The following is a 222,629-nucleotide window of genomic DNA, read 5'->3' as shown; positions in this document are numbered from 1 at the left end:
TCCCACAAATTTATAGTGGGCTCAAACCCAAAAACTTTTGGATTAGTTGAGAAGATAAAAAAACTTTAACTATTATTACATATATTTGAATTTATTTTTTTAAAACAAAATATATTTTATTAATGTTAAAATGTATGGCTCATTTTTAAAGGTGCAGCCATAAATCCAAGGCCAAGAAACCAATGGGAGCGAATGAGTCTGTTGAAGAAGAAGATTAAGGAAACATTAAAGGTTACAAATAGCATAATTCAAATTTATAATTATAATTTAGTGTCCAATTTAAATTGTTTGTTTGTTAACTTATAAACTTAATTATAATATTGAGTTTTATGTTTAAATTCAATCATTCTCTTTAGAGAATTTCAGTTTTATGATATCTCCCAACATAATAACTGCATTTTAATTTATTCTAAGATCTGAACCTTATAACATGATTACAATGAATTTGAATTAAAATTGAAGTTTCAGTTTTAAATTATTTGTTTGTTAATTTAAAATAAATAATTATAATTTGACTAAAATTAAATATCTATTTATCAATATATCCCTTGTTAAATACATATATTAATAATTCTTTCTAAGAAGTAAAATTGAAAAACAAATAGAAAAACATAATTATTTTTGAAATAGTTTTCTGAAGCAAACAAATCTACAACCCAACAACACACCTTACTGTAGTTGTTTATTTCTTAATAATTATTCCCAATTTGAAATTTTATGCTTGGAAACAACTCCTTATGACCCCCCTTTTTCCCTCCTTTCCTTTCCTTACCCCCCACAATCATATGCTAAAAATCCACATTATTTTTGGCTGCCAAATGAGATATTAAGATAAATCAATACATCCTCCTCACACTTTACCATTAATAATAATAATATTCATCTCTGAGTCGATTCAACTGTCCGAACATTAGCACCAGTCATTCCTTCAATTCGATCCTTGGTTATCTCCACAAAATGACCAACCATCTCATGGAACTGCTTTAGCCCCGACAGAGGAAGAATGATGGAGGATCTATCGGAACCTGCCACCTGCAGCATTTCCAAAAATACATTTTTCATCTACAGACTAAACTTGCCAGATGATAATAGTGGTAGTAGGAGGAGGAGGAGAAGCAGAACTTACCTCAGAAATTTTTAAGAAGTGACCCCTGTTGTTGTTTCCAAGATCAAAGAAGAATCTCTTTTGATCAGCCCTTATCACTTTTGAGACAGCTAAGTTACCAATTTCATCAGATGGAGGTAAATCAACTGATTGATCAGTTGCTGTTGTTGCTGTTGCTGTTGCTGCTGCTACTGATGGAGGTTGTGAGCTGTTCCCAGAAATAAAGCCAGCCCCTACATCATCTGAGAGTCCAACCAAATGTTCTGAGCCGCTGCCTTCAGAGTTTTGCTGTTGCCCATAAAAATGAAAATGTGATGTTATTAGTTAGCTTTGTTAGGGTGATGATTGGTATTATGGATACGCACCTGATTTGATGGCAAGACGAAGAGTCCTGATGCTTCATTTATCTCAGCTAAGATTTTCCTGAAAGCTACCCACCCTTCGTCACAAACACTACCAGCAGGAACAATGATGGTGCTGCGGCTTCTGCTAACTGAAGCTTCAGAAATCTGGACAGTATGAGCTTTAAAGTGAATTGTCACTTGCAACTTTTTCATTTAATTTCTTTAGTTGCATCTAACCAAACAATCAGAAACATCATATGCCTCATATGACGAATGCATAGAAGCCTATGAGCGAAAAGGACGAGTAATTTAAGACTATCAGATATGCATATCCTACTTTCTAGGACAAGATAGGATACAGATATTGCCACAGTTTGGTTCATAAGGCTCAACTAAATTAACCAACTGAGGTCACAAGCTCAGAGTCAATAACATAATCCAAATTGGCTTAAAAGAAGAGTTTCAGGCTAATATGAGCCTAACTTGTACAAAATAAATTTTCTTTTTCTAGTTGCTCTAGTCTCCAAGATGCCGTCATCAAAGATCCTTCGACTTAAGTATGATACAAATCCAAACCCACCATTCTAGCTCAAAAGTTCTTCAAGTTGGGTGTTAGGTCTAAGTGTTACATACCAGCCTAGAGACTAGAAATTTTAGAAGAAATATAGGTGAGACTAAGAATAGCCTAAGCGTGATAATTTAATAACTATCCATTCATTACTGAAAAGAATACATACTCTCTCTTTCAAAAAAAAGCTAACAACACATTAACCCACTAACTTACTCTGCTAAGTGCTAACTACCAACATATCATTATCCTCCTCCTACTACTACTACCGTTACATTAAGTATAATCAACTAACTGAGATATTTGTTAGAGATTAAAGTTTTGTTTGATGAAGGGTTATTTGTCTTATCCAATTATTAACCAAATCATTCAAGTCATCAACTTTTGTATAACATTTTAAAATATTAAATACAAAGGATATTTTAGTCATTTAACCCAAATAATCCACATTTTCATGGAACTTTTTTCCCAAAAATCAGATTATTTAAAAAAAACTACATCAAACAAGCTCTAAGTTTTAGTAGGCTAAGCTTTAGAACAAATACTATTCAAAGGTACAAAACTATTGGTGACACTAGATATCTTGGGAACTTACATGATATATCTAAGACAACCAACTAACAAAGAATAAGTAAATTTTCAATGACATCCTCTGTATTTGGATAGCCTAGGGATAGTCAAAGATGGTAAATTTGCTTACTGGCCTTTTTGTTAAAGTACAAGACAAACAGAGTAAAGATGGGTGTCATAAACAATAAAGAAATCGAGTTGGTATGCTTAGACTTGCTCGGAAAATGTCGGAACTCACACACATCAGAACACTTCAGTTGCATTTCGATCTAAGATAAGGATAAATGTGTGGTGGCCCAATAAAGAGAATAGGACCTCCTCTAATTTTCTTATCTTTTATTAGTACTTGATGTACACATTCCAGTGATAACCATCAACAGGTGCAGCAACCAACATCCAGTCATCCACTAGGGCAACCTACGAGTATGCAATAGAGCATACAGTGCAATGATTGTGACAGTATGCAAGTATAAACAGTGTTCCTTCTTTTCTGAAATGAACAACACAGAATACATTGAAGAAATCCCATCACCATATAAAGCTTCTTTGGTCTGTCTATATTTCAAGGCTATCCCAAAGATTACATGCACAAAAATCTCATACAGGCACATATATGTAACTTAGCTATGCTTCATTTGTTTTCTTCCCCACCTCCATTAGAAAAGGAAACATTTTCAGAGCGACAATCAGTTTCTCTTAACATGTGCTCTGTAGGAGTCAACTAATTTCAATTGAACATGCTTTCAGGTGTATCGATGGTTCGGCTTTTACTACTTACATAACATTTAAGTTTGGCCGATGAACAAAAGGAGAGAGCAATAAGATTTCAAGCACAAGCACGTAGAGTGAACTCAATACATTTGTCTCAATTAATAGTTTCTTCTAGTGGAACAACAAACCATATATTCTAGTGCATATAGGTAAAGAAACAACCATTTTAATTTCAGAACATAAAGCAGAAATTAGCATATTTCATGAGAAACCCTAATTAGTATACACTGTTGAACAATACACAAAATGTAAACAAATAATGAAATATAGAAAATCGATGTAGTTTCAAATTGCAGGCTAATTTATTCAGTGGGCAAGTTGTTAGATGATGACATTTGTATTTATTTTTTTAGGTTCAGAGAGAATGTCCCATCATGCATCTTCTATACAGTAGTTTTATAAATGGTGAAACCGTGTGCATTCAAGTGCCTCATTGACATTACTGTTTCAAGATATTAGTCTCCTAAAATCATAACTAAACTCTTGACCTCTTTAGGACAGACCCCTTTAGGAGTAAACAAAAAAAAAAAATGAAACTATCAGAGATTGATTAAAGGTACCTTGAGAAAGCGACCTCTTCTATTTTCCCCTATGTCAAAGTAAAAGACCTGCGGGAAAGACAAAATGTATTATGTAAAAGTAGACAGAGTTTGAAGAAGGAAATAGAAAGACACGCACGCACCTTAGTATCTAGCTGAAGTTCCTTGCTGAAGATCTCTTGGTCTTCAGAGCTGACGTAATAATTGAAGAGATCCAAAAACCATGAGATTCCATTGGAGGGGACTATAATGGTGGACCTGGTGGAAGAGGTCTTCTCGGATATCTTGAGATAACGGCCGCGAGGATTCTCCTTCAAATCGAAGTAGAAGAGCTTGTGTTCGACCTGTAACGTTTTGGAGAGAAGCTCCACATCATTGCCTCCTCCTCCTCCACCGCCGCCGCCGCCTGAAGTTCCCTCCATTGTTGAGGAGGAGAGGCTGAAAAGAGTGATTTTGGGTGGATTGAAGTGGTAAAGAAAGAAAGGGGAAGGGAGTAGAATTGGGTTGTGGAAATCTAGAGAATTAGGTTTGTGGAAGAAGAGAGATTTTGACCTAGGTTAAGCTCTCTCTCTCTCTCTCTCTCTATCGGCCGCCTCTTTTATATTGCCATACGTAGCGGTATTCGCGGCTTCAGGGTCTCTCTCTCTCTCCGGATCATGTGCTGTTTGTTTGTTGCTCAGGTAATTTTCTCAATGATGCAGTAAAACATATATATAGAGAGAGAGAGAGAGAGAGATTCATCTTCTCCAGTGTTATTCTACTGCTACTACAAACAATTTCTGGTAGTTATTTTTGACATAAACAATTAATAAATTAGATCTTAACAGGTTAACATATATAGTAATTTTGAGGAGGTTTTTTTATTATGTCATTAAGATGGAGTAATGTTTAATTAGGGTTTAATTTAAGGAATAAAAAATTAAAATGATTATTGATATTATTATTTTTTAAAATAATATAATTAAACATTATTTATTTAAATTATTAATTAAAAATTAAAATATATTTATTTTTTTATAAAAAAATATTTTATCATTATATAGTAATATTATTTTTAAAAAATATATAATAATTTATCATTATAAAAAAAAATATTTTATCATTATATAATATATTTATTATTTATTTGTCAATTAAATTGACTTAATCTCATTTTTTTTTTCCTTAATCATTTCTCATTTATATATATTTTTACTAATAAAATTAATTTATTAAACTAGTTGTATCCTTAAGGGCCACCAATGTGACCCGACCGACCCGGCCTTGACAAGACACTTCACGAATGAATGTATTTGACCAAAATCCATCACTTTCCCTATAGACCCATCCATCCAAACCCCACCCAACATGAATACTTAAACCCTAATATCATGCATATAAATGGCAAGGATGATACACTCGTGAGTAATTAACTGGTCGATCGTGGTCTGTTTCAAAGGAAGATGGATCAAATTGAGAGGAGTAACTATCAATGTTAATCACAATTTAGAATTTGAAAGATTTAACAGCAATTAAGACAAAGAAAAAGAAAACTAGTTAAAGATCATCAAAAAGGGATGATCAGCCAAGTAAAACAACATTTAGAATGAACACTGAAAAGACAAAAACAAAGCTACACGTTTTATGTTTTCCTTCTTCCTACGTAGGACTAGCATTTCCCCCTCCTCCATATCCCAAGCACGTTGAAAATTTCGGTTGGTAATTTGGGATTGCCATCTTTTTATCCTCCCCAATTTTCTTCTGATCTTGATTATTATGATGTCTGTTTTCCTTAAATCTAAAACTCATTCTCTTGAAAGAACTTGACCTCCACAATGCAGCAATCTGTTCTTTTATCTTCCCTTCATTTTTCTCAGTCTTAAAAGTTGCATATCTCCTCAAGAACTTCCCCATCCTCTGTTTTCTACTCGTTACTCTCCAATTCAATCCATTAGGAGGACCATTAACAAACTCCTTCTGGTTATTATTACTCAATACCAACTCTGGTGAAGAAGGTGATGGACATTGATTATGTACTCCCGTTTGATCACGCCTCGACAAATTCAGATTAAGATGATGATCCGACTCTGTTCTTTCATGTCTTCTTTCCTTTAACCCGGATTTGGATCCAATTTGTGGCGGGAGTGGAAGGATCAGACTGGGAGGTATACATAATGTATGTGCCCGTCTGTGAGCGCGTGCTGAATTTCCCTCAACGTCTGTGGTTTCTTTTTTCTTTACTTCTTCTTTCACGATTTTCTGTATCGCGGCTGCAAATGGGTCAAACCCGTCTTTCCATGTTTGTCTCCATGGAGATGTTTGTCTCCATGGAGATCCACCGACGGCGCCGAGACAGGAAGGGTTTCCCATTTCAGAAAACGATGAACAGGGTGATGAGTTTGCCGTTTTTGCAGGTATCCTACCTGGTGGGAGCTTCAATGGTGATGAAGCCGTTACAACACCGTTACTAAATAGCTCATCGGCAAATGCAATTTCGGGTAGGACTAGGTTAAGATTGTTCTTCTTATTGTTATTATTACTGTTACTATTACGATTTTGCTGTTGGATAAAAGACAGGGTTTTTTCCAATTCCGCGCTTTCAAGACGGAATTTTTTGCTGGTTTCGAATTCGAAGTCATCGTCTATGATAAAAGAAGATGGGTTTAGATGGATTGTTCTTCTCATGGGACTTGAAGGAAGGCTGTAGAATAAAGCCATTGATGTTTCTTCTTCTTCTTCTTCACCGGCGGCGAGGGTGGCGGCGGCGGCGGCGGTAATGATGGGGCTGGTGGGTGCAGTTACAAAGGTAGACTCATCATCATCAACAACCTGATCAGATTCTTGAAATGGCAAGTACTCCATTGAGGACGTGATTAAGAGAGAGAAATTATTGGTAGTGGATGATTTCACTGATTTTCATGCTGAATTTAAGGAATTGGTTTAAACCTTGAATATTCTAAGGTTGTAAGGAAGATGGGTATGACAAAAAAAGGGAATCTTTGTCTACCATTAGAAAAAACAATTAAATTCAAAATCAAGCATTAAGGTTTGTCTTTTTAGGGTATAATTAAGGAAGGTTTCTACTCTATCATTGTTCTAAAGAACATAATTTTGTCATTTAATTTGTTTACACATTATTTTAGCTATAATTTCTATAAATATATACTTTTATTTGTACTAACTAACTTTATTATTCCTATTGTGAACTTGTATAGTAACTTTGTTTATTGTTGTTTGAAAATGTCATTTTTTTAGGTAAACAAATAATTTAAATTTATGTCTAAATTTTATCATGTTACCAATGATAGTGCAAGAACAAAGATATGTTAATATATTTACAATTTCCAAATGAAGATTCAAATTAATAATCAAATATATTTATCATTTTTACACATTTAACATATATCTAAATATGAAAATTCATCTTTACAATAATATTATTGCGTTCATCGAATCAAGTATCTTAGTTAATTTCTTTAAGTATAGACTCTTGTTACATAAATTGTTCTATTAAGTTAAAAAAAAAAACTTATAGATTAATATCTAAATGAATTATGAATGAGAAAAAAATGAACATATTCATTATATTTCAATTTATTGTTAAATAAAAACAACACAAATTTCAAATAGTTAAATTAATATGAAAAGATAATAAGATATAATAATACATTATAGCTTAATTTGAAATAACAATTAAAACAAGTTACAATATAATCTTTTTTTTAACGTGACTATTCTCTCTCTATATATATTAAATAAATTAACATGTCAATTTTAACTTTATGAAAGTTATAATCAAATATAAGACAGTGAATATTTTAAACAATATTTGTTTGAATTGAACTATAAATAATTCATATAAAAAGTGTCCACCAATGTGGGCTTGTCCTCCCTTCAAACATTTTTATTGTAATCTAAAAAAAAAAAAAACACCTGCATATAATTATGTTATTCTATTCTCATATTTTACTCTCTTTATTTTTCAAAAAAAATAAAACATTTAAAAGCTCTTTTCTCTAACTAATTATTTATCTTTCTCTACTAACTTATTAATTTTCTCAGAGATAAATTATTTCGTTTTTATCTCTTTTGTATTACAATCATGTGTTGTTTATTTTTTACTTCAAATAAATTAATCTTTATTGTTTTCTTATTAATAATGTAGCCTATAAAAATATTATATTATTATTGTTATATCATCTCTGCCTACCTGGTTACCTCGGCCAAAAATACAATTTTTTCCTCTTCATATATTAATAAATTCATTTATATCCATACTTCTCCCAAATAAGAAGATAAATAATCTATTATCTTCAAAATAAACTCCTTTAGTACAAATTTGAAATATCACGTCCACATGCTTATAATACTAAATAAATAATATAATATATAATAATATATATTATTTATAATTATTATGATTACATACCATAACAAATAATAAAATTTAATCTGAATATTTAAAAATATATTTATTACCTACTAATACTTCTCCCAAATATATACAAAAGATATGTATTTTTTTAGAAAGATATGTATATCTTCAAAATAAACTCATTTATTGCTAATATCATGTCCATTGTCCACATACTTATTTTACAGATGATTTAATAATGCAATTAAAATTACTATGATGATAAAATAACAAATTAGAAAATTATAAGCCTAAAAATAAATCATAATTAAGATTTTGTTTACCTATCAACATGTTTAGACAAAAAAAAAAAAGTAATTGCAGAATGGGCAAGATTGAAATTTAGGTTCACCTAAGTGAAAAGAAAATTTTGTTATTATTTTCTTTATTTAAATAACTATATTTTTTAAAAAATAAATTAACTTCGTTTCATTAAGAATTCAAAATTGGAATAAATGGTCAATTATCCAAGCTTTTGACAAATCATAACTTTAATAATAATAAAAAATCAAACCACTATCAAATATTTGATTAAAACAAACCAATAAACAAAGATTACAGAATACAATAACAAAAAAAAATAGCTTTGATAAAATGAATAAAAACAGAGTATATGATTAAATAGCTCTATTTTATGTTATAAAGAAAAAATATAATAATTTTGTATTATAATAAAAAATTTTATTAAATCGAGTTTAATCAGCTTTTCTAGTCAGGCGATCCTACTTGTAGAGGACAAGTTGTATAAAACAGAGGTGGTTTAAAGGGGAAATTGGACGAAATGACCCTGAAAAAAGGGCTATTTGCCTCCGTGGTCATCAGATAATTGAAATTGATCTGATGACCACTTTATTTTTTTTGGACAAAAATACCCTTTTCGCGTAACGCGAAGGGACTTCGCGTTTCGCGAAGGGAATTTTTTTTATATAAATACTTAAAATTTTTTATTTCGGCATTTTCTTTCTCTCACTTCTCTCTCTTCTCTCTTCCCTCTCTTTCCTCTCTTCTCTTGACGGCGGCGGCACGGCGTCGGCACGGCGAAACCCTAAACCAAAACCTAAACGAACACATTATACAGATCGACGACGAAAACTCGTTCTAATATCAGGTGATTGGATCGATTTATGTTATTATTTCCATTGTGTTCATCTATAAACCCTAAATCATGAGATTTTTTTATTGTTTATCTTATTGTTCATCTTATTGTTCATCTTGGTTGTTCATCTTGTCGATGATATGTTTGTAGTTAATGATGCTCTGATTCGGTTTCGTTTCAGGATACATTAATTTAATTTTCACGACTTCACGTTTCGCGAAGGCCTTCACGTTTCGTGAAGGACTTCACGTTTCGCGAAGGGCTTCACGTTTCGCGAAGGGCTTCACGTTTCGCGAAGGGCTTCACGTTTCGCGATGGCTTCACATTTTAGTCTTTGTATAATGTTATCTTCACTTCAGTACCAGTTTTAGTTCTTGGACTTTTTGACAAGGTATATCTTTGCCTCTGGCTGATTCTATTTATTTTGGATAATCGTGAACCGGAAAAGTAAATTGTTTGTGTTTTATAATAGGATGTGAGTGCATCTCTTTCAAAGCAGCACCCTCAATTGTACAAGGAAGGAATACGAAATACTTCTTCAAATGGAGAGTTGTAGTGGCCTTGGCTGTGTTTTAAGTTTACCAATCATTGGTGATCTATAAATTTGTAGCCATTTCTAGTTCTACAAGTGTTGACTCAACTGTCAAGATGTTTGGCCTTCCCTTATGATCACCAGATGGTTCAGGAAATGCATGCAAATGAAATAGATATTAGTAGTAGTATAGGGTTGGTGGAGGTTGGTACTACCAGCTCAATCCAGAGGAATCGAGGAGATTTGCAATGGCATGGCTTCCTCGAGAGGGATCTAAACATACATGTTTTGCATTTGATTCACCCGGTTACGAATCCTTCTTTGCATCTCAAGTCGGTGAGCTTGCACCTCTCAAGGCATGGGATGTTGCTAGAAGAGTCAGCATGAGAGGAAGGAAACAACTTTTTTGTATATTAGTTTCATTCTTTTAGGAGTACAGTCTTCAGGAAAAAGATGTATACTCTTACAGATATACAGTCTTCAGGAAAAAGATGTATACTCTTACAGATATAGTATGTTCCAATAACTTACAAAATCATTATTGAAATTTTAGACAATTTTCTTATTGAATTGTGATTTCTGTTAAAGATGCATGTAACAAATATCAGCTTCAAATAAAGCGTTGTGGTGGGTTCCTATAGATTTTGATTTATATATATTATTTAGATGGTCGATGAAATGAATAGTCGTTTAAATGCGACAAATAAACCATTGTGAAAGAAAATAAAATAAACATATTAAAAAGTGTGAAGATCTTCCGAAATGGAAATGAGATCCTAATCGAATCTGTCGGATTTCAAGATTGAATTTCATATAATATCAAAATATAGCATTATCTACATTTTTCATATAATGTCAAATGACAGCCTAAAATTGTTGAAAAATAACGCCCATCACAAACTCGCAAATCTAAGTCTCAAAATATTTATTTTCCAACTAAGGCATGGATTGCCAGAAGACGAAGGCACCCACTGTCATTCCAAAGAAGGTAGATACTTTCACCATTTTCTTCCTCTTGCAAGCCCTAATTGACCTTGTTTCTTCTGTTTCTGCCAAAGAGAGACCAACAAAACACATTACAAAGGAGATTAAGTTATGATCTAGATTGAATACAGATAGAATTATTCAATAATCAACTAGATCCTAGTATAGAAATGCTAGCCCTAACTAGCAATGCACGGGATTGAAGCTGCAAGTAAGAAGACATTATGATAAGACAAATTAATCCGAAAATAACCTAGGCGAGATCAAAGATGAATCATTAGAAGAAGAAGATTCAATAAGCATTCACATGATTCTTAATTCGGATCGAGGGAGGGAGAGAGAGACCGACCTGAAGAAGTTCTTGACTTACAAATTAGGGCTCATCAACCGTCTGGGCCTTCGCGAAACGTGAAGCCCTTCGCGAAACGTGAAGCCCTTCGCGAAACGTGAAGCCCTTCGTCGATCTGTATAATGTATTCGTTTAGGTTTTGGTTTAGGGTTTCATCGTGCCGACTCCGTGCCGACGCCGTGCCACCGCCGTCAAGAGAAGAGAGGAAAGAGAAGGAAGAGAGAAGAGAGAGAAGTGAGAGAAAGAAAATGCCGAAATGAAAAATTTTAAGTATTTATATAAAAAAAATTCCCTTCGCGAAACGCGAAGTCCCTTCGCGTTACGCGAAAAGGGTATTTTTGTCCAAAAAAAATAAAGTGGTCATCAGATCAATTTCAATTATCTGATGACCACGGAGGCAAATAGCCCTTTCTTCAGGGTCATTTCGTCCAATTTCCCGTTTAAAGGGAAGAGATAATATATAACTTTATAATAAACTAATTAATAATTTAGATTGAGGATTTTTATTTTTATTTTAATTTATTATTAAAATTATATGAAATGAGACATTGTCTTTAACCGTTTTGAACGTTTGGTCGTTAATTTATTATTTACGTGTTATTTATAAAAAAAATAAAAAATATAGGAAACTAATTTAATTATCGAATTTAAACGAGTTTAGGGTTTTGACTATCGATTCTTTAAAATTTGATAGTTAAAACCTTAATTCTCTGAGATTCGGTAGTTAAATTATTTATATAAATCTTTTAGTTATTTATTTACAAATGTCACTTACATAATAAATTAACAGCGTTCAAAACTACTAAAATCATAGTTTTGAAATCCGGTTCGGTCATCAACCCGGTGAAGAAACTGGGTTACTGGTTCAACTTGTTTCATATAATAATAAAATAATAAAAAAATAGCAAAAATCTTAAAGAATTTGGCGTGCATTTGTTGGTGTTTCTCCAACAGAATCTATAATCCTAATAATCACTATATAAAGTATGAACCTCAAAATAATATCAAACTATTGTCTTCAACTATATGAAATATGAACTTCAAAATAAACTAAATTTTGACAAAAAAAAATAATGATAATAACTTTAAAAAATTTGAAATAAAATAGACTTAAATGGTATGTAAGGATAAGGCTTCAAATCAAACTACATCTTCTGATTTTTGGATAACTATGATTTTATTTGAAGAAGAAATTAGGTTTAAGTTATGACTTACAATGCCATTTTAAATCGTTTTTTTAATCTGGTAAAAGCAAAATCAGGTGGTTCAAGTAGGAGGTGGAACTTGAGGTGAATAAAAAAGTTTGTCATTCTCAGTGTTTAGAACTAAAAATCGGTAATTTACTCATATGGCTGTGCAATAAAATCGGAAAACCGATAACCCAACCGAACTGATAGCTTAAAGGTTTCATTTTACCGGTTTATTGGTTAACCGGTTCTAACGGTTCCAGTTAACTGATTTTTTACCGGTTAAACGGTTCGGTTTTCGATTGAACTATTTTTCTAGCGATTTAACCGGTAACCCGGTAATAATTTAATCATATATATTTATATTAGTTATTTTGTAAATATTAAATATATTATAAATAATATTTAATAATATATAAATATTTTTTTTCTTTTAATTTTAAATTAAAATTTGTATAAAATTGTTTAAAAAAAATCTAATTTATATGCCTATTCTTTTACTTTTAAATATATTATATGGTTAGAATAATATAATATATTATAAAATAATTTTAAATGTATCTATGAAATAATATTATAAAATATTAATAATATAATATAGTTAAAAAAAAATGGAGAATAAGTATAAAATTACGGTACAAATAAGGATTTAAAAAAATATATATATTTAATAAGTTTAATACTTAATTTAAAAATTGAATTATTGGTTAACCGATCGGTAATGACCGAAAACAATAGTTCCAAAACCGGTAAAACCGATACCAATACTGGTCGATTAACCGACCGGTTAAACACCCCTATTTACTCACATGTAACTAGAAATATATCAACTTAATGGAAATAAAAAAATAAGGAGGGAGGAACTGAGAGAGTGATCAGTAAGAAAGAAAATAAATGTTTTTTTTAAATAGGATAAACCCGCTGAGTTAATCCGAATTGCCGAATTTTCGGTCCAACCGGCGTGTTGACCGAGTTTAACTAGGTTGATTGTATTTCTGATTTTTTCATGAACCCAACCCGATTTGATGATTGATTCACTGGGTTTGTCGGTCCGACCAGTGAGCCGGACCGAATTTCAAAACTATGATTAAAATAAAACATTGTTTTATATTTAAAACAATAAAGAACCTTCTAAAGTTTAAACTAAGAGATCCAAAATTTCAATTAACTCGTAAGAAGTCTAATAACTCTTTCCTTAATCTTTACTTAATAATTGATATTTTATATAACTATCTTTTAGTTTATAACAAGTTTTTTTTATTTTATTTTATTTTAATGAATTTAAAATTTCAATTTGTTGTGATGTTCTATTTAATTTTGACAAAAAATTATATTAATATTTTTTTTAAATATTGATGTTTATAAAAAGAAAAAGAAGAGCTGGTTTCAAAATTATGAAGAGAAAGAGGGTGCTAATGATAACAGCAAGGGGTAGATAAACCCGCCAAATCTGGAGGTCTTTAATCCATTTCCCGGTTTCTCCCCATTCGAGCAATTATATGGAAGCCCTACACTTCTGCCGTCAACCGCCGCTACCAGAAGGCCTACAATCGATGACCTCATTTCCGGCTAAATTTCTGGCAACGGTTCGCTTAAGTGCCTCCAACTATAGGTTTTTCTGCGCCTCGTCATCTTCAACCATTACAACCGTTGAAGAACTAGTTCAGGAACAACCTTGTAGCAAGAAAGTAGTAGTATCGAAGAGGAGTGGAAGGAAACCTGTTCTTAAGCTTGTCAACTCTCAGCTGAAGGAAGATTGGTTGGACTCTCTTTCCCCCCCTTCCCTTTCGGAACACTTGCCTACAGTGAACGGAGGAATTGATGATTCTAATAGTAATCTCGCTTCCAAATGGGTTATTGGCATTGATCCGGACATTTCTGGAGCTTTGGCCCTCTTACAGTCGGATAGTCCCGACTGTTCCCCTCAGGTATAATAGTCTTTTCTCTTTTGCTCTTGGATTGGGTGGGTGATTACTGATTAATAGCATGATGCAAATTCTTACGAAACCTGAATTAAGTTAGGGTTTTAAAGGGACAATCTGAACATTTGTAGGCCCTGTGGAGTGTTTTCAATGAGGCTAATGAAAGTTAGGAGACAGGTTCATTGAATCCATGTCTGCTTTTGTTCTAAATGCTGGTCTTGTATTCAATTATGCATTATATAAAACCTCAATGTCACAATGATACTTGTTAAGGGCCTTTAGATGAAGATTTTGATTGAAAAGGGCCTTTAAATAAGCCACAACCACCATCAGTTACAAGAAACTAAGCCTTTTATCTCACATTTCAAAATAAGTGTGTCCACAATCAAGTAGCTTTTACAATATAATTTGTATCAGGCACAATCATTCACATCTAATGTTAGAAAAAGGAAGCTTAATAAACATAATTTCTTTTATGATCACTGCAGTTATCATTTTGTAATGATTTCATTTTTTAATTTAAAACTAGGGTAAAAGATTATATTTTGCGGCCAAGATGGAGTTTTATTTTTCTTCTGTTGCAGGTATTTGATTCTCCTCATGTAAAAGTGCTGATAGGCAAAAGAGTTAGAAGACGGTTAGATGCCAAGTCTATTGTTCAATTGCTTCGAAGTTTCAATGCTCCAATTGGTAAGATAAATAAGTTCTCTCTTTTCAGGTTTCTGATTTCCCCCATCAATGTGCTCTTCCTGAATCCAGAATTTATGATATTTTGTCATTGTTGTGAATTTCCTCTTTGCTAATTCTTCCAAAATAGTTTCGTTATTTAATTAAATGGAACGAACATCCTTACTGAAGAGGAGCTACATTCATATTCAGGAACTACAGCATACTTAGAGCAATCAATACCATTTCCTCAAGATGGCAAACAGGTCAGTGTTTTCAATAGGTTTATTACTGTCATTGTTACCCTTTTTCCTTTGTTTGAGTTTGAACCCGAATTTGGTGGAATCTGTTTTCCAATCTAATTTCAGTTATGAGATGATTTGAACTCATATTCTTGCTCTGTTTGATTTCCCTAGAGCAATGCTGAAAACTATTTTGTTTCTTGGATGAAGGGATGGTGGAGCGGGGGATTTGCCTATGGTCTATGGATTGGTATCTTGGTTGCCTCTGGATTTTCTGTAGTTCCTGTCCCATCTGTTACATGGAAGAATGAATTTAAACTGTCTGGAAGCCGCTCAAGCAAGGTTGGATATCATACTTCTTCCGCCCTCCCTTTTGTATTGAGCCGATTTGGTAACATAATGAGTAATGATAGAAAGCGAAAATTTGGTGTCATTAATGATGTCGAGAATAATGTACCAACATGTGATTGTACTTAAATTTAATAGGAAATTTTTTTTTCATTTTTCAAGTTTAATCACGTGCTGTCACATCATTTACTGACACTATTCATGACACCAAATTCTCGCTCTCTATCATTACTCTGGACCATAATTTTTATACGAAATAAAACTAGGTCCATAAAATCATCTTATACTACCAAATGAAAAAAATAAATCAATTTCATTTCCCTCTAGGGATTTTCCAATGGGATTGTGACTATTCAAATAGCTAAACAAACTCTCATTTTTGTCAGGATGACAGCAGGGAGCTTGCATCAACAATGTTTCCTTCTCTGAGTTCATCTTTACAGAGAAAAAAAGACCATGGTATTTATTATTATTCACTGCTTCTGTACAATGTCTTCTTATATTTTCAAACTAAACTAATTTCATATGGAATAGCTGCTGCTACTCTACTTTGGTGATGGTCTTTTCATTCATATATTATTCTCCTGATCATTAAACATCTTGTGTGCTTTCACATTTGCAGGTCGAGCTGAAGCTTTGCTTATTGCTGCATATGGGAAAAACCTCCAGATGAACTCGTCTACGATTTCAAATGAACTTAGTAGAGAATGACCAATTTTTCTGGACATAGATTGATTTGTAATAGCTAGGGGTGAGCAACCCAACCATCATTTATGACCTGAAAAGCATTCGATTTGTTCAATATAGGGTTTCAATTGAGTAACTTATCTATTATGACTCGATATAGGGTCTAACCAAATAGCAAGCAACCTTATTTGCAATCACCCCTAGTATGTACTCAATATTGGTTGCTCTTGAAATATATTATTGTTTATTTTCAAAAGTAATTAACATTTGTTCATTTATGTTTTGTAGCTAACATTATTAACTTGTTAAATATTAATTTTTATTAAAATAATTATTGTTTTCAAATATGAATATAAACACACTTATGAATAGGAAAATTTAGGCTTTATATTGATGCTAAGTTGTTATCATTTGTTGCATTATTAACCTTTCAACTGTCTTTGTTCATTTCTGCATTTAAGGTCTTATGGTCCTCATGGATATATATACTTTGATAATGCATTTGTTCATTAAAAGAGTATAAATGTATCCAATTTAGCCAGTTTGCCCTAACTAAAATTGGCACAACTCTTGCATTAACTATGTTTTGTCCCAATACAGATAAAGTTTAAAGTCTCTCTCAAATGAACACAAAAAAAAAAAAAACAGATAATTTTACTGTTGTGTGATCTCATATATCCTTCCTTGAAGGTTTCCTACAATGGTTTGGCTTCCAGCAATCTCATCTATCTGCAGACCATGCCCAATAGCTTCACTAATAACCAATGAATCCATGCTGCATCAAGGGAAAATAAAGTATTCATCAAACAAAGACATTCCAAGAAATACGAGGTAAGTCACTACTTACACTTTAGCTCGAGAAACATAGGCCAGTAGAAATTTGCAATGTCTCTTCTTCTTCCTACTAATGTCAAGTAGCTCTTTTACAGTGTCAAAAAGAAATGGGATGCTCACTTGTTGAAAGCTTGCATACTGTCAAGGTTCATCAAGATAGATAGATAGTATAGAACAAAAAAAGATTAAAAAGGAATGAAATGTAAGGATATAAATGTCAGCCCCAAGAATCATATCAAATCCTTCTGGATGCTTTTCACAAATTTGACTGAGGTGATCAGTATTTCCCCATTCTAGCTTCTCAGCCATGAGTTCTGTGTTTCAGTTTTCAAACAAGTAAGTATTTGAACTTGAAGTTGAAGACTTTATTTACATAGGTTTTACAATCAGCCAAGTGAATGATATCTCACCAACCAAACTGTCGTCTGAGGAATGATGCGCCACGTTTTTGTTCAGAATCTGATGAAAGAAGAATACACAAATGACGGGTTAACATTCATACAAAAAGGATGAAAAAAAAACTCATGTTTAGGGTTCATGCCTTGATAACTTCATCATTATGATCAGTCATGATGACTTTGCGGCAAAATCTGCTACAAAGAACTCCAGTAATTCCTTCATTTTTACAAATTTGTTATCAGCTGCTCATATCATATATAGTGGTTACTAGGGTTAGGGTTGAAAATAAGTAAGGTAAGGTAAGGTAAGGGTCTCACCAACACCAGATCCTAGTTCTAGAACTGAACATCCTCGGAGGATTTCTGCATTCTTTGAGAGATAATCATTCATAAGCATCGCGCCAGGCCAAACCAACTGTCCCGTTAAGTCAAAATCAGCTACGGCACAGAAATTGAAGTTGATTAAATGGGTTTTTGAATAAAATTAGAATCGAGAATAAAGAGTAGAAAGGGAATGACTGACTGACTTGAAGCTGACTGGAGACAGTAGAGTTGAAGGATTTGAGATCCAAAAGTGAAAGTCTTGAGCTGATAGCTGCATCCTGAAAATTGTTAACTCGGAGAAGACGAAGCAGATAGAAAGAAAGAATGGAAAGAAATCATATCATACTCATCATTCATAAAGAAGGATTGGTCTATACACACAATTGAATCATCTTCTTCAATCGTCCCTCCCATCGTTTTCCACTTCCAGAGGTTTTTCCAGGGTTTTTGTTTTTAAGGTAAAACACAACACCAAAAATGGGCTTATTTCCTTTTTTTTTTTTTTTTTTTTTTTGTAAGTCTTTACTTGCAACATTGGGGCTTGTTTGCTTTGGAGTTTAAGGACTAGGAGCTTCTTTTTGTTTTTCTTTTAAGTTTTGTTTCTATGATAGTAAAATAAAAGTGACAATTGATTCAAATGTATGACAACAATTTTTAACTAACAAGTAAATAAATCAATGTTCAATTTTTTTCTATAATTTATCATGATATTGATATCCTTCCAAATTTTGTCACACTCTAAAATAGTGAATTGTGTTGTTTTTATATTTAAATTTTATAAGAGTAAAGTACAAGTATTTTGATAATTGAATGCTTCAAAAAAGTTGAATTTTTAGTAAAAAAATCAAATAAATAATCTTTCTAAGTTTAAATAAAGATAAAAATAATTAGTGGTTATTTTCATTTTATCTCCTTATATAAAAATGTAAATTTAATATGATGAATAGTTTATCTTAGGTGTTTGAATTTGAAAATCCTACCTTCATCAAATAAAAACAAAATTGTACTAATCAAATGAATTTGAAAATCCAACTAAATATTCTTACAACAATTCAACTTCTACTATAGTTATAAGATGAATAAACTTTGAAATATAAATAATTATAAAGTAGTTTTCTCCAAGCTATTAAAAATCGTCAAACAAAAATTCCAACATCTGACACAATGGTGTGCAAATCTTGGTCACCAACTCCTTCCCAAACACCATCAATTACCATCCGTCCAATTTTATAGTCATGATGCACATGGGTTGGTGATTCGATCATCCTCATCTTCTTGGCATCGGGGCAGTTGAAATGGTCCGAGTCCCGGTCTGGAGATCTCTTAGTACTAGTCGGGGGTAATAATGTCATTTGCTCCACTTCTTCACTTTTTTCCGAATCCTTTGGATCTGATACTTCACTATTGACCCATTCCAGATCAGGAAGATGACCGGAGGAGCCTATCTCATCAGGCAACAAGCCAATTGGACACGAATTCCACGAATTATTCACCACCCATTTCTTTTTACTCGAAATGGCAACTGTCTTTGCGAACTTTCCACTCTTTATGAAATGTCGTTTGAGGGAGTCTAGCTTCTCATCTGCCTGCTGAATGGAAGCTTCTTCCTGTTCCAGATTGAAGGGGCGTTCTTGTTCTTCATCTGTACCGTGAAGTGAATTTCCTAATGAGAAGAGTTTATTCAGACTCTTCACCAAGGAGCTGTGACCTCGAACCATTTTCGCAAGAACTATAGAGGAATCCCTCAGACAGGTTTTTGTGGAGGATAAAAGAAGGCATTTTCGAAGAAGTTGTATCAAGGTTGCATCATGCAGGTTCGTTGAAGGAACATTTGTGTCTTTTTTGAGAGACGGCTTTAGTCCTTTGAGAATCCCGACAAGCCACTCGAATAGACTAGGTAGATGTTCAGATGATTGATCCTGTTGAGTTTTGATCATCTCCAGAACTGCATTGAGAAGTCTCAAGAGCAATTGTGGTTCTTTCTTTGATAACTTTGATAGCATAAGCGTCCAACGATCAAACACACAGTTTGACTCATCATTCTGGTTTGGTCCTCTTGGAAAAATCTTTAATAAGACAGATATTACTTCTGAAGAGCACATTTCATTCAACAAAACAAGCTTCTTCATAACCTTCTTCTTCGTATGCTTCTTGGAACCTGAAAAGGGCACAAATCATATAAACAAAATATGAATTGAGTTATCTGTTCTTCAGATCACGTGTTTAAGAAATGCTCACAATTGCCCTTGATTTTCTTGGTGGTGCTATTCAGACAAAGATCCAATTCCATAAATGTAGATTTGATTTCTTTTATTAGCTCTTTCCCATTGCTTTGAAGTGGAATTGCACTCCTTTGAGGTTCCCAATAATAAGATATCAACCAGTCAAGAGCCTGAAAATTTCATGACTTATTCTTAAACTCAAATTCAATTCAAAAAAAGAAAACAAGATCAAACATGTCTACGTATAGCACCTCAACTGAGGCAGGTCGAAGCCGATTCAATGAAGGAAGATCACGGTGAGAGCCCTCTATAGAACAGTATAATAAACAACTTTAGATTCGGCAAAAGAAACAAAATCAAAACAAGTCATAATAATAATTGTCTCTGAGTTCTTCTCACCGTGACGAATGTCAATTAAGGTACGAGGAAGACCAATTTCACCAGCTGCCTGAGCAATTGAAAACTGTGACCTAATGCGTGTCTTCTCTACAACACCATTGACAAGCCTTGAAGAGAAATAAAATAAAGAATCTTTCAAAATAACTATCATTCTTTACATGTGTTTAATGGTGTAGAAAGAAAACAAGATATCAAATACCTCAAAATTGCCATACAGTAAAGCATAGCCAGAATGTCATCTGAATCCACCACACTTTGATCACCCAAGTCAGATCTACAATATGAATTACAAACAATTTCATCTATAATAACAGTCGAGCACTCAAGCAAGTAAGAAACAAATCAGATAGATAAAGCTCATATATTTCTTGCCTGAAAAAAGGGTCTTTTTGCTGAATCTCAATAATAGAAGCAGTGACTTCGATGACAACAGGAAGACATCCCCTGCTCCGCCATACTGATATCTGCGGAAAGAAGATATGGGTAGGGATTGCTTTAGTTATTTTATCAATTATGAAATAAGGAAAAGGAATTTAATGGATGAATCTTACTCTTTGGAGAGCGAATATAATAGAGGGATGAGAAGAGGAGAAGAGGGATTCTCTGACTGAGTTCCATTCTTCCCAACTAATCCAGGGCACTAGTTTGTAGCTGCAACTTTTCTCCCAGGCGACGTCGTTCGAAGGGTTTTCAAAACCAACTATTGCCGTCTCCATTGGAGAAAGAAATAAAGAAAGAGTCTTTCAGATGACTGACCGTAGAAGAAGAGCTTCAAGTGCTGGTTGCCGCCGCCGCCGCCGCCGCCGATGATGATCTTATACCAAATATTCTGAATCACTTCGCCTTATAACCCTTCATTCTCATCCCCAAACAACTCTCTTTTTAAAATTACAAATTATTTAATTTTATAAATATAAAAAATATATAATTAAAATTAAACCTACTAAATTAAATAATTAAAACAAAATAAAATATATTATATAAATATTAAAATAAAATATAAATAATATTTGACATAATCCTATTATGTTAAAATAATTTTACAAAAATTTAATATATATTAAATAAATTTATGTAAAAAAATTATCATTAAGTTACCTTATATATATTTTTAAATTACCTATATGAAGTATTTAAAAAATAAAATAGTGTATTATTGAGAATAGTTATGAATTTTTTATAAGTGGATAACAAAGAGACAATAAAATATGCTAAAAACAAAATTAATTTTGTTACTAATTAGTTAATAATAACAAAATCAAAGTTTATTTTTTAAATAAAATATATTAATTTTAAATTTATTATCTTTTTTAAGTTTTATAAAATATAATATAGTTAAATCTGATTTTTTTATTAGATTTATTAAGGATTAAATATTTTTATAATTAAATTTTGTGTAACACAGTTTAGTTTAGTAAAAAGGGTATATTATATAATATTTTTTAAAAAAATAGGTGATCTCAATCTTAATGATGATAATCATGTTTAAAAAAATAATATATATAAATATATATATATATATATATAACTATATAAATATATATATATAACTATATAAAACTTTGTTGGATAAAAAGTATATTATTTGAGTTTTAATTAGTGTAATTATTAAAATATTTTTTATATTTAAATTAAGATATTATAGTCAATAAAATGAATTATTTAATAAATAAAATGATGTGACAGTCAAAAATAATAAAATATTTTATAAGTATTATTTTTTTTTGTTATTGGTATAATAAATAATCTTCTAAAAAGACATAAAAAAAAATACAATAATGTACATATATTTAACCTAAAAAATATTTATAAAGGTATTGTATCTCGTCCAACTAATTTTTTTTTTTTTAAATAATATATATTTTTTAAGCCAAATCCACATCACTCTAACTTCATATTCAAAAGTATTTTCAAATAAATTCTGTTTTTTAATCATTATAAAACCACATTTTTTTTTTAAATTTTATTATATAATATATCATTGCACGGAAAATTGTGCGATATAGCGATTAAACTAAGTATATCATAAATATCTAAATTTGTGTGGTAATTGTGTGGAGTAAATTTGAGTTGGGTTGACCGTGCAATATAGAGTCAAATCTAATTAAACATTGTCCATCATAAATATCCAAATTTTGTAGCAACTGTGTAAATTTGAGTTGGGTTAAAAAATAATATAGTTATACTTGAAATTACAAAGTTATAATTAATAAAAATTTAAATTGTTATTTTTTATTTTTTATATGAAATGTATTTTGTTTAATATATTTTATTTTAATATATAATATATAATATTTAAATTATTTTTTATTTAATTTACAATAAATATATATATATATATTATTTATAAAATTAAATAAATGAGAGGATGCGATTAGTTAAGGCCTATTTTGTTACAATAGCATGAGATACTGAGTTGGGATAAGCTAATTTTGTTTTATATTTCATTCTTTTTTTAATATAATTGATTTAATCATTAACAATTATATAAAATAATTAAATGATAATAATTACATTTTAATATAAATACATGTATGTTAATTTATAGTAAATATATATAGTTTTTTTAATAAAATATTTATATATTATATATTTTTATTAATAAATTATATTTTTTCTTTTATTTATTTATCTAATTATTTATTTTAATTAAAATTTAAAATTATATATTAATAAACTTTATAAAAGCTAATTTATTCATGCAATTTATTTTAAAATAAATTATTAGTTTAATTTAAGAAATTTATTAATATTTAAAATTAAGTTAATAACAAATTTAAATTATTTTGTAAGTAAAAAATTAAAACTATAAATATATAATCGAGTTATTTATTATTAATAATTTATAATAAATTGTAAAACAAAATGGTTAATATTTGAAAATAAATAATATATCTAAAATTTTATAATAATATGTATAATATTAATTGTTAAATGTTGTTAAAAATAAATAATTTTAATAAAATGAGCCTTTAAATGTAATCAAACATGTTCTGTTTTAATAATTAAAATAAATTTAATATAATTTAAATGGAATATACTAACTGTTTTTATTATGTACTTCTAAAATTGATACAAATATTGCATAAACCCTAAAGGGAAATAAGTTATCTTTCATTATTTTTAGAATAAAAATCTAACCCATTTTAAAATATTATTTATTTACATATATATTTAATCTTGATGGATAAAATATTTAAAAACATAACTTAATCATACACATATTTTAAATATTAATTATAATTTAATATTTAACTCAAAATAATTATGCACAAGTTAGGAAGTTCATAATCACCACATTTCAATTTTAAATCAGAGTTGTTTCAATCAAACTTAGAGTATTTTTCTTTTATTTAAGATTTCTCTTACCAAACATTATTTTAACAATGTAAATTATATTTTATTTATAATATTGTAATGTTCATTAAAATTAGATCTCTGATGGTTAAGGTTAGAGTTGAGCATTCATGTTAATTCTGTACACTAATGTCTGTTTTTTTTATTATTTAAAATGTATAATATCTTTTTTTTCGTTAATTTTTTTAAATATAACACATTTGGACAAGTTAATAAGTATATTTATGACATCTCGTCAAGTTTGTAAGCATCCACGACTAAGTTTAAGTTTATAAAACACAACATTTTTAGAATTTTTTTTTTTTTTTCATTTTGTATTTTTGATTGAAAAAAAGTTAATTAAAAAAGCAAAAAGATGTTTCAAATTATTACGAATAAATAAAACTTTTCATATTTAAGTGGAGAAGATTCAGAAAGTGATGAGGTTAAACAATAATATATTTTTTTTAATAAAATACTAATTAAAAACTGATTAAAAAAACATTCATAATATTTTTAAAAGAAATGGAAGTAAACATCAATAATAGCCCAAAAAGTCAAGCACACATCGCTAAATAAATATAAATATTTATATTTGTCTTTAACTCTTAATAGTGATGATCTTCTTCAACCGCTAAACAGTATATCATTTGATTATCGATAATCGATCACTCTTTCAGCCATGGACCTGTCGATTATCCGTCTTTCATCGTTCATCATTCTCCTGCTCTCATTCACGTTCCCAATATCGGACTGCAATCAGGTACTCAAACACTCTTCTTTCATACCACTTTTTCCCGATCTTAGCGGTTCCGACTATGAAATCTTACAAAAACTAATTTCTGCAGAAATTTCAAGTTGTCTTTGCAGTTTGCATACTCTGCGCAAAGAATTTAACTCTTATAATTTACTTTTTAACAGTTTTGCGAAGCTGAGATTGAGTATGGTGATTCAGACTGCAAAGCCTCGCCGTTGCATCATCGATCATCAAAGATCTTGATTAAGGGAGGAACCGTGGTCAATGCTCACCATCAAGAGATTGCTGATGTTTATGTGGAGGATGGTCTTATTGCAGCTGTCAGACCTAATATTAAGGTATTTTTATCTCCAGTTATATGATACTGAGTATGAATGTAATGCAAGCAAGATCTTCTATAGATTAGACTCTTCCTTGGCTTCATATGAATGTTTTTTGGTTCCATTGAAGAAACTTTTGAATCACTCTTAAGAAGGAAGAGAGTTATATAGGTATTATATCAATATGAATGATTATGACCATTTCAAATTTGTTGTTCAAGCACAGAGACCCTAAACCCTAAACCTGTATCAGAATTCTTGGTTATATGATTGACTGGATATTTGCAGGTCGGGGATGATGTCACTGTTCTTGATGCCACTGGAAAGTTTGTGATGCCAGGTAATAGATTCATTTATAAGATGATGATGATGACCAAAGTGATAAATGCTAAATGTTATGTTTAATCAGTTCTTGGTTATATTTGCAGGAGGAATTGATCCTCACACTCACCTTGCCATGGACTTCATGGGTACTCAGACCATAGATGACTTCTTTAGCGGTCAGGCTGCTGCACTAGCTGGTGGAACGACAATGCACATTGATTTCGTTCTACCATCAAACGGCAGTTTATTAGCTGGATTTCAGTCTTATGTGGAGAAATCCAGAAAAGCTTGCATGGATTATGGTTTCCATATGGCAATCACAAAATGGGATGAAACTGTATCAAGAGAGATGGAAATCCTAGTTAAGAAGAAAGGTTTGATAAAAAAATTGTTTGGAGCATTATTTTTGTTTATGAATAATATTTCAAACTTAATTATGAACACATATATATACAGGTATAAACTCTTTTAAGTTTTTCATGGCGTATAAGGGGTCTCTTATGATCAACGACGAGCTCCTGCTAGAAGCATTCAAAAGATGCAAGGCTCTTGGGGCATTGGCTATGGTGCATGCTGAAAACGGTGATGCTGTTTTTGAAGGACAGAAAAGAATGATTGAGCTCGGTATTACTGGTCCGGAAGGACACCCTCTTTCAAGGCCTTCACTGGTATTAGTTTTCAAAATTATTTTTGATGGACTTTTATTTTATTTTACTTACTTTTGAATGATTTGATGCAAGTTGGAGGGAGAGGCAACTGGTCGAGCAATTCGTTTAGCTGCTTTCATAAATACTCCTCTATATGTTGTTCATGTCATGAGTATCGATGCCATGGAAGAAATCACCAAAGCTCGAAAAAAAGGTGTTTGACATATTTTTTACTATAAAGTTTGGAAATGTGTTATTGATTTGTATTTTGCAAAGCAGGGCTGAGGGTTATTGGGGAGCCAGTAGTCTCAGGCTTAGTCCTTGATGATTCTGTTCTGTGGGATCCTGATTTTACTACTGCAGCAAAGCAAGTATCCTCTTTTATGTTAATTCTTTCTATTATTATTATTGTTAGCCAATTTCAACACTAACCAAAATAATATTTATGTATTTCATAGGTTTGTCATGAGTCCTCCTATTAGAGGGTTAGGACATGGAAAGTCTCTACAAAATGCACTTTCAAGAGGAATTTTACAGGTTCTTAGGTGAACTTTGATTTCAAAAGAGTCTTGAACGCAAACTGTACCTTTATTTGTTGCAAATTTTGTTGCAGCTTGTAGGAACAGATCACTGTACCTTCAATTCAACACAGAAAGCTTTTGGAATTGATGATTTTCGTAAAATTCCAAATGGCGTAAATGGTAATAACAAATTACCATGGGATGCATTTTCATTATTATTATTTGGAATGTCGTAAAATTCCAAATGGCGTAGAAAGCTATTATTATTATTAACAAATTTATTGCATTTTCTAATTATAGGTATTGAAGAGCGGATGCATATAGTTTGGGACACAATGGTGGTAAGCACCTATAGAATCTTAGTTCGTTTCAGATTTTGTTTATTTAAAGATTGTATTTTTGTTATGTACTAGGAAACAGGCCAGATGTCTGTTCCTGATTTTGTCCGTGTGACAAGTACTGAGTGGTAAAGCTTAAAGCTTTTGTGTGTATGACCGGTCCGGTTTGGCTTCTGTAAAGTAATGTTTGAATTTGGTCATATTTTCAGTGCTAGGATCTTCAATATATACCCAAGGAAAGGAGCCATTCTAGTTGGATCAGATGCCGATATAATCATACTCAACCCAAATTCAACCTTTGAAATAACTTCCAAGTCTCACCATTCTCGATCCGACACAAATGTATACGAGGGTAGAAGAGGAAAGGTAAAAATGTAAATCTTATAAGTGTGTGGTTACAGACTTTTATAAGCGTCTGTCGTTTTGTTGCAGGGAAAGGTTGAAGTTACGATTGCAAGAGGAAGGATCGTTTGGGCCAATGATCAACTAACAGTTGATCCTGGCACGGGGAATTACATAGAAATGCCACCTTATAGCAGTTATCTTTTCAATGGAATTGACAAAGCAGATGCCTTGTATTTGTCTTCCCTCCGAAGACAATTCAAGGCCTAGGTTTGTACATACTTGTTACTTTTTTCTGGTATTTTCTCTTGTAGAAATACATTTATGGGATAAGAACTTTATAGTGTGATTGTATTTATGAAAAATAATGTCAAGGACTTATACAACAAGTAAGGCAAGATCGCTTCTTCTTTTTCCTCTGCACAGAAATGTATATACAAAAATGTAATTAAGGATATGGGCATGTTAGTTGTTTATAGTAGGAAGAGGAAACTTACCATAACATAATTGTCTTCTTCGTGGTGCCATCTCTCGGGTTTAACAATCTCCTGTTGAAATTCAAAGGTGGGGCGAGGAATGTTAGTCATCTGTTGTTTCTTGTTTTCCCGTGCTCGCGAGAACACCACGGAGTAGTTGGTATAACCGCCATCTCCCCCATGATTCTGATCCCACCCTCCAAATTGAGGTACGGTCTTCCAAGTTGGCTTCTGCATTATATTGTTTATTAACAAACAAATGATTATGATGAGAATGAAACAATTTATGTTATTAGATAAAACTCACCCTATCCTCGCCCATGGAAGATGAATGAACACAAAGGAGAGCTTGTTTGCTCCGATCGAAAAGCCCCACGGCGGAGATACAGATGAATGTTATGTCTGAAAGCTTTATTTATTCCAAACTCGTCCGTTTCTTTAATTAGTGATGTACAGTGCAGCTGAAGAAACAAGGGTGGACAATGCATCAAATTATAACCATCCATTTAGTGATTGAGAGAGATTATAGGCACATCTTATATAACTTCGTTGCACGCGGTTTTCATCTGGTCCTTTAAGTTACACAATAATCTGCAAATCTTTTTCGTTTCTGGATGCGAAATCTCTCTCGAACCAAACCTATAAACAGCGTTGTTCACTTCGATTGAACTCTCACCAGCTACTTTCGAAACTCCATTATCCTTCATCACCTTCCTCGTCAGACCAGATTCACTCCACAATCCATGACCAGCATACACATTAGACAAGAGCAAGTAATTCCCGCTATTATCTGGCTCCAACTTTATTAACCTTCTCATAGCCTCCTCAGCTAGTTCAACATTTCCATGGATTTTCGATGCTGCAAGAAGAGACCCCCACATCGCTGCTGCTGATGCTGCTGCACGGTTCTTGTTATTATTATTAGCTTCAATTAGCTCACGGGCTTCTTTGAGGTAACCGCATCGTCCTAGTAGATCGACCATGCAACCGTAATGCTCATCCTCGGCTTTAACCCCGAATCTCGATTCCATGTTGTAGAATACCCAATTACCCATTTCAATTAGACCGGCGTGGCTGCAAGCTGAAAGAATAGCGGTGAAAGTGACTTTGTTTGGTTTAATCCGAGACATTTCCATTCGAGAGAGCATCCCACGAGCTTCTTCTTCAAGCCCGTGTATTGCCATTCCTGATATTATCGTTGTCCATGTCACAACACTTCTTTGCTTCATATTTTCAAAAAAATTTACAGCCGTTGTTATGTCTCCAGATTTGGCATACATTTCTATGAGCGAGTTGCAAAGTGGGATTGTTTGACGTAAACTATGCTCATCGATGTACCTGTGAATCCATCGACCTAATTCTCCATCTCCCAAATGGGCACAAGCGGAAAGAGCTGCCACCATTGTCACCTCATCTGGCTTTACACCTTCCTCCAGCAGCATTCTCCTGAAAATGGAGACAGCTTCATTCGCCTTATTACTCTGAACATAGCCTGCAACAAGTGTAGTCCAGGATATAACATTTCTCTGAATCGTAGCTTCAAACAGTTCTCTTGCCACTTCCATTGCACCGATTTTAGCATAGCAAGCAACAATCGCGTTCCACAAGGCAACATCTCTGTTGCACGTTTCATCAAACACCTTGCGTGCATCAAAGACGCACCCACAAGCAGAATACATTTGAACCAGGGAGGTAGACACTGAAACGCAGCTCTCCATTCCCATGCCAACAGCTTGACAATGGATCTGTCTCCCGATGCCAACTTCAGACATTCGAGAAACCGCTTTCAATGTATACGGTAAAGAATAATTATCAGGCCGTAAACCTGCAAGTAAACGAATATCGTTGTAAAGAGAGATGGCATATTTTGCAGTTTGAGGATCACGAGACATAGCCTTGATCACGGTGTTGTAGAGGAAAACGTTCGGCGGTGGGATCGTCGTTGATCTTAGCCGATGGATGAAGACTGAGTAAGCAATGTCCGATAAGCCTAGGTCGGAGCAAGACTCGATAAATTTGCCGAGTATGATGTTGTCCTGATCGAGACCAATTTTGAAGATGAAACAATGAGCTTGATTGATGCGGATTGGATGTAGACATTGCTTTGAATTGATCAAGGAGAGAGTTAGCTGGAGTTGAATATCATTTCTATCCTCCGATTCCAAAGCTGATGAAAAAAAACAACAACAGCGGTGTTGATGAACATTGTTGAGCAGTGAAAGTGCGCAAGTTATTGATCTAGAACTTTGTCTCGCGGAAAACGCGATTGAGGTAAGTGACAGAAGCAGCATGTAATAGTTTTCTAGGGTTTATAGATTTTGTTTTTTTTTTTTTTGTAAAAGAGAAGAAGATGAGAACCAGAAGCATAATTCTATTGGAAGGGAATACTAAAAATGGCCCTTAATGTATTATTATATATTCAAAATGGTACCTAAATTTTATGTTACACAATAAATTTTTAACATGATATTCAAATAAAGTACTAAACTTTGATTTTATACTCAAATTGAGTATCTTATAACTATTTGAGCTATCAACTGCCTTCTATATTTATTTGTTCTATGAGATATACCGAATTCGAGTTCACAATTTAAGTTAAATTTTATTATCGGTTTTTGAATCGAACTTTAAATGAATTCGAATTTACGATTTAAATTAAATTTTATTATCGGTTTTTGAATCGAATTTTAAACGAATTCGAATTCAATTATGGTTTTCGATTTGATTTTTGAGTTGGAGTTTAACTCGAAAACCAAATCGAAAATAGAGTTCATTTCTTATAATTTATTATATATATATTTTAAAAATTGAATTTTGGTTCAAATTCAATTTTATTAAAATTTATTCGAATTCGAATTGGTTTACGAATTAACTAGAAAAATTTGAGCAACTCAAACCAAGGAACTCAAAAATCAAACCAATGAACCCTCCTACTCTTAGTGTAAATTTTTTTTTATTAATTATTAGTCTAACATATTCTCAAATTATGTCTTGTCATTGTTAAATGGAAAAAATACAGTATCTCTAACCCTTAAGTGTTATTATAAAATAAATAAAATGCAAATAACAAAATAAATTACTAATTCTAATTGAAGAAACAATAAAAAAAAAATATACATTAGAAAAAAAAATTCTCACCAAAAAATGAAGCCCTATTGAAAGAAAAAATCTAAACGAATTGAACAAACACTAAATTCTAATAGGGTTTTATAAAAAAAAAAACCTAAAAAACCCTCTCTAAGGTAAAAATGAAACCAAATCCTTCTACACCATGTGCCTGACCCATGTTCTTACATACCCTTGTCTTAGAATTACATTGATCTCATTGAAGTTCTCTTAATGACATACACTTGTGTCTTATGTATCCTTCTATTTGATAGTTCATAGACAACAACATTAGGGTTTTTGTAAGTTAATATTGGAGATGTTTTCATTTTTGTCTCTAAACAATTACATCACGCCGTTTTTTAGGATTTTGTGTTACTTCCGGATTACCCTTTCTCATCATAGCTACGAACTCATCATAATTAATACGTCCATCCTGTACAAAGAAAAAAAAACGTTAGCTAATATTCTTAACTTTTTTTTTATGGATTTCAATATCACTTACATGATCAGCGTCAACTTCGGAAATGATCTCCTTTATATCCTTATTATCGTTCATGCCAAACTCTCTAAGGGCTTGCTCCAATTCCTCTATAGTAATGTACCTGATAAAAAAACAGCATTAGAAACTTTCAAACTTTCCACAAACGAGATGGTATACCAAATTACACGATGAGTACTCACCCGCTGTTGTCTTTGTCGAAGTATTGGAATGCTGTGTAAATATGTTCTTCTCGGTCCATTCTGTTCAAATGCATCGTCGCTGTAATGAATTCGTCATAATCGATCGTTCCATTTCCATCCGCATCGGCCTAATCATGCATGACAAAGAAATTAGTATAAAATAACAAACTTTTTTTAATTTTTTTTTTTTTAACTTACAGCTTCCATCAATTGTTTGACTTCATATTCTGATAACTTTGTTCCTTGTTTTGCAAGCCCTTGTTTTAGCTCCTCAAGTGTTATTGTGCCACTATTATCTGTGTCCATTCCTTTGAACATTTGTTTCAATCCCATAATTTCTTCTTCTGATAAGCATCCGGCAATAACCTACATTAATAATTAATTCAAATTACATGTACAATTGTCGAAAACATTTTTATTATAATCGAGATTAAATATAAATATAGTACCCGAAGAGCGACTTTTTTGAACTTGTTCATTGCACTAAACTGTTTGAGCCTATCCATAACAGCATTATCTAGAGGTGTATCAGGTGCATCTCCATCCTCTTTGATCCATGGATGATCTGAATAATTATATTAATTAGTCATAAACATTAATATAAATTAAACTACATCCATCTAAATTAATTACTAAGAAGAAAAGAAAAGAAAAAAAGGAACTTAACTGAGAACTTGAAACGCGGTTAACCTTTGTTTGGGATCCGAGTTCAACATCTTCCTAACAAGATCCTTGGCTCCCGGAGAAATCGAAACCCAAGGATCGCTCGTGAAATCCACGTGCCCTTTCAAGATTGCGTTGAAGATCCCATTCTCCGATTCTGTTTTGATTTTGGCAGATTTTATTATTTTGTTTTCGATGGAATTTGAAAGAGAAAAAGATTTGACCTGCCCAAAATGGAGGAACTCCACAAAGAAGAATATAGAGCATCACACCAACACTCCAAATGTCTACTTCTGGACCATATTTTCTTCTCAATACTTCTGGTGCTATATAATATGCACTCCCCACTATATCTTTAAATAATTCTCCTGTCCATTTGTATTAATATACTTAATTGTAAGTCAGTTTTGTTTTCGTATGCATGCAAGTTTTAAGAGATCGAGAAAGAGGGCATACGAGACCTTGCTTGTAGAAAACGGAGAGACCAAAATCTGTAGCTTGAAGAGGAGAATTCTCATCTTTATTCAACAACAAGAAATTTTCGGGCTTAAGATCTCTATGAATAACACCCATGGAATGACAAGTATGAACAATTTGTACAATGGTCCTCAATAAAGAAGCGGCAGCCCTTTCGGTGTAATGACCTTTAGCGATAATCCTATCGAAAAGCTCCCCGCCAGCACAAAGTTCCATTACCAAATGAACCGAATGCTTATCTTCGAAAGCTCCTTTCAATTCCACAACATTGGGTTGCCCCGTTAAATGATGCATTATTTGAACCTCTCTTCGAACATCCTCAACGTCCTCTTTATTTACAAGTTTCCTTTTGGCTATCGTCTTGCATGCAAACTGTTCTGCCGTCGTCTTATTTGTGCATAAATGTGTCACCCCAAATTGTCCTCGCCCTAGTTCTTTACCCACCGTGTAAATTGACCTGATGTCCTCCATTGGGCGTCCTAAAACCGGCCCTATTTGGGCCGGTTTTGCAGCCGCGGGTTTCGTTGGCTGTTGTTGTGGTTGTTGTTGTTGCTGAGGCTGGTTTTGGTTTTGAGTAGCGGCTGGTTGTGGTGGTGGTTTTACTTCAGCTGGCGGGGCTGGGATTGGCTCCCTTTGAGATGGACCCGGTCCTGTTGGCGGTGCTTCCACTTTCGCCTCGTTCTGTGTTGGTTCCGGGTTGCTCTCTTGGGAACAACAGCTCCCCATATTCTTATTATTTGAAAAAACCGATGAACAAAGTATCCCGATAAAGAGAAATTAGATGTTGGGTGAAGGAGATATCAAGGTAGAATGCCTTTGAGGAAGAATTAAGGAATTATTTTGTGGGGTTTTTGCATGCCTAAGAAAAAAAAATGAAAATTACAACAACAAGAAGAGAGAGAGAGAGAGAGATTTTTGGTGTTTGAGAGAATCTTTCTTCATATCTCAACTGCCAAGGCAGGGGCATAGAGAAATCCCCGGAAAAAACAACAAATTTGCAACTAATTATTAAAGTTTGGGAAGAAATTTCAATATCTCATACAAGTTCAAGGACCAATTTAGATTTTACAACCAAATAATATAGGAATGAATGGCAATCGGTATATACTTGGTTCGGATATCGGAGTGTGAATTAGACAGTTAAAAAGGTACCTGATCGGGTCGAAGAGAACCCGACTATATTTATATTAAAAGTAAAATGTATTTAAATATATTTTTTTTATTAAAGTTTAACATCACATTTCACAATAAATACATACAAATACACTCATTCAAATTTCAAACAATTAATATATCTATAAGAGAGTTATAAGAATCCTTAGTATGAACTGGTTCTAAGTTTGAGCCCATAAGGTCCTAAGTTTGAGGACTATTTACTTAAATCAACGGGATTATTTCTACTTCATTTGAGAATGAAAGTTCAATAAAAAAAAAAAATGGTTGAAATGAGTCAAAATATACTAATATTATATTTCTATTGACAGAAGTGATAGTAAAATAAAGTAACAAGAAAGAAAATAAAAATAAATTACAAAAATAAAGATGGATGGATAATAGTACTTTGTTTGTTTGGATGTTTCCTATTCCAAAGCGGGTGCTTCCTGGGTCGGGTTGGATTCGAAAACATCTAAACTGGATCCATCATCTTCTTCAAATAGCTCTCTGGATTGAATCGATTCCTTATACGACGGCGTATCCTTGAAATCACTAGCTCCTTCATTGTACGTGCTTACAGCAGTTCCGCAAGCAATCAACTGTGAAAATACAAATTCAATCATCTTCTCTAGAACAGAAACCCTAAATAATTATTCTAAACACAGAATCAATGATATATATAATACCGCAAAGAGTATGCCGAAAGCCCATAGATACTGAACGAAGAAGCCAAGGCCGTCCCATTGAGGTCCTTCCCATAAATCTGTTTGTTCACCTGGAAGATCCGGCACGACGAATCCATAATCAATCGATCCGTCGATCACTAGGTTTTCGGTGTCGATCTGACCGAACTTTTGAATTACTTTGTTCTCTTCTGTTTCATCTTCATTTGTGGTTGTAGTTGAGATTCTTTTGTTCTTGCTGTCGAACTTACCTGTTATTGAGGATAGTTTCTTTGCGGCGGCAAGCAATCGGATATGTCGAACTGAAATTGGAGGAGACCAGGGGTGGTTGGCGAGATTAGGAGAAGGAAGCGGACGATTGTGTGAGAAGTAGCAGAGGAGGAGGTTCGTGCGGACATGGCTGCGGCGGTGGAGAAGTCCACCGCCTGAGACTTGGAGTCCGGCAATGGGGAGAGCCATGGGAATGGATGAAGAGAGATGATGATGATGGAAGATATTCAGTAAAGATGAGGTCCATATCTGGTTGTTGATAAAGTTATCCCTCCTCTCTCACGATATTTTGACTCATTTTAGCAAGATAAATTAATCTCCACTAATTTACTATAACTAAATTAATTTACGAAAAATAAAATATCATCTTTAATTATGTTATATTTGATTGAATATGACAATTTTAGTAAATTGAGATTTTTTTTTTTAAATAACAAAACAGTCTGTCTTTTTTATTCTAATATTATTTTTATTTTTAAAATTAATTTATCATGTTGGTAAATAAAAATGTTACTTTCATATTTTCTATATGTCTTAATTTGTCCAACCATGACTAAAAAAAATGTAGGATATAAAAAAGATTTGAGAAAAAATTTAAAAAATAAAATTGGTATTTACTTTTTACATAATGTTGGAACAATATAAATTTATGTCCAGTTTACTAATTTAAACTTATTTGTGTTTAAAATGAAGTATTTTTTTTTTAATTTACATAAATTTAATTAAAAAATAACATATACTGTGTTATAGTAATACAAATGTTTGATCTTTTAGAGTCGACCTCATCTAATAAAAACTACAAAAGATTCTAGAGAATACAAAGTTTGACCTCATTTAAGTGAAAAACTACTTCAATTAGAGATTAAAAGTTGAAACAATAAGTCTAAACAGCAATATAAAAATTAGTATAATTTATTTTAATTAAATTAATTATAATAATTTTTGTTTTTGAAAAAATTAGATCTAGCTTATCATTAATGATTGAAATATATCATCTAAGTAAATAAAAATTATACATTTCTTTAACCTAATTATATTTTAAAGCTATTGAATAGAGGTTTAAAAGTATTAGGTTGATTTTAATCTAAAAAAAAATAGTTGTGTACTCTTTATTCTTATTAAATCATTTAATTTATTAAATAAAATATTAAAATATTTTTTATTTTAATTTTATTTTTACTCATACATTTTAAGTTTTTTTTATCAAAAATATTATATACTTTTTCAAAATCACAATCAATCATTATTTTTAAATAAACAATATTATAATTTTAACTCAAATCTAAATAAGCCTTTAATGTATTAACTCATAATTTTATTTATAAATATTTAAAATAAATTTAGTCATTGACTTACCATTTGAACTTGAACTAGCATAATGAATTAAAATTATTATAATAATTTATTATGATTATCTGCAATTATAAGCCAAATAAAACTCACCCTAAACCTTTCTATCTATTTCACTTTAGTTTATCTTCCAATTTAAATTATGTCAACGTTAGATTTTCTATCAATGATTGAGTATTTTTGTTTGTTTGAATATTTTCACCCTTCAACCTCATCAGACAAGTCATTCAATTCTTAATAAATCATTTGACACATTTTATTACTATAAAATTGACTAGTTATTTACTCTTTATTATTTAATTCGAACTAAAATTTTATAATGAGTTTTCAAATATCAAACTGGTACAATTTCAATTGATTTTTAGGCATTTAGGTATATAGGATTTGAGATAGAAACCAGATTATCAACTGCAACATTGATGTTTTCCGCATTAAGAACAATTCAATTCAACGAGTTCTTTCATTCCTTTCCATCTTTCTCAAATTGATCAAATTCAAGTATGGCTCCAGATTCTCCGAATCTTATGTATGGATCACACCAAACCTTCTTTGATGGAAAATATTAGGAATGATGTAAATCACAAAGGCCAACCCTAGTTCCCTCCCAAAAGGGAAGATTTTTCCAAAACTTTGAAAACATCTTCATTGGGTTGAAGCTCCTCCTAGTCCTAGGTACAACATGGTTCTGATAGAGTAGTATCGCCAGTGGTTGAAGAAGGTGTCCAAGTATATATAAGCATACCCAAGACAAGGACTAATGCACCTGCCAGAAATCCTGGCGGTAGGGAAGAACCAACCCCCAAGTATGGCAATGGCAGTGTAAAGAGGAACACCGAGATCGGCACTGTCAGATAAACAAACAAAATATTACATGATTAGTACACGATGTTATTCACCATTACACAGAGGCTAACTTTTTCTTAACCATAAGAATAATTTCATATCATGTTGCAAAATTCAGTATAAATAGGTACAAGTAGGACCACTTCAGTACTATGAAGAAAATCCATATGTAATTCTCATCTAACTCACTCGAATTTTGGTTATACGCCCTAAATCTAGCTTAACATCGAAGAAATGGAAAAACAAAAAATATTGTGGATCAAAACTGCACGCGATCTGATCAAACCATACTTTTACCAAATGAAAAATATCTTGTTTCTGAAAATAAATTGGCGAAAACTACATATGGACCGAGATACAACCATTTTCTTTTTTTGTGGGGGTGGGGTATAAACTCTAATCTCCAAATAAGCTCATAATCAGGTTTTTAGTTTTAAAAACTCTATCCTATACCTAAGAAACAAAAATGTCATAAATGCAAGTTGATGATATAATATATATATTTTCCCTATATTTTCACTCCTTAATGAGAAAATTGTCGGTTCTGACATGCAGGAACAAATGAGACGAATAACTAACCTGAAATGGTGGATGCAAGGCAAGAATACACTGCTGAAGAGATCTTGAGCAGATGCAACAAGGATATGTTGAAACCCATGTTTACAACGACAAATAGCAAAGGCAGAAGAGGAGCACCATTACATCCTGCCACAATAATAGTACATTTCATTTATTTTCATACACTGATATTTTCATTCATTTTGCCTACATATATTTGCTAGCATGCATTAGATCCAGATATAGAAACATAAATAAATTTCTAAATTTGTCACTAACTAAGTTTAGTTTTTCAAATGTTTCTGCATCTGTCCAGAAACAAAAATAAAAAGTATTTCCAAATGGGGCTGATTTTTTGTTTTCTCTATTTTTCTATTGAGAATATATAATTGGGAAGTCGACGCACTTACCATTTGCAACGCCATTATTGAGAAAGCAGCCTGCGCCAGCTTTAAGATAGCTTGGTAATTGACTAAATGGGATTCCCCACAGATTTGATAAAAGTGGTAGGAGGAGGCATATAAAAAGTGCCTGTACAAAGTTAGTTTGACTGCCTTAGGTTGAACATAATAGCAATACACTTTTCAGGATCTAACAAGGCTAGATACCTGAAAAGCAGATCCATGGGAATTCACAACAAATAGATCCACTGATCCTCCCTGTAGTTAATAAAAGAGAATTAAACTATCTTTATCATAAGACATGTACACAATGGATATAATTGCACTTTTACATTAAAGAATATGATGGTAGAAAGACATGATTGGTTTCTAGTCTTAAATTCATTAGGTGATTATGAATCCGGAAATATGGTAAACTTGGATATAAGAAACCAATTAGTTACTTACTTTAAGTTGCCGAGCAGCACTCAAGAAGATTACTTCCTACATTTAAGAGGGAATAAAAAGGAAAAACAGTTGTCGTTACCAATAAGTGATAAAGCCGAAAAGAAAGATAACAAATTGTACAGTAAGTAACAAACCTTCAACACCGTATCAGCAGCTTGAAGCAAAAAAGAAACTATCATCAAGAGACTCCAAAAGGTGCCACCTTGGATCAAAGAACCTGCACTAGATCCACTGCGAAACTAACATGAGAAAATTAGCCAAAATTCAAGACCTTAATCAAACGAAACTTGACAAAGTATGTAATTATTGGTGTGCCACTAAGGCCTTGTTTGATGATCCAAATAACCCTTTATCACACCAACAATCAAGTCATTCAAATAAATAACTAAAATACCCTTATTATTTTATCACTTTAAAATATTAAATACAGAGGATATTTTATTCATTTAACCCAAATAACTCATTTTTCCACCGAACAATATTTTTTTTTTTTGCGAAAAGATCAGTTTAGTTTTAAAAAAAAAAAAATCAAACAAGCTATATGTGTCTCTTGTGATCTAAAAACCAGGGGTACATCATTCACTAGAGCTATAACCACACAAATTCATGTAAACAAAAAATGCGATAGTTCATGAAATGATGACAGCTATATTTTTTAGTAAACAGAAAATGACACGTGTAAGCAATAGAATCTATTTTGAAGTTCTAGCATTAGTGATACTGAAAAATGCTTGTAAAATCAAAAATATGTTGACACAGATGTCTAAGGTGGTTGATCCGTGAGTCAAAGTGATTCCTATACAATATCCCAGCTATCTTCTTATTCACAGCAAGATATCTGTCAAAGAAACATATGCTGTGAAAATTTTGGCACTTTTTTATAAGAGCATGTATTACCATACCTTGCTACTGTTACAATAACGCCTGCAGCTACCAGAAAGCATCCTAACAACTGATTGAATCGATATCTTCTCCCAAGGAACAAATATGACAGGAGAAGTTGCCAAACTAGAAAGCTCTGCAAAGAATAACAAGGTGAACTATCAAATTCGGTTCACATAGGATGATATATGGACAGATTTGGCTCAAAGTTATGCATGAAAAACTCCTTCAAGAACTGATGTATGCTAGTTATACCATTATCTTCAAAAACTCATTCAAGAACACTGATCTTTGACCTCAGTGTCCGTTATGTTTTTATTATTAACATATATGGTATTGGGAATCCAAGACGTTGGTGATCCTAAAAGAGTCCCAGAATGGGTGAACAGATTTAAAGAACTTTCCTTGCTTAAGATACACTGCATCAAGGAGATCAAAACAACTTCATTCAATTAATGGACATCCAATAATAATTAAGCATTTGATACTTCTAGGTTCAAGTGAGGCGTATTTTAAAGTATTAGGTCATTGATTTGATTTGTATAAATTAAAAAATGCAATTGTGCAAATTCTAGACTATACTAGATCTGATCATTACATGTTACGTAAATTTGCACACTCAAAAGTTTTGGGTAGGTGACCAAACATCCAAATATAATAATACTCCTAGTTGAATGTGGTCAGGAACATGGCAACTGAGATTACTTGATAAAACAGTAGTAATTTTTTTTACAAAAAGATTTAAGCAAATGGAAAAGATGAAAGAGAATCATTAAAAAATCCATCATTTTCACCTGAGACAAGACAGTGATTGCTGCACCGGGAAGCATGGCTGTTAAGGAAAAGGAATTCTCGAGTTAGTCTTGCTAACAAAAGTTACACTCGCAACATTACTATAGTTATTAATTAATTGCATACTTTTTTGAAATGTATTACTAATGTATATGAACCTAAAAAAGGAACAGAATATTGTTAAGTAACACACACTCCATGGGTCTGAACTGTAGTACACCTGTCTAATGAATAATACAAATACGATTGAATAGATAACTTGGTACAAATTTCTGTGCTCTGAAGAGAATTTTGATCTCATTCTAAGTTTGTGGTTGGTAACGGCTCAATGATCAGATTCTGGATGAATAATGGTGCAGAAAGACCTGATCACCATGTTGGAGGAACATCTCACAAGATAAGTTTTTGTGTTTGGCCCTATGATTTGTTTAATTTTGGTCTCACATGTCTGTTTTTTACTAAGTGAGTATCTTTGTTTTCTCTCTCTTTCCACTCATATCATGTTTTGGTCGTTGTTGTTAAACGACTGTCATTTTCATTAAATGCATAAACCTTTTTTTATAAAAAAGAAAAAGATAACTGGTGCAACTATGAAACCTACGCCAGCATTGCCAACAGACAGCTTAAGATTATAGCAAGTTTCTGCAGATTATTTTAGGGGTAATAAAAATATTTTTGAATAAATAAATAACATATATTACTAGTACCTCCAGCTGCCATTCCAGAAGCAGCAGCAAGAGCTTCAAATAGACCAACAGCAACATATGGAGCTTTTGGCAAGGAAAGCATTTCATTAGTGACAATGCCAGCCTTATAGCGAAGATACAAGATAGAGAAGTATACAAGGACATATCTGAAAAAAGAAGCACGTGGAAACCAACAAACTAAGTTACATTCATCAAATCTGAAGCATTATGCATTTTTACTAATATTTCATGCATACAATGAAAGCCAATATCCAATAAGCTTGTTTATGCAAAAGAATAATTTTGCATTCATAAGAGGTACCAATAAATTGTGTTGATCTCAAGGTGAAGCAAGTCTAAGCCATTTAGAATCTCAGTGAATTTTCAAGCAAGAAATTCCTTGAGAGTACTCATAACATGATCCTTGTGGGTAATTCAGAGTACTCATAACATGTCAAGTGAACAAAGCTTAATCATTCTTGATGTATAACATCTAGGGTTTGAATCAATATCCATTAAGCCCCTTTGATATATTCAAAATGAGTTGGATATATTTTCAGCTCATTTATCGTTAGGAATGTAGGCCACTTGAATGAAATAGAACCCTGGTTGATCCCACTAAAAATCTAACTTGTGATCTCACCCAGTCACAATTTTTAACCATAAGAAAATGTATAGGTTTCTCATTGATTCAGCCACACCTACAATCAAAATTCATTTAACAAATGAAACTGGCGTCTCATCAAATCACACATTTTACAAAGCAGAAATGCATATGTTTCTAAGAAAAATTAACAAGTTCTCACTGGAATCTAGCCACAACTACAAATCTATTTTAAAAAACATTGTTTTCCAGTGGGCTCACTAGTTTCCTCAACAAGATTGGTGATGAAAGATTAACATTCAGCAATATTTGAACTACAAGGTTGAAGCTATGAAGAAAATAATAATAATAATGGTAACACTCTAGGTAGGAGATTAACAAAGTCCATTTAAAACAATATCCTCCATGAAAGACTTGAAGAAATTTAAAATAAATATCACTAGCTAAATAGTAATACTATAAATTCATGAAAGTGACATATAGAGTTTATTTATTTCAAATGTATTTTTTCCTTAAGATAACAAGTCTGGAGACTTACCCGAAGGTAGCAAGTTGAGCCAAGAAAAAGGGATACTGCTTCAAAGGAACCAATGCTAATTTATACAGGACCCGATTACCTACACCTAGCACTATTGTTACAACAGCTGCAATCATCACTTCAGTCGTCTGATCCCTCCCTACTTCTGCGGACTCACTTGAACTTCCCAACGCCTCGTCATCATTCTCATCCTCCGCCGTCGCATCGCCTCCTCGATTCTCCTCCTCCAGATCGCTCACCGATGTACAATCCCCAACAGCGGCGGCCATCCACATCGCTCCTCCTCTTCTCTCCCTACTGCCGCAGCAATCAGCCACCGGGATCACCTCCGCCCCTCGCCTCACTGATTGCAGGGAGAATCGCAACCGCCGATTTACTACATCCCGATGAAGTATACGGATTTGAACGGCGGAACGAGGTAGACGCCGGAGAGGAACTTGATAGGCCGCCGACGAAGAGCCGGCGGTGCATGAATTTAGCCGGCGGTTACTATTTGCCAGCATAATTTTAGATGTGAAATGGTGAGATAGAATAAGCGTCTTAGTAAGCAAGAAAATAAAATCGGTCAAGCTATAGTAAACCGGACGGGAAAAAACGGTCAAACCGTAAAAGCCAAAGTTCAAATCTCAATATAAAGCAGTTAAAGGAAAAGTGGTTGAATTCAATAATAAAAATAAATCAGGTAATAAACCAAATCCAATCTTTTAAAATTAAAATTGATTCAATGATTTTACAAAATATAATGAATATTACATTAAGGAGCGTATGTCTGATTAGATTGAATTAAATGTCGTTAATCCTTATTGTTTCTCGTATTAACGCATATTCAACATTGATGTATCAAAAATTATGAATTTTTTAAAACATTTTGTATTTATATTGACTTATTTGTATGAAAAAAGAATATGATTCATATTTTATTATGAAAAATATTGTAACTAATTTAATGTGAAAATTTCATTATAATAAATTAAATACATATTTAACTTTTACTCAAGTATGGAAAGTTTTATATAATTTATTGTTTGATTAAACTCGACCAATTATCTAAAGTGTCCAAAAGCATTTCAAAGGTAGGAAAGGAGGAAAAAATTAGAACAAATAAATCATTTTGTTTCGTCATCATCAATAAAATAAAGAAGTAAATCTCAATTTTAAGTAAAAAGTGGAAAATTCATGGAAAATTATAATTCCATTGCAGAAAGTGTGTTACGCCTTTGTCTTCGTCGACGTTGTTTTCTAACGGAAGGTCAAGAGTTAACTGTCGAGAATTTGGTTTCTAACGGATGGTCAAGAGTTAACTGTCGAGAATTGAACTCTCCGAATACATACTCCGTGAACTGACTCATGCATGTTTTTGCTAGGGGCAACAAGATTGATCTAGATTATCTAGTTGGTATGTATTTTTAAATCTCTTCATTCTTATTTAAGGAAAATATCACGTTCAATCTCATTAAAACATTATGGTAAAATTAAGAAAGATGACCATTGAATAGTAAAGTATTTTAAATTTAAAAAAAATAAATAATTAATAATTAATGAAAGTTGGATAGTTTTTAAACTATTTAATTTGGATTCTACACTCAATTTTTATTATTTAAATTCAAAACTAAGGAAAATAACTTAGAATTATTACTAAATAAAACATGCTTGTTAAATAGTATATATTAAGTAGGATTGAAATTCATTCGAAATGTTGTAAATCAGTAAATGCACCTGTGTAGTGTAATAAGATATTACATCTAGTTTGAAAATAAATTGCCTAATTTAGTTTAAGTTAATTCAAAATAAATAAAACCCTAAATAATGCATAATCATGAGGTGAATATAATTTTGTGGGATTTTTTTTAATGCTAAAAATTTTCCATGTTATTTTTAAAATTATATAATTTTTTTCTTTTAATAACTTACTTTGAATAGTCGAGAAGAAGATAAGTTCTATTTTTTATGGATTAAAATTAGAAAAGAAAATCGTGGAGAAGATAAAAGTTTGAAATATTTGATTAAATTTTAATTTAGTGATACAGAGATATTTATTTATTTATTTATTTATTAATGATGCTAGAATTCACTTATTTTGATGTATGTTTTGATTAGTTTAATTGGTTAGATTTTCACTTTATTTTTATCTTAAAAATTGTAAAATTAAGTTATTTATTCATATAATAATATAAAATATATAGTGATATTATTGTAAATTTATGCATTTGGGATGTGATAGGAGCGAGACAAAAAATAAAAATAAAAAATTACAATCTCTATTTTGAGCCTAACTAACTTTCAAGTTTTTTCCAATTCATCCTATTAAAGCAAGAAATGGTTCAGATCAATTAGCTTAGAGTAATTTTTAACTGTCATTAATAATAGCGACTAAAAATATCTTATTTTTTTTTATAACTAAACACAATTCCTATTTTAATGTTTATATATTTGTTAAGAGAATATATATATTTTGTTATTTACTTTTATGAAAAATACAATAAAAATATTCCAAGTTAAAATAATCAAATAAAGTGATATAAAAATACTAAAATAATTTAACAAAATTAGTCCAAACCTTTTAATATAAAAAGTAACAACTTTAGAGGAAATTACTAATTTTGGCTGTTGTATTAGTACATTTCCAAACAACTTTTTGAATTGTATGGTTGAAATAAAAAATGTTTAGATTATGTGAATACCATAAATAAATTAAACATCATTTATATTATTATATTTATTTCTTTACAATCTTTTATAGATTATATTACTCCATTTATTAACAAAAATATTATTTTTTATTTTATTTATATATAACACCTTTTAAAATTTTGTATCAAAAAATTATTACCTACTCAAAATCGTATCATCATTCTTTTTTTTTTCTTTTTCCAACAAATATTATATATATTATTTTTTTCAGATTTAATAAAAGAAAACAAATAAATATTTGAGAAGAAAAAGTCTAAGGAGAAATAAGAGAAATAATTTTTATTTTTATTATTTTAACTAATTAAATTTTGAGTTATTCCTTTCCAAATTCTCTCTTCTTTCTCTAAATATTTATATGTATATTTGGAAAAAAAGAATAGTTCCATTTTAAATCATTAAAAACACGGTATTCATATAAAAAAAACTGACTCATTATGAGATAACACATATAGCCTAGTATAATAATTAGAAAAAATAATAATGTTTATATTTATTAAATAAAAGATAAAATATTTAATTATTTCATTGCTTCTTTACATTTAATGAATAAACACGGACATAATAATAACTTGTTTGTGACATGGTTATATTACACATTTCATATCAAATATATATTTTTAATAAATATTTATTAAAAACTTATAATTTTGATTAATATATATATATATATATATAAAGTTTTGGTCATAATATAGATAGAGATATCCAGAAAGACTTGGTAAAGGGACTCCTCCTAACACCAAGAAGTCAAGAGAAGGAGGCGAAGGTAGGTATCGCAAAAATTGAACTCAAGAGAAAAAGCCCTAATTTTCATTCTCTAATTATATTTACGTGTGTATATATATATATATATATATTCTCCTATCAAATCAAATCAGAGTCGTAACCAATGAATCATTCTCAGGAACCAAGAGAATATCGAATCCATCGGGTTTCTCTGCGCCGAGTGACGCTGATATAGATACAAACGGAGAGAGAATATTTATTACAAGGCTTTAGATCTGATTCTGTGTAAGTTCCTGTCTTTCATTCTTATTAAATCAACCATCTTTATCTTACGTTCTCTTGTTCGTCTCTATTTTATCGTCTTTTTTTGTTTTAACAAGAATTTACTTATCTTCTTAGCTTGATCGTATTAGGGTAAATCGATCTTTTCCGCCTCCGATGGGTTTCTTGTGGTTTCGGTCATTCCGATTGTATTAGATTCGTCCGATTGATTCATGTATCTTGACCGATCATATCTTTAATTAGGTTAAGCGAGCTTACTTTTCTTTTTTATTGTAATTGGAGTTGGGGTGTTTATCAAGTTAGTAGTTAGTTAGTCTAGGGTTTTGTAGAAAACCTAAATCTTTAGTTTCAACATGCGTATGTATGCTCTGGGTTCAACTGGTTTCCATGACATTTTTCTTAAGTTGTTCGGAAAAATAGTCTTGTTTCTTCAGAATGGGAAGTTGTTTATATATTTGCTGAAGAAATCAAAGGAGTGCTCACTTATATTAACAATCGTAAAATATTAGATCATGGCTTTGTGATTAGGAAGATCAAGAGATGGGTATTGGGTGCAGCTGAAACTCATGTATTATTACTTCATGATTATCTATTTTGAGCTGTTCTATTCCAATTAAAGTACCCGGTTAACCTGATTACTAATGTTACTTTTGGCTGTTTTCTTTCATGTGAATATAACTTTAAATATATGAAGCTTATTTTACTTCTTTGACATAAGTTTTTTTTTTCATAATCGATGTAACTGAACTCATCCTCATCTTTATGTTTGAGGTGATAAAACGAGTATTCTTTATATTTAATTCCACTCTGTTTTCTTTCTAGGCTTGTCACTGACATGGTTGGCAATTCCACTCTGTTTTCTTTCTAGGCTTGTCACTGACATGGTTGGCGAGTGATGGCGGTACATATGGAAAAAATGTCTGATTCTTCTGCATCGGAGATTGCTCAACGTTTATATGATAAGGTAATTTCAATAGAGTATTTGTTGAGTGTTCTAATTGGGAAACAATTTTTTTGGGGTTGATAACTTTTAAATCCTTGGCATATCACTTGGAAAATGATCTCTGTCCACTAATTCTTGGGTTTGAAGTGGTGTTTATCCATATATCAACCAATTTGGATGGTCTTTTAGTTGTATGGTATACTAATTTCCCTTAATTTCTTGTCAGCTGTATGATTAATTAACTCTGCATTATTTTTGTGCTTGCTTGTATGTTGCTTTCATCCTTGGAATCTCTTTGTCCATGTGATATCTCCCTTCTTTTCCTTAAATATTTTTCATTTTCTTACACTTTTCTATTGTTTGTAAGAGTTGAGGTCACATTTTGCAACAATTCATATTAATACAAGCTTATATTTTTGAAAAAGTACGTACTTGAAGATTATATTAAAGTATTATTTTATTTTTTCTGTATGTTTGAGCATTGCCTTGTGTAAGCATTAACGTTGATCATTGTTACAGAATGTTGAGTTGGAGAATAAGCGCCGCAGGTCAGCACAAGCGAAAGTCCCCTCTGATCCAAATTCATGGCAACAAATGCGCGAGAATTATGAGGCTATAATTTTGGAGGATCATGCATTTTCTGAACAGAAGAACATTGAATATGCTCTATGGCACTTGCACTATCGCCGTATCGAGGAATTTAGAGCCCATATTAATGCTGCACAAGCTTCCAATGCTTCTACCACATCCCAGGGAGTAAAGGTCCCACCACGACCTGACCGCACAGCTAAAATCCGTGTGCAATTTAAAACATTCCTTTCAGAGGCTACTGGATTTTATCATGATTTGATTCTTAAAATTCGATCAAAATATGGTCTTCCTCTTGGTGTCTTTTCTGATGAATCTGAGAATTCAAGTTCCATTGAAAAAGATAGGAAGAGATCTGCTGAAATGAAAAAAGGCATAATTTCATGTCACCGTTGTTTGATATACTTGGGTGACCTTGCACGTTACAAAGGACTATATGGAGAGAGTGATTGTAAAGCTCGAGATTATGCCGCTGCTTCCAGCTATTACTTACAAGCATTATCTATCTTGCCATCAAGTGGAAATCCTCACCACCAGGTATTTATTTCGATTAGTTGTAGAAATGCTATATGTACCCTTTTATTGCATTTATCTGTTTGTGGCTTATTATACAATTTTGTGTTGTCCTTGTCATTCACAAATGTCTTTTTGCAGCTTGCTATATTGGCTACATATTCTGGAGATGAGTTGCTTGCTGTTTATCGTTATTTCCGGAGTCTAACAGTGGATTTTCCCTTTACAACTGCGAGGGAGAATCTAATTGTTGCCTTTGAGAAGGTATTGCTGTATAGTATGGTATATGTGTGTGTATACCGGGTAGTTCCAAATATTCATATTATTAATTTACGACGCCTCTTTTTACTTATTTTATTCAAGGAATAGGGATTTGATGTTGTAGTTTGAAATTAAAACTTCGTTAGTCATGTGAGTATATGTTATTATTCCATTTTCAAGTGAATACCTCATGGATTTTTCTGACAAGTTCATTACAAAGTCCTTGTATTTGCATAGCTAAAATGTAAAACCATCCGTGGTCAAAATAATTTGTTTGAATGTTCTGGGATAGTTTGCCTTGTGTCTTTCTTTACCTTTCGCCATTTCTTTTAAGTTACTAGCACCAAACAGCCATCTTGTCCTTTCCGAGGAAGCATGATGTATTTTAGAAAGGCTTATCTACCTTCTTGATTAAGAAGCTTGCTACACATTGTTTCTATCCAATGATTTGTGAAATGCATTGGTAGTTTTTTAGTTTTTCTTTTTTTCTTTTCTTTGTGGCTGTACTAGATGTATGGAATCATCTGTTGCAGTTTAATATCCTGTTTGTGCTTTATAGTTCTTCAATAAAAAATGTTGTTCTTGGTTTCTCTCGTCTTTTATTGAATTTCATATCTTCTTTCGACAGAATCGTCAGAATTATTCTCAGCTGCTTGCAAATGGCAAGACTGTCACCAATGGATCGCCTATTCGAAGGACTAATAAAGGAAAAGTGAAAATGGAAATGAAACCCAATGCCAATGTCAAAGCTGATGCTAGTATTTCTAAAGAGAAGGGGACATGTTCCCGTGAAATATGTAAAACCTTCACTACGCGTTTCGTGCGTCTAAACGGTATCCTGTTTACCCGAACAAGGTATTACATTGAAATGAATAACAAGTAAATCTCTGGACAATCTTCACTCAGTTTAATAATTATGAATTCTATCCTTTTCAGTTTGGAGACATTCCCTGAAGTTCTCTCAGAAGTCAGCAATGATCTGAACAAACTTCTTTCAACTGGTGCAGAAGAGGTGCTGGATTTTGGCGTAGATACTTCTGAGAACGAAGGCTTTATTATTCGTCTTGTTTCCATTCTTATATCAACTGTGCATAATGTTACTCGGGAGGGTGAAGGGCAGACCTACGCAGATATTTTGCAACGGACTGTTTTGCTTCAGAATGCACTTACTGCAGTTTTTGAGTTACTGGGGCATGTGTTAAATAGATGCACACAACTGCTTGATCCTTGTTCGAGTTGCCTTCTACCTGGCATCCTAGTTTATGTGGAATGGTTGGCTTCTTGTCCTGATGTTGCGGCAAGTAGTGACCTGGACAAAAAGCAAGCGTCTGCAAGATCAGTTTTCTGGAATCATTGTGTCTCCTTTTTAAATAAGTTGTCTGCCGGTATGGTGGATATGGATGATGAAGACGATAGTTGTTTTTCCAAGACAAATAAATACAAGGAAGGAGATAATGAAACCCGTCTTGCTTTGTGTGAAGATGTCGAGTTGAGAGGCTTTTTGCCCCTTCAACCAGCACAAGCCATACTTGATTTTTCCAGGAAACACTCTTTTGGAGGAGACAGCAGGAAAGAGAAAATTGCCCGAGTCAAAAGGATCTTAGCGGCAGGAAAGGCATTGTCGAATGTTGTTAAAGTTGACCATAAGACATTTGCTTTTGATTTACAACTTAAGAAATTCACCATTGGCACAAATCCTCAAACTTCAGAAGATCTCATGCCTAGCTCAAGATTGGGCAGTCCTCAACCAATTGCTAGGAATCAAGAAGTATATACTGAAGCTACTTTCAAAGAAGTTGTGCAACCTACTGCCCAAATACTTATGGATGAAGAGGATGAAGATGACGAGGTTATTGTTTTCAGGCCTGCTATAAATGAGAATAGAAGTGATATTGTTCCTTCTAAGACAACCATTCAAAATGGTGTGGACGGTGGGGGGAATGCTTTCCTTGGTGATTCCAAGTATTACAAGGGTTTGTTATTGGCTGAAGAAATTGGTTCTCGTCCACAGGCTGGGTTTGTTTCCAGTTTGCCTATCATGCAAAATTCGCATCCAACTAAATTAGAGTCCTCAATATGGTCAATGAACCAGCCAACGTCTCTTGTCAGTGACTTGGAGGTTACAAACTCTTTGGATAAGGTCATCATGAAGCCTGGGGTGCAAGAGACTATGGCCTTCTCCAACCCTTCTATGTTTCCGACTCAGTTCCAACAATCTACCAACGGTAACGTGAGTAACGTACATTATAGCAGCAGGGGTTCTGTCCCATTTCCTGATGTTAATCCGACCACTTCAGCTGTAATTACCTCGACTGCTGCATTGCCTTCTAGTATGAGAAAAAGTCCAGTGAAGCGACCTGTTCGACACCATGGTCCTCCACCCGGCTTTGGTTCTGTTCCTCCAAAATTAGCAAATGAGATTATATCTGGGACAAATGTGGCTGCTGCTGGAAATCATCATCCACTAATGGATGATTATAGTTGGTTGGATGGCTATCAGCCACCATTGTCAATGGGAGCCTTAGGTCTTAATCAATCTATTAATTATCCAATACATTCGAGTGCTCATTACAACAACTTAGGCTCTATGATGAACACACATTTCCCTTTTCCTGGAAAGCAAGCAGTTACAAAGCAGCAGCAGCAGCAGTTTCCTCCTGTAGAGAAGCAGAATGGATGGGAGGATCTACTTGCCTTTGATCGTCTGAAATTGCAGGAACAACTGCAGCAGCCACAGCAACTTATGAACGGAAGTCAGCAGTTTCATCCTCCCCTCCATTCCATGTGGACAGGAGGACATTATCCTGTGTGAACAATTCAATGGCGTTAAGAGGTTAGTTCTTGCTTTAATGAACTTACTTTGTTTATATAATAACACCCTTTTAGTTTGTATCCTATTACTTTACTATATTTGCTATGAATAATTGTCTGATACGATTTCTTATCAAGGTGGTTGAGAATGATTGCAGCTGGATGTTACAGCATCGTCATTCTGCTGCTAACCTACTCCAAATTTGCAGCTTGTCACAATCATTTAGTTTTCATGGAGCATGATGGTGTTGAACTATTTCAGGCTTTTCCTAGTCAATGAAGTGAGTCTTCTCTCCTCACTCCCTCTTTGACCCTGCATTTTTAATATACTGGTTTCATAATAATGAATATTTGTAATCTGAAATATGTGTTGTTTCTTTGTTTACTAGACGATGATCAGAGAGGGGAAAAGTCTTGAGACTTTCTTTTGTGGGGTGCTGTTCATAGTGAAAGAAGAAGCAACATATTGATTTGGAAGAATCCTCTAAAAAGCTTAGCTGTTACGGAATAAGATATTTTTCTCTGAATCCTAATCTCACAAGGCTCTTCAATTGGCTGAGGAGCCCTCTTTTCTTGCATGATGATATTTCTGTGAAAGTTTCCATGTTCCTTGATTGGCTTCTTCAGTTCCCTGGGTGTTGTTGCTTAGGTTGTGATTGTTGAGGAGGGTGTATAAACTTGACTAAGATGCTGAGCAAGATCTCTGAATAATATATGGCATGGAATAATGTTGATGTGTGTGTCGTTTATGGTCCAATTACGCTATGATTAGTTGTTGGTCCTTTGCTTTCTTGATTTGTTGTTCAACTCTTACTACTTCTCATTTGGGTTTGTTTAATAATGACATCTACCTACTTGTTGTGGATTCAATTTTAGAAATGTTTTAATTCTCCATCTTTGTTAGAACAAGAGCACAAATCTGCACTCACCCTGATAGCTCAGTCAAAATAAATTTGGACTAAGGGTTTACTTTACGTATGTCTAATGTTCTAGTGGTAACTGGACCTTCAACTGAAAATTTCATTGCCTTATTTCCCTTGTTTTAAATTATGGTTTTAGAGTATAAATTATTTTGATTTTCTAGTTTTGTAAAAAAAATAAAATTGATTTTGATTCTAGCAGTTAAAAATTAGTTAATTACTTGTACAAAAAGCAGCATTATTTTTACAGAGTTAAAACTTAGACAATGATGCCATGACTCGTTTATCTTTATTTCTTTTGTAATAACAGGTAATTGCATTTTAAAGGAGGTAAAAAAGAATATAACTTGAGATGAGACATTAGCTTGTACTTTGGAATGAAACTTCTATTTACTTCTCCACAGTCTTTTAAGATTAAAGACTTTTACCATTTAAATTATCACTAATAAAATTAAATAATATCTTTAATCTTTTATGTAATGAAAACAATATTTTCAACAATAAAATTTCTATTTAAGGAATGAGTATTGATGTTTAAATCTGAATTTTAAAACTCTTTTGGAGAAGATCTGATTCGATCTCATACATGTTTTATTATTGACACAATTGAATTTTTACTGGCACAATCGAATCGGACAAAATCTCGATTGCAGTTAAATTGTGGTAGAAGATTTGATTAATTTGTATCAATTTTTGTTTTGTGGAATTGCTTCAATTTCCTGTAGTAATTACTGAAGTTTGGTAGTGGCTTTTGGTGACCTAATAGAAAACAATGAAACAAAAAGAAAGAAAAATGTGAAAATGAAATTAAGGTGATATGAGGTTTGGAGCAGAGTTGAAAATTTAGGAAAAGTTCAAGGACTGTATTTGACAATTACGCCGTCCAAAAATAAAAAAAGAAGCTTAAAGAAACAAATTAAATGGCAGAGAAAAAGAGAAGAAGATGTGGTAGTGGGAAGAAGAGGAAATTGACCTACTTCCAACTGAAAACTACCCACCAACACCATTTTCTCTCTCTGTCTCTTTCTTTCTTTCTCTCTGTGTGTGTGAGAGAGAGTACTGTGTGTGTGTGAGAGAGAGTACTGTGTGTGTGGACAGGATTCTGGTTTGTTTGTATAAACTATAAATGATGTTTTTATGTGTAGAATGCGTGTGTCTGACTCCAACAATAACGAAGAAGCTATCCGTCGGTCACGTTTCTGTCACCTTCTCTTCCCACCCACCACATACTTCTCTTTCCATTTCATTCCTTCCTTTTCCCTCGCCCCCCACCCGCCCGCGTATCTATCTATATATTGATTCAAGAAGAATTTAGGTTTTCTTCTTTCCATTTCAGGAACCATTCACCTACTTCTTCTTCAGACTTCTCTGCTCAATTTTCCAGGTTTGTTTTTCCTCCTCCCTCAACCCCCTTCACGTTATCTAACCTCTTGTTTTGAAAGATCGTTTCCGTTTGTTTTTTCTTGTCTCTCTCTGGTAATTATTATTGAACTGGGATTTTGATATATCTTGTTTTTGTTGAGAGGATGATGCATGCAGTTCATGCTTCATAAGTGCTGATCGATTTTGTTTATTATAAAATTGATTTCTTGATCAATTTTCCTGGTAAAGATCGTGCATTTGATCTTTATTTCTTTTATAGTTGAGTTATTTGAATATAACAAGTGTGATGATGAATCAAACTATATGTTTTTGTACCCACTAAAAGTCTTTTGTCTATTATTTCAGCTTTTTCCTGCTTTAAACTCATCTACAATGTCAAGCTTAGAAGAGCCGTTGAGTTTGGACAAAGTGCCCACCATGAGTACCATTGCTCAATTCCGGAGGTTCTCATCCAGTGCTTGTGGGCCTAGAGGAGATGATATGGGAATGGGAAATTGCTGGATTGATGGGAGAAGTTGCAGCTCATCCAACAGCTGTGAGTAAGTGTCCTTTCTCATTCCTCCTCTAGCTAACCAGAAACAACTCGTGTAGCCTCTAATTTACCATTCATAGAGATTAAGGGCTTGTTCCACATAGGGTTTTTTAAATAACTCATGGGTTATTTAAAAATAACTTGTTCCTTGTTCCAACTCAAATAACCGGATATTTAAGCCCGTTTTACCAAATTATCCCTGCTTTCAAAGAGTATTTCGGTATTTTTTTGTTTTATGATTTGAAATAAAATTAATGTGTATTTTGGTTTATGGTATTTGTGATATGGTTGATGATATAATATCAATTTATTTGAGATTAAATTCAAATAATCCAAGTGGAATAAACCCTAACTTTTGTCTTGAACTTAAGAAGTTGATGTTTTAAGTTCGATTCCCATTGAAAGCATCTTTGATTGAAGTTGGGGTAATGACTGCAACACGTAGTGCTAGCCTCCTCCACGGAAATAAAAAATGGTCTAAAAACACTGTTATTACATTTAATTGAATTCTACCTTGTTGAGATTGTATATTTCAACCAGTATTATACTGAACACTTCGTGTAGAGAGGATTTTGAAGAATATGATGGAGAAAGATTTTCATGGAAAAAACAAACAAATAATGGTACGTCCAAGAGAAGGCCTTCGAGCAGCAGAAATAATGGTGTTTTTGGAAGTGTTTGTGATTCACGGTATTTGAATGATCAGTCATATACCTCTTACCAGAATGGCAAAGGTGCAAGGGACACGGATAATAGGGTAACTACAAACACTCACATATGTGCTTTTCTTGAGGTGCTACACGATTTTGAGTTTCTTTACATATTTGGACATTGCAGATCTTTAGAGGTATACCTAAATATGTAAAAATAGTTGAAGTTGGTCCCAGGGATGGATTGCAGAATGAGAAGAACATTGTACCTGCAGAAGTGAAGGTAGAATTGATTCATAGGCTGGTTGCTTCTGGGTTGTCTGTTGTTGAGGCCACTAGTTTTGTCTCACCAAAGTGGGTACCCCAGGTAAATCTAGGTTATTATTTTTTGTTTTTCATTCTAATGGGTTTATTTGTTACCACATTTTATGATAAGATCATGATCCGAGAAAGTCTGTATTTGTTATGTTTTCCAGAAATCATGTCGATCTAGAAATATTATGAATCATGATGTATAAAGTAATCCTTATTCCAAATTAAGAAAAATCACATTATATTCTAGATCAACATCAAGAAAATAATATTTCATTTGAATTTTTTGGCGATTTTTCAATGGGATCGTTATTGTACCAGATATTATGACAATATAGCATTTTTCCAAATAGGCTTGATATTGTCTCTAACTGTGAGCCACTTTTCAGCTTGCAGATGCAAAAGAGGTGATGGAAGCTGTGAAACATTTGGTGAATGTTAAACTACCTGTATTAACACCTAATCTAAAAGTAGGTAAATCGTCTTTGATGGCATTATGTTTAATCATTGTCAAAATTATATGAAGTAACTTCCTTTCTTGTTATGCATCTAGTAGGGTTTCGAAGCAGCAATTGCTGCTGGGGCAAAAGAAATAGCTGTTTTTGCATCTGCTTCTGAGTCCTTCTCAAAGTCAAATATTAACTGTACTATTGAAGAGAGTCTTGACCGTTATCGTGCTGTTACTCAGGCTGCCAAAAAACACTCTATACCAGTCCGCGGGTATTCTTGAAATTGGAATTAATATCTTTTTCCTCACCTGTTTCATTTTCGTTGCAACCAAAAAAATATGCATTCTTTTATATTTATTTTTAGACTTTATCTATCTAGTAGAGGTGTACCAATGTGTTGTACTTGAGAAATTCTTTATTTCCTCAATAATTTATCTAAATGTGTGACTGAGATAAAGATGGTTGTCAATTGATAGGTATGTGTCATGTGTGGTTGGCTGTCCAGTGGAGGGAGCAATTCCTCCTTCAAAAGTAGCTTATGTAGCAAAACAACTTTATGATATGGGATGCTTTGAAATCTCCCTTGGTGACACAATAGGAGTTGGAACACCTGGTAACAATTACTTTTACACTTGAACCAAAAAATATGCAACAATTTCTCAAAATTTTAAAATTATATGTTTGAATTTTCTTGAAGAATTTTGACATCTCAAAGAGTTCTCCTCACCTCTATATATACACACATATATCTCCTTGTTAATAGCTTGCTTTTGCTCTTTTGTTTTTATCTTTGGGTGCAGGCACAGTTGTTCCGATGCTAGAAGCTGTAATGGCTGTTGTTCCGGTTGAGAAACTTGCAGTCCACTTTCATGACACTTATGCGCAGTCTCTTCCAAATATCTTGGTTTCACTTCAAGTGAGTAGTAGTGACCTTTTTTCCTTTTTACTTGCATTAGTTTATTTGATTCTCACTAAAAACAAGATGACTGAACGATGTTGTTTTAGCTTCTTTCAAGAAAAAACTTTGTAAAAAAATTCACTTATAGTAGTTCAAGTCTTAAAAAGTCTTGAATTCAAGAAAAAACTTTGTAAAAAAAAACTCACTTATAGTAGTTCAAGTCTTAAAAAGTCTTGAAAGAGGACATGAAGTTTGAAGAAAACATGTTCTAAAAAGAAAGTTGTTCATGTCCAATGATTATCCCTGTTTCTCATTCAATCACTTGACAAGGATATGTTTTGAACTAAACTAACAAAATTATTGAATTGAGTAAAACTGTAAAACAAGTGAGATCGATAGAATCATAAGGCTGTTTGATTCATGAATTACTTCTTACTGTCATATTCCATTCTTATGCTTGATGTGTTATATGTTAAAATGCAGTCTTTATGTTTGAATTCATCTCAGAAAAAAAAAAACAGATCTTCAAATGGAATTCCATTTTCTCAACAAATTTGTCTCAAATTTCGTTTTAATTCAACAGATGGGGATTGGTGTGATCGACTCATCTATTGCTGGTCTGGGTGGCTGCCCGTATGCAAAGGGAGCCTCGGGTAATGTCGCCACAGAGGATGTAGTTTACATGCTTCATGGGCTTGGTCTGAAGACTAATGTTGACTTGGGAATACTCTTATCAGCTGGGGAGTTCATCAACAAATACTTGGGTCGCAGTTCTGGTTCCAAGACAGCCATTGCTTTAAGTCGGTTGACAAATGATACATCAAAAATATGATAGGAAGACCATTTAATGCCAATTTCTTGTACAATATAATTAATAAAGAAAACTGGAAACTCATGTTTGTTTCAGGATCACCAATCTGGAGTATAAGAATTCAAACTCATTTTTCTGGCAATAAATACCATAACTTTCTATATTATTTGATGCCAAGAGTATTAATAGCTAATAAAACACATTGTTTGAGAAAGGGCCGATAAATTTAAAATGAGGACAACCCTCTAAATCAATTTAGAACAATTTCTTCTTGTACATTGCAACATAAGACAAAAGAACAAAATTCCACTCATAACATCAGTGATTCAAGTCTTCATATAAAATTTGAAAACTGATAATTCTCAAACTATTCATCGGAGGTCGCAAAACTTCTAGCTGCATTTAAACTGAGTTCCTTGTACACCTGAGGCCAAAAGCAAGAAAAGCTATTTAGATGGTATTCTTTGTCAGAAGAGATGTAAGGAAAAAACTTTATTTTCTACACTATACTACTATGTTTTGCTTACTTACCAGTTGGTTGTGAATTCTCTTGAATGCCTTGCAAAATTTTTCTGCCTCTACTTTGCCCACCTTTAAGAAATTGCAACAAAAATATCAAGGGGATCCTGATAGAGAAAGGAAATTTCCTTACCGTGGAAATAAAAACATTATCAATTCAATACAAATAGTACAATGATGGCGCAAAAAACAAAATCAAAACATGTCAATCCCTAACACCTGCATGCTCTGCAAGAGCGCCGAGACTTTTCTTTTAACAAAGATTCACCTAGGAATCCAAATGGTCTATTCTTAAGGACAAAGAAACCAAGGGCAGAAGTTTAATCTAATTGGCCTTCACAGCATCCAAAATAAAATTACTATAAATACTATGCATATTTTCTTAATATTCTCACAGTAAGAAAATCTACAAACAGAGAAACTGTAAAACAGTACAATTTCAGTATAGCTTTTGCATATGAGAAAATAATAATAATAGTAATAGTAATTGAAATGAGTAACAAGTTACTAGTGAGCAATTCTCTGGAGCGATCAGATTGTTTCAACCATACACATACACAAACTAGAAAAATACCTTCTTTTCAGCAGCCAGCGTTAATTTTTCCCAAAAAATACCTGTACAGAAGTGTAGAGAAAGAAACACGTGTCTTAGTAACATGAAGCGTTAAAGGAAAATGTAAACAAAGTCTGAAACTTCTGAGTACTGCTGAATAAGATTGGTTGAAAATGTTCAGTTAAAAAAAATGATATAAACAAAAGAAGCACAAGTGACGAGAGAAATGAGGATGGAAAGAATGCCATCAGCTGCAGAAGGAAAATCCTAAAATCTAAATGGCTAAATAAGAGGGAGGAGGCATAAATAATGTGCAAATATTACTATAGGATAATTTTCCATAATTGTTGCAGATACTTTGGTAACACTTTTTTCGTCAAATATCTCGTATGAACGTAGATTCGACAAGATAATATTTAGAAACAACACTTAGCCAAGCACTCACTCATTTTATTGGCAGTTTCTCATATCTATCATAAATTATCACCCATTTTTCAGTTAATGAACAAGAAATCCATCAACAATAATTCTGTTTTTTTTTTTGCTCAATTGGCGAGACATCAATCAGAATTACAAATATTATTGGATGCTTAAATCAAGAAACTTCTGAATGGGAATTCTCTCATTTTTAAATGGTAAGAGTTGAACCCTTGATGGACCAAGTCTTGTGTTCACAATATAAGATGGTATCTATTTTCTTACCACTATCTTGGATCTCAGCTCCCCTTCCACCTGCCCCATAGTAGGAATCTTGCCATTCCCTTGACTTTCAAAATAAAATTGCACATATAAAGTATTTGGAAGCTGCTACTATAGACAAATAGAATGACGAAGCAAAAAATTGTAACAAAATAATAGAATCTGCAATACCTCGTTCCCCCCTGCGCCTCCAGTTGATTCAGCCTAAAATTGTCAAAGAGAAGTCATGTGCGGAATAGGTACAGAAAAAAAGTTAGTCTTTCCCTCAATAATATTATAATAATATTAACAGCTTTAGCTCCAAGCCTCAAGACAAACACTCAAAACCTTCTGCATTAGAATCACAAAAATCACATGTACAACAGCACACAAAGACATATTAAGAAGGTTTAGTGAATAATAGCACACTGACAATGGTGCAAGGACTGTGATCTAGTCATCAATTAAGGTTTTCATAATACTTCCAATTCAGATTGCAAAGGTAAGAACTATCTAATATCGAATACCTAAAAGATTCAGATTTAATCAAAGATAAGCTGTTCCCAACCCTTGGCTGAGCTCCTGTTTTCTGAACCACTCATCTATGATGTTGAACAAAGTCTGGCCCTATTTAGAAACCTATTTGAAACTCCAAAAACCTCCAGAGTATCTGAAAAATCTAAGGAACTTCTTCCAAAACTATTGAAGACAGTTCTGGACAAAGAGACAAGACATATCTGAGCACATAAAGTGGAAATTTCATCCATTTAGTTGAATTCGGTGCTGATTACAAGAGTCAATACTAGGTTCGACTATACCTGGAAGGCTAACAAAGCCAACAATTCACAATCTAAATGACTGAAAGGAGATGAGAAAAATCATAATAGCAATTGGGTATATTGATTTTTGTTAATTGCAGCAACTTTCAAGATCAATGAATGCAAAAAAGTCAATACCGGCATAATTCATTCACTCAAAGAATGGAAAATTGAGAAACGGAAGAAAAAATCAGTCTTTTGTTGGCGAAAGTCAGAGAAATCAAGGAAGCATGTTTGTAGACAAAAGGGCAAAGTTTGAATGAGAGAGATGATAGGATTTACATGGTAATCGCGGGAACGAACAACTGGGAAAAGGTTGAGAATGCGTTGAAATTCAGCCTCGTCCATTGGTTGGTTAAATTCAAGAAAGAACACTAACAACAACCAGCCTGATTCTTCTACGAGATACAATCGTCCCCTCCCGCTGATTCTCTCTCTCTCTCCTTTAGCAAATGAGTGTAAATAATTTATTATTAAATAATATTAATATATCTGTGAAATAATCTCAAAAATATTTCTTCATTTTTTCGAAATACAAAATTTTGTATAAAAGTAATTTTTTTCGTAATCCTTGTCACTTTAATCAAATAATAAAAAAAATATTAGAAAAAAAAATAATTTACAATTTTATAATTTTAAGTAAGGTTAATGAGTCTAATTTTAAATAAACTCTTAAATAAGTATATTTTTACGATTTTAAATTTACTATAATAAGATTTTATGATTTATAAATAATTTTGATTTTATAATTCTATAAAATTTTATTTAGAAAAAAAAATAAATTTATATTAATTAAATTAAAAATTAAAATTATTATTTATTAAAATTAATTAATTAATATTGTAAATATAATTTTTATAGTGTTATTTACTTATTATTATATTTTTAATTAGTTTTATATTAAAATATATAATTTCTTAAAATTAACTAAATACAAAATACTTATTTATATATATAAATAATAATAATATATAATTATAATTTTTTCAAATTAAACTCTTACAATTTCACATCAACCTTAATTTTTACAATTTCACATAAACCTTAATTTTTAAGGGTTTACAACTGACTAACAATTATATGTAAATTTTTCATTTTTAACGTTTTAATTCAAACATTCATTTTATTATACATAAATTTTTCATTTTTAACGTTTTAATTCAAACATTCATTTTATTATACATAATTTAATAATTAGACTTTATAAAGTAATTTTAAATACAAATATTAAGCACTGAACATATATATGTTATTGAAATTAAAAAACAAGTGCAACTTCAAAGTGTGAATTTACTGATTCAATTATTTTATTGAAAGTATAGAGTTTTAGGTAAAAAAAAACATGAAAATTTCATTTAGTAATTTAAAGAAATTAAAATAGAACTCAAAATTATTAAGCATTTAAATCATCTCTTAGTATTTCGAAACCACTATATTATAAGGTGAGATAATAATAAGCATACAAATAAAAATGACTTATTTTTCTAGGTTAACAATGTTTGAACACAAGTAGTAGATATCATCAAATGCCATATTAATTTGTTAACCAAATGAGCTAGTAACATTATTATTATTAATAATAATCAAGATGTATAAATTTGAAGTTGAGGATGAGACAAATGGAGTTGTTTCAAAAGCTCATTACATGAAATACTTGATGATACAACCTTAGAAGCTTCCTGTTGAAAACTAGGCAAGATCTCTTGAACATTATGATCTTCAGAGAAAAGACACAAACATTTCAAAATAGTACCAGTAATTTCCGCGTTAAGAAGAATCCCCTCAGCTGCCATCCGTCTAAGCAAACCAATTATTTCTTCCTTTACACCCATCGCGTAAAATCCCTTTAGCAAACAATCATATACAACAACCGAAGGACCATAACCACAAGCCACCATCCTCTCAAACATGGCTTTTGCCTCCTGCCAATGTCCTAACTTCATCAATCCATTTACAAGTGTTGAAAACGTCACAACATCAGGTTCCACACCCATTTTAAGCATTTCCTCGAAGAATTCTTTCGTCGATTGTAGATCCTTTGCTCTTAGAGTTCCACGAATTATGATATTAAAAGATGTAAGATCCGGTTTACTGTCTGTTTTGCTCATCGCTAAGAAAAATAACTTTGCCTCCACCAAACTACCTTCTTGGCAGAGAATATCCAGTAACTTGTTATAATGATGGGTTGTAAGCACAATTCCACGAGCCATCATGTGAATCAAAAGACCCTTCGCAATGTTCGTCATTTTCAGTTTGCAGAAACCACTTATCAAGGCAGAATACGTATATGAATCAAGAACTAATCCCAATTCAAGCCCGCCTTTCAACAACCTCATTCCTTCACCAACATCCCCCTTCCTCAAATGAGCACGTATTAACAAATTAAAAGGAACTATTTCTCTCATGTTCAAATTCCCTATCATTTCACGATGAATCTCCATTGCTTCTTGTAGACGACCTTCTTTACAAAGCCCATGAATTAACGCTGTTAGCATTGGATGAACTGCCTCTGCACGTTTCTGATCTTTCAGCATCAAACATACTAATTTAATCGCCTCATCAACCTTCCCACTCTTGCAAAGCCCCCAAGCCAATGAATCATATGTTATCCTGTCTGCCTCTTCACCTTTCTCCGCCATCAACTCTACTAATTGCATGGCTTCCATGGGCCTTCCATCTTTACATAGCCCGTCAATTAAAACACTATAGATTACAACATCTGGCTTTATTCCTCGGTCTAACATAACATTGAATAACTCGCTAGCTTCTTCCCATCGCTTCGTTTTGCAAAGACACTGTAATAAACTAGAATAAATGAATTTGCTTGGTTCAACTCTTTTTTCCAACATTGTGTCGTAAAGTTTATTTGCCTCGTCGAAATCCCCAGCTTTGCAAAATCCATTGATAAGTGTACCATAAGTAACAGCATTTGGATTGAGCTCCTTCAGTTTCATCTCATTCAACAAATCTATTGCTTCCATGGGCCTTCCATCTTTACATAGCCCATCAATTAAAACATTATAGATTATGATCAGATCCAGATTTATTCTTAGGTCTGATATAACATTGAATAACTGGCTAGCTTCTTCCCATCGCCTTGTTTTGCAAAGACACTGTAACAAACTAGAATAAACGAATGTGTCAGGTTCAATACCTTTTTCCAACATCTTGTCGTAAAGTTTCTTTGCCTCGTCGAAATTCCCAGCTTTGCAAAATCCATTGACAAGTGTACTATAAGTAACAACATTTGGATTGAGACCCTTTAGCTTCAAGTCCTCCAGCAACTCTATTGCTTCTCCCATTCGACCCTTTTTACAAAGCCCGTCTATAAGGGTGGTGTAAAAGAATAAGTCCGGGCTTATTTTCGCCTTATCCATCTCAACCTTCATGCTTAACGCTTCCTCCAGTTTTTGTGACTTACAGAGTCCATTAGTGAGAGTGTTGAAAGTAATCACATCAGGCAACACAGACCTTCTGCACCATTCATTGAAAATCTTGACAGCTCTTGAAGCATCACCATTTCGACAAAATCCATTTAAAACAACATTTATACAATATGTATCAACTTGAAAACCACACTTCACCATAGTGCCCAACACTCCAACAGCAAAATCCGGCTCATTAGAATGCACAAAAAAATCAATCAGCACTTTCAATGATATGAAACTGCGAAAAGCATGGATACCCATCATCTTATTGTAGACCATGATAACCATGTTATACTTCTTCGACTTTGAGAGTGTCTTTAAGAAAAAATTGCATGTTGATTCAGAAGGTAGGCCATGAAAGTCAACAGCTTGATTAAAGAGGAACAGAGCATCTTCAAGTTGGGGACTGGATTTTTCACATAATGATCTAATTTGGGTTTCTATACCATACAAATTACTACTAGCAGACTCATTGAAACTTGATTCTACGGTTGGATACGATGCGGAAGACAAGCATTTGGTGTGACCCAATAATAGGTTTAGAGAAGGACGAAACAAGAGAGAGCAATTACAGAAAAGTTGCTTTTTAATAATCATTTCACCCAAGAAAACAGCTATCATTTATTTCTCTCTTCCTTCTGAGAATGTTTTTACCAGACAACAATCCAGAGAGTGTAAGAAACAAGTCAGGCTCCGACACTCCCCTGTTCGTGAAGGCCATTCGTTCCCTGACAAGTCAGGCCCCGACACTCCCCTGTTCGTGAAGGCCATTCGTTCCCTGACAAGTCAGGCCCCGACACTCCCCTGTTCGTGAAGGCCATTGGTTCCCGTTGCTGCTCGGAGGTCCTAACTCGGGAGCGATACTGAGTTGTCCACCGAATTATTGATGATAACTCGCTGCTGGACCCAATTCGTCGCCTTGTTCACTTCCACGAAAACCTAGCGTTTTATTGGAAGAGAGACGTTTCTCGAAAATTTTGATTAAATAACCGGGAAATTTGACGAAATGACCTTAAAGACTGGGTTATTTGACCTGGTGGTAATTTGATAATTTAATTGCGCTCGTGGTTCTATATTTTTTTTTATACGATTTTGCCCTTTTCGCGAAACGCTAAGTGACTTAGCGTTTCGCGAAGTGGATTAGGGTTAGTATAAATACTCAAATATTTTCATTTTCTTAGTTTTCTTTCTCTCTCTTCTCCCGTTCTCTCCTTCACGGCGGCCAGCGGCGACGACGGACGGCGACGGACGGCGGCGGTTATCTATACAGATTTACAAGATCTTCTAACATAATCCATTTATGTTTTTATCTATACAGATTTACAAGATTTATAACCCTAAATCTATTTTGCATGCAGGTTTCCTATTCTAGGGTTTAGGGTATGCAGATCTCCGATTCTAAGGATTTGAAGGTCGTCGAAGTAGATGTTCATTTCAGATCTGATAAACAGTTATGTTCATGTTTACATTTTTCTTCATTTCAACACCTGTTCATATTTCGTTCATATTTGGTTCATATTTGGTTCATATTTGTTCATATTTGTGGGTTCATATTTGTTATTTGGTTCATATTTGACCATTTCGTTAAGTGTGGTTCATTAATGGGTTTTGCATATAATCTTGGATCATATGAGTTCCGTTTCAGGGAAGATTCGCTAAGGACTTACCGTTTCGCTAAGTGCTTAGCGTTTCGCTAAGTGCTTAGCATTTCGCTAAGCGCTAAGCACTTAGCGAAACGGATCTTGTCTGTCTTCATCACCGGTGAGACTGAGCTCAGGATTCCTAAAGGCTCCAGTTAGAGCCATGAATCCCAGTTAGAGCCATGAATCCTTTGATGGTTGCAAAAGCCTTAGGTGGAAAGCTTACATGGTATGTATCATGTATGTATGTATGTAATGTAAGAAAATAAGAGTATAATTGAAATTTGTTTGTTTGATTGATTGTAGTTTCGAGAGGGATTGGCTACGGAAAAATTTGAACGTGATTGGGATTGGGTTGATCGGATGGTTAGCACCTTCCAGTATTCCGGCGATCAACGGACTCTTTCCAGCATTGGGACTGAGCAATTAAAATATATTTCTGTTTCTTTCTAATATTAATATACATAAACAAGTAAACAAACATGTTAGGCTGGTTACTTGACACTTGAGATTGTTCTTGGCATTGACTTTTGGACAAATTGGATTCAAGGGCAGGACTGAAGATTACTTCAGTAAATAAATAAATTAATTCTAATTAAGAAAATAATAATATGTAAAAAGTGAACTACTTTCTTTGGTATTTGTTAATGAATGTTTAAGCTGCTTTTGGTATTTGTTAATGAATGTTTAAGCTGATTTTGTTTCATTTCTTTCTATACCATTTCATTTATGCATCAAACTAAAACATAACTATTTCTCTACAAATGAACATTTAATTTATGCAAAAGTAAAAAAAACAAACAAACATTTTCTATACCATTTCATTTATGCATCAAATTAAAACATAACCATAACAAACATTTTCTATACCATTTCATTTATGTATCAAATTAAAAATAATCATTTCTCTACAAATGAGCATTTGATTTATGCAAAAGTAAAAAAAAAAAAAACTATAAAAACACCAGCTGTGGGAATTGAACCCACAACCACATGATTAAAAGCCACGCACTCTACCAGCTGAGCTAAGACAACTCATGTTAAAATATTTAGCGAAACGATAAGTCCTTAGCGAAACGGGAAGTCCTTAGCGAAACGGTAAGTCCTTAGCGAAACGGGAAGTAAACCCTAAACAACAGTGATTCGAAGATGCATAAACCAAACATCAATAAACTTGAAATATCATAAGATAAACGTACCAAGTGGAACAGTGCTCGTGCTCGTCGTGAAACTCATTGTCGTTTCGCCGCCGTCGCCGCCGATCGCCGCCGCTCAGTTTAAAGAGAAGGAAGAGAAGAACGGGAAGAGAGAGAAGGAGAAGAAAAGAAATGAAAAAAAATGAGGGAAGTTATATTAAATAGTAAGGGTAATTTGGACATTTCACACATTTTCACTTCGCAAAACGCTAAGTGACTTAGCGTTTCGCGACAAGGGCAAAATCGTCCAAAAAAAATAAAATCACCACGAGCGCAATTAAATTATCAAATTACCACCAGGTCAAATAACCCAGTCTTTAAGGTCATTTCGTCAAATTTCCCAAATAACCTCAAAGATGAGGTTATTTGATCTGGTGGTGATTTACTAATTAAATTGCGTTCGTGGTATTTTTATTTATTTTTGACGAAATTACACTTGTAGCGAAACGCTAAGTGAATTAGGTTTAGTATAAATATTCTAATTTTTCATTTTTTTCATTTCTTTCTCTCTCTTCTTTTGTTCTCTCTTTCACGGCGGCGGCGACGGAGGCAGAGGCGGCGGTCTAACCTAAATCGATTTGCACGATCTTCATTTCTTTCAAACCCTAAACCTAAATCGATTTACACCATCTTCATTTCTTTCAAACTCTAACCCTAAACCTATTTTGCAGGCAGGTCAGGTGAAGGATGATTCTAATGTGTCGAAGAAGATGTTCATTTCAAACCTAATTCGATTTATGTTCATATTTCCATGGTATTTCAAACCCTTCTGTTCTTATTTGGTTCATATTGTTTCATATTTTTTATTTGGTTCGTTCATATCATATTGATTCATATTTCTGTTTCAGGAAAGTTTCGCTAAGTGCTTAGCGTTTCGCTAAGTGCTTAACGTTTCGCTAAGTGCTTAGCGTTTCGCTAAGTGCTTAGCGTTTCGCTAAGTACTTATTTATGAGAATGGGTCAAAATATAATGTTACAGTTGGGGAAATTTCCAACCCATTGAACGAGAATTCAAGGAAAACTCGTGCATCAAATACAACAACTTTTGACTCGAAACTAAGCAACTTTTGACTCGAAAAGAGGAAGACGACTTCTTTGATCAAATATAGGTATTCAAGATTCAATCCTAACTGCATATTGTTCCCAATAATCAAATAATTTCTCAAGCCATGCATGTTTATTCATAACCGCATTTATTTCTAATAAAAATATGTATTAATGCGGTATTGTTTGTTGAATTTTGGCAGAATCTAATGAAACTAGAAAAGTGAAAACTAGACTCCACACACAATTCGGCCGCGAACCAACACTTGTTGAATGGGAAGAGGCCACATCTAGGGAATTGAAGTCGCGGCTTAATTTCTATAACAGAAGTAGGGAGAGGCTAATATCTGTCAATCTACGGATGGTGATTCACATCGCTAAACAGTATCAGAATCATGGTCTCAAACTTCATGATTTGTTACAGGTACAAGCAAAACTTGAATAAATTATTTAGCCTATTTGAAAACTATTATTTTGTCAATTTAAACGAGTCTTTTGTTGCAGGAAGGGAGCATGGTTCTTCTGAAAAGTGTTGAGAAATTCAAGCCTCAAGCTGGTTGCAGGTTTGCTACTTATGCATACTGGTGGATAAGGCAATCCATTAGGAAGGCGATTTTCCAGCACTCTAGAACGATCCCCTTCCAGTAAAATATTATTCCTTTCAAGAAGCTAAAGCAAAATGGGAGCAGCCAAGGACCTTATGCCTATGCTAACTTGGTCATATAGGAAAGGATTTTAGACTAATTGGAGAGACTATTTTTTACTTATTCTCATTTCAATTATTGGGAAAAAATATAGTAATCTCTTCAAAAGTTTATTTTTTAATTGTTAATAAATTTTGTATATATGAAAACATATAATATGTAGTTCACAGTTGTAATTGTAATTTTTTAGTTCATGTGGTAAAAAAGAATAATATGTTTGATAAAACTATTTGTTCTTGGTACAATTTCATTTATGCAGAGCTCTTTTATTCATTTATAGAAGTGAAGTTCTAATTTTTTATACTGTTAAGATAAAAACAAGATCTAAAGAGGCATTTCAAGATTCAAATTTATGTAAGTGAACCCCATATTTGAAGTAATGTTCTTATAAAAATTATTCAAAAAATGTGTGATTTTTTTTCAGATTTCGATTATACTCCATCATGAATGTCTTAAATATGGAATCGAATCCAAGCCATCACGGACTTGAACCAAATGATCAAAAGTTCAATTCAGATTGGATAGTTAGATAGCTCGGATCAGTTTGTATTTTTACCCAACCAAGGTCCATTCATCATAATTCATAAGATGTGTTACCAATATTTTGTTATAAAAATTGATTGAAAGTTTAAAATTTGGCTCTCTACAATAGTTGAAAGATTAAACAACAAATAAGAAGAACCTCTCTATTCTATTCAACTAACAAACTAATAATGAACAACATCATTAGCATGAAGATTCAACCATTCAAATAAAAATCTAATCACCACATGAAGACTTCCCACAAGTGAAGAATACACAGTATCATCAGGAACAAAACCAGCTTCTTTCATCTCATCAAACAATTTAAATGCCTCATCCGATCTTCCCACCTTCGACAAACCCGAAATCATCGCAAAATAACTCACCAAACTCATATCAACACCTTTGCACAATCAGAGACGGTTTGCTTTGAAGATAATTGAAGAAGGTTAAGTAGGAACGAGTTGGGACATTAGGGTTTGAAAGAACAAGGTGAGTTATTTGGGGATTGAGACTTGAAACAAGAGATTGTCTAATCTGGAGAGGTGTTGAAGGAATGAAATTTACAAGGATCTTGAAGATGAGATTCGCAATCTCTTCTGGGTTTGTAAGTATGCTTTGTGGGAAAGAGATTCTTTACAATTGGGAAGAATTTTTGAGTCGCCATTTTTGACAAATGAAGAATTCGTTCCAGTTACAGGATTAAAGATACATTATTCAAAGGAACATGAATCCAGGTGGAGTAAATTGGATTGATTCACTTCTCTAATGGCGATTACTTTCACTGTCATAGAGTTTCAGATTCATAGAAAGTACCTTTTAGCCTCTCTACTTTCTTGACGAAACGCTAAACACTTAGCGAATTTCCCTGAAACAGAAATATGAAACAGAAATATGAACCAGAAATATGAACCAATATGATATGAACGAACCAAATAATAAATATGAAACAATATAAACCAAATAAAAATAGAAGGGTTTGAGAATATCATGGAAACATCCTTAGAATCGACACCTTAGAATCATCCTTCACCTGACCTGCATGCAAAATAGGTTTAGGGTTAGGGTTTGAAAGAAATGAAGATAGTGTAAATCGATTTAGGTTTAGGGTTTGAAAGAAATAAAGATCGTGCAAATCGATTTAGGTTAGACCGCCGCCCCGCCGCCTCTGCCTCCGTCGCCGCCGTGAAAAAGAGAACAAGAGAAGAGAGAGAAAGAAAATAAAAAAAATGAAAAAATTAAAGTATTTATACTAAACCTAATTCACTTAGCGAAACCTAAGTCCCTTAGCGTTTCGCTATAAGGGTAATTCCGTCAAAAAAATAAAAATAACACGAACGTAATTTAATTAGTAAATCATCACCAGATCAAATAACCTCATCTCTGAGGTTATTTAATCAAATTTCTCCATTTCTTCATGGAAATATTATCTAAATATATTCCTTAAAGTATGAACCTTTGTTAACTTTCTATCCTTTCAATTCTTTGGGCTAAAAATTGTTAACATTCTTTTCAAACTGCTTTCTTTTTTACCTTAAACTTATCGAAGTTACTAGTTCTTGTCCTTTTTTTTGGGGGGATAAATGATAAATTTAGGACTCTAGTTGGAGAGTTTTGTCAAATTTAGGACTCTTCTAATTTTTTATCATTTAAAGAACTCTCTTTGAATTATTTAGTTATATTTAGAACTCTCACTAACTTTGTTAACTTACTTAATATTTTTTTTTATTATAATATTTTAACATCAATCAAACTAAACCTAAATTTATTTATTTATTACTGTTAAACAAACAACTTAACTGAATCTCTTTTCACAGTGAAACCAAACCAAATGTTCAACAAAATTTAATCTCCACTCCCTCCACATCACCATACATAGCCGTTTTCCAGGGTTCATATTAGATCAATCAGACTCCAAGCCGGAGGAAGTCGGGGACCGAGATTAATGGTGCACTAAAGAAGGGCGGTCACGACCGACGACAAGATCACCTGGTCCGGCGAACGTTATTCGCCGGTGGAAAATGGGATCCATGGAGATGTTGATAAGGAGGTACAAGGACGCTAACTACGATGATCATGAATATAATTAGTTTAAAACTTTTCGTAGAGAAAACCACCTCTTCTCTGCCTTGGTTTCTCCGTTGGCCTCCTCTATCGGCTGCTTTTATCGTAACATTCAACAATAGAGGTCTCCACCATTCCTTATGATGAATTGATTTGTTTAGCAATGGTGTCATTATCTGTGATTAATGGCTTGATTTTAATTTTGACTGAAACAAACCAACCAACCAATCCTTGTTTAAGAAATGATTTAGCTTCATCATTTGTAAACACATTTCTCATCAAGCTCTGTGTGTTGATGTTGATTCAGATCATCATGGGATCACTATTGGATCATAGGGTATATTTCATGTAGTTTAATCATTTGAATATGAATGTCATGCAATTTTCTTCTTCTTTTAAAAGTAGGGTTTATTTCCAAGAGGATCCAACCAAATGTCTGTATATCTGCATTCAGATAGTTGAATCTTTCTTAGTTTGATCAGGATCCTAGGGTTAAAATTGTATTCCTTGTGAGTAGACAATTACTTGCATTATTTTTAGGTCGGTCAAGGTAGTATGGCATTAAAGAAGTGAAGTAACGTTACGGATCATCTAGTCGGTTTATTTGTTTTTGCAGCCTCTACACACTGTTGCTGACCCACATTATAGAAGCACACCACCGCTACAGGTACCGAAGCGAAGAAGGAGACGACAACAATGATGGTATGCATTCACAGTCCAATCAATTTCAATAACTAGGATAGGCTAGGTCCAATCTTAAAATAATTCACTTCAATTATTTTCTTATAGGTTGACGCTAGCTTTTCTTTATTTCGAGCTATGGCGATGATGTGGAGAGAGACTAACATTAAAAATGGCGATGATGTGGAGAGAGACTAACATTAAAATTTGATTAAAGAAATTCAATTCTAGTGAAAAGAGGGTGGAGAGCTAACGTGTGTTGTTTGATTAATAGTAATAAATAAATAAATTTAGGTTACGTTTTGTTTGATGTTAACAAAAATATAATAAATAAAGAAAGAAATATTAAATATAACAATAACGTTAAATAAGTTAACAGAGTTAGTTCAAATTTTAGATATAACTAAATAACATAAGAAAAATCTTAAATTTGAAAAAAAAATTAGAAAAATCTTAAATTTGATAAAATTATCAAATTACGGTCTTAAATTTATCATTTATCTTCTTTTTTTTTTTTTTTTTTTGTATGAGAGTACCCATTGAACAGTGATTAAATTGTTTGGAACTTAAACTTTAATATTTGTAAGAAATCTCTTTAAAATTTCATACAAATAAAATTAAACCAAATCAAAATAAGAAAAACAATTTTGAAACTGACTTATCATATTTATTTATTTCTTGCGAAAACCGAAAATGGTTTTGTTCGCTACCCGCACAGCGAAGGGATCTTGTTGTTATACAAAAGGGATTTCGCCGAGGTGCCTTCGCTGTGAGAGTCACAATTTTCAGAGTCGTGATATGTATCATTTCTCTTTGTTTATAACGGGAGCGAAACAATTTTTATGCGCTTCAATCTAGAATGAACTTAATAGAATAACTTTTAATATAAAAAGCTTTTTGAAGTAAAGATTATAACATTCTGATAAGTCTGAGGGATGTACACATCTAGAGAAGTCATTAGTTCTAGTTTATGCATTATTTAAAAGGATTGGATATAAAAGAAAAACTAAAACCTGTGTTCCCTTACCCATTTTGGACTTGTATTCTGTCTTATCTTTGACATTTTATAATAATAAAAAAAATCAATGGGAGGATAGTTGGAATGCATATTTTTTGCGGATTCAGCCTTCGAGGATGTTAATGGATTTCCTTAGAAATGTTTTAGCTTGCTCATTCTTCTCTGCTTCCATAACACGATAAAGTTCACCCTTCAAACCTACTAACTCTTCAGAAAGTTGTTGTACACCAGGATAGGCTTTGTACAATTCAGCCATTATCATAAGACACTCAGATGCAGCAATGTGAACCTGACACAAAAATTACTACTTAACCACCAAACATGCAAAAATCAAAATTAAACATCATTTCCATTCAATTTCAGCAAAGAATACTACACGAGCTACTCGAACCACCCAAGAAAGGAATTGAAGATCAAAGGAAATTTGCAACATAAATCTGATTACAGAAAGAACATATAAATACCTGAGCTATCTTCACTGTGCAAATGCACTCTATCACCTTAACTGAAGCTGAATGAAACAACTGAGGAGAGGAAAGGGATATTCAAGAATCAGATAATAACTAAATTGAAATCATCAGAGGAAAATATCATAATATTGTTACAAAAGTACACCTCGTTTACTAGAGAGGGCGCACTGGCAGGTTGGTGGATTCCTTCTTCAGGTTCACCAGCAACCTTATGAAGCTTCGAGCAAATTTCTCTTATCAGTGAAAATACCGACATCTTAACTGTTTGGAAAAGATAAACATATTAGACTTGGAATTTTGTAGTAAATAATTTGGAAAGTAGTACCTGTCCAAGGAAAACCGAGTGAAAGCGAATTCAATATCACATTCAAGAGATTCTGATTATGCACAAGAATATCATCCACGAGTCCCACATGGATGCAAGCTGAAATGCAGTCTACAAGCTTTCCTTGTGGAGCAGAATTATCTTCTGTCTCATCTGTGCTTATAAGATAAAGAAATAATCCTTGATTGTCTATAAAACATAAAACAAACAGGATATAAAAACAACACAACTTCTTGGTTGAGGATTTCAATGGTACAGTTTGTTTGTTTCTTTGTTATTCATCTTTTCTTTCGTTGGTTACCATTTTAAATTTGTATACTACAAATTTGTCAACAAATACAAAAACACCTCTAAGATTCTATTATGTAGCAAAGTAGTCCAACAAACATTACAATTAACTCAAATAATAGCAAACTGGCTTTTATCAAAGAAGAGAACTGATGAGTAGCACTAGCGCCTAATTAAAAGCTCAAGTGTTCAGTGCGTACCTTCTTTAGCTGTGTCACTTGCCAACGGTTTTCGGCCAGACTTCAGTGTAATGTTTGAAGTGCACATCCCATATAATACTGGAAATGCTGTGTTAAAGAAGTCTGGATTGTTGAAGGCTTTTATAATCTGTACAAACTCCAAAGTTGTTAAATTGAAGAAGCCCATTATTGAAACAAAAGATCACTCGTGAAGCTCATTGGCCAATTATGGTTTAATTCATCTACTGCAAATATACTATTTACAAGCATGACCAAACAACTATATGTGGAACTCTTCTTACCTAAGATTCGAAAGGGTATAAAGGTCTGACAAAGGTTTCACAAGTTAGCCAAGAATGGTTTACCTGCTCCATAGATGAAAATGCTGCTTCACGATATTTTTGGACTTTTTTTGTGCAGGCAGAAATAACCAGATTCAGAATTGTACTTGGCAAGGTTGAGTCATTGGTGGTTATTGCTTCATGACAGGAGGAACATAGAGAAGCTAATGCATCTAATAGGGCCTCCTTTCCCTGTGTCATTTGATACAAATAAGAACTTATACAGAAACAAAAGAATCTTTATGCAGTCGATGGTCAAAAAAATAAGAGCAATTACGGAAAACACTTGAGAGTCAACACATTTTTAAGCAACCAGTACATCCTAGAAACAAAGCATTATAACTTCACTATTTCTTTGGTGGATTCACGAATTTATACCTCCCATAAGCGACCCGGTATTTCCTTCATAAGACATTTTAGAAGAACATCGTGGTATGAAGACAACGATTCACCCAAGACCTCACTGAGTTTAGAGATTGCCAACGCCGACTGTTCCAGAAAATAAAATAAAAAAAAAACAGAAAGAATAAGCAATGTGGCGGTATTATGAAGGTTTTACTGTAACCATATTATGAAGAAAGAGAAAATTGTGGATATACCTTTTTCTTGCCTCCCCATGATGATGACATTAATCCCTCACAAATAAGAGAGACAATTTCCCCTAGATACAACTGAAGGGTAACACGCTCCGTGCCCGTAGTTTCATCCCATAATTCCTCAAATAACGTCTTCACATGCTTTTCATCATCAAACCTGCAGGAGAGGTCATTGTTAGCCTTCTTCGCAATGAATATGAAAACTAAAAATGAAATCATAGCAAGGGACAGACGGAGTAGAAATGACAGTGAAGAACAGACAACTATATATAATACATGTTCAGGAAAAAGAAAGGTTAACTAGAGGGGAGAAAAGGGTTTAATTTTGTTCAAGAAAGATTAACTAGAGGGAAGAAGCAAAGAGAGTTGTCAACATGACTCGCATTTAGAACTCAGATTCAGCCCTTCCAACACATCAACCTACAAAATGCATGCATAAAAAACAGAAAAAAATAATAATAATAAATTGTACATATTGAAGCAAAGTCATATCAGGATGTTCAGCAAGTATGCCTATCTTCAATTCACAAATAGAGTAAGCATGACAGTAGTATCTCTCTGTTCAGCATGTAACCTTTTCTTTTGTCAAGTGATCGACTTTCCATTCCCAAACTCATAAACGAGGAAAAGATTACTCAAATATATGAATAGGAGAAAAATCTTTCGAAGTCATACTCAGATAAGCAATGGTAAAAACCATAACTAGTCAGTCAGAGAAGCTAGCCAACCAACATTGTGCAGAAATGATTCTGTTCAGCACAGAACTTTGTAATCGGACAGCAATGCATATGCTCTCCTCTCCAATTCACTCAGTAGCAGACATAGTTTTTAAGAAATGAGACATTTCATTGGAGATCTGAAGCATGGGAAACAGTGCCAAACCTGGAAATATAAATTATCGATAACAGTGTGATATCCACTGATTATGTCTGAGACCATGGAGGCATAGCTCTTTATTCTTTAATAAAAATATTCTGAAGTCATACTCAGATAAGCAATGGTAAAAACCATAACTAGTCAGTCAGAGAAGCTAGCCAACCAACATTGTGCAGAATTCTGTTCATCACAGAACTTTATAATCGGCCAGCAATGCATATGCTCTCCAATTCACCCAGTAGCACACATATTTCAGAAATGAGACATTTCATTGGAGAACTGAAGCATGGGAAACAGTGCCAAACCTGGAAATATAAATTATCGGGACAATAATAGTGTGATATCCACTGATTATGTCTGCGGCCATGGAGGCATAACTCTTTAATAATATTGCACATGATGCCTGTGTATTTCCGTCGCCTGCATGTAAGGCTGCAGTGTCTTCAATTAGTTTTTGGGCCTGAGATGGAGATGCTTGCTTTAGGACTAGTCCACAAGCATTTGCGAAAGCACGCTTGGATGATGCACTTCTCTCCTCCTTGACAGCAGGAAACAAGAGCTTCAGTAGCATGCCTGTAAATGGTTTGATATCGACACCAACTTTCTGAACTAACAAGCCAATGAAATTTGCTGTACCAACCCTACAAGATGGAACCAAGGTTGAGAAAGACATTAGAAGAATATGGCTATTTCTTGAACCAATCCAATTTTTCTTACTTTTTCTTTTTTAAATATCAACTTTTATTCCAAGAAAAGACGTGAACACGAAGTGCTTTCACAGGTTACAAGAAAAAGGAAAGAAGAGAAAAGGACAAGTAATAAGAGAACCAATCATATTTTTACATGTCATAAACATCATTAGATGTGTTCTTAGTAACACAAGACTCTAGTTAACAGTTGAGTTTAAACCATTATTAAACTATTTTCTCTTTATTATATAATTATTTTTCTTTTCTGACTATGTATTGCATACCTGGTATTGAGACCAACCCCAGACTGAACCAACTTAGCCAGACGGGGAACCAAAAGCTCTAATGAGGTGGTATCCACAACATCTATGCAATTGTCAAGGGTTTCCCACATTGGAGAGCCTTTGGCGATGGATATTCGCAAATTCTCAAGTTTCTCTGTCTGTATTCCAACAGTTGCAGCATGTAGCTATGGGAGAATTCATGTAGGAAACATAAAAATTGTAAATCAGTTCACATGAAATCGACCCAAAGAACAAGTACTGGGCAAGAAGAAATAATCTTATATGGCAAGAAGAAATGGAATCATCAATTTTCATATGACACCTATATGGCACACAATACTGGCAGTACCTCAACATAATTGAGCCCCTGGTCTTCAAGACTTGATAGACTTTCCAGCATGCAACAAACTAGATCTGACAAATGTGGACGAAGTGCAACTCCTGCACCCTGAAAAATAAGGAAGGTAGTTTCTTAACAAATTTACCAAAAGCATAGCTGTCCAAAGATAATACTTGAAGAATCAAGGAAATATTATATAAACACAAAAAAATAAGCTAACAATGAAACTGGCAATATATCTTGTTCTTATGACAGCGTAAATCTATACAAGCTAGGAACCGCTTAATATGAAGACAAGAAAACAGTTTTAGAAAGTTTCGGACATTCAAGTTTCCAAGTGAGCAAGAAGAAGTTGCCCATATTGACTGCAAATAAAGCTAATTAGTTCACATCAAGAGATGTTTGGTTGCAGCAATAACCTTGGCAAGTTTTGTAACCAGTTTAATTGAAGCACTGCGTATACTGTCAACTTTGCTCATTATGCCTTCTGACAGCAACATTGGTAAAACAATTTCCATTGCATGCCTTGCATCTCCGATCTGGGTGAGTGAGACATCACATAATCTTGTTGTCAATGAAGCAACAGTACGACATAACCTGTCACCAGAATTTCTAACAGTCTCCTTTATGTCATCCATGGCACGGAAAGCAGCTACCCATATTCTTTTCAAATACTTTCCGACCTGCATACATGAATCCAAAATGTATTTAGCCATTCTTGCCACATAAGAACTTTAAACTATGATTCAGTCCTGTATGGTAGAGAAATAGAAATATGGATTTATAATAGACAGTATGTGAGTGCAATTTCATGATGAACTTGAACTAATCGCTATCTAGTTATAAGAAAATAAATAGCGCAGAACAGGACATTCAGAACTAGTTGAAAAATTAGTCCATGTTTGATCGCTTGACATATCACTAAAGTAGATTGGTACTTTTTCAATTAAGTTGATTGAAAACAGAATTGAGTTAATCAAGTTGGTTTGATAACAGAACTGAGTAAGCCACTTAATAATTAAATAAATCTGAACATAATGTTTTTTTTAAAAGATCAACTTTTATTGAAAAAAATAAATAAAACAATCTGAACATAGTGTTGAAGTTCAAGTTAAGTCAACTTTACCTGATGCTTACACTTAAGATAAAAAGTAATTTTTCATAAAATTTTACTAATTCACTTATTATATTTTGTACTTAATTTCCATATTGAGTTTTAAACACTGAACAGTTTTGTCAAACAACCCCATTAGCACGTCTAACAAGTGATCACACTAGGAGTACAGGGAGAGGATTTTTGCCACTAATAGATTTCAAAAAGAAGCCCACTGAAAACTGCTGAACCTTCGTCATATTAATTAATTGTACAAAGTGTTACTGGCACCTAGTAGACCATGAACTAAATTAACTTTTAGAGTTTTTCAAAACATGCTAATTAGCATTTATATCTCAGAAACACAGAATTTCTTTTCTACAAGAAGAACCTGGTCAAATCTTCTTCCTTGGATAATATCGGCAAGAGCAAGACAGGAAGCCTCACGTGAGCGCCAAAGCCTGGATCCACATTGCAGTAGTAAATCATCTATGATTAGGTCCAAATGTTCATCAATAGTTTTCTTAGAATCAGCGACCAGTGATTTCCAAATGTGGGACATGGCATCCTAGAATACCAAGGAACAGGAAGACATATATTATCAGAATATTTTTCTTAAGCACTAAAAGCCCACAGAAAAATGACTAGGTCAAAACTTATACATATAGCAAAATGAGTTTTTGGAAAGAATCTCTGAGTAAGAGTGTAATCAGTAAGTCACCATTCACAATAATATTCAAAGATGTGCACCTGGACGTTTTTATCAGGGTCATACTGGTAACGAACAAGTCTTGGTATCAATAAGCGTAAATGTGGCTGCAAAGCATCTCCGGCTTGCTTGGCTATCTTAGAAAACCCAAAAGCAGCAGCTCGCTTGGAATTCTGAGAGGACTGATAGTTAGCCAAATCCATAAACTTGTATATTAGATCTGGTTGGCCCATCTCATTTGCCAGATTGCATAGCTCTTTGTAAGTACCAAGTTTCCCCCCACTCTTACTTTCACCTAAAGTGCCTTCAGCAAACACCTCTGAATCTTCTACCAGCTGCAGGAAGAATTTTGGAAGTTGAGTACCTTGTAATTTCGTATTAAGTTTTTCATTTGCTGGGGCATTCCAAGGAAGTTGGTGACAATTTCTAGAAGTAAGTTGAGAAGAACAAGGAGAGAATTTAAAAGATCAGACTAACCTTGATTGCTCTTTTCCTTTTCCCTGACCCAGTTAGTGTACCAACTAGTGCATTTACCAGATTCTGCTTCGTTGATCCATCACCCAGATCATACACAATACTAAGACCTTGAGATGCCAGTTCCTGTGTAAGTTCATGTTGTTCACCTAATAAATGAGTAAAAGCCTCCTGCAGACATGCCAATGAAGACAATTCAAGACACTGCCAAAGGTTTATGTAATAAAACTGAAACGTATGGAAAGTGATAAAGATTTGAAAATCCCACAATAATTTTCTAACATGTAATAAGTGATAGATCAATCCAAATCCACACGTGAATAGGAGAACAGAGGATATTATTTCTTCAGTTTGAGTTTGGTACATGAAATGGAACTAAAAAGGGAATAATATTTCACTGCATATAATCTCCAGTAGAGAAAAATTGCTATATGTATGAGATATATTCGCAACTCTTTTGTTCTGCATTTATACAAATGTAAGCTGAAAACCTGAATCTGGGGAAGCAATTGTTGTATGCTTGGATGGTGACCACAGTACATTGTGAGAGATAGCAGCCAGACAGTTCCAGAGCAACGTTCCTCTTTCTTGGTGCTGTACAAAAGTTCATTAAAAAGCTTTTGAGTAACGGCAGTTCTAACCGCAGAATGAGAATTGTCTTCAGCTTCAGGATCAGCAGAGCTATTTGTTGAGATTGACATTGGCACATCATCCATCAGAAAGTTTGAACTCATGGAAAGTGAAACATAATTAGTTTTGAGAATCACATCAGCAGTCACAGAGACACCACCCCATAAAAATGAAAGTGCCTCCCCTCCAGCAAATAGAACATCCTCAACCTGTAAATACAATGAGAAGGTTCTACTTACAAAGGGCCACCATAAAGTTCAGAATCATTCAGCACCAAGCTGACTGGAAAATAGAAACTACCTTTGACCGGCAAAGACTGAAAACCAAATCAAGAACTATAGTAAGATGGGATGATGACGGATCTTTAACAAACATGTGACCCAAAGAGATAACGACTTTCTGGATTGCTTTCATGTCATCACCTGACAGTAACTTCTTCAACTTGTCATGCACAAGCACTAAGACAGCCTCTGAATTGCAGCAACAGGACAATCAAATCAAAACCGACCAAAAGTTACAGGTAAATTCTGGGGACAGCAATTGAATCTCACCTGAATTATAGTCATGTAAAGAAGGTAGTGCAGCACGTAGTCCAATGTGACCAAGTGCTTCCATAGCAATAGAAGCCAATGTAGCAGTCTCAGTGTTAACAATGTCCACTAAGAATTTAAGTGTCTTCTGAAGAACTGATTCCGGTATCTGCTATCATAATCAAGTGAGGTATGTAAGATGAAAATGCATTTGGTTCGTCTCTCAATTCACAAGGTAGACATATATAACCCAACTAAGACCCTATTTTTAGCTATAACAAACCATCTTGATAGTGCAACCGTATAGATATAGTATACCATTTCGTTAAATCTATGTTCCAGGAAGAATATTGTGTGGGGTCCATCGGACCAGGTAAATCGTTAAGATAGTAACTAAAATTATGAGATAAAAATGGCCAACCATCAGAACATCAACAAACTTCCATATCAACTGAATCCTTTATTTTCTTCTAATAAATGAAGCAAACTTTTTGTTTACTATCAATCATGTAGTCTATCAATTTGCACCACAGCTTTTCACAATGATTGGTCTATCCATGTCAAACCCAAAAATTTAACATGGAATGTACGTGACATTAAAAGAAGCTGTTGAAACATAGTGTAACTTTGTTTTTTAATATGTTTCTCCCCATTGTCAAATGGGATTTTTATTGAAAGTAACAAAAAAGCTCAACCATGGTAATGTCATAGTAATATGGAGCATACAATAATAAATTTGGCATGTTGAGACCTAACAAAGAGAAGAATTCATGGGAAGGAACACCAACAATCATGAAAAATAACTAAGAGTAGACTAGTGTTTGATGCTGCGTCTAAGACTTACAGTAGTTGTCCTCGTCATGCAAGCAGCAGTAACGTATCCCAGAGAACATATTACTCCATGACGTAACTCAAACCTGTTTCAAAATGCCACTTAGACCTAGAATAAATAGCTAAAAGAGATACACAGAACTTTGATGTATATGGACCTCAAATTGTGTGTGCTATCAACAGAAGAAATTAGTTCAGACATAAGATCGGACAAGGAGTCAACTGGAAGTGCATGGGATGCAATTCCAACTAAACGTGCTACTGCTTCACGAGTTTCAAGATCCAAGTGACCCAGTAATTGTTTTAACCATGAAAGTTTCAAGCTGTAGCGTTGTGCTATCTTCTGCAAAAGAAAAACAGTGTCTCAATAAAAACATGGCAAATGAAAACTTGTTTTGTTTCAAGTACGGCAATTCTTTCCAACCTCTGGAAAGTAGGATCCAACAGAAATCAGTGCCTTGGCAGCATTTGAATGCAACTCAACAGAACCTTCATATCCCATCGCATTCTCAACAATCAAACACAGTTTCTCAGTTGAAGGCCAGAGTTCTGCTAACTTATCCTCCAACAAATGCTTTTGAACATCTTCCTCGAAGCACTTTACCAAAAAGCTGACCATAGCTGTGTACATTTTTGAAGGGAAGAGAAGTCTCGGTGCACCTGTCTCAGAGGATTCTAACAATGCTGGTTGTTGTTTAGAAAGGAATTCTAGCATGTCGCCAACTTTTGGGTACTTAATGTCAACCTGATTTCCAACAGCTCGATCCTGATTTTGACCAGGAAATAAGCCTTCAAGTGCCATTTCCCTAAGAAAGAATAAAGCAGGAAAAAGGAACAAAAAATCTACATCATGCAAGCAATACATCAAACATTTAACAAATATTTTAAAACATCCATAACCAGACATTAAGAAGCAAATGAGTCCATTTTTATAATGAAAGGGTCAAATTATTAGACATTGTGCACATCACAATATCGAAGTTGGAAAAAGACATGTCTAATATGACTCATGTCTGTAAAAGAATTGTGAGGGTGACAGAGAAATCATTCCATTTATTGCAATAACAAAATTTGATCATAACATGGACATTTTATCCAAGGATACAAGGGGTAATTGATGTCATAGGAGAACAGTTTAAAAGAGAGTTAAGGATGCTAAATCCAAGAACTTCAGTTACCTAATATCCAACTTTGACTCTGCAGCACCAAGCATACAAATAAATCTGCTAGGGCAATGCTGGAAGTCAAATAAACCAGTGGCCCACCTAACAGCACAGAAGCGGATTTCACTTTCTTCCTTGAAAAAGAAAAAGAAAAACAATCTCTAAATTATATTGAACTTGATAGAGCAACTCAGCAACCAAATTCCATTATAACCAAAAGAAACTGCAACAATTAGTACAGTGATACAAAATGAAATAAAAGAGCCTGGTAACAAAATTAAGCAAGTTCGATGACCATCCTGGAGAAAAGAATCATACCGCTTGAGAGCTTCTCAGAAGAAGTGCCTCCAAATCTGTTAAGACAGTCGCAGGGGCACCCTGAAACCAAGTGCACACATGCAATTAGCTTAAGATGTAAGCCAGAATTTCTTAAAATAAGCCATACTTTCTCTAGATAACTTTAATGACAACATATTAATATCAATAAGCAGCAAATTCTGAAATATTTCAGTAAGAAGGCAATGGGAGGAATGATCAATGCTGGAGTAAGGGAAATGTGGCACAGAAACCACCTTAAAGTTCTTTAATTGTGGTATAATTTGGAGTATACAACGAGAAGAAAATCTAATCAATCACAATTAATGTTAACTTAGAACATGGAATTTGATCCATCCAAATCTTTATTATTGAGGAGGTTATCCAACATCTCGACAAGATTATAATGGAATATCTCATTCATAGAGGGAACCAATAATACCAAAAACCAGTAACTTGCACAATCATAAGTTAAAATAAACCCTCCCCAAAACATGGTCAAGGATATCATAATTTGGACACACGACGGGCTTCATTTGGAAACACCTTTTCTTCCATAGATGGGATCACATTTGGAAATTGAACTTAGTCCGACAAAATTCAGAAATTTGTTAGCGGGTTCTCATTTGGATCCAGATCTGGATACAAAAGCATTAAGTGTTTCCAAATAGTCCCAGTCTCATGAAAGCTAACATACCTTATATGCGGCTGCAAGAGAAACAGTTGCCTCTTGGATAACAGGACGAAGAAACTGAGGCTCGGAATGTAGTGCATCAAAAAGCTTTACAGCCATGTCAACCTTATCTCTGTCAGGAGCACACGACACCCACACATGGAGCTTGATCAAGAAAATATATAACAATGGAACACATAAAAAGCGCAAAAAGGAGAATCAAATTAGGAACCACCTGAAGAGTTGAGGCATTCGCTGTGAAAGTAACCCAATTGCTTGATAGGCAAAGCTTTTGATGTCCCTTGACATAGCATCTGGATGAGTGTGCTTGTACAATCAACAAATGAATTACGATCCCTCAGCAAAATAATCCAAGTAATGGTACAGAGATCATGGATTGTTCGAACCTGATTCAGAAGCCGAATTACCCTCTAGAGACTTCCAAATTCCGTTCAGTATGATTGGACCCATAACCTTCAATTGATCGGTACTTGCCTGCATGAATTTTAATGGGAAGATAGCAATCAAGAAAATGATGAAACCAGAAAAGACACATACAGAAGCAATGCAATAAGCATGAAGTATATCAAAGGATACATGAGGCCATCGCACTATAACAAAATAAGTAGCCATTTCCATTATAAACTTAAATTATCAGCCCAGTACTACTATAGACAATTTCCTAATTGGACTATAGTTTTCCTTATCCCAAACAAATTAAACAGTAAATGAGTTGATATTTCCGAAAGATAAGATGTAGAAAGAGGTCTAGAAGTTCCCCTCCCCCCTCTTAATCTTTTTTCCATAAGGGCTTTTTAGAGCCAATATGTGTGATGAATCATCTTATGCTGACTGAACTATGTATGTGGATGACTTCATTTCAAAAATTTCCATCATATCACTTCTATTAAAATTAGAATCATATTCCAAGACTTTCAACTACATAGGAAGACCCCATAACACAGATATTAAAAGCTATCTGATATTCACATGATACACCAAAATCATATCCAATGAAGCTCATTGTGCACAGTTCTTGTACTCGTTTATCCCTAGATTAAATAACTCATTTGTTAAAGCTGTTCCTAGTATATGATTAGAGCCTATATTTATTAGGTAGCTAGCTATTTATATAGCACCTTCATGTACTTGTAAAATTATCTACTAAAGTTGATTATGTTATTCCTTCTTTCAAATTCTGCATTTCTACTTATCATTGTAACAGAAAATATTAAATGTCTTCATTTTGTCTATTAACCTAAATGAACAAGCTTACATCAATGTTAACTTTCCATGTATAGATCAAAACATAAGCAGAGAAAACATTTCTTACATGCTTGAATACCCAAACAGTGAACTCCATTCCCAATTGCTTCAGTCTCATGGTGGTTCCATTTCCTATAATATGCCAAACAACCAGAAATAACATGAGATAACATACATATAAGCAAACTAGAAATCCCATACTATGCAATGAATTTTGTACTACATACTAGAGGAGGCTAAAACAGGGTAGAATGATCCTGAAAACTTTGTGGGAATGCAGAAACAATGAAAATGATGTATCAAACAAGCAGCAGATAACAACATCAAATGTCTCTTTATTGAAAAAGTGAGACTCTTTTACATTGATCCACCGTAGTGCGAAAGAAGCGATTACTGTGGGAAAACCAAACATTTGAAAACAACAGCAAACGTTTATATCCATCACAACATTCATTTGGCAGGTATTCAATTAGCTTCTAATCTGTGTTCGTTGCTGGTTCATATCGCATCATAATTCTGAAGCATACATTTCAAACATCAAAAGTTATCATGTGTTTAGATACCAACAGCCACTTCAAAAAGACAAATGCTGGAGCTAACCTTATTTCTAAACATAACAATTCTTGGCATAATTAATTATAATATGAACAAACAAAGCTTGTCAGAAAGTTCCACTTCTAGCCAAATTTTTCTCTACTCTCGAAAAAGGCAGGACTGAATTTGAATGATGTATAAGAAAAAAACACATAGCTTATGTGGACGATCCACTTCTACCCCATGTTTTTTTTCTGCTCGAGAAAAGCAGGGCAAAGTTTTGGCATGCTTTCAGTTACAGAGCATGGACCCTTTGGCTTCTTTTACTAAATATGTTGCAACTTCTTCAAGTACACCACAATTCAAAGTCTTCCATAGCACCATTAAATCATCTTAACTTTTTCCTCTGGGTAGGGGTGTTTACTCTAGGGAGCACAGAGACAAACCACTCACACCATATTAAAAAATCTAAGTTCAGTTTATTTTTCCATCATGGAAATAAGTACATGAATATCTCAATATGTTCATAATTGTAGTCAAAATCCATTACTCAGAGTAGAAAACAACATAAGAAGGCAAGAGCAAATATTTTGATTTAACATTGTCCGCCTATAGCTAGATATGACTAGTTCTACTCACCATATATGCAGCCAAATATGCATTGCAAGGTTGACGGGAAGCTATTTGCGGCTGTAATTGACCGACAGAAAACTGACATCAATCTCACTCTCAAAGTAGGATTACCAGGGGTCACCCTACATTCTGGAGCAATGCGCTGAGCTTCAACATTACCTGCATAAATTGTTAAAAAAAGAAGTCGATGTTAACTGCAGTTGAATACACTTGACATCAAGGAAATCAAGGAAGGGTCATTTCTAACAATGGATGAAACTATAAAATCTCAAAACACAAACGAATAAATCCCTACTTCGTCAAATATCTTTGCTTTGTTTCCTTCATAAATGATGCCCCATAAAAATTTGAAATTTTGTGGGAATAAACATTTCCACTGAATTCAAATAATTTAGTGATATATATATATATGGAAAGGAAATTAATGAAGAGGACACATAAAAGGCATCTTTCAATGTTACATATTGAAGCTTATACAACAGTATCATAACATACTAAGAGCTTGTTTAATGTGGATTATTTCCAAATAAACCACTGTCCCATCAACCATCACTTCTTCAATCTCAGCATTCAAATCATCAACCAAAATACCAAACTACCTTCTTTATAAGTTTTAAAAATCTTAAATACTATTCTGGTCATTTTATCGAGAAAAAAAAAATTAAAAAAAACATATTATTACCCAATAATCCTACAAAAAAAGCAAGCCCTAAGAAAATAATGGAAGACAGAATATTTTTCCCTAGAACCGAGAATGAGGAGTTGAGATGAAAAATGTGTAAAGCATGTGCTCAGAACATCATTCTCTAGCAAAACAAACTCTCTGTAAGGGATAACCTCACAGTATTTTGATATTTATTCCTACAGTATGCAACTTGAAGAAATGTTATAGCTCCTTAATTAGCTAAACAAAAGATTCCCAGAGCAAGAGTAATAATGAACCTGAATCAAACAAAGCCACAAACTGGGAACTAGCGTTTGAACAACTTCAAATGATAAAGTTAGTACTTACCATTAAAAAGCAAAAACAGCTTGCTTATGAGTTTGACATCATCTAAATCAACACCTGAAGTTTTTTTCTTTAGAAGCACCTCCCCTCTCTTGACAACAGGCTCTTGACTTGAAACATATAGTAGTTGAGTGTGACATGGAAATTAATTATCTGTGATTATAGATGAACGACAAAAAATGACAATGGAAACAGTTATTACAGGCCAAATAACTACCTGTCTACACAAGCTGCAAAAAAAAGTGGATAGACCGCTTCAGGAGCAAATGTCATAGCTTCAATTACATTCAGGATTCCCAGCTACAGACAAAAATTGCAGAGCAGAAATGACAGAAAATGAAAGTTGGCTCAACAAAAACTAATAAAGGTAATTATTTTTCTTTTAACAAGCTCCACCTTTCTAATTAACAGCACGTCACTTTTCAATGGCTGTTTACCCGTGATAAGATCGCTTTGAGTAATTGAAAGTCCAGCTGGGCAAGCTCTGCACCAATTGCAATGAATTTGTATTTTATAAAACAATATATATATATATATGTGAAGTTAAAAACGAGAAGAGCTGAATGAACAGAATGCATAGAGGCCAGATTCAGACCCTTGGGGTGGCGTCTGATACAGCATAGTATGCAGGCAAAACTCAAGAAATATCTCCGAGTCTGATGAACTACCAATGGCCTTATATTTTTCACCAACTTCATCACTTAGTTTGACTGAATGACAATCACCAATAACCTATAAGCCAGCAAGATATAAAAACAGAGATGATGATTAGGAATACTAGTTAAGCATTGAATGATTCTTTAGAACCTAAACTCATATTATAACCATCAGCAACAGCTTCTATCTGTAATTCCATAAATAAATTCTAGTAAGTTAACATATTATTTCTTAATCCTTAATTTTTGTTTAATGATAGTTGATAATAGGTCTGGCTTCTTTCCAGAGCAACTTCCAAATAAGAAGGGCTCTAAATAAAGCCTCTTATAGACATGTTTTTATATGAAACTTGACACTAACCTGACCCTACAACACATGGATTTACTAAAACTGCAGTCACAAGGACGATACAATTTAAGATGGCACAGAGGTAATGGTTGTTTGTTCCTTTTGTGTTGGATAGCCTACAAATAGCCACACTAGTATCCACTCTTAACCTAATAATCAAAAACGAAATACCTTAATAGCAAGTCTCAAGATGATCCCTTGATGTTGAGGAGGAAGCTTTGAAATGTTAGAAATAAGAGTAGGTGCCATATGTTCCTTTTTCTACAATAAAAGGGATAAAAATTAGCCAAATGCCAGAAAAGGTTCTCAAGGAGCAACTTCTTTCATAATGTGAAAACTCAACAACCACCCAAGAAAGAATTACAGACCTCTGGATGTTGACGGTCAAATGACATCTCAATATACACTATGCAAAAGTTTTTCACCATTGGAGTCGAATCAGGTAGCATATACAACTCCCACAGTTCTAACACAGGTAAACAAATTTCAGGTTGGTGCTTCACTCTCTTGTTCACATGACTTAGGATCTCCATCACCTATCAATATAAATGGGTAACCATGCAAATTAGATCATGTAAGAGAAGACAAAAAAAAAGGTTTGCCAACACCACTTCTAAGACAGAAATGAAACAATGGGGCAATCAGATTTTATGCAATAACACACTTGTAAGCAATGATAGTAAAGCAAATGATTGTAGCAGCTAAGCACCTATAGAAGATCACCCATTATCCAAAATTACATAGTGTTTCTATTACATTGAGAAAATTTAAAGCTTGGAAGTAGACAAGAAGAGATAAAATCACCGTACTTTCTTCCGGACGGCGTCAGAAGGAGAAGAAAGGGAAGATATAGAGAAAGGGATTAGCTTGGAGAGTAAGTTTTCCAGTTTGGAGTCGTCGCAGAGAGCCAATCGTGTCAGCATACGATCCATCATTTCTTCCATGTCAACCTCCGATTTTCCCGCAGCGGCTGGAGAAGAAGAAGAAGAAGGCGGCTCGGACATATTTGCAGCGTTTTCTCGATGAAATCGCAAAAGCAAGTCTTGAGAGAGAAGTAAAAGGCGAAACCAATGTAGCTCTTCTCGATTTCCAATTTCCTATTTGTACCTTTCTTAACAGGCTTTGCGTGCGGGAGAGTTCAGATGAATTTATAAGCGGAATTTCCCGCACTCTCCACCACGCCGATCTTCAATTTTTCAAGACGGACTGTTCTACTTGGACCACGGCGGCCTTGTTTGATTGCTATTTTTCTATTCATGGCTAGAGGCAAAATGTTTTTTTATCTCAAATTTAGTTCATTTTTTTTTAGGATAAAATTATTTCTTTAATCCATTATTTTTGCGAAAAATAAATTAAAAATACTTATACAAATTTTTATTTATCACAAAATTATTATTTTTTGTTTTAATATAAGAAATTAATATTAAACCCCAATAATAGCCTTTCATTTATATATTTTTTTTAAATGTTACTTAATAGGTTATCGAGTTCAAGTATTTGAAAAGATCGATTAACTCTCCAACGAACTTTACTGATTTTAAGAACGAAACCTAGAAAATGTCATAATAATACAATTATTAATGATACAGATCGAACGACTATGATCATTGAAAGTTCGACGATTTCTCTCTAACTAAATAGTCTACTAAATAATAATTGGGATGGTAACTCAAATATGTAATTCTGCCTATTAGCCGCATAAATCAAAACTTCTTAATAATTATTCAAAGACTCGAACATCATTTAATGAATCACAACAATACTTCACAAAAGATTTTAGATATTAGTCACTCATCGACAATAAAAAATTAAGTGATTTATCGATTCAACTTTCTCGTGAGATATACGATAACGGCTAACCATAATACAATATTTGTTCATGCACATATCATTCATAAAATTTCACCGTGAATAACACTCTATCCAAATAACGAGATTTTGGATAGAATCTTTGACTCCCAAAATTTCTCTTAAAAAAGTTATATAGATTCATCTTAGCGGAAAAACTGATAGAAATACCCCACATAGAAACTGTCCATTTCTGGTAAACGTATAACGTTTTGTACAAACGGAAACATTTGTTTGCGTTTTATCAAAAGTAAAAACTCTATTTTGGGACGAACTCTCCCTAATGTTTAATTTATTTCTATATCTAATTCGGTTAGCGAAACCACTACACCAATGATCAAATATGTCCTTAACTGTGACATTTCTACATATAGAAAAGGAAGCAAACTCAGTATACGTCGTATTTAGACTTTGACACTATATCAAATATCGTTCAAAAGCTGATCGAAAACCATTCCCACAATGAATATAGACTGTTCACAAAAACTTTTACACATTAAATAAATTATCCTCCAAATGTTACACCCCGCTAAATAATTAGACATTTTGATAAACCAATTAGACTATTCGACTCCTTTACAAATTTATTACACAAATTTGATAGAAGGGTTTTATTAAAAGAAATAAAATCTCGAATATATAGACATCTTTGATCTTTAAATATTTGACATTATTCCAACTAATTAGATGACAAAATGATGAGTTAGAATATTCTCATAAAATTTTACACATTATCTTTCAATTTTCACCGCCACACACTTAGAATTAACAAAGACATACATCATATATGTGGGTATAGATGACAACACGCTCTTAATGAAAATTTGCCGACACATCTTCGATATTATTTTATTTTTCCACCCGATAGTTTACATTAATTTTAGTGATAATCGGTTTCGAGAAACCTTAGATCGTAATTTAGCACTCAATATACAAAGATATGTTGACGGAAGACTACTGATTCTGAACTCAACACATTTGTCAATCTCATCATTCTTTTATTCGAAACATTATTTGAAAAAAAAAATATCTTACTTATTAAGATTAACTCAAATACCGAAACATGCACAAAATAATCTAAAATAATTAATGTGTTTAAAATTCTTGTAAGTAGCCTTAGTCATGCAGTGTCATCAGTAAAAAAAAAAAAAATTATGATATGAGAAAAGAATATTTTACGTATAAGGATTTGTCACAAATTATAATATTAAAACTGTAACTACATCAAAATATCTCTACATTTGTGATCACAACCAAAAAAAAAACTCAAAATAAAGACAATGGGTAATTTCATTTTTCCAATTGGTCATTTCATTTTGTTGACACGTCGCATCTCTCTTAACAAGTATAAATTTAGTAGTTTAAGATTTAATAATTAAAATACTCTAATTATTTATTTTTTCTATTTTGATTTTCTATAATAATTTATAAATATAGTTCAATTTAAAATTCCCTCTTTTCTCTTTTTTATTTTTATTTTGAAAATTAATATTATTTTAATTTAATTTAAGATATTTTTAATGAAAGTTCAATTAATTTAAAATTCAGTCTCAAATTACAAATGATTACTACTATAAACAATCAAAATAATTTATTTGTTTCATTTTTTCTTCTTTATTTTTGTCTAAAAAACCAAAGATTTCGGATTTGATTCAGTCTACTCAGAAAAAGGAAAATGCTGAAGTTCTCCATTTCTTATATTGCACATTGCAATTTTAATTTAATTACCAAGTGTCAAATTTAATTGGAGTATGATTATTAATGTACAATATTGCATAATGTGAAATGATTGTGTTTGGTAATAAATTATTTGAAATTGAAAGAGTGGTATATGATCGCTTTGGACTTGCGGAACCGAAGTAGTTGTCAAACTTAACATGAAACATTGTCATGTGCTTTGTTTTTATGCAAATAGTAACCTCTTCTAGAATAATCATGAGTCATGACGAGAAACCATTAATTAATTAAAGATCATGTGTTTGTCTTAAAGTTTGAAAATCTATCAGACTATCATATAAAATATATTACAATTTACAACAAAAGTGCACTATGAGTTCATGCATGCCTAGCGAGCTCATTTTAGTAAATAAAAATAACAATGATATTATTATTATTTGATAAATAATGTAAACTAAAATCACAATCATGTATCTGTAATAAGTACAGTAATATCATGTATATATTATATAGGTAACAAAATAACATATAAAATGAATACACATAAAAATAAAAATGCACTTTTCGTCGCTATATATTATAAAAACATTATCACAAAATTAATTAAGACCCAACAAATTAATCCCCAGCAACATCAATAATACTCCAATCAGTGCATTTTCAGTAACTACGGTAGCTATCGATTTGACATCGTCAGTTTGGTCGATATCTTTTGGATTGTTGAAATTCGAAGGAACTAAAGTATCAGGTGCCGACTCAGAATCACCAGATTCAGGACTAATCGGAGCTGGAGACGAATCAGGAGAATCAAGCAAACTCGGAGGTAGACCTTGACCGTAAGTAACATTTACTTTGAACCGTTGCCCATTCTTGCATTGCTCCCCGTCGTAGTCACTCGAGAAAAAGTAATTCATGCCGACTTTTACTAGAGGGACTGATACTGTCACCGGCTGGGGTGTGGTCGAGGATGGATCGGCCCCAGACCATTGTGTCGTGTCGTTATCTTGATCATTGTTATAGTCGCAACGTTTGTATGTGTTGAAATTGTACGTTTGAATCACCGAGTGATTACTATCCGAGTTGAATACTGTATGAATTATTAATCCATATAAATTTAGTCAAGTGTTATGATTTTTTTTCATATGAAAAAAATAGTGTTAGCTAGCTGGCATCAGATTCGTTCTTATATAACACAGTTGTCTAAAGACCCCCACATGCATAATGTTGGGTGTTAAATGTTATCTTGGAATATATTGGTTGGATAGTATTAGGTGTGACATGACCTCAAAATTGACAATTACTATTTTAACCTTACCCACTTTATTATACAATATTTATATATAAAATATCAAGTTAAAGTGCAAAATAATAATATTTAGCAATTGAATCTTGTTGAATGAATGAATGATTAAATTATTGAAATATATGTTAAATAATCATGATTGTCTAGACTACACTAATTGTTGTATAAACTTTTAGTCATTCTAATACATAATTGGATTAGCTTATAACAAAATTTTATTAAGATAGGTAAATGGCAGAGAAAACAATTAAAAACATATATTTGTTAATAACTAATTAGGTTATAGTAAAAATGAAAGAAATATTTAATTTGAAGTAAGGATTCTAACCTAGCTAGCCTAACTCCTTGTAGTCATGAATTCAAATTAAGGCTATCTAAACTGAAAATCGAACCCATAATGCGTTTTAAATGAAAATCGAATAGATAACCTGATACCAACAACTTTTGTCGCGTTAAATATTAAAATAATGGTAAAAGAAATATATACTTACTGAGAAAATCACCGAGACTGAAGTTCTTGCCGACTAACCATTTCTGGTAATCGACGGTGGGCTTGAGAAGTTTGTCATACCAACCCAAAGAGCCGCCGACGGTGTAATTGGTGTATGCTCCGACCGATGATCCAAAGCATGATATTACCGCCAGAAATAAAAGAAGACTAAAATGATGATGAAACTTGTTGTTGTAACTGGCCGCCGGTTCCATCTTAATTTCTTGATCTCTCTGCTGGTGCCTGGTTGGATGATGGATCTGAATTGCCGACAATGGAAGTTGAGATATAAGAAGAAGAGAATGAAGGTGAGACTCAGGCAGTGATTAGCATATGATGCTGCTCGTGAGTGAGTTGTGACTTTCTTCTTTAGGCATCTACACTTTAAGTCCTCTTCTTCCTTTTTTTTCTTTTTAAAATTACTACTTTGGCCACCATTCTTTAATTAAATTACGCACTACATTATATATTTATTTTTTGGAAAATGTTTATATTTTTTTTAACTTAATTAATTTATGATAAGAGAAATTTCATTTTGGGATTCTCAATATATATAGTTAAACGGTTAAAAATCATTTTGAGTTGAGACGAGGCATAACCACTATAATTACATGTTTGAGTTTAACTTAGAATCCTTAAATTGAAGTAGAAGTCACGATAACAATTGAAGTTTGACATAATTGTAGAGTCATTGTCGTATCTCCCTTGATTTGTATATGTTTTTATTATTTCGATTATATATATAAATTAGTTATCATTTTATAAATATTTCTTCGGCGTTGCTTACTAACCCACGAGCAAAGACAAATTTTAATGACACTCAAAATATTTGGTAGACTTTCAATACCGCTTAATTGGTTTGTTCGGTTTGCTCGGTTTGCTCTACTTATCACTCATTATTATGGAACTGAAACGAGTTCGTATTTAAAATTATCCTCAATAAATTTTAAGAATTTCTGATATTCTCTATAAAATTTGTCATATTATTTAACACGTAGAATCTTATATTTAGTTGTTTTTGTTTTGTGATACAATTTGTTGTGTATCACTTATTATCATTGTAATTCAAACAAATTTGTATTATAAGACTATTGAATCTTTTCCATTATAATTTTAATTTTTATAAATTTGATATACTATTTAACATGTAAATACTTATTTAGTTGTTTTTGTTTCAGGAAAGTGAGTCTCTAAGAGAATTAATCGTTTTTTTCGAAAATTTACGAGCTTGATAACTTATTAAGTATTGTTTTTTCTTATTTTTTCTTTTTATGTCATGTTTTATCGTTATGTTTAAACGATTTTTTTTTTCATTTTTAATATAAATAAATATTTTTCAAAAAATAAAAAATAATAATAATAATTTGGGCTTTATTTAAAATAGTACCGGCACTATATAAACTAAATTAATTAATATTTTTTTAGTGAATGCTACTTTTTCTGGTGGTGGCATATTATATAGTTTGGTAGGGATACATGCATGTGATCATTTAATTTTAAAATTATTCAAATGTCAATAAATCAAAATAAATAATAAGAAAGCTCTACCAGCTAGATATCTTATCAGATAAACTTGATTATACTTCTCAAAATAATTGAGGACCTAAATAATACACCTTGAACCGATTCATTTGTAATAATAAATTAAATTGTCACTAATAAAAGAAAGTAAGTTAACAATGACTTAATTTTATTTTTTTTTAAATATTAATAATGAATTATGAAGCATAATTAAAATTTAGACTAACATAATGTTTGGGAACGATATTTTTTAGAATTTTGTAGTTTAATGTATAAGTTATGTACAGGTCCATTTCAAAATAATATTTATTATTTATTAAATTATTATATATTACAATCTTTTAAAATTAATAATAATTTTATAAAATTTTTTATTAATTAGTAAAATAAACTCTAGATATATTTTTCTGGATTTTGTAAGTATTATAATAAAATTATATATATATATATATATATATATATATATATATATATATATATATATATATGGTTGTTGGGTGATTTAAAATTAAAATATGTTAATTTTTACCATCATTGCCTTTTATATATTAAAAAAATCAAAAAACTCATCTACTATTTAAATTGAATAAACAAATCTAACTCCAATGTCTATTAGTCTATTAGAAACCCCACATAAAGATATTTTCATTTGTGGGTATGAAGTATGAATGAGATAACCACCAAGACAAAGTACTACATTTATTGTCATGTTTTTTTTTTTGTTTTTTTTTTTTGTAAATAATAACTTTCACACATGGGGTATATTTTAAAAATGATTACTTCCAATATAAGTTGAATCACAAATTAACATTTAAAGAACCAAATGAGAAGAAGGACAAATAAAACATTAAAGCTTGCTAATTTGATGTGATAATCTCTTATGGAATTATTAAAGGGATGCTTGGTTGGATGGTTTTTGTAAAAATGAATAAATTGATGTGTTTTGGTACATGTTTTTTTTTTTATTACAACTTATTGATTTGATTATTAATCATTTATGTGGAGTCCTTATCTCTCATGTCTATTTTCTCTTTAATAATGTCTATTTTTTCTTTCATAAATATAAATATAAATATAATTATATTATATATATTCTTATGATTATATTTTCATTATTTTAATTAAAATAATAATTGTTATTTTAGTTTATTTACTAAAAAAAATATTTTAATTATTTAAATAGTATCAAATAATTATTTAACATAAAATATAATTATTAATAAAATATTTTTCTTAATAATAATTAATAATATAATAATTTTTATATAATTAATTTTAAATATTATATATTAACGATAAAATTATAATAAATTAATTAAAATGAAAAATATAAAAACTTAAAAATAAAATAAAAATAATTAAAGGTACATTTGGATGAGTGAAATTGACATTGAAATTATAATTATAATTTTAATTTCTAATTATCATTAAATTAAATGACAATTCAATTCATAATGTTCGGAAAAAAAAATATTATAAAAATAATTTTATAATATATATTATTTATTTTATTAAAATACTAGTTTGATAAAACCAAGTATGATGGTTAAGTTTCAAGAATTTTATTTAAGTTTCGATTCTCATTCAAAATATATATAGGTTCGACATATTAACTTCATTAATTAAAAAAAAATATCAATACATTTTAACTTCTTAAATTTAAAAACAAAATCTCAGTTTCACGTGATAATTTTTTAAATTATTATAAATATATATCAGTCCAAAATGCTAACTTATTAAATTAAAAAATTAAAAAGATACAAATTCAATATTTTAACATTATAAATTCAAAAAACAAATTATCGATTAAAAATGTTGATCATGTTTTAAATGATAAAAGAATAAATTATTTTGTTTGTAAAAACATATAAAAATAAAATTCTGTCCAGAAATCTTGATTCATTATTTTTTTTTTTTAGGAAAGGCTAAAAGGGGAGAAAGAAGCCGAACATTTTATCGACCTGGATACAAAATCAATTCCGTCGAGAGATCTTTTTAACTCCTTATTCAATGTGTTCTTTTTTTAAGTTTAAAGAAGAAGATAATGAAATACGAACAACCGCGTTGGTCGCAATAAATCTACTAGACTTTCATGCTAGTTCGCTAAGCCTGATGTTGAATTCCCGAATCTTTAGTCCGTCGAGCCATATCTTTCAATTGAAAACATAATATAATGTCTCACATATGTATTAATGTTCTTACTTAAATGGTTATATTACAAGTTTAAAACTTTTATAGATTATTTTTATTTTTTTTATTTAACCGTTTTAAATTTTATGGACAGATTAACTTACAAATTAACCAAATGAGATATGTATTGTGGTGCGAGGACGGAATGATTTAAGAATCTTTCGTTTATGTTTATGTTTACGTTTTAATATATATATATATATATATAAAAGGACGAATCTATGTAGGGACTCGGGTGGGTTCAAGCCCACCCCGAAATATATATATATATTTTTTACGGTAGAAATATGACATTACCCTTGATCTCTTAAAAAAATTAATATAATTCGTTGTTTTTTATCTAATTATTAAAAAAATTGTAAAATTTTACTTTTATATACTTGTTTTTTTCAAAAAATTTCCGTTATTATTTTATGCCTATTCTAAATTTTTTTCAAGCCCACCCCAGTTCAAAATCCTGGGTCTGTCCCTAGTTTCAGTTTAATATATATATATTAAAAGAAACTAATTTAAATTTTCAAATTTTATAGTTATAATATTGCACGTGTCTATTCAATTTTATTTTGATTTTAAGATGTAAAGTTCTATTAAGTTATTGGTTTGGTGAAAAATTTTCATTTATGTGGCTAGGTAATAAGTTCTCGGCTTATATATTTATTTTTAATATTATTTTTTTAATTTAATTATTTCAAGTTTTTTAATGGGTGAATCAATTTTACTTTAAGAAAAACGTGATATGCAATGTGTTGCGATAATTTAGTAATTTGATAAAACTGTTTAATGTAATATTACATGTTTATACACCTTTATTTTGATTTTAGAATAAAAATTTATTAGTTTAATTTGTTAAAATAGGTTGTAAGTTGAAAATTTTTATATATATATATCATTTTTAATCTTATTTTTTTAAATTTAACCGTTTCAAGTTTTTATGAACAGTTCAACTCGCAAATTAACAACCCGATACGTTTACTTTAACAAAACGAGTTGTGTGTTGTGATGCAATATAGTGATTTGAGAAAAAAATGTTATATTATGAAATTAATACACAATTTAAAATTATATAAATATATTATTCCGTATTTATCAAATTTTATGTTGATTTTAAAATATAAAGTCATTAATTAAAGTGTTATATTTATATTGTTATGTATGCAATTTCAAAATAGGTCATTTTTACTTTTATTTTTTAAATTTAATAACTTCAAATTTTATGGACGGGTCAACCCGTAAATAAACAAAGACAAGTCGTGAGGATTCAATGATTTAAATAAAATGTGTTAAATATACATATAACATTGTGTACATATACATATATAATTAATTATTAAATATAGTTATAAATATAAATAAAAAAGTTTAAACAAATGTAAGTTAGTTTTTAAACCAATAAATTGAAGTTCTAATAAACTTAGAAAATTGAATCAAATTATAACATGGCTTTAATAGTAGTAAACTTAAATGATATATGAAACTTAAAAAAATAATTATGCAATAGTTATTGAAACTAAAATATTAATTTACTTATATATATTTTACATTCAATTTAATACAAAATCATTTAATTCAAAACATACAATATTTTCAAAACACACAATATTTAATCATCGCTATTAGACAAAGAAGCATAAAAAAGCAAAAGAATAGCGTGAGTATGAGTTCATGCAAATGAACACGTGCCAGAGCTCTGTGTAAACAATTAACACGTATCGGTGACTATGTTCATTTGTAAACACTTGTGTGATAAAAAAATTAATTAATATAATTTATAAATTATGTTTTAATTTTTTTTTATTATATATATATATATATATATATATATATATATATTTAATTTAAAAAAGTTAACATGTCTAATAGTAAACTAAAAACTTTAATCTTTTAAATGACACACTTACCAAAGAGCTATTATATATATTATTTGTTTAAAATAAATTAATTTCTTCTTAAAATGGGCTCTAATAATAAAATGTTTAAATTAAAGTATTGAACATTTGTTCTCATGTTAATCTTTTATATTAAAATAATAATAATAAAATGTATTTGTTTTTCTTAAAAAAAATTAAAAAATTTAAGTTGTTTTGTTTTAAATTTGAATCAAACTAGCTTATCCCTTCCGACCGAGGGGAGTTGGGAGCGGCGCTTTTACACTTTGATTTTCAGTCCATCATTCTCTTTCTTCTTCTTCTTCTGTTGATGACCTAAAACTTCATCCTTCTAACTGAATTTACATTGTCAAATTCTTGCTTGCAGCCGATCCAACTGCAGGATTCCGCTAACAGTCTTACCAATTGCTTTGTCCTGTACATGAAATGTGAGTGATTCTATCTTTACATTTTTATTGTTGGTTTGTGTTCCTTCCTGTTTATGTCTTGTTCTCATGATGCTAGGGTTTTAGTTCACAGTATCTCTTCTTAGTCTCTAAATTGGCTAACACATAGGGGAAAGCCTTCGAACATTGCAAATCAAACTGCAGAAAATGAAGCAAGGACGTTTGTTTGGTCGTTTGATTTCTCTAAGCAATAGTTTGCAGGGATAGCTATTCTTCTGTTTTAATGAATTCACGGTTGATTCTAGAACTTTATTAGGGATTGTGATGATTCCGGTATATAACTTCTATTTTGATTCATTTTGGGGTGAGCAGAATAGTTAAGTCAGCATTATGACGAGGATAGACAGGGTTCTTGGCGATTCTATGAAGAAGAATGTATTTTCTCCAGTCTCTGTTGATGTGATATTTGCTTCTAGTCGCTTTCCAACCTACAAAGTTGGAGCTAACAACCAGATTATACAAGTGAACGACGAGCAGAAGGTACTGCCAATGAAGGAGGTTGTTGCACGCGAGACAGCCCAGTTGCTTGAACAACACAAGCGCCTCACGGTTCGCGACCTTGCCAGTAAATTCGAGAAAGGGCTAGCTGCTGCAGCTAAGTTGTCTGAGGAGGTTTGTGTTTATTTAACATACTTACATACATACTTATTTGTTCAGTCATCTGCAAGGTAAAAACAATTTTGTACAAAAACAGTGTTTCTGCAGATTCCTCCCAAGGTTATCCTTCAATGTCACACAATTAGTTGCTCATTTTTTTCTCCCCTGATGAAAATAATTGAAAATTGCATTTCTTGAGGAGAAAATCCAAATTTTGTTGTTTTTAAGAGTTGTTCATGTGGGAAACACAGGCTAGAGTGAGGGAGGCAGCTTCATTAGAGAAACACGTACTTCTGAAAAATCTCAGAGATGCATTTGAATCACTAAGAGGTCGAGTGGCTGGTAGAAACAAGGATGACATAGAGGAAGCTATTGCCATGGTTAGTTTTTATTTGTAGGACTTGTTGCCTTCTAATTACTTATGCTTTAAATGTGGTTTAACTAAGATTATCACGTCTAGGTTGAAGCATTAGCAGTTCAACTGACTCAACGAGAAGGTGAGCTAATTCTAGAAAAGGCAGAAGTGAAAAAGCTAGCAAATTTCCTTAAAAAGGTAGAATGAAGGCCATCTCCATTTCCTTTTAAGAATGAATGATGTAGGTATAGATAGCTGTAGCATCCAGTTCCACAAGCAGTACCTACTTTCTTACGAAGATATCTAACATCATTTACAACAGTTGCTATTTCATAGTCATGATTGTAAAGTGGATCAATGATATTTAAATGATTCTTGAGTTCTAATTTACTGCTTTATTAAATATTCCCTTTTTCATAGCTTTTTTTCTTGCTACAATTTCCAAAACAAAAGAATTTGGAACAATTAACTGTGCAGTTAAATCTTCATGGCTCCCTATATTGCAGTTCTTTCTCTTTCCTGAAAAGAACTAATTAAAGATAACATTTCATTATTTTATAGGCTTCAGAAGATGCTAAGAAACTTGTTGATGAAGAGAGATCTATTGCTCGGGCAGAAATTGAGAATGCCAGAGATGCTGTTCAGAGAGTGGAAGTAGCTCTTCAGGAGCATGAACGGATGTCACGTGCTTCCGGCAATCAGGTTGATCTCTCACTTTTTCAGAAACAATGTCTAGACATTATTCAATCAACAACACAAGTTACACAACTAAAGTGACACCATCTTAAAATACAAACAATGTATAACTTAGTAGAGGTGCATACAAGCTGGGCCAGACACCTGGCATATACATAATTTTTATTACGAGTGTAGTTTTTACATAGACAATGCAGATTCTTACTTGATCAGTTCACTCTACATTCAATATGTTTTCACAAAGGTGATGAATATATGTAGTCTAACTGCACTGCAGGGGCATATTCAAGGAATCGTTTCTTTATTTGTTTTCCCTCTTAGATTTATGTTATGTTGTTTAAATATCTTCATCACTGATTGTGTATTTTATTCTGTGTTAAGGATTTGGAAGAATTAATGAAGGAAGTTCAGGAGGCTAGGCGTATTAAAATGCTGCATCAACCTAGCAAGGTACCTACCTGCCTCTGTTCTCTGAAACTCTTTTGTGTATTATCATTAATACTGCTGAACTATGCAGTCTAAAGAATAATGTCACTATCTTGGACGAACTCATTGAGTTTCATGAATCTACTTCTAAGTTATATCTTGTTAAAATGTTTGGGTTTGCAATTAATTTTATGCATGTGATCTGTATTCTTTGTTATAGATAGCTATTACACGTGCAACTTCAAATATTGAAAATGTTGGTATTACTTATTACTTATATCTTATTTCTAGTTGCAATATTTATGCTGCCTACTTGTTACATTGTTCTAAAAAAAGATTGGTGCTGCTTGTTAGTAAAATTGAGCTCTCATTCTCAGGTTATGGATATGGAGCATGAGCTTCACGCATTGAGAATTCAGCTTGCTGAAAAATCTAAACAATCGATCCAGCTTCAGAAAGAGGTGCAATATTGTTTGTTCCCTGTATCTTTTTGTTGCTCTATCTTTCTCTCTCCCTGGTTGGTTAAATGTATCAGTTTCTAACATTAACTTACTGGAGTTTTTTTATCTACTACTACATGGTTGATGGTTAGATAATTCTGTAATTCATCATATTTACATGACTAATATATCCTTTCTTACCAAAGTTACACTCTCCTTGAAGAAAAAAAATCATTGAATATCACTGTTATTTTTTCCTTTTCTCCAGCTTTTACTGTTTTATAGTAATAGTGTTTTTGTTTAGAAAATCTTCCATTTTGATCATATTGTAGCATTCCTTCTATTAACGTGGGGTTTCTTTTATTCATGTCTTATGTTCTGCTTTGCCTTACAGCTTGCGCTGACTAAGAGGGTAGAGGAATACATGGTACAATTTTACGAATTAGATGGTCTTGAGGCTCTAGGTTCATGTTTGAGGGTCCAAGCTTGTTCTAATACCGCTCCAGAACTTTCCAGTTGTTCGATCCAGTGGTACCGTCTAACAACTGAGGGTGACAAAAAAGAACTTATCTCAGGTATGCTTTACGAAAGCATGATTCCTTTCTACTGCTCTTATTATACCAGTCTATTTGAAATTAATCGTAACAGGGACCATTTTTTTGATAAACACTTAAGAGCATGTTTGATGTAGTTTTTTTTTCCTAAATAAACTGTTTTTTTGAAAACAAAAACCTTGTTTGATGAAAAAAGTGGATTAATTGGGTTAGATGACTAAACTATTATTTGGGTTATAAAAATAAAGTAAGGGTATTTTAGTTGATAATTTGATTGATGAGACAAGGTATTATTTGGATTAAATCCAAATAACCCCTTCATCAAAGGCCTTGATTTTTTGGATGGTGTTCATGTTCTTCCTACACTATGTCAGGAGCCACTAAGCCAGTGTATGCTCCAGAGCCTTTTGATGTTGGTCGAATACTGCAAGTTGAAGTTATTTTGGATGATCAAATCATGACATTGAGCACCACTGGTCCCATTGATCCTGGTTTGTTGTTACTATATTTTCACAGGATATTAATTACTTTTCATCTTTTATTTATTATTTATCTAATCCAAAATTAACTCCTTGTACAGTTCCAGGATTGGGAAACTACGTGGAAGCATTGGTGCGAAGACATGACACTGAATTCAATGTATGTCGTTATTCACTTATCGGAGTAGCTCTCTTTTTCACTGCATAAATCCCATAACAAGCCTTTCATTTCATTATGTCGAAGCTTATTCCACCTTCATGCAACCTTAATACATCGTCTCTAATTGTAGGCTTGAAATAGATGTTTATTATGACTTATAAACAACATATTGACACGGAACAAGATTAAGGTTTTCAAATGGCTGGAAATTAATAGTGTTAGGTTTATTATATCTAGTTACCGTTACTTATTTTAGTTAGTTGTTTAGGATAATTTTTTAGAAAGGGGGAGAAAACTTTTCAATACACCACACAGCCAACGCAGAGGTCATATCGTTAGAAAAACTCAAACCATGTCATTTTACAATTCATGAAAAAAATTGCCATGGGCAATTAACAAAAATCACAAGATAGACAAGAAAATGAACAATCATTGAAATCTAAAAAATTAAGCTTCTCAATTTTTAGCTACTCTTGGAATCTCAATGCTTCAAATCAAGTTGAATTGGAAATTCTCGACAATTGGGGTTTTACCATATCATAGTTAAGGGCCAAAAGAAGCTAAATAAATATCCAGCTCGATATTGCGATCTTCAGTCCTTTGTGTCGATATTGTAAAGCTCAGTTGATCGCGTTATATTGTCAGACAAATTGGATGATATTAATAATTGTCTCCAGGTAGTGGTCATACAAATGAATGGTACCGATCACTCTTCCCAGTCTATCCACACTCTTCATGTGGGAAAGATGAGGTTGAAGTTGTGTAGAGGCGGCAAGACAACTGTTGCCAAGGAATTCTACTCCACTTCAATGCAGGTAGCATGACCTTATAGTTGAGTTCATTTATTTATGTTCTTTGATATCTTATTAATAAAAAGAGAAAGCTAACTGTTGGGTGTTGGAAATGAGATTAGCTTTGTGGAGTTAGAGGTGGTGGAAATGCCGCTGCTCAGGCACTGTTTTGGAAAGCAAATGCTGGGATTTCATTTGTTTTAGCATTTGAATCAGAGAGGGAAAGAAATGCTGCCCTTATGCTTGCAAGGAGGTTTGCTTTTGACTGTAATGTAAGTCCCTCCTTTTTCCCACCATTTATACGATGACGACAATGATGATGATGATTGAAAGCAGTAAGTGTTGTTTATATATACAGATTATGCTTGCGGGTCCTGAAGATAGATCTCCTCCCTCAGTTTAAAACCTGACTAGTTTATATATGTTCGTTTGTATCCCTTTTTCCTTACCGACGACTGGAACACTATTATATTCATTTGCTAATTATAATGTATCATATTATTATTACATGTGTGTTTGTAAGGAAGACAAAAGGGGGGGACATTTTGGGGTCTTTTTTTATTTATTTATTTATGATCCCTTTGTAGTTCTGGATTCTTCGTACTAAAGGCATATTTCCCCTTGTTATGAATTAGGTTGTTTGGGCCGACAGTTGTAATTTGTAAAACATCATGATTTAATTTTCCTAATTTCACTTCTACCTAATATAATAAAATTTTAGTATGATTGATTTTGGTTCAATTTGTTTAGAGCATCATCCTGTGTGAATATTCCTGTTTCACTATAACATGTATTTAACCACTTGAAAATAAGATTCTGCATTATAAAAGAAGGTGGAAAAGATCACATTGAAAGTTAAGTTCCAAAATTTGTTAGTTACATTGCAGGAGCTGCCGTATGCATAAGAACCCCTTTTCCAGAATACAGATACACAATTTTACTGCCAAAATCCAGGCAGAATAAATGTCCGGCTTGAACACACATTGCTTTTGCTGCCCCTCTGATTAACAACAATCAATCTCCTATTCTCTCTCGAATAAAGGAAAAAACTAAGAGCGCTTTGACGAAGGAAGCAAGCAGTCGTAAACACGTTCCAATCGCGACGTGATAATGAACTTGTGTTCAGTTTTCAAGCCTGGTTTCGCCAAATCGACTATATCTTGTCTTAAACTGTTGAAAGGAGACAATTAATTAATGGTTCCAACTCACCACGGCCATTCATAGCAAAAAACAACTCACTGAACAAAAAAATAATTAATTAATTAATGGTTCCAACTCACCACGGCCATTCTCCTGCTGCCTTGGCATGCCTCTCCACAGCATGGTATAACCGATCTAGACTATATAAAACCAATCCATACATGTATTCAGCATCTTTTTCCTGCAAAAGTAAAATAAAAAGATTAATGCTTTCCACTTAGCAAAAAGAAGATCTGGTTGTTCTAACATAAGAGACTACAAATTTAAGAAATTCTTTTTTTTTTGTGACACAAGGTTTTTATTCATAGCACAACATCCCACGCCGCCATAATGCCCCAATTTCAATGAAGGTACTTGAGTACTCAATCTCACTCTTACCAATTTAAGAAATATAAATCACATAATAAAAAGCATAGTTGAGTATCTCTAGGATATGTACACAGGTAAAGCCAAAAGAAAAGAAGATTGAGTTCAGGAAATCAGTTTTTGCCCTTACCATCCTTCTATCAACACAAATTTGAAAATGCATGATTCTTTTCTCAACTTCCACTATTAGTAGCCTCCTTTGAATTCTGGCAATTCTTCCCTGTCCTTCTGCTCTAGTATCCTAGACCAAAGAAGAGAACATCACCACATGACCTTATTAGGAATATGCCCTATTCAACTTAACTAGTATACAGTAGAGCTATCATGTCACGGAAAGGGATGACTAAACAAGATGTCAAAAAAAAATATCAAAAACATTTTAATAAAAGACACATAAATAAGGCTTGACATATACATGAATCCTAAATGACTGTATATAAATGGTTAAACGGCAGCCAAAATTTTGTTTTTCATATTCAGGTATTTGTATTACAAGTTCATTCCGGTATTTTGTTTTTCTTTGTTGAATTTGAACGTAGTTCAGCTGAAGTACTCATTAAGAGCTTGTTTGATGTAGGTCCTGTTTTTTGGGGAAAAATATGTTTGTGAAAAGGTGGATGATTTGGGGTTATTTGGGTTAAATGACTAAAATATCTTTTATGTTTAATATTTTAAATGTTTAAGAAATAATTAAAAAAGTATTTTAGTTGATGATTTGAACGATTTGATTAATGAAGTGATGGATGATGAGATAAAGGGTTATTTGGATTTAAATCCAATCCTTCATCAAGAAAGGCGTAAGAAACATAAAATGCAACTCAACTGAACTGTAAAGCTTTGAGTTGACTCAAGCTCTCAATTAAATTTACCTGCTTCAACCAAGCACGCACTAACATGAGCAGACCAACGGAGAGGAAGAAAGCTGGTAGAGCAGCGAGAATTGCAAAGTTAATTTCGTTAGCCCTGAGAATCTGATTCAGTTCAAGCATTGCCCTGTTATATTAGAAAGGAAGTAATCAGCAACATGCAGGAGATACAAGTGATATGCTAAATACAGCATTGATTTCACTCACGTTTCAGTATCAAGTTTCAGCTTCTGAATCTGTTAGAAAGGAGGATTAACCATTAGTCGGGCAACATGAAGTGAGGAACTACATAAGATTGTTGTTTCAATTAAGGATAACCACCTGGATAAGCAAAGCTCGGGCAAGCTCTCCACCAACAAGACTCTGGATGGGATGCATCAGTTCCTTCTCATATCTACATTTAAGAATTCAAGAACCAATTTTTTAAGAAACTGTGAGAAGAGTATAAATTTCAGATTGATATTCTGCACCTTACAGGGTCTACAATTAGTTTAACTACCACTTTTATTGAAAAGACAATCCAATGGAAAAAACAATAATAATATCTTTTCCGCAGAACATATCATAACTGTGTATAGTGTCCCTAAATCTTAGGTTTACTTCTTTTGTTACAACTTCACGAGATTTTAGAGAAAAAAAGATTAACTTAATATGCAATGTTATTATCATCTGTTGTAAAAGGGCAAACCAATTTGAGGTTGTTTCAGCTAATACATTTAGCAAGAAGTCATCTTGGATTGCAAAAACTAATTTGATTGATCTAAGCCCATGGTCAGGTGTTGATTCATGTAATAATCATAGATTGTTCATAGAGAAGTTAAATTAGTGATATTTGATGCAGTTCATCCTAATTCCTACTAAGTTAATTATGAGGTGTTTTCTGATCATATGTTGTACAAAAATTACCTAGAAACAATTTTTTTTTCTTGGGAGCTCATGAAAAAGGAAAAGAAATGAAAAAAAAAATTAAAGCTACACAACGAGTGAACAAATATTCACATTCAAACATCCAATTGTCTGAGACTTCCAATTCATGATGGCACATAACCTTGTATGTAGAATGTAAAGCCAATCCCAAGGGTGATGTATTACAAAAACTTCACATACTTCTTGTACATGTTCGTGTTTTCAAGATAATTTATTGTCCAAGTAGAAAAAGACCAACCTGGCCATGACAATTTCCATCATTTCCTGATCTGATGCATTTTCAGGTAATTTTTGACCTTTAGTCTGCTCACCAAAGGCTAGTAACATTCTGGAGACAAATCAATATAATTTAGTGTGAAAAATGAAAACATGGTAAGTATGTTCAAACATTCCAATGAATGGTTGAGAAAGAAATCTAAAGTACATGACTAAGGATAGATAGTCCACCAGGAAAATAAATATTACTTTTTATTTTTTCAGAAGGCACCATGTGCCCATGCTAAAATAAAAGAATAGCTTACTGGAACTTACACAAAAGCTTTGCACTGATAAAAAAGAGGTGCAGAAACCCATAAACAACAAAACGAGAAACTATACATTTTACTATTGCTATACCAAAAAAGTGCACCAAAATCAAAAGAACTGAGGAAGAGTAAATACTTTCCAACAATTCAGTTGCACAGAATAACAACCGCACCACCAAAGTTGGTTTTCATCCCAAACCCACATAAAGATAGGCCAACAACATAAGAGGTACCGTCTGCCCATCTGGGTGAACCCAGCAACTCCAAATCTTAGAGAAATGAAAATTATTTGACAAGAACTGAATATGTTCATCTAAATAATCCCTAGCAAATATTCTCAACAGGTCATGTTTGTCTTCCTTACCCTAGAAAGAGTAAAACCATTTACAATAGAAACTCCAATATTTAAATAATTCAAAGAGTAATTGTGTCTTAAGAGAAAATAAATCATTCAAGAGTTTAAGAAACTTCACATCTCTTATTAAATCTGCAAAGCTTTATTTGATGTCATCTAGGCATTCATCAAGAAGCATAAATTTTGTGTATCCCAATAAACAATACTTCTGATTTTACTCGATAATTATATCTTCGGACCATAAAAACAATTCCATCTGATTCTCAATCAATGTTGTTCATTTCACTAACTACCAACATGCACCAAGTTAATGAGCACACATGTTTCTATTAGCAGTCTGATAAAGTTCAGCTAACCTGTGTAGAGAGTTTGCAGTTAACTGTACTTCTTCCAGCTCCATCTCACCTTCATGTCTCTTTCTAAATGTCTCAAAAAGTTCATCTCTTATTGCTGAAAGCTGATATAACAAGAGAAAGGAAATGAAATCATCAATAAGGAAAACCTAAATCTGATAGTACAAAAATTATGCACCAAAGCAGCATGATGTGTAGATAAAAGGGTATATATACAATCCAAACCCATGTTAAGAATAGAACATATCATAATAAGCTGGAGAATGCTTGGACATGTTAATGTCCAAAACCCATCATAAGACGCTTTTAGAATAAGATAAATATGAAAATTGAAATAAGAAATTAATAACACTAATCTTCTATTATGAAAACCCAGCAATTAACATCCAGAGTTCCAACATTTGCTAGACACCATCAAGTTTTAGCATATTCATGAAGGTTATATCAATATGTTAGCTAAGACACTAATCCCGATGACAGCATAGTTTAAAAGAATCAAGACATTAAATCAGATGACTGTTCTAGAATCATACTGGTTGTTCAACGTGTTCAGTCCAGAAAACCATTGTTGAGTCTTTAGCCTCATGAATCCAATTGTCAATGTCAGGACTTCCCATTATACTGCTATGGCGTAGGAGCCATATTGAACAGAGTGAAACACCTATAGCTCCACACGTGTAATGCATCCAGTACAGAGTAACTTTCTTTGGTTTTCGGTGCTTGGCAACCTAGTATATTGATGGCAATACAAGAAGTTGATTAATGAAAACGTTTTTTAGAAATAAAAGAAATTAATGATATTTGAACACTGAACGCAACAAGATATTAATGCAAAATTATACAGTGATAGCCTTTCATAAGTCATAAAATACATATGTTGTGTAATACAAAGTACCGCCAAAGGGAGCTGTTATATATACCATGATTTGATCTGGCTTCCATGCCCTAAATAAGTTGACTTAAATATCAAAGCTTGTGAATTTCTTAGCAAATAAAATGTAAGTTTCTTAAGATGCGTGCTATGAATATATAACAAGAAACTTCCTTATAGTCTAGGATCTTATCTTTATTAATCAATCAAATCTATTTAAGGAAGATAGACTAATCTCTTTGAGGAAGGTAATACTATAGGGATATTCTACAGAAAATAATGTATGACTTCAAAATACGAAGAATTCCTTATCCAAAAAATTGAGTATCATGACATTGAAAGTAACATCATATAGGTGAAGATAGCACACTTTTCATGTTTAGGAGTGGGTAGGACCATGACCACAGGATGAACCTGTTAATATGAACTTTACATTGGTGAGTCTAAGGAATTATTTTTTCTTGGAGAAAGTGAATACCTCACTATCAGCTTCTTGAATTCCAAAATAACACTCCAATAATGATTAATCTTTCCTAATGTAATCTTCAGAAATCAGATTAATTCTTTACCACACTAAAACTAGAATCTGAGATTACACTTACAATTCCTGACAAATGTGAGTCCAACTTGTTTAGGTTTTCATAAATCCTCGTGACAATGTCTTTAATCTCACATTCCGTCCATTGGGAACCTTCATGATTCACCTCTGACAGCTTTCCAAATGTCAAAGGGATTGAAAAGCTCCCGTCACTAGATATACCCCCCTGCAAAGTAAATCAGTCATTCTCTTCTTTTTCTAGTTTTTAATAATTAGAAACCTCTTGGTGCACATCATAACCAAATAGGCTTATAAGGGAACAGAAATCTGTGAGAAAGGACCACAAGCTATAAAGGAAGCAAAAGTCTTATCATAGAGTTACTTACTTGACTAGTCACTGGGAGAAGACTTATTGATGCTTCCAATTGTGAAAATAATCCATCAAGGGCTACAAATAATGAGAGTAAAGATTTCTCATCATCCTCGACAAAAGCCTCCCCGAATCTATCAATCTCCATATAGAACTACATGAATCACCATGAAAACATATAATTAACTAAATAAGGTTACACAGTAAATTCAAGGTAGCAGAAACAAGATTCTGCAATACCAACATGGCATGGCTGCAACTCAATAAAAATGTTTTTTTTCCGATGATATGATGGTAACACGAAAGAAAGTAGTATGAATGTGAAAGTATAAAACTAAGTTTGGTATAGGTTCAACAAGATATTTGATAAATTAAGTAACAAAATATAGGACACCTGTGCCAGAAAAGTTGCCAGATGATATCTTAAGCTGGTTAAGATAGATATCCTCACGGATATATGAGTAGAGGCAGACTGAGAAAGACTTTGAGTGCTAGAATTTTCAACAATAACATCATGTAGAAGCTGATATGTTTCATGAACAAATGCCTTTGGCCCTCTCTCAAAGATCATAAAGTACTTTTTCTGAGCATTTGATCCCTGAAATTAGAAGAAGTACACAATCTATTTATATAAAAAAAATCTAACATATATTGGAAGAAAATTTTCACTAATTTACCTCTGCTTTAGATTGCCAGAACTGCAAGTTCTTTTGAATGTTGTGCAGATTCAAAAATACAATCTCCAAAATGTCTTCCAGGGCCTCAAAAACCTTAGAAAATTTGGATGCTTCACTGCACATAAAGTTGATTACCATATTCTAAAAAGCTTTGATTAAACATTAGAATAAAATAGACATCAACTGGTTTAACTTAACTGTGAAAACCATAAGTCTATATAGTTTTGAAAACAAATTTCATGGTAATTGTGAATAAGACAAGTTCCAACTAATACCATGTGTAGCAATACTAACAAAATAACTTCTGATATAAAAGGTAAAGAAACTAAATTAAGAAGAAAGAATGGATGATGATGTAACTCGTAACAGTATACACAAATCAATAAGCTGATCATTTTATATGGGAAATAAATGGAAAAATAGTTTTACCATGCAATTGAAACCGAAGCATTGGATCAAGCAAGAATTTAGCTGATATTAACAATTGACTTATATTTACCCAAAATCCCCTTTCTTATACACTTTTGCTATAGATAAAAGATGCAGTAACATGCAAACTTAGAATCTGAAACAGATTGCACTACTATGATTGTGCACATATTCGTACTACAAACAATAGTAATTAGCATCAATAGCACAGCTCAGATCAATTTAGTCCTTTCGCTATTTCTTGGCATTGGCTACATGGGTAGCCCATTGATGCAAAATAGACTTCATACATGATAAGTATTACTTGTTGCCATATTTTTCGTATATGCACAAAAATCTATGTTAATTTTTGGCCTCTTAAATTGGTCTCCATTTGCATAATACCACTTCCTCTAACAAAGCAAGCATAGCATCAACTCACTTAAATTGACTCGACATATATAACTATTGCTGTAAGAAGGTTACTGAGTTTTTGTCATCTCAAATCCATTGGACTCCCAAGTTTTTTTAATCCAGATTCATGATCCTAACTTACCACCTACTTTGATCACATGAATGTATGCAATAAAAATGCACTATCTTAAGCTGTCTATCCTATTATACGAGTAACAAATACAAAAAACTCAATCCCAGTGCCATCAAATGCGTGAAGAATAATTAAGAGAGAAATGAATATCTTACAAACTGCAACCAAGAGAGGGATATGGTAATGGAAGAGGGAGCGACGTTCTCCGACTGCGATATCGAGCCGGACTTGTTTGGCGGTTGGGATTATTAAATATCCCAAGAAATTTGGGGGTCGAGGACGGTAATAAAGTGGCAAGGCGGCTCCATAGTTGATTGGAATAGGTAGAGAAAAGGGCTCCGACGCCCGTCGATTGGTCAGCCGGCGGCGATGCCATGATTTCCGATCAATCCTTTCTCCCACCTTGAGTAGGCAGACTATGTCCGAAGGCTGCGTAGAAATATAAATAATGGAATTATTACAGCAAAATAATTAAAAAAATTAACATTATTTTATAAATATATATTTCTTATTTTCTTGTAAATTAGTAAATTACTTAAATATTTATTAGTTTATTAAATATATGTACTCTAAATTATTTGTACAATAATAAATTATTATTATTTTAAAAATTAAATAAATAGATAATAATAGAAAATGATTTTATAATTGTTTTATTATGTATTCATCATTTTTTTTCAGCAAAAGAAATGAACGAAATAAATTTATTATTTATTTGTCTAAATAAAATATATTTAATTATTGAGACATGAATTAGGACATTATAAAAACAATACTTATAATATGAATCACTATTCTTGTAATTTTAAAATTAAAAAAATTAGAGAACGTCTAGAGTAAGATTATTCATAATGTTGGGTAGAAAATTATTATTTATATCCGAAAATAAGTGGATTCTTTAAAATTTTATTCTTATTTTTTACAACTTTCGAACTAATTAATTGTGAATTTTTATATATTTTTTAAACTATTTTTAATGTATATTTTTATCGTTTTTCTTAACAATTTTATTTTATTAAATGTATTATTTTTTTAAAAATTAAAAAATATATTTTAATTTACCTTAAAATATTTTGAAAGTTTTTCTTTTGTACACCTTTACTTAGTTTGTCGGACTTATTTTACCTAATTACTTCTAGTTATAAACGTGTGAGAAAAATTGAATAACACTTTGAATTTTTATAATAAAATTTAATTTTTATAAATTTGTTATATCTTTTAAAATCTAGATTCTCTTTTAAATTTGATTTTGTTATGTTATTTATAAATGAATTTCAAATTTCTTGTAGAAAAATAAAAAGGAAACCGACAAAGTATAAAACAGCTACCGAGTTTTGACATTGACACCGTTAGCCTCTTTCTCTTTGTTCTTCCCTGCGATTGTTCTCTCTCTTGAAGAAAATTGAAATGGCAGATCAGCTCACCGACGAACAGATCTCCGAATTCAAGGAGGCCTTCAGTCTATTCGATAAAGATGGAGATGGTGAGGTTTCCTTTTCATTTCAATTTTGTTATAGTAATATAGACAGACCTATAAGACTATAATGACTTGTTTCCGCGTCACTTTATCAGATCCATACGTTGATTGTGCATCTCTTTCATCGTAGTCTAACAGTATTTTATAATTTCTACTAGTTCTAGTTTTGGATGTCATTTTTGACTTGAAGGGAGGTTATTTTTTGTATATTTAATAATATAAAACTGATATCATGATTCGTTACCATGTTGAAAGTCAAGACCTTGTGTTGTTTCAATTTTTACTTGGTGAAAGAACTAAGTCTCAGATATCATTTTTGGGTGTCTTGAATTTGATCAACTGTTCTTAATGCATCCTTTTTTAGTTGCCATGTACTCTTACAGCTGTTTATGCTGTGCAAAGCATTCATTGATGTGAGAGTAGATCTTATTGAGTCCTTTGCAAAATTGATAGACATATCCATACATGGGAGAGGGAGACAATTTCCAAGTAAAGCCTGGAAAACCATTCTTCTTTCCATTGAAGTAATTCCTGTAAGTCATTTTGGTTAGTGGTTAAGCTCCGTAAGTTAGTTTGACCCATGAAGAGTAAAGAAAAGAAACAGTGGTTGAATTATGATACTTTGTTTGTTAAGATGAAGTGTTCTGTCCAATCAAAAGCAAACCATGAATGCCCTTCATCTAATTTGGAAATTTATTGGAATTACTTCTTATTTAAGTTAAGTGTGCTGATGAAAACCAGTAACATGTGCATCAATTTTTCTTCTTTCAATCATTTGGGGGTAAAGGGTTCAATCACTAGTAGACTGCAGCTTGAGGAGGTTATTTGTTGAATTTGTGGTTTGTATCTTTTTGAAGGCTGCATTACCACCAAGGAGCTTGGAACTGTAATGAGATCACTGGGTCAGAATCCAACGGAAGCGGAACTACAGGATATGATAAATGAAGTGGATGCAGATGGAAACGGAACCATTGATTTTCCAGAGTTCCTCAATCTGATGGCTAGGAAGATGAAGGACACGGATTCTGAGGAGGAGTTGAAGGAAGCTTTTAGGGTTTTTGACAAAGATCAGAATGGCTTCATTTCAGCAGCCGAGCTTCGTCATGTTATGACAAACCTAGGCGAAAAGCTAACTGATGATGAAGTTGATGAGATGATACGTGAAGCTGATGTGGATGGGGATGGTCAAATTAACTATGAGGAATTCGTTAAGATCATGATGGCCAAGTGATGATGATGGGGGAGGTTATCTTAATTCCTTTTGGGTGTTTTTGTGTACTTAGGTTTTGGTGTTTAGCAATCTATTGAACGGTTAAACCTTCTTTCCAAGTATGGACAAACTTATTTTTCTTGATTTTTTATAATTTGAACATCTTAGGCCTTGTTCTAATTTAGGTTTTCAAAATAACCCAACCAAATCAATTGTCACTAAACTCCCCTCTCATCATTCAAATCAATCAAGTCATTAACTAAAATACTAAAATACCTTCTATTTTAAATTATAATTATTTATTTTATTTATATATATCAATACCCTTTAAGTTTTTTTACCAAAAAACATCATCAATTTTTCAAAATTATCACCAATAAATCATTTTTCTCTCTTTTCAGGTTATTTAAATAACCTGGACCACCCTTATTCTTGTTATACTTTTTCAATTTATTGAGCATATCCAAAAAAAACATCAAATGAGTTTGCCCCGTTTGTTGTACATAAATCAAGAAAATTATGTCATGAATTGTAACAAATTATTTATACTGAGACTGTTTTATCCTGTCCTGTCATAGATAAAATAATAATGAAATATGTTTTGCTATATAAGATGTCTTTTCAATGATAGAGACAAATAAAAAGAGAGAGGAACTTAAATGCCAAAGGATGCTGCAAATGGCATGTAAAAACCAACAATAGTTTGAATAAGAAACAGAGATGAGCCACAATTGCATTACTTCATATAAAATAACAAAAGACCAAACAAAGAGTCTGAGAAACATAATACATTGTTCTGATATTCCTTCCATTCTTAAAATAGAGAAGTTCCCTTGCCCTTCTTGTCTCCACCAATCTCAAAATGTTTGCACCTCTGTTCAATACATAATTCAGGTCAATTCGAGAATACAAGCATTAAAAAGGAAACAATAATGAGAAAAAAACTGACCTTGATTGGATGCTGGGACATATGCTTACAACTCTGGCATTGCAACCTCAAGACAATCTTCTTTGTGGTTTTAGCCTAAGAAATTGTTATATAAAGGCCATTGAATCAATCATTCTAAACATTTAAAAAAACAAAAACAGAACATTCAATTCTTACCTTCTTGTGGAAAACAGGCTTAGTTTGTCCACCATAACCGGATTGTTTCCTATCATAACGACGCTTACCCTGTGCAGCCAAACTATCCTTACCCTTTTTGTACTGTGTAACTTTGTGCAAGGTGTGCTTTTTGCACTCCTTAGACTTACAGTAAGTTTTCTTGGTCTTCGGTACGTTAACCTAAAACACAGATCAAACAAGGATGGTTTAACATGCAAACTTGTTTAATATCATTAACCATTTCTTTTAAGGTAACACCAATCTCAATCATATATCAACAATGCAACAGCCAGACTTAAAGAAGGCATTAACAACCAATCTCAGCAAATTGACTTAATAACAAAATTCTATCAAGTTCAATAGAACATATATGTGGTATATTGACTTCAATATAGACAAGTGCCAAGAATCCATCGGGGAAGTTAACATTATATTTGAACTTTGAATTGCACCTTGTAACTAGAATCTAGATACAAATAAAACAAATAAACTCCAACAGTATGCAATCTATCTTAGCACCAGCTAATACTTACACAACTGCATATAAGAAGCTCCAATTTTGAAACAGGTAATACGAATGGCATGGAAATCAGAAATTCATAGGAATACGAGCTGATGTGCATCAACAAAATTTTAGAAAAATGGAGGAGAAATGCAGAGTGTTTGCGTGAGATGTGTATTCAGATCTTCGGTGATTCACACATGCGATAAAAAAAAAAGAGATACATACCATTGCTGTGCGAGGTTAGAGAGCAAGAAGCCACGCAGAGATTTCACAGAGATTTGGTTACTCTCCGATGGAAAAATAATGAGCTTTATTCGTACAAAGATAATAGAAACAATGGCTAGGGTTAGGGTTTGTCATCATGTATATTGGTCCAAATCACCGTTTTGAAGCCCAAACTAACTACTAGTATAATGGGTATGGGCCCGCTCTATTTTACAAATTCAAGGGATCATGAATGAAATTAGTACAAATTTTTATATTTTTATCTTTTTTATTTAATTATTTTATATCTTTTTTATTTTATTTGTGAATGAATTAATTTACAAAAATAATATCAATAAAATCAAAATAAATAAATAAATAAGAATTTTTAGGTTATGTAACATGACAACTTTTTAATAACTAAAATTCTAAGGAGAAAAATCTAAACATTTTGTAATTTTGTAGGACTTGAAAAATTCGTAAAAATAAGGGGATAAAATGGAATAATCCGAATAAACCAATTAAACGGTGTCAAAAAAAATTATATTGAATATTTTGAGTGTCAATAAAAATTGTCTTTCATGGTAAACAACAGTTGAAAATGTTATGGCAATGATAATAGATTAAGAAAATGATAGAGAGTGAAAAAGATATAACAAAGTTTGTAGGGAAATAAATTATATATAGAGGGGGAGAAATGATTACATAATGAAATTTGGGAGAGAGAATTTTAAAGGAATGACATGGCGAAATCTGATTGGCCGAAAAAATAAAAAAAATTCTTTCACTTCTCTCCCTACTCACCTTCTATTTTTTTTTGTCATGTAGTGACAAGTAATTCCCTCTCACATTCTCCTCCCTATCACTCCTCATGTATTTATATCATACAAAAATGAGAAACTATATAAATAGAGGGTCTATATCTAAAAAATAGTATTCAATGAAAAATAACTTCAATTCAAATAACTTTATCTCTTTTCTTATTAAGAAAGAAACGGTCACATATTCAAAAAAAAATGACTACAAAGACAATTGAAGAGGTGAGCAGCAAATGACCCATCAAAAAATATTATTCGGAATATAAAATTCAGGATAAAAAAATTGACTCGGCGAAATAAGATGTTGCATCGAACAAAATAAAACACCAATTCAAAATTGAGTGATGAAAATAAAAGTTTTTGCGTTATATTACACCAATTCAAAATTCAAAATTGACTCGGCTAAACTTTTTTTGCTTGATATAGATCACGCAAAAAAGTTTTGAAGAATTTGTGAGAAACTTTATTTTTATCTTAAAAGTTGAAAAAAGGTATAATATAAATATATTTATTTATATAATAATATAAAATGACATTATTGAAAATTTACGTATTTGCGACAGAAATCAGAGCGTGCCAACAAAATTATTTGTCCCCATCCCGATAAAAGCGAAAAAATCGCAACAATCTATTGCATCGAGCTGATTTTAGTTGTCATCTATTTGCTGCAACATCTAGGTTCTTGGTTGATATCCTTGATTTCCAAGTTTGTTTGTTTTTTTGAAATGTGATATTACGAAACAATGATTAGGCATAAAAAACATTGGACAGGTAGTATTTAGTATTTGCAAAACAATACATATATTATTAAACACCATTAAGGCAAAATAATCCTCGATCTCCAAGGAACAAATTAAAGAAACCATATCCATTTTTTTTTACAAAAACAAACACAATTATTAAGTACCCATAACTTTTCAACGAATGAAAAGCTTGAAACCACTCTCAACTTTACCAAAACAATTCGACATAAATTTCTTCATCATCTCCCTGTTCGAGGTATTATTCACCACTATCCCATCGTTTCCAGCTAAAACACGATACTTATCTTTTCTAGTATAATTAGTACACTCAAATCCCAAAGATGCAGCTAAAATCCTCTGCACATAATTCGCCACTTCATGTGGACTCTTCCCTGATGAACATGTAGCCTCCTTTGGCAACAAATTAAGAAAAGTTACCTCATAAATCGGTCGAGGATTCATCAAGAAGAATATAGGATCCAATGCCTTCCATCCTCTAGCTGTAGTTCCATGAAACAAACCCGCTCTATAATTCATTGCTACCGGCACAATCCTATCAGTTAGCTCCGCAAACAAGGCACTGAATCTTAACAAGAACGGTTCTCTACAAGTGGTTCCTTCAGGGCAAACCACAAGATCTCCAAATGACAATTCTCTTTTGATCCGTTCTGCATCAACATTCCGATTACGCGTTAATCGGACAGTTGGAATTGGAGATAGAATTTCAGAGAGACGGCTGATGGAATAAGTAACGGCTGGTACGCGTCGTTGTAGGACCGAAGAGAGGACAACTGGGTCCATCAGGGTTCGGTGAGTGCATACAAAGAGTACCCCGTTGTTGGTAGTAGAGGCTGGCGGGGGTTTGTTGCCCTTAACTACGACTTTTCCGCCAAAGACGGCTGATAGATGAGGGACCATCCACATGGGTACTAGAATTCCGATCAAAATTCGAACTATGGCTAAAACTATGCCGAAAGGGATCCAGAGGAGGATCAGGGCGGCTGTGAAAGGAGTGGGCCGCTTCACTAGACGGCCGTCGTGGAATATCACCGGCGAAGGGCCGGCCAGTTCGTAGTCGTCGTCGGTGACGGTGTACGGCGGGTGGCATTGTTCCTGCGTTTTTTATAACCACTTAACTCATATAGCTTAGCAAAAGATATTATATATGCAAGGGATCTATGTACAAGTGGTTCAATAAAAACCGGGAAATATTGTCGTTATTAATAATTATTCTGTCGCTAAAAATGATCCGTGACAGTTTGTTTGTTTCATATTATTATCATTCTAGCCCGATTATCACTAAACTAAAAGTGTATTAATGAGATGTTTTACTAAAATGTCATGAGAATAAATCTTGTTGAAAACAAATAATATGGTCATAATAAGAACCATAATGCAAACCGAGATTGGGGAGCTTACCTTGCATAGAGATAAGAAAGTAGAAGAAAATTCAGGCCTCCCCAACCCCATATCGGGTTTCTCATCCCTAACCAACTCCTTGATTCGATCATAGATCGAACCACCATCCTCCTTTAAAAAACCGGTTGCTCGGTTGAACCGCACAACAAGTTCGCTCCCAACAACATGGTCCGCACCTAAATGGTCTTTTGCAAACCTCTCAATCATAACCCTAGGCATCTTTGTCACCACCACCTTTTTCCCATACGAACTAAACACTCTCCAAGCACCCATGTCCATATCATCCATAAAGAACTTCGGTAAAACCGCCCTCGCCACAGCCTCTATCTCCCGCACGTGAACTCCAAAGGTAGCCACAAAAACCATAAGCTTGAACGCAACATCCCTCATCCCAGCTAGACGCATGATAAAGATCAATGGCCATAGTATCAATAATATTGTGAACCGGATCAGACCCGAAGCCTCAAATGCAATCAACATGAAGTACGAAAAAGGGTCCGGGTCCCCTAGTAGGGTTCCTTCAAATTCCGAGATTATCGAATCCATGATATTTGTGAGTATTGATTAACAAGACTTAATTAGTTGAGGTGTAATATAAGGCCTAATGGTGGAATGAGTTCGGTTAGCGGTTTACAACTACCATGCACAAATGATGTTTGGGTTTGTGCATGTAATTGTAGGGGACTTTATTTATAACTTATAAGTGTATTATTTTTCTTTGTTTAATAAGAGTAGTAATTGATTTATTAAATATTTTACTTTAATCTTGATTACTTAACACCACCAACTTCACCAAAAATAAAATAAGTATATGCCGCCACTAGTCTTATCTCATATTTTCATCCATGGCGTGCCTGTGAGGTGCTTGATCTTTTCAAAGAGTTTGTTTGATCTTGAGATTTTAAAAAAAAAAATACTAATCATTTATTACAAGAAAAATGATGAATAATTTGTTTTTCTTTTTTTAAAGAATTATTTTATTTGAATGATAAAGTAAGATTTTGAATTCTAATGAAAATATTTTGATTGATGTTGGAAATTATAACTTATAAGTCACTTGAAATATTGTACTAAAATTAACATTGATTTTTTTTGGATGACTAGTACGACTCCTCATGACACTTCATTTTCATTTAAAAACTTTTTAAGTGGAAATAAAACTCGAGATTTTTAATGTTGTTGACAAAATCTTGAAAGTTAATATATTAAAAAAAAATTAATTTAAACAAAAAGGAGTGTGCATAGTCTAAATTAGGTTCAAATAAGAAGAAATTATAAAGGCTTAATGTCTTTAATTTATTAATTTATTGTGGGCAAATTAATTAGGTGGGAAAATATATAGAGGAGAGGATATTGTCTTTTTAAGCACGACAGATATATAGCTTATGTATCCTTATGTAATTATTAGGTGGTGTTTGGTGAAGAAAGTACAACCTTTGAGACATAATATATATTTATTTATAGTTTTTTTTCTTTTTTCATTTATTCGGTGGAAGGTGGAAAGAAAATTTTGACATGAATAAAGATTAACTAACTCAATTATAATATATATATATATATAAAAATAAAAGATACAATTTTTCTTTATCAATCTATATGGAATTACTTGCTAAATAATTAAGGTGCATCACCAATAGGCAATATCCTTAAATAATATAGATTATTGGAATTGGGTCTTTAATTAATATATACTTAAAAAAAAAAGAGTATTATCTTTGTCCAGGCTATATTAGAAAATTTAATAGTGGATAATAAGATAGAAGAATCCCTCTATAAACTCTCTACTATCTTCATGTTATCCTGATTTTGTTGATATATTTCCCTGAACTTTTATTATATTCAATTTTGATAATGTACTTTCTATTTATTCAAATTCATCCACGTAAACCCAAATAATTATACTTAAATCCTATTTTTTTTTTATATATGAAATGGCCATAAATATTCAAACTCATAATCACCTTGTTTTTACCGAGCTAAAACAAGTCTTAAATCATGTCCTATTTATAATGATTTTTTTAATCTTAACTTAGCTAATATCCCCATTGATAAATTTTCTTTCACTTTTTAATACATATAAATTAATGATTTATTTGTAATTTAGAGAAGTCATTTATATTTTTTTGGAATCGAAAGAGAATTAGCATGACACTTCACAACTATGGTTCCTGCTTAAACTCAAAATATTTTCGGATGAAATCGAACCTGTGATCTTTTGATCTCTTAAATCGATTTTTACCACTTGATTACCTTGGTGGGGTGTCTTTTAATAATAATAAATTTTGATTTTATAGATTATTGGGTATGTTTGAAGGTACAAATGAACCTTATTATTAATTTTTAGCTATAGGCTAACATATGGGCTTAACCGATTGATGACCAACTTTGAACACTACTTTTTTTTTTTTCAAAAATAAAAATTAGAAACACTTGGGACCATCTCATAGTTCATGGAACTTGTCGTCATCTTTGTTCAAAAGATGTACTTAAGCTGTTAAAAATAAATAAATCATCTTTAGATATATTTTGTTTTATTTTTATGCAGGTTTCTTTTATATAAGGTTACAATTTTAAATCTTTGTTATATATATATTTTTTTTTTCTAAATTAGCAGCTTATAGTTTTTGCGTTTAACGTTTGCGTAATAATTTTGCTTCAGTAATTTTGCGGAATAAACTAACGCAAAAATTATAATCAAACACATTTTACGTTTAAACACAATTTTCTCTCTATCTTCCTTATCTGACAATAAATTAGAACGAATAAGTTGAGTATAAGCCTATAAACGTAATTGAGAATAAGCTTGAACGAAAAAAATAAGTATAAGCTAAATCAAATTAGTGCTTATAGCATTATATTATTTGTTTGTAAGCATAAATTTGTTAAACAATCAAAAAATACTTTTAGGCCAAATAAATTTCAAATTATTGACATTTCTTTGGGCTAATAAGTGCATTTTTTTTTGTCTTTTCCTATGGTAACTTAAACTATTATAACCTATAAAATCTAAATTTCTCAAACCTAATGCATCAATCAAAACTATAGATATATATAAATATGTTATTGCCTATGAATCCCAATTATATATGGTTTGATGTTATTTGATAAAATAGATGACAGTTGGAAAGGTGTTGAATACACTTGACCATGCATAAAAGTGGGACCTGGATCGAAAGAAAAAGAAGGGGATTGAAAAGAAAAGATACTGCATGTGTCTGTACGTACTACTTGTTAACTGATTATTATTATTATTAAGTCTGACAAACAGAGAGATTGATAGAGGAAACAACAGATAGAGAAGCTAAATGACCAAGAGAGAAACTTCACTAAAAAAGCCAAATTAGTGCAAACTCCATCATACATTATCATATATAATTTCACATCGATCCATCATCATCATCATATCATGTATTCTTTATAATAATTAATTCCTATTATTAATGTTATGTACCTTTCACGTATTCAATTCTCCCTAGCTAATTAATTTAACATATATATAATCTTTACCAGCTCCCCGATCTATCCCCGATCATATATCATCATCATCATGGATCATTACTCCAAGTACTTGATGTGGATCAGGTCGACTAACAAGAACAAGGTTCACCAAGAAGCCTTTTCTGAATTAGATAGGGCGCCATTTGGAGGATCAGGAAGAGAACTTGTATGGCCACCCAGATCCTATTCATGTGGGTTTTGTACTAGACAGTTCAGGTCTGCCCAAGCCCTAGGAGGTCACATGAATGTTCACAGAAGGGATAGAGCTAGACTCAAGCACCAAGATCAAGATCAAGATCTTGATCAAGAACCACCAGCTGCGGCGCCTACCCAACTGTTGCTTACTACCTTTATAAGCCAAACCCCAGCTCATGATCATTCTTCTTCTTCTAATTCTTCCAATAATTCCTCTAGGACTTCGTCTGACAAATTAGAGGCTGGTAATAACTTGTGCATTGGATTGAGTTTGGATGGTAATTATGGGTGCAAGAGAGTGAAACTCATGAATAGTACTGTAATACCCACATTGCCTTTATTTCTACAGACATGTTCAAGATCAAGTCAGACCACCGACTGTGGTGGTACTGCTATTAGGGTGGCCGGTGGCTCCTTCATGGAAGATAATTTGGATCTTGAGCTCAGGCTTGGTAGTAGTAGTTCCTGCTAGAACATTTTCCATCTTCTACTTGTCCTTAATTTCAATGAGATCAAAATGATCATCAATTAATGCAATTTCTTTTCATGAAATATGGTTACAATAAATTCATTTCAAACCATTTCATAATAAATTAATCTTTTCTTAGAACCATGTTTAATATAGTTATGTAATTTATTTTATTATTTTATCATTAAAGAAAAAATAATAATATAGATTTATGAAAAAATGATGCATTTTGATTAATTGTTGCAGAATGTGCTGCGCGTCAATCATCACTTATTGGAATGTTTGGATAGAAACCGTAAGCATGATTGGATTGAGTCAATGAGTCTCTATCCCGATTATTTTCTGATAAACTATTTGGATCGAAATGAACAATATAATGTTTAGTGATCGCGGTCGACCAATGTGTTTACTCTACAACTCTATTATTATGACGATATAGGAAATCTCTTATGGAAACAGGTGGAGGCGATCGGTGAGCTTATAAATTTTCTTGAAAATCTTCGAACTCGTTAATGTTAGATTTGTTCGTTTGTAAATATTGTTTTTTTATGTTTACATTGTTACTCTCAAAGAGTTAATTTCGTTATATTTTTTAATGTGTATAATGACAAGGTGAACATTCATGTTTTTCTATTATTTTTTTATTTTTTTGTCATTAAACAATGTTAAAGATTATAAAATATATATAAATAAATAAATAAACTGTGGTTAAAGTCTTATTTTCCAGAGATAATGATCTACACTTCAACATCAACAACGGTAATCAGATACTTTCGTTATTGATAACGTACATCAATACCAAATATCATATTTTACGTGCTAAGTATATTTATGTACCAATTTATCACTAAAAAAATACGTCATTAAATAATATATTCATATTTCACTTAATTATTTTATTTTAAATAATAAGTCCTAAAATCTTTTGAAAATATCATTTTATTTTAAATTTTAATTAGATTAATAATTTTAATGTATATATATATATTTATAATTATTAAAAATAATATATTTTTTTTTAAATATTTATAATACAACATTTATCATTTTATCTTAAAAACAAAGTTTTCACAAGTTTTAATAATGTCATTTTATTTTAAAAAACAATTTATAGTAGACTATTATTATCTTTCAAATATTAAATATATACATATATATATATAATTTAGTAGGTAATAATATATATATTTTTTTGCAAGAACTTAAATATAACCAATAAATCCTCCCTTAATTTAATTATTATTATTTTTAAATATAGAAAATTAATATGACTCCGGTAGTGATGATCTTCATTTTAACTAATATTATAAGAATCGAACTCAACGAATTGATTTTTAAGAATCACTATTTACATTTAAGTTATCTTAATGAATTATTTATTTTTAAATAATAATTATTATTATGAGCTGGAGGGAGCAGTGTAATAGTAGTAAATTTTGAATTGAAAGGTGGAGAAACGATGAAAGATGTGGACTTTTCAGTAATGTGGACATCTGTGAGAATATGAAAGTAATTTAATTAAATAATTAAGCCAAGGGTTGGAATTAATTTCCATTTATTTGGCCACCCTTTAGAGGACATGCCATTACTTACTATTGATGAGTTGAAGATGGCCATGTTATTCTCTGACTGTAGCTAGCTAGTTATTAATTATTGGCGAATGTGGAGTTAGAGCATCCCCATCGGTAGGTACAAATCTGATGTGGACAAAATTTGTACCTGGGTACACTAATGGGGAGTTGGGTATAAATCAGGAGAGAGAAAATTGAGTAGCAAAGTTTTGCTACCGGGTACAAATGAAAAAAAGTCAAAAAAAGTGGTCCCCACCCCCACTTTTTTATAAAAAAAAAATAAACATTTAAAAATTTTAAAAAATAAACCGTTTTATTTAATTTTTTATTTAACAAAATATGATTTAGTAGTCTATTTTTTTCAAGTATTATTGTGATGATAATTTCCTAAATTATTTTTAAAAATTATTGATTTTTTTTAATTTTTTAATATAATTTATAAATATTAGTTTTATTAATTTAAACAAATTAATATAATAAAAAATAAAACAAGATTACTTGAATTATTGAATTAAAAAATATTGTATGAATTAGATGATGTGGATGGTGGGACCACAATTGTACTTGAGATGGTTGAGGAATAGAGGTATAAATTGAGAGGTATAATTTATTTGTGATGTGGCTGCTGATGTGGCACATATTTGTACCTATGTATGGGTACAAGGATGGGGATGCTCTTATAAGGAGAGAGAAAATTGAGTAGCAAAGTTTTGCTACCGGGTACAAATGAAAAAAAGTCAAAAAAAGTGGTCCCCACCCCCACTTTTTTATAAAAAAAAAATAAACATTTAAAAATTTTAAAAAATAAACCGTTTTATTTAATTTTTTATTTAACAAAATATGATTTAGTAGTCTATTTTTTTCAAGTATTATTGTGATGATAATTTCCTAAATTATTTTTAAAAATTATTGATTTTTTTTAATTTTTTAATATAATTTATAAATATTAGTTTTATTAATTTAAACAAATTAATATAATAAAAAATAAAACAAGATTACTTGAATTATTGAATTAAAAAATATTGTATGAATTAGATGATGTGGATGGTGGGACCACAATTGTACTTGAGATGGTTGAGGAATAGAGGTATAAATTGAGAGGTATAATTTATTTGTGATGTGGCTGCTGATGTGGCACATATTTGTACCTATGTATGGGTACAAGGATGGGGATGCTCTTAGCTTAGCTTTAGCTTAGCTTAGCTTAGCTAGCCTGATCAGAAGTTATAACCGGAGCCAGACGTGCACATGGAATTTTCCTTGTTGCTTTTCATCACTTTTAATCTATATTAATTACATATACTGTTTTTATTTATTTTTTTATGTTTAAATTAACCATTTTATCGTTGGAAAACTAGAAAAATACATATAAAAGAAGATTTGATGGGGTTAATTAGGGTAATATGGTGTCTTATGAAGCAAAGAGGAAATTAAGCAAACTCAAGAAAGGAGGAGTTGATTAATTAGGATATTATATCACTTATGAGTTATTTTAAACTTATCTTTTTAAAATAATTCAAGCAAAATGTTATAAATAAGAGTCGTTTAAACTCAACGACAAAAGCATTACAAAATTGAAAGAAAAACATTAAAAAATAACACAAAATAGTTCACCAATGATCAAACAAAAAGAACAAACTTTAATGAGCACGGAAACATTAAGAAGATTAATGAGTTCTCCAATTGCTTTAACTGATTTACCCCATGAAACATTCTCGATTGTCATAATAATAGAATTGTGAATTAAACGCATCGGTCGATAACGACACCGGACGTTCTACGGTTCCTTTCAAGCCTAATGGTCCACCAAAAGATAAGCGGGATAAAAGTCCAACGATTCAGACCAACTGAATTCAATGTCTCTATCCACACTTCCCAATAACTAACGATAAATTCCGACATAACCCACTAAATACCAATCATGTTCTATAATAATCTCTAAATCACAATCACTTCATCATACTGTAATAGAAAATGAGGCGTTGACTCCATCTCTTTATGACATATTCTACAACAATTTTCCATAATATATCATTTTTTCATGCATTTATCATCCGTCAAAATTTTTCCATGCATGACACTCCATCCAAAATTGAGATTTTTGATGGAACTTAGAGTCCCACAACTTCTCCCATATGAGACCATAAGGAGCATTCTCCGCAATTAAGAGTAACAATGACTAACCTTAGAATTATCAATATCTTGTCAACGCAAAATATCACACAAAGAAGGATTCACCTCTTTACGCCCCACCAAGTTCAACACTCTATCATGTGAAGCTAGCTCTTCAACATTTAGTCTTCTCTTATACCTGATTCTAATGGAAAAACCATTAGAACTCGCGTCAAACATTTCTTTAACTGTAGCATCTTTATACCCAAGCCCCCTTGGTTTTTAAGTTTCTTCATTTATCACAACTTACCAAATGATGAAAGGATGATTTAGAGAAACCCTAAAAAATTACAATTTTTTTTCTATCTTCACAGTCACACTTCTAAGTATAAGAAATATAAACATCATGTAAGTATGCATAGATTCTAGAGCACTTTTGATGAGAACCAAACTCCCACCTTTTGAAATCATCTTGCTTTTCTAGATTGGTAATTTTTTTTCCATTTTGGCGATGATCGGATCCCAAGAAACTTTAAAATGGGCGTTAGCACTTAAAGGCATCCCAAGATAAGTAGATGGAAATTATCCCACCTTGAAGCCCAAGTTGCTCGAAAGTGTCATCTTACTTTTATTGGATATGAATTTTGAGAAAAAATCTCAGACTTACCGAGGTTAACTCGCAATCTTGAACAGACTCCAAACAACTAGAGAATATAACGAAGATGCTTGAAATTTTCGTGAGTAGCTTGAATCATGCAAAAATAAAATGAGAAATCACAAATTGAGACTTACTCATCCCATAATTCACTCCTCTAATGAGACTAACAAACTCAGTGCAAGTCAACATTTTTTAAAAAACTTCCATGACATTGTTTAAATATGACGCATCAAAAAAATTATAACTAATTTCATATATCAATGTTAAGTATATGTAAGTATAGTAATGATTTGTTTGGTTGGTTTATAAGAATGTCTAATTATCTAGCGGGGTGTAGCATTTGAAGATTAATTTATTCTATGTTAAAAAAAAATCGTGAGCAGTCTAGATTCATTGTGGGGATGGTTCTTCGATTAGATTTTGGGACGACATTTGATATAGTGTCAAAAGTCTAATTACGACGTATCATGAGTTTGCTTCTACTGCTATATGTATAAATGTCATAGTTAAGGACATGTTTGATCATGAGTCTAGTGGTTTCGCTAATCGAATTAGATATAGAATGAGATTAAACATTATAGAGACTTCGTCCCATAATAGAGTTTACTTTTGGTTTGACGCAAACAAGTGTCACTGTTTGAACAAGATGTTATGCGTTGACAAAATATGAATAGTTTCCATATGGGACATTGTTACAAGTTGTTCGCTAAGATGATTTCATATATATTTTTTTTGAAAACTTTGGAAGTCAAATATTTAATCCAAGATCTTGTTATTTGATGGAGCGTTATTCATGGTGAAATTCTAACGGGTGATATGTACATGAAAAAAAATTGTATTAAGGCTAGTCGTTGTCGTATGTGTCACGAAAATATTGAATCGACAACTCACTTCTTTTTGCATTGTCGATGGGTGATTACTATTTTGAGTCTTTTGTGGAGTATTATTGATATTCATTAGATAATGCCTGAGTTTTTGGGTAGTTGCTGAGAAGTTTGGATTGATGCGGCTAATACAGTAGACCTACATATTTGGGTTGTCATCCCAATTATTTTTTGGTGGACTATCTGGTTAGAGAGAAAACGTCAAACTTTTAATGATCGTAGTTGTTCGATGTGTATCATTTATAATACTATTATTATTATATTTTCTTAGATTCGTTCAGGAAAGTCACTAGAGTCTGTCGGGGAGTTAATCGTTCTTCTCGAGGATGTACGATCTCTCGATAACTTATTGAGTATTGTATTTTTATTTTTGTATTTTCATGTTATGCTTTTTCGTTGTGTTTAAACCGTTTTATTTTTTATTTTTAATATACATTGATATTGTTTAAGAAAAATATAAATGTTAAATCTGTGATAACATTTATTAAACTTAAGATTATTAAACTTAAGGCCTTGAATAAGGGACCCCTGAATAATGCTTTATAGGGTAAGGATAAATTTTAAATTTTCCACCCACGTGTAATCCTCTATCCAAACAAAAGTGTCACTATGAATCTGATGGATTGATTGGTATTTTCAATATGTTTATTATTTTTTATAAATATTAATAAAAAATTACATATTTATAATCTCACTAATTAATATATTAAGAATTTTAAATTTATTTTATTTATATTTTCATTTGATTTTAAATATATAAAATAAAATTTTTACCATTGAAAATATTATATGAAATGATGCTTCATTCACATTTACCTTGTTAATTCCGCCAAAAGGCCCAAAACCAAAAAAAATACTCAATTCCTCATTTCGCTCTCTCTTCTTCTTCTCCTAACATCTACAAGAGATAGAAAGAGACTGCAATGGCCGCTAAGGCAGCAGAGAAGAGTTCCAAGTGGTCTCTCATCGGAATGACCGGTCTCGTCACCGGCGGCACTCGTGGAATCGGGTCCTCTCTCGTTCTATCACTCATTTGTCTGGTTCAACTTATGATGATGATAATACCTAAAATCCTTATAATCAAACTTTTATAGGTATGCAATTGTGGAAGAGCTAGCTCAATTAGGTGCAACCCTTTACACATGTTCCCGCAACGAAGACGAACTCAACCGTTGCCTGAAAACTTGGACTGATAAGGGTTTCAAAGTCACTGGTTCAGTCTGCGACGTATCTTCTCGCCCTCAAAGAGAGGACCTCATGGCTAGAGTTTCATCTTCTTTTGCTGGGAAAATCAACATCTTTGTAAGTAGTGCAAATCAATAACCCTTTCTTCTTTCTTAATTGTCCTTGAATGAATTGATATTTATTATATATATATAGATAAACAATGTTGGAACCAACATCAGAAAACCAACAACTGAATACACATCAGAGGAATTCTCAAAGCTCTTTTCTGTCAACTTCGAATCTGCTTATCATCTTTCCCAACTTGCTCACCCTCTTCTTAAAGCATCTGGGTCAGGAAGCATTGTATTTATTTCTTCAGTTGCTGGTCTTGTTCATCTATCTACTGGATCCATCTATGGAGCAACCAAAGGCATGTCAAATTTCAATTGCCTTTATATATGTTCTACAATCTGTAGCTAATTTTGCTTATTGCAGGTGCAATGAATCAGCTTACCAAGAACTTGGCTTGTGAATGGGCAAAAGATAACATCAGATGCAACTCTGTTGCCCCCTGGTATATCAGAACATCGTTCGTTGAACACGTAATCATTCTTGAAACCTCGCTTCTTAAGAGAATAATGAAAACACATTACAGAATCTGATCAAGAAGTAAACAAAGGAAAACATGGGAAATCAAGCTCCTCATGCTTTTCCTCATTTCAGAATGATTTATTAAAAGACATCATTTCTTGTTTAAATGGATTGTAAAACCAAATATCTGAAGATCAATATTGGTTCATCAATTGGCTACTATTAGCCATCCTTGTTTACATGTTAATATATGTATATAATGGAACGTATCATATTTTTGTTTGCAGTTGTTGGGGAATAAAGAGTTTTTGGATAATGTGATATCGAGAACTCCTCTGGGGAGGCCCGGGGAGCCAGAAGAAGTGTCGTCCCTGGTTGCATATCTCTGCATGCCGGCTGCTTCTTACATAACTGGACAGATTGTTTCTGTTGATGGTGGAATGACTGTTTGTGGATTCAGCACAAAAATGGTATAGAAAGAAGAAAGACAAACATGGAAACTCATAAAAGTCTTGCTTTGTTTTCATGTAGTTTCAATAACAGTTATGTTAGCTATAACTTATGCTACTTTCTTTCATGAAGGAAAAAACTAATTTATTTTTGTTTGAATTTAAAAAGATAATACAATTTCTGTACTTTTATTATTATTATTATTATTATTTTGATATTCTTATTAATTCAAATATGAGCTACCATTTTAGATATTAAATAGTATGATAAATTTGAAAAAATTAAAATTTCAATAAAGATCCAGTTATCTTGAGGGTGACTTAAAATACGAAATAAAGCAAGCAGAACAAACCAATTATTGTCCGAACTTTTTATTAAACAAAAAAAAAATCGAGAAATATAGTATAAGGTGTCAAATAAGGTATCAAATGGGTGGGTGTCAAATAAGGTATCAAATGGGTGGGTGTCAAATAAGGTATCAAATGGGTGTTAAAATAATATCAAATGGTGCAGCAGAGTATCAAAATTAAGTGTTAAAATATGAGTATCAAATTTTGATACGGGACCAAATTTGATGTGGCCCAATCACAGCGTTGGTGGTTACTTTTTTGTTTTTGTTTTCTTTTTTAAATACACTTTTGCATAATAATTGATAAATATATATATATATATATATCATTATTTTTTATTTTTCGAGATCTATAAATAGAGACTTGGTTTGTGTCATTTAGACACCAATTTTTTTTGAAATTTTCCACCGTATTATCATCCTTGTTTGTATCACCTTTCTTCGTTTTAAATAATATTTGTATGTTTGATTTACCAAGTGATTAATAATATTGTTTGTGGTTAAAAAAATGAAATTATGTATAAATGATGTGGAAGTGAGAGAAAGTGAAAAAGTAATTTTGATACCTTGAATAACACTCTGCTGTAAGATATGCTAAAAAGTGGGTGTTAAAATAAGTATTAAGCTGACGTGGCAGGGTATTAAACGGAAAAATTTGATACCATGCTGTGTGGATAGTCTTAGAACCCACCCTAGGGCCTAGGGTATTATTTTTTTAAACATAAAATGTTCTAGTATTGTGAATCAAGATAAAAACTGACCACTGAGAATTATTTATATTATAAAAATTTATAATAAAAAATTCAATCTCACTAAACAAGATGTTGGATTGAACAAAATACAACTCAAACTCACATGCTAAGAAAATTATTAAAAACCAAAATGACTTTGTAAAAAAAAATAAATACTTGGGTATTTAATCTTGATGAGTTAATATATTAAAAGAAATGAAAAATAAGATGGTGGAAAACATTTAGGTGTTTTTCCCGCCTCTAAATATTTATTTATGCGGAAGGGGTGAACATGTACGTTCGAAGATGGATTATACGTAGAATCGTTAATAATTATAAAAAAAAGAATAGTTAAGAAGAGAGAGAGAAAGTAGGAGAAAGCACCTCTTGATTGATTCATAACAAGAGAGGGAAATGAAAACCCTCCAGGCTAAGCAAAGCCGCCATCATCATCTTCCACCAATGGTTTTCGTACTTTTGATATAAAACAAAGAGGCGAAACTTTAATGACATGGAAAATCTTGCGATCGATTCAAGACAACACTTCTCGTAGCTCCGTCACTCTCGCTCATTTGCTTTAGGTGTGTCTCAATCTTCATTTCTCATTTATTCATTTTGATTTTGATTATTCAATCGCTAACTTGAGAGTATAATTCTTAAACCTAGTTTTCGATTGCTTAATCACAGCTTCCGCCGGAGTTGTTTCTTTTCCGGATAAAAATGAGTGCCTATGTTAATTTAGAGTTCATTCTCATGGATATTATTCAACGTATCAATCCTTCAAACAGTGATTGGACAATGCGACTCCAAGTCATGGAAGACCTTCGAGCTGTTGTTCGATCTGTTGAAAACCTCCGAGGTACTTGGAATGTCTTATATTATATATATATATATATCATAGAATCTTATGCAGAATCTTTCTTGAAATTTAAAGCAAATAAGTATATATAATATTATTATTATTTGAACTTTCTACTGATATTTTGGACATGAAAATATAAGATCCATCTGAGACTACATGTGTGTTCGATTTCTATGACATGCCTGAAGAAAGCTCTGATACCAAAATGCTGTTTTTGAATGACAAAAGAAACTTTGGAGAGTATTAAGCAAAGAATTAACATTAGGAACTTTACAATTTTAAGCTTAATTCATTACCAATTGTTGAACTCATTGTCCTTGGAATCTCCAATTGCTCCATGACCACAAACACGAATAAACACAACAGGAGGATCAATTTGAAATATTCAACCATCAACGTTTATCAACAGTCTTAACTACGTCTTGTAACAACTGTAAATCAACAGTCATCATTTAGGGGAATTCCTCTAGTGAACTAGAGAAATTAGTCTTACATTCCAATGATGACTTCTATTTCTAGGGTAATATAATCAGTATAACTAACACTAGCAAATTTGAAAGTCAACATCTGAGAAGGCTGTGGTTGGGCCTATTGAAAGAAACCACTGTTGAAAATGCTAAAAAAACTTCTTGAATGCAGATGTATTGAAACTGATAATTTGTCTTTGCCTATCAATTTCATATATGAACTTTTATGACAATGATTTAATCATTATCCAACATTATTAAAAATGATGTATTACCAAAGAAAATAAATTCAAATTCAAGATTGTAAAGAGCTATTTACTCCAGTGGTGGTCAATAGTGATATTTTGAAAAGTACAAACTAGTTTTTACTTGTATATTTTATTCTAGTAATAATATCTATGCAGAACTTTATCTACTATGCTTTGATAAGAATAAGAAATAACTGAGGTAAATCTTCCAAAAGACTCAGAAAGTGAGTCTTGAGATGTGAAAAGAGAAACATTAAAAGACTAGATGAAGCTAAGATGGTAATTGTATGGAAAAATTGGGAATAAACATATTACTAGATTCAGGTTCTTTTATCCATGATATTTTCAAGCCTCTGAAATATGTAATTAGAGGAAGGGATAAGTTCGTCTTCAATAAAAGTTCTCTACATGTTACATTATATATTTGTCTCCTTATTATTGTTGAGTGATGATGTAATTGTGGAAACAGGTTGTACCGTGGAGCCATATGGATCGTTTGTCTCTAATCTTTTCACTAAGTGGGGAGACTTGGATATTTCGATTGAGTTGCACGAGGGTTCATTTATTTCAAATCTTGGGAAGAATATGAAGTTGGCTTGTCTTAAAGATTTACAGAAAGCTCTAAGAAGAAAACAAGGTGGTTGTATTATTTATTTATTTCTGTTTGAGCATCACATATTGAACAAAACTACTATTCTAGTTCTCTAATTCTCAGATAGAAAATTATTTGTCAAGGTTGTGTTGTCCATGCTTTATATGCATATGAAGTAGGAGGATAATTTAATGGTGAGACAGTACTTACTGAATGATGCTTCCACTCTGAGGATTAACATATACTCTATACTATTATTAAATGAACATCAAATTTTTGGTCTAATATGGCACTTTTCGGTCCCAATACATGCTCGAGTTTAGTAGGCAATAAACCAACTTGCAGAGATTTTTTGTAAAATAAATTATATAACTATCACTCCCCATAACTATAGGCAGTTATCATTAGAAAAAGCTAACAGAAAATTTTCACATGCAAAACATTTCTGGATATAAGAACTCTATTCTATCATTTAGCACATCTCTCAATAGTTCAAAGATCAATAACATGGTTTGTTTTCTTACAAACTTACCCTTTTTCTTGAAACTTCAATTATGGAATTTTTCTTCTCACAAAAATATAATTTTTAGCATTATAGAATATCAGAGTTGTATATATTTCCCCTTTGTAGAAGTAGACTACAAGGTTCTAGAGGAAGATAATACTTATGTCTTTGAGTTTGACCATATATGATTAAAGTGCCCAACAGTTAGAGCATATGATTTATCTACAACAGTTCACATTACCTATTCAGTTTCCTCGTGGTTTCTATTTGCAGCTGGATGGCGTAGGTTGCAACTTATTTCCCATGCTAGAGTTCCTATTCTGAAGACCGAGGCACACCCCTCCCACATCTCTTGTGATATTTCAATCAACAACCTGAGTGGGCAAATGAAGTCCAAATTGTTGTATTGGATAAATGAGATTGATGGACGGTTTCGCAACATGGTTTTACTGGTATTTGTTTTTCTAGGACAAACTAATACTAATTTCAGGGTTACAACAAAATTTACTAATGTATTCATTCTTGCTTGCAGGTCAAAGAATGGGCCAAAAGACAGGGTATCAATGACTCCAAGACTGGAACTTTAAATTCGTATTCTCTTAGCTTACTTGTTATCTTTCATTTCCAGGTGATTTCTTTTATTCTAGATATTATACATGGACAAAAATATAACAGATTAGACATGTGTAACTCTCAAACAACCAGTGAGATTTTGATTGGACCAAATAACCCATTAAACTAGTAAGACTGGGCTAAAGGTCTCAGGTTCAATCCTTGAATGAAGTGGGACATCATGGAGGTGAATTGTGCTAACCTCCTCCATAAAAAAAACTCACATAGCCTTTCGTTACAATTATTGTAATGTCATCCAAAATTCCACCTTCCTTTAGAGGGTGTGTTTGTGTCACTCTAATGGAAAGGGAAATTTTTTACAGGTATTAACGATTGTTCTAATATGCATAATAGAGTGGGTAGTTGAGTCTCTTGTACAAGTTTTGAGGGCTATTTGAGCATCTTTTTTTTTAATATGCATAATCTATTTAAAAGTCATTTGAATTATTGTAAGGCGTGTAATACTGGAATCTTGATCTGCTCAACATCTATTTTTTTCATATATGTTGAGTGACCTTCAAGCACCAACCATGAACCTCTCTGATTCTGTATTCCTTTGTAGACATGTGTGCCTCCACTTTTACCACCTCTCAAAGAAATTTATCCTGGAAATTTGGCTGTTGACTTAGCAGGTGCTTATACTTTCTTTAATCTAATTGAATTCCATAAATTAATTTTTGTGTCTTGCATCTTATACATTTTATAACCACTCCTGTTATTGTGGAAAGAGGAAACACGGAAAAGGTTGTTCAAGCTGTGTTCCTTTTTAATAAAATGCTATTCTCACTCTTAACATACTCACAAGAATTTGACTACAACTATTAATAATACAATTACTAACAACTCTATATTGTACTATTTTAAGTCCATGGTGAAGTCATTTAGCACAATGGTTAGAAATATCTCCCCTGTCCCAATATGATAGTTTGTGATGGACCATTTGGTTAAAAGTGAGAAAGAGACTCTCACATGAAAGTATGTGATTATTGGCTTGTGGTTTAATAACGTGATATTAGTAGGGTCTTTTCATTTGAATAGCTAATCTTGGAGGAGGTGTAGTTTCTCCTAAAAGGTTCTTCATTTTGAATAGACGTTGTTAATAATTTAATATGGGATATATTATTGGATATGCATGCAGGTCACAGAGAGAATGCAGAAAAACAAATTGAAGAGATTTGTGCTAAAAATATTAACCGTTTCAGATCAGACAGGTCAAGAGCAATAAATCCTATTTATCTTTCTGACCTTTTAGTTTCTTTCTTTGCAAAGGTAAGTAATATTTCATTCTAAATTGCATCATACATCAACATAACTTTTCTTTAGTGCTTTACATTTTTTATTATTATTTATGGGTGACAGACAATTGCTGAGACAAATGCATTAATTACATAATGTGCAGTTCTGTGACATTGAGGTGAAGGCTTCTGTAGAAGGACTCTCCCCGTATACTGGGCAATGGGAATCAATCGCACATAATACAATATGGATGCCCAAAACATACGCTCTATTTGTAATTCTCTATCGTTGTCTCAACTATGATATAAATGTGTGACAGGACATCAAAACTAAGTCTGTAATAAAATGTTATGATAGGTTGAGGACCCTTTTGAGCAGCCAGGAAATAGTGCAAGAGCGGTTAGCACTAGACAGCTAAAAAGGATAGGACAAGCGTTTCGATCAACTTACGTCACTCTTAGTTCACCCAACGAAGACCGAAATAACATCCTTGCAACTCTAGTGAGTCCACAAGCGTATAATTCCTTTGAAGGTTCAGGAGCTGGGCCTAGCCATTCTAATAATGGTTATGGAAATAGGCAGCAAAGACATGGACCGAATGCAGCACAACAGGTTAATAATAATAATAATAATCAAGTTCAAAGAACAAGGCAGGCCAGACCGGGACGACCTTTCAGACCACAACCACCACCACCACCACCTATCATGCAGGTACCACCACCACCACCACCACCTTCAAGTGCTCCCCAAAATCAAGTGTGGAGACCTAGATCTTAAAACAGTTGATGGATGATGATATGGATCTTACAGAATTTGATCATGAAGCTACCAGCCAGTTTGGGAATATGTTTTTTTGGTTTTGATGGTACCAGCTATTATTGTGGCCTTGGTGATTTGTTTGTTTTTGGTCATCTGATTAAATTAAGAATTACAAATTTCTGTTGGATATGCATTAATGTAGAGACAGAATTCACATTGATTAGTAAACCTTAAAATTGACTAGCATAGATATTTTGACTAATGGCCTTGATGAATTATGATTACTCTGAGTTTAACGTTAATAATCATATTGATCTACTACATTACATCCGAATACTGATTTTATAATGTTAATAATTATAAGAATAAATTCTGTTAAAAAAAAGGTAAAAATAAAAATATTTTGCTGGAGATGCAGGTACATAATCTGACATTTCATCGAACACCCTATCTATGTGCTGTGCTCACTTGAAAAGCTGATAGTCTCAAATCAACAACCCTTCCCTACGCAGTTGAGACAACGTTGTACCCTGCAAACAACATTGACAAAATGAATGTTGGATAAAACCCTAATAATATGTATGACTGATTCATGAAAGAGGGATAGATAGATTTACTTGTTTCCTTCGCAGGTGGGGCAAAGACATGGATTTATAATGAGTGGATCAAACATGGGAGACCATTGGATAGTGGAATTCCCTTTGCACAATTTGCATACATAAAACCCTATTCCTTTACATTTGTGGCATGGCATTGCAGATTTCTTCTGCTTCCAAAAGTAATTATTAATCCATTAGAAGAAGAAGAAGAAAGAAAGAAGTGATTGATTGATTGATAGATACGGGATACCCTTTTGGATTCGGCCACTGCCTGGAAAGCCCCGACGGCGAGGGAAGAAGTAAGAGAGAGAGCGGCCACGCCGCCGATTAGCTTCAAGGCCATTCCTCTCAGAGCTCCACCACCACCATTGGATTCAGACATAGTTTTGCAATTGTAATCGTTGTTACCTGCTTAGGGTGTGAGCATTTTGATCAAATTTAAAATTGTTGTTGGTTTCGGTTTATCAATTTAAAAATTTGAAAACTTAATTATTAAAACTTGTTTAGGTATATATTATAAATGATCAGTTTTGGATTCGATTTAACCATTTGGTTTGGACTCGTGTGGATCAATTTTGGTTTAAATCATACACAAGCCCAAATATTATGATAAATTAAATCTATCTAGATATCTTTGAAATATTCATTAACTATATAGATTTGATATTTCTAAGTCAAATCATAACGGAGATAGATATTCATAATAACTACACAGTAAGATTAAAGGAGTGTCGGCTGATAGAGAAATTGCACCAACAAATAAATAAATTATATACTTTTAACTATAGGAACAAATGTAAACGTCAAATAGTCCATAGAAAAAAGAAAAATAGCACATGATATTGCATTAAAAATATAGCCACTACTGTTTTAAACAAAAACCTACTAAATTTATTAGAAAAAGGTCAATTACTAAGAGTGATTCACAAATTAAGACTTCTTCTAATAGATCAAAGATAACATTGTTAAAATAAATATGGATCGTGTTAGTTTTTAAAATTCAAGAAAAAAATAAAATAAACATTGTTAATAATATTTTTGATGAATTATTTGATAAAATAATAAAAAAAATGTTCCCGAATAAATCAAGATCATTCGGTTCCTTAAATTAGTGTAGGAGATTAGAGACAATTAATGATGTTCACTACAAGTTTAGCTTGGACTTCATTGTTTTATTTTTCTTCAATTTTGCTTTTATATATATATATATATATATATATATATAAACAAAATATTCACTTTATTAATCATTTGATATGGATTATAAGTTGTTCCATTACACAAAATTGTATAAAAATATTGGCAAGAGCCAAAAATTGTAATAAGGTATAACCCTATGTAGCTATATACCTACCAACCTACTTTCTCATTAATAAGACTCCATGAACTTTATTATTATCAATTGAGCTAGACACGTGAGATTTTGACAATAAAAATATATTATATATAGAATGTGGCGATAGATAGACATTAATTTTATTTATGAAATAGATAAATAAATAAATCAAAAGGACAATAATTATATATATATATTTATATATATTTTGACTATTACATATGTACGGCCATGTTGATTCTTCTGAATTTTATCTCTCAAGTCTCATGTGCTGTCGTTTGATCGATGTTGTGTTATTAAATTTTGTTCACTATATATTATTTAATTTATTCATTATAATAATAAAAATTTATAATAATTCAACTAATTAAATATATATATATATAATCTATTCTTTTAATAAAATAAACAAAAAAACAATAAAATTCCTTAATATAAACATGAAGGGTATAGGGAGGATAAAGGGACCAAATTGTTTACTTTGTCTTCTTATTTCTCAAAGATGCCTTTTAAAATATATATATATATATATATATATATATATATATATATATATATATATATATATATATATATATATATATATATATATATATATATAATTGTCCATACCATGTGCTCTCTTGGAAGAAGATCAGATAATTATTATTATTTTTGTTTAAAGAAGAAGAAGATTGAAATAAAATTGAACTATTAATCCTTGTTATCACACTATTATAAGTTTAAACTTGTATGACCATTTAAATAATAATAATAATAATTTCTTTAATATTTCAAAGAATGATCATTTTGTATTTTTCTACAACTCCCAATCACTTATTAGCTTGTTTTGATTCATTTATAATTAAACTCGATCAATTTAATTAAGATAGATAAGTGTTAACAATTTTACTTTAAGAGACTATTTTATTTTTATTAAAATCACTTTAATTTTAAAATGAAACTATAATTGTGAATGATATGTTAACTTAAAAAACTAAATTAAGTTCAACACTTGTAATCTCATTTTACATCTTGCCATTCTATCAATTGTTTTATTCAAATAATGAAGAAAAAATCATCTCAATTTTATTTTATAAGTTACTTTTTATTATATATTTATATCTCAACCATTTTTTCAAAATAATTTAAATTTATTCGAGAAATTATTTAAATAAACTTATTTGGTACTATAAAAAGTTAAGATATTGGTGAATTATTTAAAAATAATTAATTTTTAATAAGTTGATTGATCCTCATTAAAAAATATATATATGAGAAGATACTACTTATTTAAATAAACCAATCAATTATTCAAATAACTCCCTTAATTATTTTCAACCCATACCCATCTCTCTTTAGAAATGTGTAATTGAAATTAAAAGAAGCTCAGTAATGAAAAATAATAAATATATGAATGCTCAACCCATACCTTCTTTAGTTTTCTAAAACATAAACTCAAAATATAATTATATGCACAACAAACACTGTATTATATATAATAAGTGGTACATATAATTATATTTTTTTGTATCTGAGTTTATGTTTTAGAAAATTAATATATATATTTCAATAAGACTTATTCTCACTTAAATTATTATTTTGCTTTAATAATCATAACTTTGGATAGGGTTTGGGACAATACGTTTAATGTGGGACATTAATTATGGTCCCATTTTCTCTTCTTCTTTTTATATGATATTGACATTTTTTAAATTTATGTAGCCATGAATATTGAAAATTTTAATAGTTATTTACAAAAGATTCTGAATCACAAAATGATATAGATGGCCAATATAAAGTTTTGGCATGTGGAATATTCCTTAATTTTATTCTATTTAAAATAAACAAATTAAAAATTTTCTAGCACAGTTTCATTGAGAATTTTAAATCCTGCATCAAATCAATTGGATTCAACTTTATAGGTCTAACGGTTAGGCTAAAACAAAATTTGTTCATATTTTTCATTTAATTTTTTATATTTAATTTCATATTGAAAATATTAATAATTAATATTATATTTAATATATTTAGTTTAGTTTGTTAAAGGTTATAATAGTTTTATGAGGTCATATGTCAATAAATTTATTATGAAGTGATTTAGAATGTTTATTGAAATTTGTTACTCCTTTATATTCCATCCAAACCCAATTACAATTAACATAATTATTTTAATGTATAAAGTAGTAATAAAATGTATGAAACATATATATAAAATGTATTATTGTCACTTATAATACTTGATAAGTACCAGAGATAAAAAAAAATTTTGTCTTATTCAATTTAATTTGTCACGTTGTATATCTATCTTTTCATTTTTTTTACAAGTTCGACCCTCCTTACAAACACATAATAATAATAATAATAATAATAATAATGCAAAAAAAAAAAGCATTCCTTCAATGAAAAGGAAATAGATCACCCAATAATTCATTTTGAGGCCAGTCATTTTCCAAAAATTGAATAAAATTGGACACCACACGCAAAAGTGCAAAAAGGTATCTTTATGTTGAAGGGAAAAATATTGCATCTATATATTTAACATTGTTAGTTAAATAGAAATTAGTCATAACTGGTTACTCCATCTTTGTGACCATGCATTGATTCTAAATGGCTTTCTTTTGACTCTTTAGTCTTTATTGCCACATGATAATCCCACACACATCACAATTATACAATCTTCAATCTCCAAGTTGATCATGCCTTAACATTCACATCATGAAATCCTCCTATTTTGTTTTACACTCAAACTCGAGATCATTTTTAACGATGTACACAATACAAACACAAAAAATTATCATTTACAAAGAGAAAATGACCAATGAAAAGAACTTTCTCACCTGTCCACATTAATGCTCTTAAGCATTTGTTACATCGATGACGTAAGATCCTTATTTGAAACAAATAAAAAAAAATAGAATTACGATGAATTTAAGTTACTTCTGTTTATTTTTAAAAATTAGAGTATCAAGTAGTAAATTAAATTGAAATATATATATTATAGAGAAAATCAAAACTTACTTTATTATGAAATAAAATAGTACATATTAGTTAAAAACTGCATTAGTCCTTATGTTTGGCATGATAAAGTTGGGTAATATTGCATCATAACATTAATAGAATTTCCATTTAAAATAATGTTGGCATCATAACATTAGAAAGAAATGAGGTTTAAATGCAACAGACATGTTTGAATTCCTTTAACCAAAGTCAAGTCAATATCAGTCTATAGCTGTTGGAGTTTTACCCTCGCCCAAACGCGGCTTAGGCACCATTCCAACGAATAGACTCTATTTTCTATATTTAATTTTGACAACTTTATCAAGCTTGAACATTAATTATTTATATTATTTTATCAATAGTTTTGAATATACATTATACTTTTCTAATAAATAAAAAAATATCCCTTTAAGCCTATAATAAGCAAAAAGCTAGATACTTAACGTGTGCTTTTTACAAGGTCAACGAGATTTATAGGGTTTGACTTTATTTTTATTAATTTAAGTTTTAATAATTTTTAAACTTTAGGAGACAATTTGATCCATTGATAAATGTAAGGGATAATTTAATTAGTTGGTCATCTAGAAGGACCAAATCGAAATAAATATGGTCCCAGCAGCATATGCATTAATTTGATTTAAATTATTTTTTAATTATTATTTTTCTATAATTACTCAAAAATGGGCCCCGCTTTTTGAATAGTCCAGAAATAAATAGGAAATTTGAGAAAATGAGCCCACTGATAGGCATAAACGAGGATAGAATGAGCCCATAATTTAATAGCGCGGCTGTTGATTTTTTTTTTTAATCGATTTTTTAAAAAAAAAAATTTTTGACGCAATTAGGGAATTTTCGTCAAAAAAAAACTCATAATTAAATTTTTTGAAAAATAAAAAAATAAAAAATTGCGTCATATGACGCAACTGGGGCATTTTCGTCCGAAAACATTAAAAGGGGTCACCAACGCTTTTTTTTAAGCTCTGCACTTTCCACTATTAGGCCTATTAATGGGTCGTCTCCTCAAATTTCCCGAAATAGACCCCTATTTGCAAATTATTCATGAATATTAAATTTTTTTTTTAAATGAGTTTGAATTACCACGTCATGGGTGACAATGGGCCAATGAGGTTTTGCCAGCTGGAGTGGTGGTGGGGGTAATTAGTTAAATTCTGGTTCACATTAAAGTAGAAAAAAAAATGATAACTTTCCGGCATAAAACCATATTCTCAATTTCATCCGCCGGTAAAAAGGAAAAAAGCACCATGTATTGACGTAGCTCTCCATCTTCTCCAGAGATAGCTCTGTATGTATATATATATGGTTATGTATCTAGCCTAGATTCATCAGATTATTACAGACGCATTCTTCTGGTAAACCGTTGGCGAGAGAAAGAGGAAAAAAGCGAGGGAAATCATCCTGATTTCGACTTGTTCTTCCCAAACTAGTATTCAGGTGAATTCATCGTTTTAGACGGTAATTCTTAACAGATCTGCATTTCATTGATGTTCATAGCTGATTCGTTCTATTCCAAGCTACGGATCGTGTTTTCTCCTTCTTGTTTTGCAATTTCGTCATGGATCTCTGTGGAGATTTGTTAATATAGTTGTCGGTTATGACAATGTTTTTTGAGATTTATCTTTTAATTGAACTATGGAGGAGGCATTCACCGATTCATAGAAGTTTGCATATAGAGCTTTCGCTATCAGATCTGGCATTATATTAACACTTTACACATTTTTTTAATCAGTGGCGCTTTCTGCTTTTCTTCTTTTTGTTAGTTGAGTAATTTCATTTTTTTAAAGTTTCTTCTTGTTGTTCTTAATTTGCTTTATTACTTCAGATCTTGAAAGGATATTCATCATTGTTAGTAGCTAGTCAATACTTGCCTCAATAACTGGAAACATAGATAGAATTTGCAGAAATAGCTCTGAATTTAGCTACATACGAGATTTTTTTTGATGATTTGTTTAGTTTCATCATTGATCTGGCAAAGAGCTGAAAATATGTTTTCTTCATGTTGTCTTTTGCTTGGAATCTGTGAAAACTTTTTCTATATGTTAAATTACTGATCACAAAAAGAATGATTTGTTTTCAATTGACAGATTAAATATCTAAGGATGAAGGCTCTTATTCTTGTTGGTGGATTTGGAACAAGGTTGAGGCCTTTGACCCTCAGCGTCCCGAAACCCCTTGTTGAGTTTGCTAACAAACCTATGATCCTTCATCAGGTACTGCAAAATTTCGAGTATCTTGTTTCTCCATTTTCTTATAGTTTGCAAGCCCTCATCTCAATTGTGTTCATCATGTCAGATGGAGGCGCTTAAGGCAATTGGTGTGACAGAAGTAGTATTAGCAATCAATTACCAACCAGAGGTAAGACTCAGATACAACCCTTAACCTTTCCCTTTTGGGAACAAAACAAGAGTTATGGAGATGCTTGGTTGGTCAAATGCTTTAAGATACATATTCATTTTCTTTTCTGTAGGTTATGATGAGTTTCTTGAAGGACTTTGAGGCTAAGCTTGGGATCAAGATTACATGCTCACAGGAGACTGAGCCGCTTGGCACTGCCGGTCCTCTAGCATTGGCTAGGGACAAACTCTTGGATAAATCTGGTGATCCATTTTTTGTTCTTAATAGTGATGTAATAAGTGAATACCCTCTAAAACAGATGATCGAATTCCATAAGTCACATGGAGGCGAAGCATCTATTATGGTGACCAAGGTAAAATCAGTTTTCTTTTTTAGGCATTAATTTTGAGCTATGTTTAAGAGGCTGAGGTCTTATGTTCGATTCTCACTAAAAGCACACCCAAAAAACAAAACTGAGACGAACGAGGCTAGGACAACATTCCTCCACAATGACCCCCACTTTAGCTAATGTGCTTTAAGTGGCCATCGAACTTGAGACCTCAACCTCAAGTTCAATCTTTTTTCACTTGAGTTACTTTTAATGGGGTAAAAATGAGCCAATTCATAACAACCGCTGTTGGTTAATGCAGGTTGAGGAGCCATCAAAATATGGTGTGGTGGTGATGGAAGAATCAACAGGGGTAGTTGAGAGATTTGTGGAAAAACCAAAATTATTTGTGGGAAACAAAATAAACGCAGGGATTTACCTGCTGAATCCGTCTGTACTGGACCGCATTCAACTGAGGCCAACCTCGATAGAAAAAGAAGTATTCCCAAAAATCGCTGCCGAGAAAAAGCTATACGCAATGGTATTACCTGGTTTCTGGATGGACATTGGGCAGCCAAGGGATTACATAACTGGGTTGAGACTCTATCTGGACTCGTTGAGAAAGATGGCTTCACCTAAGCTGGCGAGTGGAGCCCACATAGTGGGAAACGTTCTTGTGGACGAGACTGCTAAAATTGGGGAGGGGTGTTTGATTGGACCTGACGTGGCAATTGGGCCGGGCTGCGTGGTTGAGTCGGGAGTGAGACTTTCTAGGTGCACTGTGATGAGGGGAGTGCGGGTGAAGAAACACGCGTGCATCTCTGGAAGTATCATCGGGTGGCATTCGACGGTTGGGCAATGGGCTAGAGTCGAGAATATGACTATTTTGGGAGAAGATGTTCATGTATGTGATGAAATTTATAGTAATGGGGGTGTGGTTCTTCCACATAAAGAGATCAAGTCTAGCATATTGAAGCCAGAGATAGTAATGTGATTCAATAACTATGTTATTTGTGGAGGTGATAGCTATAAGTGGTTTGTGTGTGCAATGTGTAATCTCAATATTTTATTGTATGGTCAATGGCTTGCAATGTGTAATATCTTAATAATTTCATTCAATATTGTACATAATAATATCTTCCTTTGCATTTTATCCCCATATGAATTTAAAAAATAAAAGTTGTATAAGCCCCTCAACAAAAGATCATAGAGCTTACAATTTCTCCCCTATTTCAAATTATAGAAAAGGGTTCAGACCCAAATAGATCACATCACAACAAGTGCAAAATAAAACAGTAAATTTGAATCATGTTTTAATTGCCTTGAACATACAACAAAGGTACAAGATCTTTGAATGACAATATCAAAACTCAAATCAAGTGGAAATGGTCACACTAGAGGAACCAAGAAAAGAACTCTCAATGTTCATAACATACATGTAGTAGTTAAGGAAATAATCAAAATATGTACACTGATCTTCCAAATAAGAAGAAGGGAAATGGGAGAGTCCCCTCCTCAAGTAGAAGATGCGACGAGCCAAAACAAGATACCAGAAGACAAAGCAAGAAGGAACCATGAGACGAAAGCCAAACCTACTGCAATTTGAAACATGGAACACGCCAAATGCAGGCCTGCATGACAGAGGTTCGTATCTTTTGAAAACACAATCACCACTCCTCCCGATGAGCAAGCAGCTGCAAGTGATAGTATAGCTGTCACCTGCATTTTTTTTTACTACAATAGCTACTTAAAGTGAAAAATAAGTGACTCATCAAAAGAATGAATAAGTGAAGAAATTACCCAATCTCCTACAGCAAAAAGGCTGACTAAGATATGATTTTGCAAATCTCTCTTCACCCTCAGAGCATGAATATCAATGCATAACAGTAGAAAACTCCACAGTGTTTGAAGCCCCATTGCTGCAACTAAAAAGCTGAAACCAACCATTACAGTATGAAGATTGATTGCATAAGCACTCTCATTCTCATTCTCATCCTAACCATATCAATCAAATTTACATATAACCCAAGTACCAAATGTAAAAAAAACCTGAACAAAACAAACAAAACTGAACTTCTTAGGGCTTAATCACACTTGTTTTGAAATGGGTAAAAGGAATACAGATCAAATACAGTCTCTGTGAAATCAATTGGACTTAACAGACATATAATTGCAAATTAGGTATCTTGTTTCATATTATAGAGAAATGAAGAAGGTTACCAAAAGGCTGTGGTTCTAGAGAACCCAGAAGCAGAAACCATAACTACAGCTGAAGCAGAAGCGAATAGACATTGAGCGATTCTGAGAATAAGACCACTCACTTTCCCCGGACTTCCTAACAAATCCTTCATATCTCTTTCTGGGTGCACCGATGGAGAGCCTTCAGCAAGACGGATTCAGATTCCCGAACATTCCCTTCCGTCGCCGGCCGTCGTGGTGTATTCAATCAGTCCGCTCCTCTCTTCTCAGATCTCTCTCCTCCTTCCTTTAACATTTGCTTTTCTTGTTGTCGGGTTCTGCAAATCAAACATTGAGCTTTGTTTGCCTTTTTCTATGTCCTTTTGCCTTTATTTGTTAACCACTTTATTAACTTTGCTTCTATCTACTAGTTATAAAATTAGAAAATTCTTACCTTTTCTTTTCTATTTTGGTCTTTTCCAACCAATTTAAGGAGTTTGGGCTTAATTGATTTAAATAATCATTGAGCATTAAATGCATTATAAATAATAATTTCAATAAAAAAAAATAACAAGTTAAATTTTAAAATTTAGTGTAACATTTGTTCTTTCATAGTTAGATAGTATACTTTATTTTTAATAATATATAATTAACTCATAAATTATTTAAAATTATGATTTTACAATTAATAATAAGTTATTGGTTTGAAAAAAGTGAACAAATAATAAATTATAATAACCAATAAATGTTAATAATATATGGTAAAAATATAAATAATTTTAAACTAATAAAGTTATCACAAAAATCATGTTAAACATCTTGATAGTGTTAAATTAACAATTATCTTTATAATAACTTATAATTAGGGTAAAACAATAAAATAAACTAATGATATATTTTTAAAAATTGTAAAGAAAATATATCACTAACATTTAATCACTTTTTTTATATAAATTTTTGTAGTTTCTTTAAATTCATAAGTGAGAATATTTAAAATTTTAGTATTTAATGTGAATTAAAAAGAGTTTAAACCAGTTGATACGGTTAGCTTTTTATAATTTTGTATATTAAATATGGACTTTCTAAAAAAATAAAAATTGTATATTAAATATGGACTTTTCTCAAAAAATTAAAATAGTTGTGTATATTAAATTGATATATTAATTAATATCACACACTCAAGTTGATTTATAATCAGCCATTATTATACTCATTCATACGAAATAGGCACAAAGGTGGCCTTATTTGACCTGGTGGCAAGAAGTAGTTTTTATTATGTTCGTGGTCTTTTTATTTTTTTTTACGAAATTGTCCTTGTAGTGAAACGCTAAATGGATTAGAATTTACTATAAATACTCTAATTTTTTCATTTCCTTCATTTTCTTTCTCTCTCTTCTCTTGCTCTCTCTTTGACGGCGACGACCGAGGCGGCGGAGCGGTATTTATACAAATTTATGTTCTTAACCTAAATCGATTTTTATGTACAGATCTTCATTTTTTTCAAACTCTAACCCTAAACCTCTTTTCCTTTCAGGCGAAGGATTCTAAGGTGTCAAAAAAGATGTTCATTTCAAACCTAATTCGTTCATGTTTCCATGATATTCAAGTCGAAGAAGATTTAACCTGTTCTTATATTTGGATATTTGTTATTTTGTTCATATCATATTCTGGTTCATATCATACTGGTTCATATTTCTTGTTCATATCATATTGGTTCATATTTCTCTGGTTCATATCATATTGGTTCATATTTCTGGTTCATATATGTCGATGATGATATTTGCAGATAATCTCGGATCATATGGGTTCCGTTTTAGGGAAGTTTCTCCAAGGACTTACCGTTTCGCTAAGTGTTTACCGTTTCACTAAGTGCTTACCGTTTTGCTAAGTACTTACCGTTTCGCTAAGTACTTACCGTTTCGCTAAGTACTTACCGTTTCGCTAAGTACTTACCGTTTCGCTAAGTACTTACCGTTTCGCTACTAGAGTATTTATAGTAAACCCTAATCCACTTAGCGAAACGCTAAATCCCTTAGCGTTTCGCTACAAGGGCAATTTCGTAAAAAAAATAAAAAGACCACGAACGCAATAAAAATTACTTCTTGCCACCAGGTCAAATAAGACAACCTTTGTGCCTATTTCGTCAAATTTCCCTCATTCATTACCTTTTGACTTCATTAAATAAATTATAAAAAAAATTGAATATAAGGAGCTAGAATAATCTTACTATCATATTATTATAATGTATTTCAATTTAAAATATTATGACATTTGATCATAGGCACAATTTCTTATATTCTTTTTGTTTTTAAAAAAACATTCTTCAAATAAAATTATTTAAGTAAAACAATAAAATTGACTATACAAATAAAGAACAATGGTAGAGAGAAAAACGGAGAGTAGCAACAGGAGAACGAGAAAGAATAAATTCGTAAAACATGAAAACAAAGATAAACAAATACATCAAAGGAATATGACATCAAATAAGTGTTGGTTTTGCATAACAAAACTACGGATTTTCTTAGAAATTAAATCTATAACAAATCAGTTTTCAGATCGTCTATGACGAACAACAGATTTACCAAGAACTGAAATAACACAAAATAAATGACAACACAATATACGTGGTTCGATCAAAATCGACATACGTCCACGGGAGGGATAAGTTTCACTAAATCAAAGAAATGTCAATAGTAGAAACTTATATGCCTTGCTCTCAAATAAAAGAAGTGATTACACTAAGAATGATTGGAATGCTCCACAATCAACAGCTCCCCAATCTTTCTCTCTAGATCATCCAAATAATAAGAAAAAAACCAGAAAATCCTAGATCTGTTCATTCTCTCTCAACCTTACTATGTTATGAAAAAAATACTCAAAAAATGTATTTATACTCTAACCTATTTTCATAACAAAAAACTCTAACCCGTTTACCCGTAATTTAAAACTCGCACGCAATGGCAAGGAACACCTCAACAATTCTCTCCTTCCGAGCCATGAGAGAATGTTGCTATAAACATTTATCATCGTGACGTTCATGCTAGAACACGTCACGGATCCAATGGTATCGTCTTTGGATGTGTTTTGAACGTGAATGGAAACTTGGATTAATGCTCACGTGTATAGCACTTTGTGAGTCACTAAACACCACAAACTTGTCTTGTGTTATACCCATTTCCTTCATCCATCTCATTTCTTATAACATTCAGTAATGACAATATATTCAGCTTATGTAGTAGACAAAATAACACATTTCTGTAGATGAGACTCTCATGATACAGTTCCTCCTCCAAAAGTAAACAGGTATCCTGGAATTTATCTCATTGTGTCAATATCACCACTCATACACAAAGCGTATTTGGAGGTCCCTCGAAAATATCTCATTAGTCACTTAACCGCTTTCCAGTGTGTCTTACCGGGATTTAAAAAGAAACGACTAACTACTTCAACCGCATGAACTATATCTGGTCTTGTACAGACCATTGCATATATCAGACTGCCTATTGCTGAAGCATAGGGAACACTGTACATTTCTTGTTTTTTCTCTCCATCATTGGGAGACATTGTCTTGTTTATTTTCAAGTGTGTAGCCAATGTACAAGCAACTGACTTTGCCTTGTCTATACAAAATCGTTTTTGAATCTTCTCAATATCTCTCTCTTGAAACATCCATAACCTTTTCTTCACCCGATAATTAATGACCTGCATTCCAAGAATTTGTCTTGCTTGACCCAAGTCTTTAATCTCATAAAACTTAGTCAAATCTTTTTTCAACTTGTCAATCTTGAGTTTGTCTTTCCCTGCAATCAGTTTGTCATCAACATATAGGAGAAGTATAATAAAATCATCAAAAAACAAACTTTGCACAAAGACACAATGATCTGTAAACGTCTTCATGTACCCATGGGTGGTCATGAACGACCCAAACTTAAGATACTACATTGTTGCTTGTTTCAAACCGTACAGACTTTTGACAAGTTTGCACACCTTGTTTTCCCCTAATTTGTAACCTTCATGTTTCTTCATATAAACATCTTCATCCAAATCACCATGAAGAAATGTAGTCTTGACATCAAGTTGTTCAACCTCGAGATTCATACAAGCAACTAGACCTAACACCACCCGGATAGAAGTCATCTTCACTACTGGTGAGAAAATCTCATCATAATCGATTTCATGTCTTTGGCCAAAACCTTTAACAACCATTTATCTTGTATCTTGGCTTTCTATCATCACTTTCTTGCTTGATCTTGTACACCCATTTATTTTGTAATAATTTTATGTTCTTTGGTCTTTCAATCAGTTCATATGTGTCATTTTTCAGCAATGAATTTATCTCTTCATTCATGGCAGCTAGTCATTCTTCCTTATGAACATCCTCAAAAGTCTCCTTATAACATATAGGCTTCCCACAATCAGTTAAAAAGACATACTTTGTAGTAGGGTACTTATAACTTGATATTTTCTCCCTAGTAGACCTCTTAAGTACATTTGTTTGTTGATTCTATTGATTTTCATCTTCTTGTTGAATTTCAAAATCAGTCTCAATATTATCACCAAGATCAGTTTCTGTATTATTTCCATAACCTACCGCTTGACCCTAAGGACATCATCATCACTATCTGAGTCTGAAGCTACATGTGGCCTTGTCTTCTCAACATAATGAGACAACTCAAGACCAAAAAGATCACGTATGTATGCATCAATCTTTTCACCATCTTCAAAATTCTCAATAGTCTGATCTTCAAAAAAATATCACATCTCGGTTTCTCAAAACCTTATTGTCAACTGGGTCATAACACCAGTATCTATACTTTTTATATGCATTGCCTAATTTTTGCATTTAGCTTAAACCTCTCGTCTTTTGGAACATGCACAAAAGCTCTCTGCAACTAAAAACACGTAAATAGTCATAATTAATATATTTACCTGACTAGACGTTTTCTGCACACTTTGATAAAAAAAAAAATTAAAAAAATGGAAAGAGGGCTATAAAAGTTTAGATATTTAAAAATGGTTTGGTTGAATACATTAACAATTAAAATGATAAGTGTTTAGAAGTAGGATCATAATATTTTGGATATTGATTTGAACTTGAGATATAAGTTGAGGAGGCATTTGATAAAGTAGCATCCATTATATCGGCGTCGTTCCTCCTACTATGTGGGGGTGGTGGTGGTTGTTTGTTCGATAGGATTTGGATTTGGATTTGGATTTTGGATATTTATTTGAACTTCAAAATCATCTTCCTCCAATCCTTTTCTCTGTATTATCCATCCATCAAATCGCCCTAATCCACGTTTTCCCGCCAGCTTGCTGTATTGAATTTGTTCGTCTCAATCTTTTTGCCCAATTCGTTCGCTCTGCAAGGCCGTATCAATTACCAACTATGCAGCAAGGTGTTCAATTACTTTTCGTTGATTTTCCACTATTACAACCATCCTCTTCTCTTCACGATTGACTGAAATAACTGTCTATATCGATCGATATTCAATTCATGTGCATTTCTCAAGGTGAAGATGGACGGCCGAAGCCTTCAGCAGCAGCAGCAGCGTCGTCTTCATATGACGAGGCAATGGAATCCCTTTCGTCTCTCATCACTAAACGCAGTCGTGCGGACAAGAGCAACCATGGCGACCGCTTTGAATTAATGTCTGATTATCTCAAGGTGCTTCTTTTCCATTCCATTCCTTTCCATTTTAAATGATATGAAGGGATTGGAACTTATCATAATCATTTTAATCCGGTCTCTAGATAATGGACTTGGAAGAGCCGATTTCAAAGTTGAAGGTTATTCATGTAGCTGGTACAAAGGGGAAGGTTAGTAACAGCTTAATGTCTGATGTATGTGTATATATGTGTATATGATGAGACTAACTATTTCATCTTCATATTTCCAAAGGGCTCAACCTGTGTTTTCTCCGAATCAATATTACGAAATTGTGGTTTTCACACTGGGCTATTCACATCTCCTCATCTCATTGATGTCAGAGAAAGATTTCGACTCGATGGGTGAGCTTTCTCAAATCATACTTAAACTTCTTTGATAGTGTATTACTACTACTAGTTGAACACTACTACTATGCACAATAGTTCTTTTAAAGAAAGTTTCATTAAAACTTGAGACAACCCAAAGATCTCATCATCCACAGGAATAAGTACAATCAAATGATTGAGTTTTACATTCTTCTCCTCCTATTTTAGTTTTGTAGAAAATGAATGAATGTGTGATATGGATTATTTATGTCTTCACAAGCTCGTCCTCCTAGTTTTCTCTGTAGTTGTTGTGATACAAGTCTCGTGTAAGAAAATTCAAACTGTTGCATTAATTCTCCCATTTGGTTGGTTGTTTCAGTGCGGACATATCTGAGGAGAAGTTTTTGACATACTTCTGGTGGTGTTGGCATAGATTGAAGGAATGCGTTGCTTAAGTTTATTTTCTTTTTATATTTTGCCATATATGCTTCAATCTTTGCCTTTCTTTGCATTGTTAGATGTTCAACACTAGTAAATTTAGTCTTCTTAGATTTAATGTTCTAACTGCAGGAAAGATGTAGTGATGATCTACCAATGCCATCTTATTTTCGCTTCCTTGCGTTGCTTGCCTTCAAGATTTTCTGTGAAGAGCAAGTAACTTACACACAACTTTATCTTTTGACTATGCTTATTCTCTTTTTCATCTGAAATAAATAAATAATAAGATATAGCATTGTTGGTCAGATTCAGACCAAGGTTGAACTGACACCAGAAGTACCACAGCTTTGAAGTTTATTTTTTCATTTTGATGCAGGTAGATGTTGCCATTTTGGAGGTTGGTTTAGGTGGAAAGTTTGATGCAACAAATGTGGTAAGATGCTAAAGATTCTCTCCTTAAGAGAAATTTCTTGTACATGCTGTATAATTTTTTATAACATTACATTTTATCCCCTAAGCTTATCAAAATATCACAAATAGCGGCTTTTTCCAAACAAGGTCTTATACATACAAAAATATTCAAGTTAACTACCATTAAGTATTTAACTTTATATTCAGGTGACATGGACAATATTTTTCTCGCCCATTAAATGTATAATAAAAAAAGTTGTCTAAACTCGTTCCAACCCAACCATTGACTTGTTTTGTTTTTATTTTTTTAAAATTGAATTTTATTCAAACTATAGTCAACACGAAAACGACTATTATAGAATACGATCCAATAAAGTACAAGTCATAACATGAGTAGTCATGAGTTCAATAAATCAAAGGGTAGCCGAATATATTGACAAGTTCAGGGTCCAAAATTGGTATTCTTCCTCTTACATCTGTGAGATTTTTTAAGCTAACCGTGCTTAGTCTGCAACAGTTAAGAAAGGTTTCTCATTCATGATCCAAAAAGATATGGAAGCTATTTTATTGGAAATACTTCCTAATTTCTACTAAGAATCATTATAGGTTTAAGTCAACATTTTGTTGGAGTAATGTTTTACTTAGTCCTTTTTTTTTTTTCTGATTTTCGTGATATCCAATTTCAGGTTCAAAGACCAGTGGTTTGTGGTATATCATCTCTTGGGTATGATCATATGGAAATTCTTGGTATGTGGATATTTTCATGCAGATTATTGTTTCTTTCATTTTTGCTTACCTGTGTTTTTTTTGCTAGCCCTCTCATCTTGTCTGCAAACTAGAAAGAAATTGGCATGCATATATATATATTTGCTGCATCACATTATACTTATTGACAATAATATTAGAGACATGAAATTCATAATTAACCTGTTTTGATACAGCTTCCAGATTTCGTTTATGCTTTTGCTTTTACTCTTACATATATGGATAATTGTACAGTAAACTGTTTCTCAATATAAATTACTTTCTTATTGAAACCTTTTGTGCATATGACATAAATTGTTTGTGTAACTTTCATATGGGATAATTGTTTTGTAAGCAGGTAACACTCTTGGAAAAATTTCTGGAGAGAAGGCTGGTATATTCAAGGTGGTCCAAAAATATATTGACTTACACTGTTAAGTAATGTTTTCTCGGAGAAAAAAAAAACTTTTGAATCTGTCTATGTTCTGTTAATATAATATTTGTTTATCTGATTCTTTGCCTACGCATACAGCAAGGTGTTCCAGCCTTTACTGTGCCCCAGCTGGATGAAGCGATGCATGTCCTTAAGGAGAAGGCTTCTGAATTGAATGTAAGCTTTGTTGCACCTATTTCCATAACTTGTCTCTTTTACAATTCAATCATAAAATAAAAATTGTACTGAAAATAATTTCATTTTACAAGGTTTGGCTTTAAGCTTTCATCTAGATGCTTCTGAAGTAAATATGAGATTTTATTTCATATAAGTTTGGTAATTGCAGGTCCCTCTTCAAGTTGTTTCCCCTTTGGACAAGTCCCTGCTTCTTGGCCTTCACGGTGACCACCAATATATAAATGCTGCCCTTTCTGTTGCTTTATGTTCTACATGGCTTCAGAGGACTGGCCACACTGATAATGGCTATCTTGAACAAACTGTAGGTCTGCGTGGAAGTTATAACTTCCTATTGTTTCTAACATAGAGTATCTATCTGCTTATATATTTCCTTTTTTTTTTTGCCTTCATATGGAATAGAGATATCTTCCAGAACCATTCCTTAAAGGGATTTTGACAGCTGGTTTGCAAGGGCGGGCTCAAATAGTTCCAGACCCAATCATTGAATCTGAAAGGCCTGGAGACCTGATGTTTTATCTGGATGGAGCTCATAGTCCAGAAAGTATGGAAGTATGTGCAAAGTGGTTTTCTATTGCCATGAAAGAAGAAAATAATAAGAACCTGAGAAGAAAATCTCAAAAGAAATCAGACCAGGTATAGTGTTCCTCATGGTTACTAGTTTGGACAACTGTATAAAGTAATAAAACTAAGGGTTGGTAAATCAGACACATGCAGAAAATTTACCGTTAGTTAACTATACATTAAATTAAATGATTTTTTGGATTGAAACCAACTCTCTTTACTTCAATTTGTACTTTCCTTTAAATTCAGGCTTCTTTACTTGTATATTTTACTTGGATGTCTTTGCTTCTAATGCTTGAGTTTCACTTGGTGCCGCTGATCTGATTTTTCTTTTTTCTTGTGAAAATGCAGATCTTGTTGTTCAATTGTATGTCGGTGAGGGATCCTGTTTTGCTCCTTCCACCCTTGATGAAAACTTGTGTGGGGCACGGTAATTATCTAAGTCAGATGGAACCTTCCTCTATCAGTAATACCTTTTGTGAAAAAATAAGTGGACAATTTTGGACAAGAAGTTCTCTCGAAGATAAAAGATCATCAAGTTGTCGGGCTTATGAAACTGTCTGGAAAATGATACAAGATTGTATTATATGCTTGTGAAAACAATTCTACTACCTTAAGCTTTTGTTATAATATGTTTGTTTATTTTCAGGTGTCCATTTTGAGAAAGCTCTGTTCGTTCCAAATACATCATTGTATAACAAGGTTGGGAATAGTGTCCTTCCCTCAAATGCTCATCAGGTCGACCTGTCATGGCAGTTGAATCTCCAAAGAACCTGGGAGAACCTTCGTCATGGCGAAAGAGGTACCTGTATTTGATTAATAAATATTGGTTTTTGACAGTATACGGTTGCATCTCCAGTTAGAGTTGTGTATGATCTTCTATTCATGAAATAGGAAGGGATTCCATAAAAGCAGACATCCTGAAAGCCAAAGATAATGGAGAAGCATGTTGTTATAAAAGCAGTACAGTTTTACCTTCCCTTCCCATAGCTATGAAATGGTTGAGAGAAAAGGTTCGCCAAAATGAATCTACTCGCTTGCAGGTATTCTATTTATGTTTGTTTCTCTTCTTTCTTTTTTTGTTACCTTGATTGAATAATGTTTATTTTTGTCTTCTTTTTTCATTGTGTGTTGTGTAGGTGCTTGTGACTGGATCTTTACATCTTGTGGGTGATGTACTGAGATTGATCAAGAAATGAATTTGCTCCAATTTGGTCTTGCAACTAGCAGTAGTAACTGCCAATTCATTGCAAGTAAATACCAATTACTTTCTCATATTATTTATTGTTACCTTAGAGGCTGCTGCTGGCTACCTCTATCCTCTCACTTTCTGGGTATTTTTGTTAGTTTTAAACTTTTAACTTTTCTTTTCAAAATCACAGTTTTGGTTGATCTGTACAAGCAAATCACTCATTCTTTACAAGGGAATATAGAAAAAACAATCATTACTCAAAAACTAAATACAAAAGGAACCCCAACAAGGGAAATTACATTATTTTTCTTCAGATTTTTCAACAAGTCCATGATATCACCAGATGAATTCATTGGGGTTCCCATCTGAACTTCTGCAAAGGTCACGAGGATGTTACCGGCAAGCATCGTAGAGGGGTGTGTTTTCCCCTCAAAAACTATGTTGTTCTGCTCCAGCAAAAGATAACTGGAGTTAGTGATCCAATACCAGATGTCACACTCTTGAACATCGCATTATATAGTTGTTGATGTTTGTGATAAAAAGAAAGATGCTTTTCAAAATGCCAGGGAGTTTCTCCCATGGTGATATTGCTTCTGACAAGACAAGTGTTGTTCAGACAATCTCTTCGATAACTACTAAGGATTGGACAAAGCAAGCAAATTTAGGGAATTTATTTTTTTATGGAAAGAATGAAACCACTTGGTTGATCCTCAAGTTTAGGGAACCTTTCAAGGATGTTTTTTTATTTGATGCTTTTTTAAAGATGACATTTATAGTCTTTAAATAAACCAAATTCAAGTGATAAATTTGTTTCTAAACCTAAGTGAAAGGACAATATATAATGAGTGAAAAATGACTCAATTTTTCTTTAGAAAAAAAAAACTGTTTCTACTCCGTGAATAACATTGCACATTAATGTTTCAAATTTATGTACCCAACCTATCAGATTTTAAGCTCAATTTTCATTAACTTTAATTTAAAGGAGTAATGAAAGCCCCTAAACACCCACCATATAGAAGTCACTTACAGAAAGATTTATGTAAAATTTTGGCAGAAAGCTTTAGTAAGTTTAGTAGTCAAAGCATGACCAACCCATGGAAACAAAAACTAGGAAGGTAAAAATAAGTAAGAATGATCCAATTATTCAGAATTCAGGACACATTTTCTTACTAACCATATATATACAAATGTCTGATTTTGACACCAAACAAACCGAAGGAAACAAAAAAAGGAAAGAAAAAAAAAGAAGGGAACTAAACAAGGAAACTAGGGTGTAGAATAATGGAAGAGATGCCTAAAATATAGTTATACTCCTTTTCCAGCAATATACTCGTCTCTTGCGAGTATAACTGTTAGAACAGCAAATTCCATTCATGGTTATCTGCCTGTCCTCCTGCAGTGCGAACAAAACAAATAACAGAAAATTAGGAGTTTATGTATTAGAGCTTGTTTGATGTGGATTATTTGGGATTATAAAACTTGCATCAAATGGTGTTATTTGAAAATAACCCCAGATCAATCAAACAAGGCCTCAGAATCCAGGAATCTTTGGATATCAAATCCTCCTCAGAACCCAATCAGCATTTCTCATTTGTATTATATAACTTCATATTGTCCAAGTTTTACCATAATTTTTATGATATAAACAAGGACCTGAGCTCATAACTCAGCGATAAAGGAATTGAACTAACCTGGATAGGAAGTTAAAGTTACTTCAATCATATTTTGGTGGGCATGATGAATTTAGCTTTTCTCTCAGCCGGTTTAAGGATTTGGAATGAACACATCAAGTTTTCATCTACACTCATCAAAGCGCCAGCATTGTCAAATTCACCACAATAATTGGGAGCTGAAAATATCGTTACAAGCTGCCTATCCGCAAAAAATTCATAGCCATCCTCAACCACCTAATTTAGAAGAAAATTAAAACCATATGAGCAAACATAAAAGAAAAGAAGACGAAAAATGACCACACGAGTGAGACCTGATGAGCACGACAAACAAGGTCTAAATCATGCTTTGCCAAGAATTCAGACACTTTATCGGGGCCAAACGTGAATGAAACACCTCTATCGTTCATTCCCCATCCCTTGACTTCTCTACTGGGATCAGACCAAAGTAAATCACATAGTAAACCAGTATCTGGAATAACAGTTGGGCGAGGTAAGTTTCGAATCTGATCCAGGTTAGTGAGATCAGGAGAAAGCCCACCATGCATGCACAATATCCGGTCATCAATAAGAGCAGCCACAGGAAGATAATTGAAACACTCAGTAAAGGATTTCCATATCTTCACATTAAACCGGCGCTTGCACTCGTCAAAAAAACCATAGATACGATTAATAGAAGCACATTCATGGTTGCCCCTAAGGAGGAAAAAGTTCTCAGGGTATTTGATTTTGAAGGCAAGCAAGAGGCATATAGTTTCCAGACTCTGCTTTCCACGATCAACATAGTCACCGAGAAATAGATAATTGGCTTGTGGAGGAAACCCACCATACTCAAACAGCCTCAATAAATCACTGTACTGTCCATGAATGTCACCTAACAATCCATACAAGTGAATCCAGAAGATCAGGAAATCATACATACATTATGCCCTTGTTTGATGTGGATTATTTGAGAATTACTATCCAATCAGCCATTTACTCACCAATCACACCATTCAAATCATCAACCAAAATACAATCTATTTTCAAAAAAAATAATTATTATTATATGTTTATACCCCCTTAATGTCTTTTTCTTTGGAAACAAGGTTATTCAAATAAACCAATATCAAACCATGGCTATAAGTTAAGTAAATTTGTTCATTATGTAATAACATCAGAAGCTTTACAACTGGTGGAATTCAATCCATCGTAAATTGCTATGGAGTTCTTTTCCCACTTCTTTTATTCAGCTAAAAGAGATAAGTATTTTTTTAGTTTCTGAATTTTAGAAAGTTAGCACGGCCCCTGCTTCAACTTAAGGTGTTCTTTATGGGATCGAACCTGAGATTTTGATCTCTAGACAAGATTCTTTCCACTTAAGCTACCCTAGTGGATTTCTAATTCTCACTTTAGAAAAAAGGTCATCCTGTTAAAAGTTAAACAAAGAAACACCCAGATAATAGTAGCAAACCTGTTGGAATAGAAATTTGGAAACTTAAAGTCCAACTACACAAGCCAAAAGGCTGTAGCATAGTTATAGTTAATGAAACTATTTTAACAGTGATTCCATCAAACTCTCAAAAACAATAACTAAGTGAAAAAATCAATGATGACCCTATGACCTATATAGAAAATTGAGAGCATTGAATATAAAAAACTACTGCTTACTAAAATAATCATTGGGATAATGGCAAAGTCAACCTTTTAAATACTAAGAAAGCCTTAAAACTGGATGGATTTAGGGCTTGTTTGGTTGGGAAAATACAGCAGCCTAAGAATTTTAGCAGCAATCAAAGGCCCTCTGGAAGTGGGGAGTTTATATCATAACAAACTGGACCGATTAAACTCTATAGTGCAACACAGTATCTATAGCGATTTGTGTCAAAAAGTCATGGAGATAAGATATTATCTATAAGATATAAGATGGAGTGAGTGATTAAGCCGCAATTAAACAATGTCTTAAGCTACAATTAACATCCAAGCGTCTAATTTTTTCACGTAACTTTTAACCCAACCAATTACATCAAAAGTTCTCTCAAGAATTCAATTTCAAATTCATGTAATCGCATTCTCAGCTGCTATGATTGAATGAAACAATTCATGTAAGATCCAAAATCAGCCCAAAAAAAATAGTCAACGACTTGAAAGTTAGAAGAAGGTTTAATTAATTCCATACCACATATTTTGATTGGTGCTTCAAGCTCAAGGAGATTAGGCTGCGAGGTGAAGATTTCTTTGGAAGCAAGGCAAAGTTGCTTGATCTCCGATTCCGTAACCTGCACAAGCTTTCCTGGCTTGGCTGATCGGACCTCTATAAGGCGCTCGATGATCTTGTCAATAACAGCAAGGTCCATATCAGTCCACTGCCTGCGCAAAATGCAATGGCCGGCGCCTGCAGAAGTGGAACCCTAAACCCTACCTATCTACGGGAGGATTTACTGTTTCTCTCTGATCTGATGTGATCCGATCCGATTGGAGAGGAGGAGAATCTCGTATGTTCTTCAGAAAAAGAGATTCAAAGAGAAGTAGATGGGCTGCGTCAAAAACGTTTTGACTTATCCCCTTATAAAACTGCTCTTAGCTTATTCAAACCTCATATATATATATAAACATATATTAGGTTTCATATTATTAATTTTAATTCCTTATATAAAAAATAAAATCTACTTTATTTATTTATATATTATTATGAATCTTTTTTTCTTTTGCTCAATCATATTATTATTATTGTTATTATTATGAATCTAAGTACTTTTTTTTTTTACTTATAAAATCATTTGGGAAAATGACAATTGAAAAAAGATTATAATAAGTTCAATTGAATAATAAAAATCATTTAAATATAAAACACTTTAAATTTATTTAAAATTAATATTACTTATTTCAAATCATTATTATGTTTATTTATAATTTTAATAATTAATATAACATCCGAGAAAAAATATTTTGACTTTTTAAATATAAAATTTTGATATAATAAAATTAAATTTATTATGTTTTTTTTTTTGTAAATAATATTTTATGATTAATTGAATATAAGGTTTTGATATAATAAATTTATATATTGTGGTTAAATATTAATTTATTATTATATTTTTTGTTTTGTTTTAAATATTAAGATATAAATAAAATAAAATATATTTATTGTTTTTTTAATTGTTATTCATAATTATATTTGTAAGCAATTTAGTTAAAAAAACCTTTTAAGTTCTTATTTATACATTGTCTCACTTATTTATTAACTATTTTTTTCAAATAATTATTTTTATTTATATATTTGTTCAATAAAAAAAATTATTTCTTTCTATATACACGGGTGTTAATTTAGGTCAAATTTGGGTTTACAAGTTAGAGTTGAACAATATTAATTTAATCTATCTGTTTATTAATTTGTGTCAAAATATATAACATAAACTTAATAGTTTAGTAATTCGTGTCAAAATATCTAACCTAAACCTAACATATTAGTAATTTGTGTCAAAAAAATCTAACCTAAACCTAACAGTTTAGTAATTCGTGTCAAAATTTTTAACCTGAAGTTGATCTGTTTATTTGTGATTGATCCGAACCCGATCTCAATTTATCTAACTCAATTCGAACCCAACTCAATCCCAATTTACCTAACTTAACTCGAACACAAACCGATATAATTAATCTGTATCTCTTTGTTTCAAATTAAAATGACATAAATGCAAAAAAAAAAAATGAAGCTAAATCACAAATCCATTTATAATTTTATTTTTACAAAAGAAAATAAGTCAGTGACTATGAAATAAAAACACAAAACTCAATAAATGAAACTTGTAAACAAGTTATCAAGTCTATTTTGGGTCATTTTAGGTCGACCCAATTTTGACATTTTTATTAATCGGGTTAAACAAATCGATCTAATTTTAACCCGAACAAAAAAATACATGACCCTAACCTAATTTTTTTGTGTTTGGTTCAAGTCGTGTTTTCGTGTCGAGTCCAAAATTACACCATAATTCTACGTATATCGTTACTGTAACTAAGTATGCATATATTTTATTTCTATCATTACTTTAATTAATTATTCCTATGAAAAATTTGTATAAATAATGATTGATAGGGTACAATGTGAGTGAAATGAAAATTAAAAAATAGTTTTCAATCCACACTTAAAAAATAATCAATTGCTTACAATAATTGAGACATATATCAATAATTTTTTAACATGGATTAATTTTATTTGATTAATTAATTTAAAATTATCCTAAAAAACCATCTAGATCAATAAAAAAACAAAATATATCTATATACATGTTTTATAGAGATTGTGTTGTTGGATTGGATCAGTTGGAACAACAAGTTGTCTTCTTTACATTGGTAGTAGAATAATCACCAACATTAATGGAAGTACCTTGACCAGGAAGACCATGAATTGCTTCCTGAGCAGCCAATGCTTTTTTGGTTATAATCTGATAAATATGAAGCATGATTGTCTGAAATGCCTTGTCGACATTAATACCTTCCAAAGCCGATGTCTCCATAAACGACAACTCTTGTTTCTCGGCCAACGACTGTCCTTCTTGATCTGAAACTGACCTAAGATGATTTAAATCTGCTTTGTTTCCGACCATCATTATCACAATGTTGGAATCCGAATGATCCCTTAACTCCCTCAACCATCTCTCAACATTCTCGAACGTTTGTCTCTTCGTTATGTCGTACACCAACAACGCCCCAACCGCACCTCTATAATATGCACTCGTGATTGCCCTGTACCTTTCTTGACCGGCCGTGTCCCATATTTGGGCCTTTACTGTCTTTCCTTCAACCTCTAGAGTTCTCGTCGCGAATTCAACGCCGATTGTGGATTTAGATTCCAAGAAGAATTCATTTCGAGTGAATCTGGAAAGTATATTTGATTTTCCGACGCCGGAATCTCCAATCACCACGATCTTGAACAGGTAATCGTATTCGTGGTGGTCTACCTTATTATACGCCATCTATCATCTATGCATGCCGCCGCCGCCGCCGGAAGATTGTAATTAATAATCGCCGGTGGTCAAACGCTTCAAGTTCAATCATCATCAAAGGAATTTCAGAGCAAGGTAAAAAGGTAAGAAAGAGAGATCTCACAACCAATCAGACAAAACAGAATTTGCGGTAATACAGGAATTTTATTCAATTATATATACCGATGATTCTGTTTTATTCAACTTTTAAATTTTTAATTAATCTTTTATTCATTCTTATATAAATGTGATTAAATATTTTTTAGTTATAAATAATATTTTTATCTGTATAACTTTTTACTTACAATTTATTCTTATTTAATAGGATTTAGTTTATTTATTATATATTTTTATATTATTAATAATATTTAATAATGAATATTATATATATATTTATTTATTTCATTTTAAATATCAATCAATTATTTAAATTAAAAAATAGTTTTTATTTTAAAATCAATTATATAAATATGCTACTTTTTATAAGTTTTTATTAATATATAATTTTAATAATTATTTAAATTAAATAAATATTTTTATATATTATTTAAATCTTTATTATTTTAAATTTGATCTTATTGAAAATTTTAGATATTTCATTAGTCATTATTTATTTTATTTAATTTAATATAACAAGAACGTGACTTTAACTTGAAATGATTTTAACTTATTTTAAGTGTGAATAACTTGTAATATTTGGTCTTTATAAATTATTCCCTATCTTTAAACTACTTTATTTAATTTCATTATTTATTTTCTTGTAAATATTATATATATATAAATATATATTCAAATTTTAAAAATCTCAAATAGCTTTTTGCCTAACTTAGGTATAGGTACCATACACTACTTTTTTTTTTTTTTTTTATTATTATTATTTTATATATTACCATTTTGCGATAATATATATTTGAATTAATTAAATAATCCAACTCTAATAAAAGTTATCATCCCGAGGGGAAATTTGATGGAATAACCCTCATAAGAGGGTTATTACCACTTTTAACATGTCATTTATAATTTTATCATTTTTGACCTTTTGCCAAGGCAAAAGGTCAGTTTTACCCTTTATTAAAAAAAAAAAAAATTTGATTTTCATTCTCCCCCGTCGTTTCCCTTTCCCCAGTTCTCCTTTCACTCCCTCTCTCTCATTTCCAACTTCCCGAAGACGACTGATCAACCCCGAAGACGACGACGACGACGAAAATCCCCCGAAACATCGACGACGTCCTCTCCCTCGAACCCCGACGAGCTCCGACGACAAACAAGAGCCCCCGACGAGAATCTCAACTCCAGAACGTCGAAGGTGAGTTTATCTTCCCCGTTTCTATCCGTTTCTATCTGTTTCTATCCTAGTTCTCCGTTTTATATCCATGCATGCTATAATGGAGGAATGGTTTAGGGTATTGTTTAGGTTTAGGTATGTGTTTAGGTTTAGGTAGTGTTTATTGTTTAGGTTTATTGTTTAGGTTTATTTTTGGGTTTAAAATGCTTCTGTCGAAGGCTGTTGCAGGGTTTTGGGTTTATTGTCGATGGCGACGATGCATTTTCGCAGGTGACAGTGCATCTGTCGCAGACGACGGTGCATCTGTCGCAGACGACGGTGCATCTGTCGCAGACGACGGAGCATCTGTCGCAGACGACGGTGCATCTGTCGCAGACGACGGTGCATCTGTCGCAGACGACGATGCATCTGTCGCAGGCAGAATATACTATTGCAGAATATCTGTTGTAGGGTTTTGGGTTTATTGTTGATGAAGAGGCTGTTGATGGTTTGGAGATCAACAAAGAAGCCGAGCAGAATGAAAACAAAGATGAAGAGGCTGCAGCAGTTGTTGATAAGAATGCTGAGTTGGGAAAGAAAGAATTGGCCACGAAGAAGAAGAGGAAGGTGGTTTTGGCCAAAAATAGGTTGCAGCAGTTGGGCAAGAAAAGGAAGATGAATGAAGAGGCTGACATGGGAAAGATGAATGATGAAGAGGCTGACATGGGAAAGAAGAATGATGAAGAGACTGACTTTGGAAAGAAGAATGATGAAGAGGCTGAGTTGGGAAAGATGAATGATGATGTATAGGTATTGACTCCAACAAGATTTCAGGGACAGAGTTTTCGGAGAAAGAAGAGGTCCACACAATTGGGGAACTATACAGATCCTAATGGAAAATCCTTTAAACTCATTGATCCAGTAACTGTAAATCCTCTTTTAGATTATGATAGTGAACTGTTTGATGATTTGAAACAATGGCTGAAGCTGGAGGATGAAGACAAGATAATAATATAAAATAATTAAAATAAATTAATTTAAATATCTTACAAATGTAAATATTAAGTGAAGTTTGCTTCACTTCTATCAGCGCTGTAAATATTGAGCGAAGCAATCTTCACCTGGTAGTGCTTGTTTCACTCATTTGAGTGCTGTAAATCCTCAGGTACATGAAGGTATAAATGCTCTTACATTAACATATAAATATTTTTACATAAATGTGTTAATGATTTTACATGAACATTTATATATATTTAATATATAATTATAGAAAATATAAAATAATTTAAATAATTTTTTTAAAATATCTTATAAATAAATTTAAAAATATTTTGTTTTACAAATTTATTTAAATATATTACAAAATTTTTTTAACATGTTGTTATATATATATTTAATATATAATAATATAAAATAATTAAAATAAATTAATTTAAATATCTTACAAATGTAAATATTAAGTGAAGTTTGTTTCACTTCTATCAGCGCTGTAAATATTAAGCGAAGCAATCTTCACCTGGTAGTGCTTGTTTCACTCATTTGAGTGCTGTAAATCCTCAGGTGAAGCTTGCTTCACCTGGTAGTGCTTGTTTTTTTTTTTTTTTTTGCTGACTTACATGAAGGTATAAATGCTCTTACATTAACATATAAATGTTTTTACATAAATGTGTTAATGATTTTACATGAACATTTATATATATTTAATATATAATTATAGAAAATATAAAATAATTTAAATAATTTTTTTAAAATATCTTACAAATAAATTTAAAAATATTTTGTTTTACAAATTTATTTAAATATATTACAAATTTTTTTTAACATGTTGTTATATATATATTTAATATATAATAATATAAAATAATTAAAATAAATTAATTTAAATATCTTACAAATGTAAATATTAAGTGAAGTTTGTTTCACTTCTATCAGCGCTGTAAATATTGAGCGAAGCAATCTTCACCTGGTAGTGTTTGTTTCACTCATTTGAGTGCTGTAAATCCTCAGGTGAAGCTTGCTTCACTTAGTAGTGCTTGTTTTTTTTTTTTTGCTGACTTACATGAAGGTATAAATGCTCTTACATTAACATATAAATGTTTTTACATAAATGTGTTAATGATTTTACATGAACATTTATATATATTTAATATATAATTATAGAAAATATAAAATAATTTAAATAATTTTTTTAAAATATCTTACAAATAAATTTAAAAATATTTTGTTTTACAAATTTATTTAAATATATTACAAAATTTTTTAACATGTTGTTATATATATATATTTAATATATAATAATATAAAATAATTAAAATAAATTAATTTAAATATCTTACAAATGTAAATATTAAGTGAAGTTTGTTTCACTTCTATCAGCGCTGTAAATATTGAGCGAAGCAATCTTCACCTGGTAGTGTTTGTTTCACTCATTTGAGTGCTGTAAATCCTCATGTGAAGCTTGCTTCACCTGGTAGTGCTTGTTTTTTTTTTTTTACTGACTTACATGAAGGTATAAATGCTCTTACATTAACATATAAATGTTTTTACATAAATGTGTTAATGATTTTACATGAACATTTATATATATTTAATATATAATTATAGAAAATATAAAATAATTTAAATAATTTTTTTAAAATATCTTACAAATAAATTTAAAAATATTTTGTTTTACAAATTTATTTAAATATATTACAAAAATTTTTTAACATGTTGTTATATATATATTTAATATATAATAATATAAAATAATTAAAATAAATTAATTTAAATATCTTACAAATGTAAATATTAAGTGAAGTTTGCTTCACTTCTATCAGCGCTGTAAATATTGAGCGAAGCAATCTTCACCTGGTAGTGCTTGTTTCACTCATTTGAGTGCTGTAAATCCTCAGGTGAAGCTTGCTTCACCTGGTAGTGCTTGTTTTTTTTTTTTGCTGACTTACATGAAGGTATAAATGCTCTTACATTAACATATAAATGTTTTTACATAAATGTGTTAATGATTTTACATGAACATTTATATATATTTAATATATAATTATAGAAAATATAAAATAATTTAAATAATTTTTTTAAAATATCTTACAAATAAATTTAAAAATATTTTGTTTTACAAATTTATTTAAATATATTACAAAATTTTTTTAACAGGTTGTTATATATATATATTTAATATATAATAATATAAAATAATTAAAATAAATTAATTTAAATATCTTACAAATGTAAATATTAAGTGAAGTTTGCTTCACTTCTATCAGCGCTGTAAATATTGAGCGAAGCAATCTTCACCTGGTAGTGCTTGTTTCACTCATTTGAGTGCTGTAAATCCTCAGGTGAAGCTTGCTTCACCTGGTAGTGCTTGTTTTTTTTTTTTGCTGACTTACATTAAGGTATAAATGCTCTTACATTAACATATAAATGTTTTTACATAAATGTGTTAATGATTTTACATGAACATTTATATATATTTAATATATAATTATAGAAAATATAAAATAATTTAAATAATTTTTTTAAAATATCTTACAAATAAATTTAAAAATATTTTGTTTTACAAATTTATTTAAATATATTATAAAATTTTTTTAACATGTTGTTATATATATATTTAATATATAATAATCCTGGGAATACATCTTGCTGCTCAAACACATCCTGCTGCTTAAATACATCTTGTTGCCTTGAGAATACATCTTGTTGACTTGGGAATACATCTTGCTGCTCAAACACATCTCGATGCCTTGGTAAGATATCTTTCACTTTGTTCAGTTGAAGGTATTGACTTCTCTACTAAGGAGACACATAGCGGGGCGCGATGATTGGGCAGTGAAGACGAGAGTTCTTGTAAATAGAACGCCACATCGCTATCTCCAATGATTGTTGCAGGAGGAGAATTGATCATTAGCATATTATACTTTACCTTGAACACTAAGTCATATCTTAGTTTGTCCACACCAATAGAATTATAGACAATTGAAGCTAACTCTTCATATGTAGCATTTCGGGGTACATTCACACCACGACACGAACTTGAGACAAAAGAACTAACCCCACAATCATCAGTTTTCCAGTCTCCATCAAAGAGTAGAAAAACACCAACATTCATGTGATCTGCAATTGAAAAAAATTCAAAGAAGTCAGTGACAGTGACCAGTCAGTGTTAATTGCAAGGAGGAAAATGCATCTGTCGCAGGCGACAGTGCATCTGTCGCAGACGACAGTGCATCTGTCGCAGGCGGGAAATGCATATGTCGTATGCGACAGATACACTGTCGCCTGCGACATATGCATTTCCCGCCTGCGACAGATGCACTGTCGTCTGCGACAGATGCACTATCGTCTGCGAGAGATGCACTGTCGCCTGCAACAGATGCACTGTCGCCTTCGTCACCTTCGTCGGATGTATATTTCACTGTAAAACAAATCAGCCAAGCTCTAAAACCATTATTCCATGACCTAACCTACATCCTAGACTCTAAACGACAAAACCCTAAAACGACGAAGGTCTAACCTGAATGTTGAAGACGTTCCAGTTTTGTTGATGATGAAGGAAGCTTGATGATGAAGGAAGCTTGATGATGAAGAACCTTGATGATGATGAAGGAAGGACGGGGAAAGGACGGTTGGTGGAGAGGAGGGAAAGGGGAGAAGAAAGTGACATTTCAGTAACTGAAAGGCGCACTACTGATTTTATTTTATTTTATTTATTTATTTATTTAAATAAAGGGTAAAACTGACCTTTTGCCTCGACAAAAGGTCAAAAATGATAAAATTATAAATGACATGCTAAAAGTGGTAATAACCCTCTTATGAGGGTTATTCCATCAAATTTCCCATCCCGAGACTAGGCGCTCTATCACCAGAGAAGACTGCAATTCTAGAGCTACGACTAGAGGTTGAGGTTGAGGTTGGTTGGGAACTGCTTTGATACATACACACGGAATTTAGCAAAAGCTAGAGCAAAGCAGCGGGAAAGAAGCGATGGCGATGCGTGATCTTGTAACTGGCGGGGCTGCCTGCGCTGTTCCTGGTTCTTCTTCATCTTCAAACCCTCTCGGTGCTCTTGCCAACAACCTCTTTGGTTCTTCTTCCAAAACCCAGGTTTTTTCTATTGAACCCCCCACATGCCCTATTATACTATACTATACCTGCACAATTCATATCAAAAGCGTTCCATTTATTCTTCCAATTTATATTCAACATTTCGCTGCCACTTTAGCTACTTACACATCCTTCACAGCCGCCGATCCTCTTTCACTTTTTAAAATGCGTTCTAGGTTGTTGAAATTCATTAGATAAAAAGTGGTTGTTTTTAGAGAATTACTTCAATATACTTCCTGCTGTATCCATTCAATATTTTAATTTGCTTGGTGTGCTATAGTATTATACCTACCCAAATGTTGTTTGGTCATAATTTTCGTTATGAAATTCTTTCAATGTTAAAATTCGTATATCTTTACACTGTTCTTAATATTTACAATTTTGAGAAACAATTAGTATCTTGAAGCATGGCCACTGTCTTTCAAAGCATGACTGAAATGATTAAACCCATCAACACTGACCATTCCTTTTTAGAACATCTAATACATTAGTTCCTTATGTTGTGGGGCAGGAACATATACACCTAGAGAGGCATATGTTGCTATTTTAAATTGTCCAGTGTGTTCAGTTCCTATAGAACTTTTAGTTTATATGGTTGATTTTCTCACTGGACAATTTGTCTAAGCAGGAAAGGCTGAGAGAGATTCCTACATTATCAACTTCTGATGGTAACTTCTACACAGCCACAAATGATCCTCTGAATGCCTTATCTGGACCGGAGCTTGGTCATCATCATCTACCTACTAGCCAGGTCTCGTCTCATCTTTCTGTGTATGGTCTTTTGTCAATAAACTTTCCGGAAGTTATTTATTGACATCTATGCTTTTGATTATCAGGGATCAGAATTCCTTCGGGGTTTTCGCTCTGCTGATCAGAATAGACTGGCTGATGCTTGGGATGAGATACACACATCTCCAGTACCAAACATTCCAGTTATTGGCCATATATCGAATGTTAATGGACCTTTGCAACCACAATTGGATGGTAAACTCTCCATATCAAGGCTTCTGCATTCGTTCAAGTTATTTTCTATTTGGTAAAAATAGACCTAATTATAATTTGAAATGTGTTTTCAAGTTTCTGATTTCGTTGGAATTTGATAAATTATATTGATACATTTCTCTCGACATTGTTTCACACTTATGGATGTTAGCGTGATGAAAAAAGTGAGTTGTTTGTTTCTCATTGTGTTTCAGGACCGCCTCAAAGAGTTTTAGGAAGCTTTCTGCATCAATTTGTTAATAGCAGTCAAGCTGGTGTTCCTTTTCATCCCGTGCCTCTTCCAGTTATGGGCTTGTCACAAGGTGACAAACAATGCATACGTGATCGTAGTAGCATCATGGCTAGACACTTCTTTGCCGATAAAAGTGAAGAATTCATTAATGCACAGGTTGCGCTCCTTATTCTCTCTGAAACCCATATTTTGAAACTATTGATACATTTCCTTTAAATTCTTGAACATAAGGAGTAGATATGAGTCATAAATTAGAGAGGTTATATAGGTTATGTGGCATAACTGCCAATTATCTTCCTCACATGTCATATTTGTCTAACTAACAAGCAATATCATTGATTAGAGCTCAAATTTTATTGTTTATATCATGTTTGATTTATTACCATCACGATGAGTCTTTTTTGATATAAAGGGGTATATATATATATACAATACATATATTATTTTTTATTTATTTAGGAAGCTAGCACGACTGCGCGACCAAAGAAAATTAAGGCGTATATATACAATGGTTGAAAGTGTGCATGTGAAGAATCTTTACATACAGTTCTTGATGATGAATGTTCCCTCAGTTGTGATTAAGGCCTTGTTTGGGAAGATAGGGTTTGGGATTAAGTCCACCCCTTTTATAATATTATGTTTTGCTTTATTATAAAATATACGGTTTTAAGCTCCATATTATTTACAAATTTTAAATTTCCTTTTTATTTAATATTTATAAACTTATTACACTAAAAATCGGAATGAGTGATTGCGTTTTTATGTCAAAGTTCTTTGTGTTGAAACTTATGAGTTCCATGTTTCATTATAGTTACATAGGTGTCATGGTCCTTCCAAAGTATAGTTCTGTCTAGGTTCCTGCATTTATATTAGTTGTTTTACAATTTCTATGCCTTTTCATTATTAGAAAGTTCATATGTTTTATGCTACTTGTCAGGTAAATGCATTGTTATCATCCTTGGATATTGATGGAGATGTCAGAGCTAGAGGCCCTCTCCCTGGGAGATTCCGTGAATTGGAGGGATATTGGAATGAGTCTCAAATTATGCAGTCAGCTGGCCCTCAGGCAGCTGATGGTTGGGCTGACGAATTTGTTCAGCACAGAATCGATCATGGTGATCCAAATTCTTGGGCTTTGTCTTTTGAGAGGCAACATGGGGCTAATGGCTGGGCTTCTGAATTTGAGCGGGTAAAGCATTTTACTGAAATTGCATGTAATCTTAACTTGGTTCTGTGCTGCTCTCCACATATTTACAAGGTTCTAATGATTTTCATTTTATCATCCTTTTGGAACCCGCCCCAAAAGCACGAGAAAATCTAAATGCGGAAAGCTTGGAAAAACATCTGGTGGAATGAACTAAAATGATCTCTCTGTTATTGCATTGAGATGATTTTTTTCTTCTCACAACTCTATTGAATGATTGTAACTTGATGTATTTGTTTAGTTCCTTTTCTTTCTATGATTGATTTTGCTCACTTTTTTTTCTGAATATACAATTATTGACACTTTTATGTATTGTATGTTAAACAGGATCAATCTCAGATCATGACGGTGAATCAAATGAGAGGCGTAAATATGCCGGATATTGCTGCCATGGAGCAGAGCCGCTTGTTGGCCCATACATTAGCTAAAAATAATGACCCAAAATTCCAGGTTTCTTTATATGCATTTCATTTTCTCTCTAAATGTAAAGATAGAATGCATATTCTATAACACATTTGTCCGTAGGTTAGGTACTGTACTATGAATCTAGAACCATGTTTGAAGTGGAATTAATGTTTTGAAAATTATAGTGATGAACTATAATTTTGAAGTGGAACCATGTTTGAAGTGGAATTAATGTTAGGTACTGTACTATGATGTACTATGAATCTAGAACCATGGAAATGCTTCAAGGGTTGTGATAGTGATGTCAGACATCTGTGAGAACTTTGATTAGAGCATGTCTTAATTATGTCTTCCCTTTTCAAATTAAAGGAAGCCTGATTTGATTGAGGCCTTGAGGGTGATGTACACGGAGATGAGTGTAGACTTTTGGAAATCATACCCTTTGTGTTTCTTAAAGGTGCATTATTTCCTTTCTATCTGTGACCTGCTTTAATTATTTATTCTCATTTTCCGGGGACAAGCAGAATTCCAAATTCCTTCAATTTGTTTCAAAGATGAGTCGCGGTGATCTTGTTATTGAGGACAATCAAGTCAAGCCAGCTGCAACATCTTCAGGCGGGGATTGGGCAACAGAATTTCATCAACAATATGATGGTGGAAATACATGGGCTGATCAGTTCGTAAATGGACAGGCAAGTATAAGTAATTGGTGGATAAGTACTTGGAATAAATATCAATAAACCCTCCAACTTTATATCAAAATTTCAGATAGTCCCATGAACTTTCTAGAGTATCAAATGTACCTTAAACGTGTCAAAATTGGATCAATTTTTATGATATCTTCTAAAATAACACGTTAACTGTTTACAGAAGCTTTCAGAGTCTTTTTATTTATGAGCTTTGGATTAAGTAAAAAAATTAACAATCACCATCATTCTTAATCCCAGACATCGTTATCCTCCCCCCCCCCCCTCTCTTGCCTTTCTTATCTATCATCCAAATCTTCAACGTCTTGTCCATCCTTTTACTATTTATTGCCTTTCTTATTTATTGGCAACAGTGACCTTATATTCCTCACTGTTGCCAATAAAAAAACATTGCAAATTTCTAATCCTAATCTTAGGAGGCCCAAGTTATCATCCTAATCTTCAACCTCTTGTCCATCTGTACTATTGGTGATCTTACATTCTTCACTATTGCCAATAAAAAACATTACAGATGTCTAATCCCAGTCTTAGGAGGAGACCAAGTCCAATGAGAACAAGCATAAAACAATCCCGATTATTAGCTAACAAGATTTGCATAAAATTGGAGTTGAACTTAGGGAGAGTAGATCACAACTTCATTATCTTTTCTCATTCCTTCTTTGTAATCAAAGCATACAATTGGCGTTGAACGCTCATTTGTTTACTTGGTAGCTATTATTGGTTGTCCATGTGAGGTCTTGCAGATAAGACTTCTTGAAGAACAAAGTGATTGGACTTGAATGATATTCCTCTTCATCCAAAGATATCATTAGTTGAGCTTAATTAGTGGATAAATTTCACACTCCTAGATTTGCAGCTGATGGAAAATTAATTGGGTGTTGTACATCATTTTCAGGTTTAGGGGTTTCTTTCTATTATTCTTTTGTATACATAAGTGTGTCTAATTAGGTGCAAAAAGTATTTGTTAGAGAAAAAGAAAAAGAAAAGATAGGATGAACGGATTTGGGTAAATACTTTTGTAATGGGCCTGTGAGTTAGGGGAATCTAGAAGATAGAGATAAGAAAATGAGGGAAGGGGAGTAGAAGAGGAAAAGAATGGGGGCTAATGGCTAGTATAATGTTTTTTAGGGGTTAGAGGATGGAAAGGGGCTGGGGGACTAATGGTTCAATGATTGCAAAGTTAAGGGAACTTTGTTGAAAAGTGTTTATTGTAAGGGGGGCAGATGAGGGGAGGTTGGGGTTTTGGTTTAGTTGAGTGATGGTTGACTTAATTTTTTCATCAACTATTTTAGCAAAAAACTGATATGCGACTAATGGATAATTTATAATTTGAGGTTTAGACTACCGTCGTTTGATTGCTTCTCAATTTGATCCGAATTCTATACTTTTTGGGTTTATTTTATACCTTAGAAAGTTCATGGGCCTTATTTATCTTTTTTTAGATAACGTTTAATGGGTTATTTGATCTTTCTTTCCTGGAGCATTTTTTAATTTGTAATTGCACACTTTGGGCACACAAAAATGTCCCCATGATACGTAATTTAATTTTTTATTCTCCGCATTGCACAGATTTTGATGTCAAATCCCAATGTTTCTACCCTTTTTAGGTTTCTCGTGGACCTGACGGTTGGGCAAATGAGTTTGCTTCTGAACGTGGACTTGGAAAAGCTGATGATCAGTGGGTCGATGAATTTTCAAAACTGCATGTCAATGATTGGGTGGAAGAATTTGGCAATCAAGTTGGGGATGGAGCATTGAGGGATGATTCTGCTGATAGCTGGGCCAACGCATATGATGAGTAAGTCCTTCTGGGTGTGAAGTATTTATTTTTTAAATACTCATTTTTATTGTGTCCCTTGTGTATGATGCTGCAAGATCAGCGCTTTTTTATTCACCAAAATTGTGCCAACCTCACTTTTTATATTGGCTTTCAAGTGAAACATTTTGCATTTTGTAGTTATGCAGAAATTCAAAGAATAAGAGAATGCTCTTATTTCTAAATTAGATAACTGATTATTACCTCCGATGGTTCTAGTTAAGGATGATAAAGTCAAGCTCCTATAAATTAGGAACTTTCTTATTCTCTATGAGCAATATATACATTACATTTATGATCAATTTAATCAGATAAATATCATTAACTTAGTCTTCACTCCCCTCAAGTTGGCTTGTACATATTGTACACACCCAACTTGCACCTTGGTTCTTCAAAATTGGACCTTGACAATGCTTTTGTAAGGATATGCATATTTGTCCATTAGTTGATTTGTAGGAGACTTAATCTTTCAATTTTCAATCATTTCCAAAATAATGTGTTGGTCGATCTCTTCCTGTTGTTCTGTAGTGGCAGATGGATTTTTTCAGCATGCTTATTGTACACTGATTGTCACAAAACAATGTGATTGGTAGCTCATTGAGTAGTTCTAAATCACTGAAGCCAAAGACCTTCACATATGCGAAGTGTCAAAAATCTTACTTCTGATTCAACTTTACCTGTGAAACATTATGTTGTTTCTTAATTATCCATGTAACTAAGTTTCCCATCATATGAACAATAGCCAGAATGTTTGTTCCCTTTGCTTCATTCTTTCTGAATAATCGGCCCTTCCCAGGGGTAGATTTAGATATCTTAATATTCTGTGTACTGCCTCCCTGTGTTCCTTAGAAGGATTATTCATGATATTTGGCTTTTGCTGGAGGCTATTCATGAATTGACTTACTCAACTTACTGAAAAACAAATATCTGGACTTGTATGTGAGATAAATCAGTTGAGCTATCCATCTGGAAGCGCTTTGAGTTTAAGCGGGGGTCATGACTGTGGGGTGTCATGCTAGCTCTCCTTTATTCCAAAAAAATAAAAAATAAATCAGTTGAGCTATCAGTCTTGAATATCTTTCCTTGTCCACCAGAGGACTGTCTAGGTCTACCCAGCTTTTTGGGGTTGTTCATGTAGTTTTAGAAGATCTCCAGTTCCATCACATTTTCTGTTTTTTGTCTCTTCCAATTGTTTCTCTTATGTTCTATATTTTCCCCATGATACTGCAATATATTGCTTAAGAGATAATGATACTCATGATACTCATGAAACTTATGATATTCCCTTTTAGGTTTCTTAATGAACAAATAATTTCCAAGCAGCATTCAGACACTTCCAGGGGGGTTTATGTATTCTCTGACATGAATCCTTATGTTGGTCACCCCAATCCTTTGAAAGAAGGTCAAGATCTTTTCCGAAAAGGTCTTCTTAGTGAAGCTGTGCTTGCCTTAGAGGCTGAAGTATTGAAAAACCCTGACAGTTCGGAAGGTTGGAGGTTGCTTGGAATAGCCCATGCTGAGAACGACGATGATCAACAGGTATGTGGTTTATTCTTGCAATTTCTGAATTCCTTTGATTTGGATCTTTTTATGTAGCATACTATTTTCAAATCCATCAATAAGAAAGACCTTCAAGCAAAGGTGGTCATTTAGACCCTTCTTTGAATTGTCATATATCAAATTCTGCTAGGTTCTACTATGCTTGAATATAATCAATTGACCTTTCTTTTTCACAATTATAAAAACTGACCTTTTTCTAAAAAATCTTTGCGTGAATACACTCAGTTGTCAGGTGATAACATGAGATTTTCAGAGATGGAGATTTCCCTGCTAATGTGGTAATTTAGAATAAGTATGTAATTTAGTTTGACCATTTCTAAACTCTATTGTCTCCATGTGTATACGTTTGATAAAAAGGATGGATTTTTTCGGGAGTATCAGTAATGATATTTATCCTCTACTTACTACTAAATTTCCAAGTAAGAAGGGTGCTATTCTGTGCTAATTTGAGTTCAATAGATAAAAAAAATATGCAAAATATTGCTTTTTAGCTGCAGTTATATATCTTATTTAAATTTAAGGAAGAAGATCAAATAGACCCTTCAACTTATAGGTGAAGATCAAGTCCCTAAATTTTCAAAGTGAGCACCTAGTCCATAAAGTTGTATATATTGGATCATTTAAGGTCTTCATTATTGAGCTATTATGCAATCTTTTAAAAGCTTCTCACCTGTAACCCTAGTATGCAACATGTGTGTTATACTCAATAACTTATAATGGGGTATATAATGGCAAGATGATGCAAGGCTTATTTGATCTAATATGATGTACAAATTAAGGGCTTAGATGATCCTTTTGAAACTTCAGAGGCCTATTTGATCTTAGGCTACACGGTAGGTGGCTATTTGATTTTCTGTCCTTCAGATTATGTTGAAAGCGGAGCTACCTTGAGAGTCATAGTTAGGCATTACTAAGGAGAATCACATTATTTGGTTGATTCCGTGTGTTTCACTTGTCACATAGATATGTTAGTCAATATAACCTGGCAACATCTGATCGCCTTTGTATGAGGATTGTAATGTTTTTTCCAATTTGAAATTGTTTACGAGTTTCTCGTTTTCACCTAATATTTAATACGATGGGAACACCTTAATATACAAGATATTTATGTTGCATGATGAGGGGAGGGAGGGTAGAAAATGTAGCAAATGAATCATGATATACGTTACCTGTATATTGTATTGAATTTGTCTTAGACTACAATCATTATTTTGATTGATGGACGAGGAAAGACTACAACTGCTGTAAATTCCTGGATGTGTTATAATAGGCTTTTTACTGCAGGCTATCGCAGCCACAATGCGTGCACAGGAGGTTGATCCAACAAATCTTGAAATACTCCTTGCTCTTGGCGTCAGTCATACTAATGGTCAGTAATCACATCAATTGTTGGCTAATTTTTGTTGAACTTGAGATGCGTTGCTTGATGCACTTAAATATCTGTATCCTGTTTTTCTGTTAATGCATTATTGAGAATTATAGAAATTTAATAATCTGGGGAGGATAACATCTAACCCACTAAGGTAGCCCAAGTGGCAAGAGTCGGTGCCTAAGAGACTTAAGGTCATGGGTTCGATTCTCACTTAGAACCCCTTAAGTTGAAGGGGAGGTCATGACTGTGGGAGTTGTGCTAGCTTCCTAAATTAAAAAAATAAAAGGATAACGCGTCTATTGTGCCACCTACATAGGGAGAATGCTTAAAGTATTACCATGTTCTTGTTTGTTAATTTGTAGAGTTGGAACAACCAGCAGCTTTAAAGCACCTGTATGGTTGGTTACGCCATCACCCAAAATACAGATCGCTTGCCCCTGCAGAGATGTCTGATTCCCTTTTCCACACTGATGTTAGTATGCTTCTTCCAGAGAATTTATATAAGGGGACTCTTGGTCGGTTAACTTAGGCTTCTCATTTTATGGCACAGGTCACAAGATTATTTAATGATGCTGCTCAAGTTTCTCCTGAAGATGCTGATGTGCACGTAGTGCTTGGTGTATTGTATAACCTATCTAGGGAGTTTGACAAAGCCATTGACTCATTTCAGACTGCATTAAAACTCAAACCACAAGATTACTCTCTTTGGAACAAGCTGGGTGCAACACAAGCCAATAGCATTCAAAGTGGTGATGCTATATTGGCTTATCAGCAGGTACCTAAATTAGCAATTACTATAAAGATACTTTCACTTTTAAATATTAATTTAGCTGGCTATTAGATGTTTGACATTGGATATGCCCATTTTACATCCAATTGGAAGCTTGAAGACTTCCTACTTCAGTTTTTTTGTACTTTTGGTGAAAATGATAGAATTCACTTCCCTATGTACTCAAAGCATATATTCTTTTGAGGATAATTCATAACAATGAGTGAGCAGTTGGAAAAACCTTTTTGGGCTTGATACTATTAGGAATACTGACGGCCACATTTTTTATCATCTCTTCTAGCCTAGCGACAATAAGATGTGTATATCCCCAGCCTTCTTGAGAGGTTCTGGGTTCGAGCCCGTCAGGTGGCAAGTTCTGCGCCTGGTTAAGTGTGTTTGCGGGCTATGAGCTTAATCTCCTTGTGGCCACATTTTTTATTATTATTACGAATATGATATACATGCTTATAAAATATGATATACAACTATTACTGCTTCTAATATTTCAAGGGTGGGAGAAATTGGATTATACATTTAGGAAATTGAGAGTTGTTCACATGTAAACAAGGAAATCTCTACATCGACTCCTTAGTTTAGGAGTCACTTTTACGTGGAAGTCTTTATATACATCAATTATTATTCTTTTTTTTTTTATTTTGTATCTTCTAAGGCTATGTAGTCTCTTCAAGCCATGACCAATTTCTGTAATAACCATTTATCCTGTCAGTTATACTTCCCATTTATTCCTCATTAGTTTCCTCATGTGTTGTTTACTTGTTTCTCAGGCACTAGATTTGAAGCCTAACTATGTCCGTGCTTGGGCTAACATGGGTATCAGTTATGCCAACCAGGTAAGTTTCCCTTTTGTTACATTATGTGTACTTATTTGTTATGCAAATACCAGTGAATAGCTTCTTTTGACTGGAAGCATATAAACATATTCCATTGGGTTGGGAAACATCTAACTTCTTGACCTAAAAAATACTTATTTAGATTCAGCTTAAATTAATCTAAACCCCCCATAAAATATGACTTAAACAGTAAGTTATAAATGATTTAACTTGGTAATCTAGAGCATACAAAAGACAACTTTAACCATGTAAACTAATCTAACATACCTTATTATAAGGGGAAAATAGTCTTTCCCGACATTAGTTTCACATTTTATGAAATGAACATAAATAAAATTTAGTATTCATCACCTAAGTTTTAGTTCCCTTAGGTTAATAGTAAATGCTCAAGTATTTGTACTGAATTTCAGGGCATGTACGAGGAGTCTATAAGATACTACGTCCGAGCACTTGCAATGAATCCGAAGGCTGACAACGCATGGCAATATCTGAGAATTTCTTTAAGGTGGTTGTTTTTACTTTTCCCTCACAAAGATTAGTATATGTAAACAACATCAACAACCCCTTGTAAGAAAAAAGTGGTGGCTAAATTAGTAGTATTTTTGTGATTTTTCAAACTGCAGTTGTGCATCTCGGAATGACATGTTGGAAGCTTGCGACTCTAGGAATGTCGACGCTCTTCAGAAAGAATTCCCTCTTTGATGTCCTAAAATATACCCATTCTTTTGTTAAAGGTAAAATAGAATAAGGAGGAAAGGCAGCAAGAAGAATACAGGGGAGTTACATCAGACAAAGCATGCAACTATGACCATATTGAATTTTTGTTCATTGCTGTAATTTAATTTAATAAATAACTGCATGTCTTTCCCATAAAGATGTTAATTACTGTCATTTTGCCAGGGTAAGTTGTATTATTATAAGAGGCACCATATAATTTTATTTTAATTTTTTATAATATTGTCGCATGTTCTATGACTTTTGAGTTAGATGTGACATTATGATATGCATATTGGTTAGAATAAAATTTTCATTACATTAATTATTAAAAGAACATTTATGTGACATTCAAAACTTGTATCATTAAGAGTTTATAGATCTTAAACATTTAAAGAACAAGGATCATTGCAATATTATATGGGTACTGTTCAGAATTTGACTTTATATAGGACATTTACTTTGTATTATTGAAACTTTATATTAAATTAGTTTATATACTTTAATTAAAATTTTATTAGTTATTAAATAATAATAAATAAAATATTAATTTCAAACAGATTTTTAGTTTAATAAAATTGTACTCCACCTTATTAATTTCAAACTGAATTTGCCACTGATCTGAAGCACCCTTGAGGCCAAACATATCGGCGTCTCCTTCCAGTCTAGGGGACCCCCAAAAAAGACGACGTTGCTCCTTGGGTTGTTGTGAATTAGTGCCATTAATGTCGATTGATTGTCGAGAAGGTGTTTGTAGAAATACTTAAGAGAATTCCAAGTTCGAGAATGATTATGAAAGTGGGTTATTACATAAGCTCAAAAGTTGAGGTTGGGAAGTGGAGAGGGTAAAACACTTCATAATTATTTCTTAAAATTGCAGAGCGGACCTCTAACTTTTTCTACTCAGTTAATTTTCACGAGGATTATCGAATTAGAAACGTATTTTGAGCAAATGGAAGGTGCATGACGAGTATTTTTCTAATTTTATAACTTTTGATACAACATATTTGACTAATTGTTATGACATCTCTTCTGCTTTATTTGTCGGGATCAATCATCGTAGTCAATTTATTTTACTTAGACATGCCTTATTGTCAAATAAAGATTCAAATTCTTTTATTTTGTTGTTCACAACTTGGTTGACATGTATGTTTGGTCGAGTTTCAAAAACCATAATCACATACCAATGTCGATCCATAACAATTGCAATTGAGAAGGTATTTTCTAAAGCTCATTATTGTTTTTGTTTATATCATATATTGAATGAATTTTCTACCAAATTAGGAAATCGTGCTAAATACAACGTAATAAAGTTATAACTCTATTACTATTTAACAATTCGAATACGATTGGATGGAACTGTTATAAGATTTTTAGTTGTGAGATAATGACTCTTTGAATTCTTTATTTTTTTTGAAAGATTTAAATGGATATTTGTTTATGTTAAATACCATTTTTGGGCAAGATTGTTTGTATCTCAACGGAGTGAATGTATTTACACCTTTTTTTTTTAATGATTTTGTACACTCCAAAACATTTTTCAAACAATTTTTGAAACAATATGATAAAGCTTTGTTGAAAAATATTGAGAAAGAACAAAAATTGAATTTTCAATCACGTAATTCTCTCATACAAATTATCAGTAATTATGCATCTCAGAGACAATTTCAAAAATTTTACACTCAAGTTATATTTAAGTTGTTCCAACAAGAACTTAGAGATATGATGTTCTGTAATGCCTCCGTATTGAAAAATGAAGGGACAACATTTATATTTGAAGTTGTGGAGAACATTTTGAGAGTTAATGGAGTATTTAAGATATATTTTTTACAATGTACACTTTACTGAATTGGAATGCAATGTTAAATGTCAATGTCGAATGTTTGAGTTCAGAGATATTTTGGGTAGACATATCATTGTTGTGTTGAGAAATATGAAGGTGGGTACCAATGAGTTATATTATTGACTAGTGGCGTAAAGATATTAAACGTGTGTATCAAATTATCCCCACCAATAGTTATTATTCAGATATGTCTGTGGAAGAAAAAAAAATAGTTATAATAATCTTAACTTCATTGATGAAAGAGATTTAATACCTTGGAACAAAATCTGAAGAAAAAATTGTTTGAATGGACAATTTATGTCTATGAAACATAATAATGGAATTATTGACAAAGGTACAGAAGTAAGTCCATCAACAAGAATTTTGATACACTCTCCTCTGAAAGTAAGAGCTCGAGGTCGACCAGCAACTAAACGGAAATAATTTGTCATTGAGAAAAATTGTGAAGAAGTCGTCTCCATATCTCAAAATAAGGTTTGACTGCATTATTTTGTATCTTAATTATTACCATGTGATTTATGATTAATAAAAGTTTTGTAATTTTTTTTTTCAACCTACAACTTCATTGTCAACTATTTAGTAGATTTGACCTCATTTTAATGTGAACATCAGCTCCACAATCCTAGAACGAAGGTTTGAGCATGTCTAACATTTTATTTGCGTTTTCTCCTATCATCGCAACTTTTACAGGTAGAGTCGACAACGAATGCACAAACTGTCGTGAATGTCTACTAAGCATTGACAACACATAATATTGTCAATTTTATACCTTGAATTAGATTTGTGTTTTGTTTGGAACATGTTTAGTGCAAACGAAAACTATGAGTAAGCAGTTGGAAAAACTTTGTTGAGCTTAATACTATTAGGAATACATGTTTATGGGAAATGATATACAAAACTAGCTATCACTGCTTCTAATATTCCAAGGGCGGGAGGAATTGGATTATACATTTAGGAAATTGAGAGTTGTTCACATGTAAACAAGGAAATCTCTACATTGACTCATTTGGATCAGCGGAATGAGTGCAAAAGGCTTTTTATGGGATAGTAAGTTATATATTTGAATGAGGATGTATGGGGTTGAGGAAGATATGTTATTCTATCATATTATATATATATATATATATATATATATATATATATATATATATTCATAAAATTGAAGATGGAAATATGTACATGCACCTACAGGATAAAGATGGGAGCAAAAGAAATTCTATTATTATTACCATACATCTTCTTTTCACAGTTCACACAAAAAAAATGACACTACTATAATAATTATATTATTCACCCTTTCTATTGGGTTTTAAAATTCTAATTGTTATCCGGGAAAAACTTAAACTGTGTGACCAAGCACCAAGCAAACATATTATATATATTTTTATAATTTTTTAATAAGTTTAATCATTTTAATTTTTATATATATTCTATGAAGTCAAATGTTATAATATAATAATGATGAAATTTTTAATAAGATTAATATTATATATATATATATATATATATATATATATATATATATATATATATATATATATATATTAGAATTAATGTTAATGTGTCACACTAATTTGATTCTTAATTATTATTATTTATTTATGTTGATATTTATTTAGTAAATATTTTAACAGTTATATAAAATAAATATATTTTATATAGAACTTTATATAATTTTATTTTTTTAATCTTACTAAAAGCTTTAAAATAAAATTATTAAATTTAAAATTATCATTAATTTGAACAATATTTATAGATAAATATATATTTAAATTAATAATCTTATTAAAAAAAATAAAACCATAATTTCCAAATATTTTTAAAAAAATTATTTTATAATAAAATATTATGTTACATTGTTTAATATATAATAGAAATAAATTTTTTAAAGAAAAGATACAGTTACCTCTTGGTGTTTAGCTTGACCTTTATACCTTTCAGCTCAGGTTCACTAAGAATAAATTGTATTTAAATATATTACGATAGATAGAGATGGCAATGGATCTGTGGGAATCTGTCCGATAGCGGGATTCGAATATTTTAAATTGGAGTACAGCATGGAGGGAAAAAAAAGGATTTAATTGGATTGAGAGTGTATGAAACACAAAGTCGATATCGGTTTATATTAATAATAAAATTAAAATATTTTTTATTAAAAATTAATGTAACCTTTAAATTACATCATTATGACAACATTATTTTAAATACTATCACTTATTTTATTTTATTTTACACTTTAATAAACTTTATTTTTTAATATTCTCAAAAAAAAAATTATTACTCTCTACCTTACTTTTTAATTCTTTATCCTCAATTTTATTTTAAAAAACAAAATGTTATTTCTTTAACATTTTCTTTTTATTCATTTTTTAATATTTAATTTTTTTTTTATTTTTTGAACCTTACAATAAAATTATTATCTTCGAATAAATATGTAGGTAAGGTAAGGTAAGTAAGGTTTTCATTTGTTTTTTCAATATTTCGATTTATTAATTTTAAAATAATTTATTATTTAATATAGTTATGTTTCTTATTTTAAAATTTTTATATAATTTTATAAAAATTTAATCGAATAATAGGGAACCCGTCAAAGATCGAGTACACAGCGAATCGGGATAGGATATGAAAAGAGATATCCGTCAAAGTCGAATAGTAAAATGATAATCAAGTTCGGGGATAGGTATTTCATGATTCACTTTCCGGCGGGTAAGGTACCACACTGTTGTCATCCCTAAATACAACTCTTGTCAAGTTTATAGACATAAATAAAATATTTTTAAGTATATATAAATAAATTTGAGACTGTACAAAGTTTGTAGATAAATAAGTAAATATGATATGATTCTCAATAACTAATTAAATATAACATTAGTCTGATAAAACAAATGAAAGAAGTTATATATCCTTGAGCTAGGTTTGGAGAGAGATATTATATAATGAGGTGTGAATAATTAATTTATTTATTCTGATCATGCTTAGATTAATTACTTTTTTTCTTGCATAGAATACATAATTAGGGTTACATTTATTTCATGGATCATAAATATTAAAATATGAGTAAAAATAAGGAATTGAAGGGGGAGAGAATGAGTGAAAAAATGATAAAGGTGGGGAGAACAATTACTAAAAATAGATTTGATCGGTTTATCCTAACTAGTTATCCGTTATATATTCTTCTCTCTCTACCTCACATACATATGAGGCGTCAATGTTTTTGGAGACAAGTGGATCTTGACTCTTGAATTATAATGAAATATTAATTAATTAATTAATTAAGGACGCTCTCTTCTTCTACAGTTCCCGACCTTTGATATATATATATATATATATATAGTCAAACCTAGCTAGCTAGTTATATATGAAAATCATGTTTGACCCTGACCGACATGATCAGTTCGATTTGTCTGATGATTGATGAATTACTGATATTTATGCAGATTATATTATCCACCACTACCACCACCAAGAAAAAGATAGAAGATAGAAGATAATTAAACAGATAAGATTCTCTTTCAATTCTCTCCTTCCTCCAACAACTTGACACAGAATATTTATTCGCATATCATATCTGATCTACTTTCCACACAAAACGAGAGATACCGTGTAAGAATTGAGATATTAAAAAGCTAGCTAGCTAGCTAGTCTTAATGTAAGAATATTATCTAATCCTTTTATCATAAACAAACAAGTAAACAACCCACGTGATCAATCATAAAAAAAAAGAAGACCATATATCTATATATACATATAATTAATCTATATCTTAATTTCATTTCGAGGATATTATTATATGTACATTGATTTAATTTGAATTAGATTGATCATTATTATTATTATTATATGGTTTTAGTGAAAAATATAAATAATATATATATATATATATATATATATATTCCTAGGGGCATGCATGGAGATGGAGGGAAGGGAAGCTTTCAAGAGGTACATATTCTTAGTAGTGTGAATTGAAACGAATATTACTTATTATTATCTAATTAATTAATTAATTAATATTCACACTACTTAGAAATTTCATATATACTAAAGTGAGTCAAAATGGTTGCCTAAAAATGCATATTATTATTTGGTATGACATATGCGCATAATACACACACACACACACGGGCGGCCAATTCTCTTCCGCAATCTAAAAAACAATAATACACTTTCATGTTTTAAATTAAGGTAACAATATACACTTTAATATAATATTTAACTCTTAATTAATAGAAGAATGGGGAGAAATATATATGCTGATTGAAAAGTAAAAACAAACACAAGGTTACTTTGTGTTTGTGGACTATTATTATTATACAGAGAGAGAGAGAGAGTACTATGGAGAGATGATGTCGTCTTTTCTTTTGGGCCTCCTGATCATCTCCTATAAATGAGTGTTTCATTTTCTCCACAAAACAAAACAAAACAAAACACTGTCTCTTGTCTGCCTACCACTTGATCTCTTCTTCTTCTTCATCTTCATCTTGCCCATCCATCCATCGAAAGAAGAAATCCCATTAAATTAATTAATTAATTAATTAATTAATGGATCATCAGATCAACAGCAAAAGGAAATTGCCTGCTTCTTCTTCTTCTTTGACTTTGGAGCTTTTCGGTCCAATTCCAATTCCAAAAGAAACTTCATCTTCTTCTCAACTCTTTGGCTCTGTTTTTGGCCCACCTCAACCTCATCATCATCATCACTACCCTCCAACTCATGTAATTATTAATAATAATAATATCTCTCTTTTCCAAATTAATTAATTAATGATTATTAATTCATTCATTCATTGTTAGGGGGTCGGAAACAACAACAACAACAACCACGGTTGTTATAAAGGGAATGGCAATAATAATAATAGTAGCAGCAGCGGGGGAAGAGAATTCATTAATAATAATAATAATAAAAAGTACAGCTACTACAACGAGAATGATCATCGGAGGACGGTGGTGGAACCAAGCTATCTCAGCTCCTCAATCTACTATGGTGGCCAGGAGGCACTTTATTTGCCCACCACCACCACTTCACCCCCTCATCATCATCATCAAAACATGAACAATAATAATAATAATAATGTGAGTAATATATATATATATATATATATATAGCCTGTAAAATTATATATATTCTTCATCTTGTTAATTGGCACTGATGATCTTTGTTTTAATTATTGTCTGGCGCATGCATGCATGTGTTCTTGATGATGCGTGATCAGTCGACGTTCATGAAGAGAAATGATGGAGGAGGAGGAGGAGGAGGAGATCATGAAGATCCCAATGGAGTCTCTAGGGGCAACTGGTGGCAGGGTACGTACATTCATTTATTCATTTAATTATTATATAATATATATATTAACAACATTCATCTGTGTGCATGCGGCTGCTGTTGCAGGATCACTATATTACTGAATGAATGAATGAATCATGATGATCAAGTCGTTGCTAGCTGTTCAAGACGTCAAGGACGATCGATGGAGATGCAAATGGAAATGGAATGTAAAATTAATCATAATAATAATAAATGTTTTCATGGTATATTAAGACAGACGTCGGACTGACAGAGTAATCCGTCATTTATGATGATGTTTGCTGCTTTTAGTTATTGTTGTTGGTTGTCTTGTATCGTCTAATTAGTTTCATGCTTTTTCAACTGTCTTAATATTAGAATTGTTGGTTGGGTTTTGAATAATAAAACAAATCTCTCTATATATCTAGACTAATCAAATAAACATCAATTATATAAAATGCCCATTTCTTAATAATCTAGCTAGTTTCCCAAGAGGAATAATTATATATAATAATAGGGAGTCAATTTTTCTATTAAATGATACTAGCTAGCTAGCTAGCTACCCAACAACCATATACAAGAAGTACAAGAAAGAATAAAAAATAAAAAAAACAAAAAAAAACTACACTTAATGTTTGAGGAACCGGATTGAGAATATGCTATCTTTAGAAGCAATTAATTTTAAGTGTTTTAACTTGTAATTCATATCCTTTTACTTTTTTTTCTATGTAATTATTATCCTTTAATTTTTGCAAATTTTAGACATGACTGGTTCTTATTTGATTGAAAGCTGGATCAAACATTAATTATTAGACTTAACATAACTTAGCCTCGCTAATTTACTAGGTAGGTCCTATAACAACAAAACTTATCCATCACTATTTTTCTCAGTCATATCATATGACAACAAAACTTATTGATAAACATTTCAATGATAGTTTTATTCAGTTAATTTTCTGAATCACAAAGGTGCAGATTTATTAGTAGAATCATAATATACATAATCATGCACCAGCTACTTACAAATAGCTATTGCAGTAGCAGCAAGTCTTTCCTCTCTTCAATCTTCAAGGCAGAGTGTAATCTGCAAAACAAAATACAGTTTAACCACCACAATTCTAACTAGGTTTCTTTGCTATCTGTTGTTCCATATCCAAGATCTAGGGAAACATTAATTCATACATAAGAATCTGGTTGAGGTCCTAGATTCGATTCTCACTGAGAAGTGAGAACAATTATTATAAACCCCCCCAAGAGTGTTACTAATAATATTATTACCTCCACACTTGTAACCAACGGGGCGGTTCAGAATGTTGCAGCGTTTGGGAATGGTGATGGCGATCTCAGCTTTGACCCCCGAGTTCTTAGCAGTGTTTGAGAGCATAACTGCACATAGACAGCTAGGGTTCTTGCCCAGATTCCTCACCTGCCTACAGCAGCTAGCCGAAGGGATTGAAGTTGTGTCTGAGGCAGCAGAGGCACATGGAATCAGCTTCAGGGCTTCAAAATCAGGTGATGTTGATTTTCCACATTCCCCTGCCCCATTCACTCCCTTGAAGCAACAACAACTAATGCCCACAAGCAAAAACAAGAGTAAATATCCCATAAGGAAAACCTTCTTTGTTTGGCCTGTCATTTCTTATTTCTAATTTGCAATGTGTCTGAACAAACACAAGTCCCAGCAAATTTATAGTGGAAAAAAATAAGACTTGGGTGAGAATTAATAGTGGAGGATGCACTTAAAGAGATTAAATGTATTGCACCACTATAACCTTTCCCCCATTAACAAAGGGTGTGAAGATTATCTTCTCTATTATAATTCATCCATCCACACTTCTTTTTATGATCAGGGGTGTCCAGGCCACCACCATTACCCCCATTTATGCTCAGATAGCATACAAAACTGTATCAAAACTCAAGTAGAATGAGAAAATCTATTCTTTATGTCAGCATTTTCATAGAAACTAAGAGATCTTTTCAATTTTGTGTTATCAGAACTAATCTTCAATCAATAAATAAAATAAACATAACCCACCCACTTGTCCATTAACTAAGTTTCATCAACGTCCTGGTCCACCTCCCATTATGGGTGATGCCGGATGGCAATAACCAGAGCACCACAGTATACCAAAACAAAAACTATGTAAACTATATCAGTCAGTGGGTTTTCGATGTGGAATCCAAATCCTTCACACTCCCAAGAGAAAGCCATAAAATATGCATACAATGGAGCATCATTTGCCCAACTTACAACAAATAAACTGAAGACAGACAGACAAACAAACACTCTAGCGAGTAAAAGCATAGAAAACAACACAAACGTAAAATAGAAGAGCAGAAGGAACCAAAATCAGTAGAGGGACGACAGCTCCATAGATGTGAATACTCCCACATCCAAAAGTCCCGAGTTTAATCTGAACCATATTAATCAACGCCAGCATCAGACAGATGCACCCCGAAGCCGAACCGATCGCCGAGACCAGATACCCAATCCGAAGAGCAGTTCTGTTAATATGTGCAACCTCGATCGTGAAGATCCTCCGGTGATTGTCGTTAACAGGTTTGACCATACGAATGACCTGCTTCAACCCCAACGCGATGATGCTGGAGAAGAGGAAAGAGCTGAAGGAATAGACATGGAAAACGACTAGATCCTCGGCGATTTTCACGGTGGCGGCGCAAGTTGGATCGTCGACGAAATCGGCATTTGGGTCTGTTGGTTGCCAAGCCAGGCCAATGAAGACTGCTATGGTGAAGAGAGAGTTCACGTGTATAATGCCGTCTAGAGCAGTAATGTGGATTCGGGTCCCGAATCTGGATACTGCCCCGTTGTCCTCCATTTCCCGGCGATCTTATCGGAGAATTAGATACGGACCGATGGATGTTCGGAAGCTAGTTTTCCTGTTTAACACTCAAAAAAAACTTTACCTTTCCTCCCTCTGAAAATAAATAAATAAATAAATAAAATTTAACCCTAAAACGCAGAAAGATGCATCGGTTTGGATTGAATTGTTTATCCCAAAGAATATGATCCAAATATACATCACTTGCTTTTATATTATAAAGGCCTTGTTTGATCTTTGGGTTATTGGGGTTTTATCTGGGTTTTATCCCAAATAACCTTGTTTGATGAAATTAAGAAAAAACCAGTTTTTTATTTTTTATTTCCAAAAATACCCCTACTTCTTTTCTCCTCTCTCTCTCAATACATTTTAAAAATATATTAATTTAATTTATATTTAAATAAAATTTAAAATATAATATAATAAAATAAATATTAAAAATTATAGATATAATAATATTAACTTTTATTAATACATCAATTAAAATTAAAATAAATACTAATTTTATAATTATAATTTAAATATTATATAAGATAATATAGTATATTATAATTTTATTTATATTGTGTATTTATTTTTATTTAATATAATAACATAAAATTTTAAATGAAATAAATTTTATAATATAATAATCAAAAATCAAACAAATCTATTATAGTATTTATTTAGAAAAATAATTTAAAGTTAGTTTATAAAAAAAAAATAATAATAATAAATTTCTTTATAAATATTTAATTTAAATGAGATATATTTATAAATTAAATAATATTTTTATTTAAATATATTTAACTTTATTTTCTAGTATAATTATTTATTAAAATAAATTAAAATTTTAAATGGTATATTAGATAATATAGTTGGTTAGAATTTTATTTATATTTTGAATTTATTTTTATTTAATATAATTAATATAATTTTTTCAAATGAAATAATTTATTAATTTAAATTATATAAAAATAAATTTTATAATGTAATAAAATAAATATAATATATATGTATATATTAATATTATTTTTTAATAATATAAAATAAAATATTTAATTAAAGGGTAATTTTGGTATTTTAATTTATAAAATGATTGATTTGATTTGGGATGTGATAGTTGGGTTTTGGGATAAAACCTGGGTTTTATCCCAATAACCCAAAGATCAAACGAGGCCAAAGAGTCATTGCGATTTTCCAAATGTATATTAAAACTAACTTGCTTTTATATTATAAAGAGTCATTGCGATCCGGACATACTTTGAAAACATAATTGAAATTGATCAAGTAATGTTTGAGTTAATCGTCGATTTCTGATATGTTAAGATAGAAATAGCGAGTTTGGTTGGTTTGAGTCAATGGTTCATATCCCGATTATTTTTTGATAGACTATCTGTCTCTAAAGAAACCGTAAAACTTTTAGTCATCGAGGTCGACCGATGTATTTACTCCACAACGTTATTATTATGACGATATGAGAAATCTTTTCTAAAAAATCGATAGAAGTCGGTGAATTCATTGATTTTCTTGAAGTTCTTCGAACTCGTTACGCTAAATTTTATGTTATGTTTATTCGTTTGTAAATATTTTTTTTATATTTTTATTTTACTATAAAATGATTAATCTCATTGAGTTTTGGGTGTATTTGATAACAATGTGAACACCCATATTTTTATTGTTTTCATTTTACTATTAAATAATTAATCTCATTGAGTTTTGGGTGTATTTGATAACAATGTGAACACCATGTTGCTAGGTTATTATAAAATTTACATTAGACTAAATTTCACCCAAAAAAAATTATATATATATTTAGTGAAATAACCACCTAAATTTCTAATTTTTTCAAATATAATTTATTATTTATTTTTATAATTCTCAAGATAAAAAATTATGTTAATTTACACATTTCATTCGTAGCATTTCCCAACAAAAAAAAAAAAAAAAATCAAACATGGACATTTTTTTAAATATATATTTTATTTTCTTAATAGGGGTAAAAAATTAACCCATATAAACAAAAACTGAATTATAAAAAGAGGAATTAAGACTTTTAGATTAAAGTAATTTGATACAAACATGAAAGATGAACTGAAAAAATAAAGTAACGGTAAAAAGTAAATTCACTCGTTTCATAAACAACACAAGATAGTCATAAAGGTTAAAATCAAGTAATTAAGTCAACTACTTTCACACACACACACTACTTAACTACTCTCATCTCAACGGTCCATCTCTTGCCAACTGATCGGAGCCGTCCATGCTTGCCCTGGAAACAGAGGAAGCCTCGCTGCTTCTATTTGGAACCATTGTTAAATTTCCACAGCTCTTGGCCGCTCTTGATTCGCCGCCAAGATAATTCGACAACGCCCTTTTCACCCCAATTCCACGACGGTGAGCCTTGTTCCCATTTCCATTCAAAACCGGAGTCATATCTCCTCCCTGTACCGGACTTTTCAAACACAACGGTGACAGACTCGGAGTGCCGTATGCCGTTCTTGTCGGAGTCCCCCCTGAAGCTGCCTGCTTTTTGCGAGTAGTTCCGCCGCCGCAGCCGAGTTTCGGGCTAGGAGCCGTCGTCGTCGCCGGGAGCTTATCGGAATGTTTAGTTAACTCGTCAACGTAAAGAAGATCGTCAATTCGTGCCACCACATTAAATGCCAATCCTTCAAGAACTCTAGAGTAACCCTCAAGAACAGATTTTCCCACATCCTAAAATTTAAGACAACCCACAAAAAATTCAAATAATTGATCAAGAAAGAATGGATTTTTATTATTATTGGAGTTAGTTAACTAACCTTGTTGCATAGGATTTTGGTAGCATCCAAGGTTGTCTGAGTTAGACAAGGAAACCTTTGTTTCAACGAAAGAAGAAGTATTTCAGCTCTGTCTGCAAGCATTCCCCTTTTATCTCCATCAACCATAAGTTCCTTGACCATTTCCCATGACGATTTCGCAGTCGATTTATTGACCTGTTTCGGTCTCCAGACATGAATCGTGGCCTCCACTCGGTTAGCAATCTCAAGTGCCACATGTTCATTCGACAGGTCAAGACAATCGAGCAAACAATCCGATGAGAATTGCTCAGAAGTTATGTAACGGTAAATGACATCTCCTAAACAAGACCTTCCATTCTTTGGAAGAGTTTCCAAATATGAATCGGGCACATCAATTTCAGACAAAGCAATAGTGTTAATAGACATGGCAGCTTTCAATATCTGACTCGCACTCTCACGCTTGTGAACCAATTCCTTCCTCGTCTCTTCTGTTAGTCCACCGGAGGGTACACGTGGCACCGGCAGCCACCATTTCTCTTTTCTCTTGTTCGCCGTAACATCAGCTTCCGGCGCCACCACTCCTTGATCAACATACCAAAATTCCGTCTCGCTAAAACTATCCAAGATCTCCTGTTAATTCATTAATTAATTCATTAATTAACAAGACAGAATCATTAACAAAAACTAAGATTAAGGTATGGTCTTACGAGAATCAAGTTGTCCAGCTTACGCAGTGCCGGGAGATTGATGTAAAGATCGGATCTTGGCTTACAAGTCATAACCTGGTGGAGCAAATTAAACTGATCAGATCTCATGAATTACTTAATAATTTTGATAATGGGTGTCTATACCTCAAGCTTGTTTCCATCAGGAAAGGTTTGCCATGAGGGAATCAATTCAACAATATGATCACTAACAGAGAGAAGCCATTCCATTTCTCTCCTCCACATCAATCTCTTCTCAGAAGGAAGTGGTTCCAATCTCCATAATTGACCAAACACAGTAGCGTAAAGATTAGTGATAGCATTTGAAATGGCCATAGCACTGCAAACTCCTTTACCACTTCCGGACATATCTTCACCAAGCAATAGTTTTGCAAACCTCTCCTTCATCATCTCTGTTTCTTTTTTCGATTAACAACAGAGATAAGGATTTCAACTAAATTACTTCCGCAGCAGACAAACTTAGAAATTAAATTGAAGATTTCTAACCTGAATAATTATTACTGCAAGTCATTTTCTTGATCTTCTTAGGGCCGTTCATTCCAGACTTGTCTTCAGGGTCGGATTCGTCAGAGATTAAGATTTTATGGACATTGGACTTTCGGATAGGCCAACCCAAAGGTGCCATCTTGGCTTCATCGGCCGACGCGGCGGAGCTTGATCTACTTGAGCTTGTGGGTTCAGCCGTTGAGTCTGAGAATGATTCAGACTCGAATCCATCTTTTCTTCTTCTTTCTAGGTGTAAGTTTTCCATAGTCTCTTTCAGAAGACCGTTGGTGAAAGATTTCGTCTTTATTTCAAATTTGCAGGAATTCTTTGTCGATCTTCTATTTGCTTATGTGAGACTCTGCTTCAAACTTCTGGACGAACATCATTATAGCTGAAAATGATACAGATTTGCAATCTCTCTCTCTCTCTCTCTTTGTCTGATAATAGGAACAACGTCTTCTTCCCCCCTCTATTGTATTCAAATTCTTGGTGCATTCAAAAAAAAGTAAAAATAATAAATTTAAAGTAGCCGTATGACAAAGGATAAAAGGACGGTCTCATTCAAATGATATTCTTTTTTATTTTAGCAAATAAACTATATTATTTTTACACAAAAGTCAAAAATAATCTATTAATCTTTGTTTCCTCATATATATTGAATTTCTTTCTTTTTTTTCTTTTTTTTTTAAATATTGAATTTCTTATTGACTCTAGTAACTCCTTAAAAGTATAAAATTTTAAATAATTTAGTTTGATATAATAATATGTGGCTTGAATTTCTTCTAGAATAAATTTTATTATTTACTCTGAAGTTTGAACCTAGAGTCAATATAATACAAAGAATAAACTTCTTTTTTAAACTTCTTTTTTGGCTTTGAGTTTAATAACTTCTTTTTTTTCAAATTTATTCAAAGAATAAACTCTTCCCCTTCTATTTACTAGTTACTATATTTTCTTTAGGTATTTGAAGAGGACCCTACTTTCTTTTTCGAAAGCTACTATCAAATATTCTTATTTTAACTCAAAGTGAGATTTCTATTGTTTGTGAGCTAATTTAATTATCTAGTAAATATGAAATCTAAAATATTTAATCTTTTAAGTAAAATCTTTTAAATTTGTATCAAACAAATCGAGTTTATATAATTTAAAAATATTTTCATACATATAGTTAGTTAGAACAAAGTGAAAATTCTAAAAAATAAAGAGTTTGGGTTTTCGTGACCTATTCATTTTTAATAAGGTTTTATTGTTAGAGTGGTATGGTGGTTTTATTTCGGGACAGAAAAATCTCTAAGTTAATATGGTTATAAATAAATATTGGTTGAATTAGTCTTGTTGGTTCACAAAAATATATAATCGCCGGTGTGATTTAGCATGTGGAGTGACATATTAACAATGTTGAAAAGTTACCGTGAAAATTCTTCGTTTGTTGTGCGATAGTTCATCGGTCCGTTTTTTTTAAAGAATACATAGTGTGAGGCAAGTGTTTTGTAGTTATTTTTCTCTTGCCTTTATTACTATTTGTAGAGATGTTGCGGCCAAACATATATATGACAATCGCTCTCAAAATTTTGTTCATCGTATCAGATATAGAATAAGGTTATCATTTGAGAAAATTTATTATCAAATAAATTGTGATCCTTAATGGTCATCAAAGGGTGTCTCCGATGAACTAGGATGCGATACGATGGAAGGATTTGGATAAGTTTCATGTATGATTCTTATTATCTTTTCGATAGAGCTGTTCCAACTCAATTGTGGTAGGAGAAATTATAGGAGTCTAACGCTTTCACTATTTTTTTTTTCGTGTGGAGTGTGATACACGGTGGGTTTCTAACTAAATATGTGCAAGAGTTTCATCTTAGTTTGTCGATGCCGTTAGTGTCTCAACAATGATGTGGAGATTGTCCATTGTCTTTTTTATATTGTAAGGGTATAACTAATATTTTGAGTCTTCTTTGGAGTATTATTGATATTTATTGGGTCATACCAAAAATATTGGTGCTTGTTGGGAAACCTGGATGGAGATAATTATATTTACAAGGTTTAAGACAATGACAATGACAGTTATATTCTTATTATTTTTTTAATGGAAAATTTGATTTGAGAGAAACTATAAAACTTTAAATATTTTTAAACGATTTTTGCAGATCATTCACAATGCTATCATTTTGACATTACGTGAGGTTCAATTTAGAAAGTCAAAACATTCGGTTGGATAATTCATTGTTATTTTGAAAGATCTTTCACATATATTAATCATATTAATTTTTAATGAGAAATGATAGGGGAAAAAAATGAACTACTGTATGGTGGTGAGATAGTAACAAATTTATTGTAAGTATAAGACAAAATAAACATTACCGTTACTGCTTCCAAGAAATTTCTAAACAAATGACTAGCATGTGACTTTCAAACCCTACTACAATATTAATTAATTTCAAATTACGAGGAACGGAATGTAATCATACCAACGGCTATTGGAAAATAATGATAATTAATCATCATCGATTGTAGTGAAATATATACCTTCAATGTTTATTATAAGGACCACAAAAGGTAACTTGCCGCATTATGAAGAGGAAGAAGTCGTCGTCTCATACTTCAAATAATGTATTTTTTTAAGAGTTTGATATATTATATAGATGATGGGTTATTTCACATTATATAATATTTTTTTATATTTTAATTTAATAAATTGAATAATTAAGAAAATATCAAATGTGATCATTATTCTTTTTTATTAAAAACCCTAACACTAGCTAATTATTATTTTAAACTTTAACACATGATTAGAAATCCCAACGGAATGATTGTGAATTTCCAGAAAACTATCTAAAAAAATCCAAGTAAAATGGCAAGAAAAAAAAAAAGACAATTTCTTTAATAATTATAAACAATTCAAATTTTTGTAATAATAAATAAAATATTTTGAATTGATCATAATAAATCCAACTTTTAGCAGTCACGGGGTCACCACAGGTCAAAGAAACGGCTTTCTAGTTCCTTTTGTGTCTACTTGTCTCTATAGAATTATTATTATTATTATTATTATTATTATTATTATTATTATTATTATTATTATTATTATGACTACGTACTTTTTATGTCTGTAAAAATATTTATTTTCCAAATTAATAATTATCATTTTTTAAAATAAAATTGAAATTAATGCAAGTAATTTAAGTTTAATGATAAAAATAATATAATATTAATATTAACATTTTATTTGTTATGATTCTAACTATATTTTATTTAAAGTTTTTTTTTAATTAAAGTTAAATTGTAATTAAAAATCGCACTAACAAAGTATGAACCGCTTATAAATATATTAATAACATGACATTTAATAGATTAATTTTGTTAATTATAATATATATATATTTTAATATATAAACCATTTTCAATATATATATATGTATATATAATTATATTTATTCAATATAAATTAAAAAATATATAATAAAAATATTTTTTTCACTTAAATATTATAAATATCAATATTGCTACTAATTACAAATACACTGAGTGTTTATAAATTTGTTAACAAATACAATCTCTAAAATATAATTGTATCACTATTAATTAAGCATTTTGAATTGGAGTAAAGATATAGAGAGTTAAATATTTTATATATATAACATTTTTATAAGGTTATATACAATTTTTTTTTAATTTAATTATATATATAATTAAAATATAAAGACATTTTAATAATAAAAACTGAAAACAAAAATCTTAGAATTAAAGTTTTTATTTTTTTAATTAAATATAGATTAATTTAATAATAAAAAATAGAGAAAGGAGTGTATTATTTTTAGGTTGAGCCTTATAATGTCAACACACTCATGTTTTAATTAGCTTCAAATATTTCGTTCTCAACCATTAAAATTAAATTGATAATAGCTAGGATGCATTGGTTTTCTTAAAATTTGTAGACTAAATTTGTGTTTTTATTTTCTTTCTTCATTTTGAACAGTGATTTTAATATTTATTTATTTTTATAAATTATCTTCCAATAGAAATAATCATTAATAAAAAATTATAGTGATACTGAAACATAAAATAAAACAGTAGAAGAATATAAAATTTCGGATAGTATTTTAAATTTCAATTATCTCTTGCTAATGAAGCCACAAATATTTAGTCAAACTCAAATATAAATATATATATATATATATATATATATATATATATATATATATATTATCAATTTCTCTCTTTCTCTCCAGAAAAAACGGAATCAATTTTCAAACTTCAGTTACTTTTTCCTGATTTTACTCATTAAGCTAACTTTTTACCTGTTATTCTTATTTATTTATTTATATATATATATTTATTTGAAATAGTTTTTAGTTATATTTTTTTTTTAAATGTAAACATATAAATAAATAAAATGATTGGGAGAGAGAATTGTGTAGTTGAAAAAATAATAAATTTTCTCACTTATTTATCTTTTCCCTCATTCAAATTCTCTTCTTCGTAAACATAAACAAAAGTAAGATAAATGATAATATATAGAATTTGAGGGAGAAAATGAGAAAAAATGATTTACAATTCGCACAATCATTTCTAAAAAAATCACAAAGAAAACATTGTTTTTTTTTAAATGTTTATCAAATCTATAGCAAAATATTTAAAATATATTAATAATGAATCCTGACATCCTCTAATAGTCCACACATATATGACAATTAAAAAGATGATCTAGACGTAGTCTTATCAAAAAAGTAAATTGAAATTTGAAACATTTATTATTTTTCATTTGAAAACTTTTAAAATTATTTTATTAAAATTTCAGGAATGAGAGAGTTATAATAGATTATAATTAAAAAGATAACAATCAAAATTTGATTAGTAACAATCAAATATATTAATATAGATTACAAATAAAATTATAAATTGTATCAAATTTTAACTATCTCAATCATAATTTTTATTTTCATGCCAACCTTTTATATCAATAGATTGTTTTCATCTTTTCATTTCCTTCCCCCAAGACCTCTATTATTACACACTATATCATACATTTGAATAATAAGGATTTCTCACTTTTGTTATATAGATATATAATATAGTAATTCAAATTATAAGAATTGGTTCTAAAAAATTAAATACATATTTAATTTTCACTTAAAATGCATAAGTCAATGTTAATTCAAATAATAAAAGTCAATATTATGTCATGTTACGATGATTGTCCAATCGGTGGTGATACTATAAATCAAGAAGATTGTTTTAAAAATTTATGGAAAATGTTTTGTCGTTGAATATGAGTGATAGTGCATGCAGGATTTTTGAAGAAGAATAGAAGTAGGAGTAGGACCACCTAATGTAAGCGTGAGATATGAATTATATATCCTTTAAATTCAAACTTTAAAAATAACCCAAATCAAAAAGAAGGCTACCCAATCTATTAATTTCAATTTTGAATTTGGAAAAGCTAAGGACCATCTTTAATTACTAGTCATAATCATACTATACAATCATCTCGTGAACCCTCACATACAACAACAAATAAATAAATAAAAAATTATGTTTCATCACTACCTATTTTTCAGAATTAGATTTAAAAAATTAAGAAAGTAAAGGTTTATGTGAATTTCGTACCTTCAAAGAAAATAATAAAAAAATTAGTGTGGACTTAAGTCCATATTAGCACTAAAGTAAATTCATAACTATTATCATCACTATACAAAAATCTTTAATTACTAGCCATAAACATAATTTCAATGTAATCTAATTAAATAATTTTGTGTTCTAAATCAATCATTTAATGAATTCAATTATATCATAAACAATGTTATATATATAACTAGCATGTAGCTGTGCATTTGAACGAGTAAATGCACGGAGAAATGATATAAAATCGAGAAAAAAAATTACGTTAAAATGTAATAGCATTTTTCATTTACTCTCACATAAATATCAAAATTAACCACAGCTCTCGACCCGGCAATCCGGACACTTTGAAAATTAAGCATCATAATAATATATATATATATATTATTAAAAAGTTGAACTTATATTAATGTTAAAATGTCTCGCGTTCATTAAATTTGGTGTTGAATTTAAAATAAAAATCCTATTAGCCTAGTTGGTTAAAGAGTTGTACTTGTTTTTGTTAGGTTGTAAATTTGAAACATACCTCTAGTATTTTTTATTTTAGTTTTAACTGTTTTAAGTTTATTGGCGGGTTAACCCAAAATCCGACCCAAGTATTCAAATTAACCACGTCTCTCGATCCGACAACTCGAACTCTTTGAAAATTAAGTATTATTATATATATATTAGGTGAAATTCGTGAAGTTTGTTAGGAAGTTTATTGTCATTTTTTAAAACTTTTGTTACTACTAATTAATCTTTTTTCTTTTTACCTTTTACCATTTATTATTTTTATTTTTGTCTGATATCATAATTAATTTTTTTTTGTTTAAACAATTCCAGTTTTTTTCATAATACTATAATCATTTAAAAAAAAATAATTAACTAAAATATTAATTATCATTAAAAAAAAATTATATTAGTTAACTACATTAAATAATGAGTTTTTTTTTTAATTTTAACCAAACAACTCAGTTATTATATAAAAATTATTTATTATTTAACAAAATATTAGATTATCAAAACAAACCCTTCAAGGATTGCCATATTTAATTTAATTTTTTAAAATAAGATTTACTCTCCTGATATACAAATAGGCCCATGATCTTTTTATTACATGGGCCTACTCCAGAGCCATTGGCTAATAGGACTAGTATCCACGACTAGTATCCACGATTGGGTCCATGGTATAACAGTATCAGCCCATCAATCATCTTTGATTATTATTGACAAAAAAAAATAATTATCCAATGTTTAGAAATATATCAGAAGAAAATTAATCATATTTAAAATTATATATTTTTAATTAGTACAAAAATGTGATTCATTCTAAACTTTAGATTACAAAACTATTTTGTAGGTGTGATTACCTCAGATAAATTGGTTAGACTATTATCTAAAAGGTGTCATAACATTTAATTGTATAATCCTATCTATTTTGGAGTGCTGTTGATTTTATTTTTATTTTTTTACCCACACACAACTTTATCTTAATACGTCTAAATAATTTTATTTTTTTTTAAAAAACTGGCTGCTGGCGGAAGTTAAAAAACAATGAGGTAAATATTCTAAATCTTTCCATCACAAACAAAGCCACCCAATCTAGAAATCTGATTGATAGTAGTTATCTAAATTTTGACTGTAAACATGCCTCCAAGTCTTACCAACAAAAATAAGAACAGTTTGGCTAGCCCATTCCCTTTATAACTCGATTCAATAAATTCGGACTCAATTTGTCACATCCTAAAAATTCATTTTTCCGACCGAACATCTTCGGTCCAGGCCGAGATCTAGGACCGAGGAAATTGAAACCCAGGATCGAGAGATTCGACCGATAATCCTTCAATTAGGACCGAGCGGTCCAACCGATAGGTCCGAACAATGATCATTAGCAAGATCAACGTTTAGTAGATTCGGAATTAAGGCAAACACTCTTTTTTAAATATCTTTAGAAACCCACACAATGTTATATATTTCATGTATTCTCTATAAATGATGCATATTGTTTTTAAAGCATGATTCCATTGCATGTCTATGATTTTTAAAGTATGATGTTTTATAGAACTTTAATGTTAAGGGTTATTAAATTATAGTGATAAAATACTGACGAAGGAATTGACAGATGAATACGGAAGGAGGGCTAACCAAGATGAGTTTTGATAGTTTGATTCCAAAATACTGACTGACGAATTGATAGATACGGATTCCTCACCTTCAAGATTAGTTCTGAAGGTCTATGTCAAAATATGTGCTCAAAATGTAATTGTACATTCACTATTGGTGATATACTCTTAAAACTCACATATGGATGCAATGTAGTTTCAATGTCTTTTCTGTAATCCTTTAAATGTTTGTTAGGTCTATTGACTCACTATGCTTATGTAGTGTAGATATCCAACCACAGTTTTTAGGTGACGAGTGAAGAGAGATTTGGAGTGAAGCAAGGTGCAGGGATGCGTATAGTAAGAGAGACTGTAACTGTACAACCGTAGTTTTATAGGAAACATGTAGTGAACGGCCGACTTTTATAGCACCATTTTGTTAATAATGATAAAAGACACCACTTAGCTTCCGCATATGTGACTAAATGAGTTACGTTTCGCCTCTATATCTTATACCAAAATTTAAGATTTTAGGGTGTGACACGATCATTCTCAAAAGACTTACATTATTCCTGAAATAAAAACTAAAATTTTAAAAAGTGATAAAAAAAAAAATAGTCAGATAATTTTTTAAAATTTCAAATGATTAACTTGAACCAAATAAAAACTGATATTTTTATTTTATTATTTCATAATTTCCATTAATAATTAACTCACATGATGATTTTTTTTTTATAATTTTGATCCGGTTAGTTTTTAATTTTAGAATAAAAAAAAAATATATTTATAATTTTCAATTAAATTATATGATCATTTATAATGATTATGTTAACTTAATTAATTTATGAAATGCATTATCTTTATCTTTTAGAATAAAATAAAAGTTCAAATGTATATACATTATTAGAGTTTGTTCTAATTAGTCTTATAAGGATTAAAAATGATTTGAGGAGGTAATGATTATGTTTGGTAAAAATATTTAAAAGTATTAATGTTATCTATAAATAAAATAAAAATATTAATTTAAAATAAAAATATTTTAATTAATAAATTAGTGATTTAATAGGATAAAAAAGGAGTAAAATTATATTTAATTTTGTTTGAATTATTCAAATAACTCAAACTGAAAGAAAAAAAAAAAACCTTAGCTTCGAATATATATGAAGCTTGTTTGGTCATTGGCATTTTTTTTTAAATTTAAATAAAATATAACATGACTTCAATTATTTAAATATTATTTTTATATATTAAAATTACCAAAAAAATTTTTTAACTATTTTAAATTAATTTATTCAAGAGAAAAGAAATTAGTTTAAAAGTATTTTGTTCAATAACCCAAAAATAACAAGTTTTGTTAAAAAATTCATCAAACAAATTTTTTATAGAAAAAACTTATTGTCAAAAAGTTCATGTAAATTTTATTCATGAGTAAATTTAATATTAAAAACGAAAAAAAATAAAATAGTAAGTTCATTCTAGAAATGTTATAAAAGGAAAAGAAAAAAGAAAAGAGAAATTATTGAAGAGAGAATTTGTGATATAAAATTTTAAATAAAATGACAATACTTAGTTTAGTAAAAAAAAACTCTTCTCTTTTTATCATTTTTTTCAACCATCTCCCTCATTTTTTTTCTCATCTCATTTTTTTCTCTCAAAATTCCCTGTCTTTGTTCATCCTCAAAATAAAAATATATTATTAGGATTATTATTATATAAATAAAATAAAAATAGGTGGCAGACAAGTCCTTAAACTCTTCCCACGGGAAAAAAGCGGCCGACAACAATTCCCTGTTTGGCTTGAATTACTAAGACATGCCTAAAGATGGCCCCAACCCTCCTTCGATATTATTTATTCTATAATGAAATCACGACTTATCTAAACTTATAAAGTAGTCACATGGAAACTTATAAATGAAGTTCTCAAATTATTAGGGACTTAATATTCACATTCGGACTATTATATATATAATAATAATAAATGCTTTATTTAAATAAAATTATATTATTAAAAAAAAAATTATTGATCTTCATTTTGTGAATGTAAGTTTTTATTTTATTTGAATGATGATAGAGTTTATGAAATAATATTTGATTATATTAAAAATAAATAAAAACAATCTAACTACACTTAAAATAGTCTGACTATATTTCACTAACAATCAATATTTCTAAATAAGTTACACATAGTAAATTCTAAATTCATAATAAAAAAACATTTGTGCATTTATGTGCTATAAAATAATATATATCTTGAAAACAATTTTATACGAAAAAAGAATAATTTAATTATGACGAATTTTCATATATGTATGCATGATTAGTTAATAGTAATTGACAGAAAAGACTTAAAAATGTGTAGTCTAGAAATCTATATCTGATGCATTAATTGACTATCACGTGAATTACGTACATGGAATTAATTTCTTTATACATGATTTTTGGTTATAGACAATGATGGGATAATATTAGTACGTACTTTTGTATCTACTCCTGCTGTATATGCAGCAGAATCATGATTCTATTAAAAGTCAATAAATACATTACAAAGGTCAATTTTTACATATTGCAAACCTTAAACACCTTGTTCGATAATGGCTTATTTAATTAAATAATATCTGAATTGTTTCAAAAATCATGATAGTTATAATATTTCAACTAAATTAATATATAGATTATATAACAACATATCAAAATGCACTTCTTCTATGCATGAACATTAATATCTAAGATGCAAACAAAACAAAAAAAAACCTTAAATAGTAATATCACTTGCCAAATTAAAAAGTGTAACTTAATCATAACCTACTAGTTACTTAAGTGGATTTTTTTTATAGGATTACATAAGAATTCTTTAAATTAAAAGGAATATCATGTTATTTTTATATTTTTAAATAGGAGTACAACTTATCCTTCTTTATGATAGAAGGCCACAAGTATTCTTCTTTGAAGATTAAAGACATCTCTAAATTATCAACATGTTGAATTTGTCGGTTGAATTTTATTTTAATTCATAATTAAATATTATTTTATTTCTTTCAAAAGTGGATTATATATAATATATATATATATATGAATATTTTATTATTTTAGTTAAATATGATGCTAATATTCTTCAATTATTTTTTTTTTTAAATTAATTTGATCATGTAGTACACATTCTAACTATTAAAATTGTCGTGATGCTATATAATTTAAAGAGTTTTCTTATTCTAAAATATATTTTTTTAATATAGAATATTATACTAGCATATCTTATAACTCTGACACTAATTTCAAAGTAAGACGTTTAAAGTATGAAACGAATATTAATCTTTAATATTTTATAAAACAATCTCTCTTGATTAACTTAGTGAATTTTATTATTATTTTATACCTTTGAATAAGAGAATAGTAATTTTACATACTAACATTTAATTTTTATTTTTTTCATATGTTTGTTGTTTTTTAAGTAGAGGTTATTATAATTTAAAATAAAAATACAGATTATGGTTTGAATTTCCAAATGTTATAATTTGCATGAGAGAGCTTGGGTTTGGGATTGGAATATAGTCTATATGAATTAATTACATGATTAAGAGTGACCTAATTTGTGTAGGTTGCATTATTCTTGTTACAAGTTGAAATAGAAAAAAAGGATAAAATATTAAATATATATATCATTTAATTTTTCATGTCTTTATAATTATTTTTGTAACATGGTAATCGGATTAAAATAAATTAAACTCTTTCAAACATTAAAGCAATTTATTATGAGATAATGTTTTTGTCTCACATTCAAATATCTTCATTTGAAATTAAAATGGTTTTGGCGGGGTTATAGAAAAGAATAAGGCGGGAAAATTAAATGAGAAATTGACAAGGCATATTAATTAATTAAAAAAATCCAAATAAAATAAAGTGGTCAATAAATGACGAGAAAAGGAAGGCGGCAAGCTATGGCGAGTAGTTTCCTTCCGCGAGTGTACCCCACGCCACTTCCGGCACGACGGCCCCACCAATCCTTCAACTGTTAATAAAGCCTTGTTTGAAATATAGCTGTCATAAATATATCTTAAACAAATAATTAACAATAATCTCAATTAAAATTATTTCAATTTTACTGACTATTATATATATTTAATTTTTTTAACCTAGATTTTTTTTTATTGTTATGCAAGGTTTTTAATCTCCACGTACCCTACTTCTATTTTAAATTAGTTTCAACCACTCATTTTCTTAGTGGGCTCTTCTTCCAGCTTGTTTTATTTTATTTTTTAATAAAAATAAAAAATTATTTTAGTATTTTTAATTATTAAAAATGTCTTATTATATTTAAAATTAAAAATTAAAAGATAAAATAAATAAATTAATAATTATAACTCGATTTTCAAGGAAACTATTTTAATGAAAATGGATGATCACGTTAATTCTTCTTCATTAATTTTTTTTTTAATAAATATAATGATACTTAGATAAAAACTATAAAAAAATAATAAGAGTCTAAAATCTACATTACAAAAACCCATAGCTAGCTCTTATGAGTTTTTTTACGAAAAACATTGTGTCACTTATATTTATTTCAATAATTTTTTATTGTTACACAAAAAAATAATTAAGGTTTCAAAATTAATTATAAATTACCAAAATTGCAACAATAGATTTTAATTGCAAAACCTAATAACTCTAACTCAAGTAGAAACTATTTTGTTCAATAGATAAACAAATTTAATGTTAAGTTTTTATTAAAAATGTTCTTGATGGTAACTAATCAAACTATTTTCTTTCAAAAGAATATTATTCGAAATGACCAAAAATATACCATATGAATGTAAAATACGGCCGATTTCAAATAATATTAGTCTTAAACATCATTTAAATTTTAAAATAAAAATTAAACCTTTAACTTTGGTCTCTTAATAATTAATTATTGTCACTTGAACTTACTTAATGAATTGTTTATAATATATATTATAAAAAGAATTAAAACTCAAAATAATATAAACTGATTAAAAATACCCCTCTGTTCTAATTTTTTTAAAATAATATGGTTCTTACAAATATGACAAGATCAATTATAACATTTTGTTCAATAATTTTAAAAAGTGTAAATTTTGTTTCAGTGGATTTATAGATCAAAACACTGTACTTACTTAAAAAATTGGGAACATACGATCCCATTCGATTCATACAGTTTAAGCTCAAAAGATTAGATTAGATTAGAAGGGAAGGGAGATATGTATAATCTATTAGTCTGTCTAATCCTTATAAAGACTTCATATATATTTAAGGTGGGACATATATCAGTGTCTCAATATTTTTTAGCTAAGAAAAAAAAAAGAAAACTAAATATAGATATGCAAGAGTTTCAATAGTTACAGTCTAATAGAAAATAAATAAATAGAAATTAGCTAGCTAGATTAGAATAACATATATATATATATATATATATATATTAATAAAGAGTCAAGCATATAAGGTTATTGACCACCACTGTTTCATGTTGTTTGCATGTCTTCCTCCGGATTGATATATATAAATTATATATATATGTTGTATTGCTTCTGACCTGTCTCCGAATCTGCCTGAAACCTTAATAAAAGCTCCCCCTGTCTTCCACATTCTCCACTCTCTCTCTCTTCTGTGTCTGGTATTAGGGTTTAGTGGGGGAATGGATGGATGATTTATTAATTAATTAATTAATTTTCTCCCAAAAAACAAGCAACGAAACGAAACCCACTTTCATTAACTATCACTCTCTTTCTTCTTCTTCACCTTCCTGTGAAGAGTGAAGAAGACCCTATTTAATTTCCCATTCTCCATTCTTTTCTTTCATTTACTCTCCCTCCCTCCCACTCCCTATTACTAATAATGGCTGACATCCTCAATAACAATAACAACAACAACCAAGGACCTGCTTTCTGGCTTCCGCCGGACTTCCTCTCCGACGAAGACGATGCCGACGACTTTCTCATCCCCACCGCCGCCCCCGAAGACACATTTCTACACCACTCCTACTTTTCTTCTTTCCCCCAAAAACCTCCTTTTAATTACTCATCCCCCTCTCCTCCTCCTCCTCCTCATCATCAGCAGATCATGGACACCACCGACCGTCTTTTCATTGCCGCCGCCGCCTTATCTTCTACTTATTTTCCATGTTGCCCTTCCAAAGTAACTAATTACCACCCACTTCTTCCATTCTTCTTCTTAATTAATACCTTGCCATTTCATCTCTAATTTTTTTCATTTTCTTTCTTCAGAAGCAACAGCTGATTTCGCCTCTACCAGGAATCATCGGTGGTACCACCGGACGAATTTTCAAGACTCCAAATGGCTTTCTCTTTCCTCACCGCCCTTCACCGCCTCCAAAGAATCCTCCTCCTCCTCCTCTCGTTGCTGCCCTCTACGCTGCTGACTATAATAAGGTGTCACTCCCCCTTTTTACCCTTCTCTGTTCCTTTTTTCTGTATCTAACAATAACTAACTTGATGAAGTTTTCATTTTGTTATTAGGGTTTGCCGCTAAAACACAACATCTCTCCCATAAAGACTAACAACAGAGATGTTTACTGTTCACAGCAAAAGTTCATGCTCCAGAACAACAGACAAGGAAACAGAGTAATCGGTTATGGCGGTTCTGAGACAACAGTGGCTTCTCCTCCACACTCCTCTGCTGCTGCATGGCCTCCCCTGTCTCAGCAACGGCTAAATCCGCCTCCTCCTCTCAACGATGGATCTCATCAAGTGAAGAGAAAGTGCGCCGGAACCGGCGTGTTTTTGCCCCGACGATACGGAACCCCTCTTTCAGATTTTCAAAATAAACCAGGTAAAGTTTTGTACTTGAATCCTTTAACATTACTGTTTGTATTCTTTAGTTAAAACCCTTTTGTTTATTTGTGCAGATTTGGCGATTCCTTCGGATCAGGTACCGATGAGGAAGAATCCTGTTCTCTTTGAGAGCCCTTTCATCCAAAATCTAGGTATAAAACAGACTTAGAAAGAATTATTGAGTAGAGTTGATGTTCCTTAACTGAACTGTGTTTGATTTTGGGTAGATGCAGCAGCCATGGCAGCAAGAAATAGGAAGGTGCAGTTGATGAATCCACAGCAGAGACTAAGTTTCGGGACAGATGAATTGTGTCTTCCTCAAGAATGGGCTTACTGAAATTTCTATATTCTCTTTTGTTTGACTGCCATTTAATCGGTTTCAGATGAAGAAGAAGATGAAGAAGAGTTTTGCAATTAATAATATTAATAATAATAGTTAGTTAAATCCAGGTTTAGGTCTTTTTCTTTTTGTTGATTTTGTATGGAAAGGAAAGGAAATATAAGTTAGTATGGTTTTGTTATAAGTAATAAATTTAAATAAAACTCTAAATTTCTTTACTCCACTTATGTTTCTGTTCTTATTATCCATTCTTATTCATATAAAGATTTTTTATTTGGAAAAACTTCCCACTTTCAACCTCTGGAAATAACATAAACATAAATTTATGCATGTAATAAAACTATTAAAATAAACTAAAGAAAGATTGAAATTCTTTTGCTTGGATCTATCTGCTCGGGTTCGCGTGAAGAAGAAGTGTGTAGTAGAGTAGTAGTAGTCTAGTCTTATCTACATTGGGGCCCACTTTTCTTTTTTTAAATCTTTCTGCCATTTTGATTTGAATCGGATGGTCAAATGCTCAGTATGCTTGCTTCTCTCGTGAAAAAAGAAAGTATTAGGTCTTGTTTGGTAGTTGAAAGTGTTGGTGGGTTCAATGGATTCATTTCAAATTATTACTATTTGTGTGAAATGTAGATATAAATGTGGTGATTCTATTTCCTTTTGCTTGTCACATAGTGGGACCAAAATTCAATAAAACCTGTGTACGAGTTTGGTGCATTAAAAACCCTTTCCAAACAAGCCCACAACAGCTATATTACTACTTTGTTATTAGCACTAGTTATTTTAAGGAATAAAAAGGACAATAATAGTAATAGGCCTTACCTAAACTTTAATTAAAATTACTCCACTAATTTTACTCTCTTTTTTACTTTCTTTATTTATATCTCCCATTCAAATAAATGTTCATTATTTATATATATAAATTGCAAATGAGAGTCTTCACTTAGCCTGATTTGAATAAGTTTAGTATGATAAAGGTGTGGATCTAAAAACAAGGAAAACCATATAATAAATAATAATACATCTACAACAAATGAGCACAAAATTATTGTTTTAATTGAAGCATCAACTTACAGATCTAAATGCAGGAATATGAAATTGCTTCTAACCAAAACCATCATTTAAGTTATAATATCTCACTAGATGTATGCAAATTTAAAACTTGTAAACAAGGGGGAGGAGAGGTTTGGTTTGACGCTTACATTTCTCTTACAATAATAGCCGACCAAAAATAACTTGGGGAAACAGATGAATCAAGCTCAAGCGCGCCTTTTACTCAACCGCCATGAATTGGGTTCATGGTACCTGTCGTAAAGTGGTTCAATGCGCTCTTGGCGTTTGCGCTTGCTCATTTTGGTAGGGTCGGACACTTTGAAGAACCTGGGGGCTAATTCCACAAGCCATTTGGGATCAATAACGGTGACCTCTCTCATGTACTCTTTGGTTGTCATTACAAGCTCGTGGTAAATGACCCAATCAGGTTGTCTCTGGAATAAAGCACTGCTTGGATGGATATAAACAGGCTGGTTTTCGACCAATGTCCTGTACCCTTCTTGAGGGTCCTTTCTTGCTCCATGGAAGAAGAATCCTGCTGCTATTGCTTTCCTTATCTTTGTGAAGTTCCGGCCAGCACTCACCACGTCCAGTTTATACCTAAAATAACCAAACACCATCATTCAGACACAAAATTTGTAAATAAAATACACATTTTATCATACCAAAATTAATTAACCTTTTTTCTGAACAAATATATTAAAATAAAAGATTCAGTGTCAACTAGATGCAGACTTCCCATTTAGGTCAAACAATGATCATATTGGGGTTGGGGTGTATTTTGATTTGTAATGTAACAGTTTGCTTTTCCCAATGTAGATGCATTTGAAAATGGGGCTGGGCGTATTCAGGCCCAAATCCATATTACAAACTGGTATACACCTAAAAATAGTCAGTACAACTGTCCAAGTTTCAGGGTAATCAGACGGTTGGATAATCGACAGAAGGCATTTGAAGGTAACGGTGATCTCAATGGTAGCCTAGACCTTTTTTGATGAAGGTGTATCCAAATAACCTCTTATTCCATCAAGAATCAAATATTCAAATCATCAACTAAAATACCTATCATTTAATATTTTTTTAAAAATAAATAAAAAAACATTTTAGTCATTTAACCTAAAAACTATTTATTTTTATCAAAAAAACTACACCAAACAGGCTCATAGACAGCCACAACTATATTCCAAATGTATCTAGATGATTATCTTCATAGTTAAACAGTTTACACTAGCCTAGAGATCTGAGATTTGTAGAAGAAATATAGACGAGATTAAGAATGGCCTAAACCTGATAGAAGATAATCCAGATTCAATAACTACTTCATTCAATACTGAATGTTCCATAGTCTACTACTTATAAAACAACTAACCCACCAAACCTACTAACTTACTATACTAATTACCATACTACCCTATACTATTACTAATATATCATACTACCACCATTAGATCACTGTAACTCAGCTAGGTCCCATTGACATAGTATAACTCTAACTTTTAAGATGTGTACACTATAAACAAAGTTAATTTACGAAAAGAAAACACAGCATGGAATCAATCGATAGAAATGAGATAAATAAAGAAGTAAATATAAGCTATAATAGAAAAATAAACAGTAGTCATACTTGTCCATTATAGTGAGGAGCTGCTTACGAACATCTTGAGCCCTCCTCAATGACCGTGATTGGACAAAGTTCTCAAAACACCAAGGGCCCGAAAAATTCTTCGCCTTCCAAGCTTCGTAGACTGCAAGCAAAGTCAAGTGATCACCCTCAGGCTGGAAAAACTTTGCCTTCTTCTGGTCTGCCTGTGCCTGCTTTTCCCTCGGTCTATAGAAAATATTACCCGTCTGAATCATGGCAATAATAGTCAGGATCTCCTCGCTACATCCAAGATCCACACTCGCGAGAAGCATCTTCGACAATGGTGGCTCCAATGGAAATTCAGCCATCTTCCTTCCTAATTTAGTCAGAAGTCCCTCCTCATCCAATGCACCCAGACTATAGAGCTGTTCCATGGCAGAAATAAGGGCTTGAGGGGTAGGCGGGTCCATGAAATCAAAAGATAAAAGATCGTTAATTCCCATTGCTTTCATGTTAAGTGTAACTGTTCCAAGGTTTATCCTCTGGATTTCTGGAATAGATGTTGATGACATTTCATTGTGAAAAGCACTCTCTGTATAAAGCCGGTAGCATTTTCCAGGCCCTGTTCGTCCAGCACGCCCTGCCCGTTGTTTCGCTGAAGCTTGAGAAATGGGAGTTATGATCAATGAATCAAGGCCTTGTTTGGGATTATATACATTTTGTTTCGCAAATCCAGGATCAATAACATAATATATCCCATCAATTGTTAGGGAAGCCTCAGCAATATTAGTTGCTACTACCACCTTCCTCTTCCCTGGAGGAGCCGGTTCAAAAATCCTTGACTGCATTTCACTAGGAAGTGCACTATAGACCGGGAGAATAATCAACTCGGGCACATTTTTCCCTAAGCCTTTCATCCTCTCGTAAAGACACTGACATGCATGGTCGATCTCTTCTTGACCAGTCAAGAAAAGGAGGACGTCTCCTTCAGGCTCTGTCAAGTGGATCTGTAATACAGTAATTAAAGATGCGTCCAGATAGTCGGATTCAGGCTGTTTGGTGTAAAGAATCTCGACAGGAAATGTTCTTCCGGGGATTGTAAAGATATTGCAGTTGAAAAAATAGCCTGAGAATTTTTCTGCATCTAAAGTAGCGGAAGTGACAATCAAGCGAAGATCGGGCCTCCGTTTAACAAGCTGCTTCAGCAAGCCAAAAAGAACATCAGTGTGAATTGTCCTCTCGTGAGCTTCATCAAGCATTACAACCGAGTATTGAGACAATTCCTCGTCAACTAGAATCTCTCGCATAAGCATACCATCAGTCATATACTTGATCACTGTATCGGGCCCAGTACAGTCCTCAAACCGAATAGCATATCCAACCTCTTCTCCCAAACGACACCCAAACTCTTCAGCCACTCTCTTTGCCACAGACATTGCTGCGACTCTACGGGGCTGAGTACATCCAATCTTACCTTTGGTAGTATACCCAGCCTCGGCTAAATACTGAGTCACCTGAGTTGTCTTACCTGAGCCCGTTTCACCAATTACAACTAATACCTGGTTATCATGGACAGCTTGGACCAATTCATTCTTCAGCTTGTAAATGGGCAAGCTTTGTCTCTGGTCCTGAATGGAAAGCTTTGATCTCTGCCCAAATGTTAAAGCTTTTCCATAAGCATCCTTTTTCCACTCAGGCATGTCATAGGCCGATAAACCAACACCTCTAAGCTCCTGGGCTAGATGCCTCTCACCCGTCTCAGGCATTGGATCTTCCCACGGACGATTAAGATCTTTTGGAATGGAATCCAGCATTGTCCTTTGTTGTTGTTCCCTAACTTCTCTACGCTCCTTAATAAGGGCGGATTGGAGCGCAGCTGCACGACTTAAAGATCCCTCTGGATTCTTGAAAATCTTGACAGGTGACATGTCCACTGAGTATCGGCTCTGTCCTTGCAAGAAGGCTGGCTCATCTTCGTTTAACTCAATCTCGAGCTCCTCCTCAGGTCCCTCTTCTTGATATAGCAATCCATCTGCCTCATCGTCATACATAGGATAATCTTTTACACCCATAACACCAGAAGCAATCAATTGTTGAGCTTCCCATTTCTCCGGTGAGCTCATTCTTTTCAATGGTCTTCGACTACGTGATGGAGCAGCATCGTCCTCGTCAGTGATTCGAATGCCTGAAAGTCCAGTTTTTGTGGTGGGACCACCACCACGACTTGCTCCAGAAGGATTAGTCCGTGAAGCATCTTCATCTGAACTCTTCTTTAGAGGGAGTAGATCCTTACCAGTATCTTGATCAACGTCTCGCATAGAAAGACTAAGCTTCTGACCTGAAACTGAAATTACCTTCACAAATACTTCTTGATCTCGTTTTACAAAGTCCTTGGCATTACTAATCCTCCTAGTGGCAATCTGTGAGACATGAACAAGCCCTTCTTTTCCCTTAAAGTCACTGAGTTGAACAAAGCAACCTGTGTCCATAACTCTGGACACTCGGCCTTTGTATACCTTGTACAGTTCCGGCTCATCGGAATGATATCTCTCATTCCTTCTGTCTCTCCTTTCATCAACCTCTCTATTGTCTCCATCTTCATCATGCCCATTTCTTCTACTCTTGTCATGACGATCTCTATGCCTCCCCCGACCCTTGTCTTCTTCATCATGGTCTCTATACCGACCATTTGTGTCATCTTTATCTCTCTCCCTGTGTCTAGATCTCATGTCCCTGTCCCTATCCCTATCTCTGTCCCTGTTTCTGTCTCTATCCCCATCTCTTCCTCTGCTTCTATCTAAATCATTATGCTTCTTAAGATCCTCATTTTCATGCCCTCTGTGCTTCTCCTTGGTCTCCAGTTCAATCTCTCTCTCCAACTCCTTCACCTTATCTTTACTGTCAGCGATCACTAGAGCTGGGAAACTAGAGTTCTTACCATCACCACCGGCTTCTTTTTTTCCATCTTTAGTGGACTTCGACTTGGGCTTGGGCGGCAAGATAGCATGAATAATCTTCTGCAATGTCATGACAAAATAATCTGGCATCTCAGCCCCATTTTCTTTCAATTGCTTGTCAAATTCCTCAACTGTCTCGCAGTTCCTACCCAACTCAATTATAAACTCAGCCAGTACTTTGTCTCCGAACCCCAAATGGGATTCGAGCTCTGCACAGACCTTCGACACCAAAGATAGATACTCTAGCTTTTGCAAACCGCTGGCATGAGAATCCATTCTCTTATCCTAAAAAAGATAAAGTATAAAAAATTCAATTAGAAAAGAAAGGAATAGAGAATCTATTGAAAAGTTTTATAGAGGTATCTTTTGTGAAACAATATCCTTATGTGAAAGTGACCATTGTTGATTTATGTAAATACAAACTTGTAATGATCAATTACCTTCAATGTTAGTGAAACCCTAATTCAGGTCCCGGAGAAAAAGCTCGGATATAGAGAGGTCGTGATGGAGGTGACACTATAACTCTTCTTAAACTTCCCGCAGCAAAGATAGATTGTTGATGTAAGGTGGAGTCAACTATCATGTAGAAAATTATCAGATTAAAATGAGTTCATTTTCGAGAAATTCAACAAATAAACCTTGCAGATGTTTGATAATTTCAAAGGCCCTCTTGTATCCAATTTGAAAAACAATATGCATAACTTCATTCCAAATGCATTTATCTAGTTTAGTACTATATCTTGGACGTTTCATCAAGTCAAGAATCAAATACAAAATTAGATTATAAATGAAGAACAAAATCTGGAATTCCTAATTTTTGAAAAAAGTTTATAAATTCTGAATTTCAGTTCTGTTACGTTTGAGAGATGATTATATTCAAGCTTTGATTTCATTACAAAGAAGAAAAGTTAAAACAGAGAAGTTCCTTGCAACAGTTTTTACAACGAATCTTTTTTAAACCGCCAAACAAAGTTCTACCTATTTTCCGAAACTAAAATTTCAGCAACGATTAAATATTTATTCACAGTCAAAACACTTTCAACTAGGAACAACAACATCGACTCATGAAATATCAAACAAGCATCAATCAATTTCAAATCAAATTCATTCCAAATTTCACGTATACAAAGTTGAATAGCATTCTTAAAATTAATCTCAAATCCTAAACATATTTCTAGTTCTCCTAGCCTTTATCTAATTGAAGGAATCAAAAACTAGCTAGGGCTTCAAGGAATCTTACAGATTAGGAATCAAATAGAGCTTTCTTCAACCGCGAGTCCCTGACCAGATAAGCCGCTGCCGACTCATGCTCTGGAAGCTGCTGTTCTGTTACAGAGTTGGGATTCCTTTGCTCCGGTCGCCTGGAGCTCAAATGAAGATCTCCTCTCCGTTCACCGAAGGGTCCTCCTTTATATATCTTAGCAGAAAAATGCTCATTTTTATATATATTCGTTCATTGAAGGCCCATTTATATATATATCTGGATTCAGCGAAGAGCCCAAAAAAGAAAATCAGCTCTCTAAGGCTCGTTTTAATTACATTTAGGCCCATTTTAAATAAGCCTGCAAAATACGGGTTTTGACCTTTTTTTTAAAAAAAATAAAGAGTTATTTCTCTATTTCTTACTAACGGTTATTCATTTAGTGGCGGTTTAGACTATTTTGAAAACAAAAATTATAATCCACGGTATTTTTAATAAAAATTAAATTCAAAATATTTGACTCTTAAACAAGGTTATTGTCCGCTACTACTAAAAACTATAAAATTTATAGAAAAAAAAATGTTTTAAGTGAGTTTCAATAAATATATAAAAAACACATGTTGAATATATAATGTATTATTGAAAATTATTATAATAAATTCATAATATTAAAAAAATCATTATATATTATAATTATATTTTAATATTTTATTATTTTATTATTTTATTATTTCAATGTAGGAATTTATCATTATCTCTTAAAGTTGTGACTTTCAATCAAATAGATTTTAAGTGAGAATTACATTTAAGGCATGTTTAGTTATTTTTTTTTTATTTTGGAAAAGAAAAATATTATGGATATTTGGTTATTTTTATAATTTTTTTGAAAAATATAAATTTATATTAAAAATGATGAAAATCCTTTGAGTACAACGTCAAAAATATGACATAAAGAGAAAATAAATAAAATTAAAAAATATTACTCAATAGGTTATCGAGCTCGTAAGTTCTAAAAAAAAACGATTAACTTCTCGGCGAATTTTACCGACTTTCCAAAATGAATCTCATAAACTATCATAATAATAACATTATGAATGATATGCATCAGACAACAACGATCAGTAAAAGTTTGAAAATTTCTCTCTCCAACTAGATAGTCCACCAAAAAATAATTGGAATGGTAACTTAATTTTGTAGGTCTTAAAAAGAAAAGGGTTGGACTTATGACTAAATACATAAAGAAGAAACGAAGATTTAATTGATCTAAAACACACGGCGATAGGGCCGATGTAATTGAGTCGACTAGAGGGTTCAGAACTCTGTAGCTCGACCAACGCCATATTAACTGCATCAATCCAAATTTATCAACAATTACTCAAAGACTCTGGCATTACTCAATGGATTTTGTTGATACTCCACAAAAGATTCCAAATATAATCACCCCTCGACAATGCCAAAGTAAGTGAGTTGTCAATTCAACCTTCTTGTGACACATACGACAACGACTAACAATAATACAACATTTTTTTCATGTACATATCATCTGTAAAAATTTCACCGTGAATAACGCTTCATCCAAAGAACGAGAACTTGGATGAAATCTTTGACTCCTAAAGTTTTCCCAACAAAAATTATATAAACTCATCTTAGCAACCCACATGATACTATCTATGTCTTGCAAGCGCATAACGTCTTTTTCAAACAAGAACACTTATTTGCGTCATACCAAAAGTAAATTCTATTATGAGACGAATTCTCTATAATGTTTAATCTTCTTTTATATATAATTCGGATACTGAAACCATTAGATCGAGGATCAAACATGTCCTTAATTGTGCCATTTAAAAAAAATCTGACAACAGATTAAACATGTAGTCCGTAAACACACTTAACCATTTAACTAGGGGCATAACTTGCCGTCTGACGGGCTCGAACCCAGGACATTATGGTAAAAATATTCACATTTTGTTGCAGCTAGACTAGAAAAAGATATTAAATGGGGCAACAAATTAAGTATTTAGCCCGCAAATACACTTAATCGTTTGACTAGACGCAGAACTTGTCACCTAACGGACTCGAACCCAACACCTTAGGATATGTTGTTACTATAACATAAAAATGTTCTAGATACCTCTTGTTGCAACTAGGCTAGAAGAAGAGATTAATTATAACATTTATACTTATATTAATGAAATCCAGCTTAGAATAAGTTGTAACGAACATTTTTATATTTCTATTGAAGATTCTAGATGATTTTCTCCACTCTTACACCTATTCCTTGTTCACTTTGGCAATTTATTGTCTATCTAAAATTTCAACTATTTTTCTCATTTTACTCATCTTTTCATTTACTTTATTAAAATACTCATTTTTATATATCCATTTAATTCATTTAATTAATTTATTTTACACATAAAATATATTAAATAAATATTAAAATAATATTTATATATATTATTTTTACTTGATTTAAAAATATAATTAAAGTTAAACCTACTAAATTAAATAATTAAAATGGATATTATAAAATATTAAACAGTAAAATAAAATAAATTACATATATTTTAAAATAAAATACATTACATAAATGTTAAAATAAAATACATTACATAAGAATATTTTATTTTAGTGTATAATATTTTATTTTAGTTTATAATATTTATTTGAATTATTTTATTTAATATGTTTAGTTTTAATTATATTTATAAAATTAAATAAAAATAATATATATGTGTTATTTTAATATTTATGTAATATATTTTAATTTAATATATAATATTTAAATTATATAATTAAATATTATTAATATTAGTTATATATATTATATTTATAAAATAAAGTGAGCAGTGAATTTAGAGGGAGTGAATTTAGAGGGAGACAAATATAATTAATAGGTTAATTAATGATTTAAAAAGAAAATATGAATATTTTAATAGAAAAAATCCAATAGAAATACAATAGTTTCACTGTAAAAAACTACTACAATAGCGAACTAAACAAATTACCTGAATCACACTTATCACCAACTTTCAAAAGAAGTAGTCGAGTCAAAAACTCGAAGAAAGCTCACAAAGAATAAGAAAAACTTTTGGAATTCTATAGTGAAAATGATAAGATGGTGTGTAGAAAAGAATTAGAATGAATGGATATATATAATTGGAAATTAAACTTTAAATCACTCGTCAATTCTTTAATCCAATAGCCACTAATCCATCAATCCAATGGTTATCTTGCATGCTTTTTGATTACATTGACATTAATCTTTATTAAGAGAATGCAATTTAAATCTAACAATAAGTATTTTATAGTTACATTAATAATTAACAACATTTGTTAATTGTCTCGTTCAAGACATAATAATTAATTGTAACAATTAACCAATTATTTTTATTTGAATTAAATTCTTCATTAATTCACATTTAAATTTAATGTGAATTTCATTTAATTTAAATTTAACCTTAATTCATATTTGAATTTGTTGTGAATTTCATTTTATAATTAAATTTTACAATTAATTCACATTTAAATTTGATACGAATTTCATTTGCATAAATTATCATTTTCATCTAATTAATAAAATTAGTTTAATTTCAACATTTTCTTCCAACTTATTAAGAATGCCTGATTGGTTCTATTTACAGCTGACCAAGTCCGAGGGATTAGGGATGGCAATGGGACGTTTTGAGACGAGGAATGCATTACTATCTCCGTCCTGTTTTTATTTCGAGAATTCTTTTAATACCATCTCTGCCCCGTTCGATTTCAGAGAATCCCCGCAAGACACCGTTAATAAGATATTTAAAAAAAATCAATAAAATTATATAAACGATTTTTTTAATATAATATATTGTAATATTTTGAAATTTTATATTAATATAAAAATATAAATTTATTATTTTTATATAATATAATGAAAAAATAAATATATTATTAATTTAATATATTTAATTATGTTTATAGTGTTCGGGTAAGAACATGACGGATTGGAAACACAAATATCATCCCGTTCAATTTCGGGGAAAAATCGTATAATTCAATTCAAGTTGTCATCTTTATAGGATATGCAAAAGCCGAATCATTAATGATTTTTTTCTTCTTTAGTAAAATTTGTCTTATGTGGGCTTAAAAGGGATTTTCAATCAAGTGAGATAAATATCACTACTTTGTGGTGATCATTTTAGATTTTAATTCAATCGATTTAATGGAGTATTGATGAAGTTTGTATTTTTGTGCCCCATGACGTGCCAAGATGATTTAACTTTCAAGGCATGGCGCCATGTCTTGGCTTCTGCTCACAGACTGTTTGGTTTAAGGCTTAGGTCTGTTTGATTATTTTCTTTTTTATTAATAATAATAATATATCTTATTTAGTTTATTTTATATTTTATTTATTTATTTTTAAAATAGCTCAAAATTATTATTATTTTGATTTATTTAAATTGGGTGGTATAAAATTTAAATATTTAAAAAATTATTATTATTATTATCTCTATTTCAATTTAAAAGATTTTAAATGAGAATTAAAATATTTGATACATTCAAAAATATTTTTGTCACATAAATTAATATTAGTATAGTAATCATGATTATATTGTTACAATAATTTAACAACAAAATAATTAATCAAATTTAACTATTTTGTACTATTAATTGACCTATAAAATAAATAAATAAATTATATTTATTAAATAATAAATTTTGAATAAAAAATTAACTCATATTTTCAATTTAATCGATCCAAATTTATAACTTTCACAGTAACATAAAAATAAAATACTATACTATTTTTGTATTGAGAAATAAACGAAAAATTTTACGTTAGGTTTGATAATTATAGATTTAAAATTCATAATGAAGAGCAATGCAATCGAGTAAGTTGAACAAATAAATATGAAAAAAAATCTTCTACCAAAATTTTTGAAAGAAAGTAAAAATTATCTTTTTCCAAGGCTGATTAACCATGTAAACAGGTATTATCAAATTAAATGATCTTGTACATATAAAAAAAATGAAAAACTCTTCTAAATTATTTGAGAATACCAATAATTTTTTTTTTTTTTTTAAAAATCACATTATTTCAACATGTTGGAGATCCTTGGTCTCTTGGATCTTGTTTTTTAAGAATTTTATTTAAAAAGTATTATTTTATAGAAAATATATATTATTTAATTTTTTAATTAATTAACTTATTATTATTTATTTTAAAATTAAAATTTAATAAAAATAAAACAAATTATTTAAATATTTTAGTTGATCAACTAAATAACTTAATTATTAGAATGATAATAATATTATACTTAAAAAGAATTAAAAAAGCTCACATCAAACATTAATTTAATGAAAATAATTGTTTTGGTGAGGTCATCCACCACATAAATGGTAAGACAATAAAAACAGAGTGAGTATCAAGGTGGCCACACCAAATAATTTATAGATAGATCCGTAAACTGAATAGTTAGGAAAACTGAATAAAATGTTGGATAGTTTGGTACAGTGAAAGAAAGTTAGGTAGTTTTAAAATATATATATCTTCAATCCTTATGATATTTTATCTGCTATATTCTTGCTTGATAATCAGAAGAAGAAGAAGAAGAAGAAGCCATTAATGGAGAACCTGCAAGGAGGCGAATTAGCTACAAAGAAACAGAGTAAATGTCGTCTACTTCTGTTTCCACTTCCCTTACAAGGACACCTAAATCCAATGCTTCAATTAGCAAATATCCTTTACTCAAAAGGTTTCTCCATAACCATAATCCACACTCTCTTCAACTCTCCAAATTCTTCAACATATCCTCACTTCCATTTCCACTCCATCCCACTCTCCCTATCTCAATCCGAATCCCAATCCTCCGGCGTCGATATCACAGCCTTCCTCAACAGCCTCAATACCAAATGTGCCGAACCCTTCCGTCAATCCCTCGCCGGACTACTATCCCATTTCCGACAAACAAACGAGACCGTCGGTTGCCTCATAACCGACGCGGTTTGGTACTTCTCTCAAACGATTGCCGATGAGCTCAAGATTAATAGGATCATTCTCAGGACTAGTAACATCACTTGTTTCTTAGCTTTCTCTTATTTCCCACTTCTCCGCAAGAAAGGTTACATTCCTCAGCAGGATCCACAGATGGATGACGAAGTTCCAGATCTTCCTCCTCTTAGAGTGAAGGATATTCCGACTGTCAAATCCACCGACCCAGAAACACTTGAAAAGCTGCTGAACAACATGATTGACGCGGCTAAGAGATCTTCAGGGATAATCTTCAATTCTTGTGATCTACTCGAACAATCCGAGTTAATCAAACTCCGCCGTGAACTAAATGTGCCGATTTTCACGATCGGACCATTCAACAAGCTCTTCCCCGCCGCCGCCAGCAGTTTATTAGTCCAAGACAGGAGTTCCATCTCCTGGCTAGACAAACAGGAACCCAAATCGGTTCTGTACGTGAGCTTCGGGAGTTTGGTGACCTTAAGTAAAACAGAGTTCGTAGAAATCGCTACGGGATTAGCGAACAGCGGGAAACCGTTCTTGTGGGTTGTCCGGGTTGGGCTGGTTCGTGGGTCTGGTTGGCTGGAGGGGTTGCCGGATGGGTTTTCCGATGAAATTGAAGGAAGAGGGTATATTGTGAAATGGGCGCCGCAGGAGGAGGTTTTAGGTCATCCTGCTGTTGGTGGGTTTTGGACGCATAGCGGTTGGAATTCTACTTTGGAGAGTATATGTGAGGGAATACCGATGATGTGTTTTCCTATTGCCGGCGATCAGATGGTGAATGCGAGGTATGTTAGCTTTGTTTGGAAGATTGGAATACAGATTGAGGAAAAACTTGATAGAGAACGAGTGGAGAAGGGGATAAGGAGGCTGATGATTGAGGAGAAGGAGGAGATGACAGAGAAAGCCATGGATTTGAAGCGGAAGGTTGATGATTGTCTCAAGGAAGACGATGGATCTTCATATCGAAATATGAAGGATCTTTTTGCTCACATTCTATCATTTTATTGATTCCTAATAAAAGAAATAAAAAGTTGTTTTTCAATTCAAATAATGTTATATGTCTTAATTTATGTGGGTTATTTTAAGGTTTTATTTGATAATGAATAAGTTATTTGAATTTTATTGTTTTAATTATTAAACCTTTTTTTATATCATATTAGCCCTTTGGGCAGTTAAATTTTAATAAGAATATTTTGATGTAAGAAATTAGTAATTTCATAGTTAAAATGATAAAAAAAAAAACTACATAAAAAAGCTTTTAGATTGTATTTGATGTAGTTTTTTTTTTTTAATCATTTTAACTATGAAATTACTAATTTCTTACATCAAAATAATAAACATGTGAAACCGGTTAATTGTCTCGTTCAAGTGTCAAAAACGATAAAAAATATGTCAAACGTGTCAAAAATCTAAAAAATAGGTGAAACGTGTCAAGAGCATGTTAAACGTGTTTAATGTGTTAAAAACGTTTTAAACGTGTTAAAAACGTTTTAAACGTTTTAAACGTGTTAAAAACATAAAGACGTGTCAAAAACGTGTTAAACACTCCAAATATGTGAAAATTTTGTTAAACGTGCCAAAACGTGTCAAAAATAAGGTAAACATGTCAAAAACGTAAAAAAAACGTGTGAAATATGTGAAAAACTTGTAAAACGTGCCAAAATGTGCAAAATGTGCCAAAATGAAAAAAAATGTGTTAAACATGTCAAAAATGTGTTAAACGTGTTAAAAACGTGAAAATCATGTTAAACGTGTCAAAAACATGTTAAACGTGTCAAGGACGTGTTAAACGTGTTAAGGACGTGAAAAACATGTTGAATGTGTCAAAAACGTATT

At 32.0% G+C, this 222,629-nt stretch overlaps 39 protein-coding genes and 1 long non-coding RNA gene across 50 annotated transcripts; 17 read left to right on the top strand and 23 right to left on the bottom strand.

Moving 5' to 3' along the window:
• Positions 1–599: 599 nt before the first annotated feature.
• On the bottom strand, positions 600–4,600 carry LOC124932222 (transcription factor Pur-alpha 1). The gene is made up of 5 exons (XM_047472840.1): positions 4,041–4,600; positions 3,919–3,966; positions 1,471–1,614; positions 1,127–1,393; positions 600–1,032 (listed from the first exon to the last, which is right to left on the bottom strand). The coding sequence occupies exons 1-5, from the start codon at positions 4,317–4,319 to the stop codon at positions 880–882; spliced, it is 891 nt and encodes a 296-aa protein (XP_047328796.1). The 5' UTR covers positions 4,320–4,600; the 3' UTR covers positions 600–879.
• A 9,242-nt stretch (positions 4,601–13,842) lies between these two features.
• Positions 13,843–16,581, top strand: LOC124932347 (Holliday junction resolvase MOC1, chloroplastic). The gene is made up of 6 exons (XM_047472967.1): positions 13,843–14,366; positions 14,945–15,050; positions 15,240–15,292; positions 15,479–15,610; positions 16,003–16,075; positions 16,239–16,581. Exons 1-6 carry the CDS (start codon positions 13,938–13,940, stop codon positions 16,325–16,327), a joined length of 882 nt encoding a protein of 293 aa, XP_047328923.1. The 5' UTR covers positions 13,843–13,937; the 3' UTR covers positions 16,328–16,581.
• Positions 16,582–16,829: 248 nt separating this feature from the next.
• Positions 16,830–18,336, bottom strand: LOC124932348 (protein N-lysine methyltransferase METTL21A). The gene is made up of 8 exons (XM_047472968.1): positions 18,206–18,336; positions 18,063–18,130; positions 17,854–17,973; positions 17,679–17,752; positions 17,548–17,596; positions 17,350–17,451; positions 17,151–17,268; positions 16,830–17,078 (listed from the first exon to the last, which is right to left on the bottom strand). The coding sequence occupies exons 1-8, from the start codon at positions 18,271–18,273 to the stop codon at positions 16,958–16,960; spliced, it is 720 nt and encodes a 239-aa protein (XP_047328924.1). The 5' UTR covers positions 18,274–18,336; the 3' UTR covers positions 16,830–16,957.
• A 524-nt stretch (positions 18,337–18,860) lies between these two features.
• On the bottom strand, positions 18,861–21,298 carry LOC124930910. The gene is made up of 7 exons (XM_047471278.1): positions 21,032–21,298; positions 20,853–20,944; positions 20,680–20,754; positions 20,481–20,587; positions 20,333–20,388; positions 20,098–20,251; positions 18,861–20,017 (listed from the first exon to the last, which is right to left on the bottom strand). Exons 1-7 carry the CDS (start codon positions 21,194–21,196, stop codon positions 18,996–18,998), a joined length of 1,671 nt encoding a protein of 556 aa, XP_047327234.1. The 5' UTR covers positions 21,197–21,298; the 3' UTR covers positions 18,861–18,995.
• Positions 21,299–24,438: 3,140 nt separating this feature from the next.
• On the top strand, positions 24,439–27,482 carry LOC124928945 (dihydropyrimidinase). 2 transcript variants are annotated; one of them, XM_047469200.1, is made up of 13 exons: positions 24,439–24,579; positions 24,738–24,911; positions 25,182–25,233; positions 25,322–25,591; positions 25,674–25,885; positions 25,958–26,078; positions 26,144–26,231; positions 26,323–26,401; positions 26,478–26,565; positions 26,686–26,726; positions 26,799–26,851; positions 26,933–27,089; positions 27,156–27,482. In XM_047469200.1, the coding sequence occupies exons 1-13, from the start codon at positions 24,499–24,501 to the stop codon at positions 27,333–27,335; spliced, it is 1,596 nt and encodes a 531-aa protein (XP_047325156.1). In that variant the 5' UTR covers positions 24,439–24,498; the 3' UTR covers positions 27,336–27,482. The 2 variants fall into 2 exon arrangements, with proteins under 2 accessions (XP_047325156.1, XP_047325155.1); XM_047469199.1 differs by having other exon boundaries at positions 26,478–26,585; positions 26,640–26,726.
• LOC124928946 lies at positions 27,395–27,977 on the bottom strand. The gene is made up of 3 exons (XM_047469201.1): positions 27,849–27,977; positions 27,563–27,772; positions 27,395–27,483 (listed from the first exon to the last, which is right to left on the bottom strand). The coding sequence occupies exons 1-3, from the start codon at positions 27,861–27,863 to the stop codon at positions 27,436–27,438; spliced, it is 273 nt and encodes a 90-aa protein (XP_047325157.1). The 5' UTR covers positions 27,864–27,977; the 3' UTR covers positions 27,395–27,435.
• An 85-nt stretch (positions 27,978–28,062) lies between these two features.
• Positions 28,063–29,851, bottom strand: LOC124928944 (pentatricopeptide repeat-containing protein At5g56310). The gene has a single exon (XM_047469198.1). It carries the CDS (start codon positions 29,830–29,832, stop codon positions 28,078–28,080), a length of 1,755 nt encoding a protein of 584 aa, XP_047325154.1. The 5' UTR covers positions 29,833–29,851; the 3' UTR covers positions 28,063–28,077.
• Positions 29,852–30,681: 830 nt separating this feature from the next.
• LOC124932960 (calcium-dependent protein kinase 34-like) lies at positions 30,682–33,638 on the bottom strand. The gene is made up of 8 exons (XM_047473679.1): positions 32,455–33,638; positions 32,218–32,361; positions 31,998–32,150; positions 31,780–31,895; positions 31,529–31,696; positions 31,331–31,458; positions 31,152–31,251; positions 30,682–31,082 (listed from the first exon to the last, which is right to left on the bottom strand). Exons 1-8 carry the CDS (start codon positions 33,194–33,196, stop codon positions 30,984–30,986), a joined length of 1,650 nt encoding a protein of 549 aa, XP_047329635.1. The 5' UTR covers positions 33,197–33,638; the 3' UTR covers positions 30,682–30,983.
• Positions 33,639–33,909: 271 nt separating this feature from the next.
• Positions 33,910–34,824, bottom strand: LOC124932963. The gene is made up of 2 exons (XM_047473682.1): positions 34,312–34,824; positions 33,910–34,224 (listed from the first exon to the last, which is right to left on the bottom strand). The coding sequence occupies exons 1-2, from the start codon at positions 34,765–34,767 to the stop codon at positions 34,051–34,053; spliced, it is 630 nt and encodes a 209-aa protein (XP_047329638.1). The 5' UTR covers positions 34,768–34,824; the 3' UTR covers positions 33,910–34,050.
• Positions 34,825–36,162: 1,338 nt separating this feature from the next.
• On the bottom strand, positions 36,163–42,185 carry LOC124932962 (protein CLT1, chloroplastic). Its single transcript, XM_047473681.1, has 10 exons — positions 41,680–42,185; positions 40,559–40,704; positions 39,854–39,891; positions 39,080–39,195; positions 38,312–38,408; positions 38,178–38,213; positions 37,938–37,988; positions 37,740–37,860; positions 37,351–37,476; positions 36,163–36,772 (listed from the first exon to the last, which is right to left on the bottom strand). The coding sequence occupies exons 1-10, from the start codon at positions 42,180–42,182 to the stop codon at positions 36,597–36,599; spliced, it is 1,410 nt and encodes a 469-aa protein (XP_047329637.1). The 5' UTR covers positions 42,183–42,185; the 3' UTR covers positions 36,163–36,596.
• Positions 42,186–45,089: 2,904 nt separating this feature from the next.
• Positions 45,090–51,386, top strand: LOC124932534 (nonsense-mediated mRNA decay factor SMG7-like). Of its 2 annotated transcripts, XM_047473184.1 has the most exons (9): positions 45,090–45,136; positions 45,275–45,381; positions 46,247–46,342; positions 46,841–47,446; positions 47,564–47,686; positions 48,312–48,538; positions 48,620–50,516; positions 50,633–50,775; positions 50,884–51,386. In XM_047473184.1, the coding sequence occupies exons 3-7, from the start codon at positions 46,274–46,276 to the stop codon at positions 50,493–50,495; spliced, it is 2,901 nt and encodes a 966-aa protein (XP_047329140.1). In that variant the 5' UTR covers positions 45,090–45,136; positions 45,275–45,381; positions 46,247–46,273; the 3' UTR covers positions 50,496–50,516; positions 50,633–50,775; positions 50,884–51,386. The 2 variants fall into 2 exon arrangements, with proteins under 2 accessions (XP_047329140.1, XP_047329139.1); XM_047473183.1 differs by lacking the exon at positions 45,090–45,136 and having other exon boundaries at positions 45,210–45,381; positions 50,653–50,775.
• A 1,160-nt stretch (positions 51,387–52,546) lies between these two features.
• Positions 52,547–56,626, top strand: LOC124931166 (hydroxymethylglutaryl-CoA lyase, mitochondrial). The gene is made up of 9 exons (XM_047471562.1): positions 52,547–52,798; positions 53,143–53,336; positions 53,894–54,086; positions 54,167–54,346; positions 54,681–54,761; positions 54,848–55,011; positions 55,217–55,353; positions 55,541–55,656; positions 56,222–56,626. The coding sequence occupies exons 2-9, from the start codon at positions 53,170–53,172 to the stop codon at positions 56,468–56,470; spliced, it is 1,287 nt and encodes a 428-aa protein (XP_047327518.1). The 5' UTR covers positions 52,547–52,798; positions 53,143–53,169; the 3' UTR covers positions 56,471–56,626.
• A 28-nt stretch (positions 56,627–56,654) lies between these two features.
• Positions 56,655–59,468, bottom strand: LOC124931167. The gene is made up of 6 exons (XM_047471563.1): positions 59,300–59,468; positions 58,392–58,424; positions 58,224–58,287; positions 57,543–57,583; positions 56,981–57,040; positions 56,655–56,873 (listed from the first exon to the last, which is right to left on the bottom strand). The coding sequence occupies exons 1-6, from the start codon at positions 59,363–59,365 to the stop codon at positions 56,817–56,819; spliced, it is 321 nt and encodes a 106-aa protein (XP_047327519.1). The 5' UTR covers positions 59,366–59,468; the 3' UTR covers positions 56,655–56,816.
• Positions 59,469–60,551: 1,083 nt separating this feature from the next.
• LOC124932246 (pentatricopeptide repeat-containing protein At4g28010-like) lies at positions 60,552–63,398 on the bottom strand. Its single transcript, XM_047472864.1, has 2 exons — positions 63,274–63,398; positions 60,552–63,173 (listed from the first exon to the last, which is right to left on the bottom strand). The coding sequence occupies exon 2, from the start codon at positions 63,064–63,066 to the stop codon at positions 60,601–60,603; it is 2,466 nt and encodes an 821-aa protein (XP_047328820.1). The 5' UTR covers positions 63,067–63,173; positions 63,274–63,398; the 3' UTR covers positions 60,552–60,600.
• An 869-nt stretch (positions 63,399–64,267) lies between these two features.
• On the top strand, positions 64,268–66,972 carry LOC124929624 (RNA polymerase sigma factor sigF, chloroplastic-like). Its single transcript, XM_047470029.1, has 4 exons — positions 64,268–64,314; positions 64,392–64,465; positions 66,528–66,748; positions 66,829–66,972. Exons 1-4 carry the CDS (start codon positions 64,268–64,270, stop codon positions 66,970–66,972), a joined length of 486 nt encoding a protein of 161 aa, XP_047325985.1.
• Positions 66,973–69,490: 2,518 nt separating this feature from the next.
• Positions 69,491–70,453, top strand: LOC124930726. Its single transcript, XR_007098678.1, has 3 exons — positions 69,491–69,600; positions 70,231–70,316; positions 70,404–70,453. It is a non-coding gene; the product is annotated as an uncharacterized LOC124930726 (long non-coding RNA).
• Positions 70,454–71,188: 735 nt separating this feature from the next.
• On the bottom strand, positions 71,189–87,760 carry LOC124931084 (proteasome adapter and scaffold protein ECM29). 3 transcript variants are annotated; one of them, XM_047471471.1, is made up of 35 exons: positions 87,376–87,760; positions 86,935–87,102; positions 86,738–86,827; positions 86,157–86,293; positions 85,958–86,045; positions 85,779–85,861; positions 85,565–85,671; positions 84,559–84,711; positions 83,453–83,517; positions 82,527–82,614; positions 82,355–82,433; positions 82,144–82,252; positions 81,450–81,509; positions 81,147–81,265; positions 80,393–80,774; positions 80,127–80,311; positions 79,982–80,054; positions 79,159–79,309; positions 78,908–79,077; positions 78,469–78,816; positions 77,981–78,148; positions 77,545–77,838; positions 77,186–77,362; positions 76,121–76,384; positions 75,711–75,809; positions 75,362–75,546; positions 74,694–75,029; positions 73,516–73,669; positions 73,295–73,405; positions 72,941–73,108; positions 72,597–72,723; positions 72,109–72,261; positions 71,929–72,044; positions 71,778–71,837; positions 71,189–71,602 (listed from the first exon to the last, which is right to left on the bottom strand). In XM_047471471.1, exons 1-35 carry the CDS (start codon positions 87,568–87,570, stop codon positions 71,417–71,419), a joined length of 5,448 nt encoding a protein of 1,815 aa, XP_047327427.1. In that variant the 5' UTR covers positions 87,571–87,760; the 3' UTR covers positions 71,189–71,416. The 3 variants fall into 3 exon arrangements, with proteins under 3 accessions (XP_047327427.1, XP_047327428.1, XP_047327429.1); XM_047471472.1 differs by having other exon boundaries at positions 79,159–79,306; XM_047471473.1 differs by having other exon boundaries at positions 80,127–80,308.
• A 2,860-nt stretch (positions 87,761–90,620) lies between these two features.
• Positions 90,621–92,261, bottom strand: LOC124931325 (uclacyanin-2-like). The gene is made up of 2 exons (XM_047471764.1): positions 91,886–92,261; positions 90,621–91,178 (listed from the first exon to the last, which is right to left on the bottom strand). Exons 1-2 carry the CDS (start codon positions 92,097–92,099, stop codon positions 90,691–90,693), a joined length of 702 nt encoding a protein of 233 aa, XP_047327720.1. The 5' UTR covers positions 92,100–92,261; the 3' UTR covers positions 90,621–90,690.
• Positions 92,262–97,709: 5,448 nt separating this feature from the next.
• Positions 97,710–103,148, top strand: LOC124929417 (stomatal closure-related actin-binding protein 1). The gene is made up of 13 exons (XM_047469773.1): positions 97,710–97,909; positions 98,240–98,539; positions 98,776–98,904; positions 98,985–99,077; positions 99,441–99,581; positions 99,957–100,025; positions 100,379–100,462; positions 100,836–101,016; positions 101,370–101,486; positions 101,576–101,634; positions 102,312–102,449; positions 102,548–102,697; positions 102,784–103,148. The coding sequence occupies exons 2-13, from the start codon at positions 98,258–98,260 to the stop codon at positions 102,826–102,828; spliced, it is 1,488 nt and encodes a 495-aa protein (XP_047325729.1). The 5' UTR covers positions 97,710–97,909; positions 98,240–98,257; the 3' UTR covers positions 102,829–103,148.
• A 102-nt stretch (positions 103,149–103,250) lies between these two features.
• Positions 103,251–110,844, bottom strand: LOC124932154 (protein DGS1, mitochondrial). Its single transcript, XM_047472763.1, has 14 exons — positions 110,583–110,844; positions 109,473–109,587; positions 109,190–109,393; positions 108,812–108,949; positions 108,490–108,651; positions 107,550–107,744; positions 107,020–107,120; positions 106,023–106,112; positions 105,179–105,251; positions 105,065–105,093; positions 104,861–104,984; positions 104,122–104,232; positions 103,706–103,806; positions 103,251–103,595 (listed from the first exon to the last, which is right to left on the bottom strand). Exons 1-14 carry the CDS (start codon positions 110,801–110,803, stop codon positions 103,475–103,477), a joined length of 1,785 nt encoding a protein of 594 aa, XP_047328719.1. The 5' UTR covers positions 110,804–110,844; the 3' UTR covers positions 103,251–103,474.
• Positions 110,845–111,762: 918 nt separating this feature from the next.
• LOC124930827 (calmodulin-like) lies at positions 111,763–113,258 on the top strand. The gene is made up of 2 exons (XM_047471187.1): positions 111,763–111,910; positions 112,762–113,258. The coding sequence occupies exons 1-2, from the start codon at positions 111,835–111,837 to the stop codon at positions 113,133–113,135; spliced, it is 450 nt and encodes a 149-aa protein (XP_047327143.1). The 5' UTR covers positions 111,763–111,834; the 3' UTR covers positions 113,136–113,258.
• Positions 113,259–113,756: 498 nt separating this feature from the next.
• On the bottom strand, positions 113,757–115,094 carry LOC124930828 (60S ribosomal protein L44). The gene is made up of 4 exons (XM_047471188.1): positions 114,950–115,094; positions 114,220–114,399; positions 114,064–114,138; positions 113,757–113,988 (listed from the first exon to the last, which is right to left on the bottom strand). Exons 1-4 carry the CDS (start codon positions 114,950–114,952, stop codon positions 113,929–113,931), a joined length of 318 nt encoding a protein of 105 aa, XP_047327144.1. The 5' UTR covers positions 114,953–115,094; the 3' UTR covers positions 113,757–113,928.
• A 1,436-nt stretch (positions 115,095–116,530) lies between these two features.
• Positions 116,531–118,454, bottom strand: LOC124932210 (glycerol-3-phosphate acyltransferase 5-like). Its single transcript, XM_047472828.1, has 2 exons — positions 117,909–118,454; positions 116,531–117,602 (listed from the first exon to the last, which is right to left on the bottom strand). Exons 1-2 carry the CDS (start codon positions 118,452–118,454, stop codon positions 116,664–116,666), a joined length of 1,485 nt encoding a protein of 494 aa, XP_047328784.1. The 3' UTR covers positions 116,531–116,663.
• Positions 118,455–121,448: 2,994 nt separating this feature from the next.
• On the top strand, positions 121,449–122,173 carry LOC124928607 (probable transcriptional regulator RABBIT EARS). The gene has a single exon (XM_047468847.1). It carries the CDS (start codon positions 121,456–121,458, stop codon positions 122,071–122,073), a length of 618 nt encoding a protein of 205 aa, XP_047324803.1. The 5' UTR covers positions 121,449–121,455; the 3' UTR covers positions 122,074–122,173.
• A 5,966-nt stretch (positions 122,174–128,139) lies between these two features.
• On the top strand, positions 128,140–129,736 carry LOC124930645 (tropinone reductase homolog At5g06060-like). Its single transcript, XM_047470976.1, has 5 exons — positions 128,140–128,304; positions 128,390–128,597; positions 128,676–128,892; positions 128,958–129,064; positions 129,341–129,736. The coding sequence occupies exons 1-5, from the start codon at positions 128,219–128,221 to the stop codon at positions 129,527–129,529; spliced, it is 807 nt and encodes a 268-aa protein (XP_047326932.1). The 5' UTR covers positions 128,140–128,218; the 3' UTR covers positions 129,530–129,736.
• A 1,213-nt stretch (positions 129,737–130,949) lies between these two features.
• On the top strand, positions 130,950–136,126 carry LOC124932645 (protein HESO1). 2 transcript variants are annotated; one of them, XM_047473305.1, is made up of 9 exons: positions 130,950–131,164; positions 131,271–131,442; positions 132,630–132,797; positions 133,531–133,709; positions 133,790–133,885; positions 134,432–134,501; positions 135,008–135,138; positions 135,269–135,379; positions 135,463–136,126. In XM_047473305.1, the coding sequence occupies exons 2-9, from the start codon at positions 131,304–131,306 to the stop codon at positions 135,880–135,882; spliced, it is 1,314 nt and encodes a 437-aa protein (XP_047329261.1). In that variant the 5' UTR covers positions 130,950–131,164; positions 131,271–131,303; the 3' UTR covers positions 135,883–136,126. The 2 variants fall into 2 exon arrangements, with proteins under 2 accessions (XP_047329261.1, XP_047329262.1); XM_047473306.1 differs by having other exon boundaries at positions 131,250–131,442.
• LOC124932646 lies at positions 136,098–137,031 on the bottom strand. Of its 2 annotated transcripts, none has more exons than XM_047473307.1 (3): positions 136,714–137,031; positions 136,482–136,633; positions 136,098–136,394 (listed from the first exon to the last, which is right to left on the bottom strand). In XM_047473307.1, exons 1-3 carry the CDS (start codon positions 136,843–136,845, stop codon positions 136,355–136,357), a joined length of 324 nt encoding a protein of 107 aa, XP_047329263.1. In that variant the 5' UTR covers positions 136,846–137,031; the 3' UTR covers positions 136,098–136,354. The 2 variants fall into 2 exon arrangements, with proteins under 2 accessions (XP_047329263.1, XP_047329264.1); XM_047473308.1 differs by having other exon boundaries at positions 136,110–136,394; positions 136,482–136,630; positions 136,714–136,974.
• Positions 137,032–142,061: 5,030 nt separating this feature from the next.
• Positions 142,062–144,606, top strand: LOC124929187 (mannose-1-phosphate guanylyltransferase 1-like). 2 transcript variants are annotated; one of them, XM_047469481.1, is made up of 5 exons: positions 142,062–142,230; positions 142,881–143,006; positions 143,089–143,151; positions 143,264–143,503; positions 143,781–144,606. In XM_047469481.1, the coding sequence occupies exons 2-5, from the start codon at positions 142,896–142,898 to the stop codon at positions 144,450–144,452; spliced, it is 1,086 nt and encodes a 361-aa protein (XP_047325437.1). In that variant the 5' UTR covers positions 142,062–142,230; positions 142,881–142,895; the 3' UTR covers positions 144,453–144,606. The 2 variants fall into 2 exon arrangements, with proteins under 2 accessions (XP_047325437.1, XP_047325438.1); XM_047469482.1 differs by lacking the exon at positions 142,062–142,230 and adding an exon at positions 142,233–142,251.
• A 222-nt stretch (positions 144,607–144,828) lies between these two features.
• Positions 144,829–146,008, bottom strand: LOC124929189 (CASP-like protein 5B1). The gene is made up of 3 exons (XM_047469483.1): positions 145,679–146,008; positions 145,259–145,391; positions 144,829–145,177 (listed from the first exon to the last, which is right to left on the bottom strand). The coding sequence occupies exons 1-3, from the start codon at positions 145,807–145,809 to the stop codon at positions 144,974–144,976; spliced, it is 468 nt and encodes a 155-aa protein (XP_047325439.1). The 5' UTR covers positions 145,810–146,008; the 3' UTR covers positions 144,829–144,973.
• A 4,791-nt stretch (positions 146,009–150,799) lies between these two features.
• On the top strand, positions 150,800–155,751 carry LOC124929568 (folylpolyglutamate synthase-like). Of its 2 annotated transcripts, XM_047469963.1 has the most exons (16): positions 150,800–151,035; positions 151,150–151,304; positions 151,391–151,456; positions 151,539–151,648; positions 151,992–152,052; positions 152,183–152,266; positions 152,427–152,483; positions 153,148–153,208; positions 153,564–153,610; positions 153,738–153,815; positions 153,985–154,137; positions 154,236–154,469; positions 154,749–154,827; positions 155,047–155,199; positions 155,292–155,440; positions 155,537–155,751. In XM_047469963.1, the coding sequence occupies exons 1-16, from the start codon at positions 151,026–151,028 to the stop codon at positions 155,594–155,596; spliced, it is 1,557 nt and encodes a 518-aa protein (XP_047325919.1). In that variant the 5' UTR covers positions 150,800–151,025; the 3' UTR covers positions 155,597–155,751. The 2 variants fall into 2 exon arrangements, with proteins under 2 accessions (XP_047325919.1, XP_047325920.1); XM_047469964.1 differs by lacking the exons at positions 150,800–151,035; positions 151,150–151,304; positions 151,391–151,456; positions 151,992–152,052 and having other exon boundaries at positions 151,536–151,648.
• Positions 155,752–156,686: 935 nt separating this feature from the next.
• Positions 156,687–159,796, bottom strand: LOC124929054 (serine/threonine-protein phosphatase PP1 isozyme 4-like). The gene is made up of 4 exons (XM_047469317.1): positions 159,418–159,796; positions 157,574–158,133; positions 157,281–157,496; positions 156,687–156,982 (listed from the first exon to the last, which is right to left on the bottom strand). Exons 1-3 carry the CDS (start codon positions 159,593–159,595, stop codon positions 157,308–157,310), a joined length of 927 nt encoding a protein of 308 aa, XP_047325273.1. The 5' UTR covers positions 159,596–159,796; the 3' UTR covers positions 156,687–156,982; positions 157,281–157,307.
• A 1,758-nt stretch (positions 159,797–161,554) lies between these two features.
• On the bottom strand, positions 161,555–170,072 carry LOC124929055 (ras-related protein RABA2b-like). 2 transcript variants are annotated; one of them, XM_047469319.1, is made up of 2 exons: positions 170,051–170,072; positions 161,555–162,192 (listed from the first exon to the last, which is right to left on the bottom strand). In XM_047469319.1, exons 1-2 carry the CDS (start codon positions 170,070–170,072, stop codon positions 161,555–161,557), a joined length of 660 nt encoding a protein of 219 aa, XP_047325275.1. The 2 variants fall into 2 exon arrangements, with proteins under 2 accessions (XP_047325275.1, XP_047325274.1); XM_047469318.1 differs by lacking the exon at positions 170,051–170,072 and having other exon boundaries at positions 161,555–162,211.
• Positions 168,334–179,480, top strand: LOC124929053 (peroxisome biogenesis protein 5-like). The gene is made up of 15 exons (XM_047469316.1): positions 168,334–168,590; positions 169,219–169,341; positions 169,427–169,574; positions 169,787–169,980; positions 170,762–171,013; positions 171,356–171,478; positions 171,958–172,125; positions 173,748–173,938; positions 175,249–175,495; positions 176,801–176,885; positions 177,251–177,360; positions 177,439–177,663; positions 178,443–178,508; positions 178,919–179,013; positions 179,132–179,480. The coding sequence occupies exons 1-15, from the start codon at positions 168,471–168,473 to the stop codon at positions 179,208–179,210; spliced, it is 2,226 nt and encodes a 741-aa protein (XP_047325272.1). The 5' UTR covers positions 168,334–168,470; the 3' UTR covers positions 179,211–179,480.
• Positions 179,481–185,604: 6,124 nt separating this feature from the next.
• On the top strand, positions 185,605–186,468 carry LOC124929623 (putative uncharacterized protein DDB_G0289263). Its single transcript, XM_047470027.1, has 4 exons — positions 185,605–185,778; positions 185,857–186,057; positions 186,276–186,366; positions 186,452–186,468. The coding sequence occupies exons 1-4, from the start codon at positions 185,605–185,607 to the stop codon at positions 186,466–186,468; spliced, it is 483 nt and encodes a 160-aa protein (XP_047325983.1).
• Positions 186,469–187,262: 794 nt separating this feature from the next.
• On the bottom strand, positions 187,263–188,014 carry LOC124930742. Its single transcript, XM_047471089.1, has 2 exons — positions 187,625–188,014; positions 187,263–187,430 (listed from the first exon to the last, which is right to left on the bottom strand). Exons 1-2 carry the CDS (start codon positions 187,980–187,982, stop codon positions 187,414–187,416), a joined length of 375 nt encoding a protein of 124 aa, XP_047327045.1. The 5' UTR covers positions 187,983–188,014; the 3' UTR covers positions 187,263–187,413.
• Positions 188,015–188,362: 348 nt separating this feature from the next.
• Positions 188,363–189,358, bottom strand: LOC124930741. Its single transcript, XM_047471088.1, has one exon. The coding sequence runs from the start codon at positions 189,184–189,186 to the stop codon at positions 188,635–188,637; it is 552 nt and encodes a 183-aa protein (XP_047327044.1). The 5' UTR covers positions 189,187–189,358; the 3' UTR covers positions 188,363–188,634.
• Positions 189,359–191,258: 1,900 nt separating this feature from the next.
• On the bottom strand, positions 191,259–193,627 carry LOC124931215 (rop guanine nucleotide exchange factor 5-like). Its single transcript, XM_047471637.1, has 5 exons — positions 193,160–193,627; positions 192,800–193,071; positions 192,656–192,730; positions 191,970–192,578; positions 191,259–191,883 (listed from the first exon to the last, which is right to left on the bottom strand). The coding sequence occupies exons 1-5, from the start codon at positions 193,422–193,424 to the stop codon at positions 191,389–191,391; spliced, it is 1,716 nt and encodes a 571-aa protein (XP_047327593.1). The 5' UTR covers positions 193,425–193,627; the 3' UTR covers positions 191,259–191,388.
• Positions 193,628–206,471: 12,844 nt separating this feature from the next.
• Positions 206,472–208,231, top strand: LOC124932679. Of its 2 annotated transcripts, none has more exons than XM_047473345.1 (5): positions 206,472–207,012; positions 207,102–207,266; positions 207,354–207,666; positions 207,743–207,820; positions 207,902–208,231. In XM_047473345.1, exons 1-5 carry the CDS (start codon positions 206,713–206,715, stop codon positions 208,003–208,005), a joined length of 960 nt encoding a protein of 319 aa, XP_047329301.1. In that variant the 5' UTR covers positions 206,472–206,712; the 3' UTR covers positions 208,006–208,231. The 2 variants fall into 2 exon arrangements, with proteins under 2 accessions (XP_047329301.1, XP_047329300.1); XM_047473344.1 differs by having other exon boundaries at positions 206,474–207,012; positions 207,896–208,231.
• An 811-nt stretch (positions 208,232–209,042) lies between these two features.
• On the bottom strand, positions 209,043–214,999 carry LOC124929455 (probable pre-mRNA-splicing factor ATP-dependent RNA helicase DEAH5). The gene is made up of 4 exons (XM_047469817.1): positions 214,841–214,999; positions 214,041–214,176; positions 210,686–213,885; positions 209,043–209,661 (listed from the first exon to the last, which is right to left on the bottom strand). Exons 3-4 carry the CDS (start codon positions 213,874–213,876, stop codon positions 209,268–209,270), a joined length of 3,585 nt encoding a protein of 1,194 aa, XP_047325773.1. The 5' UTR covers positions 213,877–213,885; positions 214,041–214,176; positions 214,841–214,999; the 3' UTR covers positions 209,043–209,267.
• A 5,344-nt stretch (positions 215,000–220,343) lies between these two features.
• On the top strand, positions 220,344–221,910 carry LOC124932585 (UDP-glycosyltransferase 76B1-like). Its single transcript, XM_047473239.1, has one exon. The coding sequence runs from the start codon at positions 220,407–220,409 to the stop codon at positions 221,799–221,801; it is 1,395 nt and encodes a 464-aa protein (XP_047329195.1). The 5' UTR covers positions 220,344–220,406; the 3' UTR covers positions 221,802–221,910.
• The last annotated feature ends 719 nt before the right edge of the window (positions 221,911–222,629 follow it).

The sequence above is a fragment of the Impatiens glandulifera genome, chromosome 3 (genome assembly GCF_907164915.1).
Source record: "Impatiens glandulifera chromosome 3, dImpGla2.1, whole genome shotgun sequence".
Lineage (NCBI taxonomy): Eukaryota > Viridiplantae > Streptophyta > Magnoliopsida > Ericales > Balsaminaceae > Impatiens > Impatiens glandulifera.
Note: the sequence above shows the minus strand (reverse complement) of the source record. Positions and strands in the feature narration are given on the sequence as shown.

Bases quoted from the DNA above. Each gene is read 5' to 3' on its own strand.
- LOC124932222 (XM_047472840.1), bottom strand. From the start codon at position 4,319: ATGGAGGGAACTTCAGGCGGCGGCGGCGGTGGAGGAGGAGGAGGCAAT. The intron at 3,967-4,040 runs GTGCGTGCGTGT...TCTTTCCCGCAG, and splicing joins AACTTCAGCTAGATACTAAG to GTCTTTTACTTTGACATAGG. The intron at 1,033-1,126 runs GTAAGTTCTGCT...GAAATGCTGCAG, and splicing joins ACTTCTTAAAAATTTCTGAG to GTGGCAGGTTCCGATAGATC.
- LOC124932347 (XM_047472967.1), top strand. From the start codon at position 13,938: ATGGAAGCCCTACACTTCTGCCGTCAACCGCCGCTACCAGAAGGCCTA. The intron at 15,051-15,239 runs GTAAGATAAATA...ATTCATATTCAG, and splicing joins AAGTTTCAATGCTCCAATTG to GAACTACAGCATACTTAGAG. The intron at 15,611-16,002 runs GTTGGATATCAT...CATTTTTGTCAG, and splicing joins CTGGAAGCCGCTCAAGCAAG to GATGACAGCAGGGAGCTTGC.
- LOC124932348 (XM_047472968.1), bottom strand. From the start codon at position 18,273: ATGGGAGGGACGATTGAAGAAGATGATTCAATTGTGTGTATAGACCAA. The intron at 17,597-17,678 runs GCATGAACCCTA...TTCTTTCATCAG, and splicing joins ATAATGATGAAGTTATCAAG to ATTCTGAACAAAAACGTGGC. The intron at 17,079-17,150 runs GTAAGTAGTGAC...CCCTTGATGCAG, and splicing joins TATGTTTCTCGAGCTAAAGT to CATGGATTCATTGGTTATTA.
- LOC124930910 (XM_047471278.1), bottom strand. From the start codon at position 21,196: ATGGAGACGGCAATAGTTGGTTTTGAAAACCCTTCGAACGACGTCGCC. The intron at 20,588-20,679 runs GTATTTGATATC...TTTCTCTTCAAG, and splicing joins TACTGTATGGCAATTTTGAG to GCTTGTCAATGGTGTTGTAG. The intron at 20,018-20,097 runs GTGAGCATTTCT...TGCCCTTTTCAG, and splicing joins CAAGAAAATCAAGGGCAATT to GTTCCAAGAAGCATACGAAG.
- LOC124928945 (XM_047469199.1), top strand. From the start codon at position 24,499: ATGGACCTGTCGATTATCCGTCTTTCATCGTTCATCATTCTCCTGCTC. The intron at 26,586-26,639 runs GATGCATTTTCA...AAATGGCGTAGA, and splicing joins GTAATAACAAATTACCATGG to AAGCTATTATTATTATTAAC. The intron at 26,852-26,932 runs GTAAAGCTTAAA...TCATATTTTCAG, and splicing joins CGTGTGACAAGTACTGAGTG to TGCTAGGATCTTCAATATAT.
- LOC124928946 (XM_047469201.1), bottom strand. The intron at 27,484-27,562 runs GTAAGTTTCCTC...ATTTCTGTGCAG, and splicing joins AAGAAGACAATTATGTTATG to AGGAAAAAGAAGAAGCGATC.
- LOC124928944 (XM_047469198.1), bottom strand. From the start codon at position 29,832: ATGCTGCTTCTGTCACTTACCTCAATCGCGTTTTCCGCGAGACAAAGT.
- LOC124932960 (XM_047473679.1), bottom strand. From the start codon at position 33,196: ATGGGGAGCTGTTGTTCCCAAGAGAGCAACCCGGAACCAACACAGAAC. The intron at 32,151-32,217 runs GTCAAATCTTTT...AAATCAAAACAG, and splicing joins AGTTCCTCCATTTTGGGCAG to AATCGGAGAATGGGATCTTC. The intron at 31,459-31,528 runs GTAAGTTAAAAA...ATGCATGATTAG, and splicing joins TCAAACAATTGATGGAAGCT to GCCGATGCGGATGGAAATGG.
- LOC124932963 (XM_047473682.1), bottom strand. From the start codon at position 34,767: ATGGCTCTCCCCATTGCCGGACTCCAAGTCTCAGGCGGTGGACTTCTC. The intron at 34,225-34,311 runs GTATTATATATA...GTATTTTCACAG, and splicing joins CTTTCGGCATACTCTTTGCG to TTGATTGCTTGCGGAACTGC.
- LOC124932962 (XM_047473681.1), bottom strand. From the start codon at position 42,182: ATGCTGGCAAATAGTAACCGCCGGCTAAATTCATGCACCGCCGGCTCT. The intron at 38,409-39,079 runs GTATGGTAATAC...TTAGTTTCGCAG, and splicing joins GTTATTGTAACAGTAGCAAG to TGGATCTAGTGCAGGTTCTT. The intron at 37,861-37,937 runs GTATCTAGCCTT...AACTTTGTACAG, and splicing joins CCCATGGATCTGCTTTTCAG to GCACTTTTTATATGCCTCCT.
- LOC124932534 (XM_047473184.1), top strand. From the start codon at position 46,274: ATGGCGGTACATATGGAAAAAATGTCTGATTCTTCTGCATCGGAGATT. The intron at 47,687-48,311 runs GTATTGCTGTAT...TTCTTTCGACAG, and splicing joins TAATTGTTGCCTTTGAGAAG to AATCGTCAGAATTATTCTCA. The intron at 48,539-48,619 runs GTATTACATTGA...TATCCTTTTCAG, and splicing joins ATCCTGTTTACCCGAACAAG to TTTGGAGACATTCCCTGAAG.
- LOC124931166 (XM_047471562.1), top strand. From the start codon at position 53,170: ATGTCAAGCTTAGAAGAGCCGTTGAGTTTGGACAAAGTGCCCACCATG. The intron at 53,337-53,893 runs GTAAGTGTCCTT...CACTTCGTGTAG, and splicing joins AGCTCATCCAACAGCTGTGA to AGAGGATTTTGAAGAATATG. The intron at 55,354-55,540 runs GTAACAATTACT...CTTTGGGTGCAG, and splicing joins AATAGGAGTTGGAACACCTG to GCACAGTTGTTCCGATGCTA.
- LOC124931167 (XM_047471563.1), bottom strand. From the start codon at position 59,365: ATGGACGAGGCTGAATTTCAACGCATTCTCAACCTTTTCCCAGTTGTT. The intron at 58,425-59,299 runs GTAAATCCTATC...TGACAATTTTAG, and splicing joins TTCGTTCCCGCGATTACCAT to GCTGAATCAACTGGAGGCGC. The intron at 58,288-58,391 runs GTATTGCAGATT...TTATTTTGAAAG, and splicing joins GAGGCGCAGGGGGGAACGAG to TCAAGGGAATGGCAAGATTC.
- LOC124932246 (XM_047472864.1), bottom strand. From the start codon at position 63,066: ATGATAGCTGTTTTCTTGGGTGAAATGATTATTAAAAAGCAACTTTTC.
- LOC124929624 (XM_047470029.1), top strand. From the start codon at position 64,268: ATGAATCCTTTGATGGTTGCAAAAGCCTTAGGTGGAAAGCTTACATG. The intron at 64,315-64,391 runs GTATGTATCATG...GATTGATTGTAG, and splicing joins TTAGGTGGAAAGCTTACATG to TTTCGAGAGGGATTGGCTAC. The intron at 66,749-66,828 runs GTACAAGCAAAA...CTTTTGTTGCAG, and splicing joins AACTTCATGATTTGTTACAG to GAAGGGAGCATGGTTCTTCT.
- LOC124931084 (XM_047471471.1), bottom strand. From the start codon at position 87,570: ATGTCCGAGCCGCCTTCTTCTTCTTCTTCTCCAGCCGCTGCGGGAAAA. The intron at 86,294-86,737 runs GTATTTCGTTTT...GCTGGCTTATAG, and splicing joins TCTTGAGACTTGCTATTAAG to GTTATTGGTGATTGTCATTC. The intron at 83,518-84,558 runs GTGAGTAGAACT...GGCATATTATAG, and splicing joins CATATTTGGCTGCATATATG to GAAATGGAACCACCATGAGA.
- LOC124931325 (XM_047471764.1), bottom strand. From the start codon at position 92,099: ATGGAACCGGCGGCCAGTTACAACAACAAGTTTCATCATCATTTTAGT. The intron at 91,179-91,885 runs GTAAGTATATAT...TAATTCATACAG, and splicing joins CAGTCTCGGTGATTTTCTCA to TATTCAACTCGGATAGTAAT.
- LOC124929417 (XM_047469773.1), top strand. From the start codon at position 98,258: ATGACGAGGATAGACAGGGTTCTTGGCGATTCTATGAAGAAGAATGTA. The intron at 98,905-98,984 runs GTTAGTTTTTAT...TATCACGTCTAG, and splicing joins TAGAGGAAGCTATTGCCATG to GTTGAAGCATTAGCAGTTCA. The intron at 100,463-100,835 runs GTGCAATATTGT...TTTGCCTTACAG, and splicing joins CGATCCAGCTTCAGAAAGAG to CTTGCGCTGACTAAGAGGGT.
- LOC124932154 (XM_047472763.1), bottom strand. From the start codon at position 110,803: ATGGCATCGCCGCCGGCTGACCAATCGACGGGCGTCGGAGCCCTTTTC. The intron at 108,652-108,811 runs GTAAGTAACTCT...TTTACTTTGCAG, and splicing joins TTCTCCCAGTGACTAGTCAA to GGGGGTATATCTAGTGACGG. The intron at 107,745-108,489 runs GTAAGTGTAATC...TCAATATACTAG, and splicing joins ACTCACATTTGTCAGGAATT to GTTGCCAAGCACCGAAAACC.
- LOC124930827 (XM_047471187.1), top strand. From the start codon at position 111,835: ATGGCAGATCAGCTCACCGACGAACAGATCTCCGAATTCAAGGAGGCC. The intron at 111,911-112,761 runs GTGAGGTTTCCT...ATCTTTTTGAAG, and splicing joins ATTCGATAAAGATGGAGATG to GCTGCATTACCACCAAGGAG.
- LOC124930828 (XM_047471188.1), bottom strand. The intron at 114,139-114,219 runs GTAAGAATTGAA...ACAATTTCTTAG, and splicing joins AGCCTGTTTTCCACAAGAAG to GCTAAAACCACAAAGAAGAT. The intron at 113,989-114,063 runs GTCAGTTTTTTT...TGTATTGAACAG, and splicing joins TGTCCCAGCATCCAATCAAG to AGGTGCAAACATTTTGAGAT.
- LOC124932210 (XM_047472828.1), bottom strand. From the start codon at position 118,454: ATGGATTCGATAATCTCGGAATTTGAAGGAACCCTACTAGGGGACCCG. The intron at 117,603-117,908 runs GTAAGCTCCCCA...TAAAAAACGCAG, and splicing joins CTTTCTTATCTCTATGCAAG to GAACAATGCCACCCGCCGTA.
- LOC124928607 (XM_047468847.1), top strand. From the start codon at position 121,456: ATGGATCATTACTCCAAGTACTTGATGTGGATCAGGTCGACTAACAAG.
- LOC124930645 (XM_047470976.1), top strand. From the start codon at position 128,219: ATGGCCGCTAAGGCAGCAGAGAAGAGTTCCAAGTGGTCTCTCATCGGA. The intron at 128,305-128,389 runs GTCCTCTCTCGT...AAACTTTTATAG, and splicing joins GGCGGCACTCGTGGAATCGG to GTATGCAATTGTGGAAGAGC. The intron at 129,065-129,340 runs GTAATCATTCTT...TTTTGTTTGCAG, and splicing joins GAACATCGTTCGTTGAACAC to TTGTTGGGGAATAAAGAGTT.
- LOC124932645 (XM_047473305.1), top strand. From the start codon at position 131,304: ATGAGTGCCTATGTTAATTTAGAGTTCATTCTCATGGATATTATTCAA. The intron at 131,443-132,629 runs GTACTTGGAATG...TTGTGGAAACAG, and splicing joins ATCTGTTGAAAACCTCCGAG to GTTGTACCGTGGAGCCATAT. The intron at 133,886-134,431 runs GTGATTTCTTTT...ATTCCTTTGTAG, and splicing joins TTGTTATCTTTCATTTCCAG to ACATGTGTGCCTCCACTTTT.
- LOC124932646 (XM_047473307.1), bottom strand. From the start codon at position 136,845: ATGTCTGAATCCAATGGTGGTGGTGGAGCTCTGAGAGGAATGGCCTTG. The intron at 136,634-136,713 runs GTATCCCGTATC...TACTTTTGGAAG, and splicing joins CAGTGGCCGAATCCAAAAGG to CAGAAGAAATCTGCAATGCC. The intron at 136,395-136,481 runs GTAAATCTATCT...TGTTGTTTGCAG, and splicing joins CCCACCTGCGAAGGAAACAA to GGTACAACGTTGTCTCAACT.
- LOC124929187 (XM_047469481.1), top strand. From the start codon at position 142,896: ATGAAGGCTCTTATTCTTGTTGGTGGATTTGGAACAAGGTTGAGGCCT. The intron at 143,007-143,088 runs GTACTGCAAAAT...TCATCATGTCAG, and splicing joins AACCTATGATCCTTCATCAG to ATGGAGGCGCTTAAGGCAAT. The intron at 143,504-143,780 runs GTAAAATCAGTT...TGGTTAATGCAG, and splicing joins CATCTATTATGGTGACCAAG to GTTGAGGAGCCATCAAAATA.
- LOC124929189 (XM_047469483.1), bottom strand. From the start codon at position 145,809: ATGAAGGATTTGTTAGGAAGTCCGGGGAAAGTGAGTGGTCTTATTCTC. The intron at 145,392-145,678 runs GTAACCTTCTTC...GGTTGGTTTCAG, and splicing joins TCTAGAACCACAGCCTTTTG to CTTTTTAGTTGCAGCAATGG. The intron at 145,178-145,258 runs GTAATTTCTTCA...AAAAAAATGCAG, and splicing joins TTTTTGCTGTAGGAGATTGG to GTGACAGCTATACTATCACT.
- LOC124929568 (XM_047469963.1), top strand. The intron at 151,649-151,991 runs GTGAGCTTTCTC...TGGTTGTTTCAG, and splicing joins GAAAGATTTCGACTCGATGG to TGCGGACATATCTGAGGAGA. The intron at 153,816-153,984 runs GTAAGCTTTGTT...TGGTAATTGCAG, and splicing joins AGAAGGCTTCTGAATTGAAT to GTCCCTCTTCAAGTTGTTTC.
- LOC124929054 (XM_047469317.1), bottom strand. From the start codon at position 159,595: ATGGACCTTGCTGTTATTGACAAGATCATCGAGCGCCTTATAGAGGTC. The intron at 158,134-159,417 runs GTATGGAATTAA...ATGGATTGTTAG, and splicing joins AGCACCAATCAAAATATGTG to GTGACATTCATGGACAGTAC. The intron at 157,497-157,573 runs GTCTCACTCGTG...CTTCTAAATTAG, and splicing joins TTGTTTGTCGTGCTCATCAG to GTGGTTGAGGATGGCTATGA.
- LOC124929053 (XM_047469316.1), top strand. From the start codon at position 168,471: ATGGCGATGCGTGATCTTGTAACTGGCGGGGCTGCCTGCGCTGTTCCT. The intron at 168,591-169,218 runs GTTTTTTCTATT...TTGTCTAAGCAG, and splicing joins GTTCTTCTTCCAAAACCCAG to GAAAGGCTGAGAGAGATTCC. The intron at 177,664-178,442 runs GTACCTAAATTA...CTTGTTTCTCAG, and splicing joins CTATATTGGCTTATCAGCAG to GCACTAGATTTGAAGCCTAA.
- LOC124929055 (XM_047469319.1), bottom strand. From the start codon at position 170,072: ATGACTCATATCTACTCCTTAT. The intron at 162,193-170,050 runs GTTCAAGAATTT...ATAATAAGGTAG, and splicing joins GACTCATATCTACTCCTTAT to ACCACCACGAATACGATTAC.
- LOC124929623 (XM_047470027.1), top strand. From the start codon at position 185,605: ATGGATCATCAGATCAACAGCAAAAGGAAATTGCCTGCTTCTTCTTCT. The intron at 185,779-185,856 runs GTAATTATTAAT...ATTCATTGTTAG, and splicing joins ATCACTACCCTCCAACTCAT to GGGGTCGGAAACAACAACAA. The intron at 186,058-186,275 runs GCACTTTATTTG...ATGCGTGATCAG, and splicing joins TCTACTATGGTGGCCAGGAG to TCGACGTTCATGAAGAGAAA.
- LOC124930742 (XM_047471089.1), bottom strand. From the start codon at position 187,982: ATGACAGGCCAAACAAAGAAGGTTTTCCTTATGGGATATTTACTCTTG.
- LOC124930741 (XM_047471088.1), bottom strand. From the start codon at position 189,186: ATGGAGGACAACGGGGCAGTATCCAGATTCGGGACCCGAATCCACATT.
- LOC124931215 (XM_047471637.1), bottom strand. From the start codon at position 193,424: ATGGAAAACTTACACCTAGAAAGAAGAAGAAAAGATGGATTCGAGTCT. The intron at 193,072-193,159 runs GTTAGAAATCTT...AATCGAAAAAAG, and splicing joins TTGCAGTAATAATTATTCAG to AAACAGAGATGATGAAGGAG. The intron at 191,884-191,969 runs GTTAGTTAACTA...CTTAAATTTTAG, and splicing joins CCAAAATCCTATGCAACAAG to GATGTGGGAAAATCTGTTCT.
- LOC124932679 (XM_047473344.1), top strand. From the start codon at position 206,713: ATGGCTGACATCCTCAATAACAATAACAACAACAACCAAGGACCTGCT. The intron at 207,267-207,353 runs GTGTCACTCCCC...TTTTGTTATTAG, and splicing joins ACGCTGCTGACTATAATAAG to GGTTTGCCGCTAAAACACAA. The intron at 207,667-207,742 runs GTAAAGTTTTGT...TTATTTGTGCAG, and splicing joins AGATTTTCAAAATAAACCAG to ATTTGGCGATTCCTTCGGAT.
- LOC124929455 (XM_047469817.1), bottom strand. From the start codon at position 213,876: ATGGATTCTCATGCCAGCGGTTTGCAAAAGCTAGAGTATCTATCTTTG. The intron at 209,662-210,685 runs GTATGACTACTG...TGGTTATTTTAG, and splicing joins CTCCTCACTATAATGGACAA to GTATAAACTGGACGTGGTGA.
- LOC124932585 (XM_047473239.1), top strand. From the start codon at position 220,407: ATGGAGAACCTGCAAGGAGGCGAATTAGCTACAAAGAAACAGAGTAAA.